The 288,358-nt window shown below is 41.6% G+C and overlaps 6 protein-coding genes and 1 long non-coding RNA gene across 21 annotated transcripts in view; 6 read left to right on the plus strand and 1 right to left on the minus strand.

The window, feature by feature from the left end:
* Window positions 1-20,170, plus strand: part of ACE2 (angiotensin converting enzyme 2) — a 33,421-nt gene extending 13,251 nt beyond the window's left edge. Inside the window, exons 3-18 of the mRNA XM_080375287.1 lie at window positions 269-362; window positions 984-1,127; window positions 2,477-2,589; window positions 3,131-3,239; window positions 3,968-4,065; window positions 5,569-5,738; window positions 7,365-7,591; window positions 8,395-8,539; window positions 10,121-10,219; window positions 10,886-11,008; window positions 11,372-11,544; window positions 12,509-12,567; window positions 16,802-16,902; window positions 17,855-17,971; window positions 19,204-19,398; window positions 20,036-20,170. Coding sequence (XP_080231413.1) covers window positions 269-362; window positions 984-1,127; window positions 2,477-2,589; window positions 3,131-3,239; window positions 3,968-4,065; window positions 5,569-5,738; window positions 7,365-7,591; window positions 8,395-8,539; window positions 10,121-10,219; window positions 10,886-11,008; window positions 11,372-11,544; window positions 12,509-12,567; window positions 16,802-16,902; window positions 17,855-17,971; window positions 19,204-19,398; window positions 20,036-20,156 — 2,088 coding nt within the window. The 3' untranslated portion in view covers window positions 20,157-20,170. The remainder of the gene's footprint in view (window positions 1-268; window positions 363-983; window positions 1,128-2,476; window positions 2,590-3,130; window positions 3,240-3,967; window positions 4,066-5,568; window positions 5,739-7,364; window positions 7,592-8,394; window positions 8,540-10,120; window positions 10,220-10,885; window positions 11,009-11,371; window positions 11,545-12,508; window positions 12,568-16,801; window positions 16,903-17,854; window positions 17,972-19,203; window positions 19,399-20,035) is intronic.
* Window positions 20,171-23,641: 3,471 nt separating this feature from the next.
* Window positions 23,642-62,827, minus strand: BMX (BMX non-receptor tyrosine kinase). Its single transcript, XM_080375288.1, has 18 exons — window positions 52,610-62,827; window positions 51,503-51,607; window positions 49,151-49,232; window positions 47,378-47,497; window positions 43,830-43,891; window positions 38,830-39,011; window positions 36,746-36,808; window positions 35,710-35,769; window positions 34,911-34,965; window positions 32,990-33,069; window positions 32,224-32,351; window positions 31,739-31,813; window positions 30,829-31,000; window positions 29,692-29,908; window positions 27,894-27,958; window positions 26,843-26,961; window positions 24,734-24,891; window positions 23,642-23,731 (listed from the first exon to the last, which is right to left on the minus strand). Exons 1-18 carry the CDS (start codon window positions 52,745-52,747, stop codon window positions 23,657-23,659), a joined length of 1,956 nt encoding a protein of 651 aa, XP_080231414.1. The 5' UTR covers window positions 52,748-62,827; the 3' UTR covers window positions 23,642-23,656.
* Window positions 62,828-62,915: 88 nt separating this feature from the next.
* On the plus strand, window positions 62,916-107,830 carry LOC308058847. Of its 5 annotated transcripts, none has more exons than XR_013925998.1 (3): window positions 62,916-82,145; window positions 85,202-98,140; window positions 98,930-107,830. It is a non-coding gene; the product is annotated as an uncharacterized lncRNA (long non-coding RNA). The 5 variants fall into 5 exon arrangements; XR_013925999.1 differs by having other exon boundaries at window positions 85,202-85,293; window positions 94,573-107,830; XR_013926000.1 differs by having other exon boundaries at window positions 85,206-85,293; window positions 94,573-107,830.
* Window positions 107,831-116,470: 8,640 nt separating this feature from the next.
* Window positions 116,471-147,600, plus strand: VEGFD (vascular endothelial growth factor D). Its single transcript, XM_080375265.1, has 7 exons — window positions 116,471-117,113; window positions 134,972-135,182; window positions 138,736-138,926; window positions 141,221-141,369; window positions 142,691-142,788; window positions 145,236-145,431; window positions 146,933-147,600. Exons 1-7 carry the CDS (start codon window positions 117,024-117,026, stop codon window positions 147,057-147,059), a joined length of 1,062 nt encoding a protein of 353 aa, XP_080231391.1. The 5' UTR covers window positions 116,471-117,023; the 3' UTR covers window positions 147,060-147,600.
* An 11,812-nt stretch (window positions 147,601-159,412) lies between these two features.
* Window positions 159,413-169,097, plus strand: PIGA (phosphatidylinositol glycan anchor biosynthesis class A). Of its 7 annotated transcripts, none has more exons than XM_080375257.1 (6): window positions 159,413-159,661; window positions 160,185-160,617; window positions 161,166-161,298; window positions 162,433-162,565; window positions 163,965-164,171; window positions 165,943-169,097. In XM_080375257.1, exons 2-6 carry the CDS (start codon window positions 160,188-160,190, stop codon window positions 166,240-166,242), a joined length of 1,203 nt encoding a protein of 400 aa, XP_080231383.1. In that variant the 5' UTR covers window positions 159,413-159,661; window positions 160,185-160,187; the 3' UTR covers window positions 166,243-169,097. The 7 variants fall into 7 exon arrangements, with proteins under 7 accessions (XP_080231383.1, XP_080231380.1, XP_080231384.1 ...); XM_080375254.1 differs by having other exon boundaries at window positions 159,416-159,661; window positions 159,953-160,617; XM_080375253.1 differs by lacking the exon at window positions 159,413-159,661 and having other exon boundaries at window positions 159,727-160,617; window positions 165,943-166,138; window positions 168,728-169,097.
* A 958-nt stretch (window positions 169,098-170,055) lies between these two features.
* ASB11 (ankyrin repeat and SOCS box containing 11) lies at window positions 170,056-192,317 on the plus strand. 4 transcript variants are annotated; one of them, XM_080375260.1, is made up of 7 exons: window positions 170,056-173,164; window positions 176,194-176,273; window positions 179,310-179,417; window positions 182,194-182,344; window positions 182,549-182,683; window positions 183,603-183,794; window positions 185,036-186,706. In XM_080375260.1, the coding sequence occupies exons 1-7, from the start codon at window positions 172,915-172,917 to the stop codon at window positions 185,218-185,220; spliced, it is 1,101 nt and encodes a 366-aa protein (XP_080231386.1). In that variant the 5' UTR covers window positions 170,056-172,914; the 3' UTR covers window positions 185,221-186,706. The 4 variants fall into 4 exon arrangements, with proteins under 4 accessions (XP_080231386.1, XP_080231387.1, XP_080231389.1 ...); XM_080375261.1 differs by lacking the exon at window positions 185,036-186,706 and adding an exon at window positions 186,820-192,317 and having other exon boundaries at window positions 170,064-173,164; XM_080375263.1 differs by lacking the exons at window positions 170,056-173,164; window positions 185,036-186,706 and adding exons at window positions 173,172-174,544; window positions 186,820-192,317.
* Window positions 192,318-204,906: 12,589 nt separating this feature from the next.
* Window positions 204,907-227,076, plus strand: ASB9 (ankyrin repeat and SOCS box containing 9). Of its 2 annotated transcripts, XM_080375266.1 has the most exons (8): window positions 204,910-208,050; window positions 214,416-214,495; window positions 215,632-215,739; window positions 216,680-216,830; window positions 218,969-219,103; window positions 220,466-220,657; window positions 224,043-224,208; window positions 225,435-227,076. In XM_080375266.1, exons 1-7 carry the CDS (start codon window positions 207,957-207,959, stop codon window positions 224,165-224,167), a joined length of 885 nt encoding a protein of 294 aa, XP_080231392.1. In that variant the 5' UTR covers window positions 204,910-207,956; the 3' UTR covers window positions 224,168-224,208; window positions 225,435-227,076. The 2 variants fall into 2 exon arrangements, with proteins under 2 accessions (XP_080231393.1, XP_080231392.1); XM_080375267.1 differs by lacking the exon at window positions 225,435-227,076 and having other exon boundaries at window positions 204,907-208,050; window positions 222,221-224,051.
* The last annotated feature ends 61,282 nt before the right edge of the window (window positions 227,077-288,358 follow it).

Below are 288,358 nucleotides of genomic sequence, written 5' to 3' on the forward strand. Positions count from 1 at the left end.
CTCATTAAATCCAGAGCTCTGTCTGACTGGATATTAAGGACCTGTAGATTACACCCTATATTTGGGAGATAATCTGTCTTTTCCAGCTAGGTCCTAGCTCAGTAATACATTTAGGCAAATTCTTTCATTAATCTCTACTGAGCTTAAACATATGCTTAAATGTTAAGCTGGTGGGTGAAGTGTTGAATTGAGGTCTTAAGGAATTAGCATAATTGCTGTTATTTTGCAGAGTGGGTTTCTAACAGGCTATCTTGCATCTAACTTGCAGCTGGGCACTGTGCTAAATACAATGAGTACCTTGTACAGCACCGGGACCGTCTGTAAAATCACTGAACCGTCTGAGTGTTTGGTGCTGGAGCCAGGTACGGTATTAACCACTGCCCCTATTGTGTCCTTTACACTGAAGGTTCAAGAAGAAAAAGCCCAAGGGTGGCTCCTAACTGCAGGAGAACAGGCTGTAATTTCAACAGATATAGCCTGCTATCTAAAGCTTAGTCATAATTGAATTGCACCTTGCATTTCAGGGCCCTCCAGCGGGTCCACTGCCTGTGAGACATACTGTCTCCTATTTGTAGTAGAAAAATTTGGGAATGACTGCTCAGATTGTGTGACAGCCTGCCTGTCACCTGGGGTTCTCCTACATCACAGAAAGTTTATTTTTTTCCCCTGACACCAAAGTCTTGTTGGACCAATGTTGTATTAACATCAGTCCCAAGAATGCTGCCAGCTTAAGGGAAGCTAATGCAGAGAGTGCATTTAAGGGACTCATGATCTGCTCCGTGTCCCTTAAAGAGAAGAAAGGGAAAACCTTAAATCAGAAAAGGATGTAATAAAATAATGGGATATTTCAGTATATCAAACAGAAAGTGTTTTCTTCTTTGTTCATGAAGTGTCTTTCTCTTTGGCTCATTTGCCTGCTGTGCTAGAAAAATAAAGAGATTCTACTATTTCAAGGGCTAGTACTAATTTTTTTTTTCTGACAGGTCTGGACATTATTATGGCTTCCAGCACAGATTATCATGAAAGACTGTGGGCCTGGGAAGGCTGGAGAGCTGATGTTGCCAGGATGATGAGACCATTATATGAAGAGTATGTTGAACTTAAAAATGAGGTTGCAAAGCTTAATAGTAAGTCACATTCTTTTTTCTTTTTTTCTGGCTTCAAGAAATTAACATACTGCGTTTTTGCACAGTTTGCACAGGAATCCAAACCCATACTTCTTAACGCATTGATGAGTGGCACTTTATGCATAATGTGCTCTTGATGAGCATGTTGCAAAGTGAAAGGCAATGCAGACAGGTGCCATTGACCAGATCAGAGGTTTGCCACCAGCCTGGAACAAATGGGGGAAGACTTTTCTGGCACCTTTCCTAAATGCCGTAACGTATCAGTGCTCTTCATTACACACTACCTTAACCAGAACTGCGCTGCTTGTGACTTACGGGCAAGCACACTCAATTTAAACAACTGAGTGCTGTTGAGTCATGGCGACATCTCCTCTTTTCTATTGGCCTTGACCTTCTTCCACCAGCCACAAGCAGTGGTACATTTATAAGCATTATGCCCTGACTGGAATCATCAGATTTTGTAGACCTGGTCCAGCAGATACAGGCAGGTGATTAAAAAAGATTTTGCGCTAGCAGGAGTGTGCTTCCAGTCAGAGCTCTCCACACAAATCATAGGGAACTGTATTTTCAAGGAACAATGGCAGGTGGCTGCTAATTTTCTTTGTTGGTCTTCTGAAATAGCTTCTGATGTAGTTACATGATCTGTCCCTTGGCCAAACTGCAGCTGTATCACCTACTTTCCTATACTCCTTGTTTTGTGAAAATTGTCAGGCTGGAACTAGACACCAGGAATAAGAAATTATATTCCAAATAGTTAGGCAGGAAAACCCCAAACATTAAGAAAAAGTCATTATGACCTTCCTCCATACCACTAAGGAAGAACCTCATCTATGAGCCATTTCTACTCGGGGCTTGATGGAGCTCAGTGGACTGGAAGACTTAGTGGAACTGGGAGCTGAATTTCAGTCCTGGTGCATACACCTTCCCTGGTGGTTTTCTTGCTGGGGGAGGAGGCTCATATTCAATGTTCACCAGCTTATACCTTCTGTGAAAACCCCTTAGTATCCAGCGTGAGTAGAGGCTGCCCTCCCTCACAGCCACAGGAGCTCCAGTCAGGAGTGAAGATTTCCTTTGACATCCATCTCCAGTTGGAATGATCCTAATTAGCAGATAACCACAACTGCAGCTTCTGCATTTCTTGGAAATCTCATGTACCTACACATGTATGGGATAGAGCCTCGGGGGAGCACTCTCCTTCCCCCTAGACCCAAGAGCACCTCACGCTTTCCTGCTTTGCTTTGGGGTAAAGGCTGCAGGTTTGCATGGTATCAGCAAGGAGCTGCACTGCTCCTGCAGACCTGAGAAGTGCCATGTGTGATGTCCTGATGTGATGCATCCATGCTTTACAGGTTATTCTGACTATGGGGATTACTGGAGAGCAAATTATGAAGCAGACTATCCAGAAGAATACAAATACAGCCGTGACCAGCTGATCAAAGATGTGGAGAAAACATTTGAGCAGGTAGAGCCAGGAACCAGCTCTCACCAGGGTTGTGTTTTGTGATAGTGGTCTCACATATTGATGTTGTGAAGGAAGATCAGACTGGCTCGAAGCTGGCTAACCTCAGTCTACATGGGGTTAACAGATGCTGGAGGACATATATGACATTTTTACCTCTGCAGCCATTCGAGGACCGGCTTGATCCTCTCAGGCCACACTGTGCCAAAGGCTGGGAAAGAGGGAGCTCTGCAGATCTATGTCTGTCCTCCAGGTAGAGCCCATGTGAGGAGGTATGTTTCCCATGGGGTAGACGGTGTCCTTGATATTCTGCATCTGAAATTAGCAATGCTCCCTCCCTTGTACTTGAGCAGGACTTCTGGGGCTAGGATCTGTACTCAGCGCTTGAGCCCCAAGGCAGGGGGCAAAGCTCAGATGCAGGTTTGGGGTCACTTACCTGCTGGCAGAATTTCATCAGACAGCTTTGAGGCTCTCTGTTTAGGAGGAATGAGTAGCATAGAGCAAAGAGAGAACAATTTGTTTGCTTCTCTTCCTCTGCCCCCAGATAAAACCTCTGTACCAGCAGCTGCATGCCTACGTGAGGCACCGGCTGGAGCAGGTCTATGGCCCCGAGCTCATCAGCTCCACAGGATGCCTCCCTGCTCACTTGCTGGGTATGTCAACATGGCCATGTCGCGCAAACCTGACTTTGTACACAGGACAGTCACCTTCAAGGCACATGGGAAGGGAGTAATCTGCTTGTTTGATCCGGATATTAACAAACAGGTTACAGATAAGAGAAGGGGAGAGGAGAAATGGAGAAGTCCCTGGCAGAGATGACACAGGTGCTTAGCAGCAGAGGCAGGTGGGGAAGGCAGGTGTCCTCATCCTTGCTGGAGCTGGCAACATCCAGCTCAAAGCTCCAGCTCTGGGCTGGGATATTTCCCTTCTCTCTGGAGCACTTGTTTTCCTTAGAAATGAGAGTTTCAGAGACCTGTTTTTTCTTTGAAATCTTATCCTAAGCTCACATATTCCATGACTTTGCTTTCAAAGCATGCAACATCAAGCTGCTGTGGCCTTAATATACACGAACATGGCAGTGGCAATCACATGGACTAATAGTATGGGGTGCTCAGTTGTGAATAGAGCTTTAGGAAGGTGATCAGTCCTGAAACTGTGTTGTACCAGAATAGCTGATCTTGGGGAATAAAGGGATTTTTGATCTAAGTTTGACATAAGCGTGCCTTTCCAGAAGTGCTGCCCTCCACATCTGGAACAGACCTGTTTAGATGTATAGGAGTCCCTATTTATGACACCACACAGTTCATAGAACTGGATGGCACTTTTGAACAATACATATTCAATAATTTAAAGTATTTCTATGTTTCTCTCTTTTTTGAAGGTGATATGTGGGGTAGATTTTGGACAAATCTGTATGCCTTGACCGTTCCCTATCCAGCCAAACCAAACATTGACGTAACTTCTGCAATGGTTGAAAAGGTAAGACATGCTTTTATGCGATATGCATTATGCAACAAATCTAGATGATATAAAAAATTATACACCGCATGTCAGCTGCTCTCTAGAAAACCATAGCTGCCCTAAGGCGACACACCACCAGCAAAGCATTGCTTTCTGCATCCTTTTTTGCTCTTCCCCTTAATGTGTTCATTCATTTTCCACTGTACATTTTCCCTTAACTGTTGTCCTTTCTTTCTTCTCCACCCTCTTTGACTGGCTTAATCTTGGCTCCAAGTCAATTTTCCTCAGAGCCACCTATCTGTTAAGAGATGTATTTTGTACATAGAAATATTTCAGGACTCATGGAGTTGGCTGGTATTAAATATGACCTTTGCCAGCCATTACCATAATCAAATAGTTTGTATATTGCAGGGTGGGTTTTTTTGCCAGTCTTGTTTATTTGGATACAGCTAGGAAATTGCAATGCTGCCTGTTATCTTTTGATAACTGCATAGCACCATAAGGTCTGTGTTTGAGATTTGTAGTGCTAACAGCTGTGATAGTACCTTTACCAGACCAAGAACATGGGTGAAGATAACTCTGTAAGTCTTGCCTAAGCTTCATTCCTTTTATAAAATAAAAGGTGATTGGTGGAATTTGATTTTCGAAATGTGATTATTCACCTGAAATCTACCCTCCTCTTGTAGGGAGAACTCCATGCAAATGTTATGCTGGCAAGAGAAAGAATACGTAAATTTGATTGATAAGCAGTTTGCACATGTCACCTCCGTTTTAGAGTACCGACCCCCTTGTAGTCATACATTTGTGTATATTGAGGTACAGTTGTGAGGAGGGAAGTATTATTTACAGAGCCTCAAGACAAAGGCTGAACTCATCCTTCCTGGTGGATGTGCCCTGTTTAGGATTCTCATCCAGCTGAGCTGTCTGCTACCTAAATCTCTGTGAAAACTCATCCCAGTAAATGCAGAGCTCCTGCTATGTAGAATAATAAAAGTGCTGAACAACAAAAATATTCTGGACATTCACAGGCAGTTACAACCTGATAAGGAACTCCTCTAGACACATTTGCCAGGTTGTAGGGTTCTGGCCAAGATCTCCTTGTGTGCTCACCTGCCGAAAGTGCAGCTCCACTCCCTCAAATGAGTTGTCCCTGACTGAAGTGGCTGAAGGGTCAGATCCCAGATCTGACATGCTGCTGACTGGAATGCCTTTTTTATCTTCACTACATTATCTTTTATTGAGGGTTTCTCTGGTCTGGGTCAGGTGATATCTGTTGAACCTCTGAGTGCAGAAACCTATTTTGCTTGCAGGGAAAACACTTAATTCCAGTTCCCAGCAGAATTTACAGAAGTGCCAAAGGCAGACATTACCGTCTTACCCTCAGTAAGTCAGGTGCTGATCTCTGGGAGATAAATATGTCACTGGGGGATAAATATGAAGTCAGCTGTCCTGCATTAATCCGACCATCGGGTACAGGCTCTGTGCAGAAGCAGCAGTTAATGGTGGCACTGTCTCTCTCAGAAATGGGATGCAGTGAAAATATTCAAAGCTGCTGAAGCCTTCTTCACCTCCATTGGCCTTGAGAAAATGACCGAGGGCTTCTGGAATAACTCCATGCTCACAGAGCCGACTGACAACAGGAAGGTTGCTTGCCATCCTACGGCGTGGGATCTGGGGAAAAATGACTACAGGTACTGTAATTACTATGACCACTTGTCATGGTTCAGCTCCAGCCAGCAACCAAGCCCCACACAGCTGCTCACTCACTCCCACTCACAGTGGATGGGGGAGAGAATCAGAAGAGTAAAAGTGAGAAAACTCATCAGCTGAGATAAAGAGAGTTTAATAGGTAAAGCAAAAGCTGCGCATGCCAGCAAAGCAAAATCAGGAATTCATTCACTGCTTCCCATGGGCAGGCAGGTGTTCAGCCATCCCCAGGAAAGCCGGGCTCCATCACATGTAGCGGTTATGTGGGAAGACAAATGCCATCAGTCCAAATGTCCCCCCCTTCCTTCTTTGTCCCCCAGGCTTTCATTGCTGAGCATGATGCCATATGGCATGGGATATCTCTTTAGTCAGTCGGGGTCAGCTGTCCTGGCTCTGCCCCCTCCCAGCCTCTTGTGCACCCCCAGCCTGCTCGCTGGTGGGATGGGGTGAGAAGCAGAAGATGCTTTGGCTCTGTGTAAGCGCTGCTCAGCAGTAAATAAAACATCTCTGCATTATCAACACTGTTTTCAGCACAAATTCAAAACATAGCCCCATACTAGGTACTGTGATGAAAAATACCTCTACCCCAGACAAAACCAGCACACTCCTTTTTATACCATCTGCTAGAACATTTATATTTTCACTGAAGGTGCACCATGCTGGTTTAAGTTATAATTTTTCCCCCTTTTTTTTTTTTTTATTTTCTGGCTGATAAGAGATGAGGACAAGAAAGCAGGGATCCTGTGGGACTGTAAACCTTTCTGTGTAATTTTTTTCTGTGAAGATCTAAGGATTACTCTCAAATTTAATCAGAGAATTGACTTATTTAGGTGAATCAGAGAAATAATGACTTATGTTCTCGGGCTTAAGGAATAAGCAGAAATGTGGGTGCTTGTGGATATCAGTGAGATCTGTGGACACCTGCACATTCTGCAGGAATGGCACAGGGACCCTGGGTAGCAAGTGAAAACCTCCTGAGAGCCCACTGTCTATCTTTAGCAGATATATCCAGTTTCATGAAAATCCATCTCTCTCTTCCATATTTGGGAAAGGAGAGGGACAGCAAGTTCCTACACAATGAAGTCTCCTGGGGCAAGTTCTGTTTCCTCTTTCAGTCCCTGCAGTTACCTGGGGAGAGAGGGTAGTCCCCGGAAAAGCCCTAGTGAAAGCTACTAGCCTTGCACCTCGCTCCTCAGCAGTCTGGGGAAGGTGAAAGGAAACAGTATTGGGAAGAAATTCCTTTATTAAATAGTACCTACACAAGGGTGAAGGAGCAGGAGTCACTGACATGCAGTTTTTAAAATATTTAATATTAACTATCTGCCTAAGTTTGACAGTGAGTGTCAGATGGCCAAGTGCCAGAGAGCAGCTGCTTCTCACAAAACAGCAATTTTCTGTAACTCCCAGCACAACTTCAACGCGGCTGAAAGTGTTTTTCTAAGTTCCCCTCTGAGTCTGGCTCTTGCAGGAGGAACTGCAAGGATGCGGCTGCCCGGGTTTGGTGAGGGGCGAGGGGCTGCTTTGTGCCGCAGTTGTGGCAGGCAGAGCTCAGGCAGCAGTCAGCTGAGCCACCATCTCTCCGACCACAAACACTTTGCTCTGGTGTGCAGGATCATGATGTGCACCAAAGTGACCATGGACGACTTCCTGACTGCGCACCACGAGATGGGCCACATCGAGTACGACATGGCGTACTCTGTGCAGCCCTTCCTGCTGAGAGATGGGGCCAACGAAGGCTTCCACGAAGCAGTGGGTGAAATTATGTCACTTTCTGCAGCCACTCCTCAGCACCTGAAATCTCTTGATCTCCTAGAGCCAACTTTCCAAGAGGATGAAGGTAAATAAATGCATGAATATCATATATTTAAGTGAAAACACTTGCAGGCCTTATTTTGTAGCAGAAGATTGTGTCTGTAAACTGAGTGATCAACCAAGAGGCTTCCGAAAATCTTACCCCACTAACTTCTCAGAAATACATTTTTTTTCCCAGACCACATCATAAAGCAGGATTACTTTATAATGCTGCTACATAATTTAGAAATAAATAGCTAGCACTTCATTACCTTCAGTACTGAACAACTCATCCAAAAATCTTGATAGTTTGTTTAGATAAGCCTCAACAAATCTTCTTGACTTCTGTTGCATGAATCTGTACATATGTCTATCAAGGTACGCATTTAGAAGGTCAAATGAAACTGAAACATTGAGATCTACATCTCCTGCTTAAGTGAATATTGAGTGGACAGTGTAGGTGGGTCCTGATTATAATGCAGTTTGGCTTCTCTGGGTATTACCTTGTAAGGATGGAGATGCATATTTTGTACATTTTGAGATGTCTTCAGCTCAAAATTCCCCAGAACATGGGAAGGTTTTCAGTGGAGGGTAGTGAAATGCAAATGCTAAAGGGCTAGGTTATTCAAGAGGTAGGGAGAAAAGAGAGACAAACCTGTATGTAATACCAAAGCAATCTTTTCTCATGTTTGTTTTTTTTAATACTATTCTTCCTTCCACTTTTTCCTTAGCAAAAAATCTGTAATTCAAACCAGATGTAAGCATTAGCTGTAAAAGGAAGCAACTTTAGCTGTCTAATCAGATACTAATTGCTACCATAACCATTACCTTAACTGCTTTTCTCTTCAGAAACTGAAATCAACTTTCTGCTCAAACAAGCACTAACGATTGTTGGAACAATGCCTTTTACTTACATGCTGGAGAAGTGGAGGTGGATGGTGTTTAGGGGTGAGATTACAAAGCAGGAATGGACAAAGCGGTGGTGGGAGATGAAGTAAGTTTGAGAAACAAAGAGGACTTTTTGCAAATGAACCTGCAAAATCAGTCCTTCATAGTTACTCAACATACTGAGGTGCCTGTGCCCCTGTAGGGCAGGATGTGTCTCTCAGAGTGTTTCTACAAAGCCCGGTAGAGTGCCAGCTAGAAACACTCAACATGGTGTGGACAACATCTCGCAGACCAATGTATCCCCATTAACACTGTGTACAGCCCTGGGCAGTTTACCCTGCTTCTTGGCAGAATTTCTTCTCATTTCTAACGTCAGCTTCTCTGATAAAGACAGCCCATGGCCTTCACATGGGATGTCCAGATCCCAGGGTCAACATCGCCGTCCCTCTGATACATGCCCCAAGACATCTTCATAATTTACGCACAGTGCTTCCCTAAGTCTCATCGGGTGTATGCTCTGATTCGCTCCCCACCTCCTTAAGGACAAGTGGGAAGTGAAGTTCATCTTACTTGCTAGCCTGAGATGCATACAGATCTCATTCTACAAAATATCTGTGCACACTGCCCTGCTTTGTGTTTCCTCCCCATTCTGGAGTGGGTTTGGAGGCAAATTGTCTAAAAAACTCCAAACCGTTTCTTTCCTTTATCATGTATTAAGATACCACCTTTCTCGATCAAGAAAATACAGTTCCCTTGAGAAAGTAACATCCAAAGGTGCCTTTTCAGATTATCCCCACCTGCCAATCTATTTTCAGCACCCTGGAGCTCGAGATTAAAAAGCGGTTTGATTCAGATGAGTCTGCCATTTCTTGGGTTGGTTAACATGGGGGCAGAAAGATGCAGAGAAACCAAACAAGTCCCACACTGAGCCTGCACTCAAAGATGAACACAAACAGTGAGCCTCCATCACCAAACAAAATCTATGATAAAACTTGATACAAGCAAACCTCCTGACCCACTGTAAAAATCAGCTTCGATTTATGCAAAAGTAGCAGAGGTGTCAGAGAAATGGAGAATGACAAATTGTTTAGGGAAGCTTATCACGTCTGTTGTAGCAGCACTGCAATGCTTTCTGCTGGAACAAGACCTTGAAATACAGGTTCATGGAAAATATTACCATGTAAGCTTATTACCATTTTCAGAATGTAGGGCATGGGTTTGTTTCCATAGTACTGCTCAGGAAACACACTCTCAGGAGAGGAAAGTAAGAGAAACCTCATCTCCAGCCCAGTGGCACAGCAGGGCATACACGGTTTGGGTCGACTAGTCTCTGCATGCACTTACCCAGCACAAACCCACCAAAGGTTAGTCTCCAACCTCAGGGTGGTGCAGGGCATGAGGGGTGTGTGTGAAGCTCATGCCTTGTAGATTATTTCATACCACTAAACTCCCTGCACACCTTGCTATCATGTAAATCCCTTCCTTGCACTATCAGTTTCAAAGCAGCTTCTTTTCTGTGGTCTCCAGCTGTGGAGCAGTACTCCTTTGGGGTTACTGGAAAGCTGTATGTAATTCTGTTTGGAAGTGAGAAAGGTGCCCATATGTATCAGACAATAGAGAGGAAGAGCAAAGTCAGATTATTTTTCCTTATTATCTAACAGAAATCCTGTGTTTTTTCTTTCCCCAGGAGAGAAATAGTTGGCGTTGTTGAACCAGTGCCTCATGATGAAACCTATTGTGACGCTGCAGCACTGTTTCATGTGGCCAATGATTACTCATTCATAAGGTAGCTCAGTGTTTAATTTAATTAATGACTTAAGTTTTGGGTACAGAACATACCCCGACTACCTAAAACATCTACTGGAGAATCTCAGGACACAATCTTACTTTGTTTAAAATCCTGACTGAAGGTCACTGGTTTCAGTGGAAGTTTTTCTGCAGACGTCAGGGGCTGCTCCATAGCAATCTCTGAGCAGCGAAGAGGCTGCCGAGCTTCTGGCTGAGCAGAAAAGCTTCCTGCTGCCGTTACACTGTTGGGAGCACATCTGTATGAGGTGCTTGCCTTTTGGGGAGACAGCATGCCCCGTATTACTATCACTTGGGCCACGCACATGCAACCCTGAAACAATTAACTCTGGATGTCCCTCCATGTCCCAGCCATCTCATTTTAGAGGGCTCAGCTGGAGCGGAGAGCTGGGCCTTAGAAACCTTACTAGCTCCTGGTTTATGTGGCAGCAAACAGATTTGGGGCTTTTCTGCTGCATTTATTCTTCGCATTTTGTTAAATCTGAGTTAGCATAGCCTATAAATATAAACTGGACTCTCTCCCTGCAGTGCAGCCTCCCAAGCAGGAGTGCCAGCTGATGCAGCAGAACTTTCCAAAGGGCTTACAAGTTTCCTTGCCAGACAACTAACAAAATATATTCCTTCCTTCTCCTTGCCCTGCCTTTAGGTATTACACCAGGACCATCTATCAGTTCCAGTTTCAGGAGGCACTTTGCAAGGCAGCTAACCATACTGGCCCTCTTCACACATGTGACATTACCAACTCCAGTGCAGCTGGTCAGAATTTGAGGTAACAAAGCAAATTTTTCACACGTAATAAATCAGAATATAACAAAGCCTCATTCATCCTTGAAAGCTTCTGGACTCAATGAGGTTGCATCAAGAGTGAACCTAGCTCAAAAATCTAGCACATATCTACTCAGTTTATTTTGACAAGTAGACTAAATTTATAAACACTGAGGATCTAAACATCAAAGGTTTAATTGCCTGTTAATGGGAAAAAAAATTATTTTTGTTAATAGGAATGATGGGAGGAAGGACAAAATCCAGAAGCAAAAAAAAGAAAACTTTGATACCAATCACAGATTGTTTTGCTAGATGTCTGGTTTAAACATGGCAATAACATATATTACCTCTCTTTCCACATACACAGACAATTGCTTGAATTAGGCAGATCCAAGCCCTGGACTCAAGCACTGGAAAATGTAACAGGAGAGAAATATATGAATGCGGCACCCTTGCTCCACTACTTCGAACCTTTATATAAATGGCTGCAAAAAAACAATTCTGGCAGATACGTTGGTTGGAAAACACACTGGACTCCATGTACGTATGGCTTGTAGGTGAATTAAGTACACTTGGTAGTCCTCACAAGCCCTATCAGCAAAGTCCCTCTCTCTTGTAGCTGTTGAAGGCTTTTCTCTTCTAAGGAAGCAGGGTTATGGGAGGTGCACACTGACAGTAAGTTTTACTCATGGGAAGGCAGATTGGCTTCCTCATGGCCAAAGCCGGAGAAGTCAGCACATAGGAAGTTTGTCAGAGCCTTACCCAGTTTTCAGAAATAAGAGTTTATTTTTAATAGTGGCAGCACTAATTGTGTGGAATGGCTGTGCAGAGGGAAAAAAGACCAGAGGTTTGGGCTTGCATGGCATTTGCCTGAGAGTGGCAGCTCTGCAGGGCTGGGAGCCATCAGTCTTGGGATCCAGAGGACTGTGATCTGGGGTCATAGGGGCAAACCAATACAGAAGAATTACTACTTCCACCCCACCCCACCCCATCATGTGTTAGTCAAAAAAGGGAGCTCAAGGGGATGAAAAGGAGACCATGGAAAAATGCGTTTTTCAGCCTATTGTGGTGAAACTGAGTGTTGAACCAGCCAGGTTATATATGTGTAATCACTGTCAGTACTGGAGAGCAATGTGACTCTTGCAGTGCTTTGCCAGTCTCTAATGCTGGGATTCACCTAACCAGACACCAACATCCACATCTGAGCCGCTCATTCCCAATGGTGGAAAAAAGGCATTTCCTTCGGGAGATGTCTAAAGAAGACTAGAGGACTGCACTCTAGATGTGCTCGCTCTGTCTACTTCAAAGCCAGACTTGGGTGGCTGATGTCTCTGATGCAGGTGTCTGCAGTAGAGGTGGCTGAAGGAAAACAAGATCAATCCCACCAAACTGGCCAGGGGGAGCAGGAGAACCTGTAAGGAAACTCTAGCCATCCCAGCATTTCCCAGGGACAGACTTTCTGTCACTGCAGCTCTGACACAGCCTTTGTTCCTTTTTAAAACAGATTCTGACAATGCCATCAAAGTGCGCATCAGCCTGAAGTCAGCACTGGGGGACCAGGCGGTAAGTGTGTTTGTGCTGTGGCACTCTTCCCATTGCTAGGGCAACCAAGATGTTGTGCTAATGGCTCTCAGAAAATAAGGCAGGGTAAAGCTGATCATTGTGTCTGAAGAGTGGCATCAGCTCAGGTGAAGGGTTATCACATAAAAGATGTCTTGTCTTGCATTTGTGGTTAAGATTCCCTCTACAATGAGTGGAGGGACTGCTCCAGGGAGTGAACCTACCCATTTTAAGAAAGACATCTCAGCTAGATGAGTTGAGTTAATCTGTGGAGAAACTGATCATTTTTTACCTACTACAGGACAAGCCTGGAGCGCTAGCATGGGAGAGCCCATGTACCTGTAAAAGGCTCTATTTTTCCCAGCTATGCTGATGTGTCTATGTAAAGCCTGTACTTAATTTCTTCTGATTTGCATTATCATGGCTGTGCTGGCTACCTTCAGAAGTTATCATTACAGCAGCTAGTTCACATTTAAATGTAGTGCTGAAACAGGGGTTGAATCCCACTCTGTTCTCAAATGCTCTTGATTTCACACTGAAACACTTCTGTCAGCATTCCTTTACAGATTTTTGTTTGTCTGTTTTCTGTAATCTTTCCAGGCCCTCCTATGTTTGGCTGCCTCCCTGCCCTCCAACCCTTATGCAGAGACAGCTTTGTTATTAAGATTGCAGGGGGCAATGCAGCTGCTTCTGTTTCAGATGAGAAGGGCTTTCATTCCCAAGAGCTTGTCAGCTTTCCCTAGTTATACCAGCTTGTCCAATAAAATGTCTTACAGCAACTGCAAAAAAACTCATCAAAGCCGAAGATGGCTTTTAAGATTTTAAACAGAGCATTGGCTTAGCCCATCTGCTTAACCCAGGCTTAAAATTTGCTCCTTGTTCTAGCTGTGCCTCTTCACGATAATCTCGCAGAGGCAGCATAGAAGGCTTAAGTGCAGACACTTCATTCCTGTTAATAGCCATTTTCACCTTACAGAACATTAGTAATTTTCCAAGAATGAGCATGTCATCAGGCAGGTCATTTAGATCTGCACGTCAGAGCCTATTGGGCTAGCAAGGACACAATACCACAGGCTCATTTTTCATATGAATTGATACTCTTACTTCTATCACTCTCTCACATGTAAGCCCCACTGGAGTTTTATTGCTTCCTAGACTGCTGAGTCGAGTTAGATACAATTCAAAACTGGTATCAACAGCATGAAAAGATTCCATATTACAACACATTTATTAGTCATTATGGTTAATGTTTAGCTTAATACCATTTTTATGTCTGCCTTTTGCCATCAGAGTCTTTTGTTGTGCAATTGAGCAGCTGTAAAACAATCTTATACAGATTACTTAATTTGAATTATTGTATTCTGAAACTCTGAAGACCGAGCCCTGCATTTTCCTTTCAAAATCAGTCCACATCACCTATTTGCAAGAAACCTTTTCCATTCAGTAGCTTTCTGCCTCCCCACAAATTTCCCTTATGCTGAGCTCCCAAGGGTGTGACTCTGAATGCTGGTATGCCAGCAGTGGGTAATGGTACATGCATGAACTGGCATAAAGAAAAGGCAGCAGGAACCTCGGGCAGGAATCTCAGCCCAGCTATCCAGAACAGTATGTTTTGGCTGCTTTATGTGGCTCACAGCACACAGAAGCTAGGAACCTGGTGCAGCTGTTTGTTTAAGATGTATTTCGAGCTGCTTTGCACTGTTAGGACAGCAGAAAGCATTCTGAGTATGCCAGCAATTTTTTTTGTATTTCGGCTCTTTAATACTGGATAGAGCAGAAAGGGAAAGAATTCCCCCCACACACACACACATACATACATACCCACCCACACTTTCCTGCAGCGGGAGAGCTGCACCGGGGCAGCAGTTGGGGCAGCTGCAGCTCATGCAGGAGCTCCTGCCCCTCTCAACTACACAACCCGGCTGCTACCAGCAGGGAAGTTTCAGTAGCCCAAATATCCTGGCAGATGAAGCACCCAGACAAACTCAGGGATAGGTCTACACCAGCTGTACCAGAGCATGCGCTGCCGCAATTACCCCGCTAATTGTTTTCAGGCTGATGGGATTAAAGCTGCAGCTGGAGCAATCACCAGAGTAGCTGATGAGGCTGAAACACCCACAGCTTTGCTTCAGCAGGGGCTTTGTGAAAGTGCCCTCCCATGGGAAACTGCTACAAGACCCCTGCTGAATCATTTGGAGTCTGAAAATGAAGGCTTCCAGGAGCTTCAGTCCCCTGACCAGCACTTGGAAATGCGACCCCCCCTTTCAAACATTAATTCAGAATTCCCCAGTGGATCAATATCATATGTGTGATGACATTGTAAAAGGCTGACATGCAAGACGGTGTTAGGGAATGCTTGCAGGCTGACAGCTCCCCATTTAGATGTATTTTACAATGGAAAATCCTTTTTGAATCAGGGGCAGACTTACACTATCTTTCAAGTCACATGTGGGATCTTGGAGGGAACGTGCTGTAACAGAGCAGAGGTGCTCGGCAGAGTTCATTTTGCTCTGAAAGCAGAGCAGCCTTTGTAGTGACCAGTGAGCACCAAGATGGGTTTCTGAGGTGCCTGGGGAAGGCATGTGGGTAGTCAGTCATTACTCAAGCACAGATCAGAAGCCAGCCAGGTACTTCCCACCCACACAGCCTGTAATGGTATTTATAAAGGCCCTTGAAAGGCACAGTGGCAATTAAAATACATTAGACTGAAAAAGACAAAATATATGCTACGGAAATGAATAAATGATTAAAAAGCTAAGATGCTAAGTACAGAAAGCAGCAATAGAGGAGTCAAGCTCAATTAGCTCCTGATTAAAAAACCAAACCAAAACACTGCAAAGCCTAAAGATGTTGGGAATAAATGAAAAATTGAGACAAACACCCCCACATGGCCATAGGCTGTGATGGTGAACACTGCCAGCTGCCGGAGACAGCGGCAATAACAACGAGAAGTGCTTTAGCGCAGGGCTTTGCCTGCCCCTCAGCCAGCAGGAGAAAGCCAGGGGCATTTGCCAAGGCCAAGGTGACTCGGAGCTCCAACCCTTGCTAGCGGGAACAGCCAGAGCTGGCACAGCCCCTGCCCTCCGCTCGCCGCCGGGGCTGCTCGGCCAGCAGTGGCTTTGGGTCACCTGCACGTCTCCCAGCGCCTGATGCTGCACAGGCTGACAACAGTGGGCTCTTTCTGCTCTTTCCTGCCATGCGTTTCTCTCTTCATTTATCAGTGTCAAGAGGAGGCCAGGGTTGAAAAATGCAGCTGGGTTTTATAAGGCCTGTTGCAACAGAGCTGCCTTCTACCACACCTTCCTGAATGATACCAGAGAAACTCAGGAGCAGTTGTAAAACTATCGCTGGCAGCACTTACAGGCACTCCTGCTCAGGCACTATAAATACAATCAAATCTCGCCCTTCAGGGGATAAAAAAAAATGCCACCAGAGTTCAAACAGGAATTTTCCCTTTGTGCTCATGTGGGGTTGCACAACAGACCAGGCTGCATTATCAGCTGCTGTGGTGGTTTTTGCCCCCTGTACAGCGCTCAGTTCCTGCCCAGAGAAGCTGTTTTTGACTTCTACTGCAAATAACTTCGGACTCACAGGGCAGGCCAGGAGAAGCCTGCACTGGGCCAGTGCATATTTTTTAATATCACGTATCTATTCTCTAGGGAAAACCAGCAAATATATCCCTGCTGCAGAAATACTGATGCAAAGAGTTTTTTACCAAAACAACGCCCAAACAAAAATCCCAGCTCATCGAGCAAATAAATAAGCCACCTTCACGCAGCAACCCCACCCCAAAGTTTCTCCTTGAAAGAAAAGGTCTGCAGATAAAGTTATGTGATTAAAACAAGATCTAAATTATGAAATCTTTAGACTTCAAACAGAATGCACAATATTTATTAGGAGTAATATCGCTTCTGCTGTCTTTGCTCCCCATAAGGCAGTGAGATGGGCTGGGACTGCAGCATTTTAGGCAGCCACATGTAACAGTACCAGAAATTGCAGAGGGACAGAGTGGTGCAGTGTCTGGCAGCAGGGATCCCTGCTTGCTTATTCTCCAGCAGAGCAACAAGATTAACGGAGCTAAAGGGTTTGAGTAGGTTCCTGAAGTGCTATCATGGCACAAATAAATAATACTGAAGTGCATGCCAAGCATTACAATTGCTATTTCTTTTTAGAATGATTTGCTTAGTGTCAGATAACTTGCCATCTCTGATGAATTTCTCTTGCGCTATTTTTGCAGTATGAATGGGATGAAAATGAGCTCTTCTTGTTCAAGTCATCCATTGCCTATGCCATGAGAAAATACTTTGCAGAGGTGAAGAAACAGCAAGTTAACTTTCAGTGAGTGGCTTGCTTAATTGTGCCAGCTATGTCTATATTGCTTCTGGTTCACTAGCGTCACGAATTGGTGGAATTAATTGTACCTTCTGTCAAATGTAAGGTGATAGCAAACAATGTCAAACATCAGCTGGCTGTAAAAGGCAAGATGCCAGCTTGGTTATATGCTATCTTTCCACTCAGGAGTCTGAAGTTTAGGAGTAACATGCTAAAGTTAGATAACTTCAATGGATGCAGAAGGCTTTGTCTCCCACTGCTTACCAGTGGTGGAAGTAAGCCTTGAGAATTTGTGCCTGACACCTATGTGGGAATATCAGGGAACATACATTGACTTGAAATAAAATTTCTAACAATGTATGTGTGTGATACTGAATATCCAAGAGGTTTTGGGCCAAGGAAAGATAAACTTACTGATTATAAAGCACTAGAATTCTGCGCAGACATACTAATCTTATCTAGGTTGACTTACAACCATAAAATCTATCATCTGAAATGGATTTTGGTAAGAAAAACAACATTTTATTAGGTCTCCAAAAATTTTCAGAAGCTATCTACTTAAGCTATTTGATATTACTTTACAGAACATCAATCAGGCAGAATAAAAGGAAGAATATATATTTTTTTTCACTTGGTACTTCATAGATCACCTTATTCATGAGACTTGCTCCAAACACTCTCTGTTCTGCACCTGATTATGTGCTTTGTAAAATTACGCCAAGGATTGTCTCAGGTATTGGGTAGACTTTCTCCATCTAAAGTTATGAATTAGCACATAGAAAAAAAAAAATCTGCCAGGAAAATTGATTTCACTTCCCAGTTGAGGTCACTAGGAAGCATTCACTCAGCATAAACTAATCCCTTGGCATTGCTGATCAAACACGAGTGTTCACTTGCCCGAATTTAAAGCTAGTGTCATCTCAACTAAAAAAAAACTTCCCTTTTGTTTCTCATTTAGACTTACAGACGTTCATGTTGGGGAACAGACGCAAAGGGTGTCCTTCTACCTAACCGTCAGCATGCCAGGTAATATCAGTGATATCGTGCCCAAAGCTGATGTGGAAGATGCCATCAGGTGAGATTTTGCTCTCTGGGAAAAAAAAACACCCCAACAACCATGTGGAAGAATGGAAGGGAAAGAGCTGCTCAAGTCAGCTGAGGCAGAAGGGGTGATAAGAAAGTCAGTTCTGCAGTTAGCATGGAAATAGTGTGACGAGAGAAACTGTTATGACAGAAGGAAAACAGTCCATCTATCTGATGGTGTCTTGGACAACAGCCAATGTAAAATGCTTCAGGGGGCTTGTAAAACTTAATTGCATCATGCCTTGCCAGAAAATGTCATTGCTCAAACTTGAACAGGAACGATCTTATATTCTGAAATACAGAGCACAGTAATGGTGTGCCCATGCATGCCCATTTTCTTCCTCTCACTAGCAAAAATTTAGTGCAAGAATCAGTGTTAGCAAGGACTCCAGAATAATGGTGTATTAGAGAGATGGTCAGATGTATTTGATAATACAGAAAAGAAGAGGTCAGAGCAGGAGCTGGTTTCCACTTACGGGTCAATGAAGAGGTCTTTTATAGCACAGTATGACACCACTGTAAGTCATTGCTGTAAAAATGGTAAGTAAAACTGCAGCTCTGCAGATGGTCATGGATAATGTATAGTGGGAAATGAAGAGTGCACAAATCTAAAAGCAGCAGCAACATGAGATGGGGTTGAAAAAGCAGTGAGGTAAGTTGGTGAACCAAGGGAAAAGAACATGGCTATGAAAGTCACTGTCTGGTTAGCACTCAGCAGCAGAAGCAGAAGTTCAGGGGAAAACAAGACACAGAAAATACACCAGGGAAAGATTTTCAGTGAAAAACACAAGAATCAAAACTGTGGAAGGCAGTAGGGGGGGAACAGGTATAAAGATGCCGAAGATGAGGTTTTCTGTCATGTGTCCAAGAAACTTTCAGGGAGCCAAGAAGCTTAGGGTAAAGAGAATGAGAGGCAAAACACAAATAGAGAGGGAGATCAGAAGGCAGTTTGCCTCATTGTGATAAACGTTAAGGCTGAGCTTAAGAGTTCATACCGTGTCTGAACATGTCAGTCAAGCTGCAACAGGTTAAGGGCTTAAATTACTGTGGCTGTCACTCACCGCCCCATCCCAGAAGGAGTGAGTTTAGCAGTATCCTATGCAGCCTTTTCAGCTGAGCTATTTAGGGGAAAATTGACACACTGGAGATTTATAAAACAGCTGAAAACTGTTTATTTCCTTCTGATAAGCCTGTGAAAGTCTTTGAATTTGCTCTTGATGGCAGGATGTCTCGGGCACGAATCAATGAGGCTTTCAGACTGGATGATAACACGCTGGAGTTTGTGGGCATAATTCCAACTCTGGCCACACCTTATGAACCACCAGTCACCATCTGGTTAATTATATTTGGAGTGGTCATTAGCCTTGTTGTCGTTGGAGTTATTGTCTTGATCATCACTGGGCAGAGAGATCGCAAAAAGTGAGTAATATTTTTGATACTATGATCATGGCCACTGGGAGATGGCCCAGTGATTGAATCATCAGTGTGCTTACAAATATGTTGCCAAATCTAACTGAAGGAAGTTATGGAATTAAAGCATATTATCTCCCTCCCATCAACAGCGATAGTTAAAGGTTCAGCTCCCTGCCTTTCAGTGCATGGCAGGTTTGGCAGCTTAGTGCAATTTCCCCATCAGCGGTTAAACCAAGGCAGCTGGATGCTGTGGCCACAGGGAGCCACAGTGAGGCCAGGCTTCTGCCAGCCTCACTGCAAGGTGGATGGAGTGGCCTGCTGGGAACACAGTGCCTTCCCTGACACCAGATTTGGCCACATTCATCAGCACCTGCAGTTTTCAGTAATCTTGTTGGAGGCTGTCCAGTAATGTAATTTTCCTTAAATACTGTATTAACAGCAATATAGCTGGGTTGTTTTTTTATGTCCGTTAACGGGGTTTCTAAGAACGCAGTAGGTTTGCTACAGTTCCCCTTAAAACCAACACAATTTCTTTTACAGAAATACTCCCAGTTAAACACAGGGTTTTTTACAATAGGGGATTCTTGGGATCTAGAAGGACTTGAACAGAACAGAAACTTCTAATATAAAATTTTCATTACAGGAGAGCAAGAGAAAGTAGGCGTGAAGCAGGTTCAAACTGTGAACAGGTGAATCCTTACGATGATGTGGGAAAAAGCAACATGGGTTTTGAGCCATCTGAAGAGACACAAACATCATTCTAGAAGGTGTGGGTACAGTAAGGATTTCTGGTTTGTTGGTTTTTGTTTTTCATTTTACTTTTAACAATGGTGCCTAGCAAGGACCAAAACACTATGGATGTCATCAAACATAAAGTCTTCTGGTTGACCATTAATCTACCGGTTCAGAGACAGCATCACCTAAATGTGCTGTTTATGTGGTAACTAGAAAACATGCAAAACTTGAAGATATGTATGTCCTGTGGCTTTTCCATGAATTATGTGCATAATACTACACACTATTTGAGCTGCTTTTTGTAAGTATGCTGCATCCAACTTCTCTTTGTTTCTTCTGTAATAAGATAAAAAAGCTTGGAAGTATACAGTCATATACTGATCAAGACAGACATAAGAATAACTCACATACTCCTAATACACATAAGGAATGTCTTGAACTTTCCAGATGGAGACCTCAAAAGTGTATGTAACAGACTGTAAGAAAAAAGCCTGACCACCAGAAGAACCTTAGTGGTGAAGAACTCTATTTGATATGAAATAACTGCAATTTTTGCAACCTCAGAAAATCTATATCAATGTGAAGTGGATACTGGCTGAAGACTAACACTGGAACTTTGTTAGGAAGTTGTAACATAAATTATTTTTCTAACTGTTTGCTTGATAAGTATTGTAGAGGCCAAGTAGCCCGTGATCCCTCAAAAAAAAATTAAAAAAGATTTCTGTTTTATGTTGTAGTCTAAAAGTGGAATAAAATTCCTTAATATTAAATGATCAAAGTTCTTTTCTTTTTTTCAGTACCTTAGCTATTGCCTCCACATACTGCATCACAAATTCTGCATACTACAAATACAAATTGCACTATTGTGTACAAGGGAGTAGATTGAGCCTCCAGAGGTTCAGGTTGCACCTGAAAAGGAAAAGCTATTCACAGGGAGGGTAGTGCAGCACTGAAACAGGTTGCCTGTTGCTCTGGGAGGGGTTGTGGGATTTCCACTTTTAGAAGTGTTCAGAGCTCAGGTAGACAAATGTATGGCTGATTGAGCGGTGGGGACAGTCCCACCCTGAGTGAGAAGTTTAGCTAGATGACTTCCAAAGGTCCCTTCTAGGCAGCATTTCTATAAATCTGTGTCTTGTAGGTCCTGTGCCATACTTGCCACCATGCCAGTGCAGTTGTTCTGTACACACCAGGGTCTCTGAAAGGCACAAAGTGTCTACTCAGTTCTGCATTCTGAGCCAGCAGCAAACATGAGCCTGCATGAAAAACGGTCAGCAAATGCACAGACTCTTAAACTCATTGGCCTCCAAAATGATCAGAAACTGTAGAAAATGTCAAATATATCTGAAAACATACAGCTGGACTTTGTGGGCACTATTTGCTAATGTTCCGCACTTACTTGCTATTTAATAGACAAGACCCTTAAATGAGACGGTTCAAAATGGTAGGCAGATGATTGTGATCAACTTCAAACTAGAAAGGAATGTAAAGGAATGAAAATAATTTTTTTTTAAGTTGCCTAACCACACCACATATCCCATTGCCATAACATCCCCAAACCTTAGTACTTTAGCTGAACTTTTAAGATAAATAATTCAAATAATGTGGTCTTCCCACTTACTGTGCAATAACAGAAGAAGGGAAAGGCAAAGCTGGAAACTGTCAAATAATGCAATTAGTCATGCCAGCCATCTTCAGATCTGTTATTGAGATTAACATTTCCATTAAGGCAAAGCTTTTATTTCAAAGCAATTAATTTTAAAAGCTGTGCTGTGAATCAAAAACAACAAAAAACCCACACCACCATTCAGAATTATCAACTCATAAAGCCATTAAAAAATATAGCAGGATGTTTGAAGAACAGAAATAAAAAGACAATGTTTATATTAAAAAAAATTAACTGCATGCATTAGCCCCAACAATACCTCACTCCCTCTGTGCTGGGGGGTGGTCCACCCACCCTCCTCTCCACCCTCGTCTCATATTTTATCTGTCAGCATTCCTTCCCGACCCTTCCTCTGGATCACACACCTTGGCACAGCTTGATGTACAGGCAGCACCATACCATGTCCTACCTCTCCCTCATGTGCAGCCTCCCATGGCCCCCCAGGCCTGTGTAGATCCCCACAGTCATTTGCATGACCCCAAACGATGCTTCCCCTCAAACATGTGCACAGCTCCCCATACAGACAGGGATGCACTATTCTAGCCAGCTTCCAATGCAGGGACTAGGCAACACCAGCAAGCACAGGCGCTGGAGCTTCTGGCTGGCCAGAGACCTTCATTTCTTTCTCCCCTCTCCCCACATTTGCACTCTACATTTTTAATGCCTTAGGTTCAGGTGAGCTCAAACTGGAGCTGCAGAGATGTCCATGCTAGGGCTGGGCCAGCTCTACTGGGGAAAGGGCAAGCAGGCATCACTTGGACGCTTAGAGGCATCACACATGGAACTAGCTCAAATACAAGGAGAGAGGAGAGGATTTTCTCAGACCTTATATTAATTTAAATCCCTTTTATTTTCTACATATTAGATCAGAATTTTACAAATGTCAGTGTCTAAGTTTAGACACCTCTGCTATAGTTACGTAGCTTCAGATGTATTTGGTATCTCTAGACTTACTGCAGTTAGTCCTAATTTGTGTGATGCTATGCACATTTGAAAACTGGGTGTTCTCATTTAAACATTAACATAAGGAGCTGAATTCCAGCTCCTCAGTAGTAAAATATTTGGATAAGCAATTATATTAATAGCGTTTTCAGTTCTCTTCAAATGTTTGCTTTCCAGATTTTATAGAGATCAGCAAATTTACCATTTACTATTGCAATGACTATGGATTTCTGCATAAAACTTTTTTTCTCTATCTTTACCTGTAGCAGTAAGCAGTAACACTTTAGTTAACACCTCATACATTGCTAAGTTGCAAATATCTTAGATATTTAGCTTAGAAAAAATTCCAAATCAAATCTATACCCTTAGGCCAAAACTAAAGTCAATAGTACTGGTAAGCAAACTGATGTAATATTTTACCAGTAGTAATTTCAAGGTAATTGAAAGCAAGACTATAACTATTTGTGCTACTGTCACTTGTAGCAGTTCTAAATTTGGCTGCAGGCATCAGCTTCAAGTGATTACAAAGAAAAACATGTTCAGATAAATTATGATAACCAGAAAACCTAACAAGCATACATTTCCCTCTTTACATTTCCATTTAAGGCTAAATAATGACAGCTTGGAAGTACTGTGGTACACAATTGGTATACGTATCTCAGTGTCTGAGAAGTCTTTTGAGACAATGCTAAAAAAATTAATTATATTCTTCCACAGTATCCTTCAAAATTCTGTCACCCACAGAGTGTCACAAAGGCTTTCTCCACATGCTTCTTGGTCAACTCCCTGATTAAATGAGAAGAACACGAATATACAGAATAATAGGGGTGTCTAATGTCAGGCAGGTTTCAGATTTAGCTCTTGTGCAGAAGGCAGGTGATATGGAACCAGTGTGCACAGTCATCTGTTTCTGAATCTTCCTTTTCAAGCTCTGTTATCTTCTCTCAGTGCCTCAAAAAATGATAAGAGCTGATAAAAGGCAGGGCGCTTTTCTGGTAGCTAAATGAAGCAAAGATGATGGGTATGGTTATTTAAGTTTGAAGTAATTCAGGAACTGTAATTTGCATTAGTTTTTCTTGATTTTAGCATGCAGAAATTAGTAGAGGCAGTGATGATTGTGAGGCAAAGAAAATTAAAGTTACTTTTTCTATCTATCTTTTATCTATCTATTGATCTTCTTTCTTTGCATTAACATGTCCTCAAATACAAGTTATTTTTCTCTGACAATTATATTAAAATAAACCCCCAAACATAACTGTCATTTCATGGTATCACCAATAATATATCCAACAGTTCTTTGTTGTTGGTGAGAAACAAGTCATGCTCCACAGACAGGTTACTAAATTTTAGATGAAGAGGAACAATAAATCAGGATAATTCTTGGCACAGAAGATGCAGGTCTCTCAAGATAAAATGGGCATCATCAGCATTTGACTTATAATTCCTAGAAGACTCACAGATAGGGTAACACATCCCTCTCATTCTAAAGGTGGGGTTATTTCACACAACTTTTGCTAGCTAAAAAGGTAGAGGTCTCATCCATGTTTGCTGTTTAAGATCTCTGTATAGGAAAGCAGATATCTTTTATTCTGTGGTCACTGACATAAAAAGGATGAATGACAATGGAGAGGTACCAGTAATGGTCCTGTCATCATGGAAGAAATTTAGACAATTAGTTTAGTTCAGCACCCAAATTTGAAACCATAAATATTAGGTGAGAAGAATCTCATCCTGTATATTTTGTCAATTTGTTGAAGGGTATTTTACTGTTATTTGCTTAAATACATGGTTCTGAAAAGAAGGGAGCCAATCTTCCTTTATGCCCTGTTTCCTGTACTAACAATGTCCTGAACTAGACTGCTGTATAGAATGTACTACATACAAGCAATGGCTTTTATAAGGGATATTTCCCACTATGAGCACTAATACAGCTATTAACAGGGACTCGTAGCGACTCCTGGTTTTTTTCTTTTTCCAGTTTGTATGTGCAGATATAAATACCTCATGCCAGCAGTTGTACATTATCTGGTAGATGATGTCTGAAACTAGTTGTGGTCTATAAAGTCTGTATCCTTGAGAAACTTTCTCAATCACCTGCATGTCATCATAAAGCTCATAGGGCTGCTTTCCCAAAGTGAACACTTCCCACATTAAGATACCTGCAGAAATATTTGCAACAATAGAAGACAAGAAATGAAACTCAAGAAATGCAAGATAAACCTTTTTTCCTGGAATAAGACATATATGCAACATATAACCTATCAAACTCCTTACAGAGAATATTGTCCAAAGAGAAGCACAGAGATGACTGACAAGCGTGATTCTGTACCCAAATGTAAACCAACACCTACTGCAGAAGAAGGGAAATTCTGATGATAAAGTTAGTTATAAATATATTTAATGTGGACAATGATGGAGAAAGTCCAAGACATAGCTATCCATGGACTGATTTTTTTTTTCACGAAATATATACAAACATCCCCTTATATAAGTATGTGTGAGAGAGGGAAGGAAAAACAAAATGACGGTTATAGGTATCTACGTTTTTAGAGAATAATAAGATTTTTACTGGTTTTTTTAAGTGAGTGGGACATATACTCCTCTGGTGTCAGAAAGATTTCTGAACAGTTTATAGTGTCAGCTACACATACCTATAAAGACTGGGTTATACTGAAGCAACAGAAACACTGGATAATATCATAATCATTAATTCATCATGATAGCTTTGCAAGAAACAATTTTTGTTGTAACTGAACATATGTGATAATCATGCCAACCATAAAGTAAAAAAAAATACTGTGAAATATTTATTTCACAATAATACATAATTCTGGCGGTAATGGTTGGCTTTGAGAAAGAAATTAATTGTATCTTTGACTTCCCTCCAGCTTGAAGACTGGAGCATTGTAGCGTCACAGCGGGATCAGAATAAAATGGTACCTGAATCCCAGCTTTCCCTGATGAGAACATTAAAAAACAAGATTATTTTTTATCTGACTTCTGCTTTTGGGATAGGAATACATCAGTTCAGTTCTTTAACCCTTTAAAGACTCATCAGTTAAAAACAACCAAACAAGAACTGATGGATCCCACTCTTCCCTTGCTTCCACTGCATCAATGTATAGTGTTAAAATGAGAAAAGAACTTCTAAGGAAAAATAATGTTCCTCACTGAAGTTAATGCCAATATTGAAGTTAACAACAATAAAGCCTGGAGCCAAAATTTCATCAATAAGAGCAAAAAGAAAATGTATCACTAGAAAATCCAACTTCTGATTTAATCATATATGTTATGAACAACTTGTAAAGGGCATAAATTAGCTGCTCTCTGGCAGAGTCGTTAATATTGGGAGACTAGCTGAAGTTAAAGATAAGAAGCCCAGCAACTGCAAACACTTCCATCTGCTTTATTCACCATTGTTCAATGTCAAGAACAGTGGGTTGCCAATTTTTCATCATCTTGACAGCTGCCAGAATTTTCCTACTGGAGGAGCAAACCCATGTATGTGGAATTTAAGCCTGTTCACAAAAGGCTTGCTTTCCTTTGACACCTTTTGCAGACTTTTAGAAACACTGAACACACTCCAGGGATTTGTAAATCATATCTTGAAAACCACGGAAGGAGAAGTTCAAATGTTTGAAATTCCTGGGTAGAAAGTGATCTGCAAGCACGTCTTATTCTTGCTGAAATACCAGTTCCAGATCACACTGACTCTCTTCCACAAGTGGCTTATGCATAGAGTCTACTCTGACCTCTATGACTAACTGAAAAGCTCTTTTGACCTGGGCAGCGCTGATTTATGGTCTAGATACACCAACGATACCATCTGATCTCCACTGCCAACAGTTTACTTTTCCATATTAAACATATACATAGCAAATGGGGAGCAGGCAGAGTTTCTATGTACCTAAAAGGAAACCTGTAAGGCTAAAATAATTCAGAGAGGATAGGGTTTGGATGCATAAAAACACTAGATAAGAACACAAGCTATAACTCCTTTTTACATTCCTTCAGTGTGTAAATCTCTAGCATTTCTGTTTAGTAAGCTGAGGTAATCCAAACGTAAAGGCATATATGCATGCATATTTATATGTCAAATTCCATACATACCAAAGGCCCATACATCTGACTTGCTGCTAAATTTCGCATAATGAAAAACTTCTGGTGCTGACCACTTCACCAGAAACTTGGTTCCTAGTGAACTTACATACAGGTCATCCAGCACATACCTACAAGGCAAGAACTTGGTTGTGACCGAGTTACAGTGAAATACTATTTACTGTTTCTTCCTTGTACATCACAAAGTTCCTAAGAAAAGCCTTGGCAGAATCCCAGATTTCCAAAGAATGCCCGATAGAGGCATTAGCTATAATCTACAGAATAGATCATTGCTATCAGCTTAGAGGAATAATGCAGAATCATAGAAATGCCTGTTGTAAGGCCATCTAGCCCAGCCTCCAGCTCAAATAGAATTACTCCCAACATGTCAGCCACAGCTCTCTGTAGCCAAGTCTTAGAAGCCTCCAAAGATTGCAATCTCATAGTCTGCCTGACTGGCATGCTTTGCTGTTCCACCACCTTCCTGGGGAAAAAGCCACCTTCTGTTACTGTCCAGCTGGAACTTCCCGAGCTACGGTATGTGGCCGATATCTACTGTTATATCATCTGGCACTGATAAGACTTATGTGTCTCCATCAGCTTTGTAGCTGTAAGTAGCTATAGGCAGTTTGTAGATCTCCTCTTAGTCTCCTCTTCACCAGATTAAGCAGCCTGCTCCCTCAGCCTCTTCTCAGAGGACATGTTCTCTAGGCTCCTCATCCTCTCCAACTTCTCTCCATTGAGGCTGCTGATTAAGACGTTTGGCCCTCAAATTAGGTGAAAATCTTGCACCCAAGGTAAACACTGAGGTTTCTTTAACAAACATGACTAGTGAAATCTCTCAGCTGTGATTGGCCTTTAATCCTTATTTTTTTGAGGCAGCAGAATGAATTTATTCCAACCCCATAATGGCTTATGATCATTAATGGACAGGAGACACAAAGAGCTACATCACACCGTGTGGCATATCTTTCCTAAGAGCCAAATGCTAGATGATCAATGCCAGTAAACTATATGTACACTAACATCATAGCGTCACAAAGCGCCCCATTCTTTTGCTTACCTGGTCATCCCAAAGTCAGATACTTTCACAGTAAGATTGCTGTCAACCAAACAGTTCCTAGCAGCCTTCAGTAGAGAAATGAGAAAAGACGTGAGTAGAAAAAATGCAAAGAGGAGCAAATAACATCATGTCTTGGTAATTTGCTAATAATAATTTCTGTCCTCTAACATTTCAATGAATAATGACATTCTTTGATTGAAGAAATTACGTTTGGAACTGTAAGGGAACAGTAAGTAGCTTTCTTATTTATTTGTGGTTTTTTTTTTTACTATTGACTGAAAAACATTTTTTACCATTATTCTAGCTTTACAAAGAAGGGCACTGAGCGATGAGGAAACAGAATTGAGAAACTCACATTCCCTTAGAAAAACAGCAACAGAGCCAGAAACTAAACCCTGTCTTTCAAATGGTGTTCTACTCTAGGGTCCTTTTCAGTAGTCTCAGAATTTACGGAGGCATCAAAAAGTGAAAAACATTGATTGGATTATTCCCAATGCACTATAAAAAGAGTGGAGCAATGAAAGGTGATTTAAATAGCTTGATTTATGAAAAGTTCAATATAAACCTAGTTCTGCCAGTGATCACTTGAGAACATTTATCTAAGGCTGTATTCTCTGCCTGCATGCTTATTCATTTTTGTGATACAGTTTGCATTTACAGTTTTCAACTTGAAATCAGGCTCAGCTTTTATTTCTGTTTTCCCATGGTGCACATCCAGTTTTCAGGAAACTGACTTTACATTTACAACTCAATTTCTGCTACTTAAGTTGTCTGATATTCCTGATTTTTGAATCAGGGTGTGAAAATTGCTGAGGTATGGATTTAACAACTTTGTTTACACATAAAGACAATTCTTTGAATTGTCAAATAATGTCATCAAGAAGACATTTAAAATGCTACCTGAGGACACTGCACCTCTATTGGAAAATAAAGCAAGTCTGTAACAGAAATTGTCACAAACCTTCCAACATGTTTTTGTCTACAGTTACAAAGCAAAATACTGCTACGGATTCTGAAGCACAGTGCACCAGAAATTTGGCTAGCTTAATTTTTAATATGCCAATGAAATAACAGCTTATTTCTCCAAAGAATGCCAGCAGTCTTGAAAGCTAAATTTTGGATAAACCTTAGGTACAAGTCCTTGAAAGGACTGGTCCCCTCATCAAAAGCAGCTTGAAATACTTGCTTGAAAACTGGCAGATAAATGTATTTAAAAGGGCTGGGCAGCTGCAGACTAGACTTTCAAGTTCTGTTCCTGCTAATAATACACCCAAATAAATTCCAGTTTATCCTAGCAGGGTCTACACTTGTTTTAAAGAGAAATAGTCCCAATTAGATAAATCCTAAACTCATTAAAAATGATCTATAAGTGACCCAGATCCTTAATGTTACATCTCTTTCTTCTGGAGGACTACAGCATCATTGGACAGAACTCTTTACTTCAGTGGACTGATTTTACAGTTGCACGTCTGTGCTGCCAGGTGGTCCACAAATCCTTGAGGCTAGAGCCCATACGTGCAGGCAGCACTGCATGCGGTGCTGTAGACCTGTCAGCTCAGCTCTGAAGCAAAGCAAACTAGCCTATGGGCAGTGCTGTTTTTCTTGTGGCGTTAGTGCTGCTCATCCAGAGCTGCCTTGTACTGAGCCAGCTAAGCGTCTGTTCAGCAGACCACAATGTTTTTTAGGGTGAGTGCCAACAGAGCCAGGGCAGCTGTGGCTGATCCTGAGGGGCAGGACTGCCTAGCGTTAGGTCATCTTCCCACCTTCCCTGTTCTACTTCTCCTGTGGCATAGCTTACCAAATCTCTGTGTATGAACTGACAGCTCTCCAGAAATGCCATAGCATCACAAACATCATAACATATTTCCAGAAGCTGAAGGGGTTGTAGTTCCTTCCCATGACTCCTTAGGTAGCTAAGCAAACAGCCATTAGCCATGTATTCTGTCACTAGATAGATGGGATACAATTTTGAGCATACACCGTACAGTCTAACAAGTTTGGGATAATTAAATTTCCTGAAATAGAGAAAAAAAATTAATGTAAGAATAAATGAAGATTATTGTGCATTTCTGTGTTATGTTCTTCAAATGTCAATACAACGTACTGAAAGAAATTACTGAAACTGGATACTGTCCCATCTTAGACTTCAAATATTCCTTTTCAAGGACTGAGTGTCCTTCTGCTCATTACTTTGAAAGTCGGTAATGATGACAATCAAAAGACGACTCAGTATTGATGAAACGGCAATGTTATACTCAAAACCTGAAATAGGATTTAGCAGCGCAGATGTGCAGCCTTAATGGTGGGAGAAAATGGATCTGAGTTGGTGGGGTGGACCTTAGATCTGAAGGTTTTCTACTAAAACGGTGCTACAAAATTTTCAGATTCAGAATCCTGGTCATATCAGCTAGTTAACTGACAGGAATGTCATGCATTCCTTCAGGATATGAGATATCTAAAATGTTATCAAATTTGTGTGCTTCAATTATCATCTCATGGAATTTCTCTGGAAATTCTAACATCTTTACCTCTTCATAGTCAGAGTCTAAAACTTAAGTCTCATGTTCATGTTTCTGGCATTTCCTAGTTATTTATGTTTCTCATTCCTATCTGCAGGATGGCAAGAACAGCTTTCTAACTGTTTCTGTGTAAATGCTAATGAAGCATAGTTTTAAGTGACATATGTGGAACCTCTGAAGTTGTGGAAGAGATGTTAATTGAAAACTTTGTAAATGACCCTATTAATCTTTGTGAAGTTTTTTTGGTAATACTTCAACTACCCTATGTGTCTACCTATTTAGCCTGTGCCTAATGTACTAACCATTATTAATGCTATTTTTAAGAGGAAATTCTCTTTCCTGTATGTGCTATACATTACTGATTAATGTTTGGAGAGATCATTATTTCCAAATAATTAAGCAGTGCCATAGCTTACATCATGGTCTGAGCTTCTTCTATGAATTTATCTTCTGACATTGCTCCCTCTTTAATCATCTTTATGGCCACATCATATTTTCCCTTCCACTTTCCCAGATGCACCACTCCAAATTGACCACTTCCTAGCTCTTTCATCAGGACAATTTCTTCTCGTTTCAGCTCCCAAATTCCTAGTGGGACAAAAACAATTCCTTCAGAAAAAAAAAAAAAAAAGAAAAAAAAAAAAGACAAATGCAGGTGTGGTATGCCCCACAGGCAATGCTGTTATTTTCTCAGGAAGGTTGCAGAACCATGCAGCACTGAAGCAACTTACCTGTCTCTTGGCTTTGTGTTTGAGTTATGGAAGGAGACCACACTTCCTACAAGTGTTGTTTGCTACTGCTGAGGTTTAAGCCTTATAGATAGATACGAGAAAGCTTTATGCATTAAATGATGATACATTTTTATATAGGAGATTGGAGGACAAGAATTACTGTGCCAGGTAATGTGGCAAAGGGAGAGAATGGCCATGACTCAGATATGCTGGGGAAGGAAACATGCAGTCTTGCACAGCTGATATAAGACCTGACTTAAAATGCCTTAAAAAGGGTACAACATGGAAGTTGGTATAAAATACCTTTGCATTCACCTTGCCCTGGATGTAGACTAGGTGCACTTGTAGGGAGGGATACCCTACTACATAGAACTGTAAAGAACAAGAGGAAACTATGGAAGAAGCTAATGACTGAAAGACCTTCCTTCCCAAATTCTCACATTGCTTCCTGCATGGACAAGCAGAAACGGCCACCAAACAAAAATTCTGTAACCTCCTGCAAGCATGAAGGCAGTAAGAGTCACAATTGTCTGGTTATTCTTTTCTCGATAGCCAAGACTGATAACAGTTTCAAAAAGGAAGGTTATCTTCATACCATTTCCTAATGAAGCTGTGGTTGGGACTTTATTTACTTGTGTAGACACTGCATGCCGGAGCCTTGTCACCATACCTACAAAGAAAACCTGTTAAAAGTCACAATATATGCATGAGTCTTCTGAAATCAAAGAAAATACAGGGAAATTAATACCTTCCTCTGCCTGCCATATTACAACCGCTCAGGTGATGAGAGATATTCAATATTCAGCAGCTGCTGCATCATGACACAAGACTGAAAATTTTCTGTGCTTAAGGGCTAGAGCATCAGAGGTATTGCAAGAAGAGGTGGTACAACATAAAAAAGCACTGTACAGCAAAGGAAAGCAACTGTATTTGTTGTGAATAAGTTAGATCAAGACCAAACTCTCCCAAAAGATGTTTCAGTATTTAGAGTTTTCAGTATTGGAATAGATTCACTATAATGCTGAGAAGTCCAGAAGCCTAAGCCGAAATCAATCGAGTAGAAAGAGCATATAGGATTACCAGCTGAGTTGAGCTGATGGTAGTGTATAAGCTTGGGAATTGATCCAAAACAGTAGTTTTCAGTGAGGTAATACTTGTTCTCAGGGGTTTTATGCACATGGTAATGTTTGACTGTTCCTTTTCTACTTCTGAAAAACATCACAAAATGCAGTGCACGTCAAAGCCTTGCAAAGTACCTTCTAGCCTATGTATTAATAGATGAGTTAGTTGTTGAATGAACTGCAACAATCCAACTGGCCAAATAACAAAATATGTAGTAGATGTCACCAGGAAGACTGTTACATTTGCCTCAGTTTCCCCTTTAACACCTGCTGGTTATGTAGTACAGGCTCCTAGCACACTGGAGACTTCTGCTGCATACTCTAATGTAGTCTGATGGTTAGTGCTTGTCTCCCAACAGTTACATCTAGAGCAAATGACTCACATACTGCCCTTGCAATGGTTCTACATCTAATTCTGAACACTTTCCTTTCCCCTTGCTCTTGCCCTTGCCCTTCCTTTCCTTCTCTCTCATTCTTGAAACTCCGCTGTTCCCCTAGTTTATGTGCCTGTTACATGTCCATGTTTAGATGGGACGATTCTGGACCTCCTTTTCCCTGTTCATGAAGCCACTGTCATGCATGAATTCAAATAACTATATGGCCCGAATATACCTGAGGTTCACTTTCAACACAATGTAGAGATTTTGTTGTTGACCAGTCACACATATCACACAGCGCACTCATAGCATGCTCATAGAAATGGTACACAGTCTTTGGATACTCACTCAGGAACCTTGCTGAATACAGACACAATATACATTCCTGCTTGGCTAGATTTCCAAACCATAAAAGCACCTTCTTTTCCCTAATGAAAAAAACCCAAAAAGTTACAAGGAACAATGAGGTTGGGATTCATGTCATTGAACTTCAGGCTTTTACACCATAATGTCCACAAAGGAGAGAAAAAGATGTGACTCATCTGACTTCCTTTATGGACAAGATGAATTATGCATGAGAAATATTTATTTCTTTCCACTAAAAAGAGGGTCTACGTAACTGGTTTTGGTGTCCCACTGTAAATGTTTAAAATTAGATGAGTTGTACCCAGCCCAGACATGAAGCAGTTAGTTTGCAGTGTTGTTTTGGTGCATAGATACAGATTTATAATTGGGGAGATGAGGAATTGTTAATCCCATCTCCTGCCTCATGTCCCATCCAGAGGCAGTACACATTATAGGACCCAAATGCTGCCACATATGTTCCATCTAAATAAAAGCTCAATCCACCACACTCAGTTCCTTTACATAATGTTTTAGACTGATGTATTTTCTGTTGCCAAAGTATTTCTGAATTACTGAATAAGCAGTATTCACTGCACTTTATTATACTGAGACTATTTTTTGTCTTTATGTGGTACTCCAGTCCTAACTTTCACTATCCAGTTTTAATTCTGTTAATGATTTTCCATACTGGGCTCAAAATGCTGGTTTTCAGAGTTGTTTTAACAGCTACACCTCTAATGTGCTAGGAATGGCTATTGCAGGGAGGAAAGAAGACATCTAAAATCTTACATAAAGGTCAAGTTTCATTGCTGTGAGGTTCAAAATAAATTTAATGTCCCCTTAAAGTTAACTGAAGTCAGGAGTATCCAACACCTTTTGGTACTGGGACCTAACTGCCTTTCTCCAGTGATTTGCCAAACCTGAATTTAATTCCTGAACCTATGATGCAGTGGTGCAGGTATAAAGGAAAGGACATAGAGCCAAGGCTCCCAAAGGGTCAGGTTATATCAAAGCTGTTAGTGGCTGAGTACCAATATGACTGGCTGTGAGAAAGCAGCAAGCCACAAGAGGAAAACTTGTTTACACAGTGCATCCAAGAGCAAAGCATGGCTGAGGCTGAGACTCCTCCAGAAAGTTACATGAACAAGTGTTTCTGTGGTTGTCTGCTGTAAAGACTTGTACAGCTGACTAGTCCTATGGTGCTATCCGTCCTTGCTCCTAGTCAGCTGCATTAAACCAACTCTCAGCAGGCACAGCACTCAGTTTGCTCAGCCCCTTTCCTCCAGCTGGCAGCAGAACCCAAGCAGATGAAGCGCAGGGCAGGAGGGGAGTGTAGCTCTGCTTGTCTGGATGAACTTTTACTCCGCATGTGTATATTGTAAAACCATCACAGAGGATTCCTTTAGACCAGGGGTCCTCAAACTCTTTAACCAGGGGGCCGGTGCGTGGATGCAGTGGCAGGCCGTCTTCTGCGGCTGCTTGGTTTCCCCCCCCAGCCCCCGGTGGGGGGGAAGTGTTCTATAAATACCGGGGGCCGGATTGAGGACCCTGGGGGGCCGTATCTGGCCTGTGGGCCATAGTTTGAGGACCCCTGCTCTAGAGTGACCAGTAGAAAAAGCCACACTGAGTCAAACAACACAGGCCTAGAGGTAAAACCGAAAAACAGAGCTTTGAGGGCAAATGCACTCAGTGTGGCTTTGTTCCAAGCCTATTTCAGAGGTATGTAATTTGTTCATTTATGTAGAAGAGGCATTTTTAGAGATCTGTTTATCAATATCAAGTTAGCATGAGAATTTCTAGCACTGTAATACTACAGCTGTTTGAAGAGCATCAGCATCCTCTAGCTACGCAGTATAGCAAAGACAACAGACACAGAAACATATCTATGGTTGTTCATATACAAGTGATAAAGGATATGTAGGACCTTCTGATGGAGCAGCTGTTCAGACTGCACACGGGAGACATAACCAGCATACCAACTGCAAAGAGAAATATTTGGCTAACTATTCACAGGCTGATTTCTGAATAAGGCACATCAGACATATAAAAAATGCCAGACATCATAAATATTTCCAAAACTGCTTTTGAAAGCCAGAGGGTAGACCTGGGACTTGTCCTGCATGTGTGATTTTAGGCCATGAGATAAAAGGGAAACCACTAGTTCCCATCTGCTTCCTGTCATCCAGTGGCTCTCCTTGCCCTGAAATATCTGGGCTCACCCTGTGACTGACTTTTTGCAGTAAATCCTTACATGAGGATCCTGCTGCTCTAAAGTTATGCCAGGAGCTCTACTAGAAGTTTATTGTGCCTTCTGCAGACACAGCTGTCCTAAAAGCTGGGAGGTGCATAATTCTCCTCTAACTTTGAACCTTCTTGTTGTCATAATATTAACCAAATGGAGGAAACAAGCCAAACATGCTATGCCAGATCACTTCAGGGAGCTCCAATGCAGCCTTCTTAATAGCAGTTCACTTTTATGAAGCATCCATTTAGTGTACAAGACTGATTTGTCTAAATTACTTTTATGTCTGAAAGCAAATACATTCATGCCTTTGGAAGTCTGTGGAAAGTGATGTTGCTGATAACAATATAATTATTATCACTATTACGACAGCCACACATAGGATACCATTGCTCTAGGTATAGTGGACATGCAAAGTGGAAAGGCAATCTCTGCCAAAAGAATCTTTAGGTTCTCATAAAGACATATTCTATATACTCACTCATGCTTAGCAATACTCTGCTCTTCTGCCAATGTCTGTTCACTGACACCAGAGTTTTCCCTGTGAAGACAAAACAACATGCTGAAATTGTGAAAAACTAGTTATGAAAAAAACCTTCCTTGGGTTAAAAGTCATACTACATATATTTTTTGAGTAGTTATGCCACGGTATAAGGTGAATATTTCAAAAAGTTGAGATATATTTAATTGTCTGGATTTTTTTTATGACTTGGTAAACACTTGAACAGCCTTTCTCCTCTACTGTGAAATGTGTTGGAAAGTCAAATATTCTCTGTGCATGCTGTAACAGGCAATGAAACTGCATATCCCTTTAGTGACCTTATGAAGAGAATGCATCTACCATTTCAAAATTTCATGGAAGATTTCCAGAATTCACAAACCTAGACTTTCCAAGACAACAGGAACTCATGTGGCAGAAAAAAAGGCTTCTAAAATACGCTTTTGTACAGAAATAATAATGATTCTTATTTATGCTGCCTTTTATAGGATACTGTAAGAGTAGGGGAAACCTCTGAATCTTGTTCAGTATGGTGTACTGTGAGACAATCTATTATGTTTCTGTGAGATTTTCAGTCAAATATTTAGGCACAACTTTAATGCTTACAATGTTGTGTCATCTTACTAAAAAGGAAAAGTTGGATCTGATGTATCAGTTTGACAGACCTGGGCTCCTTTTATCCTGTACTGAACTACTCACATACATATAAAGGCACAAGAGTGCCAGCAAGGCTGATTTAATGCTGAAATAAGAGTAAAAAGATTGAAATCCAAGCATCATTCAAGTCAGTGGTGAAACTCTATTGATTTAAATGAAACCAGGATTTTCAACTGATGTTTTTTTGCATTAATGTATGAGTCAAGAAGACAAATTCTATCTGATTCTGTACCTTTCAGGAAACTTATGCTTAGTACTCAGAAAGTTATTTAAGAAGAAAAATATTCCAGAAATATTGCCTAATCTTTGCTAGAGTGGTGAGGAAAACATTTAAGCAGTGGATGGCTGCATATTGATTCACCTTGGCTCATCATCATTCAGAGATAATTTTCTCAAGTAAGTGCTCGGTACAAAACCTTCATTCCTGCAAAATAAACAGTTCACAGTTTAGCTATCATAAATTGCATCTTAAATTTGGTCACTTAACATAGGAAACGGGATTAATCAGAGTCACATTTTAGAATGCCACTAACAGAAATGCTCATGGTTAAAACATTTCTGCTTTTACTTACCATGTAGAAAAATACAGAAGTAATTTATTTTAGAAAATTACATTTCAAGGAAGTACTCTTTTTGCTAGTCATTGAAATGGCTTCCTCCTCCATGATTGGTTTCATCATATGGAAGATTGGAGCAGACATTCAACAATATCATTACGTGCCATCTCAGTTCCTGTGATGAAGGATGCCAGTGACTAACAGGTGCCAGCAGAGTATCCAAGGTTGAATGCAGAAAGTCAGTGGGTAGGCTCAGCACTCTTCCCAACACAAAGCCAGATGCAATTGAGAAGCTAAACTAAGTGAATATGGACAGCTGAGCTATCACTTAAAAGCAGCTGACAGAATGGCATGATGGACCTATATTACGGTGGCCAACAGACATCTATAATTGTAAGGGGGTGGGCTGTATGCTGTGCCCATCAGAAAAATAAATAGGAGGAATAAATTGTATGTTTGAATATGGATGGACATAGAAAGGAAGAGTTTTTTTAACATAGATCTTAGCAGAGTGAGAAGAAGACTGAGGGTGCATGGAAACAGGTGAAGCAGGTAACTCCTGATGTTTGTTCCTACTACCTCCAAGAAAACAAGATTTACATTTTTTTTCAAGCAGAACGTAAGAGTTTTGTTACGATGTATATGTGACTTGTCCTTGCAGAATCAATACTGCAGAAGTCTCAGTTTCTCAAGCTAGAGAAAAAGCTGTAAATGCCCCCCTTTCTCTTGATGTCTCTCTGCTCCTTCATTCACCTTAGAGCCCTCTACTCAAGCTCAATAAGCAGAGCTGCCTGTACCATATGCTTTTACATGGCCATAAACAGTCCAGTGAAGGCATTTAAGAGCATATCTCAGATTACTAATTTATTGTTGTCTTTGAGTTACCGGGGTTGTGTGCTGGTTTCTTCACCCAGAACAGTATGCCAATCTTGTGAGTTATAAAATGCAGATACTTTAAGTTAAGGTTGCTTTATTTGTTGGTTTTCTTACATTGTAAACTTAATCGGTGAATTCAAGTAACCAGTGGTTCAAGCAATTTCATTCTGTTTCAAACCAGTTTGGGTATCCCCTAGCTCCAAAATTGTTCCCTTCCACATTTCTATCAAGTACATAAAATCAAACTCAGTTAGTATCCAACATGGAACAGACAAGGAATTTTATCTTTTCCAGGCAGCTCCTGTTTGTTGCAGTGCCTTTGTCTCCAGTGTACGCCTAAAGCTGTTTCTCTTTTAACAACTTGGGAAGAGACTCTCTTTTCTGCCTCAGCTGGATATTAATGAAAAATACCTTGTTTTAAATTGCTGAAGGGGATTCCTCCACTTCTGATCCTCAAAGAGAATAATTAAATGCTGTGCAAGATGGGGGTGCACTGTCTTTGTGGAAAAGTATTGCTAAAGCTGGGGAGAGACCGAAGTGGTGATTTGTGCCTCGGCCGTTCTCACTGGTTTCTGTGCTGTCACTGCTATTGCAATAGCAGTGGTGTTGGTCTAAAGATGGTTTGTGCATACAAAAGAGGCAACACTTGTAAGGTGAGATTTTATCTTTTCATTCACTTAAACTAAATGATTGGAAAAAAAATTTGACAGCTTCTTTGAACACAAGGCCTTCTTCAGGCACATATCAAAAATCAGGCCACTGAACACTATCTTGGCTAGTATACTAGGCAGTGAGTGTTCTAAATCTTACTCAACCTGGCAGCCAAAGATGGTAATGAAAATGGAGTTGTACAGAAGACAATGAGGCTTCTAGAGCAATGTTTAAAAGCTACTTAGGTAATTATCGCACAGATGCTGAAAGATACCAGGACTGCCTGCAGCATTGTCTATGAAGATGAGATACGTGGAAGACCATGGTCATGGAACAAAAGTATTCTGCAGGGCATACTTACCCTTCCAAATCCCTTACTTGCCACCAGCCAGAATCTTCCTCTTGCAATACATAGTATTTATTGCTTCTGACAAGCCGGAAAGCTGAATTTCCTTCAGTTTCCTCCCAGTTGCATTGGGCCACAGCCATATTCAGGACTGACTTGTCTGGTGATAACACCTGAGGCAGGCTTCTATGTTTCCACTTTTGAAGACAGAGGAAATAAAATGGTAAGGAGATTACCATTGGTAATGGTAAGAGGTTAAGAACAGTAAGAAATAACACGTGACATGTACATGATCACTTCTATCTTCAACATGCATAATGATATTTACAAATTAATCAAAGCTAAGATGATGGGCACAGATGAGCAGCTTTTCCTTATCCATTTAGAAGCCCAGTTCAGATACCGTTTTCCACGTTTGTGAGACAGGTGAGAACAGAACCAGGTTCTGTGATAATGACACCAGAAGCAATTAACTCTCAGTGGAAGCTGACACTGCTGTAATAGGAAACTCTCATTACCAGAATTACTTGATACACTTGACTTGTATCAAAAACCTGCTACCTATTTGAAGCTGATACTACTTAATGAACCGTTGCAATTTGTGTGCTTTGGACACTGCATGACCAAATTGTGCTTTACTATAAGTGCGATGATGTCCTTTGTATCAAAAGACCCCATCACAGCACTATAAAACCACTTTAGGTTTTTTTAATGGCTTTTGATAAGCAGTAACATTACCATGAAGCACAACAAGCATTAGTCAATTGTTACTACTGATCACTGAAAGCAAAACACTATTGTAAGTCTAAATCATTCCCTTTCCTTACTATGTTTTATTGATGTTCCTCTGCTAAGTATATTGAATATAAGGAATCTTACTCCTTGGTGCCTAACTTTCCCTGAGCAGAGTTAAACAAGTGTAGGCATGTAACCGTGAGATTCACCTTACCCAGCATTGACCCATGTTTTCCTGTGAAATATGTCATCTTACAGAAGTATCTACCTCTCACCACTGATTCTGGAGGAGGTCTACACAAATTACTTGGATCAGAAGCCTGACATTAGAGTCAATGAAATCATGGGCAAAAAAGCATCCAAAATTAAGGCACTGAAATAGGAGGAGTGTCATAACTGAGGAAATCTAGAAATCACAATTCTTTAAGAGCAGGGAAAACTTGAAACACTGACAGCAAAGAATGAGGGAAAATAAGACAAGCTTAGGAGAAAAGGTTCCAAATATCACCTATTTATGATTGAGAACCACTGTAATACAATGCCAGGGAAGAATGTCAACTGTCCTGAAGCAAGCTGTGATTCCTTTAGATCAAGTCCAACAGACCGTGTCATTGTATGTTTGCTTCTTTTCTCTTTATTGACATTTCTTTACTTAATTTAAACAAGGAGAAACCAAAGAGCCACCTGAATGCCTGATTGATTCCACTGAGCCAGAAGACACACATGATCTTTTCCTGCAAACACACCAAGTGTCAATCTGATCTCACTAAAGCTCCAGTGGAGATACTCATTCTTGAAAGAGGTATCACTCACAGCAGAGTCATCATCATTTGACTAGAAGTAGGTATATTACTCATCAAGTACTACTAATTCAATCCAATAAGGGTGGTTCTTGTTGGTCACACCTGACTTTGGTGGAAAGGAGCTTATAGCTTGAGGCCCTGTGTTAGGCAGGATTCAAGTCTTAGACTGCCCATTTGCTTTGTGGAATAGTGAAAAAATTAGAGTTGCCTGAATTTGTCAGAAAGATGGAGAAAATTGTAATACAGAGATTAAGCTGTTTTCTCTTTAAAGCATCTAGTGATGTTAGAGCAAGCTGATATTCAGTAAATGTGTTTATGAGCTGATGTGCACCTTGATGTGGCCTTGGAAATGTTTGGAGATCTAATTGTTCTTTCTTCCTTTCTTCATTTCTTGTGTTTTCTTTGTGGAATGATTAGAGTGTTCTTCTCTGAGGGAGTTCTTATCTTTTTGTGTGAACAGAAGAAATAGCAAAGCATTGGCTAAAGCAAATGGTATAAAGAATTATCACTGGAGGTTGGACTAGATGACCTCTAAAGGTCCTTTCTAACACAAACCATTCTATGATTCTGTGATTATCACTGAAATGAGTTTTGCTTTGTCCATCCTGCCAGAAAAAAGAACCAGCCAAAGATGAGCACATCAGATTTGCATCCCTTTGGGTTTCACTGCTGGATGTGTACTTGTCAGTTGCAATATTCTGGATGGACTTCATCGGTAACCTGGTACAGATTAATATCCTGATTTGTGTCCATATATACAGGTTTCCATTTCCAGCACTGGCAGAAAGCCCCAGAGCATTTCCTAATAGTAACTGAATGGTTATTATTATTATTTCTGGCTGTGATATTATTGTGGTTTTCATATTGATGACTGTGCCGCTGTTATCTAGAGAGAAACAAAAGTGACTGTTTGAGATTCAGCTGTGATGTGCATAAGGGGAATGGTTTCTGTCTGCAGAACTAAACCCCTGCCATAGAGCTGGAAGCACGGGCTGGATCACTTTAGCTTCTATAAAACTTGTTCAATACATAATCATGAGAAGATATGTGCACTCAGTGGACTTCTGTCTGATCTACTGCAGTATTGGTCTGACCTATCATTTTCCATTGCAAAGAGTGGATGCCAGCCACCAGCAGAGGTGAAAGTGTTTCTTAGGCAAGAAGCTCCTACTTCCTGCTGTTACCAAAGCACAGGGGAAGTGCCCATGAAGGGACCTTTGTGCCCGCTATTCTTTGTAATGGCATCACTCTTTAGGAACCAGTTCCTCTGTGGGAGACTAGAGGCATAATGCTGAACTGATGAAAGGGACAGGGGCACCAAAGGTGCAGGATGTCGCATGCAAAAGTGATGCCTCATGCAAAATGTAACACCTCTGGTCAGTTTTGCCTACATGCAAAAGTAATGCCTCTGGTCAGCTGGGAAGAAAGCAAGGGAGCAAGACTTGCAGAGGCTGGAGAGGTGTGGGACATGAAATGAGAAGTAGGCGGAAGGAAGGCTGGGGGTATGGTGATACCTCAGATGACCAAATTGAGTAGATGAAAGGGCAAAATAAAAATGCACTGAGAGCTTATAGAAATAGCTCTGTGGCTAAATGTAGAGTATTCCTCACCATGAGAAGGCAGTGTTAGTTTTCTTAACCTGATTATATTATATGGCTTGGGAAAATGAAGTCAAGTTGTTCTAACCAGATGTGGTAGTTATATTTGCATTTGCTGAACCTGATTTAGAAGTACCCATCTGAAAACTCATGTCCTTGCTTTCTAAATTTCCCTTTCAAAACATCTTATTTGAACTCAAGCAGACAATAAAAATAAATCATAAAGGCCTAGAAGAAGCCATCATGTTCAGCAGTGGATTTGCATGACTGATGATCTCTCTGGATAGACAAAGCATCTCCTCATGAAAGCCAGGCAAAACAGTCTGTGGTATGCAAAACAAGTTACACTGTTGCATGTTCACAATGCTATTACTTTCAAATCTCATTATCAGAAACAATGTCAAAAGGTTCTTTGTTCATAGCTTCCTTTCGAGGCTTTATTATTCTTTTTCTTGAAAATCCATTTTACAGCTCTTGTGATTTTATCTTCTGTCTCTTGATAATCTACGTGTTTCTTAAAGCCCTGGCTGTTGGCATCAACTGTATACATAAAAGTTCCAGCTTTTTTTTTCTTTTTTCTTTAAGTTACTTTTTGATTAAGAGAAGGAAGCTAAGAAATAGACCCAGTTCTAAAGATATAGAACAGAATACAAATCAAAATAAAGCAGGAAACAGAGATATTAAAATCCCATGCTTTGAAACCCGATCTGGTTTAATTTGGAGGAGGCTGTATCAGACTATATTGTTAGTCCTTTTTTTAAGAGATAAAACCATAATAACTTAATCCACTTTGGTCTCTTCTATTCTCATGTAATTGTTACCTCCTTCCCACCTACAAATGTCAATAATTAAGCTGGGCAGTAAAACTAAAGTCAAAGGTACGACTATTGCCTTTGTGTTTGTACAGGAGATAGATGAGAAGGTAAGCAGAGAAGCAAATCTAGTCTACTCTTATTCTTAACCCTGCCAACAGTTGACCTTCAAAAGCAACTGTGTTTCTAGAGGACTCAGGCTGAATCAAGAACAAGTAGTACTTTTTGGTATCCTGGTGTCCTGTTTGTCTCTTTGGGACTGTGAAAGCCTGCCTTTCTCAGATGGACAATGTCCAGTGGGTGCTGGTGGGACACCACTTTCCTGGGTTTCTTCTGTCTGATATAAAGTGAAGATACAGGAAAGAGCACATTAAGAGATCAGATGTACTTCCCAGTTCATTAATATAGAGGCTGCCTCTGTAAAGTTGGGCTAAACAGACATTCCTAAACATGCATCTGTACTCCTGACCCAACTGCAGAAAAGAGCAATTTGGGGTTTGCTTGAGATAAGTGCAGTTCACCCACCATTTTTCACTTATGCAGAGCAGGTATATTTGTTCACATCTTTAGTTACAATATTTTCTCCAAGTACTATGAGCACCATTTTCACTAGTGAGGGTGATGGAGGGGAGATTTTGGCATCTCTAGCATTGGGAACTCCTACACACTAGAGAGCTAATTTTGATGGCAATTCCTGATCCCACTGGAAATAAGTATATAAAGTAAAAGACATCCCTGAAAGGGCTGTAGCCAGTACTGCCACCAGCATCTTAAAGTGAACTGAACCTGGCTGAGGCTTTCCTGGTTTGCCACATGGAGGAGGGAGATGAATCTGTCCTTCTGACACGCTGGTGGATACAAGGATGCTGAAGCCACACTGCAAATTAGAGGTCTATACCAGCTTCTAGTGAGTGGCTGTTTGCAATTCTCCATCCCATCCCACAGCTCTCCCTACTGCCCTAGGGCCTTTTTCTGTAGGGAAAGGGTCTTTCCCTTTTTTACAGTGTCTATGTTCTACTAGATACTATAGATAGTATATAAATAGTTACTCAAATGTTTTTACATACCAGCTTTTCAGGACCTGGAGGCAGTGGTTTCACAGACTCAGTTGTACAACACAGAGTGACATCTACAAGAGGGAGAATTAAAGGAAAAAACATGAATTTAATTAGAATGTATCTCTTGAGGCTTTCTCACTTGCAGATCTATGCACTAGTAGCAACAGCATCATGGCAGCTGATAATTCACTTCTCTGAGGTATTGATGTACTTTAGCTCTGTATTTTCTAATCTTTTACTTCAAACACCCTCCCAATATTTTAAAAAAAAACATCAACCATGTTTTCATCTATGTCAAAAAATGAATTCAGGGAAATTTGTGGTTGTATTTAGCACTGTGGTTTTCCTAGTTCTGTTAGCTTATTTAGAATCATAGATTAGTTTGTTGGAAAAGACCCTTAAGATCAAGTCCAACTGTTATCCTGGCACTGCCAAGTCCACCACTAAACCATGTCCCTAAGTGCCACATCTACACATCTTTTAAATATCTCCAGTGATAGTGACTCCACTACTTCCCTGGGCAGCCTGTTCCAATGCTTAACAACCTTTTGATGAAGAAATGTTTCCTCATATCCAATATAAACCTCCTCTGGTGCAACTTAAGGCTGTTTCCTCTCATCCTATTGCCTGTGACTTGGAAGACACCTACCCTCAGCTGTCTACCTCCTTTCAGGTAGCTGTAGAGAGTGAAGAGGTCTTCCCTGAGCCTCCTTTTCTCCAGGCTAAACAACCCCAGCTCCTTCAGCTGCTCCTTAGAAAACTTGTACTCTAGACCCTTCACCAGCTCCATTGCCTTTCTTTGGACACACTCCAGCACCTCAATGTCTTTCTTGCACTGAGGGGCCCAAAACTCAAAACAGTATTCGAAGTGCAGCCTCACCAGTTCCAAGTACAGGGAGACGATCACTTCCCTAGTCCTGCTGGCCACACTATCTCTGATACAAGCCAAGATGCTGTTGGCCTTCTTGGCCACCCGGGCACACTGCCAGCCCATATTCAGCTGGCTGTCGACCAGCACCTCCAGGTCCTTTTTCACCAGGCAGCTTTCCAGCTACTCTGCCCCAAGGCTGTAGTGTTGCTTGGGGTTGTTGTGACCCAAGTGCAGGACCCGGCACTGAGCCATGTTGAACCTCATACAACTGGTCTCCGTCCATCAGTCCAGCCTGTGCAGATCCCTCTGCAGAGCCTTCCTACCCTCAAACAAATCAACACTTCCACCCAATTTGGTGTTGTCTGCAAACTTACTGAGGGTGCACTTGATTCCCTCATCCAGATCGTTGATAAAGACATTAAACACAACCAGCCCCAATACTGAGCCCTGGGGAACACCACTTGTGACCGGCCGCCATCTCGATTTAACTCCATTCGCCATCACGCTTTGGGCCCAGCCATCCACCCAGTTTTTTACCCAGTGAACAGTACACCCATCCAAGCTATGTGCAGCCACTTTCTCCCGTAGAATGCTGTGGGGAATGGTGTCAAAGGTTTTACTAAAGTCTTAGCAGACAACGTCCACAGCCTTTCTCTTATCCATCCGCTAAGTGCGTCACCTTGTCATAGAAGGAGATCAGGACAGTCAGGCAGGACCTGCCTTTCACAAACCCATGCTGAGTGGGCCTGATCACCTGCCTGTCCGGTACATGCCGTGTCATGGCACTCAGGATGATCTGGTCCATAACCTTCCCTATCACTGAGGCCAGGCTGACAGGCCTGTAGTTCTCTGTAACCTCCTTCTGGACCTTCTTGTAGATGGGCGCCCGTTTTCTAACCTCCAGTCAGTGGAACCTCCCCGGTTAGCCAGGGCTGCTGGTAAATGGTGGGAAGTGGCTTGGTGAGCACTGAGACTTCTGCCAGCTCCCTCGGATCGACTTTCAGCTCATGGGATGGCCTGCTCCTGCATCTTTAAGATTTCCTTCTTGCAGAATGTCCAGCCTTCCTGGCCTCCTTGCCCCCGGGGACTGCCTCCCCGGGGACTCTGTCAGCCAGGCCCTACACAGACCGAAGTCGGCCCTTGGGAACGCCAACGTAGCAGCAGTTCTGCCGACCCCCCTCCTCACTTCCCTGAGAACTGAAAACTGCATCATTTTGTGATCAATTTGACTGCATACAGAGGGAAACACATGTATGCTTTATTTTTGAAATTGTTTCACTGACATTTCTGGTCTATGATGCCGTGATTAAGATGTATTGCTTTCAATTACCCAGTGGTTACAACACTTACACTGTCTGGAACCATCCTTACATACACAAGGTGTACTCCGCAATCTCTGTTAGCAGCCTCAGGAACTTATTTAGGAAGAAATTTAGAGTAGATACAGCACATTATCCTGCATGCATTATTATCTGAGACATATACAAAGTATTCAGTATACAAAAATTATCTTTTTAATTCTTCTCTTGGTTAAGCCATACGTGACTGGTAATGAAGTATTTCCTTGCCCTTGCCACTGATCAGGGCTTTCGTGGCCTTACTTACTTTTATAACAGGTGGGTTTGAAGCTAGATGAAGCTATTCAAACTACCATTACAAATCAGCTCACAACTCTTCACATTATTTAGTGTTCCATAATGATGAAGCCTGTAGTAATTGTAGATAAACCTGTATCATTAATTTCAATTTTCAAAAGCAAATGACTGTTACAGACAGTCTCACAGAACTAAATGAGGTTCCTAACTGTTTCCACCTACATTTTTGGATTTAACTTTTAATTTATTGTGACTGAAAATGCTTACAACCAAGATTAAATCATGACTGAAATCAGTGGATCTACCAGTGTTCTACAATGCCAAATAAACAAGCTTTAAAAGGCTGAAGCCCAAATACTCATAAACTTCAGTATCCTCTCCCAAAAGTGGCCTTTTGTTAAGCACATACACAAACATGAGGGATTTCACTTCTGAAAATGTGAAGTCTGTGAGGGTCACAAATTTACAGATTTTCCTCTTTCAGTCTTTACATATAAAACCTAAACTTTACATATAACCCCTAAAACTCCTAAATAATTGCAACAAAGTTCTACAAAAAATAGTTTAGAAAAGCATATTAAAATAAAAATGTGCTGCAAATTAAATCACACTGTTTATAAAGCATCATATAAATATTATATATTTATATAAAAGTTTTACTTCTATTTATTTATGAAACTGTATTGTTTTACACTCATCCATACACAGCTTGCGCTGAGCTTCTATTCCTCCTAACCATCCAGATTACAAGACCTCATTACTAGAAGAGCCTTACAGCATAATACTACAGTTTAGGTAGAATCTGAAGAATAGGGACAAAAATAATCCCATCTAGTTTATTTTTTGAGTAAAAATATCACTAATTTTCTGACCAAACACAGCAGATATAATTTAGTGTATTATTTCCCCCCGGTATACAATAAGCTACAAGGTATAGCTGCTACGATGATGAAAGGAGCTTAGCATATACACAAAAAGGTTAAGTAGATAGCTTTTATAATCATTACACTGCCTTAAATGTCCATGTGATTTGACAGTATTGTTAAAAACATCAATGAGTAATCAAACAAATAATAGAACACATTACATACATTTCTCCCAAATTGTACATCCAGGGGCTGCTTTACATGTCTGGTTGCAACAGAGAAACTTCCCATTGATGAAGAATCCTTTGTGGTACTTGTTTAGTAAATCAGAATTGTCTTTAATTTCTGGAAAGCCCAAAGAAACCAAAGAGAACATGACTGGCTGCAAAATGGGAAAGTTCCTTATGATCAATAGTCTGCTTCACCCAACCATGGGACCCCAGAGTGCTTACCAACTACTAGCTGTAGACATACCATTCTTATCTCTATACTATGTTCCTCTATGCAAACTCAAACCTGAAATCCATAACCCCCAGCTACCTGTCTCTCTGAGAAAGAAACTGAGCGTAAAGAAGGAGATACAGTACAATCCATTGAAACACCCAAAGCCAAAACAGGATCCAACAGCTATGATTCAAAATCATGGATCTCATAAAGATTTCACTATCAATAATAAAACTAACTAAAGGAAAACATTTTCATATATCAAAATATGCTGAGTATTTTCCTAGAACTATCTACTGTAAGAAAATTATATTCACTGATACTTAACACGCTATATGGCAAATCAAACTAACTTTTATCTGTTAAAATACAGTTGTTATTTAAGCACATCAAAAGGGAACAGCATCACAGAAATATTTATTTCATATCTGAAGGACTGCTTTACTTTAGAATAATAGCACCAGTAGTATCACTGTGCTAGTGATTCATTAGTTCTGTAAGCTGTAATAGCAGTGTTGGATTCAGAAGGTATCTAGAAGAAATGTTGAAGCCATAGAGTAAGACTTTAAAAACTGGTTGTGTCAGGACAGGTTTTCAGTTGTGCTGCAGTGAGCCAGTGTAAACCCAAGATTTCTGAACATGCAAGAGTTCTGCAAAAGGATCAGGACACCCCTTTGTGACAAGTGCTTTTCATACACTTTTTAAAAGGCTTGTAGGCATTTGAATATTTGTGTTATTTGTCTCATGAGCATTACAAAATATATCACTTACACAACCTTACTTTTCACCAAAAAAATTTACTATAAAACTTGGTTTCTAGAAGGCTTGGTGTAGTTTGTTGAATGCTTCTGGTCCACATGCTTCGTAACTTTGCTAAATTAAGTGACATATCCTCACTTCCGTGTGTGCAAAGTGAGTCACAGAGAGGTAGCTCATACACAGCCTTACTAGGAAAATTGAGGAGAATATTTGTTCACAGCCCATTTTTGTTCAGACAGCCTGTTCTGTTCCTACAATGGCTGGCATGCCTGAGAGATGCCCTATTCGATGTGAGGCTTTTGCCTTCACTGGAGTTACGCAGGGACACAGTTTTCTGCTTATAACTTACGTTTGCATTACTGTGATTTTGCTTCATTGAAAACAATAGAAATTTCCTTGAAAAAAAAAAGAGGAAAACACAGAGGAAAAAACGCTAATAGTATTGGTTATCAAAATGGCATTTATGCAGGTAAGTACTATACTAGCCACATCAGGAATGGTTGTGCTCTATTAATCTGCATCAGCAAAGGCTGAACATATGATGAAGATTAAAAAATTCCCATTAAAAGTAATTTAAAAAGCACTTTATTTTGCTTTATTTCTCACTGAAACCTTCAACCTTTAAAATTTCTAATCCATTCTTGAAAGTACCATGCATTTTAACCAGTCAGTGCTGAAGTATGAGAGAGGCTAAAAACAAATTACAAAGAAGGGCACAACATGATGAGGCAGGAGCATTTTCCTATCTCTCCTCATGTTATTTGAATATTTTGCTACACAAAAGAATACTGTTACCTTTATGCAAAGCTGCAAGCCACCGCTCCCGGCTCTCTTCATTAGCGGCATAGACATAGAGAAGTCCACCCTTGTACACAACCTGGAACAGGTTGGGAAAGCCAGCATGGTGAGACTGTACTGCCTGAAAGCAGGAGGGGAGAGGAAAAGGGGATGGGAACCCAAAAAATAGGCTTTGTGGACCTACATCAAACTCCAGCAACTTAGTAATGTTTCTCAGAGGTCACATATTATTGCCATTTCATATAAATACTTCATATTTCATATTTCATATAAATATGTACTGCCTTAACCAAAGTGGTTCATGCCCGAAAGCACAGTTGCAGAAACAAAAACCAGTATCGAATATTTCTGGATATTGCCATCGTCTATGTACAGAAGACCTTACAGCCCACATGCAAACTCTTTCTTTCCACTTCAGTTTTTCCACATTCGTCTTCCAGCTTCTGGCTTGTATTACACAAGGCCAGACCAAAGGCTCACCGAAGCCAGGAACCTGTCTCTGACAGTGTCCAGTAACAAATGCTGAGGCAAAGTATATGCTTAGGGCAGCTGCACAGCGATCAGAATCCTGATCCAATGCATTTATAATTAATGGCCTTTGAGAGGTGTTTTTCTTCTGAGAATTCACTCAATTGCCTTTTTAAGCAAATAACTAGTATCTACAACATCCTGCAGTTAGTAATCCTACATCTCAGCTACACAATGTCAACGGTCAGCTTCTTTTGCTTGTTTTCAGCCTATCTTCTGCTAGCTTTGTTTGATGCCTACCTAATAATTGCTAACATCTGCTTTGCTTTTGGGATCATGTTTAGTACTGTCTGTCTGTGCGTGTGTCTGTGTTAGGTCAGAGTTTCATTTCCCTCGTGTACATTGCTTTTTAGTCATCTGCACTGAATTTCAAATGCCACTTTGTTGCTTTTGTTTGTTAGACTGAAGAACTGTTGTTATTAAATGTGTACTCCCACTGGTAAGTATATACAACTGATCAATTTGTTTCCTGTCTCCTTTAGTTAAATGGTGGAGCCCTGTGAGCTTTTATCTTTAATATGTTATTCATCCAATCTATTAGTCATTGTCAAGTCTCTCCTCTGACCTCTCTTCAGTTTACAACATCTTTCTTCAATTATAGTCACCAGAACTAGACACAATATTCTCCTGGTGATCACAGTAGTGTCAAAATACATTGAGTGCTTTCACTCAATATTGCCTGCTTCCATGGCCAAGGATGCCATTAGCTCCTTTGGCCACAGTATCACACTGGGAATTTATGTTCAGCTATCATGATCCTAAAGTAATCTTTAGAGATCCTCCTTCCCAGAACAGACTCACCCACCCTGTATAAACTATAACATACACTTTTTCCCCCACTTAATTGAATTATGCACTTCTGACATAAATACACTAATTTAACATAAATGTGTCATTCAGTGCCATAAAGCTGGGAGAGGGAGAAGGGAAAGGAAGACTGGAATGACACCTAGGATCAACCAGGCAGTGAAATATGAAGTTTCTCTCATGAGGTTGCCCTTGGGCATGGCAATTATTAGAGGGTCACGAATTAATGCACTATTCAGTGACCCTGCTATTCACTCTAGCAGCCTGCTGCTTGCAGTTGCACTGTTTGGCAGTGGCACTCCTGAAGGGAACCTGCGGCCACTTCTCACATCTGTGTGTCCCATTGCCCATAGAATCGGGATTGATGGGGGGTCTAGAAGGAACCCAAGCTGGGCAACTGAAACGGATGAAAGGCAGCACATTTGAAGTTATGGCTTTCTCATCACATTTAATTCTTAAACGTGTGTAGAGCTTTGTGCAGCTTCATCTTCTGATACAAGGTGTATGTAGCCTTGGATTTTCTGACTATGGCACATTTGAATGGTAATCAGGCAGTCAGGAGTCAAATCTTGCACTTAGTATTGTAGGCCAAAAAAAACTAAGTTGAAAGAGGCAGTGAGAATTAAAATAAGAATTTTTAAGTGCTTAATTGTGCCTTAAAACAAGTGATAATCAGTGTAGTGATCTGTATCTTCCAGATAATATTAAAGCAAATATCTGATAGACCTTTGAACATAAAAGAAACAAAACTTGATCTAAAAGATATCACAGTCAATGAAAAAATATTTCAGCAAGTCACACCTTCAATGATAGAGACTGATTTTCTATTTGTTGTAAATATCAGCAGCACTCAACAGTATTAGGTATCACCACTTAGGACAGGATTAGTAAGTGTAACTTTAGGATGACTGTCATATTTCATAGAATCACAGGATCATTTCGTTTGGAAGAGACCTTTAAGATCATCAAGTCCAACCATTTTGATATGTAAATGAAACACAGTCCATGGCTAACCTGAAAAGGATATTGTCTTGCAGGAGGTGTTGTTTCCTCAAGATTCACTGTCTCAACACATCGGATTTTCTCAATCTCAATGGATCCCCTTTTGCTTCCTTTTTTCTAAGAGAGAACAAACATAGCAGATGGTAAACTAATCTTAACACAATAAATATTATAGTTTTACTGTTTTGTACAGTTTCATGGTTTAAGCTGTATAAGCCATAGCTTCAGGTCTGTTGAACTTTAAAAGAAAAGTGGTTAAAAACCTCCTTGGTACCCTACCTGCATCTAACATATCAATCAAATTCCTTTATAAATCAGTTACAATAATTACAGGACACAGCCCTACATCTGAGAAAGCATCTGCTGCAACTGCAGGAGTACAGGGAAGAAGAGAAGACTAGAAGGAAAAGAAGGAGGAGGAATTAAGAGGAAAACACCTTAAGTGCAAACCAGAAGCCAAACTGTGGCATTCATAATTTTGCTAAGGTAATGCAGCTTGTTCTCTCTGAGCTTCCCTGCAGTTTTTTAATGGGATGTAACTCACAGGAGGAGTCCAAATCTACAAATTGGAGCAAAAACTAAAAAATAAGTTGTCTTGGACATATATTTGCATTCCTGATGGGAGATCTGAGTGGAAAGCCATCCTTTTGTGCTACACAGTCACTCCTTATGAAACAAAGATAGTTTAACCATCTGCTTTGGGCAGCTGAGGGATGAGATTCTGAACCAATTATGCCTCATAGAAGTAACTTCTGAAGCCAGTTATTTACATCAGTTCAAAGGTAAGCCTGAACAAGGAAAACATTGCTGTTCAAGACAATGTGTAAACATATGCCGATGTTAATTACTTGCTTAAGTTCTCCTTGGAAGGACACAAACAGATGCTCAATGGTAAGCACAACTGTAAGGCTTGTTCTGAACAGAGACACTCCTATGCCTGCAGCTAAGTGTTTTCATGAACTGAAACTAGGATATGATATCCTATAATTCTACTCAAAACGAAGTACACCTGTTGTTCTAACACATAATGTCTGGTGAAGTTAAAGAGAAGAAAACTAGAGGAATAAGGTGACACTGGAAAATCTTAAAACAGTTTACTTAAAAAAAAATACTTCTTACCCCTTTGTTATATTCATAATAAGAAAGGTTTGCTTTCGTCAGAACAAACAACCTTTTCTTGTAATTAATTGGTGATATCTTTTTCTTCTGTTGTGACTTCTTTAAAAGAAGTTCTTCTAGAACTGTTTTCTTCTCCATTATATTTCCCTAAAAGAACATCATAATTATTTTTATTACTACTATTAATAAATACAGAATTTTAGTAACGAATATATTGAGTCATTCTCCTCTGTTTCATACAATTTTACAGTAATAAACGTTAAAAAAGCATGTGTTTAATATTGCTTAAACAAATGAGGTAGTTTAGCTTATTCACTCAGTAAAAACAATCATAGTATACAAAAATTAAGCTACAGATATAACATAGTTCTAAACAAGGTGTCTCTGTTATCCTTTATCATCTGAGGATCTCTCCTTTTAAAGTCATGGACCCTTTCTGGCAAAGAGCAATCCGCTCTATGCACAAATGCATTACATCTGCAGCATAACATGGAACTCATTACGGCAGGGAAAAGAACAACAACAAAAGAGAAAACCCTTCTATTTACAGACCAGAAAAACATACCCAGTGCTGACAGGTGTGTTCCCTGAACTGTAAATTTCCCATTTCTTTCTTCCAACAGAAACAAACGCACTTTTATGGAACAATGACACAGAGAAAAAATCTAAACGTAAAAAATGTTCTTGTATGGCATATATGCACATATATATTTATCTATTTATTTTTTCTTAGCTTTGATAATCATACAGCAGTAAATGACAGCAATCACACAATCACAGAATCACAGTAGCAGTTAGGTTGGAAAAGAGCTTTAAGACTGAGTCCAATCATTTACCTAATAATGCCGAGGCCACCACTGAACCGTGTCCCTACATACCATATCTACTAACCTCCAGTCAGTGGAAACTCCCCAGTTAGCCAGGACTGCTGATAAATGATTGAAAGTGGCTCGGTGAGCACTGAGAACTTCTGCCAGCTCCCTCAGCACCCTTGGGTGGATACCATCCAGCCCCATAGACTTGTGCGTGTCTAAGTGGTGCAGCAGGTCACTGACCATTTCCCCATGGATTATGGGGGCTTCATTCTGCTCCCCATCCCTGTCTTCCAGCTCTGGGAGCTGGGTACCCAGAGAACAACTGGTCTTACTGTTAAAGGCTGAGGCAAAGAAGGCACTGAGTACCTCAGCCTTTTCCTCACCCTTTATTGCTTTTTCCTCCTGCATCCAGTAAAGGACGGAGGTTCTTAGCCCTCCTTTTGTTGCTAATGTATTTATAGAAACTATTTTTATTGTCTTTTAAGGCACTAGCCACATTAAGTTCTGGCTTAATGTGGGGCTTTGGCCTTTCTGATTTTCTCCCTGCATAGCCTCACAACAGCCTTGAAGTCCTCCCAAGTGGCCTGACCCTTCTTCCAAAGGCCATAAACTCTGCTTTTCTTCCTGAGTTTCAGCCAAAGCTCTCTTCAGCCAGGCCAGTTTTCATTCCCTCCGGTTCACCTTTCAGCTCATGGGATGGCCTGCTCCTGCATCTTTAAGATTTCCTTCTTGCAGAATGTCCAGCCTTCCTGGCCTCCTTGCCCCCGGGGACTGCCTCCCCGGGGACTCTGTCAGCCAGGCCCTACACAGACCGAAGTCGGCCCTTGGGAACGCCAACGTAGCAGCAGTTCTGCCGACCCCCCTCCTCACTTCCCTGAGAACTGAAAACTGCATCATTTTGTGATTGCTATGGGCAAGATGACCTCCAACCATCACATCACCCACAAGTCCTTCCACAAACAACAGGTCCAGCAGGGCACCTTCCCCAGTTGGCTCCCTCACCAGCTCTGCCAGGAAGGTCACTTCCACATACTCCAGGAACCTCCTGGACTGTCACTTCTCTGCTGTACTGTATTTCTAGCAGACATCTGGTAAGTTGAAGTCCACAACAGGAACAAGGGCTAGCAATTGTGAGACTTCTCCCAGCTTCTAATAGAATATTTCACCTGCCTCTTCATCCTGGCTGGGTGGTCTCTAACAGACTCCCACCAGGACAGCTGCCTTGTTGGCCTTCCCCCGATTCTTACCCATAATCACTCAACCTTACCATCACCACATTGAGCTCTAGACAATCAAAACTCCCTTACAGAGCTACCCCACCGCGTCTGCTTCCTCTCCTACCCCTTCAGAAGAGTTCACAGCCACCCACTGCAGCACCCCAGCTGAGCGAGTCATCCCACCATGTTTCCATGTTGGCTTTTCCTGCTGCAGAATGGCTTCCAGCTCCTGTTTCTGCCCACGCTGCCTGCATTGGTGTAGATGCGCTTAAGTTGAGGTACTCATCCTGCCGCCTTTTTGGGGGGAGAAGGCCTAATTGCTATGTGACCATTCTCAGGCACTTCCATGGCTTCTAAGACATCGATAACCCTTGTGTCTTTGCTCTTGCGTGGACCTCCATCCCCTACCTCCACTGAGACGGCAGACCAAAGCACCTTGCTAGCACACCATTCCTCAAGCATTGTGCTGACCCTAGGCTTGCCTCTAGCAAGCCTGGTTTTATCCCTTTCCCCCTTCAAATCTAGTTTAAAGCTCTTTCAATGAGCCCTGCTAACTCCTGTGCGAAGATCCTTTTCCCCCTTTGAGACAGATGTATCCTCTGTTGCCAGCAGGCCCACTGCCACGTAAACCAACCCATGATCAAAAGACACAAAATTCAAAGGATGAGATCCATCATATTTCTGCAAGTTTAGAGTGGTTTCAGGTTATCTTACCCAAACGTGAAGAAAATAGATCACGTCCTTTGCCTTGTATGTTCTGGAACTCCAAAGGGAAGTGTTGTGCTAAGCAGCCCACTTTGTTATGTTCCTGTTCACTGCGGATAAAGAAAATTTGCATGACACTCATCACACCCACTTCATCTATCCACTGAATCCTACCTGAACCCAGAAAGTAACACATACCTAGTAGAAATAGTCTGAAGAGGAAAAGGGGGTTTTTACTAGCCATTACTCCACCATAGGCATCTGGCCACCCTTCCCGTGGACAGGATGCCTACTTACACTTTCCACCAACTCACTTTTGGACAGACCAGTGTTAGTGCCACTGGTGAGTGAGCTTAAAGGTAATCTTGCTGTGACACACGACATATGAAGGAGATATGAGCTTGGGGTAGATAAAGTAGGAGTCGGGACTGAAATCTTTCTATTGAGATGTCTGCTCTGATGTAGGGGAAAGGATGAGTGTCCACCCCACATTAGGAAACTTTTCAGGCATTATAGGGTAGGCACTTGCCCTGACTGACTGTAGGAGTAACTAGCATGAAGTTAGGAGTTAGTTCAACATAGCTTAGAGAAGCTGTCCTTGGGACTAAAATATTAGGTTTGATAGAAAATGTAAAAAGCTTGTCATTCCCACAATGGAGAAGTAAGAACTCCTGCTTTTTGTAACAGCATGTGGCTTAAATGAGGAAACATCCAATCTTCTGCTACAACCCACTGAAGTTCATGGAGCTCATGGAGGTACTGAAGGCCAGAAAAAAAGATGGGTGAGACGGAATTTCAGCTACTTTATTTTAAAGCATTATTTTCAGGTCATCTTTCTGGGGTCATCACTATGTGACCTTTACAAAATTTCTTAACTCACTGCTGCTTGAATGACTCTGAGCAATTACCTGAACTGCCAGGACTGATAACATTGCTCAAGTGAGACTAGGTTTCTAATCCACAACTGCTCTAATGCGGCCACTGAGAGCCCAGAGAATATCAGCTGAAGCCACACAGAATGACTACAGTCTGCACTTACTGTGGCTTAGAAAAAAGGTGAAGTACCACCATTAGTCCTTGTAGAAATGCTAACAAAACACCCTCTGGGTTTAACAAAGTTGTGCCATGAAAGCACACCAAGAAATTAGTAGAGACAAAAGGGTTTATCACAATATGTAATTTCATTTAAACAATAAAACATTTTATTCTATAAACTGTACCTTGCAACACCTACTTGTTAATAAACAGTACTAAAAATACAGAAAGAGATATTAAATATACAAAACACAAATTATGAAATAAATAGTAAACTTCTACAAGATTTATTAAACATATTTAATAAACAAAATTATAAATATAATTGTTACACCTTTGTTTTCTGGATATGGGAAAAAACACATACTCTTCTTTCTGAAGTATTTAGCTAAAAGCAGTATTCTGTTAAATTTAGGAACTTGATGTCTCTGGTTATGTCCTTGCATAGTAAATGACATACTGGATCACCTTGTGATCTAGTAACATGCGTTCTGCCTTGTTGTCTGTGGACCTGTGCAAGAACCAAGCAAACACATAGCCTAGTTCTAAGGATGTAACAGAAGGTATAAAGGTTAAAGGTAAAGGTTGAGAAATGCTTATAAGACTCAAAAAAGCCTATAAAATTATTGCATCCCTTGGTTTCTCTGAAACAGAATACTGTGTATTCAGCCTTTGAGGGAGCAGCTGCCTACACTGCAGCCACTTCATTACTGGAGTGCTCTGACTCAAGTTTAAAAACATGTTTTCCAGATTTTGACTTCTCATTACAATTTGAGATAGAAACCAATTTCAAATCCTATAAAAAGCCTTGACAGCAAAACTACATCCTGTCCAGATCCACTGCACAGTGTTCTTTTTTCCCCATTCATGGAAAAGAAATGAGAACAGTTGAAATTATGCCAAGTGAAATGTTCAACTTTTTTTTTTTTTTTTTAAAAAAAAAAAAAAAAAACAAAAAAACAAAAACAAACAACAAAACCAAAAGCAAAACCCGAGGTTACAGTTGCAGTTGCACTGCCTTTTCACTGGCCAGGCTGCCCTTCCTCTGTGAGCAGACTCTTTTGTGCCGAGTCAGAATGTGCTTGCACTAACCACTCAGTTGTGCTGAAGGAATGATCCTTCAGCGCAGAAAGTACAGAGAGTGGCCTGTGCTGTGCCCAGATTTCTGCCTACCTAGAGAATTGCAAGATATGGTATCCTCCCTCTTTGCTGAACAGACCTCAATTCCTTCAACTGTGAAATCTAATTTCTCCCTGGAAGTAAATAAAAAGCCATATGGAATTAGCTTACTGTAAACATTTGTTCCATATGATTTGAAGAGACATGAAGGATCTGGGGATCTTTGATTATTTTTCCACGCTTGAAATTTGTGTCTTATGTCCCGAACAGTTGTGCTTGTACTGAGAATATTTGCATTTTCTTTGCTTTCTGTAACGCAGAGACAAATATTAAAGGCTCGTTACCCTGACAGATCTTTAAAGTAACCACCCTGTCTTTCAGAAAGAGGACTGTTGTGAGACAGTTTATCAGAACAATACTCAGCAAGGCACAAGCAAAGGACCTCCTGGAGGCTAGAGGTACTTCCTCTAGCATTAACTGCTGCTTCTGTTTACTTCTCTGGCAAAGTAGTTTGGATGTGGTGGTCACTGATAAGCATTTTCTAATGGCAGGCTGTAATGCAGCATGCAAGCCAGAATACCTGGCTCCTTCCCTCTTGGTAACCTTTATCTTCAGAAGAGTGAGCACCTGGAAAACTGAGAGGGAAAGGGACAGCAGTTGTGACAGAACAAGCTTGGAGAAGAACCTGACTAAGCTATGGTGGCTGGGGAAACGTGGTGGAAGCACGTCTCCCACCTCAGAAATGATGGCAAGGAGGAGCGCCTGACACCCAACCAAGCAGAAACACGTCCTCTGCCCAGATGAAGTAAGCAAACTTGTTGGGAAGTCCTTGCCACTATGGCTTGGCTCCATATTCTCAATAACATGACCCAGAGGCGTAGGCTGGGAGTGGTGAGGGTTGATGTAGGACAGGATGGTGGGGTGGGGTGGGTGGGCTGGAAGAGATCAAGGATAGTGACAGGTCTGGTGGAGAAGGCAGGACAGCAGGGAGCGGGGTAGAGTTGGGGAAATGGGACAGAAGAACAGGTAGCTACAGGAGTATCTGCCTGCAGCAGGCACAGGCTCTGTGGGGGCAAAGGCAGGGCCTTGTGCAGCCCTAAGCAGAGACTTGGAAATCTGGTGGGGAAGGTGACATGGTCCTGGGCAGTGGGTGAGGCAGCTGGCAGGGTTCTGTGAGGCTGTTGGGGCAGAAAGTAAAGTGTAGTTATTGGGGTAGAAGGTAAGGTCTGGGGCGTCTGGTGTGGTGGCAGGCAGGGGCTTGGTGGGTGTGCAAGCAAGGTGTCAGACAGGGGAGGGTGGCCCAGCAGCTGGCTGGGGACAGCAGGCGTGGACCTGGGCAGCTGATATGGTCACCAGTTAGAAGGCAAAGCAGGGACAGCTAGTGGGGCAGCAGGCAGAGGCTTGGGGTGGGGCAGGGAAGAAGAAGCGTTGTATGGCCACGGGTAAGGGTGTGGGTGGTTGGTGGGGAAAGTAGTAGGGTCATGGTCTGGGCAACGTGCAGGGCAGAAAATGGGGTCTAGGTAGGCAAGAGAGGTGTCAGCCTCAGGGTGGTGGGCACATGACAGTCAGGATAAGCTGTTGCAGAACTAGATTACTCCCATTCTGCTACATGGACCATCTTTGAAGAAAGATGCCATCATCTCCCTCCACCCCTGTCCCAGGGACATGCCTATTGGTGTGAGGACACCACAGCAGGCTTTGCTGGCATTCCCTGTACAAAAGATGGCCAAACACCACTTCATTTCTTAGAAATCCTGGACCTTTTACAGGTGTTCTCTCCCACAGGTTCAGAGAGAGCTTTTTCCTTCATTTCAGGTGAACTATTTCAGCTCAGTGAGCTATTCATTCAGAGCTCCAAAACGATCCAGGATTTATAATAATACAAATTTTCTTTCTTCTTCCAAATAAAGTATATGTAGAGGGTGAGAGCTACTAATTATAAAACTTTCAGTGTGTGTGTAGACATGCAGAAACACTCATCTCTAGTTACTTACAAATTATATTAGCCTTGCTAGTGAACCATAAAATTTTTAAGTTTGAAAGTTTTGATAAACTGACCTTTTTCCAGTCCACTGTAGTTGAAATAGATTTTAGTTGATTAAACCAGTTGTAAAGCACTACCTTGGTATTTACAATTTATGATTAAGTTGTCTTCAACACAATCAGTGAATAAAAAGCTATCGGAAATGAGGCAAGTAATTAATTTTAATATAAAAATTTAAACATAAAAAGTTGAATACATTTCCATTAAATCATGTTATTTAAATACAGATATTTATGATGCTTCCTCCTGGTATTCACTTTAGCAAGTCACGTTTAGGCTAAGGGATGGAACTGTTTTCTGATCTAGGTGTAATGAAAGCCAGTGAAGGAGACAAATCAAGTACATATGGAAAATAGTCTTAATTGTCTAAAGCTTTTCTGTCTTCTAATTTTAAAATTAATTTAAAATGGTAGTTAAAATTATCCTGCATTTCATCCCTCACTTTTCAGTGAAAATTATCTATGTGATATTGTGTATTTTTCCTCACATTACAAGACATGTGAAATCTTCGCAATATTGTACTTAGTGTTTTGTGTGTTAAGTGGCAGTCTAGTTTTGCTACATACAGGAGACATATCTTTCCCTCCCAGAAGCTATCCTGTTCCCTCAGTTTTTTTCTGTGCAATTAAAATTTACTGAAGGTCAAAATTTTTTGTATGCGGGATATAAAATCAAAGCTACTTTTTGGGGGCATGCCACAATAATTAATTGTTTACAAAGGGGATATTTAGCGGGATCTAGCCTCAAGTCCCTTAAAATATTATTACTGAAGCATCTTTAAACATGTATTTCATTTACTCTGGTTTAGGATTAGTAATTTGTTTATAATTGTCGTGGTTTAACCCCAGCCAGCAACCAAGTACCACGCAGCTGCTCGCTCACTCCCCCTCACTCAGAGGGATGGGGAGGAAAATCCGAAAGGAATGTAAAACTCAGGGGTTGAGATAAGAACAATTTAATAGGTAAAGCAAAAGCCACGCACGCAAGCAAAGCAAAGCAAACCCAGCAACAACTAAAACCATCAGTGTCCTATCAACATTGTTCTCACACCAAATCCAAAACACAGCATCGCACCAGCTACTAAAGAAGAAAATTAACTTTATCCCAGTTGAAACCAGGACAGTAATGTACCAGTTGACTTTTATTTGAAATGGGATATTATTCCATAGGGTGACAAATTACATACCTACTTGTTCACATTGTGATGCAGTCGCCCATAGCTGGACCTGTGCCTTGAGTAGGAGGTTGAATTCAATGACCCCCTGAAGGTCTCTTTCAAACTGAACTATTCTGTGTCCGCTTTTGATTGTTGCTAACATTACCCAGTGTATCTTGCAGGAATAGGTGAAAACCTACTTTCTTGTTCAAAAGTCCCATCAGCCCTCCACTTGGTGGCACAAAGCTGCAGCTGAGGGCCAGACCTGCCTTGCAGGCATTTAGTAAGTGGGGCCATGTTCCTTAAAGGAAGTAGTCTAGTCATCTTATATTTGTGACCTGAGCTTGGTCTGAAAGCATTATGGACTTTATATATGTAAAATGCACAGTCTGTTATCCTGATAACGTGTCCTTAAATTGCTGCAGGTGTTGCAGTATTTCTTAATCAGTGATCACTTACCTAGACAAGTAAAGCTAACAATATAAATTATATGCATTTGTAAATATATGTATCAGGTATGAAATAATATTTTCATATTATTGCCAAGCTATAAAAGTATCGGTCAGGTATCAAATGACCATGAGAGTAAAAACAAAAATAATTTTAAAAGGCTTTTTTTGATCACCTTCAGATCACTTCAAATCTTTTTATATGAACTTGGAAGCTAGTTTTATCATCAATGAGAATTGATTATTTTCACATACATGTCTGATTTCAGTAGCTGAAGATTTAAGCAAACCACAAGGTGCTTTGGCATTATTCTACCCAGGTTTTAAACAAGGCATTCATGATGAACCTATGTATGTGTGTAGCCACCAGCACTGGCTCTGTCCCAAAGAGCAAGGCTGAAAAGGCACACCACCAATAGTACTATCAGATTAACTGGGGACTGTCTCTACAAATTGGAGATAAACATATAAAAAAGGACTGTGGGACCTGTGGGGATGTATTTGAGGGTGCTAAGGGCTTGCTGATGTCATTGCAAAGTCACTCTACCATTTTTGAAAGCTCATGGAAACCAGAGAAAGATCCTGTACAGCTGGAAGAGGACAAATATTATTCCCATCTGTGAAAAGAAAGAACCAGGAAACTGCAGAGAGGTTTGGGAATGGTATGTAATGTCCTCCTACAAGCTGTTTGCTTACATGTGAAAGGCAAGAAGGTGGCTGGGACAAGCCAAGTCAGATTTACCAAGAGTAAACAGTGCATAATGAACCTCATTACCTCCTGAGATGGAACAATGTGCTTAGTGGCTGCAGGGAGAACTGTGGGTGTCAAACCTTGATAGTTCAGAAGATGTTTGACATAGCCTACCTTGACAACCCTGTTGACAAACTGGTAAGATATTGACTGGGCAGATAGGCCACAAATTTCGTAGGAAACTGGCTAAACAAAGCTAAAAGTGTAATGGTTAATGGCTCAAAGTTGAACTAAGTGACCTGGTCACATGTGGAGTTCATAGGGGTTGATGCCGGGTCTGATAGTATTCACATGGTGTATACGCATGTGACAGTCCAGGTGATGAGATTGAATGTGCTTTCATGGAGCTTGTGGAGTATACCAAGCCAGGAGGAGAGGTAGGTACACAGGAAAGGAGACCCACTGCACACAGACATCATCAGACCTCAGGGCCATCAAGACCTGTAGAGAGCTGTATGTGGGTTGGACTAAGCCCAAGCAGTCCTACAGCCTGGGAGCTGGCTGTGGGTGACAGCTCCATGGCCAAGGCCCCGAGGTTTCTGGTAGGCACCAATGAACATGACCCAGCAGCGGGCTCTGGAAGCAAAGACAGTCTACAGCATGCTGGACTGCATCAGCAAGAATATAGCGAGGAAACGAAGGTGTGAGATTTTCCTGTGCTATGGAGCACTTATTAGGCCACACCTGGTATACTCTGCCCCGTAGCGGTTTCTACATTTATAATAGAGGCATTGAGTAATTGGCAGTGGCCATCAGGATGGTTAGTGTGGTGAAGAATTTGACAAACAATGAAGAGAAGAGGAGAAGGGAAGGGAAGGGAAGGGAAGGGAAGGGAAGGGAAGGGAAGGGAAGGGAAGGGAAGGGAAGGGAAGGGAAGGGAAGGGAAGGGAAGGGAAGGGAAGGGAAGGGAAGGGAAGGGAAGGGAAGGCAAGGGAGGGAAAGGGAGGGGAGGGGAGGGGAGGGGAGGGGAGGGGAGGGGAGGGGAGGAGTGGAGAGGAGAGGAGAGGAGAGGAGAGGAGAGGAGAGGAGAGGAGAGGAGAGGAGAGGAGAGGAGAGGAGAGGAGAGGAGAGGAGAGGAGAGTTTGGGGGAAATCAGTTACATTCAAATATTAAAGCAATAAAATATTAAATATCAAGTATTAAAAGGTATATCTAGAGAAGATGGAGGCCCTCTTCACAAAGATGCACAATAGCAGGGCAAGAGCAAACAGACAAGTCGCCTCAGGCAATTCTGTCTGGATATAAGGAAAAAATTCTTAATTGTGAGAAGAGTTAATATTGGAATAAGTTGCCTGGAGCCATGGTGGAACTTCCTTTGCTGGAAATACTCGAGACTCAGCCTGCCATATGCAGGGCCATCTTTTCCCACAGGAATTTGGGCAGAAGGCTCTCCGAGGGTCCCTTCTGACCCCGGGAGCGCTCCGCGGAGCGGGGCTCCCAGCAGCCTGTCCCTCTGAGGCCAGCCAGCAGATGGCACGGTTCAACAGCGGTGAAAACCTGCGAGCCGCGGGAAGGTGTGCTTCATACAGGAATAAATGCTAAAAAAACCACGCTGATCCAGGAAAAAAGGGCTTACTAAGGACCACTTCTACTTCAGAGAGGAATATGCAGCACCGTTTAAAAAAAAGAGTTTCTTTTGTGGTCAGTTTTGTATTAAGGTGTGTTATATGTCTGTGTGCCCAAGCCAGGTGACACTACACTATTCTGATAGACTTTCCTGGCATAGGGTTTGCCCCCTAGGTTAATGATGATATTTCCCAGCTCTTCCTTTCTGACAGGAAAGCCATTTGACATGTTAAGGAACACCTTATATGTGCCTTACAGGTAGGCAGTCTCATGACCTCGTGTATGCCTATGAGCCTGTTAAGTGACTGAAAGACATGGGCCCTCCAAGACAGCCAAGACATTACAGGCTGGTCCTCGGAAGGGTGCACCGCCAGTCATCAACAAGACCAGGACATGGGACTCTAATGAGAGAAGGCATTTGAGACCTTGCTGCTTACCAGTTTAGCCCATATCTCATTCCTTGGTGAGTGTCTGGGGAGTCCTTGGGAAACACAGAGGCAGGGAGCAGGCTGCACTCTGTGTTTGTCCTCATGTGAACTCAAATGGTTGTTAGAGGTGATTAGGCTCTATCTAATTTTATTGTTCATTTATTGTGTTGTTGGTGTTACCATACTTTGATACAAGCCATGAATATATCAAAACAAATGTAACAGGGTAAACTATTTCTGTTGATGCAAAAGACTTTGGGTTAAGTAATATTTGCCTTGGTAAACAAATAGGGAGGAAAATGTGAGTAATTACAATGTACCCTGTTCAGGTACATCTGGCACAAGTGAATGTTGCAGCTGGAAGGTTTTCTTTGTCTCTTGCCAGCTTGTATGTATGCATTACCTTAATCTCAGGGAGGAGCTCACGGAAATGAGCAGACATGTAATATAAATGGGTTTTATAAGCTGATGACTACTTGCACCTGAAGGCTTTGTGATTACTGTCAGTTTAGAAATTTTAGCTGAGTGCTTGGAGTGAAAGCTTGATTATCTTCTTAGTACTGGACTTTACAGTATTGAAACGCCATTGCTCCTAACTACAGGACAAAGGTGCAGGTCCAGACTGAGCGGTTTGAAGGTGTTTAGTGTGATGAAGTAGCAATGTCTTTGTACACATGTTTGAAGGGGAAAAACAGCTGTTAGAAACAGCATTTGACTAATGGTGGTAGCGGGGTGAATTTGATGAAACTTGTCTAAAATAAATTCAGAAACAATATTCAAAGGATTTAGGGCTAGGCCTGGAAGCCCACCCTTGTAATACAGTGATCAGAGTATTCATTTTGAAGAGTGGGAGGAAAAAGAGCACCTTCCCTTAAGTCATTTCTTTGCTGGGTTTGGGAGAGGAATTTGAAATGTGGTCCTTTGTTTCCTGTTGAGCTTGTTTTGCTGTAGGCTGCAGGGGATTTAGGGTGGTTTCTTCTGGTCTTTGAAACTGCTCCTCTGAAATATGTACTGGATTATGAGCTGAAACCAAAACCTCTCCAAAGAATTTGTTAATCACCATCACAGTGTCAGTCTCTTTCTCTGTGGCCAGTAGTTGTCTGAGTACTGGAACTAGTGGAAAAGGATGAATGTAATGCATCTTCACCTTTGGTTAGAGTAGGAGGCAAAGCTTTAGTTTGAACTTTGACTCACAGTGAGGCAGACAAAAAGAATGAACTGCACTCTTCTGTAAAGGTGCCAGGGCTGTGCTATGAAGGACATTACAGGGATTTTGGGGTTGTGTCTCTGTCCTTATGAGTTTAGTCTTGTATGTTATAAAAAATACCCAGAATTGCTAGCTTAAAATAATTAGTTGGGTTTTTTTAAAAGTTATTTTTGCCAAAATCACTATTTTTTGAAGTTTTGCATTAACAGAAGTGAATGTTTGTTTTGATTTAGCCACAAAACCAGGGATCTTGAGTCTTGGAAACACTGTAACTGCATTAATGTGGTGCTTCTCAGCAAGGCTAATTAACCCACAAACACTATGGTTCTGATGTAATTAAATTGCTCCTTGTTCTGGAGCTCATTTATTGCGTAATAGTTTGAGGATCTCTGTGCCATACTTCACTGCACAGGGTAAGGGTGCCCTCAGTCGTCTTAATGCCTTCCTTATGTTTTGCTCAAGCTTTCACTTTGAAAAAAACCTTACTGCTCCTGTTCCTCTTAATGTTTAGCACTTACTGAATTTATCAGACAAGGTGGGGCTTCAAAATTGAGTCAGTTAAATGAGTTGGTGGAAATTTACAGCAGCAGAGGTTGTCTAGTGGCCAGAAATGAAGGCCAAATGGAGAAGGACAGAACATTTCAATCTAGCTTCATCAGGCGCGTAGTGTCTGTCAGGTCACTTCCAGCCATGTACTGAAGTAGGGACCTCTTTGCCCTGGGAGCGTTGGAATTTTGGGAGGATTGTTTGTTGTCAGCCTGATAATGTCAGAGCTCTGACACCAGAATCCAGCCATAGCAAAGGGTCGTGCAGAGTAACATATGGTTATTTTCAATCTAAATTCCCTTTAATGTAAAAATAATGCCATTGAATAAGGTCCAGAGTGAGGACAGAAAAGGGGAAGGAGGGAAAATAGGATATATCCTCAGAAATGTAAAGCAGTACACAGGAAATACACTCACTGTGGATACATACACTCTTCCTGTGGTATGTGTGTCCATCCTTTCACCTTCGTGTAAGGATGGCAGTGCACGTACACAATAGCAGCACTTTCTGGAGCAAGAAAAACACTTGATCTCTCCTTTCACTTACCTGTGGTTTCTTGATCTTTAAAACATGTGAAATGACAAAGTAATTGAAGGGGCTTGGATGTTCTCCCTGTTTGCTGAACTGAACCTTTAGATCTGAGTTTAGTGAGGTTGGGATACTGATGTCACCTGTATAAACGAGGGAATGCTGACTTCCAAGTAAAAATAACCAAAGAGCTCAGAGTTGGTCTCGGGGTTCCTCAGTGTTAAGCAGTGTATGACCAGAGGTAGGCAAACAGAGCTCTTACTCCTAAAACCACAAGCAAGGAACTCCATTATTGCTCTGTTACTGCTCTGCAAAAGACACTGTCTTGTTCCCAGAGTGCTGCTGCTGGTTTTGCTTTATTCCTTTATGAAACACCATTTGAAGATTTTAAAAGCTTAGATTTCACTTTGTGGTATTCATGTTTTTCCAGACTTTCTGTGCATGTTAACAATCAAATTTTATCATTCTTGTTGACTCTGTTTGGACTATGTCAATGTCCTTTCTCTAAAAGGCTGCCAAATATTTCACAGAGGATTGTAAATGTTTTAAAAGAACTAGATTTAATTCTGCCTTCTTGTTTATTTGTTGGTGTCGATGGTTTCATGAGTCTTCATGAGTCATGTGTTTGTATAATATATTTCAACTTTCATGACCTGTGCAGCAAATTTAGGAATCAATTCTGCAATTAAGCTCAAACTCTAAATAAGGTTCATTAGGTAAAAACCCACATAAAGTTGAGACAAGAAAATGTGCTGAATGTCATGCAAATGAACACTACACGGTGCTGCACATTGTTATTGATGAAGTTTGAATGAAAGTGCAACATCCCCAGTAGCTGGCTTGTTTGAAACTGAATTGTGTTTGTGAGTTGAGACTAAATTGCATAATGGCTTTCTCAAACCAAAATGTTCGCATTTGTCTGGCATATTCTGTTTTGCAGATGTTCCAGCCAAACTGGTGAAATACATGTAGTTAGTTCTTAAGATAATAATGACTTTATACCTTTTCTGAGTCAATTCTGAGCCTTGATGACTCAGAGTAGTGAAACTGTGAGCAAGGGGCCAATTGCTAGTCTATAAAGCCATGCGTTCTTCGTATCTGAGAGAACCTTTGCTATTCAGACATGTTGGGTTTATGTGAAGGGCTGCAGTAATGCTGAATGTTAAATCTCAAGATTCAGAGATAATAGCAAGAAAAAACCTAGAAAGGGTTGCTCAGGTTTATTTTTAACTATTTTGCGATCGCTTCTCATCATAAGAAAAACTTACCGATGAGTGTTCACATTGCAGTTCTTACAGGACAAAAATATTAGCTGTCTGATACTTCTGTACCTGAAGTTTACAGATTTCACTTAAAAGAAAATTTTTCATTGAGGAGATGAAAACCAGAATCTATGGAGAGAGAAGCCTTTATTATTGACTGACCTAAAGGCTTCCTGATGCATGTGCCTCCTGAGAACATGCATAGCATAGATGGAGGGAGGAAACAGCCCTGATTGTAGCTACTAAGGACTTTTAGAATACTTCCTAGAATCTGAAAGGTTTCATGTTCTTTAGGAAATTATGGTTTCAAATGGGGATTTTCTTAGTGTATCAGACTTCCAATTTAAGCCAGGGGACTTTGAGAAAGGTGCTGAGTGCAAGGCCAGAAGCTGGATTCCCATTCTTCTCCCAGACCTACCCCATCTCTGAAGACAGGAATTCTGGTTTAAATTTGTCTTTATAAAAGTGCTGGTTCTGGAAGCATCATCTGTCTGAGACCTGTAAGTAAAATTTATTTGCATTTAAAATCTCAATCAAGGTGTTGAATTTCACCTGACCGGGAATGCTGAGCTAGTTCTGAGCCTCTTGTCTCCTTAAGCAATGCTGTGCCTAAACCTTTTGCAAATTTACACAGGAGAGAAGCAGCTCTGTGCTGGAAGAACTGCAGCCAGTTGTGCAGAGGCTGGTACGCCTTCAGAGCAGGTGGGTAAGCTAAAGCCTTGCATACTGGAGTAGCTCATTGCTAGTTGTGGACAGTGAGCACACGGATAGGAAGAGAGTGCTTACCTCTTTCTGTTTAACCTCCAGTTACCCAGTAACTAGCTCCTGGTTGACTATAGGAAACTCAAAACTTGGGAAAACAGAAACAAGTCTGGCCAAAACAACTCTACGAAGTTCACAAACACTCAGAAGAAAAACATTGTTTCTAACAGTGTGCCTTTTTCTGCATGAGCCTCATTTACAAAAAGGAAGCTGAGGTAAAGGAGAAAATGATCTATGCAAGGTGACTCAGACTGCTTTCTCTTTGGCAAAGGCTGCTGGTTAGCAGCTCACCTTCCACTGAACCGATTTGACTTATTAGAACAGCAGAAGTGTCTTCATTTTTTGCCAGGCTGTTTCTGTGCATTGCATAAGTTACGCTGGCTCATGAAGAACTATGATGAGCAACATAAAAGCTGGCACAACCAAGGCAACAGGGAGCGTGCAGCTGGCGAAAGCAAGCTCTTATGGCAGTTAGTTCACCACTCGTCATGAAACTGCTTCTGCCATAGTGCTGGTGGCAGAGCATGGCAAAGAAGAGCAAGTGTTCTCAAACTTCGTTGATGTGGTTGATCTGTGTATTTCATCTGGGAGTGGATAAAGCCAATGGCCTCCCTCTTAATTTTGTAATATTTTTTTTTATTGTAGGCGTGTGCGTATAGAGAGAAAAACACCTCTGTTTGGAGTTGCATTCTTATTATATAGATATGGGGAAGTTGATTTTTTAAGGGAGAAACCATGAACAAACAGAGAAAACAACACTGTGTCCTATATAGTCAAAAGCAGATGGGAGTGTTGCAGGTGTTGATCCTTATGCTCATAAGTCAGTCCACAAAGTCATGAAATCAAACCATCAACATATTACTAATTTTATTTTTTCTTAGATGTGTTGAATCATTGGGATCAACATTATCAAACTCGTCTTTTAAACCACAAATGCTTTTTTTTTTTTTTTTTTTTTTTTTAATGTCAGTGATTTTTTTATCGATTCCAGAGCAGAAGGGCTACCAGAACACAGCTAGTATTGTGAAATTCACATTACTATGGCAAATGCAGTTGATGCTCAGAGGGAGCAGATGTGCTGGGCCAAGGCCTGGGGAGTAGCTCTGGAGAGCCAGGAGCCTGCCTGAAGCCGGCCGAGCTCTCAGGAGGGTGCTCTGCAGTGTGTTTTCTTTGGAGACAAGAAGTCCTTGCCTTTTCTCATCTCCTGGCTGCTCTTTCTTAGTCCTGCAACCCTCTCAGTTGTACTATCATAACTGTTTGTGGTCTTTGCCGTAAACTTATTGCTATGTGCTAAGAAAAAAGTACATTTTCATGATGACAACTGGGAATTGTGATGCAGGGTTAGGAATAAGGAATTGAGAAGGGACAAGTGCCTCTAAGGAAAGCAGTTAATGCAATTACACCCACCAAAAATTTACAGAGAAAGAAAACACTTTCAGAGGGAACTAAAATGCAACTTTCTAGCTAGCGGCTGCCTGCTTGCCTGCCTTTTGCCTGTTTGTTAAAAGAACCGTATGGATTGATGGGGTGAGGAAGCAGGGAACTGAGATGCTGGGCTGATAGAAAACCATCTCTGCCAGGTGCCAGCCAACTTCATTGCCCTGGTTCAATCGCTGACTCAACTCACTCTTCTCAGTGAAGATTTTGATTATTTTGAATCAGCAATTTTGTTAAAATATTTCCCTGAAAGCATTTATGTCAGTACAACTTTTTCCATTGAGCTTCACGTTCACCTCTTTCCCCTGCTCAAAACCCCATCCTGAGTTGGTAGGGCCTCCCTGCTGTTACCCATCAGAGCTCTCTCTGATCCTGCTGGCTCCTGCTCTTTGCCTCCACCTCCCTGCCATGCTTTCTAAAAGGAAATACTGCCAAAGGACACATCAATTGGGTTCTCCTACATAAAAATAAATCTAAAAAAAAGTAGTCTCACTTCATTTTTACCCCGAATCTTGTGTTGTTTCAGTGCAACAATATGCGCCTGTAAGAGGACAGACATTGAGGTGGTAACCTTTAGTTAGAAATATTGCAGTGTGCCTTCATCCCTAGCCTCAGGGCAACTTTTTTTCCCCCTCTTTCCACTCCTCTGAGGAGAATCTGGTTTCAAATTATGTTAAAAGACTTAGGGTTTCTTTTTTTTTTCTTGACACTGCCCCAGACAAATATGTTCCACTGGCAAAAGCACTCTTCATTCTTTAGTTACTATTAAAGTGGTTTTTATTCCCCTTTCTCCACCTTTTTTAATCTGGCAGAATCTCCTAGACAGAAAATTATGATCTGGTTAAATCTACAAATGTTGTTGTGGGCAGAGCACTTTTTGTTGCTGGGACACTGTTATCCTATGTGTGTGTCTCATTTGGCTATTATGAAACAGGATTTGTGTGTAAAACTTTCTTCAACTATTTCATGAATGGTAGTCTCCCTTTGGAGATTAAACTCTCATTCATTGCAGTAAATGCTATAATTAAAACTAAGCACTTCTGGGTGAAGAACTGCCTCTATGTGATGACCTTTATATGGCACTTGCCTTAAAGTTGGAAGATGTTTCCCACATCCTCTGCTAACAAGAGTAAGTGGTGATTAATGCATCTGTAAATTGTTCTAGCTGTGCATTGCATTTTAAACTGCCTGAGCACAGCCAGCAGTAACCCTGCTGTGAAGTTAGTAATTGTGGAGGAGCAGTGAGTGCATGTCTTCCTCCTTGGAAAAAGTTCTGAAGGCTCTGCAAAACAGAGGCAATGTTTGCTTCTTACTGTTGATTGTCTTCTCCACTGTTTCATTTCAGCAGTATTTCATTTGCAACATATCCAAAGTCACCTGTACAGAGGCATGAGACTTCGCTTTTCTGGGCTTCTGATAGCATTCACACCTGGATGAGCAGCTTCTCTGCCAGTGGCAGCTTCCTGAAACTTGCCTTAAAGAGGTGGTCCAAGGGTAACTGTAGTACCTGTTCCCATAGCTCAGACACCTGGAAGTTTTCTTTTGAATTTATGCACAATTATCTCTAGGTCGATAGTTAGGTTTAGAAAAAAATCAAGCTAGGTCTTTTAAAGAAAAAAGCTGTGTAAAGGTGCTGTAACAAAGTCTAAAGCAGCTTTCACTTTTCTGGACTTTTTCATAATATAACAGAATGAAAGGGTGAAACATCTGATACAACATCAGTTTTTTAGTGGTATAACACTGCTGACTTTTTCTCACTGCAAAGTTTCAGGGGCATAAAACTAAGTGTGGTAGTAGTAAATTATTCTTTTTAAAAGAATAGCTCCTCTTGTGTCTTGAGGTAAACAATAAAATGCAGTTTTTAGTTCACGACTGATGATTAAACCACTCAAACATCACAAGAAGCATATATTAACTAAATGTCTCAGTAAATTTAAGGGCAAATAATTTTTTTTATAGAGTGGACAAGACAAGGGATCCAAAGTTACAAAAAGGTGGAAAATCAGTGAAGAAACGCTGCTATTGGATTACTAGGGTGACACTGAATAAAGATGTAATACTACAGATTACAGTTCATATTGAAAAATCATTGTAGATCTTACTATATAATTCCAGAAGTTCAAGGGATAGGACTGGGGATGTACTGAAAACAGAAGAAGGATTAGATGAAAATTACCAGATTGTATGTAAAATAATAAATCGTGCAAAGACTGCATTTCACTCGATGCCTGATATACTACAAACACCATAAACCACAAAAGTCTAACTTTAGAGAGCTAAAAATGTTAGCAGTACCCCTGTAATTGAGTTATACATTGAAATAACTTGTTATATATCCAGGATAAATGTTAGAAATAATTAAGGTTGAAGCTCCTTGATGAAAAGGGGAGAGGGTTTTATTATAACCACACACATGATTTGAGTAGAGAATATTAATGTGTGTATAATTCTGGAGATGGATTAGCTGTCCTTAAAATTTAATTTTCAGCAACCTTTTTATGCAAATGCTGAAACAAAGTCATAACTGTATAAAATACTGCCTCACTGTAGCATGTAAAGAAATCCATGGCTGCAAAATAATACAGATGGTTTTGTTTAGGTTGTGGTAATTTGTGCAAACACCCTGCAAAAACTGTTCTTTAATTTTTTGCAAAAGCTTTTCGTCACCTTCATGAATATGTAAAAAGTCTTCTGGATAAAATTCACTCATGGCATAAGTGAGCATAACACTATTCTTCTCTGTGAAATGTGTCTGTGAATCTAGTCTCACGATACTGTGACACGTCCCTAATTTACATGCAATTTCCTTATTGCCTCCTTCCATCTCCTGAGATTTTATTTCCTCATTTAAAACAACTGCAGATTACCACCACTTTCAGTGGAGTCAGAGTGGAGCAGACCGGCTGCCATTTTCTTAATTTACTTACATAAAAACACTTGCAATTTATTAAATAATAATAATAAAAAACAAATACAAAACCAAATCCAAAAACCACAACAAACTGCCAAAAAGAGAATCTGTGTTCTGCAGATGTGAAGGGCCTGGATGGACTGGGATGCAGTGGGAGAGAGATGGGGTACTGAAGCGCATAGACAGACTGAGCAGACAAAGGAGATGGCCTGGGAGGGGGCATGAGAAAGCCCATGAAATATTGCAGGGGAGACTGGAGGTGACAGGAGAGGTCACCTAAAATACCCTTCTGCCTGGTGGGGGGATTTGGATATGATAGATGGAGCTTCCCTCATACGGAGAGCAGGGAACTGTTATTTGCCGCTTCCCTTTTATAGTGAGCGCTGAAGATGAACTGTTTACTTACATACTGAAGTTAGCAGGCTTCCTGGAAAAATAAATGGACACAGCAGGCAAAGTCTAAAAACACATATATATTTATTAGAGCAGCGTGATTTCTGGAGGCCTGACTTGTGGTTTATAAATGCTTAGGATGAGCTGTGCCGAAGCTTTACTTGGAGTCGGGGGACAAAGGCTTTTTGATAATTGCTGCCTGCGTCAGTCCCTCCATGGGAGATCATATTTGGTTTAATTGGCTGTTTATTCTAGGTGCCCACATGTGCTGCTTTATATTTGACTTCTGATCCTCTCCTCTCCCATGTCATTATACTCCTGGCCTTTCTAAAATCTTGGCTCTATTGTCCCAGACCTGTGACTGGTTTGACCTAAGTTTTGCTCCATCTATAACTTCTTTTTGTGAAGCTAAGCCAGAGAGGACATAGGACAATGTTTTAGTTTCAGATGTTGGGGCTCATCTGAGCTGAACAAAAGCAGGTGGAGAACTGTGTGAACCCACACCCGGCTGGCAGCTGAAACCCACTGAGGCCCAGAGATGCTTGGCCAGTGGAAGGTATTCCTTCTTGCCTCAGCTGTTACAGTCCAGCTAACCAGGGAGTTCAGCAGCTGGTTCACCCAGATTTAATTTGCAGTTCTTTGAAAACCTCAGAGTGAGCATTATGTGCATGTAGGAACAGCCAGACCTGCACACTCCTCTACAGATGTCTTGTCAGTGCTTTCCTCAACATGTGGTTGCAGGAAAAATTGATCATGGCTTGTGCTGTCCCACTTCCCTTATTGAGGACACTCTAAGCAAAATGTGGGGTTTTGTCACATTGTACCATTGTGACAAAAACCTGTGGTGTGCAGGTTTAAGGCCTGCAGGTTTATTTCTTCTGCTCTATCTCCTGTCCTACAAACAAAACAGAACAAATAAAGAAAGAAGAAAAATAAACCAGGAAAGTTCAAAGGTGTAAGAATGAAGAAGGAAGAAAAAGTGGAAAGGCTTAATAAAAAGAGAAGAAATGAAGAAAGGAGTGGGACGGAGAGAACAAAACCAAAATGTATAATTTTTCACAACAGGTATGGAAACCACAAATGTTGACTTAAGCTGTTTGCTGCAGTGGAATAAACTATTTCTGCTATACCACTGCCTATTCTATTAGAGTGTGTATTTCTATTTTTAGTGTAAAATATTTCGGTCTGTGATTATTTTGAATGTAGCACTTGTTGAGTTAATCTGTATCCGTTGTTCTTCAAGGTAATTTAACCATTAGAGGTTTTATGGTTTATGAAAATTTCTGTGGGCACGTGACTAAACTGAAGCCAAGATATTTACAGGTGAGGGAATCTTGACAGAAAGGAGTACTTGATATTTAAGAGGCTCCATATGCTTTCTTACCTGAATTGCTGAAAACTTCGCAGCATAAAAGTATCGCATGTGTTTGTTACCACATCTCTCCGGTATGTTGCAACCAGCTGTTGAAGTCAGCCAAAGTGTTGTACTCTGCCCTCACAAAGGTAAAATGGTTACATTCCAGATGAATTCTCAACATGCCATGCTTTACTGAGTATCTTTAGATTTTAGCTGCTTAAATCTCCACCAGCAGTGAAGTGTCATGCTTTCTTGATATGCTAATGCTGATTAACATCTTAGTGGTATTTTTCCATGCACCATTTCAATACAGAAAAATCAATAGATAATAGATATGAAGGGATTGTTTCCCTAACTTACCTTCTAATCAGGTGAAAGCCTCAGCCATATCAGTTTGTCCCATAAAATGCTATTCTAGTATTTATTTTTCCCATCTGTGCTTCCTCCAACATGGTCCCTCCTGTTGAAGGAGTCTGGGATGTTTACGATGCATTTAGTACTGTGAGTTTTCTATCTATGTCACCACACTGTATTTTGTCTTTTGGTATTTTGCTGTGGGTCTTTCTTGTGTTGTGAAATGTTCTGTGGCATTGCTCTCCTCCTATGTGCCTGTATTCTAAAACTCAGTGGCTAATTTCTGTTTTCTGTTTGTCATCTGTTAGCCTTTTATGCTTTACTGAAGGAGACAGACAGGTCTTCATGCAGAGATCTCTTACTCAGAAAAACTGGCCCATGGCTTCAAAATGTGAATCAATTTGAGCGAATCAGAGAAAATGGTAAGGCCTTACTATCAAGAAACAAAACCAAAGCAATTCCAAACCCCTGCAAGAATGCCATAATCCCATCCATCACTTCAGGAGAGATCCTGGGGGCAAAGGTAAATTCTTCAGAGCACTGGGACAGCTGGTAGGTTTATGCAAGTGATTTGGTGCTATAGAGCTTTATTTATCATACATCTGCAGACAAGTTTAAACAAAACATCCCTCAGCTTCCTTATACTTTAAGACTAAAGATCCTCTGGATTTTGTAAATAAATTTTGAGGGTTGAAGTTATGCAGTAAATGTTCCATCTTGTAATTTCTAATTAGCAAGATAATATTTCTTGCAATGCCTCATTTTATTACAATCATTCCTTCAGATGATACACTATAAATCATATTTATGACATGGTTCTCCACTCAGAATGAAAAGAAGTCTTATGTATACATGTTGTTAGGGGAAGAATAGCATCAATGTTTCTTTGCACAGGGCTTGTCTGTACAACTCTGACTTGCACAAATAGTTTGAATCCACCCTGACTACTTGTCAGAGAGGCTAGTTAACATCAGATTGCAGATCCTTAAAAAAAAGGTATTTAAAAAAGAATAGCAGGATTTCTTTGAAACAACTCATCCTGTTGAGGGGTCCAGTCTTGCTGAAAAAGGGTCCTGTGAATATAGCTTTTTATGGGATGGGCCTAACAGTTTTGGGGAAAAGTAGTAACAACCAAGTCAAGGTAGGTGATGTGAAAAAGGCTTTATGGTGCTCTTGTTCTTAGAAAACTCACTTTCCACCCTGAAGTTTCAATCCTAGAACGTCTGTGCCATAGGGACTCTGCATCAGAACAGGTCTGCAAAGCTGGATGTTTGCCTGCTCTTCCTGTCCTGGTGCAGTAGTGTTCTCCTGGCATGGAGCAGCATGCTACTGGTTGCAGAATACCAGGGAAGTGTAGTAAGAAGACTGCAAAAAGAAGCCTGGTTCTGCATTAAATTATCCTTTACGTTGTCACTAAAATCCAAGCAAAAGGGTACAGAATGACAGCCTTTCAGTCCTTTTTCACCTGTGAGAACTGACGGTACAGACTGTTAGGAATGTTCTGGTCAACTGGTGTAGATACATAAAGAGAAGCATTACAATTAATCTGCTTTAAGATACATGGCCCTTAATCCCTTCAATCTTATATGTGCATCTTTTTCTCTCTGATAAGCAAGCTGTTCCTGCAGCTTGTAAAGATAAAACTGACTAGTTTTCACTCTAATCAAAATCCAGATGTGTTTGACTTCATAATTTTGGTATAAATATTAGAGCAGTACTCTACCCCTTACAGATACACAGAATGATAGAGTGATTAAGGTCGGAAGGCACCACAGGAGATGTTTTAGACCAAAGCCTCTGCTCGAAGCAGGGACATACAAAGCAGGCTGCTAGGGTTGTGTCCAGTCAAGTTTTGAATAGCTCCAGTGATGGACACCTGCCCCAGTGTGCTTCACCTTTAGGGTAAAACAGGGTTCTTTCTTACGTTTAAACAAAATTTCTTGCATTTCAATTTGTGCCCGTGATTTCTTGTCCTGTCACTGGATACCAGTAAAAAGAGTTTGGCTCTTTTTTTACACGCTCTGATCAGGCATTTGCACATGTTGATACAACCCTCCTGAGCCTTCTCTTCTCCTAGCTAGATGATCCCAGCTCTCTCAGCCTCTTCTCTTATGTTGGGTGCTCCAGTCTCTTAATAATCTCTGTCAACTTTTGCTGGACTCATTTGAGCATGTCTGTGTCTCTCTTCTACTGGTGAGCCCAGAATTGAACCCAGCACTCTGGCTGTGTCTCACCAGTGCTGAGTAGAGGGGAAGATCACCTCCCTCAACCTGTGGGCAATGCTTTTCTTAACGCAGCCCAGGATAACTCTGGCTTTCGTTGCCATGGGGGCACATTGCTGGCTCGTTGCCTGCTTGCTGTCCACTAAGACCCCCAGTCTTTTTGTAGAAAGCTTCTTTTCAGCAGCTTGGTTCCCAGTACATACTGGTGCCTGGGGTTGCCTGTCCCAGGTGCAGGGCTTTGCACTTCCCCTTGTTGAACTTCACGAGGTTCCTGTCAGCCCATTTCTCCCACTTGTGGATGTCCCTCTGGATGGCAGCACAACCACCTGGTGTCAAATAAAACTTCGTGTTTCTTTACATGGTTTTGCTTTCCTTAAAAAGTAAAAAGGCTGTTCATAGACAATGTAAAGATTCATATTAGGGTCCAGATTAGAAGATCCGTGGTGTATTTAAGATGGATAAATTCAATGTATTTCAGAAATATAAATTCCCTTTCACTGAGCCTTATGAGAGATTTTATTTCTTAATACACAATTGTAGCTCACGATAATGGAAATTATGTACATCAGAAAGACAGCAACCTTATTTGTTTTTTGATAAAAATGGAAAAAAAATCCCCATTTTTTTTTTCCAAATGTCTGGTCAAATAGGAACTTCTCTTGGAAAAATTTCTGTGGAATACTAGTTTAGTTTGAAATGGAAAACTTTAAATAATGGCAAAAAATTGATGATTTTTAAGTTCACATGCTTATGTAATTTCCTGTCCTAGTAATGTTCTTGTAGCAAAGTGTACCTTGTGTCAAAGGAATGAAAGCACAATGAAGAGTGTTTTTGTTTCATGCTTTACTTCCTGTTTCTGAGCAATTAAAACAAATAATTCAATCTTTCCTGTCTTTAAGGTGAGAGGTTTTGTCTGTCAAGCTGCTTATTTTCACTCATAATTTTGGTATTAGAATGCAATATATTATTAGTGTTTGATTACACACAGCTCTAGAAGCAGATGGAAGAGGGAGTCAGTTTCTCCAGATACAAGGTTTAGGTAAGAAAGACTGCCTTTGTAATCTACGGGAATCTGTCTTGTGAAAGAAAACAGAGTTTTTATCTTTGCTGTGATCCAGCAGGATGTTTTCATCAGAGAAAGCTGGGAAGGAAAAACAAAACTTGAAGGGCAGCTTCCAGGTGCCCACACAGGGAACTGGCTAGCCCACTCCCTTGCTCTCAGCTTCAAGCCTGAATTTCTGCATTCATCCCCTCCTTTTAACCTGACAGCCAGCTCTGTAGCAAGTCAAGAGCGTGCAAGTGTCTCTGTCAGATGTACACGTCTACTCGGCAGTCCCCAACCCAAGGAGAGGTCAGCCTGGGTGCCCATTCAAGCAATAGCTTTAGAGCAGAGAGCCTACAGGATTCAAGACAGGATCCGTTCAAAATAAACACCATGTGCAAGGAAATGTACTCATCAAATCATACCCTCTAATAAATCCTTTAGCTTTCCCCCTTCCTACTCATGAAGATGAAACGTTTGGTGCCCTAAATAACTGCCTGTACATTATTGTTCTGCATCTAGTTCAGTGAGGACAAATAAGAGGCATTAGTCACATAAATGATATATCCAGGCTGTAACTTTTTTTCAGTCAGAAAGCTTGTCAGTTTTGTACATTTCCTGCAAAGCATGTAGGGCTCTACAGAAATCAGCTGAACATCTGGAGATTGTCTGTAACTGATGGAAAAAGAAGATTCTCTATTTTACACATGTTCTTCAGACCAGATAAACCAACTGTCCAGGTGCTTCGCTTCCTTCGCTGCCTTTACAGAAAGTTAGGCAGCAAAAACTTTTATACAAAAATGTAGGCCTGACGTGTAGATTTTTGGAGTCTAACATTAGGCTGGATGTCAATAATGCAGTGTTGAAAGAAATAAACTGTGTACCTGTAATTAACAGGGCGCCATGACTGTCTTACCCAGCAAGTCTCCACTTACAAGCAAATGACATAGAGGGGCACATCTACACAGTGTTTTCAGACCAATGTGGGCTTCTCTGTCTGCAAGACCTGTGAGCTGGTTCAGGTCTGGAGCAGAGGAGCTGTACTATGCTGCTTGGTGCTAGGCTCAGGCTCAGGTAATCTGTCTTTCGCTGGGTTTCATTTCTGGTATCCGTGACTTTATCCATAAGACGTCTGCTCCATGGTGGGCTTACGTTTGACTTACTTGCAGTGGGGACAGACTTCACTCATAATTGTCTGGATAAATGCACCCAGAGCATCTGAGGAGCAGTACAAAGTGTACAGAAGAACAATTTCCTAAGTGAGGAAGTGGGTGGTAATGGGTTCCATCTGTAATTGCAGACAGACAAATTAAGAGGAGAAAAAGCATAAGTCATTTCAGGAATGTTTAGCTTTTTTTGGCTGTTCTAATTCATTTCTGATAGGCTGATATGAACTAGTATACTGGGGATACAATTTTTCTGTTGCAAACTATAGCTTGGCAGGAAATTTCTTCCCCTACAAGCAGTTGATGAAGCATAGTAAGAATCATGGGAAACAGAGGGGAAAAAAAGGGAAAATGCACAAGCTTTTTTTCACTGGATGTCAAGAGTCTTATGGATGGTGGAAAGAATTTTTGTGGAGTAGCTTATAAGAAGTGCTAGGAGTCCCATTGGAGGCATTAATTCTATGAATGAGGTGTCTCCTGGGTCATCTTTCACAAAGTCTTGCTGTATTTTAATATTTGATCTGCAGAGCTCTTTCTAACACCACTGGACACTATCCCAACACACACTTTTATCCTGAAGTCCAGTTGTTTCGTACCAAATCAACAACATGTAAGTGCCATGACTAAAACCAAAACCTCAAAATTATAGAGCATCACTTCATAGCACAGAGCTCACAGCATTCAGTGAATTTGCCTAAGAAAAGTACTTACAGGACAGATGCACATTATTCTGCAGAAATTCCTCCACGCACAAAAAAATTGCTAGATATGAAGGTACTTACCTTTCATTTGGAAATTATGTCCAGGTTTTACCAAGACTGCACCAAGTTTGAGTTTTTTTTTTCTTGTATCCCAAACAGAATAATTACCTGACCACAGCATATTTAGAAGTACTAGGGATAATGAAAATAGACCCATCTCTGCTGCAAATCTGATGTTACAACAAATATAAATTTGAGGTAATTTTATGCCACCAAAACAGCAGAAGCCTGTCTTAAGAGTTGCAATATAGGAGTGGATGCTAGATTACTTTCAAGTGAAAGGGTTTGAGAGTTTCTTTGAAAATGTAATAAAATAAAAGATAGGCCTGGGTTCATTCTAATTTTAGTTCCTTACTACCTCTGTTAAGCAATGCACATACTCACCATAGCCTTTCTCAACAAAGAGAAATAGGCACCTCCAAGATTCTGTGCAGCCTTGTTCACACTACGAGGTACCTCTTCCTTATTGTTTAAGTAGGTTGGTTGGAGTTACAAGGCTCTTAAATTTAAAACCTCAGCTGGGCGCATAACAAGTCTCAGGCCTGCAGATACGCAGGTCATATGAAATGCTGTGATTGAATTTCTCGCAAAAATGATGCCTTTAGAAATAAGCAAGCTGGCTAGAGAAAGTATTTGATATCATCTGTGTTACTGGTAGATAATTAGCATTCTTTTAACCACAGAAGACTCAGCCACAGAGAGACATTTGGAAAGGACCAGGATTTTAGGAACGAACAGTCCCCCAAGAAGTGCTTCCGATCCACGTCTGTACTTTTCTGCAAGAAAAGTTTTGTTGTTGCTGGCTTCATGCTTAAAAAGTAAGGTTTTTCATGACCTCTTCTCTCTTTAAAGGAAGAAAATCAACAGCCAGGCTTAAAAATATAGGTAGCTAAATGTCTTCTAGCAAAGATGTTGTGAGTATGTAATGATCACCTCATTAGCTGTGAGACTAGACAAATGGTAGCTGAAAGGACAAATTACAGGATGAGAGGCTATTGCTACATCCAGAATGCTGGACAAATGAATGGTTGCTTGCCAAAACCTCTCTTCTGACAAAAGAGAAAACCCAGCTGCTGGGCATGTCCCTGAATGATCTCTGTTTAGGGCAGTAGCTTGGGGCAGAAAAAAAACATTGTGCTTAAATTACAGATTAATTGATGATGATTTTTAACTGTATTGTTACATTATTTTTTGTAAAGGGAATCACGCAGGTAAAGCTTTTGGTTGTTGTTTAGTAGTGAATATCCCATTCCATTTCAACAGAAGGGGGTTAGTGAAAAATTAAATGTATTCTGGGAGATTTTTGTATAGAAAAGATTAACAAATAATATACAGAACTATTAGAAGTGCACTAATAGTGAGAACTATTTTGTTTTTCAAAATAGTCTGGCACTTAAGTAGATCCAGGAACACTTGTTTTTCTGACGTTAAGAGACATGAAGGGGACATTCGGTGCAGATGTGAAGTTTGCAAAAGGAAGACTGATAAAAGCTAATGCTTTTTTGACCAAAAATGTATTTCAGGCTTTGGAACTCATGCCATAGGAGATTGTTGATGCTGGTAATATAACAAGATTAATAAATCATTTGACAGAATTACAGGGTTAATAAGAACACTCAGGGTTGTGGTGGTTGTTGGTTGAAAAAAAAAATCCAAATGTTATTAAACCACATCCTTCTAGATTTGAAACAGTCTCTGTTTGAAAAAAGAAAGGCACTTAATCTGTCTGATGTGGGATTTCTTACTTTTTCTCTGAAGTACCTAATGCTTGTTGCTACTTGTACAAAAAATGCTGGCCAATTGAATAGATGCTGGACTGACTGATTTAATAATTCCTTTTTCCTGTGTCTCTACGCATAGTATCATTTTCACATACTTTTATTTAAAATGATCCCTGAAACAGTTCAAGGCAGAAGATCTGAGTCCTTTTTCTTTCATGGGCATTTATATATCAGTTTGTAATGCCCAGCATGTGATGTTCCTGTTAGCATGTTGTTCTTTGCCAGACCACTGTTACAGCAAACCAAAAAGCAGAGCTCAGCTCATATGCAAAGATTAGAGCAGTGCAAAACCCACGTCTGTCTGAATTGCTTTGGCCTCTGTTTTATTCTGTCTCCACTTGTAATAAATTCCTGAGAAATAATTGATTGTATGCATTCATTTATTTCACAGATCCCCAACTGCTATATGAAGCAGTTTCTCACTAATGAAAATAGTGATGAGAACAATTTAAACGTGGAGCATAAAAGGCTTTAATAATTGATTTTATCTCTAAGACTGAAGATTTCTGATAGAAGCCTCAGGTACGAGCTTACTCTTCAGGTGGCTCTATGCATTTTTATGGCTTTGAAAATCCTGTGAAACATAGTCTCTGAGTTCACAAAACTGAACAGGCTCCACTTCTGTGGACTCTCACAACCTGTCTCTGCCTCCATTTCTTCTGTGTGTGGGGGGTAGTTAACAGCATCCTACACAGCTCATTTTTCAGATTAAGACTAGACCTCATCAGTCCTGGGTTACTGAAAATATAAAACAAAAGTTATTGCCTGTCTGTTCTTTTCTACTTGTCTATCTGTCTTTTTCTCAAGGTATTGAATTATGTTTAACTGGCCAGGCTTCTCTTCTGAATCTACTCCAGGACTTCTTTCCTAGCCTGGTCACTGTAGGGTAATCCCCTCTTCCCCCTACTGTGAAGATCTTACTGGTGCTTGTTCCTAAATTTCTGTTTTTGTGCAAGTTGTTGAAACAATCTGCAACAGCTCGTCACTGCTCCTGGGTTGTCTTTTCTTGCAGGGTGTGCTCATCTTGCTTTCACTGCCATCTATCCTCTCAGCTGTTGGTTCAGCACCAGAGCACCTACACAGGGCGGAGTACGGGGATGCTGGATACAGCAAGGGATAAATTGAGTGTCCCAGGCTTACCTTGAAGTGCAGCCATGTTGCAGTTAAAATCCTAGCATGGAGCATGAGCTAAGTAATGCTCTAGGGGTGTTCTCTGGCCTTAAATTTCAGTCACGAGCCATTATGGCTCTTGACCTGTATCTTCCACAAGACCAAATCTTGAAAGGCCATGATAGACCCATCAGCGTCCACACAACTGGTGTCTTATAACAGGAGGTCAGAGATGAAAAAGTGTTTTGACTCAGTAGGCTGACGAGCCCAAGTATTATGGGATATAGCACTTCTATTTGCATACCTTATGTGTCAAGGAGTTTCTGATATTCTGTAATTCTAATATTTTCACATGATTTCTGTTAAGGGTTATTAAAGGCAGCTGCACCTTCAGCACATTTGAGGCTGGGGGATTCTTCCTGCCCAGCCATCAGAGCCCTGCCCTGAGACCCAGGGGTCTCCATTCCAGGCCAAGGAGACAACCGCTGCTTTCCAATTTCCAGCACCAGGGCCACCGGTGCTGAGCCCCTTCCTTGCTCTGGTCTGTCCCAGCAGCCGGTGTTCTGGACATGCACCATTCCTGCTTGGGGGCTGGCAGCTGAGACCTCCACCTGGACTGCATTCAGGACCTGGCCCTCTATTCACTCCTGCCTGCCATGCTGGTTGTGGGCACCTCGTCCTTACAGCGCTCACCCAGGATAGAGGGTAAGATTGCACAGGGAGACAGTTAAGAAAGGATTTAATAAGCAGGTAGGACAGCCTGAGGTGAGCAGGCACAGGGCTTAGTCATACAAGCATACTGACCGGCGATGTGTTGCATGCAACTGTCCCCTTTTATACGCTTTTCTGCCTAGTCCTCTGTTCCTCCCTAGTCCCCTTCCCTAAACATTCCTTAAGTTAGGCATAGTCCTGCTGACCCCCTTGGAATATCCCAAATCCATATGTTCCTCTTGCTTCCATCTTATCAGTTACAAAGTCCAGTTTGGTCTTTTCCAAACCTAGGCCTGTCATTTCTTAATGGCCCATTAATTAGTGACTGAAGACTTTAGGTCTTTGGCATTGCCTCTGTCGTTCCTTGTCTACCAGGTTTGTATCTCTGTGTGTTCTTGTTTATTGCTTTCCCTCTTATGTGCTATCCCCTTTGCCATTAAAAAGGTCCTTGACTGGATAACCTTAATGGTGCATAGCTTTATTTGGCACCTTCCCAAGACACTTAAAATTTCTCTTCTTTTGTGATCTTATTCTGTTAGTTTCAGTAGCTATAGCTGTTTCAAAAACATATATAACAGTATTATCAACTGAAATTTCGAACGATGTCTTCAGGCAGATTAAAAAAATATTAATATAAGTTACAGTGTATTTAAAAAATCCCAACTACAACAGATTGCTGTGTGACTATATTTCAGGACTTGGAGCATGAAAAAGCAGTAAATACTATGAGAATTAACACTGAAATGGTGTACCTCCTGCTAGCAAATACTAGTATTTCTTCCTATGTTACATATACAAAGCTTTATCAGTTTTAGGACCATGCTCTTTCTCCCAGCACAGCCTGCTTTCATTCCCCAAATCTTCTTTTTTCCCCCCAAATGCTCTGATTTGCAGCACTAGAAACCTGAGGCCCAGGCGTGAGGACAGTCTGTGGCAGTAGAACCCACATGCTTACAGCGGGGCCATAAATCCCCGTGGCTGCTGCCCCATCCAGAGACAGATTGTGCACAGCGCTGTTGGTGCTGATGGATGTGGAGGGAAAAGAACCTGGAGAAACCATCATTTCCTTGGCCTGCCTTCCTCTCCCAGCCCTTCGGTGCCCCAGCGGTGTCCCAGTGAGCACACCATGTGTGCGTATGCGTGCGTGTGTGTGTCCTCTGTGCTGAGGGACCTCTCACAGAACACCAAACTGCATCTTGGGTTGTCTTGGGTGCCCTGCTGTAATATGAAGGTCTCTCCACTTTGCTATTGCTATTACCTGTTTATGCCATTCAGCACCACTGTTACTGTGTCTCCTTCTTCTTGTATGCATGAGTTTTTCAGATGGCTTCCTTTCCCCCAGATGTATATTTCTCCCAGGCATGGTTTCACCAGGCTCCCACCCTCTGCTTTTGATCAAAGTCTCTTTGCATGATTTCTCCCTTCCGACTGGTGGTTGACATTCCTCCTGGTTTAGTAACATCTAAAAACTACATTTATGTGGTACCTCCTTACTTTTCCTGTTCCTAAATGCATGCTTTAAATAAAACCAGATTTACGCTGATCCCTAAATCTTCCATTAGCTGTCTCCTGTGACCTCTGTACTTAGTTATTTATCATTGCCCTTTGCTTATGTTCATGGAAGTTTTCAGTCCATGACTGTTTTCATGTTAGCTGGCTCACATTAATTTTGCAAGTGAGATTTTGTAAGGCAGATTGCTATAATTCAAGGGTGGTATTTGCTGTGTTTTTTTAATCCACTAATCTTGTATTTCAAGACAGAAAGCAGTCATGAAGAAACAACGAACATAGTGCCAAAAGACAGAAGGTGCAGCTGAGTTCAAGATGTGCAGCATCAGGAACTTGCACAGTAATACGGTAGAAATACTGTTCATAGCCGAGGCTTCCACTTAGATGTTTGCAGAAGGGTTTTCCTTCTGTCATTTGTCTAAATACACTCTGTATGTGTGAACTACTGCAAATATGCCAGAATAGCAAGTAGAGTCAGGGGAGATTTATGGTTCCACTTGCCAGATGCAGCAAGTATATGTTTACAGAAAGGGGAAGAAAAGGCTGTAACTGAAGTTTCAAAGATTACAGAATGATGTTGAATAGGAGGACTTTGGGCTTGATGCTGTATGACAGGTTTTTTGGAAATGCAGAGAGTGGAATTATTTCACCTGATTTTAAAGGTCTCGGCTCTCACTGGAGAAGACAAGGATATTTTTTTTTAAATTTAGATTTCCACTTCAGCTCAAGCTGAATCAGGCCTGTTGACCTCAGGAAGTAGCTTAGATGCAGATGCATTTTATACAACTGCTTTAGATCAAATGAAACTGCTTCCTGATGTTATTAGAGAGGAGGAGCTTTCTTTAGTTGCCTGTTTTATCCTGTGCTACGCTAGAAGAGGAAGGCTCTCTTATGCCCAAGACATAGCTTTCTATAGGTCACTGTCCACATTAGGTATAGCTGTTGGTGGTTTGGGTTTTTATTTTAATTTTATTTATATATATATATATAAAAATATATTTTTTATATATATATATTACAGACCTTGCTTCAAGGTGCTACCCAAATGCCTTTTCCTGTGCTGGTGAGTGGTGCATGGCCTGGAGGGGCTCTTGGTGCTGCTGCTGCCTCCTTCACAGATGAGTGTGAGATAGGGCTGGAAACCTGTTTCCACACACACTTCCACATCCCCAGACACAGAACTGGAGCTGCTCTTGCCACCGCTATGAACATAATTAAACGTATTTATCATAAGGATGGACAAATGAACGGGTGAAGCTTCGGAACTCCTATCCTTCATGGATTTGTTGGATGCCACTAAAATTTAGTTTAAAGAAAGCCTTGTCACCAAGGAGAAGAACATAGTCTTCTCCAGCTCCTTCCCTTATGCAGACAGTGTTGCCAGGTCCTGTAGACTTAACATGAGAGTGTAGGCTACTTGATTTTTCATTTAAAGCCTAACTTCTGATGCTGTTTTGTCCTTCCAAAACAAAATCTCACTGCTTTCTTAGTGCTGTGCCACTATTTTTGGGGGCCAAAGAGATGTGTCCTGGAGCTTATAAACAATTCAGCAAATCAAGATAAGAGTCAACTATTTGTTACCAACAGAATGGAGCCAGATTTTCAGTAAAAGTACCATGGGAGACTTTCTTTGCCAGAGGATAATTATTGCTTTGACTCAGTTTATAGAAGTGCACATGGCCTTTCGCATTTATTGCAGCTGATAAGGCCATTGTAATTTAGACTGTTGTTTCAGTGGAAGGACTGAATTAATGTTTATTAGCTAATCATCGCCAGTTGATAACTCCCTAAAATTGAACATTGCATTACCTCTGCCATAAGTGCATTCCAGGCACCCTTACTCATGATGTAAGGCAGTCACATGTAGCTGTTTCATTTTTTTGCCCATTTATCTGTTTTGCAGAGATATACAGCTCTGCGGTTTTATTATCTTTATTAAGAATAACCCTTACCAGAGAAAGAGAAGATGAATGCATATTGAAATAAAATTTCTGTATCTACTACTAACATTGTAATCAGGTACTTGTCAGTTTTTCATGGCTTCTGTTATGTGTGATGGTTAAGCACAAGCTTCTCATTTTTTTACAGCTGTGACACTTCCCCTTATCTATGGGAAAGGCACATTGGGTGTGGGAACAGCTCAGTCCTCTTGATCTTTTTGTTCAAGCTGGCAGCACATCTCCAGTTTTGACAGTGGCTGGATAATGTTGGTACTTTCTCTGCTGTGACTGAGACTTCTGCTTACCCCCCAAAAAAACACTTCAAAACCAGTGTCACTGGTGCAAATCTGAATCCCTAAATAACAAAGAAAGCATGAGCTCTGTGTCAGAGAGCCTTTGGTGTAAAAGAAGTGAGGAAATAACAGTGGACAAGGCTGCAAAGTAACGTGAATTTGGCTGCATTACATTTGCCTTGTATCTTTGCTTTTATAGTCTTTTTTTTTTTTTTTTAATTCTGTGTCTCAGCCTTTTATCAGGGCACAGTGCCCATGTGCAGCTACAGTATGTTGAACACTTAGGGGCTGTCTCCTGCACCATCTACTAGATAATTTGTTTTGACTCAGGAAATGCACTTTATCTGCCTACTTTTTGGGTGGCTGTGGTCTATGCAACTTCATTTATAGCATTTTATTATAAAATAGAGAATAAGACCATGATTTTGCACAAAGTTCTTTTATAGATGGCCCGTCTCTGTCTTGCTCCACAGTCCCCTGGATGCTAATGAGTGAGACCAGATAAGGGCAGGAATCTGCCCCAGATCTAAGTTCAAGTGGTGTTGAACAAAGCCTTTAGTGGTAGGCAGTTGTGGATGCACACATAGCTACATTCCCAATAGCAATTTTACTATCTATACTGGGGAAGAACACAGAAGAACTTATAGACAGACTTTAAAAAAAACCCTCAGACTTGTGTCTGCTCACACTGTTCAGATTTCATGTCCCTGCTCCCTCTCCAAGACCAGATGCTTGTTCTCAATGGGTGTCTTTGAACCAACACAAGAAAAACAGCACCCTACAAGTAGAGCATGAATTGTGGGATGGCCCTGACCACCTTTGAAAAATGGCCATTGAAGGGTGGGTATTTATACCCAGGCTCAGTAGTTTGTTTGGTCAGTGATCTTGCTATTAGTATTAAGGAAGGAATAAATGAGAGCAAACAAACATTTGGGCAGGATATGCATTTTTATGAGGTTAACTCATCCTTGGGGAAAGAAGGAAGGCTCTGATCAAAGCATAGCCTTATTGCAGAAATCTGACTGCAGGGGTAGTTTCATTTGTTGAGTATTCAGTCTCTAGCAAGCAGCAGTGTTGAATGATTTAAGAGACTGGCCCAACAGAAAGACAACACACAGGAAGGGGTTACCACTGCTGTGAAGTTTAATAGTTCTGAATTAAAGTGGTTCATTTTCAAAGCAGGAAATATACTACAGCGTTGACGTTTACTGCCCTCTGGAAAGAATGTAGTAGGTCCATGTGGTAGGGGTATTTTTTTCTGTGTTTTTTTTTTCCTCTTCTGAACAAAAAAGGGAGGAAACCTTCTCTTTTTCTTCTACCGTTTGTTTGTCTTTCTTCAGCCAGTAATGGGCAAAAATGCTTGGAAAACATCACAAAGTAGGGGGGAAATGAGTAACACTACACCAATAAGGAGTTGTCCACCCAGCCAGATAATTGGTAGAAGGGCTGGTTATAGAGACCCATTTCCCAATTTCTGTCCACAGTGCTCTCTTCAAACCACCCTCTTATTGCACTCTTTGCAGCTTGCTAGCTTGTAAAATGTCTTCACATAGGCTTTCTCAAATGGATATTCAGTCACACAGTGACAGTACACACAAACCAGTATTTTACGTTATTGTCAATAAAATCAACCGGGAAAATATAATTGTCATGCTCTTCCCATGTTACTATTCCTAATGATGCAAAGTACCTTACCTGAAAAATCCTGGACTGAAATTCTCGCCCTCCTGGAGTCAGTAGATATTTTGCCATCAACAGATGAAGAGAATATTCTCTGTATACTGCCCATCTGAGGCAGGTGACATTCAGATACAAATTGATTGTGTTATGTCTAACTTGTTTGAAGTTGAAACCTAAGTCATAATTCCTCATTATAAGAATAAAGTTTCTGACACTGCTCTTGCCTGCACACAGAGGAGCATTTCCTACTACTTTGTCACTGAACTCTGTAAAACCTCTGTACCCTATAATTGGCAGGGACTCTTGTTTGCTAAAAAGGGGATGAGGTAATCAAGTAGTGAGTAAGCCATCTGGTTGCTCACCAGAACAGGCCCAGCAGGGCACATTGGGAAGAAAAGAATATAAATCACTAGAAGAAGTAACTAGATGAAAAATTGTGTGGTACATCTGGGCATGATAAGCCATTGCTATATAGGGCATCCAGAAACCTGTTCTGAGCTTGTTGTTTGAAATTTTTTGATACCAGCATACCAATGCAGAGTGCATGGATTAAAAGAAATCCCAACCTCTCCAACTGTCCTATTTTGCCATAAGCAAGTCATCCAGGACCTTCTCTCACATGCTGAGGGGCAGCTCCCTATGTGCATTAGAGGCAGCCTGGATTCCACTGTTCACCACGGACTGGTGCGTGTCAGTCGAATGCCGCGTTAATACACCGTTGGGCTGCAACAGTGCATTGTGGCTGCAGTGTGGTTTTTGTCAGAATGCCTATGAGGGCAGGCAGCTTAACAGAAGGTTTTTTTAACTTATTTAACTTAACTTATTAAGAAGTTAAGATTACACTTAGTGACTACCCAGCCTGCCTGCTGGCCCCAGTTGTTTGTGTACACTTTCAATAGTGTTCCCCATTAACTGATGGATTAGCTTAAGAGCTCACAATAGTTGTATCCAGAATTACTAATATACACATGTTCACATTACTAAAAGCTTCCTTCACTCCTCCTTTATAAAACATCTGTTTTCAGGTGCTTTTAGAATGATTCCTTTGTGGGGAGATTTCTTTCTGTGTTTTTCTGTGTGTCAGAAAGCACCTGAGAAACTTTGGCATTTTGGGGGATATGCATTTCACTACCTTTATTTAGTTATTTATTTTAAACACATTGGCTTATTTTGAATTGCATCTCCCCCCTATGAAGACCACAGGAAACCTATAACAAATATAATCTACTGTAGCAAAATAATGCAGAAAAAGATGAAGAAAACAATAAAAAATCCTCTTCTCTTTTCCAAGAAGACAGCTTTGACCCTGTCAAACAAGCCCTCTCCAAACTGCAACATCTGGTGGAAACAAGTTTTAGCATATTCAGGATGCAAAGCTCAGGGAAAATGCAATATGTGATGCATGGGATCTTGGTAAGAAGACCTCTCTGGCAGCTCCTGTATAGCATACCTGAGTGTTAAAATAATTTTTAGATCTCAGAGTATTATGTAGTAGATCTCTCCAAATGGGTAAGCTTGGCTGCAGTGTTAGTCTTGTAGGTCACAGTGGGAAAACCTTGAAGCACCAGCACCAAGTGAGCAATCAGTGACTTTTGATTTTGCAGGAAAATCTTGTGAGTTCCTCAGTAGCTTTATCTTTCCAAGGCAAGGTTTAATATGCCCTTTGTGTAAAATATGTTGCAGAAATGCTATCTAAAGTCAGCAAATATATGATGAGACTGTTCTTCCTATCTTTCAGAAAAGGACTGGCTGACGACTATGCAGGAGTATCTGTATCTGTTGTTAAAACTAATAAAACTAATACAGCCCTAAGTGCACTTGCTGTTCTTTTGAAGACAGTTCTTAATTCTGCTGCCCTTTAGTTATCTTGCACCAGTGATGTCAACAGGTTATTTCTCCACAATTATTTTATTTATAGCTTCACAAATTCTTCCCTTTTCAGATCACAGATGTTTGTTCGTTTGTTTACATACATAAAAAGAATCAGAAAAAATATTTTCAAAGATAAATTAAAGCTCTAGCTTTAACTTTGGAGATTTTATTATAAATAAGACTCAAATTAATTATGTGTTTGCCAGTTAGTCTTACTACACATTTTTTTCTATCAATAGCTTTAAGTAGTTATTATGTATATACAGCACAAGATTCAAAAAACTACAGTTCTATAGTAAATTATATATAAACAATAGTAAACTATATATAAACTATAGTATAGTACATAAAAACTATAATATAATATATATAGTAAACTATATATAAACTACAGTAAATTATAGTGTTTAGAGATTACTTGGAAGAAATTTTAGTCTCTCCTTGAATATGCTAACATACGTGTGTGTGTCTGTGTGTGTGTATGCACTAAAACTAAATGGTTGTGCTTTCTACGCTTTGGAATTTTTGTCTTAGTCCTCTTAATAGTTGTCAAGTAACCTAATCTCAACAGTCACATACTTTTTTGGACATCTTAGCAGGGAAACCATCAGTTGATTTGGCATGGAGACTAACCTTTCACCCCTTGGGGTGGTCCTTTCAGGACATAAGAGAAGGCACATAAGTGGATTAGCGTGTGGAGGCTTACATTGCTGACAGTGGTTTCCACGAGCATCACATTCTTACTGTTCTAGCAGCAATACAGCCTTGCATAAATGAAACTATCCATCTATTTAAGAGCTAGTTCTGTTCTGTTGTCATTTCAAACGAAGGTTTTCTGCTGCATTCATATCCTCAGTGCACAGTAACATCATGTGAATGTGACTAATGAAGAGCAGTATCCTAATGGTGTTTTAAGGACTAATGGCCAACGAGTTGGCTATTTCCTGGCAGTTAATGGCCATCTGGAGGAGATCTTAATCCATCTGGTCATTAACTGCCAGGAAATGATTGACTTCGAGGTTGTTATTGCTCTTAAAAATGAAATAGACTTTTTTCCTTCTCAGTCTCCTTGCTGTCATGCCACTGGCTTGCAGTCCTTAAATACTGTCTCCAATGTGAATATTTTCTTGATGGAAGAAGTGTTTTTAACTGTCCAAAGTGTCTTCTGCACTTCACAGAACCACACAAATGTGATCACTGCCTGAAACAGTCTATAGTCTGAGGCTATGATTTTGCATTTGTATCTACACAAAAAGAATCTTAAACTGGTGTGAAATTATGTTTAGCTAAACGGAGTTCTATGTGCAAAGAGAGGTTTTGATCTTTCAGATGCAACTAATAGGCTGTGATCTTGGCAGAAAGGATATCTGTTGCAAAAGCAGAGAGCAGAAAACAACAGAAGAATGATGGCAAAAAATGGTTACAATGTTCTGTCTTAAGAAAAGTAAAAAATTACCAGGGATAGAACTAAGAGTTGCCTGGGTCATCTTTGCCTTTACCCCACATTTCTTTCTTCTACTATACTTCTTTCTACGAGACGTTTAGATAAATTCTGGTGCAGCATTTTAAAATTTGTTTATTATGATAGTTATGGAGGAAAAATCTGCATTTCAAATCTCTCCATAAGAACTTGCTTTGCCAGGTTGTCTACAGCAAGTCTGATAATAACTTGAGGTTGTGCTGAGCCCACTGCCTATCATCACCAGATTGCCTTACTGGTTCCTTTAGTCCCCCATTTGTCCGTGCTGATCTTTGTCCTAAAGTAAGATGAAGCCATACTGGGAGTTCTCTAGGACTTCCAGCCTTTTTGGTTTGTATTTGGACATGGCAGATACCTAAGGACCTAGATACTATGTTTATTTCAAAGCTGCTCGAGTAAAGTTGGGCTTGAGACTTAAAAGGATTTAGGGAGAGAGCAGAAGGGAATTAAAAGGAGAGGATGGCTGTGGAATGGCATCTATGGTTTGTGATTCGTTGATGCTGAGGAGAGGAGAAGGGAAGAAGGGGAAAGACTGGATGGATGGGATGTACAACAGAAAAACAAATGTAGGTGAAGTACAGTAAAATAAAGTTAGTGTTGCAATACGTGAATCAAAACAAAAGCACATATAATTATCAACATATACTGTACTTAAGAAACAGCAGTTATTTGAGAAGATGCATTGACTGGATCTGAGTGAGACCCATAGAAACAGCTGTTCAAAGAGTGGGTCTGTCCAATACAGAGCACTTCAAGAAGCAAAACTGAAGAAAAACTTGTCTGATCCCCATCCAAAAATCAATTTGACTGCACAGCTTATAGTGTTCCTGGAATTTTGAATAACTGATCCTAATACAGTATCTGGATGCAAACTATTTGGTTTCTTTTTTCTGTCAGGAAACAACTATTACCAGAAGGGGGAAAAAATAGCCCAAGGAAGACAGCTAATTCATTTTTTATAATGCCTTAAGACATGGTGTTTCATACCTTAGTTGAAAATTCTAATTGGGTCAGGAAATTAAACACAATACTCTGTAGAACTTAAAAAAAAATGGAGCAAGCTTGAAGATAAACATTAAATACAAATAAATTTAAAAATACGATTGTAAAATAGTTATGGATACACTTGAAACCACATGTCAAAAAAACCACATCTGCTCTGGTATGCAGACCACACTCAGCCTCTTTATTTCACTTTTTATATTTTGGTTCAGTTTGGAAATAAAATGGACAAATTAAAAAAGGTTTGTAAATCAGTTCTAATGCGTAAAAGGGGAATTTAGTGTGGACGCATATATTCTTGCCTCCCGTACTTGTGCTAGAAACTCCAGTGTCTCTCTGTTGGAGCAGCTGTGATTTCAATAGGCTGCATAGCTTATGTGTGGCAATGTTTTTTTCTTATAATTAAGAACACATTTACAAATAAAACCCAGGAAAGGAAGGAAAGAATGTTAGCGGTGATAAAATTAAAGACTTCTGAATGGAAACTCTTTGAAGGGCATGCAGTATAGGTAACTCTTCATTTCAGAAAGGGAATTTATAAGTTTAGTTTAGTTCTGATCTTTGTGTTTTGTGTAATGGTGCATTTGGTTACAATGTGAAACTGCTTGCTAAAGGCCAGTTCCTCAGCTGGTTCTATCGTTAATTAGGGAACTATCTAGTGGTGGTGACAGAGATTGTATTGGTAAAATTACAAGAAAGAAAAGAACATGAAAGAGCTTCAGTTTTCAGTATTATTTAACACTTTCTTAGGAGGTAGGCAGCTCCCCCATTATCTGCCTGAACGCAGGGTGCTCTGTGGCCTCTTCTGTTCCTTGGCAGACTCTCCAGTTTGGAGCAGTCTCCAAGACCAAGGCAGATCAGGGAATCTGTCAGCAGTAACAAGTCTGTCAATCATCCCCATCCCAAAATAAATGTTCTGGGAAGTCTGTATGAGCCACAGGGGAAGGAAACAAACCTCTTTGTATGAAAGAGGACCTCTAAGACTGCAGTTTAATCTTCTGGGGTTTTCATTATGAATGTTTTCACTCTTAAAAAACACGAATCTGCTGTTCCTTGGTCTGTGCATAAAATTAAGTCTAAGAGTGTATAATAAAACGTGTTAACCAGCAAGCAATTTAGAGATGACTAGGCTGCATGTGCATTAAATAATATCAGAATAGGCAGTTTCTATTTTAAACATGACCGTTGAGGGTATACTGATTTCATGATTGTCAACTGTGTGACAGAAAACAGAGGCTAATTACGTGACCAAACCTAGAAATTCTCAGTAAAAAAAAAAAGCTATGTGAGACAGCTTCTGACAATTTTCCATACTCTCTATTTTGCGTAATCTCTAATCCCTTTCTCTGCAGGGCGATGCACCACTCTGTATCCTGTCTTGACTTCTTTTAACGCCCTGGTGTAAATGACCCCTGTATGAACTGGAACAGGTTGCCCAGAGATGTTGGTCTCTCCATCCTTGGAGACAGTTGAAGCCTGACTGGACGTAGCCCTAAGCACTGCTTACGCAGACTCCAGGGGTCCCTTCCAACCTCAAAGACTGTGATTCAGTGATCTATTCTGTGCTGTAAAGCAGATGTTCAATCTAATGCCTCTTGAGTTTTTTTCCTGGTTTCTTTGTTTGTTTTTTTTTTTTCCATTGTAAAATTTCCCTTTAAATGCATGTAGACTATGCTGAGGTGTAAAACACCCGGTAAAACTAGGATGGTATTTATCTCCCCTAATTTTAGAAGTCCTTAGCAGAGGTGTCTGCTGCAGAGTTGGTTGCCCAAGATGCTCCTTACAGTACGTTGAGAAATTTTTAGGGTTATGTTCATAATCGTATTCTTGTTGTTTATTTTAAGAGAAGATGAATAACCCTTTGAAGCATCTGTTTCTCTCCCTCAGCTAGAAAGGGAGCCAAAAGTTACTACTTCAGCTAATTTAAGCTATTGGAAAGTTTTGGGTTGTCTCATTGATTTTTTTCCAGAGTTCTCTTTCCAAAGTTTCAACCACCATTTCTGCTTGCTATTAGTGTTTGAACTTCATCCACTGGAAAAAACAGGTGAATGGGATACACCATTTTGTTTTTAGAATAATTAAATAGCACTGTGTTATTTTTTAGTAAATTCTCACCTTTTGAGCCTTTGATACCCAGAACTTTTCTGAAAACTTTATTTTTTGTGGGTACTTTTTTCATGGAAAAAAAAAGGTATAATACAGTTGTTTACATATTTTGAAATGTAACAAACCCTACCTAATAGCACTGGAAGGTATTCCATATATTTATTGTATGTTTTTAGTACTAGATTAAGTCTAAATTCACCGAGCATTGCAGCTGTGAATTTTGAACTCGGTGTACTTCATTTTTTTCCAATGTATGTAAATAAAGAGTGTACTGCAGGCAAGGACTATAAGAAATTATCTCCTATAAGAAGTGCTCTGTTATTTTGGTTTTGTGATTCAGTAAAATTACTGCTGCAGCATTTTGATGAAGTATTTGATGAAAAAACCAACTCAAAGTGACTGCGAAGATACAATCAAGTGCATAACTTAGCTCAGCAAGTTGTCACTGTCTGGTTAGAGTCCAATCTGTCCTGTCCCAGCAGAACACAGAGCCTCTGCTGAAAGATGATTTCTTGCACATGTCCAGTCACCACTGTGCAGCCCGGCACACACAGAGCTCCACTTGATTTGCTTATGGACAGTTAACTTTCCTGTCAAGCAGACATACAGGTAGCTGAAATCAGTCAGCAGAGACCTGGAAAGGTCCTATCTGTGATCATGCAATATATATTTGAGTGGTTTCTGTGAGCCCAGAGGAAGACAGCGTTCATGCTTCGCTGTCGTCTAGGCGTTTGTGGCCACTATCAGCTTTTCCTCACTGCTGTGTACGCACAGAGCACCATCCTGTGAAGCCTCCTGCAGTCTGCGAGGAATCCTATGAGGAAAATACATTGCAGGATAGCATGGGGATGAAGCAATGATACCTTGCAGTCTCCCCCACAAACTGCATGAGCTTTGAAGAGCCTTTAGCCCCTTTTCAGAACTCCTAAGAAGAAATGTAATTGTCTATTAAGATAGTTCAACTTGTCTTAAGGATTTTCTTTTGGTTTTGCTACCTTAGTTTCAATAAGCCTTCAGAAAAGGACATGAGCTCAGCTGCGGCTTTTCCAGGAATAACCCCAGAATTGTTAATTTTGAAAAGGAGAAAGCTCTACCAGAGCTGCAAGGTGATCAAATGCAGCAGCAGCATTCCGCTGAGAAAAAGGTGATAGAGAAATGACTGTCAGCGTGTAAACCTAGGCAGCCTGCTGCTGACCTCCTGACCCTGTTCATCACAGCTGAATGGCCTAAGAACGTGGCGGTCCTTCCCGGTAACTAGCTGCACTTCTTTTGTTCAGCTGCAGAGAGATGAATGCCTTGGGGCTGTTATACAACACTGCAGGAAGTTCCAGAGACTCCTCATTGCTTTTCTTCTAGGGAGGACTAATGTATATTTCGGAAAACCTAGATGTCTAACTTAAATGCACTTACACTGTCTTTTTATTTAGCAGAGGGAAATGAAAGGTTTTTCTTATGTACATCTGGAATTGCCCCAACTAGAATTATTTCCAAATAAGGGTAAGCCAAGTAAACACCCACGGGAAAAATTATTTTACTGCATTGTTATTCCTAGTGGATATTTTCATTGGTTTATTTGTTCAAGTTCTAGTCACGTCATTTGTATGGATGAGATTTCATAATTGCTATTGATTTCTATAAAGAATTCTTGTTTTGTTGTTATAAAACTGTGTGATGTAACCCTTTGAATACCAGCATTTGCCAGTAAATATCAGTCCAAGGGTGGCGATTCTTCTGGTTTGCCTGTAATCTTTGAAGGCAAGTGTAGCATTCCCAGTGAAGGGTAATATTGTTTAAAGTTTTAATTCTTCCAAGTTTCCCTTAATTTACTTCACTTTGTGAATGGTGATAGTAACAAGTCATGTCTCCATAGATACTATTAATTTATCTCCTGTTTCAGATTTCTTGTCTTCTGAAGAGTTCATAGGTACATAAATATTTAGAGAATACAAAGAAAAATGATGTTGTGCTGGAGCTGTCAAGCAGAAACAAGATGCAACTGCTATCCATGACCTTCTTCCTTCCTGATGGATGTTACATACTTCTGCTCAGTGTACCTGAGGAAGTGAAGCGTTTTAAATATTAACTTCAAACTCCTCTGCCTCAGCCAGATTTCCCATCTGCTTTTTGTTTTGTTTTTTTTTTTTTTCCCTCCTGTTTGCTACCTTGGCTTTATCTTTCACAATGATTTTTTTCTCCATTTCCACATTATGTTTATATAGCTGCCATCATAGCTTCTGTTACTACACTATACTGTTACTAACTCCTCAACTACTCCTCCATTTATCTAGGAAATTACAGCTAACTTCCAAGGAACAAAGGAAAGCAAACTGGTTTTGAATAGTAGTCCTACACACCTTACAAACTAGCTTCTAAGTACATGAACAACATCTTCCTTCTCTGCACATGTAAGTACAAGATCTGTACCTGGGCTTCAAAACAGACAGTCATCAAGCACATACCACTTCGCTAAAGGTAAGAATCTTACTATTTTGGGAGAGAGGAAGAAAATGGGAGAAGAAGAGGAATGTAATGAACTGGTTGTGATTCATAACAAGATAAAGTATTTCACCTTTATAGGGTGGAAAACATCTTAATTTTGCAATGCTCTGTCCTCAGTGTTTGAAAACATACCGAAAAAGGCAATTACCTGGTCCCATATTCTGCTTCCAGGACAGAGCAGCACAGCACTTGATAGGAACTGGGCTCCTGTATATGGGAGCAGAATATCTCTATTGATCTGAAACATCATTCAAGAACAGTTCAAATGCCATTGATGGAAAATCAACAGGAATTGGAAGATGTAATCTCAGCCTGGTAAGTGTGACTTTAAGGTGTTGGACTGGAGCATGGGAAGACATTGGTTACCATCTAGAGGTAACTTGTTTACAAAGAACTTGGTCCCTTGGAAGGGTCACCAGGATTAACACTGAAGTTGATTGTATAAGGTCTTCATTGCTTTCTGGATAATGAAAGGCCAAAGTATACCCGCAAGAGGACTGAAATTCTCTCAACTAGTGATAGACTGGATGAGAGAAGAAACTTTGTCTTCTTTGTAGAAAACCATGCCCTTTTATTTCTAGGAATAACATTTGTGTTCCTTGACGGTTCAAAAAACCCTCAAGTGAGAGTCGGAGCCTTTGATGTCTTTGGTGAATGAAGGCTGCTTAATTAGTGCTAATTAAGCTTAACAGTGCCACTTGGTGGGAGTTAAAATAAGAAGCAAAAGTGAAGTTGTCAGCTATGTAAACTTGTAAGGAGGCATTCCAAATGCGTTCATACATAGCTGCTGCATTAATGTGAGGGCAAGATGAATGAGTAGGTATTTGAGAAAAAGAATTTAACACAAACAGCTCAAACTGTACAATTTTTCATGTGGTATTCAAATGTGCTGTTTCGTTGTTCCTTCTTTGTTTGACTTCTGTAGATTTGTTGTTAGACCGCAACTGAAAAATTAATTACAGATGCTAATGGTAACCAGATATTTTCATGTAAATCTACTACAGACAGACTTTGGAAGAGAAACAGGGTGGGATTGCAATGTATATTTATTTCAGTCTGAAGTACCTAATATAATAAACACTATCTTGTTTGCATTTCTTTTAGGTAGTAGGGGAAGGCCCTTACTATGTGGAATGTGTCTTTGGTGTCCGTCAGTTCACAGTAGTCTACCCACTGGCCAGTTTCAAACAGAGAGACTGAAGGAGAATGCTCACAAACAGTTATGCAAGCAACAAAGCAAACTTCCTGCACACAGGGAGGGATGAAAGCTCTATTAAGAGCCCTCTACTGAGGAAGACTGCAATATGAATTCCACTCTTACTGGCCCCATGAAAAAGGATGTTGCAGGTGCCTTAAAACCAGAAGGAAAACATCACGCAGAATCTGCACTTCACCAGCATCACAGAATTCACGCAGGAGTGAATGGAAATGATAAATAAAGGTTAACAGACATCCACGAGAGATGAGTTTTCAGGGAACTAGTTGTTTTAATTGCCTAAGTAACACCTTTAAACTAGACATGTGTAAGAGTTAAGCAGCTGGTCAGGGATTTTGCTCTCACGGAAAACAGATATTTCTGCACAGTGCAAGAGCAGTGGAAGGCAGTCTGAAGGTTTAAGAGCACTATGTTCCAGGTAGCTTGGAGAGAAACTGGGGCCACATCCTGCAACCCTCACCCATCTGTTATGCCCTCCTCTTGGGAACAGTTCTCCGTTCAGCATGTGCTAGTTACAGCAGTCAGGGGTTGCCCTCAGGATTAGCAGAATCTCAGCATTACATAATTCTTTCACATTTGTAAGGTGTTTCTTCTTGCTAGCTGTATAAAGGGGAATTCACTGCTACCTATTGCAGTGGGTTTGACTTGCATCAGAAATTGATCTTATTTGCAGTACAAGAGAGAGTTTTTAACTGCTTTCACATAAAAAGGGCAGGTGAGGAATAAGATAATCAAGCATTAGAAACATGTGACACCACCAATGAGTTATTTTGTCTTTATGGGCATAGGTTACAAATTACGTACATACTAGGAGAATAATAAAGATGAGAAGCTGGGCCTAATGAATCCCAAATTCCACATTATATACATCATACAGGTGTGTATGAATAGACCTGTAGCTGAGTAGTCAGGACTGTATTCAATTGCTGTAATCAGCATACCAGATCTTGGCTTTGACTTGCTAGGGAGAATGACTGGAGGTGGTCATAGCATGTGAAGCAACAGGAACCTAGTGAGCAAATATTTTAAATTTAGCTAAAGGTCAGAGTAACACACTGATTCACGAATGACCTAGATGTCATGAATGAGTTAGGAGATGGTGGCTTTGATTTAGCAGATCACTTCAATCACAAATACACTTGCTTATCTCTTCTTGAATGGTGAAGTTTCCATGATCATTTGTACACAAAACTGGAGTTTCTAACCCAGCCCTCTGTGAATACACAAGTGCAGTAAGTGGAGGTAGTTTGAGTAGTATTCTAGTTGCCGTAAAAGAAGTCACTTTTGACCTCTTGTTTTTGAGGTAGATTCAGTGTCATGGGGAGTTTGAATTTAATGACATGTAGACACACCTCATCTTTTAAAATAGTCACCCTGTGTTGCTTCTGTCTCTGCACACTACCATATCCATAAAAGATAATTGTTGCTCAAAAAATGCTGAGGGAGAACTGGTGCAATATCTTCCCTTAATGAAATGTAAAAACAAAGTAAGATTTGATTTGGTTGACAGTTTCTTATGAGATTTTCTTGCATATTTTAGCATAAACTGTTATTATTTTGGCTGCAATGTCTTAAAAAGAAATTGCACCCCACTGTTCTTCATGTTGCAACTTTGCAGCATGGTGACGGCTTTTTTAAAATTTGTTTTACCAAAACATAAGTTCTCCCAGGGTGTTTTATCACTCTTGTAGTACTCTCGGCATGTTTGTTACTTTGGTGGTGGACTTGGTGTATTGATGGGGAGAAGCATTTTGCTTTACCCGTGCCACAAGCATCCTTTGGCGAACAATGTCCTGTAAAACCTAGTTCCAGAATTTGAGGGATTTTAAAAATAATTTCTTTAGATAACCGAAAGCACTGAGCATGCTTCCATAAATTTTAAAAATTATAGTGAGAAGACTTTTCTACTTCTTTGCAGCCAACATACCACAGTTTGCAGTTAACTTATGACAATTTTAAATTGCAGATAACAAAACCACAATTATAAGTAAAACCAGAAAAGGCTGATTTGCTGTCATTGCTCTGGGTGAGAGAAATGCAAAATTCATTAAGCAGCCCCATGCAGAAGAAATACATCAAGTCCTTTCAGTTTTCATAATCAACAGTGCTGTTCATCTAATAGGGAAGTTGGAAGATATTTCTTTAACCTTAAGTACCTTTCTAAGAAAAATTCCTTTGGGAGAATGTGGTACTGTTCTCTAGGGTGATACCATCCTTGGACATCTGAGCTGACAACATTCTTCAGTCACTGTGGAGAATGGTATCAGCCAACTTTACTGAGCCAAAACCAACAGTCTGCAGTTTGGCTTGAGAGGCAGATTGTGTGGCATCCAAAATAAATTTGTAAGGTAAGCGTGAAAGAAGTGGGTTAGACCCGATAAAAACAGATGTTCATAAATGAGGGACTGGGTGAGGGATTTAGAGTCTGTAGTGCTATTTAGGTATCAGGCCTTGATTTAGCAGCTAATTCAGACAGAGATAAGTTATTTTGAAAAGGTCATGGAGATTTCCCCAATTATGTATTTCTAGCCTTAAAATATGGCAACTGGAAAGAAAAAAAGAAAATTACTGAGGCTTACCCTTCATTTTCATAAATGATTAAGAGAAAGCAAAAAATAATGGATGTAAGGGGGGAAACAGAGATTTAGAAGGTACAGAATAGAAGAGATGACGTTTTTGAGAATTTCAGAACTTAAGTACTTTCCCACTCTCCCCACTGTCAGAGGTGATCACCAAAGTGAATGGCAAGCAAAGGGCATGTAGAAAATGTGGTCAGTGTAATTTAGCGGGATTCCTATCAGCTGATTTACTGCAGATATATTCCTGATACAGTAGCAGGTCCCAAAAAGAAAATGTGATGTTTGTTAGCTTGTTAGTAGTTTAGGGAATATGTGCGTATTATTAACATATGAATGTTTCTCACTGTGATACTGAAAATTTGACACACCAAAAATCCTTTTAGTGCAAAGTTACAATTTGATAAAAATATTAACTTGGCTGCATTGAAGACTAAAGCATAGAACAAGATGCAAAAGATGCTCCACACTTAAGAATTTGATTAATAATTGAAAAGAAACTTCTTCTAAAGCCTTCTAACATTAGGGAATATACACCAGTTGTGGAGTACTGGAATTAAACAGATGTCTGTGTAATACTTGGTGTAGCACCTCCAGTGAGACCACTCTACAACTCAGATAGTAAACCACATCTTCTATTAAATGTAATTCTCACAGCAGTAGTGCAGCATAGTTCAATACAGAACAAAAGGTGTTTCCTTACTTTTAAGTAATCCCTGCTGCAGCCTGCATGATTAAGATGTGATTGTGAAACAAATGTAGTTAATAATGGAGGGAAGCTTCTAAAGATGGAAGCAATATATTAAAACAAAACAAAGAGATTGAATCAAATAGGGAGTAAACTGATCTAGAAGGAAATCCTCTGCTAGAGGTTAATGCTACAGGATAACAACTAAGGCAGAGAGGGGTTTATTACAAGTTATTTAAGAAATAGAGAGCATGTCTAAAATCCTAAGGGACCTGCAGAAAATGTCGGATTACTTCATTTCACCTTGAGGAAAGAAGGACACAGAGTTGAAATATTTCAATTTAGATGAAGCAACAACCCCAGATGGGATGCTTTGTGAGTTCTGTAAGATATGGTAAGTCATTGGCTTATGTGGCATAATAATTTAAAATGTTTCTAGGAAATTGACATTTCCTAGGCAGTATATGAGAAGCAGTAGAAAAATGCAGCTGGAAAACACTCTGATTTTACTACATGGCTGAAGGACATCTGAAGGAGTTGTTTGCAGCCCTGAAGACAGAATCCATCCACACCTGACTAGTCACCCTGGACTCACTGTAGAGCCAGTGGAAGCAAACAGGCTCGCTCGGACACAGTCCTTATTTCAAAGCATGTGTGTGTACTTGGTCCAATAAACCTGTATACTTGCTTGTGAAAGTCTAAAGTTAGAGGCAATTAATCCAGTCATAGGTACCAGTAATCCCCTTGGACAGTGTGTGATTTGGCTCAGTACAAGGAGTTTCAGAGGTTAAGTTGGGCTTCAGATTTTCAATGCACAAGACTGCTAGGTTCTCCACAGCTGAAGCTGGAAATGCTGCTTTGGTATGTACTCCAATGTGCTTTTTAAGAGCACATGGATATGTATGCACAGAACCGAGAAGTAGCATATGCAGAGCTGCAGTTCTCTGATAGAGCTTACACACACATATGTACCCTTACCACTGCCTTGGAAGGAGGCACTAGACTTTCCTGGGGAAGTTGGTCATTGTCCAGTATTACCTTGCTGACTGCGAGTGCATTGTAAATCAGCATTAAGTCTGTTCTGCTGCCTCATTTGCATCTGTGAAGTTGGAAATGAGGAGGAAACACACCTTTCCAAGTCTGTTCTCTCTTCCTCAGATGGCAACTCTACCCAAGGCTTACAGATGTCTGCCTGTGCCTGAACAGCTCCTTGTCTAGTGAAACCCTGCGTCCCAGTTCGGTGTGGGTCTTCCAATAAGTTTTTTAAAACTCAGTACACCAACCCTGATTTTTGTGCCTTACAGTATTTCAGTGCTGACACCCTATTCACACCAAGCCTGGCAGAGGGTCTGGTGGCAAAGCTGTATTCAATTCTCCTTAAAGCTTCTGTTCAGCTCAACAAAAATGGCATTCTGGTGAATGATAAAATGACGAGGTTTGCATATATGTGAGATGCTGCTCTTAATAAAAACAAAAGTCTGTGGTCGAGCAGAACAACGTGCTGCTGGATTGACAGCTCACTGCTTCAATTTCCTCCAGTCTCGGTACCGCTGACACTACCGTGCTTTAAAGAAAAATGCCCACAGAACGGGTTTATATTACAAGGTTATTATTTACATGCTCACTGTTGTCTACCAGATCTGTTTTGCCACCTGCTGGAACTGATTTAGACCCTAATGCTCTCCACCTTTTTATCTCAGTGGGGCTGCAAGCCTGCCCGCTGTTGGGGGAGCGCATGGGCCACCCACGGGGAGCAGCCCGGGGGACAGCTGTGTCCCCGACAGCACGCTCTCCGGCAGGGTGACCTGCACGTTGCACGGCAGCGTCTGACCGTCAGCCCTCCCGTCCTATCTAGGTGGTAAATGGATGATCGGGCCGATCAGAACATAGGGACATAGTTTTATCATGCTCGTGCCTGTGGTCCTAATTCGCTTGCTAAGAGCTTTAGGGCAATCTGTAAGTCTGATCAATACTTCCACCAAAAGAAGGAGCAGTAATCAGAATTTTGATATGTATGCTATAGTTTTATTGGCTTGGTCTGTATGTCTCAAGATACTGGGAATTATTGCTTAATCCTCAACACTGAAAAAAGGGAAGCAGACCCAATGGGGATTATATGCAGTAGCCAATAAAAGTCATACTCTATGAAAATATTACAATTAGAAATGAAAGACAGTCTTTCCAGATAGCTTTCCTTGAGCTTTTACAAATGTTTAGACAGCCTAATCTAACCACATACTTAGAAAAGCTATTTTCAGTGAGACCCTTGTGAACTGTACTGTTAGTTAGCATTCTTGGCCCAGGTTAGCAATGGAAAATATTTCTTATCTGATTTGGCTGTATTTATAAGTGAAAGACATGTAAAATGCATTTTGTCTTTTGGATCTTTTTTTATTTACGAAAAATAACAGAGTTTGTTACGTATCAGAAAAATTACTTGTGAACATTCATGTAACGGTCTTTGATGCTACTCTGGAACTCTTTTTAAAGCATTTTACATATAAATAGCAACATATTTTACATATATAATCTGGGTTTATATAGCTAGTTTTCTCCAATATTATAAACAGACTTTAATGTCTAGCCATATAGTCAAAGCTCTGCCATTTAAGCATGAAGCCAGAAACTGACAGTCCAGCAACAGACCATGTGAGCTATATTTATATGTAATTTGAAATGATCTTTAATATCACAACACTGCGGTTCCCATCCATCCCTTAGAAATGTGAGGAAAGGAAAAATTATCCCCTGTAAAGTCAGAACTTCAATATTTTGGCAAACGGCTACCACTGATGTGTAAATAAGAATTCTACAAAAGAACCCAAGAACATAAATACTCCAGGAAGTAGTTGTGTCCTTTATTAAAAGGACACTTTTGATAGGTCAAATTGCAGAGTACTTCATAAAAAATCCTATGTGTTGCTTGGTAAAATGGTATTGAAGGGTGGGACAGCCCTGTGCAGACAATGCAATATATGTTATAAGAATGTAAGACCTAATTTGAATGGGACTATCCAGTTTTTACAGTCACCTCCTTTGTATCATCATCTCCTGCATTTTAAAATACATACCAGAGTATTCCATAGATGTATTTTCCATCGGCCGTGCAACAACAAAAGATTTTGGGCCATACTTCATACCCAGTGTTTGAGAAAAAGCTGGCTGCACACATCTAGCTTGAAAATAGAGGGGAAATTGCCTTTTTTTATTCTGGAAGCATTTTGGGTCAGCACTGAGAAAAAACTGAATGTGAACGTATTCAAGAAAAAAAAAATTATTATAAGGACTTTAAACTGATTTTAAGAGAAACATAAGTATTTCTCAGCAAAATAATTTTCAGAAGTGTTTAGAAAGAATATACAACTTGGTTCCTATAATTTCTTTTCACATTTAAATGTCTGTTTTATTCAAAGATCCTGATGATGACAAAAACTAGAACTTCCCCACAGTGTATTGACGGATGGTGACTGTTAAGTGTGGGAACAAGGTACTTCTGCCCTAATAATCACAGCCTGCAGGACACTTTTTGATAAAACTTCAAATGAGACTTGTTGACATTGTTGCCATAAGCCATAACTGTGGGCTCATCTCCTTCCTTACACCTCCCTGTGGCCTTCAAAGTATAAATTTACAAACATACTCTCAGAATTTTAGATCAGGAAGTTCCTAAACATTCCATAATGCTTGTGCTTTTATTAATTGGTCATTTATTTCTTAATTTTCGTGGCACACATCAATCCCTCAACCTTCGCATTAATTGCAAAGTTGGAATTGGAAAGGGGACCTTTCCATTGGCATCATCAGGAACAGTTTCACCTGGACTGATCATTCCTTTTAAATCTCTTCTGCAATTCTAAACCTTTAACTATCCCAGAATAAAGTCCTTCTTTTTCCCAAAATAGAACAATATGACAATAATAGGCCTGTGGTTACACTTAGCATGCTAACTGCTCTCTAGATGAGTTTGTCTCATGTATTGCCTACTTTTCCAGCCTTGGGAGTCATCTGTGAGACTGTAATGGGGAGATGAGTGTCTCTTTGGGAAAACAAAGTAGACATCCTAAGTCACTATGAGTCTTGATGAATCTACATCATGGTGGGATTCTCTCATACTCTATCTCGTCTGATCTTTTGCTGTGTTCTCCTTCTTCTTCTGCTGAGTGCTTTTTATTGTATTCAGAACAATGGTGGGTGGGGTGGTATGCATGCCAGAGAAATATTCTTAATGTGGAGTCTTGGCAGAAAGGTTCATAAGTAATTATCTGTTGAAATGTGTTTACTGTATTTGCTTTGGTCCCTCCATAGCAGAAGACAATTAAAACCAGGGAAGTCAACTTTGCTTTCATCAAAGGACATAGAAGATGCAGATCTGCACAAAACATTCCTAATAGCATACATTTTCTAAGCCTCAGGTAGTCCCTTGGACTATTTGTGTAATGTTGAATAAAAGAGGGACAGGCCCTCTCCCTGAGGTCAAGAGGCTTATGCCCAGATTATTTCAGACCAACCTGTCAGGCTAGTGTTTATGAGAAGGTTGGCTGAATCCGGGCTATGTAGTATTTGGCCAAACATCTTCTCTAAGCCCCATGTGATGTTCCTGTGGCTTTAAGTAATAATTATCCCTTTTTATGACTTTTTAAACATCATTATCCTCAATGACTTAATGGTTAGATCATAATTATGTGTGTACCGTGCCTTTGGGCATGGCAGGAAGACATTTATGCATGTTTGAAGATGCAAAGCCTGCTTGAAGGCTGCCATAAAGCTCTGTGTGAGGGGAATCAGGGAATCCCCTTGCTACAGATAAAGTGATCTCTGGAATGAACTATTGGCAGAACCATACCTGGGTGCTGCCTTGGGCTGAGCTAACTAGAGTGGGCCAAAACAGAGCAAGGTAACCATGAATTAGGGCAGAGGAGCAGAGATCCAACACTCGAAACACTCTGACTGTGTCTTTCCTATTTAACAGTCTAGAGGCATCCTCAGTTCCCAGTCAATCCTGAAAAAATTGATTAAAACCTGTTTATTAGAACAAAATCTGCTTCTTAGTGTCTTTTGTATGGAGCATTGACAATTATTTTTGAACACCTGAAAATATTCTACTATATCTCCAGCTCTTTGAGACTTGGTACAAAGTGGAGGCATCACAAGAGCAAGGGCTGAAGATTTAGGTACAGATCATGGGGTGGGGGTGGGGGTGGGGGGGTGGGGAATGTGTGTTTTTAGTGGTTTAAAACTTGTTGAAAATTAGATATTAACTGCTGTTTTCTAACTTGTCACATCAGTGATATGTTCCCAGAAGATTTTAGCTAATTAAGGTTTAATTTCTTTTGGACTCATGTCAACCTGTTTTCTTTGCATTTTTAAAATTTCTTACTTTTAATAAGTAAAAGCTATTTCAGAATCCAAATAGTGTACGCTTTTTAATTTAGAAATTCTTCTACCAATTTTCTCCACTGCATCTAAAGATTAACCTAACACTTGATATGAACTTAAGAATATCTCATTATCTTACTTGGTTCTTTTCTTTTAAAAGGTTCTTTTAAATTACTTTCCCTTTTCTTTTAAATTGCAAAGGTTTGCTTGACATTCCCTGACTGCCCTCCTGAACCTAGAGCATTTTGTTTTGAATACTCTGGCCAAAAGGCACGGTTAGAGGCTTAAGTTCATGGTGTATTCATCAAATACCACCAAAAGAGTAATTCCCAGATGGATGAGGAGGGCTCTCAGAGCTGTTGTGATGTTATAAAACACTCTGTGTAAAACCTTACAGTTTATATGGCCAAGTGAACTCTTCTACTCTACAACACCGTGACAGGTGGGTGATCCATCAGGCTTTCTGTGTTATCTGAACACCGTTGCAGAATCTTACACTTGGGAGCAGATGTGGGTAACATCAGGTAGCAGTCTGATTTATAAAAACATAAGTTTGCATTGGGTGTGAAACCAGCAGGCTTAGAGATGAATGAATGCCAGGGCACTGTTCGAGCTGTTGAAGACTCCTCCTATTCTTTGAGAAGCCTTGATGGCACCTGGTCTTCTGAACCCTGGTGTGTGCAATGGATGGGCATTAGAGATGAGTAGATCTTTTCACGTAGTTGACTGACCAAATGATGATGGATCTGAAGTGTCCATTTGATCTTGGTATGCAGGCAGACAGAGCTGGAGTAGTGCCATCAACTTGGGGATGAAACCTCTTTACAAAAGGCATTTGGCCAGGCTATCCTTTATTTTGTTTTCAATAGGAAATGCAGTGTGAGGTTGACAAACCATGTTTATGTTTATACATTATTAATAGCAATAGGATGTAATAGAAAAAGGGGGATTCTTGGAAAAGCACAGGAGTACTGTTGTGTTTTAAGTGTGAAAAGATAATCCTGTTAGAGCTAGAGATGAACTTTGTGATATACATACTTTACAGTATACATTTGCTTCTCTAAACATCATTGAGGGAGATTATTAATTCTCCCCTGCTGATATCAGGGAGCTGATTTATCCTTTTATTGCCCTAGTGTTTGTGAATGTTAAAGCAGTGAAACCAAATGCAAATAATCAACATTTCATCCCCAGACTTTCTGAGTTGTTACTCTAAAGTGCCCTCAAATGGACATTAAGTCCTGAAATTAACTTTTGGGTCTTTGCTGTCATTGCAAACCGCTGTGTGCATACTCTCAGGGTGTTCACTGCAAGGTCAATTATGCTGAACCTTGTACTTGTTCTCAGATCATGTTATATATGCATATATTGCTCCAAGGATGTTGCTTCAGGGTGCTACAGAATTAAGCAAGGAAATCACATGCAGAAAATAAATGTATAAACCCCTCTACTGCTACCTTCTTGCTGTCATACCTCGCACAGTGTGGTTTCAGTTTGCCTAGGATTTGTGTAAAAATTTGCTTCCTCTGGACATCTTTTCTTCTACTTCTTTGCCTGTTGCCTCTGATCTGTTAGTTGCCTTTTTTTGTGAAAGTGTCTGTATGGGGAATGGGAGTCTCAGTTTGGGAGAAATGCTGGATGAAGGCAGTTGTTCCAAGGATTTTTTACTTCTGACAGTTACTGCAAAAAGCTGCTTTGTTTTGGATGAAGACAGGGAGAGACAGAGAGTGTGAATACAGGTATCTTTAAGCTATCTTGTGTTTCTGGCTTGACCCTGGAGTTCCTTGCTGGCCTGGAGGGGCAGGATGTTTTCATAGGACACTCTGGCCATGCCCACTGGGTCAAGAGTCTGGGACTTGGGCACAGCAACTGTTCCCAGGGGGGTGTTTCTGCTTATTTCAAGGCCTCACCTTCCTAACAGGACATCAGAACTAGGAAGCAAGAAACATCTGAGCCCAGGAACTTGGCTGGGCACTTGAACTTGAGGTATTCTGTATTACTTTTTTGAGTAGCCTGGATATGATTAAAATGTCCAGCAGGCAGCCAAAGGCTAGTATACATTTTAGGTAAATATATTTAGTTGTGAGACCAGCTTTTTCCTGTTGTCCTGTTATGATAGACTAAGTCATGCCTACAGTTCCACCAACTGCTGGTGTTGGTGAAGCCTGCCTTGGTGTCTGAAGTGCAAAGATGAAACTAATTTTGCATTTTCCACTTCTATCAAAAAGTCTGCCTACCTTAAAGAAATGTCGTGGTGAGTTGGGTGAAGGTCTCCAAGAACACTTGAAGGTGATCCTGTGGTACAGACTGCTTCAGAAAATATCCTTGGATGAATTCAGCTTTAACTGACCAGGCCTGTAACATGTATTTGCTCTTTTACCTCTGAGAATGCAACAGTTACTACACTAAATAAGTATTTTCTCATCTATGTTTTATAATGTTATTTTCATCATTATAAAGGTGTCAGATCTCCCTGATGTCTTGTAGCTGCTCTGCTGCCACCATCCACTCTACAGCCACTTGGATTATATTGCTGTGGGACCCTATAGTACTGGATAAGTAAAAGGAAATGATTACAGTACGAGCTGTGTTGTTGCTCTTCCATGTGGAAATATCTAACATCTCGTTATGACCAAACAGTAATTGCCAACAGTGCTACCTTTTCTGTTGCAGCAGGACTACAGAGTTGTCTACAGCAGGAGCAGATAAGGCTTTTTAACCTGCTTAAGACATTACCGGAGCTTGCAAGGTTAAGGATGTTGGTCACCTTCTGTCACTTCTTTCTCTTGAGAAATGCTAAGCTTGATGTGCACAATGCAACAAATGCCTATTCAGTTACACAAGTTGGTGCAAGCTGCACATACTCTTAAATCCCAGGGTGATTTAGCAATAATGCCATGTGTGCTGGAGAAAACGAGAATCTGTTGTAAATTTCTTTTTTACAAGCACCCATGAGTTTTGCTGTTTTGCTCAAAACCCATTCAGGATTTAGCAGTCTGGATACCGACTGTATCCCTCACTGCATTCTTACTGTACAGTAGCTGAGGATGAAGTGTCAGATTGAATGTAGACATTGAACTGTTGATGTTGAGTCCATCCTCTGCTTCCTTCCTTGGCTTTGTGAGCTGTTTCAGACGTCTGACTTGAACAGGTAGTGATCCTCAGACATACTTAAACACCAGCCAGTGTTCTGCAGTCAGCCTGGAGGCACGGCTCTTGCTGCAATGGTAGGTGTGCAGGATGCATCTGCTCCCTGGGCAGAGCTCCCCCTCTCCCTCCTTCTCTCTCTTCTTTTTCTCCTCTCCCCTCCATCCCCACTTTTTTCTCTCTTTCTTCTCCTTAACTGTGAGACCCCTTTTATCTTTCTGTTCACCTTACCTCATGTCCCTGTAGAAAGAAGCGAGGACTTACAAAAGTCACAAGTGAAATCAAGGCTTGTGAATGCTATTACATGCTTCTGTAATTGAAACTTGATTATTGTCCCAGTTGTGCCCTCATTAATGGTTATGTAAACAGAGATGGATGTGAAGACAAGCAGACACAGAGCTCCCATTATTGTAGACAAATATGAATTACAGGAATCAAGAGAAGGGTCTTGCTTTCTGGATCAGGGGCCCTCTAGGTTAGGCTCCTTAGAAGCTGGAGTTACACAGACAGACACAAAGGAAGCACTGAAACCAAAGAAACACCTATTTCTTCATATTCAGGCTAGCTAAAGCTGTTGCTCAGCACAGCAGCCATCGCCACAGTGGTTTTCCATCTTTCCAGGCATTAGGTATTACAATGTGAATGAGAGAAGGGTAAGAAGGCAGCTCTGCTCTTCATGGGGCTGGGGCAAAGCCTTTCAAAGACAAAGCAATTCAGAGGTATGTTCATCTTTCAAAAGTTCAACCAAAAATGTTTGTTTGTGATTTTTATCTGCCTTTTGCTAGCAGTGCTCCTCCCGCTGCATGCCGCTCCTGACAGCATCCCTCCGCTGAGCTGGGCCACAGTGTGGTGCGGCTGAGGACTGAACTGGGAGATACTCCGGTTCATATTTGCTAAAGCTAAGAACATGCCTGCCCTTCCACCAAGGGTGTGTTTGTAGCTTGTGTAGACATTCCCTAGTGAACTTTAAGCTAGCTAGATTGATGTATGGATAGCAGTTTAGCCACCACAGCCTGGAGCACAGTAGAGCACAGCACCCTGTCGGGCTGGCCTGCTTCTCGGGCAGGTTTTACAGCCTGTGCTGAGCTCTAGGTTTCCTGCAGCAAGTAGACAATTAGGCTGTCTAATTTAAGGGTAGGTAAAGCGTAATGTTAAGATATAAGGTACCAGCCTGGCTGGCATGAAGGCTGGCTCTGGAGGTGGCTGGTTGGCATGGCCACCACCCCACCACTCCACTAGCTCGGCTTCAGCAGAGTCTTGCCACGCTCTGAATCTGAAACTCTGCACATTGAGGTTTGCACATTTTTCTAAATTTTATCAATCCAGCTCAACATTTTGTGTGAAGTTTCAAGCAGTCTGCTATTTGATAGAAATTTCTGATGTCAGTTGCCATTATGCTTTATTTCAAACAGTAATAATAAATTGAGACTTAATTTAATAATGTGTACTGAGTGACCTCAAATTGCCATACAGTTGCTGTGTCATGAGTGTCTTACTAAGTCTAAGTTATTCTTCTTTGCAATATTTGAGATAATTGACCCAATTTTTCTTTTCTATGTAATTTTCATTAAAAAAAAAAAAAAAGTTCCTCTGTGTGTGGACTTCCTAGAAGGAATGTGCAGATCTGCTCATAGAATCATCTTACAAATACTTAATTGATAACTTTCATTAGGAATTATGTTATTTCCCTGAACATTGTGCCATGCTGAAACTTGAAATTATATGGAGTTCTCAAATGTGAGGTAACTGGTGAAATAATACTTTATTTGAATTAAAGGCAATGAACTGCCTTTACTGATCTCCAATTTTAACTATGCAATCTTAGACTGATCAATTTAACTGGAGTTTATTAAGGGCATATCCTTATAAGCCTGTCATGATCTGAGTAGTCCTATTGATTTATGGCTTACTCTTGTGTCAGAAGGCCTGAAATATCTTCCTTTTGTGTTTTGTACATTTCTCCAAATTAATATGGTTTACCTATCTGTGGGTGTTATCTTCAAATAGCTGAAGGAATTTACCATCTCACCTGAAAGAATTTCAGCTTGAAGAATATGAATTGTTTAGCACTTTCAAGTAAGTGTTCTGTTCCTTGGGTGTGTATGCATGCAAGAAATGCGTAAGATAAACATGGTGCTATGTTTTGAGTTCCAGTTGTCTGTACTGGCCTTTTTTCTCTTTAAAATGTGCTGTGAAGCCCAAGTATAGAACCTGCAGTGCACCATGGCAAGCAGTTCTTGTAGATAAGCTGCACTTGGTCTCATTCTATCTTAAAAATCAGTGGAAAGCACCAAGAAAGTATGATTAATCTGTTCTTAGGAATATCTGCCAAATTCTGGGTCTTTTATATGTTCCTTCCGTCACAAAAACGGAGTATGGGAGTCAGTGAATCAGGGTTTCTGTGCAATGTATGCGAGACTGTTACTCTGGAATAGTGTGTCATATGCTTCAAATATTATCGAATAACTTATACATACTGTTTGCAGATAAATAGATTTAAACTTCTTTTCATCCATAGTGTTCATCCATTTGAGACATCCGTGTTGATCAATATTTGAAATAGACTTAACTAAACTAAATTTTTAAGATCTTCTTGCAAAGAGCTGATTTGTTGCTGCAGTATTAATCTATTAGCTGCTCACCCAAACATGACATAAATGTTTGAATTCTTAGTTCGTTACACAATATTTAGCCTTGTTGATGTCAGTGGAGCTGCTTATTCAGCTAAAAAAGTAGAGTCATGTAAATAGACACGTAAATTTTATTTGAGCATGTTTTTATACAGTGCTAGATTTGAAAAGAAATACAGATCTGAGCCATGCACAGAACTGAGCAGGTGGTTCTACAATAGCAAACTGAGATAAAACAAGAAACTAGAATGTGAATATTATTAACTTGTGTTCATATACTAAATGCAAACAGGGCATAGTCCTGGAAGGTGTCTGGTCAGGCAGCAACTCTGTCTGCTGCTGTTGCAGGCAGCCTGCAATATAATCTCAACATACCTCTGAGTTATGAGCTCCAATGCAAAAGTATTTAAATTGTTCTCAGTGCTGCAGTAAGCTGGAAAAATTGTAAGAAAGGTGTGTGAGGAGCAAGGCTGAGATGATGCTGGAGGGAGCACTGATTCATATCCTGAACTGGAGGTGAGAGACAAGAACAATAGGGAAAGGGATGGGGATGGTGGTGCAGATGGTGAAAATGCTGTTTCCCAAAAATCCATCATCAGCGTTGCTCTGCTGTCCTATCTCTTGCTTTGCCTTTGCTTTCACTAACAACTTTGAGCTAGATTTAAAGCCTTCTGCAGTTAACAAAAAGGGTTTTTTTTCCTTCTTTGCTAGTCTTTGTGTCTGAGTCCTAAGGGAGAGGCTAGTATTTTTTTCTTCTGCCTGCAGCAACTAACCTGCTCTTGTAAACAACTTTGATTCAGTGCCTGAGGGTCAGTTCAGCCTTCCTGCCAAAAAGCCCTCTGAAGCCAGAGGTGGGTGAACCTTTCTGATAAATGGTTTGCTTTGAGAAAGATGCAAGTTTGGTCTTTCCAAATGTATTTGTAATTCAGAGTTGAATTTGGTAAGTAGCAGCGATGACCTAAAACACACACAAACTATTACGGTGGTGTTTCCGTCCAACATTTCCAAAACAAACAGCCTTCCTTTTCTAGTGCTACATTGCTAAGAGTCCCTTAACTACAGCTTGTGGGTCTTGCAAGGGCAGAAAGGCAATCACCACCCTCACCGTGAGCCTAAGGATGTAAGACCCCTTGGGTTTGAATTGCTTTCCTCCTTGATTCAGAGCAGAGACCTGAGTTATGCTCTTGTCCTCTGAAACGTGCCTTCCTTGCTGACTTGCAGAACATACCACCACAGGTGCTTTTCACTCTCCCCGCTGAAGCTGTTTTGCTTTGTGTAAGCAGTTAAACACTCACTGGGTTAACGGGAGAAATTCCATAGCTGGTATTTAAAACCCTCCATGCTGCTCCTGGGCTTTCTTTTGCTTCTGCCAGTTTATGCTGAGGAGAGATGATGCCTCTGAGAAGGACAGCAGCAGCCTGGCTGACAGCCAGAGGGAAGGCTTGCTGCAGGAGTCTGGCTGGTGAAATTGTGCACCAGCCCTGCCAGGGGGAACAGAGCAGCTCATCCCTGAACTGTGCTGGGGACAGGCTGCATAAGTATCCCACTCACCAAGCTTTAGGGCACGTATTGCTCCTTGCCTGCTCTGTGGATCTGGCTCTGTGTTTCAAATAACGATGTTGTAAATGAGAGATGTTTGTGGCCAGGCACTCCCTCCAGTTAACTACAGGTCAATGGAAAGTTATTAACGTGCAGCCCTGAGAGTAAAGTGGTTATTTTTTGTTTGAACCCTTATGCAGAAGCAGTGCATCCAAAGCTAAGGCATATTCATCTATTTTAATAGGCTTTCAGCTCCTGCAAAGACATGGATATTAGTATCAGAAGGAAAATGGAGACATTACATGAGGTCAAGGTGACCATACATAAGCATTAGATAACATGTTAATTTAAAATGATAAATGAAATAGTTAAAGTATTTTAATGGTAAATTAAAGTGCAGACACAGACTGTTCCTTGTAGCGTGGGGCCTCTGAAACTGTGTGAAGTCTGGCAGTCTGGGTGCAGGGAAGGTACGAGGGGCAGAAGCAGGCACACAGGGAGAGGAGCTTTTTCACACCCAATTCAAAGACATGACAGTCCTCCTGTCCTTGTATGAACCAGTGTGGGCTGGGTGGGGTTATAAGCCAAAAAATGAGAAATAGATTGCTTTCCCAAAACAAGTGGCAAAAGACAAAGCTAAAAAACAATACAGTTACGTATATGTTTTTAAAACATGACTCAGTTAACTGACAACAGCTGGATTCAAATAATTTTCTCTCCAATGTCTGTTTGTGGTGAATACCTAAGGAAGAAATTATGCAAGCTAATGACAGTTACAGGAGTATGACTTGTATTTAAGATAGCTACTGCTTGGATGTCAGAGGTAGGAAACCAGTGCTCTGAAATATTAGCTATATGACTGTTTTATATTAACAACCATAGAGTCTGATTCTGCAAACACTAAGCCATGTGAGAGTGGAACTACTCTCCTGAACACAATATGTAACACGAGTACAGCAATATAGATTTAACATTCATAATTATCAGAGCCTTTGTCTATGTTATAATTTTAAATGTTTGATTTCCATTTTGGATTTTAAATACAGAAATGTACAGAGAAAAAGCATGCACATATTGGGGCAGAAACAGTGATTGTGTCTCGTTGCAATAAAAATTTTTTTTTCCTTTTATATCTGTAGATTTATAAGATTTCATTAAAAAAAATCAAAACCTTGCTGTCAAAGATAGTTTTTGACTTACCTTTAAAAAATTATTCAGAAAACCTGATGCCATATGATAGAACACATTAAAGAAAGTCAGTCTGTCTATTTTCCTTTCCTTTCCCTCCCTTTTTTTAGAAGTAATTTAAAATATGTGTGGTGTGTAAGAAAGTGTGCTGAAGTTTCATGTTTCAGGTAATCTTCTTTAAAATAATGGGAATCCAGATTGCATCAGTTAGTTTAAAAACTGCTATGCTATTGGTAGGGACAAAATGGGATTAGAGCCAAAATTTGACTGTGTTACTGCCAAAGTCTGTATCAGATTTAAGACACATGCTTCTGCAAGCTTCCATGAAGGCTGTGAAAAAAGTTTTAATACAGAGTTGGATTACAGCTCTCGAGCTCAAAACATTGGCCATTACGCTACCATCTTAAAAGCCTGCTGTAACACGGAGCACAGAATAGAGCAGATTTCTTACATTTTCTGGACCACAGATGGATTTTGAATGCTTCGCTGTGTCTTGATGGAAGATATATTAACTTCATTAACTGGAATCCATACCCGATCACTTGTGAGCGTGTATGTGTATACATACAGATATATATCTATTTAAACCTTTATCATGATTTTCTTTCAAGTGTATCTAAAATCTGTTCTAAGAAATTACATTCTCTAGATGAACTTACAATTGTTTTGAGCAGTAAAGAGCCAGATATTTACTCTCCGATGTTGGGATCTTTTGTGAGTTTATAAGAGAAATTCTGGAAGCTTTTCTTTTCTGGTGATAGAGAAATGCATTTCAAAACGGACATTTCTGGTTGTATGATAACGACTGCATAGTAACCTGTGGATTTTAAACATCAGAATGTACAAACCGTGGGCAACTGTGAATATTTTCATAGTTTCTTTTCTACATCTGCTGCAAGGATCTGACTATGAGAATGGATCTGTGAAGGTAGGTGATCTTTATTTACAGTCATTCTTAATAATCAAAATTGACAGAATTACATATATTTAATGTGCAAGGTTGTGGTCTTTTTGATGTTTTGGTACTTTTTTTTTTCCTTTTTGTGATGGTGTAGTTGCACAGTTGTTTAGCAGCCATAGAGGAAAAAAAAACTATAAAGTTAAACCCATATTTGCTATTCAATATTTTATGTCTTTAGTTATTAAGTACTTGTTTACTTTGTTCTTAAGTTAAACTTTTAGTGTCATTCATGCAAAATAAAAGCAAAATCTAAACAAAAATGCAAGTTAGAACATTTAGAATACTTGTTAAATATACTTTTTTATTTTAGGTATTTATAATTGCAGGAATTAGTATTCTGGTATTGAAAATTTTCCTCCAAAAACGTGCTTTCATCAGTTGTTTGCTTGTTTGCCAGAAATCAGAAAAATATTTTTCTTTTGTTTTTTTGGGAGATATTATCCAGGACTTTAAAATAAGCAGCAACTAGTAATAATAGAGCATACTGCCTGGGAATTAGCCTTTCTTCTGAATATAATACATGCAACAAAATTTAAGCTGAAGCCTCACCTTGTGAGTAGGATTTTTCAGATCTGACTTTCTGAGACAATGTGAGAACATCCAGGACAATCATTTAGAAAAATCAGAACAACAACTGCAACAACTTTCTACATGTGCATTGTGTCCAAAAATGATTAATTCAGTGTGTGGTCCAGAACAAATTATTGTTTTTCACTAACAGAGCAAAACAAGCTAATACTTTCGTTTTCACTTCAGAAAACCTCCTGCTTGCAAGAGATGACTACACACTAGCCTGTGAACTGCATTGCATACTGACCTGTGTTTTAGAAAAGAAATGCTAGGTTATGTGCTTAATTGCAGGCTGCTGTTGCCAGCACAAGAAGTTAGCAGTGGTGAGCAATGTGTGCCTCAGGATGACTGATGACTAACCCCTTCCTTTGCCTCCTCCCCATTCACAAGCTTTTAATTTACAACCTCAGTAATCAGTTCTTTGACCAGAGTAATCAGCCTTGTATACATTACCTTTATGCACTGCATGATAAAGGACTGGTTTCTTACATGTAGGAATCAGTTTATTTAAACCAGAAAGCGCTTTCTAATATAGAATACTTACTGTTGATAGTATTGGCAGCGGTGATAATTCTGTCCGCATGTGGGAAACAAGTTTATTCAGCATAGTAGCACACTGCTAGTTAGTCCTTTAATTAAATGCTGAAACCATATCCACTTTGCCTAGAAAAAATACAAGAGCTCTTCTTGCTAATTTAGACTGGGTTTTAGTTTATTGACTGTGATAGGATTGTCTGTCCAACATCCAGAGCTGTAATTCTTTTCATTGAAATTTGGCTACCCCAGCTTAGCCACAGCGTACTGTACATAATGACAAATCACTGTTAGCTTCCAAGATTATCCTAAAGGTATTGTGTAGATCACACTAAAAAGGGCTGTGTTTCACATGCATTGGTTACTGATTGTCACAAGGAAAGGACTGGTTTTCCACTTGTTCTGGCTCTTTCTGTGTAGAGATTTTTGGCTAAGCTGTTGATTAGTGTTCTTTTAATAGTTTACATGGTATGTTAGATTTCTGGTCATGCTAAAGCATGTATGACCTGTGGGCTTTTGTGTGCGTACGTATGTGGATATACCCCACAAAAAGTCCTTCATGTTACAGCATTAATGGTACACAGGGTTATGCCTGTTCTTACCATTTGCACCTCAAATTGCACTTGCAGAACACAGGAGAGATGTATTGCATTCACCTACCTTATCTTATATTTTTAAGGTTCTGTAAGATCAATGGCAGTATTGCCTGGATAAAACCCACAAGGTCAGGGTGCAGGTAATACACAGCTAACGAGACCCAGGAAGTGCGAACAACCAGCAGCCTGCCCTCCCCCTGTTAGATGAGTTCAGGCAGCTGAGCTCTGCCCAGGACACCTGAAGTTTTAATCCTGTTGATGGTTTAAACCATCAGGTGGTGTCAGAATGGTATTATGCAACAGTTTCGGGGGGCTAAGGATTTAAATACTTTTTTATACCCCTTTGGCAAGTAGCCTAATTAATGCCATGAATTTTAAAAAGCTTATGTACAAGCTGCCATGATAGAGAAGTATCCCCGTTGTGCTTGGCTTTTCCCAAGTCTTCAGAAACCCCATCCTCTTCTGGGCACAGGAGTCCCTTTTCCCGATATGTGCACACCAAGGTTGGTTGTCCCCTGCCCATCACGCCCAGCTCCTTCCTCTCACCACTCCTGACCTCTTCCAACCCCAGCTTTTGATCCATGTTCCCTCACCTCCAGGACTCAGGGTCTCGGTTTCCCCACTGGGCTCCTGTTTGTGCTCTCCTTTCTACTTGATTCCTCCTGGGTGGGGATGTCCTGCTTCTCTTTCAGACCCTCAGGAGGTCTGTCCAACTTCCTCAGAGACAGCCCTACTGGACCCTTTTCTCTCCAGTCATGTCTGACCACGGTCCCTGCTTCTCTCCTCCATCCCTAGCTTCTTGCTTTGTCTCTGTGGTCACAACTTCCCAGCTTTTTTTTTTTTTTTCCTGACCCCAGTTTCTAGTTCTGGTCTCCCCAGATTCTCTCAGCCTCCTTGGCCAGGTCTTGTCCTCTTCCACCAGTGTTCATCTCCTTCCCCCCTCCACAGGCAAATCTGGCAGCTTCCCTTCCTTGGTTGCCCGACTCCTGTGGCCTGAGATCTCCCAGCCCCATGGGCTGGACCTGCAGTGCCTTGCACCTATGTCCTGCTCCACTCCCAAATGCAGTGGGGTCAGCACAGGCCCCATATGCTGAGCGTCTAGCTGCTAAACCCTGGCAGGTCTCTGCTGTTGCTTTCAGAGGTTTTTACGTTTGCATGGATTTTTGCAGAGACAGCAGTAGACACATCTGGGCCAATAAAGGTTCCTCAGGTGTCAAAACTTCACATTTGTGTTCCACAGAGGGGAAATGCCAGACGTTTGCAAAGATGAGATTGCCAGAAAATGTTTTTGCACGGATAAAGAAGGAGCTTCATCTTCAACTGCGGTCAAATCATTTTGACAGAGAAAGCAAAAAAAAAATTATTCAAATAATTTTGAGGCAGACATCTGGCATGGAAAGTTTCAGCCTCAACATCTAACATCTGGCAGTGTTATAAACAACTGGAAAACAGTCTCATGATGGGGAGCAGTGGGCAGCCTCAGCTGGGAGAGCGCAGCCGTGCAGGTGTCAGGCAGGGCTCCTTAGCTGAAATCACGTCAAGGCTGGCAGGAAGCCTCTGCCTCGCACGCCAGTTGCTTGGTTCAGGATGCCAGCCTGACAGATGAAGTTCTCATTGAACAATTGGATTCCCACATGGGTTTTCTGCACTTTGAGCATTACCCCCACCCCTACCCCCCATCAGGAAGTGCTTTAAAAATTCCATGTTGAAGTTTTGTCCTGACAATCTCTTACGTTTTGGAACCCCTCAGCTAGGGAACCGCAAACTTTGCTGTCTGTTTTCCTGTCTCTCTCCCACACATTTTTCCTTTTCTAGAGCAACGACAGATACAGGCTACTTTTTCCCAGAATTTTAAAATTAGATGCAAAGAGCTATGTCCTATATTCATCAGAGGTAAGGTGAATTTTTTGCCAAGAAAAGCCAATGATCTGTCAGAGCTGTTTCTGCCTTCCAACACTTACAACGGCCTCTCTAATGAGGCTGCAAGGTCTTGATCTCTGAGAATCTGAGTCTCATTGCTCCCTGCCCTATTCTGCCCCTTACGTTACTAATAAAGTGCTAGGGGGAGGGCAAGAGTAAGGGGCAACTGGTAATACCCAAATTATAACAGAGTCACAGCCTTTTCTGTTTGCAGAGACCTTCTCCCCATGGTGCACCCTCCTTTGGTTCATTAGAGAGAAATCCACAGCTGACAGGCTGAGTGGTGTCACTGAACTAGAAATTCGCTTTCTGATCAGAAGACTGAGGGGTTTGATGTGTTTAGCCCAGGAGGTAAACATGGCTGCTGTCTGTTACATGCGCTCCTTTTCCACAGCTAAACCTGAAAAAGGTAGTAAAGAAGTAAAAAAAACTTCTATACTAAACATCAATACAGCCTGGCATGGTCATTTTTGATCTAACACCTCTTCCTAGATTCAACAATCTTGTATTGTCACTGTGAGCTGGACAGAGGTGGATGCCACTTTCCAAACACAGCTGGTACATAGCCCTTGCCCACTGGTGAGAGTGAAAAAACACTTCCCCATGATCCTCAGACCCTGGACCACCTAAGTGGAGAATGCCTTGCCCTTGGGAAGGCATGGAAATACTGGAGAGCCATCACACCATGAGTGAAAGGAATCAGGAAGCTCTTTGCATCTCTCCCTTCCTAGAGCCAGCTGCGGTCTGTCTGTGCAACAAAAACAGAGCTCTGCAAAGAAATCTGAGCAGCAGAGCTGGATATAAGCTTTTGTCTCTGTAATTACCACTGACACTGTTTTTCAGACAGACCTACAAAGCTCCTTAATAACTGCTTGCAAATGTGTGCTCTGTTTCTAGGAAAGAGAGATTCTAATAAATTTTCTATCTCCTGTGATATCTTCCTGAAAGGTAACTCCTGAAAGTACAGAAAACTCCTCAGCAGCTAGAAAAAAAAACACAACTCTAAAGGTTGTTGAAAACAATTTCTCTGTTTAAGCTAGGCTTTTCATCCTTGCATCCAGCTTCCTTTCAAAGTTAGCAAACTTTTTAAAATGAAGATTATGAAGTTGTCATTTTCAGAAGTATTTTATTACCCCAGCTTTTTCACTGCTGCTGTTAATTCTCTGTGATTACCATCTCTGATAGGCACGATGAGCCAAAAAGTGTGAAAATGTACTTGCTGCATTCCTGCAGAAATGATTGTGCTTTTCCTTCAGGAGTGGGAAGATATCAGGGAGGTTGTGAGGAAAGCCAATTTATTCTGACTTATCTGCTACTGCCTTGACAAGGTACAGCAAAGGATAAAAGAACAATTCTGTATTGTTGCCATGCATCTGTCCTTGGCTCTTATCAATTTGGAAAGGGAACTTATAACATGCTGCTACTTTATCAAGAGCAGTTCTTGCTCATGAGAAAGAGCAAAAAAATCCCTCACAGCTGCTGATCCAGTCCAGTCCATCTCAGCTAGGACTGTAATGTCCAAGGATAGAGCAGGGCTCTCAAAAGTACATCAGGCTGTTTAATCAGATGCAGTGTTTGAGAAATTAATTCTAATAGTCAGCTGTTTGAAATGAAGACAGCAATACATAAACTTTGACATCAGTTGTGGCTCAAATCTAAAACTGTGAAAACAAGGGGAGGCAGGAAGGCAGGTTCAGAGGGCAGTGAACCAACTTTCTGTTAATTTGTGGTCTCAAGGAAACCAAAACAAGCAATCAGCTCCAGCTCAGTGAGTGTTGCTTGTCTCTATTTTCTGCAGCCTACTTGTGCTTTCTCCCTCACAGGCATTTGCATTCTTTCTAACCACTGATGTGGTAGTACTGATGCAGGCTCCCACAGGAAGCAAACAGTCTGCTGGAAAATGGAAAAAAGAGCTGGTGCAAACTGTGGCCTGTGAGACCTCTGCCGTTGTGCCTGCAAATATTGTTCTGATCAATACTGTCCCTAGTCCAGACTAGATCTGAGTAAGGTTTACTTATGTCTTATCTCCTGTGGACACCATATTGGTATTTGGGAAAAATAAATAAGATATAGTTGTTGTAGGTGATTACTCATGTATTCTTATTCCCTTTAAAAATTTTCTACAGTAGCTTTTATAGTTATTTTATAGTAAATGAATAGGATCTATGTTGCTTTTAGACCTTTCTCTCAGAGCAAGTAATCCAGTTACAAAACTGGCCATTGATGTTCTTGGGCTGAGCTTTGAGATGTAGTTCCAAAATGACTGTATTGCTCAGCTTTTCTGAGGGAGGTGGGGGAGATGTCCTGAGATATTTTGCTGCAGGGAAGTAAATCTGATACCTTTCCTACAGAAACCCTTATTTTAAGAATTCCTTTTTCCTCCCACTATGTGCCAGTCCCTTATCTACTTCTCCACCTGCTCCCTAACTCCCAGGACGTTTTGCAAATCTTCATAATTCTTGTTGGGATTTGAAGAATGGAGACAAAATGCTGTGTGCCCCCACTACAGCTGCAGAGACCTCATTTGCTGATGGGAAGACCAAGCAGAATTTGCTCTTTTTTTTGATATCCCTGTGAAAGAGCTATATATGGGCTTCTGTATCAATGAATAGCAGAACAATTGAGCAGGGTATTTTAGTCTGCTCACATTAAGAAAAATTCAGCTTCCTGAAGGATATTTATATTTGCATATTTTTTCATATATCCCCCCCCCCGCCCCCCAATGTGACTTAAAGTGTGCGACCACTCAGCTAGTAGTAGAACGCCATCTAGGGTTCTTCCTGCTTCAGCAAAGTCACGCTAAGTACAAGGGACATACAGCTGAACACATGGGGTTTGGCAATCCAGCCTGAGCGCCACATGGGTTTGGAAAGGGGTGGCTGTTCTCCTTATTATCAGGATGTTAGGACGGCGTTGTCTGAGCCATGCTTGCAGGTGGGAAGCATGCTGGGTTATTTTTAAGAATTCATTGTCACCAACTGCAGCATGGTCGCTTTTTGTGTGCAGTTGGGGAAGGAATTCTATACGAGTCGGGTTGAATTGCAAAAAAAGTTGCATCATGTTACTGTATTTTATGTCACATTGCATGTAGAGCATGTGCCATACAAACAGGCAAAACTTTTCGCTTTAACTAGCAATGTGACTCAGAAACCATGTTAGGATACTTTCCTGAACTGTTAGGGAAATATTACTAAAGAAAAAATACAGTTCCAGGAAAATGTGTGCATGTGATCAGGGTAACATAAGTTCATTCAGTACTGGCAATGGCTTTGCTTTGTGAAGTGACATTTTGAAACCTGGCCATCCAATTGGGTAGTCACACTTCCAAAACATTTATTAAAGTGTCTTGGGGCAACCCAGAAACCAATGAAAGCACTAACTGAAGGAACCTTCATCATATTTAAAAATATTTTTAGTGTTAAAAGCATGCATAGTCATCTGATTTCATTCAGGTCTCTATTACTGAGCCATTCCAAAACCACTGTCTAAACCTCAGTGACTTCCAAAGAATGGACAAATATCAAAAGAAAGTGACTACAGTCTGGACACACTCTTTGTAAACACATATAATATGCTATTTTTGACATGTGTACCCTGTCACAATATTAGACTAGCACTAACATTGTCTGTGATGGAGTAAGTGCTATGTAACGTTCCTAGCTGCGCATCACAGCTGCCTGACCAGATTGCAGCAATGCAAGATGATACAAACCAGCATGCAAGCAGAGGGTCAGAAGATGTCCTGTAAGACTCCCAAGGCTGTCAGTAGATTTGGGATATATCAGTGAGTTGCCACCCTGGACATTTATGACAATCCATTTGTGTCCTTTCACAGACCAAGCAAATAGACTTTGTTTGATCCACTGTAGGATGGACCTAAAGGTAAACTCTCCGTGTAGATGACTAGTCTTGAACAGGAAGAAATTCCATACTATAGCAGACCTACTCTTCCACTTGCCCATCCGGCTTTTTCATTACTGCCGACAGAATGATGCACAGTGAATGTTGTCACCTTCAGAATCACGCTTCAGCTGCTGTGAGGATGTTTCCCACAAGAGCCAAAAGACCTGGCTGGAGGAAGAAATATTAGTTTGATGGGAGTTACAGCTGATTCTCAAAATGTTTGCTGGCTAGAAGAAAGCCTCCCTTATTTTGCTGTAAAGACCTAGCTGGCTAAAAGTATATAGTTGTGAGAGGTATTTTGATAAAATACTGTCAGTCTCTGACTGCTTTGGATATGAAAAAGAATATGAACTATTCTGAGATTTATGCTTTCACAAAATCATGCACAATTCTGATAGTTTTAGTTCTTTGAATATTTTGGTTCATTCAAACCAAGAATATAGCAACCAAAATGTCTCATCTCTGAGTATTTTGATAATGTAAGCACGCTACTAAAGTGCAAGAGGTCCTATTTGTTTGCTGTGGCACCACCGAAGATCTATTCTAGTTCAAAAGGCCATTCAAAATATAAAGCAGCTGTTCTTTTGAAGTCATAGGGTAGCTAATTTATTTGCTTGTGAAAACATGTCCTCTTCAGCTAAAGTAGAAAATGTTTTATCACCACCTTGACCACAAAGTTTAGGAAACTGTAATTAAGTCTCCTGTCTTCACTGGAAGTAAGGCTGGAGCCCAAGGAGAGAGACTTCCAGGATGGGGGGTCTGGTGGGAGATTTTTACCACACTGAACATCAAAGGTGGAGCAGTCTAGAAGTTGTTTCTCCTCCAGTTTTGGATCTTGGCCAGATGATGTACTGACAAGGTTTTAGCAAAAGAGGCCTTCAAACATCACATCTGTATCAGTGAGAATTGTGGCAGCCTCAGGTAAATGTCCCCCTGTCAGCCTCTTGCCCCCTCATACCACACCCAGTCAAACTATAAGTTTTATTGTTTTATGTTCCTCCCAAACCCCCAAGTAATGTATCTGTCAGTCCTCCTTTCTGTGCTCTGGCAATTCTCCACTGCTTTTCTTACAGGACAGGGCTCTATGCAGTTTCTCCTTCAGCAGCCATGACACACAGGCCTTCAGGATGAAGCGGTGTGATCACAGTCGCCCTTTCCTGAGAGGGTGCATGGCCAAGGCCAACACTCTTTAACCTTGGGGGCAGACAGGGGAGAGGTTTTGCTTAAGCTGTGGGCGAGGGAAGCAAAAGGGTTTTTTTTCCAATGCCTGCTCTTCAGTCCTTCAGCTTCTTCTGGGAAAGCAGGCACTTGTGAGGGTAGAGAGGTGACCTTCAGGCTTTCCACTCAGAGTAGCACTCCTTCTCGGCAGGCACAGCGGGAGTAGCTGTCTGGGCATTACAGCCAGGCGATGCACGTCTGACATGCATATTTTTGCTGGTGCGAGCTACATGGAACCTCCCTTCGATGCAGCTGCAGAAAATGCTGAAGTAGTGGGCACAGCTGAAAATATTAGCAGGCAAATCAAGGTATCAATTTTCTGAGGACACTTTGAAAAGCAAAAAGTGCTGCCCTGGTACTTTGCCTCCAAGCCCCAAACCCCCAGCTTCTTTGACTATCATACACCAACTGCAACTGTAGGATTTCTCAACTGTAACACCATCCTTATTAATTTTATATTTAAGGAAAGACTATAGAGGCCATTTCTAACCTCTTAAAGAAGAAATTCAGTCCAGTTGCATATTTTTGCTAGATACTTGCACAATATAGCTGTACACTTTCAATACAATTCTCACTGGAGAAAGCATCCTCTTAAAAAAGTGACAGCTGGAAATCTGCCTCACAGGGCCTAAACTTGCCCCCACCATAAGCAGCATTTCCCTCCAGGTTATTAATGGTGTAACTGATGATCCATCTTATTTTAGTATATATTGTTTAGTCTGGATAAGGCAGTGCACTGGGAAAGCCTAAATTTTTTACTAAGTATTAGAACAGAATTGAGTATTTGTTTAAACAGTCACCATTTGAAGGTGGAATGAAGTGCTGCATGCACCTGAAACCACCTATGCTTCTAATAATGACGGCAAAGACTGTCATGGTCACTCAAAAATCCCATGACAAGCCCATCTGTTTCATAGAATAATATTATTAGGAATTCAAAATATCTCATTGTTTTGTCTCTCTGTGGCCATGTTTACTATAATTAAAAATAGCTTATTTGTGCACTAATAATGCATAGATAAACATGCTTCCAGAGGGGATACAGTCAGGGATGAGACTTTGTATATCAGAAGTTCATAGCTGACAGGGAATCAAACTTCTGATTTTATTGGAACAGTTGAAATGTAGATGTTCTTTCTCTGCTCAGAAATGAAATACAATGGTGATGATAAAATCAATGCAAACTAGTATGTGTCAGATGAGGTAGAGTTAGACACCTCATGCTAGATGTTTATAGGGTGATGCAGTTCCTTGTTGATAAGGCAGTAAGTCACTCCCGCAAGCCTGTCATTTTCAAGCTGCAGAAGATTCTCTCACTGTTTTATTACCCATTATGCAACACCCCAAGGATACAAGATTCTGTATTATATACAATATTTGTTATGATAAAATTTGGCAATGGCTAAGTCCCTGCTATCTCAAATTCATGGCCCATCACTCTGAGCAATATTTTCTGTTACTATACTCCTTTTGGATGAATGCCTTCCTCTGTTTTCTCTCATCTTTTACTTTGGCTGTAGACACCACATTAGGGATTGCCTCTGTTTTGTGTTTCTACTTGACTCCGTACTCCTAAACAGCCACAATAATGCTAAAAATACTACTAATAATGATGAAAATCCTCAAAAGGGGTTCCTCTTACTGTCGAAACTCCACACAAGCTTGCACTCTCATCAGGAAAATGGTCAAACAAGAGACCTTCAGACACCATGTAGATCTTCATTGGTTTTGCAATGGCAGGAGCTGCCCTGTTTTCCTGCCAAGAGAAAACAAGACTTTTCTACAGGAACTTCTTTATAGTTCCCTGGCCACACCTGCTCACAGTCGGTGTGCTGTGAGCCACAGGCTGAGCAACTGGTCCCTATGGCTCTGAGGCAGGGAATGAAGCACTTTCTTCTGACCAGACAGCTGCCGTGCTGGCCTTCAGCCAGTCCAGGGTCCTTCGGACCGTGGGGTGCAGTTGCAATTCCTGGTTGTTTGTATTTGTGTACCTGAGAAAAACTGACTGCTGTCCCTCATAAATTGCTTGTGCTTTGGATAAGGAGAAGGGATTTAATCTCATTTGACTGCTCTCAGTTGAGTGGGATTCGGGAGTTAGTGACCTGCCAACTCCTCCTTCAGCATCAATGGAGAGAAAGAGGCAGTTTGGAGTCACAGTTTATCCAACAGGCTTCAGAATTAGATGAACATGCGCCCTATGGACCTATTTTTCTCTGTTAACTATAACAGGAGTCTCAGATAACTATTTCATATTTTCAGGCAAATAACCCATAGGATCAGATTTTCCTTATTTTTAATGATTGTGGGGTGGCAGGGAGCTGTAAGCAATCTACCTCTGCAAGATAAGCGCATAACCATGACCAGCTCATACACTGTTGTAAAAACACCTTGGAAAATGCATCACAGAAGAAAAGGGCGTCATTGTCAGGTGTAGCATGTATAGCAACAAACTTCCCTGGTATTTTCATGTGGCAATGAATCAACTACCTAGTATTTAAACTGGTTTGAGTCTAGTTCTGAGAATAGCCTTCCAGCAGCACAAAAATGGGGGGGATTCAACTTCTGGTTGCATCAAGCTTTCATCTCCTACATGACTTCTCTGGAACCTAATGCAGCTGCCACTGCTGCATTAAGCACAGAACACTCACACAAAGATTCGAAATGTCCTCGCATGCTGCCAGAGTGCCCTCACTTTGCAATGAAACTACATACACCCCCCCACCCCCCACCCCACCCCAGTTAATTTTGAAAGATTTAACCTGAACTTAGCTTAAACGTGTTTGGCCATGTTTGTGATATGTGGCATTAAAAGTCATCACTCTGTGTTATGCAGCTACAATCCGCTTTCCCTGGCAAGATAAAGCTGTTACCTTCTTTTTGTTGCTTCAGTGTCGAGAGGATGGATCACAAAAGAGTGCGAGGTTATTGAGAGGTTCCTTAATCATTTGTCCTGGCCCCAGACACAGTGATAATGTTGAAGATTTCCATTGTTTATGCAGCACTTGCCACAATAGTATCTGTGACCCTAACTCAGAAAAACAATCCTTTTCAGAAGAGTCCTTACATGTGTTTAGCTTTAAGCAGAGGTTTAAGTCCCACTGTGGATAAAGGTTGTGAGGGTGGGGCTTAAGGAAAGGGGTCACCTGTGTAATCTTTCAGGATGTATGTCCTGGGTCTGTGGCTGTGTACTGTTGCAGTATAGTGAAATGCAATCAGGACTTTCCTCAGAGCAAAATATGGATTTTGATCAAGCTTTATTGTTGCCTCCTCAGGCACAAAACCCATTATTCACCATGCATCTGTTTTCTTAGATAAAAGTACTGATAGCTGCTGATGGCCTTGGAAAGAAATAATTTTGGGTCCTAGGCATGTGTTTGTGCTATAGGTCCTCAAATAGATTTAGGACTTTAGTGAGCCTTTTACTATCATATTCTACACACCTTTCCTCTGTTGTTCAAAATACCTCCAGCAGATCCTGAAACACATTGTTAATGAAAAGACCATCTGTGTCAGGCTGGAAAGAATGGCACATACAAAAAAGAGGAGTTCTGCAAACACGGGTTCTTCTGGCTGACTCAGACATCCGTTTGAAAAGGGTAGGGTACTTTTTCTTAGGCAAGAAATCTAGAAGCTTGTCAAGCATGGACAAAAGGTGCAAACTGCTGAGCTGCAGCACCGGGCAGGAGACTGTCAGTACTGACTCTTAAGACAAGGCCCAGTTTGAACAGTGCAGACTGGGTGTGCGATTGTGCATCTGTATGACATGATGCATAAGCCAAATATTTAAGTGGCGTCAGTAAACAGGGTAATGAACTCAGTGTCTGATTTAAGCCAGGGTCCAAGGTGGGAAAGGCCACTGAACGTACCACCACTTTTTCTCTTGTTCCTTTCCAATGCTAACTACTTTTAGGGGTTTTCTGGCATTTCAGATTCCTAGGAAGAAGATAGATAGCCCATTATGGTTTCTTTTGGAAGGACAGAAGTTGTAATTATCCAAAAATCACAATGCTAACCCACATTATCATTTCCTCATGTCAATGATGTTGCTCATAGCCCAAATAGAGGAAAACAGATACTCCTCTTTGAGTTGAAGAATAGTTTTGGAACATATGAAATGTCAATGTTACAAAAAAAATACAAATTCATTTAAATATGAATCTAATTTTTATCTCTGGATATTGGATTCGTTCTTAGATAAGATACTTAGCAAAATGGTATTAAAAGCAGCAGTAAGCTGAAGAGATAAGAATGAAGTACTTAAACCTACTACTTTGATATCTGCTACTGATGAGCTCTACACAAACATTTCTTGTAGGCAATAGCCTCAAGTATTTGGTTGTCTACAGACTGTACATTTACAGGTACTGAAAGTTTAGGACATTTGGAGTTTTCCAGTGATACGGCTCCACAGGTAATCTGTTCATTTTGGAAGCACGTAAAGGACATTACTCTGGCCCTTTGCCAACGGCTCCTTCTCTACTTTCTCTCTCAAGCCTTAATGTGTACTTTAAGCTTTCTGGAGCCAGAGATCAGCATTTTGCTACCTATGTGAACCATGCGAAGTGCAGTGAAGTCCTCCTCCACACCTAGGTTACAGCCATTAGAACAAACAACTCCCACAGTGGTGACAGCTCACCCCAGCTGACTACTAAAATTTGGGTCAATGTAAGGGAAGTAGAATGAGGCTATGGAGGGGAGAAAAATGTATGTTCTTCTGCACCAGGAGGCTGAACAGCTTAGCCTGAGGTAAGTTTCATTAGATTCCCACATGGCAAAATATGGGGAAAGGAGTTAAAAATAAACATTAAAAGCACAGTGGTATCCAAACAGTACAAGATGATGACAGCAGAGAGGAGAATGGGAGGGGAACTTGGAAGGCAGGCCTGTAGTTATCAGAGAAAGCCTAAAATAGGGGGGTATCTGAAAAGTGGGAAATAGCATGTGCAGATGGCTACAGTCAGGAGAAGGAGACAGGTGGAAGCTCTGTTTCTCTAGCTTTTTGTGAGGAGCTGGTCTCCCAGAAATGTCAGTGGAGGTCTGACCTCTCTGCGCGCTTCCCCCTGCTCTGTGGCTGAGCAGGGAGCTCCACCCTTGTTCAAACACTGATTTTAACTGCTGTCCACTCCACATCACTATAAGAAGGGATGAAGTCCTTTATCATCACATGAGAGGTAGGTTTGGGAACTGTTAAACCTAACACCTTTCTCCAATTTCACATTGTGAAACATTAATTTTTCTGTGCAAAGCTGCACTCTTCTAAGTGGGACTTTTCAGTCAATCTGTTTGTCTATATATAAACAGGGCTTGAATTTAAACTGCAATATATGAAAGAAGTCTCCACATCTGTGAGGTGCCAGCAGCCCTATGGGCACATCATCTATGGTATTATCTGAGAATGTATGAGGTTCTGTGTTTTCATTTGATACCATCCTTTCCAAAACAGGATAACTAGAAATTAATGGTTTGGAAAGATTCTGTGATGACACGTTATTCAGTGCTGCTATGTCATAGCAAGGAGGGTGCCTGACTGAAGTAGTTCAGTCTGTGGTGTCCAAGGCTGCAGAGCTGTGCCCACCTGGGGGGGGCTGATGGACCTTCCACGCTCTTTTCATTTTTTAAGCTCTTAGTTTTGAATGCTTTTAAGTTGCGGTTAGCTACCTCTATGGTCAAAGTGTATAAGGATGAGGGATGTCCTTCTGGATGCTGAACAGTCTGTCCATGCTGTGGCAAGTGTTTAGAAGAACATTTTAGTTTGAGAGCATTGTAGTAGTCTCAAAGGACTCAAACCAAACACATAAGGTGGTATTCATCGTTCCTGTTTTGGTGCTTAGGTAGAATGAAACAAAATTAGGTGCTTCTCTTCAGATGTTTTATACCCCAGATAGCTGTGCTGAGCTTTGTTTGACCAAAGATCTACCACACTGATACCTCTTGTGATCTTGTGAGCCCAGGTTTTCTGGGCAGCCAGTAGAAAGGCTTTCAAATGAATCATGCTCTGAAAGCATCTATATTTCTCTGCCCTGGCTATAGAGGAAGCTGAGAGTGACTAGCTCACAAACAAAATAGATGTCCATGTTGTAAAAACCCACAGCTATTTGGGATTCAGCCCTCCATTAAAAGCTACCAGTGTTTTCCGCTCACCATTGTGTCCACACTGTAAAAACCTACAACTATTTGGGATCCAGCCCTCTGTTAAAAGCTAGCAGTGCTTTCAGCTCACTATCTTACCTAGTGTGAGCAATGTTCAAGGCAGAGACTCTAATTTGTCTCATGCTGTTGTTGTCACTGGAAAGGGCATCAAGAAATTCTGTACTGCATCAGGATTCCTCTGAAGAAGTTAGAAAACCAACTTTAAAACCGTTGCCTCCAAGAAGTCGTCAAATACAAGAAGGAAGACAATTATTCTGGCATTGTGATGGTAGGCAACTGGCGATCAGGTCAAACTGCAGAGCTTGGATAGGTGTTAGGAAACATGAAATGAATAGAAGCAAAAGATTAATTTCAGGGTTGAATAGCCCAGGCAATGCTGAGCGGGGCTGGAGCTGACAGAGATATGATAACTCTGTTCCAAGGACTCTGTGTGAGTTTTGGATGATCATGGTTTAGTAAATTAGGACACATTTCTGATGACTGCTGAGGGAATTCTGTAATGAGCACTGTTCCTTCCATTCCTTTAACCATTCTTGAATTTCTAATATATGAAGACCAGTAAAATTAGGAAAGCCCTGCACACATAGGCAGGCTTTGTCAATAACACTACTACTTGTCAATATCAGAAGTACATTTTTTTAATTTCCAGAATTCAAATCCTATTGGAGATGCACTTTTTGGTATAAAAATGACTTCTACTAATATAACTTCTCCTCCTTTCTATACAGTAATACTTCCAAAGGCATAAGGTTAATTTCAGTGTATTCAGTCCACATTAAGGAATTTGTATAGCTTTAAAAATACAAAAATCCTTAAAACAGTACAAGTTCTTGCTTTAGATAAACCCAGAGATCTTTGCTTACCCTGAGGAGGCATGTATACTTTTTCTGTGCCTTTCATCTTAGGTTATTTTGCTCATATAATAACAATTAATAAAGCCTCTTGATATTTCAGTAAAAGAAATAGAAAAGATAGTCTCAAACTACTGACTCTTACAAGAAGTACAGTGACATGTCTTGTAATTTACAGAATACCATCATCTCATTTTGCAGGTTCTCTGTAAATTCAGTCTGGTCTAGAAGTTTTGGATGCTGATTCAGCTAGAACATCTTTTTAACACAAAGAGAGAAAAAAAGTCTTGTTAATGGTTAACAGAGTTCAGTTTTAATATCTTTGGCCCCATTATCGTGAGAGTGCTGGTCTTACACTCTCAAATTTTGCAAGGTCAAGGAGACAGTTCGTGAATAGGAGTGAATATAAGCTGCGGTTCTTAGAACAAATAACTCTTGACACATTGACCTCAAGCTGAATTTCAGCTTTCCTAGATCAGCAAAATTCTGGGCAGCTTGTTTGTAAAACTAACTTGAAATTCAGTTACTGGTGCTAAGAATTCACATTCCATCCGAGCTGTCTGTCCATAGGTATTGAGATGGGTTTTCCAGTTTTTACTACATATGAAATGTATGAGAAGTCATTCATCTATGAAACCCAGCTATTTCTATAACAAAACATGGCAGATTTCTAGTGCACAATATAATGTTCTGTATGGGCATAAAAGAAGAGCAAATAACTTATTCTGAGCTAACTACATAGGGAATTTTAGGTCAGTGGAAGGTAATTACCGAAAAAACTAACTTGGCCCGTATGTACAGGCTAACATCTGTATCATTGCAAAATAAATGCCACAGATGTTTTAATAATAAATAACAGATGCACTCAGTGCCTGGGTTTCAGATCTCATCTAAAAATGTTCCTCTTATAGGTGACCCTTTCCCCTACCCCTTCCCTAGTCCTATACAGAGCACTCGCTTGCTACTGGTTGACTCCAGGCTGCTACACACCTCACTGCCAGCTTCTTATACTTCAGCTTTGCTTTTAAGAACTGGTGTTTTATTTATGACAGCTGGCACTGCAGCCCTTTATTTGCAAATCAAAAAGTACAGTCAGCTGCATGACCAGAGTACAGCTGAGAGCACCAGCCCAGTGCAACACAGCCATTTACAAAGATAACCTTTTACTTGGGTTGGAGGCAACAATTTTCAGCAGAACTGGTGAGTCAGTGGAAATAAATACTCAGTGCCTTGATAAAGGCACAAACACAGATGTTGGAAAGCAGCAGCCAAAGAAACCAGTATTGTTATGGGGTGCTATGCAATATTAAGTTTCTGTTAAACAGGTATTTTTTCAACGAATAGCAACATTAAACTGATAGGGTAGTTCTTTGTAGGGAGCGTTCTCCCATGGGAGCAGAGAATGGTCACGTACATCACACAGGTGGAAAATACAGTGACTGTGCTAATGCTGCTGCACAGCCACAGTGCTGAGGCTGACTTGAGGCCACTTGAGCTGACCTGGTTGTGACCCAGAGGGTAGTCAGGATGGGAAATGGCAGGTGCATCCTGCCTTTGCAGCACGCTGAATGTTGTGCTTGCCCACCCTGTGGATGGGCCCTTGTACTTAGGGCAGCTTCCAGCTGTATCACCTGCCCCTGCAGTGATGTCTCATGGCTGGCACCAGAGTTTTGGCACCCAAGGTGGCTTGCTGCAAAGGCACGCGTGTTGTGCTCACCAGCTGAACTCATTCAGGTTGGGGATTCATGCTGGCATGGCTGGCCAACTCAGATCAGTGTCTGCTGGGTTCCCTGGGGACCAGGGGTACAGTAAAGTCTGCATTTGTCAAATAGCTCTGGGGCCTGTGATGGAAAGGGTGAGGAAGTCGGTATCTCCCCTTCCCAATTTATATGGGCGCAAATCCTGCAGCTCAGTCTGGTGCTGCACACTATCAAAGCCCAGTACATCTCTGTGTGCTGCTGTTTTCCCAGGGATTCTCAGCTGTCCTCAGTGATGTGCTGCCTTTTTGTGCCAGCGCTCCATGTGCTGCACTGGGGGCAGGCTGTAAAGGTACTGCCTTTCTGACTGCCCTCTTCCTTTCCAGAGGACATCTCTGTCAGCATTGGAACGGTCAGAACAGCAGATCAGGAGAGCATCCAGCCTGGAAGAGCTGCTTCGCATCACTCACTCTGAGGACTGGAAGCTGTGGAAATGCAGGCTAAAACTCAAGAGTCTGGCCAATTTAGACTCCCGCTCTGCATCACATCGCTCCACCAGATTTGCTGCTGCTTTCTATGATATCGATACACTGAAAGGTAGGTGCAGCTAGTGGCTGAGTCTGATCTTGGCTTCAGGACCACTAATTCTTGTGCAATAAAGCATTAAGTACCAGGGGGTTCCTAAAATACACTTGCACTGGAAACAACATGGCATTCATGGAGAATTACTTTGTATGAAAAGATGTCAGACAACAGCCTGAGTATGCCTCCCTGTTTTGTGGCTAAATCAGGCTTATTGCTCCCTGTACACTCTCCGAAGGGAAGATGTGTTATGTATGGATTTGTCAGTCCACAGAAAAGAGGGGAAGTCAGTGTGCAAAGAACAGGTTGGAATGACTGGCCGAGGGGCCAGCCAGCAACATTGTGCTAAATCTCAGAATTTGCTTTCAGGTAGAATCGAATGAGCTTTACTGCAGGCATAGAAATCCTTTTTTTATTAGGTGTGCTCTGACATAAGGCACTGGCTGCACCAGCAGCAGTGTCTGGGTGGGAATTGCAGAGGAAAAAGGTATTGCCTTAATTTCAATCCATCTGAGGCAGTTTCTTCAGAGAGAAGAATATCTTCAAACAACCAACTGACAACTGAATGCAGGGAATCACAATCTATTGCCCTATCTGTAGCAAAAATGAATATTGTTCCTTGTAGGTCAGACACCCAAGAGGCACTGTATGTTCATAGATGTAAAATAAAAGGTCAGTTACTATGCTTTGGTCTAGCAAACAGATATCCTACAGCAAAGCCACACTGCAGCCTAACGAAGGACAGCCTGAGCTATACTTTTTTTTGTTCAGTCTTTACCCTGAAGTGATGTGATCATATCACTCTCCTTTTGGGAAATCAGATATTGCTGACCCTGTTCCAATACCACTTTTACAATAGCCACAGCCACATTTGCACACTATTACTCAGCTAAATTATGGCTGAGCAAAGGCCTTAATTTGCTTCTCTGAGCCACAGCACAGGAATGCAGATACGAGTACCAGTCTGAAAAGGGTTGTCACATCAAAGGCATGGTTTCAAACTTCTCATAGAAATTTTGTACAGAGAGAAGCTAAATCAAATACATGCTGGAAGAATACTTGGAGGGCTTTAATTAATGATAAACATTTAGTTTACATACCTTTACAAGTCTACATAGCACTATTAACAATCCATAGAGTTATTAGAAGGTAGTACCCAGTGTCAAATACCGTAATTCTCTACTCACTATTGATCATTTAGTAAGCACCAGCATTTCTGAAAAAATAAAATGTTCCTTTTGTGAAAACAGCAATACAACAGATGATGTTATCAAGTGTTACTTACCCTGTGCATATTGCAATGGGCTTTTAAAAATGGCAGGATAACGTAACTGTTCAGGTAATAAAGTCAGATGACTATATAGTCATATAGGTGTAATTTTCTGCTTGGAACATCTGTTAAGTGTTTTCTGTTTTCCATTTAAAAGTCTAATATTAGGCACAGAGATGTCCGTTTTCTCATTCAAAGTCAAGCCATGGAAATTTAAGTTAAAAAAACCCTATTGGGTCATCTTCTCCGTTCTTCAATCCATAGTGGAATTATCCCAGGACAGAAACTACTTTTGTTCTAATATCTTAATATGTTCAAGGTAATAAAGCTCCTTTTAAAAAAACCCAAGCCCATAACATGTATTTCTTTCCCACACCCTTCCCAGTCATTAAGCATTGACCTCTTTGCCAAGGGCATCTGTTTTGTTTTAATAAAGTGTTTTGATGAGAAGGCTGGGTCAAAGCTTCTTGTTTTTTTCACTGCTAGACCACCTTCCACAGCACCCCAAGCTCCAGCAGGGCGAATTCAGGATTTTATTCCCCCTTTCTTGAACTTCAATGATGAGTTCTCTGAAAGCTTGTGTCACCCCATGTAACCACGATCTCTCCTGAGCAGCTCAGCTCACCTAGGACTGCAGTGCTTTCAAGCTGGAGTCTGTATCAGAGCCAAATTTCTCAGGAGCTGCTCTGTGCTTGCTCACATTAAAAATCAGCGTGACCACAGTGCTTCTGAACAAAATGTGACACCTACTTCTTTGATCACCCCTTCCTATAATGGCCCTTCTGCTAAAAAGTGGTTAATGAAGTGAGGATGTGTGCAGTTGGAAAGGTCATCGCTGCTTACACTCATTGAAGTGACATCTGAGGTGATTACACGTACGTACCTTAGTGAGTTTGGCAAACACTTTATTTTCTATTTTAAGGCCTAGGATTAGATTGCTGTTTTGATAGACAAACATAACTCTGGAAAATTCTATTTATTTTAGTGATTCTTCTCTTCATTTATGCTATAAAATCAGAATTTGGACACCAAGCTCTTATGTCTTATATTTTTCCATGACTGGAAAGTGGAGCTAATCAACCCTGGGAGAGGACTTTGCAGGAATGAACAAACTGATTTAAATATACACATTCAGTTGAAAAAAAATTAACAATAATAAAAGGAAAGTCATGTAGGAAAGAGAGAAATAAATGCTCATCTGTAGACAAAGTATAGCATGTAGATTAAAAGTATTCAAGATTTTCTTTTCCCAGAACTTCCCTGTAAATGTACGCACTGCTTGCACAATAGTAGAGAAGTGGACTGCATTGGAAGAGAAAGCAATTTTCTTAAGAGTATAGAAGTTGCTTTTGAACTTTTAGAAGCCTGGTGGAGGAGGGACAGACAGGAAAAATGTTTTCCATAATTCTGAGAAGGACTTAAAGCATAAGCATTCACGACTCTCAAGTAATTCCATAACTTGAATCAGGTAAGCAAAAGACAAAAAGAGCAGGGCCACCTCTTAACAAGACTTTAGATAATATTACGTAAATGTCACTGTTCTCTCCCTCTGGTTCAGTCACTTAACATATTATTCCTTCCCACAGTCGGAATTTGACAGATCAGTCTAAAATAAATTACTAGGCTATAACAATTCAGTATTTGAAAGATGCCACAGTGTTTTGAATAGATAAATCATGCTTGAATTCATATTCTTGTTATTCAGACTTGAACCCCCTGATGGTACTGAGGTGTGAGAATGTTTGTCTTGGATTTCATTAGACATTTTGGGAACGGTGCTTACTGGCTGACATCCAGTAGGAGTATTAATACTCTCTGACCAGAATCTGTTAATCATTAATGTGCTTTTCAGTCAGGCCCAGGGTCTGCTAAGTCTGTGGTGGGGTATACACAAAGAGAGGGTAAAATGGCAGTAAGGAGGTCGGCCCTGGAGAGTACGAGGACAGGGTGTGGGCCAGTTTTGTCAGATAGACACTGTGGAGCTGACTCTCAGCTAGGGAAAATAGATGCAGCTCTGTTTAACCCACTGGAATTAATGGAGATTTTGGTCATCCATGTTGGAAGCTAAAGGCGGATAAATACACCGACCTCTGTGCCAGTGCAGCTGGTGTAAGTTACTGGGATAATCTTGCATTCAGACTCTCTCTGGTGCTTAGATCAATCCAAGTAAGTGCAAATCGATCCAAGTAAGTGCAAATGGCCTGCCAGCACTTCATTTTTATTTATATAATGCTTCTGCTTCACTAATCAAAGGTTTAGCTTTGCCGTGATTGCTCATACAAATGGTGTTTTCTCCAGTCATAGATGAGGAATGGCAAAAGACTCAATGCGTGCCAAGGGAAACCTGTGTGGAAGTTGCCAAAGAGCTGGGTACAACAACCAACAAATTTTTCAAGCCTCCCTGTGTGAATGTGTTCAGATGTGGAGGCTGCTGCAATGAGGAGAGTCTGAGCTGCATGAATACAAGTACAACTTACGTGTCAAAAACGGTAAATGAGACTATTCATCTGTTTTGGTTTTACCCTGGCTCTCCAAGAAGTGAGGGGAAGAAGAATGTATGGTTTCTGAAATCCTGTTATGAAAGATCTGTCTGCACTATCATAACAAACTGAAGATTTAATTTTTATCCATGTGGACTGAATGCAGACATGTGCAATAATAGCATTTTACATTCATTAGCATAATAAAAAATGGATATGTATGTGTAAAGATGGAAAATCAGGCCCTGAGAAAGTGACCGTAGGCTCCCATTATATTAAGGAGTTTAATTCTTCTTTAATATATTGTTACTTGGACCTGGGGCTTCTTGAGAATATTGGCTTATGGGTATCCCCTGCACCAAAGGATTAAGAGAAACTCTGAGAAATTGTGCCGTGTGAGGCCAGGAGTCCAAGCACTGCATTTTCGAAATTGTCGTCAATGCCAAAAGGGCTGGCTAATAATTTTGGATGGGCAGTTTTGCGAGCCTAAAGCAGAGACATTTTCAGCAGGAGACACCAGACGCTCTCAATCTGAATGCCTCAGGATCTAAATGTCCCAAATCACAAGCTACTTTGAAAAAAAAAGTTTAAACCCGTAGTCAGTTACTGCTTAGGTGCAACAGGTGACAAATATCTGTGTTAATGACCAGCACCAAAAAGCGAGGATACAGAGAGTAGCCAGAGAGCTTCTTTCTGTAGACTCCCTCTAGTGTCTACGTACAGAGCCATCTTGCTCCAGTGGGTGGGTGAGCAGAGCTCCAAGTTTAGTACTTTCAATCAGCCTTACAGATGGAACCATCTGTGTTCATACCTACAGAAGGAGGACAGGAAACTGCTCCTTTCTGATGAATCTTCACCTTGTGCATCCCTACTTACAGGGATAACACCTTTTGACTTGGAGTAATACATTAAATTCTACTTATGAAATAGGCTTTTTTAAAAATCAGAACAAAGATCAAGGGCGGCTGTTTTAAAAATAAAATTGAAGTCCTCATGGGAAGCAGGTCAAATTCACTTCTGTATCTGTTTCAGGTTTGTTGGAATGTAATTCCACTATGTCTGGTTGTACTGGAATAGAGCTGGAGTAAAACAAATCAGGGCCCATTTTTGTTGTGTCAATGTTCATTAATTGCTTTTCTTCCACACCAGAAGAAAGCTATTATGAGCGGTTGGCCACACATAAAAGACATCTGATATGCTCAGGGAGCTAGGTCAGGGTAAAAAGTATTTATTTATTTATGTGGTTTTGGAGGAGCAGTTCATAAGTTTGCTGAAAACCTGCAGTTTTGCAGAGTGTAACATTCCTTTAGCATCCTTCAAAATAACAATTCCCTCAAAAGCCCTCAGATAAGTTCCACTACTGGACACATCACCATCAGTCCAGATTTACTCCTCTAAAATGAATGGGGTTGCTCCCATATTAGTGAAAGCATGTGGGGTTGGTTTGGTTGTTTTTTTGGTAATGAATATCCACTGAAGGATATTCATGCCACCTAAAGTTAGACAGTGTGACACCTAACTTTAAATATCTAAGCAGTTTGGCTTAGGAATACTCAGTCCCTGCATGTGGATGCAGCATTAAGCCAAGACATGCTGGCACACAGAGATGTCCCTATGTTTTGGCTTCCATGGGAAGGAAGCTGGCTGGGGGGGGGGGGGGGGCAGAGAGGGTGTGGGTCACTTCAACAGCTCCCACAGGTAGCTGCCAAGGAACCAGGGCTTCCACAAGGCTACTCGGATTGCCCTAAACAATTCTGATGCACTGAAGGTAGGCTGCTTGGCTCCTTAGGCTCCTGCTATCGTCCACAAAGAAACGCTTTCAGGGTGGTTCCCTGCTGGAACCCAGCCGAAGCAAAATAAATTAACTCTCTTCTATTTATTCCCATTTCTTCCCTCTTGGAAGAGGGGGTGGAGGTTAAGTAAGACTCCTAAAGATGCATGCTGTGATTACACCCTAGGACAGTTAAGTAGCTGTCTCCCTAAGTGGTTGAGATGTAACTGAGAACAGAGTTCCCATCGCCTATATCTTTTCCATTTGGCCCTAGCATCCAGAAAAGTCTTTTGAGTGTGTTTGCAGACGATTTTGAATGGTCTTGGGTGTTTAATCGCTGGTAATACAGCACTGGGACTACTGTTTTGGCAAGTTCCTACCTTAGTGGGCATACCTGCTCATTTATACCTATAGTAACCGTATCTAGAAATGAGTAAGGGTGGGAAAAATGGTGGCAAAGAATAAGATTTATAAGTCCAAATATTAACTGTATAATGGAAACTGAAAAATAAATGTTATTTCACCCACCTAGCTCTTTGAGATCTCAGTTCCCTTGACAAGCGTTCCTGAGCCCGTGCCAATCAAAATTGCCAATCACACAGCCTGTAAGTGTCTATCAAATACTCCGCGCCATCAGTACACCATCATACGAAGATCTGTCCAGTACCCAGAAGAAGATGGGTAAGTTCCCTCCTTTAGAAACTCCTACACATGTTGTGTGGTCCAAAGTATGAAAACTATTTTGTCCTGATCTGGCCATTATAGTATCCATTCACTTTCTGGTATCCTAACAGTTTTTCCAAATAATATGATTATCACTTGGGGTTAGAAAGCTTCAGCTAAACCTGGTGAATTTCAAGTGAATGGACATCAGAATCGAACAAACAGCAAGCTAGTTTAGCAGCATCTGGAGTCATTAAGACATTCAGGTGCTTGAGCAGGGACTCAGAGTGCACGTATTAGCAATATGTTCTACTGGAGCATGTTTGAGTATATGTGCATAGACTTTTTCAACCTAACACGAGCAACTCTGATCACGCAATATTTAGCCAGGGCACACAGAGTGCTGTGCTCAAGCTAAAGCCCTCTGCCATACCTCATGGCACGTTGGATCTGAATCAACGTGAATTGTGGCTTTTCACTTTCTGTCCAACCCTGGTTTTCAACTCTCAGGCTCATTGGCTGGAGAAAAGTGATCTCACATCTAACTCCAAAATACGGTAAAAAAACCTTGTAGTCCTGGTGAGAACAGGCTATGTTAATTTAACAAAGACTCTAGAAACACAGATAGCTTGAACACGTCATTGAAAGTCAGCTCAGATGTCTCTGTCTAGCCCTGCATGTAGGGTTGCCCCCATAACTGCCTTTCAGTTAGACATCTGGGCTGGGGGAGAGGTGGCATTTCAGCAAAGTCACTCCGGCCCTCACAAAGCCTGCTGGCCGCTATGAATCCTCTTCCGACACAAATACAGAAGAACCTAAGCCTTCTTCCAGTTTATGAGTTCCCCTCGAGAGCAAAGTGCCTAAAAGTCAAACTGGCCTCTCTGACCTTGTAAACGGTCCACTGTACATCCTCAAGTATGGACAAATTTGAAGTGGAGCTGCACTTTCTGGCATTGTGGAGAAATTGAATAGTTTCATGGCATGAATACTGTAAAACAAAGACTACCCTGGGTGGGGTAGAGCTGTTTTATGTAAAAGTGGAGCTGCAAAATTGTAGCTGTTTCCTCAAGGATGTATCTGAAATAGGTGCTGTACCTGTTCCTTCTAGTTGCTGGGAGCTGGACAGCTGACCCTTACCAGCAAAACCATCCAGTCCCAAGGTTTTCTTTTGCAGCTGTAATGCACACTGATGCCATACCTTCACATAGGACAAGTGGCAGACTCAGCATACTAGCAGGCTCATTTTGCCAAATGATTACACTGATGCTTCTAATTTATATATTTTTTTTAATTCTTATCTTTTCTTTGTGTGGTTGTTGTTTTTTTTTTTTCCTTCTAGCTGCCCCTTTACCAACAAACTTTGTCATAATGGATGGATCTGGGATAGTGACAAATGTGAATGTGTTGTAGATGTACAGCACCCCAACAGACGAGAAGGTAAAGATGAAAATACAAACGGACATTTTTGATTACTATCTCCTGGCTGCTTATGTTCCATTTTGGGTTTGTCCCAATTTTTCATTGAAAGAGTTACATTTTTGACTCCACATCCCTAGACAGACTTGGCTTATGGTGTAGAAACTCACCTGAAAATAAACACTCATATGTGCTTATCCCCGTCTCACGTTTTTCGCTTGGACATTTTACTCCCTTTATATTTACAACCTGAATAGGTAATAGGAAAGTACTAAAAAGAGTGAGTAAAGTAGGTACCTTGGGTACATTTTTATTTTACATGGGCCTTAAATTGTATGATAGGCATTATGGAAAACCTTTTAACTGTAGAAAAAGTACACCCTGGAATTTATTGCATAGGGAAGATGCTAAATCTTTATTGTGGGTCATTCTTAAGAACAGCCTTTATCAGGAGTAAGATAGGGAAAATCAGTCCTGCCTGTTAGTTGTAGTCAGTGCAAAAGATTATATGACTTTTCAAAGTATTTGACTACTTTTTATTATAGTCTTAAGTTTAGGAAGCTTTTCAAACCGGTATGTCACACATACCCAGAGGCACACATGTATACCCTTTCAGGTCTGTGGAAGGAAATGGAAGAGGGTAAAATTTGTAGAAGTGTTCACTACTTCCATTATCCCTCTGCTTTTTCTGCAAAACTTTAATCTGTCAAAGAAATTTGCAGGAACTATTCTAGGGGGTAACTGTGTAAATCTAAAGACACTTCCTAGAAGTACACATCAAGAGAAGTTAAAATTTCTCCACGTCCTGTATAAAGTTTTTTTTTTTTAAATTGTTTTTCTCAGGAAATTGTACTGGTCAAAATAAAATTATCATAGCACTAGAGAAGATGGACACAGAATGAAGTGAACCTTGCCTTTGTGGTTTAACCTACATGCAGCAAGCAAAAGAACAGACCATCCAAGGCAACAATAAAAGCAAGCTGGCAAGCAATTCCTAGACTAGCAAGCTAAAATAAAACTAAATAACCTCATAAACTGGTCTGTTGCTTACAATCTCCTAATGTTAATAAGCAAGAGATCAGTTGCATAGTGGTTTCTGTAGGATCTGTTCTCACTCTGGTTAGGAAGGTAAGCTCAAGTTAGATTTTTCACTCATTAAAGGATTAGTACTCTATATTTCAGAGTAAGTCCAAAGGACTGTGAACAGTCCGTGTCCTCTTAACTTAGAGTTGTGTAAGGTCAGCCTGGGGCACTAAAATCTGTGGCTTGTTGAATTATAGCTTTCGTTGACATAGACTCAATATTTCCTCAGATAAAATATCGTTCTCTGAAGTACATCGTGTTTGGCAGTGACTGGGACAAAATAACTTAAAATCTATCTTTGAGGTTGAAATAAAGTGAGACCAAAACACTCTACACCACTTCACGCATGCCAACCTTTATCACCCCAAGGAAGGGGTTTGTCTTCCAAGAATTTGGCGCAGATTCCTCCTCCCTTCCAATAGGACTTAGGTTTTATTCTGCCTGGATATTGATTTTCCAGCACTGAGTAAATAATAATGAAGGTTTCTTTCAAGTAATGTGTAAGCCTTTTCTGGCCACTGAGATCAGAGCTCAGGCTGCAGAGGTCACGGATGCAGGTTACATTCCACATTCCATAGGTTAAATCCAAGACCTAATTGTAAACCTACAGGAAATTACCTTCCCAATGACACATCACATGCCATGACCTTTAACCGGAGATGTGCTGCTAGCATTTTAATAAAGCTTTCACAAAATGTGTTCCTTTTTTGCTAGGATTAGCTTCATATTGTACTCCAGATGTGTATTTTGAGGGAAGATAGATGAAGTATTAGACAGTGCATTCACTTGGCTGGGGTTTTGTTTCTGAAACAAAGTATTTTCTTCTATCTTTAACTGACAAGTGTGCATATGCTCCTTACGGAAGCACTACACCAGCTCGCACCTTACTAGACACAGCATTACTCTTGCAAACCTTCTGCAGCATATGGATAATGAAGTACATTGAGTGACGAGTGTCACAGTTTGCATGAATGTGCGTTTTTGTCATGGGTATCAATGAAATCCTTTTTGAGTTGGTTTTTTTTTGTTTGTTTGTTTTGTTTTGTTTGTTTTGTTGTTTTTTTTAAAAAAAACCTGCTCTCCAGTAAAGAATCTTGTATTCCAAAAGGTAATGCCAGGATCTTTTAATATACAGCCCAAAAATAAAGTATTTTTCTACAGGGTTCAACCCACAAGAAAAAGCAGAATTACAATAAGTGAAATAATCAACCTAATCCTCCCAAGTCCTTTTCTGCATTGTAATTTACCACAGAAATTCTGAAGACTAGAATCTATCTGGGAGTACATGCGGGAGTCCTAGTGATTGCAAAGAAAGAGTTAGTCTCTTCAAAAGCAGGATTTAGAGATTTAAAGCTTACTGCTAAAAGATGTGTGTGCTATTGCAGGACTCCCTCCTCTAGCTGAGCTGGCTATGTGTGGACAACATATGGAATTTGATGAAGAAAATTGTGAATGCATCTGTAGACAGAAGTGTCCCACAGATTTTTTTCAAAGTAAAGAGAACTGCAGCTGCTATTTGTGTAGGGAGAGCCAGGAGAGCTGTGCTCTAAAACACAAGATATTTCATGCTGAAACCTGCAGGTAAGTGCTCCTTGTCATTCAGTGTCTAAGCTACAAGATCTGAATTAGCTTGCATAGATGTGGGAGGTGCAAGTGCTGAATTAGCTAGGAGGTCCACCCAGGATAAAACACTTTGCTGCAGTTAAGGAGATAATAATAACAGAGATATTTACAATATTTACCTCACAGAAGGAGTCTAAGGTTTATTTAATTAACATATTTAAAAGAAATCTGGGCAAGGATGCTATTCAACTACCAATATTATTCCTATCCCACTTCCCCCCGCCCCCCCCCCAGTCTTAAGGGAGTGATGGTTAAAAATGTGCCACAACTGAAATTAGTGTGTGACACAGGATTTACAGTGAGATACTGAGTTTTGCATTTGTAGGTAGGCAGAACCCATCCTGTGTTCTGTGTGACAGCTGAATGCAGTCTCATGGACATGCAGGGACAAAGGCCCCCTCAGCTGGCACACACACCATGCACCACATTCCTTATTCAGTTTGTCCTCAGAGCAAGTGATTTTCTACAGCTAATGCAATTTTGTACACAAACAAACCCACTCAATCAGCTCTGATTCCACTGAGAAGCAGGAAAATTGTTCTGGGGCTGTTATACTTCATGCATTTCCGTAATCCTTTTGTGTAACTAGTTTTGAGGTTCCTTTGCCAAAATTTAGAAAATGCCCTCTTAAATTACCTGTTTTCATGCATTAGTTTATTTTTCAAATTTCTCAGAAAGCTTTAGTTCACATAAGGACCCAGGAGCATGCAGTAGCTTGGTCTGAAAGTTTATCCATGGCCAGTCAGCATCCAATTTCCCTGGGTACCTCAGCAGATCTGCACTTCACTGAATGGTCACCCACAGGGTCCATTCTCATAGACTCTGTAGGTTCCTTCATGGAGAAGCAGCTGTGGAAGAAGTAACCTTTGCACCTTTAGGCTCAGTTTTGAAAATAAGGACAAGCGTAAAATCATTGACAACAAGTATAAAAATAGCTAAAAAGAATCACCAGAGATTAAAGTGAGCATGAGAGACTTGGTCATTTATGTGTTTCAGACAGGTGGGAGGTGATCAATGCAATCATTTGTTTAAATGAGTTTGGCTTCTAGAAATTTCTATGATCCGGACATAGGACTTTCAAGCCAGACTTTTATACCCAGTATTCCTAGAGGACCAAAGCTGAAGCATCAGGTGAGCTAAGGTACTTTGCAGAAGTTGAGGGCAGCATTAGCCAGTGCTGACGCTCTGGACCTCACTGCTCTCAAGAAATGAAAGCATTACTTAGGTCGTGACTGTGGACAAATGGACCACAGCAAGACATGTTTCTGTAGACAAGAACTGTCAGGCAGCAAAGTCTTGTGTCACTGTGTTGTAGGGTGTCAACACTTTCCCAAATGTTGTCCAGAGAGCATTGCAGTGTTCAGTAATAAAAAAAAAAAAAAAAAGAAGAAGAACGTGACAGTGAAGAATTAAATTCCAATGCTTCTCTCTTTTTGCTTTTTCCTCCTTTATCTAACAGCTGTGAGGACAAATGTCCATCCCAACCCAGAACATGCCCAACTGCAAAACCAATGTGTTCCAGGCACTGTCGTTGTCCAAAGGAGAAAAGAGGTTCTCATGGGTCCCAAAGCAAAGAAACTCCTTGACTGAGCTTCCCCTGTTCTCTGAAAATCCACTGCTTTGCAAAGTAGCTGTCACTGACTTTCAAACAATAGTAAACATGAACATCTTCCACCTTAATAGTAGAAGAATGAATCCAGTCTGCATTTATTTATTAGAGTAATCACTAACTGCAGGTGAATCCTCTGGGATGTTGGTAATTGTTCTCTAAGATGTAACAACAACCACTGAATTGCTGGCTCCGTGGGAGAAAGAGTGGAAAGTGCCAGTTCAGTGTCACGTTGTGGAAGAAGAAGCTGGTATGTTGGTAACAGAGTTACAGTCACCAGTCAGTCTTTCAGAAATTGAGACTAGATAATCTTAGCCTCCCAATCCTTAGCTAATGCAGCTCCTGGGTGAAACTTTCTTCAGAAATTCAGTGTGCAGGATTTGGCTTCTAATACGTTCAGCACTGAGTTATTTGATCTACTGTCCAGCTTTGATTATCATTTTGAGTTTATTGTACAACTACTGTCAGATGTGCCATATTTAAGTGTATATAAGAAAATAAATACATCAGTTATTCGAGTGGTTTTCATTTTTCTCTGTTATTTTAAAACTCTGCCCAACAAAACAAAAATAAGCAAAACCCCAAAGCCATCTCAAGTACAGCCTTCTTATGTCTGTCCCACTGGGACTGGCTTCTGCCCAAACCCAGGTCGAGACAAGGTCACTCGATCCAATAGTTTCAGTAAAGAAGAGTCATTTTTCCCACATCTGCCTGACAGCCATGTGTGATTTGTTTATTTGTTCCTGGTGTAGCATGTTAATCTCCCTAAGGGGATAACAGCCACCCTTGTACTAACTCTTAACAGCCACCCTTGTACTAACTCTTCAGTGATTTTTCGGAAAGGTACGATTCACTGAAAGATGGTTTTCCTTTCAGCTTACCATACTGCGAAAATATCTCCTTTGCACTGAAATTCCTTTCAAGTGTGAGGCCTGAGTAACAGTTTTAGACCAATCAAGTACAGGAACAGCATTATTTTCTGAGCCCCTGAAGTCTGGGCTGAGCCAGCCCAGAGAAAACATTATGAGCAATAATCCTAAACTGGAAGTGATAGTCTTGATGATTGAATCATTTTTTCCCCTCTGCTGAATCCTCCAGTTCTACGCTGCACTGTGAATGAAGGGAACAGAGAAAATGAAACAACTGCTACAAAGATGGAAAGCTTGACACAACACAGGGAATAGAAAATGGCTTTTTGATGTGCATCTGAGATTTTTTATATTTATATAGGGAAAAAATAGATAGCTCTAAAACAAAATTAGAAGCAAATACTGTATGATTGATTGAATTGTTGGACAAAGCACCAAACAATTTAACATGTCTTTTGTCCGAGTAAGGTATTTAGGATTTGACCCTGGGTGACTGCTCTGAGCACTTCCTAAGCCATCTGTGCAAACATACCAGCAGGCTGGCTTTGTTATCTGTGTTGGGAACTGGCCTGGCATCCTCTGACCAAGCAACACAGTCTGACCTGTGAGTGTACTGGGTGGAGCCTCTGCAGCAGGGTAACCTACTGGTCTGCACTGGGCTTTGTGCTGAAGGTTTTCCTCTCGAGCAAAAGGCCACATGCAAGTAGCATGCACTCTGCATGGACAAGAAGGGGTACGTGACCCCAGTGCAAACCAGGTGAACCAGCCTGGCAGCAGAAGCACACTCCTACATATCCCTCACTGCTCTGAGAGGCTTTACATTCAGACATATGTACATGGTGGGTGAAGTCCCTGAGCTATACAAGGGTTCATAAAAGGAATGTACTGCCCCATCACTCCTCACCTAGCTCAGCTGGGGACACCCTGACCTCGTGGTTGTCTTACTGATAGGCTACACCATCAGCACATTCCTCAGAAAGCCAGGGAGCCGCAAAGGCAAACCAGACACTTAACTGGTGGCACCAGAGGCATATGGAGTACAAAATACACCTTTGTGTGAAGCTGTACAATAGTATTTAAACAGTTAAATTCTGTAAAAAGAGTTCAGGCTTTTGCATTTCCTAGCTTTTCTTAAATTGAAGTTTAGCAGCTGAAACCCTGTATTAGTTATGTCTGAGTCTTGTCGATGTTGATCTGTAGAGACTTCCTCAGTTTTCTGTCCTGCCCACTGAATATATTAACTATTTTTTACAAAACAGAACTGCTCCAACCTGAGAGACAAATATGTCTGCTTCAGCTCCAGAGAACTCTTAGACAAAGCAGTCACTGAGGGGCTGAAAACCATGTTCAAATGCTTTTCTCACTGAGGCAGAGGGGGATTTGAACATGAGCCACCAAACTCCCAAGAGAGTGCAATAGCCATCAGGTTACCCAGGCTAGAAAGGTACCATCGCTGAGCACCACCACTGTGAACCCTGCTCTGAGGTTTCCACACCTTCCTCAACCACTGAAAAACTGACCTGTGTCTGGAGGTCTAACTCAGGACTGAAGATCCAACCCAATGGGAAGTAGTGAGATCTTGCTGTGTCCATAGGCTTCTTCCAGCCTAAGCCTCTGGGTGAACTTAACCCTCAACCTCAAAATTTTGTGCTTAACTCTCACAGATCACTTTGTTAAATGCTTAGGTAAATATTTTTGATAGAAACACACTCAAACTAGAGAATGTGTGATCATCAAAACCACACCTGAAGGTCAACATAAAATTCAGTGTTATTTTCACATTTAATACCCTACATGTTCTTTTACCTGTGAGGGATTTCTGTTTTGCAGCAGCAAGGTGCCAGAAAGCTAGCACATTCAGAACAGGTCTTAGGCTTACTGTGAAGGTAGAAAAGACCTTCATGCTTCTTAGAGATTCTTAGCCCTAATTCCCAGAAGCCCTATGAATATACTTTTTTGAGCGTCAAATATGATTGTCAACTCTGGTACACAACGTTAAAACTCACATTGAAACCTTTGCAGGATAGCAGACTTGGGTGTGTGTGCACACATGTGAGTATGTGCACACTACCTCACCCTCAGTTCCTTCTCTCCTGGTGCAGCACAGGACCTCACACAACTCCTTTTCTCTCCATTAATCCATGAATCTGTCACCCAGTTGCCTCTGGTCCACCAGGTCACAAAACAAGGTGGAGGTGAGCAGACTCACTGTGTCAGGGCTGGCAGGGGAAGGAGATGCCTCTCGCCAGTGTCTCATGCTGCAGGACACCACACACACCAGGACAGCGATGCAGTCCTCTACCTTTCCCTGTAAGTCCACGTGATGGATGCAACCCCTTCCACTTTGCCTAATGTATGAGACTGTCCCGGGCAGGAAAGCACAGACACCCAAGAGCTCTGAATTGACCAGATTCACACTGATCTGCGCAGGAACATATCTTTCCCTAGCCCCACAAACTAATTGTTTGAGTATGAGCATTGGCCATTCTTCCTCTTCTGTTGACTCCTGTCAAAGAAAGGATAGGGAATGGCACTACCACCTTCTGAAGCCTTGACCCACCTACTGCTTGGACTGCACTTGTGCAGCACTCTGCAGCACAGGCATCTTACAGCTGCTTTCTTTTACAACAATTTCCCATCCCAGCAGATCATCTGCTCCCAAGGCCCTGTGCCAGTCTCTGCATTGCAGGGTGCGGCTCTTTTCCATCCCACCCTCCTGCATGATTAGGAAATTACCAAAGCTAGAGTATATACTGCATATTTGTAACATTCACTGCTATACCGTGTGGAAAAGCTCAAGTTTAAGCACAATGCTGTGACTGCCAGGGCTGTGTGATGGTCTTCATTGCCACACTCCCGAGAAGATCTGGATGTTGCTAGCAACGTAGCACAGCCACGAACCCTTCACATGGAAAGCCAGGACTAAAAGGAGGTTCTGGGTGGAGATGGAAACACGAGCAGATAATTAGAATTTGATGAGGATTTATAAAAACTCGTAATGTTATTTTGTTTGAGAAATTCTGGGCTCTTCGATCCATTCAAAAATATTCAACAAACTTTACAATAGAAATGTTTCATGTTATCTTTCATATCGATTCAGAATTTAATAACATAGATTTAATATAACAATTCAGAAGACTTAAATGAGGCATGTAAAATTCACAGCAGATCTGTTTTTTGACTGATGTCATTAACTCTTAACCTATGACTAAAATGACCTTCTCAGAGGGAAGGTTATTGAGCAGAGGAGGAACATTCTCTTTGAAGTCTGAAATGCCTTTTATTACTGTGTTCAGCGTGACTTGCTTTTTAAGCATATGGACGTGATTTACAGATCTCATAGCCAGAATAATAATGCTAAAACTTCCTGTCACATTGTGTCTTAATTTTTATATAGTGAGGGAGGACTTTTATGGAATATTTGTATTATGGCCTCTACATATTCATGTGTATAACAAGAATGAGAATGCTTAAATAATAATTGTTAATTCTGAATAAATTCACATGAAGATTCTAAAAACATCAGTTTTCATTTCTCTTTCACTTGCATGTGCTTTTTGCAGAGAGGGGGCAATGGAAAAGTCTGAATAAGAACAATAGCAAAATAAGCACACTGCATTTGAAAGAATCAGGAAAACTTTATCTACTTGCAAAAAAATGTACGTGACTTCTAGAAAGACAGAGTTATGTGTGATCTTAGAAACTGCCAGTGACACTGAAGAAATTCAAGCAAATCTTGGAAGTATTGCTATCATTTACTTGGAAAGCCATCGTATGTCACATACTGTGACATTGCTTATAGCAAGTATTATTCATAGGAAGGTTGACAGACCATATATAAATCCTGTCATACTCATGTACACTGCAAACACATAAATCTATATGTATCCTTTGGGCATCAACTCCAGCTGATGTCCAAAGGACTCTTTAGGTCCCTTCCTGTTTTCCAGCCAAAAAAATTCCAGAAAAATGGGAATCTACTTGAGGTGTTTTTTCTTTTCTTATGCCACTGCAAACCAGGAACTATGCTATTTAAATCAAGAGTTATTTTGCTTTACAGCAGTGTAAAAAAAGAAAAGGGAAACCTTGAAAACCCAAAACAAAATCTGTGGAAGCTCCTTCAGCTGCCAGTTTCCTTTGTATTGTCTAAACGACTGATAAATGCATTTCAACTTTAAAATATCAAAGAGGTTGTCACCTTCTAATTCTTGACTCATGGAGTGAACTAGTCTCTCTGGAACTACAGGGTGGCTACCAGGAAAAGTGAATCTATGTTCTCATTTATTACAGATTACATTAAAAAAACAAACAAGTCAGTGGTTATAAATGATGTGCTACCATTCATTTCATTTCTGTCAGACTCCTACATCAGCAGTTACTCAAAAACTTCAATAAAAAATTTTCACTTGGGGGGAAGAATGTCTGTTTTAAATTAAGTTAAAAGGAAACTGCTTCTTTAGCCAATAAAGCAAAATGAGTGCATAAAAGGATGCTGTCATGGCCTGTATTTTGACTTCTATGCCATTAACACCCTTCTTTGTTTCCACTTTTATCATACTTCACAATAGTACTGAATGTGAAAAGTCCTCTCAGGTTGACAGCATTGAGGATCCATGACTTAGCATGAACTGCTTCATTTTTTAAACATAAAAAAATACCTCTAAAATGTTTATAGCTGAATAATCAATGATTTAATGATTTAATTTCTAGTTTGCATTACTATATGCTATATATTTAAAAACATAACTGTAGTTATATAAAAAATATTACAAGTCAAGCATCTAGAAAAGAAGATAAAACAGGAAGCATTCCACCTAGTCTTCTGCCCCACTTGTTTTGCTAAGTGGTATTTTTAATTGGTGCTGTGTCTCTAACATAAGGCTTAGTATCACAGGTACAAGTGAAACGGTGACGCAAGACACCCAGACCAACCCATGGGTTTCTGTTAGGTGACTCATTGGCAAAGCATTTATCTAAAACTTTCCCTTGACCCCAGATCCTGCTGTCTAAGCACACTCACATGCCTCCTTTGCACTTCTTTCTTTCTTGGGAGAGCATTTCTTGCTCCCTATGAACGGGCTAACTGTTCAGAATTGTGTTCGAACACTCAGATATGGCTGCATAGTGGTTATTTCGCTTCACTCAGAATAAAATAACTTACACAAGTGATGAAACACAAGGAAAAGCTCAACATATTCTACAAGAACTGTGCAACACTTATCAATATTGTCTCCACAATAAACAGCAGTAGTTTCCTGTAGCTCAGTTAAGAAGGCATATCATGTAAATCCCTTCAAAGCCATCCAGTCTCTCTGTATCTACTGTTTCTCTGTGCATCACACTTTAAAACTACCCACAGCTCACTCCTAAAGTTTACACAGCTAATAATGCCTATGCCTCTCCACTTGTCCCCTGGAGACCTTACCAACTTGCTCTGCTCTACTACTGCTCTAATTAAATTAAACTCAGAGCACTTGTTTCCGACCTGTCCAAAGCTCGAAATCTGTGGCTTCCATTCCAAACCTTAAGAAGGGTTTGCAGGCCTGGAAGCTCCTCTGAGCTTTCCCAATTCTAACGGTGAAAAAAAAATATTACTGCTTCCTCCACGGACCTTAACTTCTTTTTATCTTTAGGTACTCAAGGTTATCAACTTAAATAACACTATCAATGTAAAGAAATCCTTGCTTCATTTCATGGATTTTAAAGTATAATTACAATGAATTACTCTTGCTTTAGAGCTTAAATCTGGGTATAAACTATCAAAATATTGGATAGTTCATGTTTAGTTTTTAGAAGAAACTCAGTGTTCTTTTTATTCAAACTACAGAAAGCAGGCAGGTACTACACTAACGGGTATCATGAGCACAGAGGACAGTGCTGATAATGTCCTGCAGCATATATTCTGGAGCAACGTTCAGCGTGGCAGGAGCATTAGTAGAAGGAAATAACACATACCAGGTGCTGGTTCTCCAGCTTTGCGCTGAGAATACTTTGCATCCCCGCCAGGACAAAGGCATTTTAAAGTTTCCAATAGCTCCATCTGCTGTTGCTGCTGCACCTTTATTTTTCTTCCAACAAGAAGTACTTACACTTCTTTAACTTTCAGTTAAGCCCATTTTGTTAGCATTTTAATACTGAAACCCAACTGAGAGTTCTGGCACTTCAGTTTGTACTAACTACAATATAAGTTCCCAGGATTTTTTAAAAGAGTTTGTCAGGTACAGTCTTAAAGGTACAAACAGACGACCTCTAAGACAGACCTTCTAACACAGCTGACGCACGAATGTTAAGGTGCTTCGATGTGGCCGCAAGGCTGCAGAAACAGAAATTTAGACCTGCAACTAAACAGACTATCTCAGCTTTCTAGTACAGATGAGGAATAAAAGTAAAACAAAGTCTAGTCTGGTTAACAGGCTGTGGCTTCGTAATAACTGATACCAGATCTGGTTTGTATCCAGATCAGATACGGGCAGAACTGCATTTCCATCAAATTAGTCGGATGACTGGTTAGAGGGTTGATGCTGGTCGTACACTGGCTCCAGGACAGACAACCCTTAGGTCTGTCAGTACAAAGGTAACCAGTCCTTCTGATGGATTGCAAATGGCAGGGAGAGCACAGCCATCACTTTGTAGTGTGACCAGGATTTTTTTCTGCCCCATTCATGAAGCCCTGACTCGGCTGAGAAGGCTGAAGACAAGCAGTACCCAGGCTTTGTTTGTGATGACCGCTCCTGCTAGGGACTGGGAAGGACCCTGAGACCAGGTGCTCAGGTGCCAAAATGGTCCCTGCATGGAAGTGGTGAATGACTTACACCTAGGTGACGTAAAAGAGGATTATTTGCAGCAACTCTCAATGCACCGTGGGCAGCTGTCATGTACTGGTAAGGACAGAGATGTGAACTGTGTGCAAGCCCAGACCACTAGAAGCCTGACATCACAGCTGGGTATGAAAGTAAATCAACATCTTTGACAGATGCTGCTATAGAGAAATTTAAAGAAATACCAGCGTTTGAAAGATCAAGTTCAGGAACTGATGAATGCTACTATTATTAAATTTACCGGATTTCTTTTGGGTGCACATGGAAAGTGGCATCAAGGCAATTATGATCTATTAGCAGGACTTGGACTCTCTAGCTCCCGGCAAGAGAAGGTTGCTCATTGTTTATCTAATCAGGCACTCTTTACTTCAGTGGACATTGTACATATATTTGTAAGTCAATCAGAGACTGCTGTAAGATCTTAGCAAATTGTAATGGTATTAATGAATATAAATAAAATTACCTTTTCTATCTGTCTATCTATCAGGCAGGATCTGGGATTGCCTGCTGCCAGTGCAAGGGTGAATTCTGTTTCACAGTGGTGGGAAGAGATAACAGGGGGTGAAACAGTGTGCTAATAGTATGGAGGGACAACAATGGAGTCGGAATCATGACACGTCCTCTATCCTGCCAAAAGACATTAACCACCAGTCTTGACTTAGGTCGATGGGCCATCTTTACTAAACCCAGAAGAGGAACACGTATTTTATATATGTTCAGTAAATACCCCCTGACTGCTTCCAAGCCCTCACGCTATTCCCCACCTTCACCATCCTGATTTGAGAGGGAAGAGAAACTCTGGGCTGTGGGATGGGAGAGCACTGTGGTACACTGGGTGACTGAATGATCAAGACCTTGGGATGTGCGTGAGAGGCACAGGTTACATAGAGATGTTAGACCCAACGCAGACAGCCTTGCTGATCAACTTCGCAATTCTGTTAGCAAGTTTGTCTGCCACAGATGAATTTCAACCTGCTTGGAAGTGAGATGTGCCTGTAAAGCAGAAAACCAACTTATTTTCTGACATCTAAGAGAGAAATCTGGCTTAAATAAACCCTTTTTAAAGTTCATGGACTACACTGCAGTTTAATAACCTTTCAACTTGCAACCTGTATTTTAAAAGTACATTAAGATGTCATTTCATCCAGCTTTTGTGGGATTTCATGAATACAGGAGAAAGACTGCAAGAAAACTCATGTACTTGAATGAGAAACCCATGACATTTCTTGGCTGCTTTGTGGGTGGTATTGCAGCCAGATACGGAATTGGCTGTATGTAGTAGAAACCAAGCAAAACCAACCCTTTTAACGTACTATAGAAACCTGTTAGATCCTGTTGTTGATTCCTAGCACCAAAACCAACTGCTGAGGTAGACAGCTGGGCCCTCACTCCCTCTTTGCAGAAGTCAGGAGCACTGATAGGCTCTCCAGCCTTACCATATGAAAGTAAACTGAATGGAAGGACAGTTTGTCCTTTTATTGAGAACAAAGAATCCAAATATTGCTTTCCTCCTCATTTTGGAGCACATTTAATTCCAGGAGGATCAGAAAATGATAACACTGTTTTTTCAAAGAGGGTATTGGACTGTCTCTGGCTCTCTCCTACTTGGTTTCACTAATCAATCTTGCTCTATGCTTGCATCTATAGGCCACCATTCCGCATCTGGCAGTGCTGTTTTTCACTAATGTTCTCCATTTGGGGTTTCCAACACTTTCGGCTTTCCTGAATCCATGGAAAGAAAATTTCCTTCACTGTGAGCTGGTTGTGCCCTGTCACACCTCAATTCCATGTCAAAAGATTTCTTTTCCAGGAGCACTATAACTACTTCACGGTGGCTTCAGGCTCTAGAGCAGCACTGCTTCGCAGCTCTGTTGTGAACTACTTTGTGGACAACTGATCACCTGTTTTTGTCAATTACTAATGTTTTGAAACAATACATGTGCATGTTTTAAGTATATTAAGCGTAAATAAATGCATTAATTTAATACACCAGCTTATTACACACAGCAAAGCTACTTCACCAAGTAGTCACAGTTTTTGTTCAAGGCAGGCATGCAATAGAAGTAATATTGTCCACCAGGCTGGGGACAAGTGGCAAATTCAGCTTAAGAGGAAGCTGAGAGGTAAATGATAGAGCAGAGTACCCAGCAGAAAGTTTTTCTGCATTTTCAAGAACACCGAAGTGGTCTCCTTGAGGCAGGACAGCATCTGCTACCAGAACAACGCCACAGGAGTCTCTTTAAGTGTCCTCCATCTTCTCTCTCCATTAACTCAATTTATGAGGGTGCTTCAGGGAGCATTCAAGGACCGGGCTTAGAAGCAGTAATTACTCTGCTGTCACTGGTTTAACAACTTTACTCTCTACTTTACATATCCCACAGTCTCACTCTGACCTTGTACGTGCTTTAAATGAGGGAGTGAACGCATTGAGTTCGGGCACTGGGAAAGGAAGAAAATTTGATTCTCTCTTTAGCTGTTGCTCCCTTCACCACAGTGTCACCTCAGATCAGGGCATGACAGACCCTGGGTCTGCCCAGGATCAGTGACAATTTTATAAATAAACAACACAACCACACAGCCAGCAAAAATTGTGTGGTAATCCATCACTGTGAAGCAGCCGTGGGCAGAAAATTTAGCAGCACCTCTGCCAACTTTGAGGCAAAGATTCATTTCCTTTCCATTAAGGTTTTTTCTAGGCTCCTGGGTGGACAAATTTTTCAGGAACATTTGAACATGACAATGGGAGGAGGCTGCTGATATAGTGGGATTGAGTCGGACCACTGGCAGGTATGACATAAAGCACAAATATACATGTTTAATGAAGAACACACATGTCACACATGTCAGACCACCAAAGCTAACATGCTGGGCCAAAGGGAGGAAGGCTTGGCTGCAATACTTTTCCTCACTTCCTTCAGAAGTGCATAGGCCAGCTTCAGAGCATAGGCCAGCTGCTGGGAAAGTGCCAAGTCCTCTCCAAAGTTCAGATAAATATAGAGGGACGAAAAGTCCCAACTGCTTTGACATAGAAAGAAGTTTCTGAGATTAAGTGGATCTGTCCTGTGGAAGGTTTTGTAGGTTAGTGCCAGTATTCCAGATTTGCACAGTGGTTGCTGAGCATCAGCTCATGGAACACATCAAACCCCACTTCTTTCACTGAAGATAGGGGCTGCTATGTTGCCTACCAGTTACAATTTCTTTTTGGATTTTTTAAGCTCGCATACCACGAATTACAGCTTCTCTAGACAGCCCACAAGAAGAACTAGTCTAAAAAAAAATAATATCCGAACGGTTAAAATCGTAAGCATTTCTTTTTTTCTGACGGCTAAAATTGGGGTATCTAGAACTTGATTCTGCAGGGCAGCCTGACACCAAGGCAGGTCACCACTGTCATTTAGCAGGGAGCCTATCATGGGGTGCTGCAGCTGAGAACCCCCAAGTGCTTTCCTCCCTCTCCTATCACTACTTTGGTTTTTTTCCTAGATGTAATTTAAGGCAACTGCTTTGCACCCAGGTTGCAGTTTCTTCTGAGAACCACAATGCCAATGGCTCTCCTGGTTCCTGGTCTCCTCTTTCACAGCAGGATACCTGCCGCTGCAGGTGAGAAGCCTCTCCCTTTCTGGCCTCATACTCAGCTTTTCACCCTGAAATTCAGTTCTCACCACCCAATGATGAAGTCAGATTTGCCAATATGGTCTTGCCTTTCTGAACACATTAGAAAAATTCAAACAACAAGCAACGCTTTTCTTAGCACAGTGCCACCTTTCATGTCTTTCAGTCTCCAGAATAAAGTCCCTGATTTCCTCCTTGGTCCTTCTGGGGATGAGTGCCTCCAAACCATGTCTGTCCAAGCTTCAACCTAACCAGGAATCCATCCAGCGCTCCAGCCTAGGTCAGCTTGTACTGTCACTCATGATGCACATATGTTTACAATGGAATGATGACAGAATCAAATCTGACAAAACTTGTATCAGAAAGCTTGGCAAGGAGAAGCAGCTGCCAAAAACAATTTTGGGAACTTATAGGAAAGGTAACACCCTTCTTGGCAGACAGCAACGGTGCGGCCAGGGCTGGAGCTGCCATCAGCAGGCTGCAAAGCTCCTCAAGAAGACCAGAGACACGCAGCCAAGCGATGCCAGGTCCGGCTGCCAGAGCACAACTCACACAGCCCAGCCATGTTTCTCAGAGTTCAAGTTCCTGGACTGTCTGTAAAAATCATGGAGATTTTATTTTCATTCAGAGAGTGCAAGCTTCCAGCAAAAGACTTGAGAACATTTCGGGAGTTCCAGCCAAGCAGCACACCGAAGGAGCTGCTCTACTGGAGGCAGCGAAAAGCCTTTGGAGTTTTAAGGCAGTTATGTCACTGTACAGCGCGCAGCCGACTTTTTTTTTCATCGCTTTGGGCTCTTTTTTGTGCACAAGCTTTTTCGTTTTGACAGCAACCGGCCGAGGCAGGTGTCCCACTGGGGCCCGGCCCGCCTGCCGGTGCTGCCGGGCCCGCGTCTGAGAATGAGTATCGGAATGGGAATGGGGATGGAACCGGGCCGAGGACCGGGACCGAGGCCGAGGCCGAGGCCGAGGCCCGCGCCCGCCCCTCCCCCGCCCTCCCGCCGCCCACCGCCCGCCGCGCGCAGGCCCTCCCAGCTTCCGCCTCGCTTCTTCTCCCCGCCGCTCGCTCGACGTCCCCAGGCCGCTCTCCGATTGGCAGTTTCTTTTCCCGCGTGACGCAGAGCCGGGCGGCGATTGGCTACAGGGCCGCGACGCGCTGGAGGCGGGAGCGCTGGGCTGCGGCGGGAGGGGAACAGCCGTGCGGTTGCCGTGGTGACCGAGCGGCCCGTGCCCGGAAATGGGAGCGCGCCGGGAAGCGCCCAGGGAGCGTCGGCGGCCGGCAGGTACGTACGTGCGCGCGCGCGGACGCACGCGCCCCCCCTTGCTTCCTCACCTCCCCCCCCCCCCCCCCCCCCCCCCGAGGCGGCCGCCGGTTGCCGGGGTGATCGCTCTCTTAAAGGGCCCGCGGCGGCCACCCGCCGGTGCGTGTTGCTGGCGCTGGCGGGGGCCGCGGTGCGGCCTGCGCCGGAGGGATGGCTGGGCCCGGCGGCGGCGGGGACGCCGACAGTGAGGGGGCCGGGGGTCCTGGCGGGCGGCCGCCGGCGAGTGATGGCGCCTTGTGGTTCCCCCGGCAGGAACGGGCCCGGGATGGCGGCCGGGGGCCCGGCGGGGGGGGCGCACAGCGTCTGCATGGTGTCGGACTTCTTCTACCCCAACATGGGGGGCGTGGAGAGCCACGTGTATCAGCTGTCGCAGTGCCTCATCGAGCGGGGCCACAAGGTCCTGGTGGTCACCCACGCCTACGGCCACCGGAAGGGCATCCGCTACCTCACCAACGGGCTGAAAGTCTACTACTTGCCCCTGAAGGTGATGTACAACCAGTCCACGGCGACGACGCTCTTCCACAGCCTGCCCTTGCTCAGGTACATCTTCGTGCGGGAGAGGGTCACCATCGTCCATGCCCACAGCTCCTTCTCTGCCATGGCCCACGACGCCCTCTTCCACGCCAAGACCATGGGGCTGCGGACCGTCTTCACAGACCACTCCCTCTTCGGCTTTGCGGATGTCAGCTCGGTGCTTACCAACAAACTTCTGACCGTGTCCCTCTGTGATACAAACCACATCATCTGCGTCTCCTACACGAGTAAGGAAAACACGGTGCTGCGAGCGGCTTTGGACCCTCGGATAGTCTCTGTCATCCCCAACGCAGTCGATCCCACTGACTTCACTCCAGACCCGTCAAGGAGGGATGATGGTATAATTACAATTGTTGTTGTCAGCAGACTTGTTTACAGAAAAGGTAATGGGAGATAAAATGTAAATTTATTTTGGTTGGGTTTTTTTTTAATTATGTATGGTAAGAAAGGTCTTGGTTAGGTGCCACGTACACTGTATCTGTGGTATGGGCTGGGTTTTAAATGGGAGTTGTAAGGTGATGGTTCAGAACTTCTGTGGCAGTGCATTCAAGAAGAAATGTATGTTTCAAGTTTGCACATGTTGGGTTCAGAGGTGTGTTTCTTTTGTAATATTGAAAATTGTGAAATGGAAGGTTTGACTTGTACTGGGGATATGATTTAGGCCCTAATCCGCATGTTCTGTTCAAAATGTTTTAATGATTTCTTTTTTTTTAATTAAGCAACAGCAATTTAAGTTATTTTTTCCCCCCATATTTGCTTCCTAATAGATCACAAGCTGTCTTTTTTCCCAGAATTTTGTGTTCAGCAGTGTAACAGTCTTCAAGAGACCGTTTTTTTCCTTCGCTTGAATAGGGTTATAGCAGTAGGCTACATCATGATAAGTCCTAAAATAAAATCCAGTAACGGCTTGCCCTAAATGTTCTACTCTTAGGTATAGATTTGCTTAGTGGCATAATTCCTGAGCTCTGTCAGAAATATCCAGAGTTACATTTCTTAGTTGGAGGAGAAGGACCAAAACGAATCGTACTGGAAGAAGTCCGGGAAAGATACCAGCTACATGACAGGTTTGTGCTATGCATGTCTGTGAGCTTTCAATGTACTTTTGGGCTGGGGGATCTAACAGCAACACTCTTTCTGCCTGCCCCCCTCACCCCCCAAAACCCCCAAAAAACTTCAGGCTGGAAGCAATGATAGCTATTGAAGGCAAGGCAGATGGACCAGACACTAACTGAAGATTTACAGAGTTGGACTGTAATCCTGCAGCTTAATTCATAGAAGTAGACCCTGTATGAACCTTCACTCCTGACACAGAACAGCTGCTTACATATAAATTTAACATATTCCTCTCAGAACTTGTGATGCTTGGGTTGCATATTACTGCATGGCATAAGGTGTTAGACAGATACCTTGTGTCAGTGCTGTTTGTGTGAATGACTGCTAGTAATGTATTTTATTATTGCAATATGGAACTCTTCAGGGTAGTCTTATCTAGTATGTGTTCTTGTGGTACTATGAACATGTTCTCTGGTGCTACTGTGTTCCCAAAATGTTTCTGTGAGGGATATGCATTTGTCTATTTCTTTGGGGTTTTCTTGTTGTTCAAAGGCAGTTTTATGTGGCAAGGACAAAGTTCTTGATTTTCCATTTCCTTTTCTGTTTCCTGTTACCTGTTCTGTACTTCAATCCGTGGTTCCTCTGATAAAATTAGTTAGTTAAAATTGGTTAGTAGCATTCTTATTTTGCCCTTCTCTGTTTCCCAGTATCACTTCAGAATTATAGGTCCTGATCATTGTATCCTAAATACTTTTTTCCCCACCTCAGACTGAGATTGATTAGATCTTACAATGAAAATTCAAGTAATACATCTAAACAAAGAAAGGATGACAAATCATAATTATTAACTGCATGGAGCCATGTTCTTCTATAGAACTGGAAAGCTCAGGTACAATGTTTTGAAGGCAGCTTTATTTTCAGAAGTTTGTTTTAGTGTGAAAATAAGTAGAAGTCTTCTACAACTTCATTGCTGGAAAAATTTAGAGAAAACAGAACAAAGGTGTCTCTTTTCCTTCTCTCACTATATAAGTGTGAACTATTGGTATATTTTTCAGAATATGTGTAACACTATGCAGCATTATTACAGTCCAAATCTACTGTTTATCAGTCTTTGGGGTTTTTCTTCTTTTTCTTCTTCTACGTAGGGTACGTCTCCTAGGAGCCTTGGAACACCAAGATGTTAGAAATGTTCTAGTCCAGGGGCACATTTTTCTTAACACTTCACTCACTGAGGCCTTTTGTATGGCAATTGTGGAAGCAGCAAGCTGTGGTTTACAGGTAAAAATGAAAAAAAAATCTATTATCTAGAATGCATGTATACATTTTAAACAAATTTCATGATTAAATAATATGTGTTTGTAGTATTAGATTTCAAATGAGGCTCTGTCTTTACAAAGGTGAGCAAATATTGTCCCCACTTACAGATCACCTGGAAGCTGAGACAGAAGGGTTAACCGAAACTGCTTAAGGTCCCAAAAGCAACTTTTGCAAAATTGGGAATAACATATAGATCTGCTAACTCTCAGTTCTCTGAGGTAACCAGACTGCCTCTCCAAAATGCTGGTTTGTATGTACTCATATACAGAGTTTCCGAGTAGTTGATGTTCACGAAGGTTTACTTTGGCACTACTTGGGGAGGAGCTGCAGGAAAAAGGCTCATGAGCATGGGTGATTCATCAGTCAGACATATTTAATTACCAGACTAAACCACTATAGTAGAACTTTATTCCTGCACCAAGAACTGACGTTTGTTTTCATATGTTAACTGAGGATGTATTTATATTACCATGTAGGGATTCAAGGTCAGAGTTGGAGAGAGAGATAACAGTAAAAGCCCTTTCTGGCTAATTTACAACTCAGATTGACAACCCAGAAAGCCATAAAGCACTTAGATTCTTACATTAAAATATAAAGAAACATTTTTTTTAAAGACAGATTGGTGATTATCTAATATACAAGAAATATAGAAAATTTGAGGGACTTGTTTTTTTACTTTTATTTTTTATTCCAGTATCCTTTGACAGTAGTTGCTACCTAATTGTGGTAGTTTTTCCCCTGTCGTCTGTTTTCCTCTCTAGAGGTGAGGAAGTTCTACTGTTTCCTTTTTGTTGCCTGCTGTTTAGAGATGATTGCATAATGTAAGTCTTAGTTGTTTCTGATTTCCTTTTAAAAATAATAATTCAGATTTAAATGACTGAATTTCTAAAGAAATTCTTGTTAATGTTCAGTAACCTAGAAGGCATAAACTGAAGGTGGATGTGGTAAAACTGCCCTTGCCAGGTGGAGGTAACAGTATTCATGAGGGAATATGGAGAAGAGAAAGTCCAAAATGTGGTTACACAGATTTAGTTCTGTACTGTGACAAACGCCTTTAGGAAAGATGTCTCAGAAACCACTCATTAGACCAAGTCTTCTGTTTTATCATGCTGCCAAAGAGTCATTCTGAACATCAGTAAAAGTAATCTGGTATGCTAGGTCTTTTCTAGGTCCTAGACCTTTAGTTTGCATACAGGTAAAAATCGCAAAGCACGATACTGGTCTTTGCTTTCACGGCAACCATGCATTGTATTTTTTTTTCCTATTCTTCTTAAGTGCTGCATTTGAATAGTGTAATAGCAGTGTCATCGCTTGATTTTATTGTTACGGAGCATATGTGCTATTTTTGTTTCATTCAAAGGTGGTGAGTACGAGAGTTGGTGGGATTCCTGAGGTGCTTCCAGAAAATCTCATTATTTTATGTGAACCCTCTGTGAAATCTTTGTGTGATGGATTAGAAAAAGCTATTGCCCAGCTCAGATCAGGAACGATACCATCTCCAGAAACTGTTCATAATAAAGTAAAGACATTTTATACATGGAGGAATGTAGCAGAGAGAACTGAGAAAGTATGTATAACTCACTTATTTTAAATTCTCTTAACGTACAGTTCTGAAACAGCTGCTGCTTTGAAACATTACTATATATACATATTAATGCACTATATATATATACACACATATATGTATATATAAATATACATATGCCCTCTGTAATCTTTCAGTGTAATATTTCAGTGTGTTTCCTTTCAAACATATGTGGCTTAAAAAAGTTCAAAAAATACTCTCCCCTCTGCTGTCCAGATACATCCCTAGATAGGTGTTGGGGTTTTTTCTTGCGTTGTTTTCTATGCCGTAACTGCCGATAAATGCTCTGAAGAACAGCCTAGATCTTTAGTTACGCTTCTGCTCATACATTTTTTCCAGTCTTCACATTAAATAACTTTTCTGGCATAACTGGATAACACACTGTATAAAATGTATGAAAAGGAAAAGACAGAGTTGATGACAAAGTTTTGTCTGCATGTGCTAACAAGTAGTTTAAAATTCTGAGAAGTAGTTTAATGTTGGTAGGCTGAACATAGCTGAATTTGTAAGCTATGGACTTAACGAAGATAAATTATCACACATTTGAAATCATATTTCATTATTAGAATTGCTGCTTTAGCATAAAACCCCTCCCTACCATTAGTGAAGAAAGTTAACTGTAATAATGTTACAATGCCTGTGGAGATATGTCACTTCTAACTTCAGCCCCTATATTTTAGGCAACAGAATAGCTGAATCACATGCCTCTTAATTACTTTGTGGTGTACTCAGATGCAGCTCTCTTGTAAGTGTCTTTGAAGTATCATGTACAACCAGTTTATTTTATCATTTCCAAGTACTGTCAGTACAATTCATTTTAGGATTTCGTAAGTGCAAGCAACAGTTCAATTGCAAAGTTTTTATAGAAAGTCTAGATTTCTGTTTCCTTTATAGCCCTTTCTTTTTAAAAAACCCCAAACAAACAACTGTGAAGGAAAATGTTAGTATAATTGGAAGAAGTATGCATGGAACTTATGTTGTACAAAAGACAGTTGTTAGTTAGATTACCCATATGATGAAGTCTGTAATGTTCTCAAGAGAAAAACGCATCCTTTAAGCCTTTTTTGAGTTGTGTGTAGTGGGTATTTATGTTTCTGTTCAACTATATTTTTTTAATTTATTTTTTTAGTGGTTGTGCTTAATATGTATGTTAAGTCACTGGTAGCATGTATTTGATTTTCACATTCATTGAATTTTAAGAATTTTACTAAGAATTACTAATTTTTCTTTAAAAAAAATCTATTCTGTTACGATTTGCTTGATTGTTCAAATACAGAGATTTGGAAGGTTAGCTCTTCTATGAGTTCATCCGTCTTTGTGTTTAAAATCTAGTAATTGCCTATTCAGACTCTTTTCCTATGACTGATGTGAATATGAGATACAGAACTCATTCAATTAATTAAAAAAACCCTAACCTTTTTATATATAATATTACATATGAGACAAATTATGCAGCCTTACTATTTAATGAATTGTTCTTGAGGTCTGTAAAAAAAAAAACCAAACCAAAACCCAAAAAACATTTATTTTCCTTTCTCTCCTTAAATAAATTAATGAAATTTCTAGAAGGGTACTCATAAAACAACACTTTAAACTGCAAAGCTTTTTGGTTTAATATTTGTCCTATCTAGTAGTTAAGAAGATAATTTATATTTTGCATACTGATAACACGCTGACAACAAGGTACTGCCTGATTTTTGAGGTAGAAGCAACATCATTTTAAGATCTGATGTTCTGTCTCCTCTCTATTTAGGTGTATGACAGGGTTGCTGATGAAGTGGTTTTACCAATGGATGAGCGACTTGGCAGACTAATGTCTCACTGTGGCCCAGTGACTGGGTATATTTTTGCTCTTTTTGCTGTTCTGAACTTCCTTTTCTTGGCATTTCTGAGGTGGATGACTCCAGATTCCATTATTGATGTTGCAATAGATGCTACAGGACCTAAAGGTGCATGGACGAAGCAGTATTTCTGGGGGAAAAAAGGAAGAGTTAAAGAACTTCCAAGCTCAAAAAATGCTCAAATGGAGAGGAAAGAACACAACAGTCACTAAAGGTTTTAATGCTTGCTGGCAGAGACATTATTCTTAAAATTCTTCAGTTTCTTTCTGAAGTTCTTGGAGAGAAACTTGGTTAAATGTGCTACCTCAATTTAGAATGATGGTTTAATTTATTTTGGATTCATGCAAATTTATGGGCATCTCTTATGCACTTGAAGCTGTGAGGAGAACATGGGCTTTGTGTGTCAAAAGCCTTTGAGACAAAAGTACAAGATTTTTCTTGACAACTTGAATATTACAGAAAGTGACTGTAAACTTTAGTGGTATTTGGGAAAGCAAACCACAAAAATTATTAGCTTACAGCAGTCCGTGCTAACTCCTGCAAGTTACCGTGCTTTTTATTTTAAGACTTCTTTAAAAATATTTAATTAAAACCCCGACAAAACATAACTTTTCTCTCCTAAGATGAAAATGGACTTGAAATTAGTCATGAATTTTATTGCCATGGAAATTTCAGAGACTTAGTTTTAGCAGTTGTGTCCCAGTGACAGTGTTTTGCCTGCACAGAATTATTATTTCAAAGTTCTTCCCTAGCCACATTGGATCATCCTGTTGCTAAAACAAAACTCCATAATGAATTTATGATATTTTTCAGAGGTGCTAAATTTGTTCAGTTCATGTATGTGTGTAAAAGTGATGTAAAGCTTATGGTATTTTTTAAAAGTACATAGGTGAAGAAATTACATTATTTAGAATAATACAGCCTTCAGAAACAGCTCAGGCCTGAAAACTTCTCCAGCAGACTATGCCAAAGTGTGAAGTAACACATGAGTGCGTGTGTGTACGCGAGAGAGATCCATGAAGGGCTTAACAAGCGCCATTGTGCTTGCTCACTCTGTCCCTTCCCACCCCGCCTTATTTTTTGTAATTTATTTTTTTATTTTTTATTTTTCCTTCCCCTTTACTTAAGACCAAAATGGCATTTCACTCCATCTGTGGGAGGGATGGTGTTCAATGTGCGTGATTTCACCTAGACCACATCAGAGGCACTGTCAGGCAGGTTCTGCAAGTGAAATCTTGGGAAGGTATTTCTTAGACGGAAACAACCAATGCTTTTCATCAAGACGGGGAGGAGGGGAAAAAGTGGCTCCTTGCATCTGTTCACAGTCGTAAGGTATACCTGGGACAACAGGCAGCACAACATACCAATGTGTGAGAGTGGGTATTGATCTCATTTATGTCAGCCACCTCTAAAACTCCCCGCTGCCTAATGCACTTGGTTAATTTCTTTCTCGAGCATCACTGAAGACTAAAAATCTTAACTTTTGAGTATTATTGAGTAGTGTTGGACACTGTATTAATATTAAAACTGTGCAAGATGAAAATACTGTTTCCAAACCCTTGAAAGGGGCAGTATTTAAAACACCACTTCTGTCAATATCATCTTGTTTGTGTAGTGACATAGTTACCCTAACATCTGACATTTAATAATTTTACTGAACATATTTTTGTGAAACACAGAAAGGTAATGTGAAATAAATGCCATATACAAAGTATATTTTCTTTAACTAGAATTTTTAGCCTTTGATACATAATGTATAATATGCATTGTATTACAATTTGAATTTTTCAAGCTCTACATTAAAAGTGGAGGTCAGCTAAAATGGTGGCATACAGATTATGGATAAATGGTGGAATTAAGGTAATATTTTACTTTCGAAAATTACTACTTTTTTTTCTCCCCCAAAACATTCAGGTTTCTAACTTTTTAAAAATACTGATTATCATTCCAGTGAAATGTTATATATATATTTTTAATAATATCTTGTTGATTCTGATTTATTTCTTTTTGGTTTCCTGCAACATCTACAAACACAAATCACATTTTCAACAGGATTGTGAGAATTTATTCAAAATACTTCTTTTTTATTTTGTGGAATGCTGTGTACTTTATGAGTAATACAATAAAACCTTGTTATGGCCTTGTTTACAACACAGATTTACAGTTTTATCTAAAAGTTTATTTACCTTTCCATAAATAAGGGATATTTTCCATTAATATTTGGGAACATAGAAAGGACAGAAATATACTCTATATTGCCTCTTGCTATCACTAGTGGTTGGACTTCTTATGAGAAAGATGATTATTAAAGAACATTCTGCACAAGCTGACACAAAAATTTAATCCATAACTGGTTTAACTACAAATATGCTGTTTCTCAAGTAATGCAACTTGTATTACGCATAACTCTTTGTGGACTGATTCACTTACTGGCCTTGTGCAGTGGAGTAAGGGATGATGTTTCTGAATCATTTATAGTTTTAAAAAGCATTGGTGGGTGAAATGGAAGAGTTTAAATAAAATAATCACAATAATAATAAAAAAAAAAGAATGGAGATGACTGTTTAGAAGTGAATAAAATAACTATTTAAAACAACCTAAAATGTTTGTGCTTGTAGGTAATATTTGATCATTGTGAAATACCGGGGAAATGTTACCAAAGAGCGAGTGATACTAACTGAGTAATATCTTGTACAGAGCAGACCCTCTGGTCTGGAGGAGGAACACCCAAAAATCTTCTGTATAGAAGGTTTCCCCACCTTTCATAGAAGGCACCATTGATCTGCAATGAAATTCCATCCTGCAGGCGCAAGGAGAAATTGTGTTTCCAATACATTTTATGAAGACACTGTGAATTAAAGTATAGACAGCATGTTGATAACTGAAAATTGTATGCTAAACCAGAACAAGTATCAGGTAAAGTATGAATGTAAGTCATCTTTCGGATTGTGTTTTCATGGATGTGGATAGATCTGTAAGAAAGTAAATGCACTGTAATGTACTTACTTTTGTGGTCAAGTTTTTTCGCATCTTTTAAAAATAAACATTTTTCCCCTTTTGATTTTTATTTCTTTTCGCTAGTCCTTTTATTCATATATGCTTAGGCTTATAAACAAATAATTGTAGAAGTGTTATCTTTTTGATGCTCTGGTAAAATACACTTTATGTATATAGATATAAGAACAATCAATCTCAAAGTGGTTTTACAAACTTTTTAAAATTAAAAAATATTTAAATAATTTTAATGTTTGATTTGCTGTCATTAAACTTCTCTCATCGTATTTGCTGTGCATCTCTTATGACACTCAGTAGTATGTTGACTTCCACAATTTTTCCTAATTACTTGAGCGTTGACATAGTCAGATAACAGGTGGGTATTTTTGTTAAGGAAACAAAACTAAGGGCCATGTGTAGCTATGCATCTGAATTTCCTGTTGTTCTGAAATGCATTTTTCTTGGAAACTTAACAGGTGGATGGGATTGTTTTCAGATTCTGACTTATTCAACACTGGCATCACTGGAGATGATACTTGTACAGGATTCATTGAATTTTATGCATAAGCTGGTTATCTAGTTTATGCTAGTTCCTTAAGGTGGTTTTAGGTGGGAGGGGCAGATGGCACACATCTAGAGGAGTCATCATTCCCTGCTAGCACAGGCGTTGGAAGCAGACAGGGTGAAATTCATTGCCTTCTGGTATCTGCAGTCTTCGTGCCCAGGCAGCAGCAGGAGTTCAAATACCAAACCTTACGTGGTGCAATGGGTGGTGGATAGGTGAGATGAATCCCACATCTGTTTGTTTGAGAGCAATCAGTGAGTCACTACATAACATCGTTTCTTAAAAGCAGGAGTGTTGCAAGTATGCTGACCTAAGGATGCAAATGAAGCAAGGTTTGTATGGGAGGTAGCGTCATTTATTAGATCAAACTGATAAAAAAGAAATAGCTAGGCTCTCTATGTCTGTTCTGATCTCTTCCCTTTGAGATAAAGAGTTTCTGTCTCCTTTTCCCCCCCAGTTATCTTACTTGGACTGAATACATCTCATATGCAAACTCTCAACTATATATATTAGAATTACACTGCTGTAATTCAGAGAGTGTCTAGCATAAGACTAGACCAATGCCTCCTCTTTTAATTTCTTTGAGAAGAGGATCCCTCTAATTTTTATTTGCTTGTCAATGTCTTCAGGTCACACCTGATGTTTCTCACTGTTGGCTAAAGGTAAGGTGAACTGTCATGAAAATACACTGCTAGGCTGGAGTGCCTTTTGTGCTTATTTCTTGCTTGCGTGTAAACTAAGGCTATATAAACATTAACTTTCCAGTTCTTTGGAGGATCTAGCTAAACTACTCATTTACCATCTCATGACAATTTTATTGAAGAAGTAATATATCTTCTGGATATTTAGACTTGACAATTCGGTAGTTACTGTAGCTGAAAGCTAGAGTGACTTGAGTAGTATGGACATCTTGCAGCAGTTCAGCAAGGCATGCTTTTTCTGTGGAGGGTTGACTTGTTCACTCCAGTCTATCAATGGAGTTGCATAATCCATCTAGTTCAACTCACAGCTATGCTGCCCAAAACAGCAAGGGAGGAAAACTGAGATCCCTGTTTCTGCATTGTCACTGCTTTTCCACTGTGTTGTATCTTTTCTCCTGCCGACGTTATGTTGCTCACCTTTCTTTAGTTTCAGAAATATCAGATATTTCCAAGTGATCACAACAGATCTTGCTATGGCTTACCTGACTACCACCTTCACCAGTATTAATACTTCTCACCGTGCTGTTCAGCCATCGTCCCACTGATGATTTTTTTTTTAGTCAAATGCAGTAATTTTCCTAGTGTTCTTGGACGCTAAGAGCAGATTAAGAGGTTATATGAGTTTTTCTCAGATGACTCCATCATTTAACTACAAATCTTTACTTGTCTTGTTCTGAAGCCAGGAGGGTGATTTTGCTACTACACAAATGGATTTTGTCTTTCTGGGAGAGTCACTTTCCTGGACTCCTTCCAAGTGGTCAAAATTCCTCACGTTTTTTTACAGCATTTGGAGAGCTCTTCAGTATTACTGGAATTTTACCTCCCTTCAGGCATAAGAGCATTTCAGTGGGAAATCACCTGATCTCCAGTTTTGTGTATTTTTCTGAGGGTTGTGGACTTCTACAGTGGGTTTCCTTTGCAAACAAAAGTCTGTTTTCTGGTCTTTTAAAACATGCTGTTCCTTCTTGCTCATGCCCTTTTGAGTGCCAGTTTTGTAGATCCTACAAGAGAAAGATTTTTCCATCGTTTAGGCTGACCTTTTCTTTTCCATGATCTTAATTTTTTTTTTCCTGTTTGTTCTTTTTCTCTGCATCCTATATTCTGTTCTTTACACCTTTTGCTATTCCTCTGGCTTCAGGAGGAGTGTTTTTATTATCTCATACTTTTTCTAGGGCTAACTGAACCCTTTTTTGGTCCACCTTTGCTGATTTCTCCTTTTTGTTTTCCAGTTGAGCAAACTTAACTGTTTTCCTCTCCTTAGTTAACATCTTTTGCCAGTCTTCAGCTGTCTTGTCCTGTGGCAAACAATATTAAAGTGACTAAAAATAGGCAATTTTCCTCTTTTGGATTCATAGGTGTTATAGTTTCTACAGGTATATTATATTACTGTGGAAGGAAAGGTACACATACTGCTTCTGTAAGTTGTTAAGTTATTGGTAAAAATTTAATATCTTGGTTTAATTCAGAATTTTAGAAAAATTGGTTGACTTGAAAAATGAAAAAATAGCTTGAGGTGTTTTTTTCAGTCTGCCTGCACATATTTTATATAGCATTCTAGTGCACCTGGGACGGCAGAGTGCTGAAGACAGCAAGGTACCAAGCCAGCTGTATTGCTACAAAACAAAACAGATTACATTTAAATATCCAGGGAAATAATTTGCTGTAACATTTCCTTCAGCATGTCCACCATCCCCTTGGGATCTGAGAGGAAAGTTATTCTGCTGTTTCCTTTGACAGATGTGTAAATTGAAGGGTGAGAGAACCTGGGCAAGGAGGGGATTCAAATAAATAAATAAATCTCCCTTCTGCTGTGCATGTAGGAAAATAGGAATCCAGAAAAGTTTACATGAAAAGTAGATGGAATATTCTATACAGATTCAATTTATTGCATGCAGAATAAATATTCTGTTCTCTATGGAAGCCATGTGCCTTCAGAAAGAAAAAAGGTTAGTTAAAGAACGTGTGCATTTTCAGTTTCAAATATTACACCTTTGAATCAAAGATGGATAATGTAAAAATATTTCCTTTTGAAACAGTAAGATGCTGTTTGCAAGCGATATTAATGGACACTGTTCTTTATTCCTGAGTGATGGAAAATACCAGCATGTTATCATGTGTTTCTGATTACGCAATTTCAATGTATTTTTTCCCCTCCTAGAATAACTTTGACTTCTTAGCCCTGGCTTTGAAAATATGTGGGTTTTTTTTCAGATTCTTTCATGATAATTCTTTGCTTTGATATGCTTGCCTTTGTTCTGTGTCTGAGTGCCAGCAAGGCCTGTCACCAAGATGGGAAAGACAGAAAAGTGTTCTTTTTGCAGTATCCCCGAACAATTTCTGCAACTTAACCTATGCAGACCTTGTAAATGGAACTGCTACATCAAAGAATAAATACAATGTGAATGTATAGGCTTTCAGGTGGTACGGAGAGCATGCATCTGAAAATTTATTCTAATTCATGTGGCTTTGGAAAGCATTTTCTGTTTGTTCCCTGCTATGGGAGGGGATGTTCAAACTGTCTTATCCTTGGTATTGTTTTTTAGTATCAAATAGCCCATACCAAATAAAACCAGAATGTATTTTTGGTAACTGAGGAACAGCAGGTTCTGGAGGGTTTAAAATAGATGACATATCATACCAAGAATAGCCCGGTGCAACTTAGCCGACCTGAGAAACTATTCAAAGAGCAAACCAAAATGGAGGGCAGTTCCATACTCCATGCTTTCACTAACATTTATTTTGCCATTTTTGCTTTGTTTTGCTTCAAGCTTCTAATTAAGATTTCCTTGGCTTTGCTGACCCATTTCTATATTGTTAAAGGCAACAGAAAAGAGGCTGCCAGGATAGCAGAAGAGATCTATGGAATAGTCCCAGGTAAAGTAAAAATATGGACACTCTTTAACATTTAAATGTGTATTTGCTACATTTTTGTAACTTGAAGATTTAGATCATTGAGTTGCTGTGAAATGAGGTATCTGTTGCTAAATGCATGGGTGAATGTTTTAACCTGAAGTGCCTTCCATTTCTGGGGTCTTTGCAGTATCAGTATGTCTTGGCATGATTTAGGTGTGCAAAATATGAGACTCCCAACAATTACCCAGCTAGAATGAGGACAACATTTGCTCAAGGCACTACAGTAAATAAAAAGATTGTTCTCGGAAGCTAGGCATCCTTTAGCAGGGGTTACAGATGGTTTTACTAAATAGCTAGCTTTACTGCCAGAGAATATTTAGAGAAAAGGTTTAGCATGTTGATTTTCTGAAAGAAGATACTAGCAGGATATAACTAATGACTTTATGAATCCAAGCCAGGAACCCCTGTTTTGTTAAATCAGATTATAAAAATGAATACAGCTAAAATTATTTGGGAAAAATACATGGCACAGGAATATATTGTGTTTAGTATGCTATTTAGTAGGTCACTTTTTTTGGGGGGGTGGGCGGGGGGGGGGGATGTTTCCAGGTGATTTTACTCCTTCACATCACTGCCATAGTAATGAGTAGACATGTGTTCGCATGCCTGGTAATTCCACTAATTAAAATGAAACAGTGTTTTAAATGTACTACCAATGAGGACCTGTTTTCCTACTTGAATAATCTTACCAGCGTTGTGATATCACAGATTTTCCCGTGACTCATTTGTTGGGCACTTGCTTCCTGATGAATACTGCTGCCATGACCAGGCACGTGAACGTGAGCAGAACATGGATTGTGAGACATGGCCACCCAAAGCAGAGAGATTAAGATCTGGCCAAGAGAAATACTGCAGCAAAGCATTATTTTACAAAGCCTTTATATACAGGCATGTTTGGGTTATTGATTTATTTGTTAATCTCCATAATATAATTCCAATCATTATTACTGTCAATTTTTTCCAATTGCCTTCATGCAATTGTAGTCAGACACATGGTAAACAGCAGTTTTTCCTCCATCCAGGGTCTTACTGAAGTGCCTTGAAGTTTAGCAGACCACAACGTATTTTTATCTGCAAGTTGCCATTTGCAAAAAGCTATTAAGGATAATCTTACAAAACCTAAGATCATGTGATGCTGTTGCTGGGGCACTATTTTGGATCACAGGCGGAGCTTCACAGCCTTTTCTCTTTGCAGTGAAGTGGCACTGCAGCAGCAGCAGCAGGGCTGCTTAATCTATCTGTAGACATTTAAAAAGACACAGTTTTCAGACATGTCACTCACAACTGTGAAGGGAAGATGTGCCCCGTATGGGAAATATATTTGCCACACGTTTCAGGGAGGTAGGTTGCTGTGATTAGCATGCAAGTATGCAGCAGCATGTGTTTTGATGGTGAGGCATGTGTGTGCATACACATGCATTGTAGATGCATGTGACATGTGCTTGCACATGCTATACTATATGTCTAAAAGGTTAAATAAGGCACTGTAGCTCTGTTTTCTGAGTTACTTCTGAATCTTCCTGCTGTATAAGGACCCTGGGTTTTGTCACTTGTGATATCTTCTGACTTTCTGAACTAAGCTTTCCTATTTCAGTCACCAGCATGATGAGGGATGTGGGCTTTTTGGATGTTTTCAGGAAAATGTTTCTCAGTCCCTGCTTGGTTCCTGTTTCCATTGTTTTGCCTGGTGCATCCTACTTGGTCCTCAGGAGCCTGGTCATGTATTGTGCTGGCTGGTCTTTCCATGCCAGCTTCCTGCCTTAGGAGCCCAGGAACAGCTCCTTCAATAAATGGAAACAAAAGTAGTAACTATAGTTAAAGCTGTAACCCCATGAGCAGAAGTGCATGTCAGTTCTCAGGTAACAAAAGGAGACTCCCCTGGCCAAGGCTGAAACCCCTGCTGTGTCCTTGGCCTCAAGTCCCCAGGGTTGTATCTGTGCCTCTCATTGATTTCTCCCTGCCTCGGGTAACACCTGAAATTGAGATAAATCACCTTTTCCATTCTCTCTGGTGTGTGGCGTAGCTGAAAAAATTAAACAGGACAAGGGTTTCAAATACAATGCTCACGGGATTGCTGTACAGCAGAGCATGAATGCAAACACTGGGATTGCTTCTGTCCTGGCACTGTAGATGCAGCTGGCCTTTGAAGAAATTCTAACTACACACTGGGTTGTAGTATGGTTATAAATTTTAATATAGAACGAGTAAATTTGTGCTCTACTTGAGTGGCAGGGATTTAACCTGGGTTGACTGACTATGCCTGTAGGTAGTAGCTAGGCTAAGGAATTTTTTTCTTGGCACATAATAGATTAAGATATGAAAAAGGGCAAGCTAGCCCACATGAAGAAATCTGAACAGTTCAACAACTCAAAATGATTAAGGAAGAAAAGTAAAGCCTCAGGCAGAATTTATTTTACCATGTCTTTTCTGAAACCTTCCAGTGAGAAGGAGGATGGAATCTATTACGTGGTAGTCTGAGCTGGAGGATATTATTTATGAAATTGTCAGTTGAGGAAATAAAACTGCCAAGGACACGCCAGTATTCATTTGATGGACAAGTCATTCCCGTGTCTCCCTGCTACGAGCCTCTTAATGAAGTGCAAGAGAAGCTGGAATATGATTTGTGACAAAGGCTCACTAGGAAAGACGGAGGCTGATGTGGTTGTGAATAGGAGAACTCCAGGGCTCTGAAGGCCTGCATGAGTCCCAGCAGCACTAAACTCGTGGTCTTTGCTGAAGCATTTTTTTAGCTATTTCTAAAAGTTCTGCCAAGAAGCTTGTGTTGAGGACCCTTAATGAGCAGCCAGCTTCCTCAGGAGTGCTGGGCCCTCAGCTGCTCTGCTGAAATCAGTTTGTCAACTAGTTTTGCCACTGACCCCACTCTGATTCCAGTCCTGATCTACATTTACACACAGCTGTTTTTTCCCTGCCCTTCCAGGATCTGCTGTTGCTTTTTACCTGAATTAACTCCCTTGCATTTGCTGTTTCAGGCGGCTGGGCAGACCGATCCCCTCTTCACGAAGCTGCTTTCCAAGGACGCCTCTTGTCTTTGAAAACCTTGATTGCACAGGTAAAAGCCCACAAGCACAGAAAAGGTTGGGAAGCGGCATGTTTTCTATTGAATTGCATCTGTGAGTTTGTGAGCTGATAAAAGACTGCAGCAGGGCTCAAGGAATACAGTTGTGTAAATAATATATCCAATACAACTGTGTAAATAATATATCTGCATGCATGCCTTTGGGCACGCATTAGTTTGCTTAGTCAGGATGCCGGGGGCAAGCCCAGGACAAAGATGTTACAGCTTGTAGCTCGCTGCATCATAAACAATGATCCTTAGGCTCTTTCTCAAAGATAAACCGTGCAAACTGGGCTTGAGAATAGGGACTATATGTACATCAGCTATTTAAAAAAAATAATGGTAGAAAGCTGTAAAAATACATCTTGCTTTATAAAACAGCCAGCATGGTCTTCCTCAAGGGAGAGCCGTCAGCCTGAAACCCTCTGCTCCAAACGAAACCAAGAGTTCAGGTGAAAGATAGAGAGGAGGGAAGAGTACATTAGGAAGGACAAGATGCTGGATGTGAAAGTGCGCAGCTGCAAAGGGACAAGTTATGGTTCTTCTTGCTTTGCCAACCATCTTCCTCACCACCTTCACTTAAACTCAATGTCCTCATGTGGCATGAATGAGCAACTGCCCCCCCCCCCCCCCTCGCCCCGCCTCAATCAAGACAACTGCAGGGAAATTAACTCATGGAGTGTAAACTCTGTAACTTAGCCATCAGACTTATTTTATTCAAGGTAAATAATTTTTACTAGAGAGACCACATCTCAAATGGACAATGCCCTCAAGGAGCGGAGCTGCCCCTGTGAAAGCCTCCACTCCAGACATCTATTGCGACACGGCTGCAGCTAAAAGAGGTTACTGTTTACAGCCTGTATTCCCCCTCCCATTTCCTGATCCCTCTTTCCTTCCCTGATATCAAATGACTTTTATGGAAAAGGAAGTGGTAGACGTTAGGGATAATAAAGAAGAAGGCTTATTCATTCAGAGCTTTGTTGTTTTTCTGACCCCCTCTACCTCCATTTATGCTGACCTTACACCATCTTATCAGTGGGGCACCTGGTGGTGTGGTTGTACGCTAGACACCCTGGCTATACACTGGTTGTGGTTATATGCTGGAGAAGCACCTGGTGTTGTGGTTATACATAATTTAGTTAATCCACTCTTTCCTCTTCTGAAGACATGTAATTTTGGGAGTGAAGGATGAGGGTCCTTGCTGATGAAAAGGGATCAAGGCAGCAATGTCTGTAGGGACTGAACTGGAGCTTATTCACCACAACTTGATAAATATAGGGATGAAGCTGTTCACGGACCAGCGTAATCATTACTCATTGCTTCTAATATACTTACACTACTAGCCTAAAATTAAATAGGGAGCTATACTTTGGAGTGTATGTGAGACACTCGGAGGTCTCTGCCGTAGGACCATAGCTTTCAAGAAACCAGTGAGGCTTCTGCTCCCCAAGGGATGTCTGGACATGAGGGGGCAATGGAGCACTGGAGTTTTAAAAGACCTAAAGAATTCACCAACACCGAAAGAAGAGTTTCATTTTTCACATACATTGAAAACAAGGTTTAACATGAGTGATGTTTGGCAAACAGCAATAGTGAGATCTATGAATCATCCTCCATTTAATAATGGAAAGGATTGCTGTGTTTTCCAAGACATCAGTAGTTACTCATTTACTTGCAATGACTGAATTTAATTTGTTAGATAAAAATTATATATATATATACACACACACATATGAATAATGATTGAGAATAGATCTCCTTATCAGAAGTCCCTAGAAGACATTACTTTTGAAGGAATATGCTGATCATTAGGTATGAAACATCGATGCAATTAGAAAATGGCATAATCTCAACATTTTTTCAAGGTTTTATCTATTGCCCTGGCAGTGATGTGCAGGAAATTTTTAGTGACAGCTTTCACATTAATAATGTTTTCACATATCTGAAAAACGATTGTTTTTCTATCATAGAATGTCTAGCCTAAAGTGACTCCAGTCGCTGCTTTTAATGCTTATTGCATCAGGACTGGTGACTTTTTCAGTTCCGTTGCTCACAGGTGCTTATTTGTGCCCATTGCATCTGCTGCTGTGTACCAGACAGTGCATTGCTGACATCTGGTGAGCAGCCTGGTCTATAGCACATCAGGTAGAGACTGACTATTATGAAATACAAGACATCAAGCAGAAACTGGAGCTGCTTCCAGGCCTGTTCTTATACCCAGTTGTAAAATCTTAATTACTAGACGATTTAGATGCATCCTGGGCAAAACAAATATGCAATTGCCTTCTCCTTTGTGAATATGTCTGGTTTCTGTTTGCACAGGAATAGATGTAAGAACTGTTATTTAGGGAAAGACCTGTAAATTTGTAAACCACAGTTCTGTATTCCAGTGTAAAACATTTTCTGGCTGGTCAAATAAAAAGAACGGATTTGTGGATGGGGTTTTTCTCATCTGTCTTATGGGTTTACCAGGTACTTACTACCTCTGAGTGAAACACACTGGGCACTCCATATAGTCAGTGGAATTATTTTTAGGACGCAATTTACCTGACTCATTAGAAACAGCTGGTTTAGCGTGGGATGAACCATATCCTAGGGGATCCTCTTTCTCCCCAGTGAAGGAGCTGAGGGCTCCAGTTGAGCTGCAGATTCCTGACACATCCTTGTCCAGGGAGGTGAATCCCACCAGCTGTAGCTCCTGGTGCTGGATGGAACAGGGAAGGTAATGCCACCCTTGCAAGTTAAAGAAATGCAATGTCTTTTCTGCAATTAACTGTATGTTGTAAATAACTACAAATAGAAGGCATAGCTTGTTCTTGCTTCCTCTTTAACCCCAGCTGCTGTCTTTGGGGATGAGCATCAAAGCACTGAACAGCATTAATCCAACCCGTGCACCTTCCCTGGACACACATCGAGCAACGTGGCTCTCCCCCACCACAGTCTGACCACCCTTTGCACCTGTGCTGGTCCCGGGGGAGCCATGTGGTTTGGGCAGGTCTCTCCCCTCATGCCCCTCGCCCTGCCTTGCAGGGTTTCGATGTGAACCTGGTGACAACAGACCGTGTGTCGGCTCTCCACGAGGCCTGTCTGGGTGGCCACGTCGCCTGCGCGAAGGTGCTGCTGGAGAACGGTGCTCAGGTGAGTCCCAGCACGGATGCTCCCTGCATCAGCACGGATGTCGGGTAGCTGCTTGCACTGCAGGGCCAGGATGCAGACGGACAGGAGCATCTCAGGCAGAAACAGGAAAAATAAAAGAGTTTTGTTTTTTTTTCTGTGGGTGATGGATTTGCTTTCCCTGGTAGCTGCTTGGGTCACCCTGTTATTCTGTTTTTTTTCCCCTCTGTATGTGAAATGTAGTCATGATTGATGGAAAAGGAACGAGAGATGCTAGGTGAAAATAACCTTGAAGAAAATAACTTACCCTTTTTTTTCCCCTCATAACAATCATGGGGATTGCCTCTAGTTTTCTGTGGGATAATTGGTAGTCTCGCATAAGTAGATGTGCTTGAAGCAATGAAACATTTCATCTGCTAATAAAAGAATATTTCCCCAATCAGACCTTAGGTAGAATACATCTTAAAAATGGAGATACAGAAATGGATGAAATATACAAGCATATATTTCATTCAGCTGGATTATCAAGTACAAATTATATAGCAAGAAACTGAGTAACACCACAAGAGGCAATCAAGGTATCCTCTGCAGAAGAAAATGCATTTGTTAATTTCCTAAACTGTATGCTACATTTCAATCCCTTAGAAAGGTGACAGAAAACCCCTTTTCAGCTCAGTTTTACTTGATTTTGGTATATTAATGGCATTGTCTTTTTATAACTCAGAGAATCATCTTTGAACTACCTTTTCCTTTCCTAATAAATCAGCCTATTCCTGGTATAATATAAAATTCTGATGTTTTTTGGTGTTTGCTTCCCCCCTGCTCCCTGTTCATAAATAAAGTCAACAGGCTTTTGTCTAACTTCTGGGGGAAAATGTGCCATTCCACTGTTCTTTCTTTCTGTGCTCTTCTTTATTCTCTTTTTTTACCAGACCATTTACACCACAACAGCTTTTACCATTCATTTCTCTTTTACCAGTTAAACCAATGCCCAGTGGAGAGGGAAACCAAAGATATTTCTCTTCTGCACTTATTCCCTTGGTTATCAGCTTGCCTGAATCGCTGGCCTGTTGTGAAATGATGCTGATAGACCCCCAGTGCCTCCAGCAGCTCCAGCCACGTCTGCCTGATGAGACTGGGAGAGGCAGAGGGCAAGTGCTGGGTTGTAGGGCTGCAGCACGTAGTCTGTCTGAAATACAGATGCCCCCAAGGCACTTCTATATCTTTCCTTTTCATTGTTTTGAAAGCTGTGTAGGATGAGGGATAATTTAGCTCAGCAATTAGCAGGAGGGGAGGAAGGTAATGGATGAGGCTGGGATCTGTAGTGATGATGCTGTTGAAACAGAGCTTTAGTTGGAGCCTTGCAACTTTAGGAAGAGCAAGCTACATTTTGGGGTCCAAAATCTGAGCAGACAGATGTCCCCCATGCTGTGGTACCTGGTATCTCTCCATACCATGACAACTTGCCCACCTCCTGGCCCCATCATGATTATTTTCCAGCCAGCTCTGTTCCTCAATGGTTTTCCATGAAGATGAGCAAGCAGAGGAGGCACCAAGGAGCAGGGGCTGCCTCCACCAGGGTACCTGCCTGATCTGCAAGTGCAGCTTCACGTGGGGGAGCATGGCCTCACACTGGCTGCTGCATGGTTGCAGCCTGCTGAAAATGGCAAAGACTGGCTTGTAATTGTGGGAAAGGCACCTTGTGGGAAAAGGAGTTAAATCATTCAGCATTGTAAACAAGTCAGTAGTTCAAATGAACAAAGACAAATGACATCTAGGAAGGTATCAGCTGCAGATGGTCCACTGCTAAGTTACCCAGAATAAACCAATAGGTTCTTAAACATCACTGCCTTTCTCCACTTTAAAGGCAATGTATCTTGCTAGTTAATTGTGTGGTCTAAGGTATTTCTACCCTGGTGCTCTGACCCCTTTACGATGCAACTCCTGTGCTAGCACTGGTAGCAAAGTCCTCTGACCTCCCTGGTGGCCCAGGACTTCTCTATCCCTTCCTCTCCCACCTCTTTCCTCTTCTCCCTGGTTTGGAAATCACATAAATTGCCATTTGTTTGCATAATCCATTGTTCTTCTCCAATGTGCCACGCAATTAAAGACATGCAGATTTGGTGCATAAGTTGCCTCTGAGGGCTTGCTACGCAGTTAAACAGCAGCTCCGGAGCTGCTGTGCACTACACAAGCCAGGGACTGTGCTGTCCCAGTGGAGAATGACAGATGGTGGCTCTTGCCAGGTCTTTACGTTGGTGGTGGAGGAAGGAAATTCCTTCTCTCTTACACACACACATACACTCACATGCGTATGAACACAGACTCTTTCAAGCTCCTTTTCTGTTTGGGATTAAGGTTATGTTTCTGTGAAAATTTCTTTTGCTGGAAATGTATTTTCAGGTGAAAGTATTTAACATGAAGTAAATGTTTTCATTTAAAAAGCAAAGCCATTTTCATCTGAGTATATTCTGGCTTTGCATTGGTGCATGATCATGAAGATACTCAAGTTCTCCACATTAAAATATATCAAATTCTGCATTTTCTGAGCAACTTTAGAAGGAGCATTCATAGCAGGCAGTGTCACTGCCTTATGGTACTAGCTATCCAGGAAAAAGGGCAGACCTCAAAGGAGAATGTTATATATGTTGTGCCACAACATATGACTCTGAAAGTTGTTAACAAAATCAATTCTGCAATTGAGCATCTTTTCCTGGTGCATTTCTGGTGTGCATATGAGGCATGCTGTAAGGATGTTCTTTTAAAATCAGATTATCCTGAGTGTGTCTTGCTGTTCCAGGTCAATGCAGTCACCATCGATGGGATCACTCCTCTGTTTAATGCCTGCTGCAGTGGCAGTGTGGCCTGCGTCAACATGCTGCTCGAATTCGGAGCCAAGCCGCAGCTCAGGAACAACCTTGCTTCACCCATTCATGAAGTGGTCAAGAGAGGTAACATTCAGGCTGTGAGCAAAGCTAACAATACCTAAGTGGGGAATACATCTTTTATTAATGTTAAGATATTTTTCAAAAAAACCCTTGTCCATACCAGTAGGGATAAATAGGCTTGGCTGATTCCCAGCTGTTGTGCCTCATTGGGTGTATCTGAGTGTATTCTGCTCTGCAGCGCGCCAGTGATGGGTCTGCTCTCCACAGGTCACAGGGAGTGCATGGAGATCCTTCTGGCCCATGAGGTTGACATTGACCAAGAAGACCCGCAGCACGGGACTCCACTCTATGTGGCTTGCATGTACCAGAGGACAGACTGTGTCAAGAAGCTTTTGGAGCTAGGTACACCTGGAAAGGGGGCTGGGGGAGAGCTGTGGTGGTGTTAGCCAGCACTGCCTGTCTCTCTGAGCTGCCTCTCTACTGCAAACATCATGGGTTATTTTCACAAGAGGTGTTTGAGCAACCCAAGTCTGAGAGACTTGTTTGGGACTATTAAAAATTTCACTTGCATTCATGAAGGATTTATGATATCCTCCGTGAAAAAAGCCCTAATTACAGAGACCTTCCTGAGGCTGTCTGAATGTAAAAATAAAATATATTTAGTTTTCTAGAATGGTAAGAGGAAGCACAGACAACCCTGGCTAATACTAGTGACCAAAATCAACTCTTGATTATGATAAACTGCCATGTTAAGCATTTAGCATTAACTTCACCTGCTTTCACTGGATGATGAAAACAGCAGTAAAGCTGCTTGCAAGAATAATCATTGCAGGTCCAGGCACAGCCTATGAGCTAGCATAAATTTTTGCTGTCAGTGTACGTTAGCTGATTTACACCTGCTCAAAGTGCGGCCCTGCTGAGCCTGGCGAGCCTAGAGCAAGCTTGCTGTGCTCCCAGAGTTATTACACGATGAGACACCTAAAGGTGTTTTTTTACCCCAGTAATTTAATCAACATAATCTATGTTGGATACTATGTTATTAACAAATTTACAGAGCATATGGTAGGCTTTGAACATCTATTGGGTCAAGCTGTTCAGTTCTATCCATAGCAGACAGGATCTGATGGCTCAGAGGACTTTTACACAGCAGGTATTTGATCTGCTGAGTTTTGCACAGCTGCTATTGAGAGAAGCGGAGGAGGCCTGTTGCCATCCATCCCCTTCATTGACTGAGGTTACTGGTGGAAACCAGCCCATGTGATGCGGGTTCGGACAGTTCCTGCTGCTTCCCAGATTTAACCAGGCACTCTTGTTACTCAAGGAGCCAACGTTAACATGGGGAAGCGATTAGACACCCCCCTCCATGCGGCAGCAAGGAAATCCAGCGTGGAGGTAGTCATCTTGCTGACAGACTATGGTGCTAACCTGAAATGTAGAAATGCTGAACTCAAATGTGCCCTGGATCTTGCCATCCCCAACAGCAAAGTGGAGCAAGCTCTTCTGCTTCGGGAAGGTAATGGTTTCCTTTATTCTTTTTTTAAGTAGAACAGTATTTATTTCCTTTACCCAAGTCCATTTTTCTTAACTGCTTTTATAAGTAATGTCTATAGAAGTTCTCTTATCTTCTTTACCGATTTCAAACCCGCAGCACATGACACAGAAAGGAGTAAGAGACTTGTGTTCCATTGCTAGACCTGCCACCAACAGTCAGGTGTTTAGTGGGTAAATTGGCCAGTTTTTGTGTGCTTTCTTTTCCTGTCTACTGAAGGAAAACCATATATATTTACCTACCAGGACTCTAAGGACTAAAAACTGCCATGAGAGTTTATTTACAGACAATATTTTAGTGCCACTGTCTTGGCTTCAACCCAGCACTGTGGCTCAATGTCCCCTGCTTCCTGCAGAAAAAGCAACACGAGTGTGTGTGACCTCAGTCACTGGGAGAAAGCAGAGCTGTTTGCCAGGTGGCTATTGAGCATCATGGCATACAGTTCGTCCTTGTGGATCATGGGGCTGCAACCCCAGCACAAACCAGTACTGCCCTTTGCTGCTTACTTTCAGCCTTCCCACAATTAATTATATTTCCCGTTTATTGGAAGAAACCTGTGAAAAGAACCTAAGATCCTCTTGGGCCGTTTTCACCTGCACTACATACAACCAGAACTCGAAGCATCCAATAGCAATATTCCTGATATTTGGGCATGCTGAATTAAGCCCCACATCTCCTTCAGCCTCTATATTTCCCAGCTCACTGCTACCCTGTTAGTCTATGCCCCACTGGGAGGGTGAATGATGCTCCCCCATGCAGGCAGCCTGCTTGCTCCCCACCAAGGAGCAAAGCACGATGCGCACGGAGAGCTAGCTTCCAACTGCGAAATAGCTCTCGGATGGCAAATTAATATTGTCAATGTTGCACATAGGCTTTGTGCCAGCCCTCTGCACACAGGTGGGTTTTATAGAGGAAATGAAACAGTGGTTTAATATCCTTCTTCCTACTCCCTTTCTCCATGGCTTTTCATGCAGAGCTTTAATTTGTCATGTCTAAAATCTTCTGGGAGGACTGTTGCTTGAATGCTTCTCACCTCTTGTGACTTCTGTCCCTGTATCTGAGACGTTCAGGGCTCAGCAACGGCAGGCTGCGTGAGCAAAGGCAGTGCTTGCAGTTGTCCTGCGTGGATGAGAGATTGTGTATTAATATTCTGATATTTTTCTAATTTTCTTTTCCTGAACTTTCTTTTTGATTTCCACTTTCAGCTTGTCACCCTCTCCTCCCTTACAGTCAGAGGGACTATAGGGGCACTTCGGCTCCTGCTGGCTCTTCACTTTTCAGAAAAGAAGCTTTCTCAGTTTCCTCACCCATCCCTTCAGTTCCGCTTCCAGATACTTCACTGTATCTAACACCTGCAACTGCCCTTTTCCCCTACTTATGTATTTTCTGAGGTCCTTCTGTTTGAAATAAGCAACCCAGGTTGAAGAGTTTTCTTTCTACCCCCTGACTTTTCTGCTGTGGTTACTTAGATAGCTCCCTTTAATTGCTCCTCTTCCTAAATATTGAGTGATGTAAAACATAAATTATTTCTGTTTTCCTAACTGCTTTGGGAGATGGTAGCTTCTTTCTTCACTTCCAGTGACAGTAGCACAAGTCCTTTTTTCTATATATCCCATAATTTTCTATTATTTTTTCACAGAGAGGGCATTATCAGCCTGTTTAAGCTCCTACATTTTCCTGTAATAAAAGCACAGGTAAAGAAGCTTATCTGGAAGATACAACGACAGGCTTTTAAAGCACACACCTACACCCACTGCTTGCCAAACACTTCTGTGATTGCCACTGTTTGGCCAGGAACTGGAGGGGCAGGGATGAGACGGGGCTCAAAACCAGGGCTTCTCCGGGCAGGCGTACAGATTCAACCTGGAACAGCTCCAGCAAGAGCAAAGGAGGCAAAGGGACACATCAGCTAGCAAGTTGCATTTGCACGTGCAAGCGTGCAGCTGCAGAAGCTACGGAGCCTCATTTCCAGTGGGTTTGTGCGTGATGTGCCCCTCACCTGACCCATGGTGGGGTGGACTGGTGGCACCTGCCTGGTCACCCCGCAGGGAAGCCACCAGGGCAGCACCGCTGTGTGCAGTGCCATGTAAGCCACTACCCAAGCTGGCCTCACTGCTGTCCCAATGAGACCTCTGACAGCTTTCTTACCAGTGGGCTCTGACATTTAACAAGAGTTTTCACATGCAGCAACCTTACTCCCAAGGCAAGGAAGGGCAAAAAGGCCTCTCATATTTTCTTTTTTTTTTTTTTTTTTTTTAGATTTTTTTTCATTTTGAAGTTTATGTATTTTTATTTTTTTGTACCTTTTCCCACAAAACTTTTGGAGACTTTCTATCTTTGAGATGTTTTCCTTTTAGTCAGATTTAATTAAAATTGGATGACACATTAAGAAATTATTTTGAGGAGCACTGATTGACTGACATAAATAGATATTCAGAGACAGCGTGGTCATGTAAAAAGGCTAAGCTGCAGTTACTACTTGTGCAGGTACCCCCTGAGACAGCAGTGGTTGGAGGAAGCATGCTCTGTACCTATGAACAGCTGTAACTGTATTTGCATGTCCACCCAATTATGGCTGTTCTACACTGAGCACTTCTGCAGCTCCCTGTAATCCTTCTTGTCTTTATCCTCACAACACCACTGTGAATTTTCTTATATTCAGAGCAAGGGCTACATGCATCCTGGAGCTCTCTCACCAGTGCAGACTGCAGTGCATGGTATTTTAAGAATTTGCTCAAGAAAAGATGGAGAAAAAACTAGCCATGTGTGCATAAAAAGGTTTTTAGTGCTTGTATTTTTCAAATCACTGAACCAACTTTGACAACATAAATTAAATATGAACAGTAATGTATTTAGCTCTTCCTGACTTCAGCAAGTCACTGCGTAATGTTTGATCTGATTTGCAAATCTTTCTGGTGTTTGTTGCTTTCTGACTTATACCAGTGTGGGGGGGTTGGGGTTGCTTGTTCTTGCCTTTTTCTTTTCCCAGGTCCTGCCAGCCTTGCCCAGCTGTGCCGGTTGTGTATCAGAAAGCATCTGGGTCGGTCGTGCCTATATGCAATCCAAAAGCTGCACCTGCCTGAGCCACTCGAGAACTTTCTCCTTTATCGATAAGTTTGTGACTGTCTTTACACTGGAAAAGAAAGAGGAACAAATGGTGGTTTATTCCAAAATTATTATATCAAAGAAAAAAAAAACAAACCCAAAGTCATCATTTACTGTCTAATCTGGGTACCAAACATTAGTTGCTATGTGACAGTGCAAAATGAAAACAGCTTTTCACAGACAGTGAATGATATTATGGATACAGTTCCCTCACAGTCTATTGCCACATCCACTTAATGCTAGCCAAGAAGTAGTACATGAACACTTGACATGTGTTTGTAGATGTACACACACACATCCACCCACCCACAGACACACACAGAGATTTCCCCTGCATTTAGTGTTATATTTATTCATGTACTATCTGTGTGGCTTCTTCCTCTTGTCTATGCAATCTCACTGTCAAAATCAAGGTAGTGGCTGCTATTCCTCCACTAGTGTGAGAATAAAAGCCTTCAGTGCCCAACATCAGCTGTATATAATACATTGCACATCTTTTGTCAGCTTTGACTTCGCATCCTGCCATCCCCTTAGTCTAGTGGTGTCATAGTAACTTCCAGCAGGCTCTGGCTGTGCAGCCACTGTACGTCCCCTTGCCCTGAGCCCATCTGCCCCTAACATATCTTGTCCTCTGAAGTGCAGGTGATGTTACCAAAGCAGGTGTGGGGGTTTGGAGTAAGCCCACAAAAATGTGTGAAAGTTTTAACCCCTCCATCTCTTCTAAAAAACCCATAAAAATAAGAAAAATATCCCTCCTAAGCTGTGTGACCTGAGATCTGGCTGTGTTCATTACGTGAATAATTTTTCTTAGCTTAATTCCAGGTCAGAACTGCAAATGTTTTCACAGGCACAGTACGTCAGCTTTCAATGTCTGTCCTTTAAAAGGAATGAAATTTGCTGCTCTTTTGGGCTTTGCATGCTTTGACATTTCTCAAGATAAGTCCTTGACCTGTAGAGCAGGAGAGAAGCAGGGCCCTAAGGATGACTGTGTCACCTAAATATTCTCCTTGCTGGATATTGCTCACGAGGAGGAGAAGTTTGCAGGTTTGTCTGCTCCTTCATCCCCTACTCTAGAGGCTTTCATTACCTTCCTGGGAGAAGGGACTTTTAGAGTGTTATGACTTTGCCCATTGTGGTATTAGGTTAAATATCATCAGGGTTAGTAGCTTGGACACAGCCAAGGTAAAAATGTGCATCTCTTTGAGCTGAGAAATGTGGTGTCAGTGACTGGTGCAATGTCTGTGTGGCTCTTTAAAGGTTTAGGTTTTTTTCCTGTGGAGGTTGTTCTGAGGAGAGAAGTGTTTCTTCAGACCTGAGTTTTAGTAAGCTTCTGCCGTAAGACAGGCAATGGTGTTTCATTAGTTGTAGCAAAGTGGGAAGCAGAGTTACAAGGAGAGTGTCTCCACTTAGCTCAGCTTCACAGATCCAAGAGCTGATGACACATTTTTGGGCTATGAGATGCAGTGGTTTCATTATGAGTTATACATGCTGGTACCGATTTTCACTGCCCATACATCTTAAGTCAGGGGTACGTGGCCTGCTGGATCCTCAGTACGGGACTGGCTTCCAGCAGCCTTTGAGCTCCTGTCCCTGCTCCAACAGCATCAGCCTCTCTGTTTTGATGCTAATCCCTTAATTTCACCATGAGTTTCCCACTCTGAGACAGACATCTAACGTTTCCCATACTTTCTTGTGATTAATTCAGCACAAGTAAGATAAATTGTGCTCCTGGCAGTTCATGAGACTGGACCTGCAATATTACAGCCAAAAATGAATGTAGGTTTCAGCCTGTGTTTGCACATATTGAATGCGATCTGGCGGCAAGAGCTATTGCCCATAAAGTTTTCAGTGACATGAATGACCTTGTATAGTACAGTATATCATGAATCTCAGAGATTTGAACTCTAAATTCTCAAAAGCCTCTGCAAATCAAGTACTATCAAGAAAGAAATGTCTATATTAATCTGATGTCAGCAGATCTCTCTCAGCCTTGTCTTTACTGCCAGCTCACCCACTCCGTTTATAAGGTGGCAGTCAGAATGCCATCTGCTATTCAGAGAGACAGAGCCTCAGCTCTGTGGGTTGTCAGATTTGCATTGCAATCAAGGAGCTAACGCAATTTATGGGATCTGTTTCAGAATGTGTAATACTGAATTGATTTCCTTCTGTGATCATCAATGAAAGCGGTATTTCACTTGCATAGATTTTAAATTGAAAAAATGTATCTCCATTAAGGGAATGCAAAGTCTGTTCAGCCTCTCAGATACATTTATCCCATCAAAAAATCACCTCACCCTTCCTTCCTACTGGAGATATCATTCTTCCTGAAATTCTGTGTATGACAGTCTGGAGGGAACACAGCCTGAATAAATCAGAAGAGATACTCAGAAGTCCTGATGTTAAGAAATTTCATTCGAAACTTTACCTAGACTTTCTTGCTCTTATATTGAAAGATTGTTACCCATTTAATTCTCATTGACTGTGCTTTGTGTTATAACAATGCATGGAAACACTTCTGAGGAAATAGCTGGAGGAGGTGTGTCGTTTTTTTGCAAATATGCCATCTCAGTGAGGATAGGAAAAGACTGTAACTGTTTTCTAGGAGACTACTGAGTCTTGGTGGCTTTTCAGAATAAGTCTGACAAATGTCTGTCAGGTGTGGATACAGCTGTTTTTCCCCAGGCAGGAGAAAGAGCTAACTAATCTCACAAGGTCTCTTTCCTTCAAAACAGGTGGTGTCTTCTCTGTCAGTGTATGATCACTGACAGAAACCAGATATTTGGGTAAAATACGTTTTTCCTGGGCACACAGACATTTTTCTGTGCTGCAAGATCTGCTGCTATACCACATCACTATGACTTTACCCCCAACAACTGCCAGTACTACCTGCTTCAGCGAAAAGTGCTGCATATCTCAACAGGGATGATTACACTATACGCTGGCTATTGGAAAAGTTTTTCTGAACCACAGACACTTACTGATTCTGAGTGCAGACACTGACTTACACTTACTGATTCTGAGTACACACGCTGACTTGCAGCATAAAACATGAGCTTGGGCGACGGGTACTCGCTGGCCATGAAGTGCCTGCTGCTGAGTGTTTTTTGCAGGAGCAGCTTAAGTAGGTTCTGATGTGCAATATAAGCACAAAAGACTTCCTTTTATCATTCTTAGTCTGTTGGGCCACTTTTCAGTTTTATTATCAATCTATTATGAGAGATCCAGTGTGGACTAAGAAATGCCAGTGACGAGGACCTCAGGCTAATCAGATGTTGGCTAATCATGTCACTGAAAACTAGTCAGATCTCAGGCTAATCAGATGTTGGTTTCAGGCCATCATTTATTACTCAGTGTCTGTCTATCATTGCTTGTGATCCAAAGCAAAACAAAATTAAATGGGCTTTGTATGAGCGCTGTTTTTGTCTTTAAAATAAGCAGTCTTCGTTCTTTCTACGAGTAGATGCATTCCCAGCCCATGTCTCCAAACATCTTTGTGATCCTATTTTTTCCTTCCCACTCTATCTTTTCTCACACGACTAAGATCATCTTCAATAAGCCTGTCTTTCCTGCTCAGCTTTCTACTAGATTCACACGTTTCTTCTCTGTCACTAAGAAAATGACTTTGTCTCCTCCTTGAGAAATCTAACTCTTCAACAGTAGGCACCTTAGTGAGGGTCAGCCTGTTTCCTCGCTGGATGTGCTATTTCCCTTGCTCACCAGGCTGCTGTGGGGCCCCCTCTCCAAACCTGCACATCCCAGCCATCTCTAGGCCCAGGGAGAGCATTAGTGTTCAGAGAGCTGTCACCCCCATGGCACATGTCCTGCTTACAGACTCCTCAGCTGGTGCATCCTGGTGGGAGTGGGGCTGTACTGGCCGCTGTGTTCATGCAGAGCTGGAGCAAGTAATTTTGCTGTGCCAGGTGCTGTCTGGGCCATCTCCAGGCACGGCACCTCTGTTTGCTGGCTGGCTAGCTACGTGTGACTGGTTTTCTCTGTGTCTGATCACAGCAGGAGACACACCGCTGTTGTTCATAGTCTGCACTAATTTATAAAGACAGTTGTGGCCATGCTCTTCTTGCTCCTCTCTTGTTTCTGTCTCAGCGACCTGGCCCCAAACCTGGCTCCACAGGTTTCCTTGTAGCTTGAAAGCACTTTTGCCCAGAGTCTTATCTGCAAGCGGTCTGGCTAATGGGCCACCTCCTCAGGGACATACAACAGTATATATATAGATATAGTATAACTAAATCAACACATTTTGAAAGGGTTTCGTGGTAAGTAGGAAAAGAAAAGTTACATTCTAATTTGACCCCTAAAAGACCTCTTTTGATCTCCTGATCAGCCTGTTGGGTCCAAGGTGACCTCTGTCTCCTCTGCTATTGGCATCTAACAATGCCCCATCCTCTCTAGGGCTCAGCTTTTCACAGCAGTTGTGCTAGTCTGACTTGCTGTCTGTCCAGCTGAATATTCGGTTCACAGAGTAAAATTAAAAAGTAGGGAAAATGCTAAGCTGCTGAAACTTGTGGTCATACTGTAGGAGATGAAATTCCCCACATCTGCCTCGAGGTGCTGACATCCCACCCTCCCAGGCAGGCTGCAGGCTCTGAGGGAGACTGTCCACCCACCCACCTGTGTGCCCCTCTCCTTGTGATGGGACATGCCTGTGCCACTCTGGACAGCGGGGCCGGGGGCTGATCTCCTCCCGCCTGTCTGCCCCCAGGGAGCTCGAGCCTGGTCAACATCCACCTCACGGTGTTTAGACTTTTTGCCTCCCATGCTAGAAATCAGTGCTGTGCTGCCCTTTGCGAAGGGGTCAATGTCACCTCCATGCCACTCTCTGGCCTCCACTCGCTGTCTGCTCTGCAGGGCAGGAGGTGCAGGGCACGACCAGCACTTTTTTGTCCCAAACCCGACCTCTGCCTCCTGCAGTGCAACTCTGCTGCTGGTGTTAAACAACCCTCCAGTCCTTGTTGCATCGAAAACACTGGTGGTGTGTCCCAGCAGGGCATTAAGGCAAATCTGATAATAAGGAAAATGAAGCACATTCAGCGACTTAATTGAAAAAACTGGCTGACCTATATGCTGACCCGACAGTTCATGATGCCTTTGTGTATTTTTTTCAGAAATTAACTTTTTCCACACGCCATTTGCTCCTCACTGTGATTTTTTTTAATGTTCTATGAGAGATGTACAATATGTTAATGTCAAATACAGATTATTCCACTCAGATCTTCTAATTTGATTTCTATTCCTTGAAAATTCCTTTATCCTTAAATTTTATACTATTTGTAGAAATCCATGATGCACACTGCAAGCAAATGGAAAACAACGTCAGGTTTGGAATTGAAAAATCTTCAATAAAACGTATCAGAAATTGTGGGAAAAAGCATAATTTGCATGTTCAGTTGAGAACAGCATCTGGAAGGGGGAAGAGAGATGAATCAGCAAAGCATGCCATTCTAGCATTTTGTTTAACGAGTCAGCCAAAGCAACACATTAGTCAGCATTGCAACTAATACATATACTTACTAGTAATGGATGAAGTTTCACATGGATGAAAGATTTTGAACTTATTTTTCAGTTAATTCAACTTATATATCCAGAACTGTAATTCACAACAATTAGAACAAAAATACTCTAAATGCCAAAACCCATCAATATAGCAATTTTTTTTGTTAAGCACCTAGTCTGTGGTATTATCTTCTACAAGTTTGGGTTACGAGAATCACAAGCTAACTTGGATCACTTTTATTCAAGTGCAAAACTGAGGTCTGAGGAATACAATTATGTTCCAGCTTTGTGAAAAAATAAAGTGGCTTTTGTGTTTATGGTAATGAGGCATGTAATGCTTTTAGCTACAGGATGTACCGAACTGTGGTGACTACGAACAGGGGAAAAAATGAGACTCCCTAACCAGTCTTTGTGGGGAAGGGAGAGTATGGGTTTAAACCCGTATTTTCTTTAAACAACGTGATGGACTAATACACAGGATGTTCTAGTTTTGGCCTTTCCCCCAGACAGAGATTCAGTGGAAAAAATCTGATGACAGTGAGAAAATAAATATTCCACCCTTTAATAGCTTTTCAGGCTTGAAGGCTGAGGCTATTTCATCTGATCTCCTCTGTAAGCAAGTCATAGGGCCTCACACCATAAGTGCATTCACCAAGACCGTGCTTTGGGCTACAGCATATTTTACAAAATGTGGAGGTCAGGCAAGCTTCCCCACCCAGCCGGCCTCCCTGGGGGCTGCTCCACTGCTGTTAGTGCCCCAGCTCCAGGGAGGGGGTGGGATGAGGGTTGTTGTCTCCTTTGCATACGTCTGTTCTTGCCCAGAACCAGGAGCTGCTGCCACCACCACTGCCAGCAAGACTGTGCACTGTGCTGGAGGGTGTTGTCTGGCCAAAGCCTGCTGAGTTAGTGCCTGTGATTCTGGTAACCCAGCCTTGTAGAAAATAAGGTGAAAAATAAGGTCAGTAAGGATAAAAAATGCTATAGTGACTATGTGCTGGGCTTTTTGGTGTTTGTTAGGTGAATTGGTAGGCACCAGCAGTACAGCCAGCAGCAGCTGGAGGAGTATCAAGGATTACAGAGCCCTGGAGACAGTGGTAAGGGGTGATGGAGCACAGGTAGCTTTTTCATCAATCCTCCAGTCCAAGCGAAGGGGTTTGAAAGGGCCAGTCAAATGCAGTGAATCCACAGGTGGTTACAGGATGGGTGGCACAGCCAGGTGTTTGGCTACTTAGGCCATGAGACTCACTTTGAGAAACCTGGTCTATTGATAGGTCCATCTGTCAGAGAAGAGGAAAAGCACCTTCAGCCATAGGCTTGCCAAGCTGGTGAAGAAGGCTGTAAATTAAAGTTTCCAGGGAAGGGGAACCTCAGTCCATCCCAGTCCTAGCAGCTGGATGCCAATGCCAGCAATAGATGCCCAGAGCCTGGAGAAGGATCACAGGTCAGCAGGAGAGCACTGGAGGAGCAGCACAAAGGAATCCCAGGCACTCTAGCCAGTAAGTGATCTTCATCAGGGGTCCAGCTTAAATACCTCTGTGTAAACGCAGATAGCATGGGGAATAAACAAGAGGAGATAGACACATGCACACACCTGTAGGGCTATGATCTTATTGGCATCACAGAGATGTGGTGGGATAGTTCCTATGATGGGAATGTTGGAATGGAAGGATACAGGCTCTGGAGGAAGGACAGGCAGGGGAGATGAGTATGGGGTATCACACTCTATGTCAATGACCAGCTGGAGCGCATGGAGCTCCACCTGGGGATGGATGAGGAGCCAACTGAGAATTTATGTGTTGGGATTAAAGGGACGGCAAGGACAGGTGACATTACAGTGGAGGTATGTTACAGGCTACACTCCACGCACACACACCACACCCAAAAGACTGAGCAGATGAGGACCTTTGTAGACAGACAGGAGCAGCCTCATATTCACAAGCTCTGGTCCTCAAGGGGGACTTCAGCCACCCTGATATCTGTTGGAGGGACAACACAGCAAGGCATAAGCAATCCAGGAGGTTCCTGGAATGCATTGATGATAACTTCCTTCTCCGAGTGACAGAGGATCCAATGAGGAGAGGTGCCATGCTGGACCTTGTTCTCACCAACAAGGAGGGGCTGGTGGGGAATGTGAAGCTTGAGGGAAGCCTTGGGTGCAGTGATGATGAAATGGTGGAGTTCAAGATCCTTAGGGTAGTGAGGAGGGTGTACAGCAAGCTTACTACCCTGGACTTCAAAATAGGAGACTTTAGCCTCTTCAGGGATCTGGCTGGTAGAGTACCATGGTACAAATCCCTGGAGGGAAGAGAGGCCTAAGAAAGCTGGTTAGTATTTATGGATCATCTCCTCCAAGCTCAGGAGTGATACGTCCCAGCAAAGAGGAAGACAGGCAAAAACGCCACGAGGCCTGCATGGATGGACAAGAAGATCCTGGACAAACACAAACACAAAAAGGAAGACTACAGAAGGTTGAAGCAAGAACAGGTAGCCTGGGAGGAATATAGAGAAATTGTCCAATGATCCAGGGATCAGGTTAGGAAAGCTAAAGCCCTGATAGTGTTAAATCTGTGCCAGGTATGTCAAGGGCAAAAAGAAAAGTTTCTATAGATGTGTTGGTGGTAAAAGGTAGACTAGGGAAAATGTGGGCCCTCTCCAGAAGAAAATGGGAGACTTTGTTACCAGGGACATGGAAAAGGATGAGCTAATCAATGACTTTATTGCTTCAGTCTTCACCAGCAAGTGCTCCAGCCACACTGCCCCAGTCGCAGAAGCCAAAGGCAGTGATTGGGAGAATGAAGAACCGCCCACTGTAGGATAAGATTAAGTTCAAGACCGTCTAAGGAACCAAAGGTGCACAGGTCCATGGGATCTGATAAGATGCATCTGTGGGTCCTGAGAGAACTGGCAGATGAAGTGGCTAAGTCACAATCTATCATATTTGAGAAGTTGTGGCAATCTGGTGAAGTTCCCACTGACTGGAAAAGGGAAAATGTAACCCCATTTTTAAAAAGAGGGGAAAAGACTACCTGGGGAACTAGAGGCCAGTCAGTCTCACCTCTGTGCCCAGCAGGATCATGGAACAGATCCTCCTGGAAACCATGCTAAAGCACATGGAAAATAAGGAGGTGATTGGTGAAAGCCAACATGGTTTCACTAAGGGCAAATCACGCCTGAAAAATCTGGTGACCTTCTATGACAGGGTTACAGCATTGATAGATAAAAATAAGAGCAACTGATGTCATTTGCTTGAACTTGTGCAAACCATTTGACATTGTCCTGCACAACATCCTTGTCTCTAAACTGGAGAGATGTGAATTTGGTGGATGGACCACTTGGTGGATAAGGAATCAGCTGGAGCGTCATACTCAAAGAGTTGCACTCAATGGTTGAAGTCCAAATGGAGACCAGTGATGAGTGGAGTTCCTCAGGGGGTGGTACTGGGACTGACGCTCTATAATGTCTTTGTCAATGACACGGACACTGCAATTGAGTGCACCCTCAGCAATTTCGCCAATCACGCCAAGCTATGTGTTACAGTTGACATGCTGGAGGGAAGGGATGCCATCCAGAGGGACCTTAATGGGCCTGAGACAGGAGCCCATGCAGACCTCATGAAGTTCAACAAGACCAAGTACAAGGTTCTGCACGTGGGTCAGGGTAATCCCAACCACAAATACAGGCTGGGTGCAGAATGGATTGAGAAATGGATTTCTCCCTGAGGAGAAAGACTCGGGGGTGTTGGTGGATGAGAAACTCAACATGACCTGGCAATGTGTGCTTGCAGGCCAGAAAGCCAACTGTATCCTGGGCTGCATCAAAAGAAGCGTGGCCAACCAGTCAAGGGAGGTGATTCTCCCCTCTACTCCCCTCTTGTGACACCCCACCTGGAGTGCTGCGTTCAGCTCTGGTGACCCCAACATTATAAGGACACGGACCTGTGAAAGCAAGTTCAGAGAAGGGCCATGAAGATGATCAGAGGGCTGAAGCAGATGCTCTTATGAAGACAGGCTAAGAGAGTTGGGCGTGTTCAGCCTGAAGAAAAGAAGGCTCCAGGGACACCTTCTAGCAGCCTTCCAGTACATAAAAGGGACCTACAAGAAAGTTGGAAAGGGACTTTTTACAAGGGCTTATAGTGATAGGACAGGGGGAATCATTTTAGACTGAAAGAGGGTAGATTTAGCTTAGATATAAAGGAAGAAATTCTTTACTCTGAGGGTGGTGAGGCACTGGAACAGGTTGCCCGGAGAACCTGTGGAAGCCCCCTCCTTGGAAGTGTTCAAGGCCAGGCTGGAGGGGGCTTTGAGCAACCTGGTCCAGTGGAAGGTGTCCCTGCCCATAGCAGGGGGGCTGGAACTAGATGATCTTTAAGGTCCCTTCCATTCCATGATTCTATACTCCATGCATTTTGCAGCATCCTGCCATATTTTTAGCTGTATGTTACCTCGCACTTGCTAGCAGTAAGTTTTTATGCTGGATGGTTCATTTTCTGCCAGGTCTACCTGCTGGCTATAGAGGGTAACATGCCATAACAGTGTAGAAATTAGACAGGATGAGAAGGGAGGGAGATTTAGAGATTTCCAGAGAAAACTTGTTCTAACATTTATTTTCTGTCCTAGGAGCATTTGTGAGTAAAATGTGCTTCTTTCCTCTAGGTAGAGAAGAATTAAAGACTCAACAGGCCTTGTGACTTACTCATTGCATGATACCCATGTCACGCTCCACCAACTTCACAAACATTATTCCAAGTTTGTTTTTTTTTTTCCTAGGGTAGCGAGGAACATGCTTTATGCTTTGTATTTGGAGACAGGAGATGTATGAACTTACTGAATCCTGGAGAAAGTTGCTGACTAAATACCTATTTTACTCTAGTCAAAATGAACAAATGGTTATAGGTAGTGAATATGTTCCTATGTTTCTTCAAAGGCTGGTGCAGCAGTCCCCATGAGGGTGATATAGTTTATTAACAGTGGAAACAAGGCATTTTTTTTCACATTCTATGCAGTAACAAAGAAAAAAAATTATACTGATCAATTATGGCAACTGGGAGAGAAGTATTAAATGAAGAATATTAATAGTAGTGTGACACAGGCTGAAGACAGGGCACATGATGTGTGTGTCACACACACACAGACACAGAACAGGCAGTGACTAAAAAGTTCACAGTTTTACTGAGTTTTCAAATATTAAATCAGGGTATACCTATCCCCAAATATGTTTAAAAGAATATGCACACTTTTCAGATGGACCTTCATGAATTGCTACCTGCTTAAAGATCATCATCAAACTGTGTAAACACTACTATTCCCTTTTCACACTACCTTCATCACAATGTAAGCTGAAATATTTTTAAGGACACTGGCCCAGAGGCACAGCCTTGGCTTAGTATTTGTATCTCGTCCTGCAGAGAGGTGCTTGCTTTTATCAGTTTCAGAAGGTAAGTTCCATCTGCCTGTAGCCTGAGATGTATAGAAAGATACTTTGGTTGTGTCCTGGGAGTTTTGTGCCTTTTATCACTGAGAACCTGTCAAAGAACACTCATCCACAAATATCCAGAATGGCTCCTAATTAATGAGTGAGATAATTCTGGTTTGCTATTTGTGCTTTCAGAGTCACTACAAATTTACAGCAAGGCATATATATGAAACGTGGCACCCTGAATAACTATGGTGACTGAGGAACAGATTTTTTTGGGTCAAGGTTTTTCAAGTCTTCAATGAAAACTTTCGTCTAAAACTATGCCAACAAGTAATGCCAGTTTGTTTCCACAAGCAGGTTCCCACAGGCTGTTGGTATAGAAAGGGCAAGAAATTTCACCCTGAGCCCGACACTGCTTCTTTGCTAACAGTGCTTTCCAGTTCTGCCCCCAAAACACTCCCTTCCCACCCGCTGTGGGCAGCCACGGTAGCAAGGCACCACAGCTGCTCTGCCTGGTGTCCGGGGAAGATGGAAGCTCATTTGAAATTTATTAAAGTCTTAGATGAAATGACTCGTTCTCTGCAGAAAATTTCCCTGTCTGCTACCCATCCACTGTAAATGGATGAGAAATACCTAAGCTTTTCATGCTTGCAGAAGCTTCAGAAGAAATATATTTTGCCGCTGATCATGAAAACACCTGTTAAGAAATCAGGCATAGCAACTAAAACTGTTTATCCTTGAGACATTTTAACAGATAATTGTCTTTGATAGTATAAATCTCTAGCAAACTTTGTGATCAGAAGAAATGGTAAGCTGATTGAGGGGTTTGCTCCAGATCTTCAGAACCTGCCCCAATGCTGCCATGAGGAAAGGTGATGAGAAAATAATATCTTGGTGCAACCCTCTCACCTTTTCAAGATAGAGAGTGATTTAGAGAACTCTTGTTTTGTGGTCTGCAGCTGCAGGCACCTTCCGGGTCTGCTCTGAAGAGGATGGGTGCATGGAGAACTGGCCACTCCAAGCAGACTGAGGGAATACACAAGCTGGGAGGATGGCAGGAGCATGTGGGTCTGTGCCCCACCACCTCCATGCACCCCTGACAGGCCAAGATCTGAGTGCAGACCTTTCCCTCCCCACCAGCCAAAGGGCAGTTGGGATCCTGGGGAGGCTCTGTTGTTCCTGGTCTGGAATGTGGGGATGATCCTGGGACCTGATGCGGAGTGACCTACACACCAGGTTACGTGTAGCCTTGGGAGAGGTTGTCGGGAACCTTCCATGCACCTGGGATGTCCTCACAGCTGGAGTAAGGGGAGGGCCAGGTGGTCCTGCCACACACTGTGGTCTTTATGCTTCAGCTTCAGGTAAGCCTTGCGTGCTGTCCGTCAGTTTCCAGAGGTCGTTTCCCTTCTGCCACAACATCAGGTACTCAGATCAGTGGCCAGGCTGGATGGGTGGTAACTAGGGGACTTGTCACTGTGCTCAGATCATAATCCCTTAGGAAGGGAAACTCTTATTTCTACAATATCAACATCGTGAGCCAGCATCCATTAGCTATTTCAGAGGATTTCCAGCCTCATGCAAAACAGAAGCCAAAGCAGTGCTTCAGGACAGCAAAGGAAACATCTACCCAAGCACACTACCACTGTAGATGGCTGCAATAAGCAGTCCCAGCTTTGCATTTTCAAGACAGAAAATACAAATAGATCCTGATCTGAGCAGCTAATCTGTCTGATACCAGGTGTGTGGATTTCTTAGGACTAAAGATGATGTTGGGAACAGTTCAGATCCTATAGATTTGACTTAGGCTATTCCACAAGCCCTCTTCTCCACAGCACCACATGCTGTCTTCCATGAAGAGGGAGGGAGAAAAGTATGTTGTTCAGGAGAGTCTAGTAATTTCACCCACCTTAGTAATTTGCTAATATTCTTTGCCAAAAGAAAATGAAAACACCTGCTATGCTGGTGGGATGCTGGAGGGAACAGAACCAGATGCAAGGTCCAAGGACATTGTCTCTCTCCGCTTTTATTGCTCAAGCAGTTGAGCTGACAGCGTAGCTTTCTTCAGGCCATTTTTGAAAGCCAACAGACTCTCCCATTCAGGACAAGTGTTCAAGGGATCACAGCCTAATTTTTGTGCAAGTCCACAAATCGTATTTTGTAATAGCAACAAGGTGTTCGTAACTTTTTCCCTGGGGAAGTCCTGAGAGGCCACCATGGTGAGAAGAGCTGTAGCATGCTGGCTGTTCCTGTCACAGACAGCTGTGAGAAGATATGTCACGTGAGGGAAATTTCTAGAGATAAGCACCAACAAGGTCTGGAAAGCAGCCCATGAGCATGGGCGGAGAAGCTTATTGTAACGCAATGTGCTAGATGAGCAGTGAACATCTAACCCCAGTGAAACTGGGAAAGAGAAACACCAGTGCTGAGGAGCCCCTTAATTAGATACCTCTGTCACATGAGTCTTTTATCACCCTCCCATCTGCCCTTCTGATACTCCTCAGCTGTTACTGCTGTTGTCCTCTGGTACTGATGGGCACTGGGAGGAGTGAGGAATTCGGGGAGACATGGAAAGTTGCTTGATGTGGTAAGACCCACCACATGCTATTGGGTTTGGGAAGGTGACACAATTGCTGGCAGACTGTAAACTGGGGAGTACACTCTGAATGGGATCTGCCACCATAAACACTGCTTAGCATGGCCAGCTTGGCTGACCTCAATGGTGCTGAGCTTCCTTGTGATACCTTTGGGTTTTCTCCATGCTGGTCTGTTCACTGGGACTGGTGGAAAACTATCATAACTTTTTTTTTTTTTTTTTTTTAAATGGAATTTGTTTTTCTGGGGAAGTTATTTTGCTTTCTTCACAAGTGGCTATTTTGCACAAGAGTTTGGGAACCAAAAAAATTTGCCAACAAACCAAAGAATTCCCACTGTTTTTCAGAACTAATAACGAGGAGTTAGAAAAGAGAAAGAGAGAGAAATTTAAATCTACTTTATTTCTGGACTTGAGTTTCACTTAAATTTGGTATTGGACAAGACTCCCTTACAGTTAGCCAAATTCTAGGAGACTGTGGTAAAAAAAGCCCAACACCACAGCTCTCAAGCACTAGGTTGAGGTTTTTGCTGCTGTTATACCTGCCATCTGCTTACTGCTGTGTACTTGTCACATGAGATCATTTCACTACACTGGTAACCTGGAAGTGTTGACAAACTATAATTACAACTCATAAATAGGACAAAAAAATCCCAAGAAAGGCCTGGAACCACAATGATTTAAAAAAACAAACAAACAAAAAAAAACAAACAAAAACCAAAACCCAAACCACAAACAACTTTCAAGGTTCAGATTCTTTTTGCATGGACTGTAGTATGCAATTTTTAAAGCCAGTTCAGAAAGCAGTGTCAAGATTTATTTTGCAGCATATGAATATCTTATGCAGGTGTTCACTGAGAGACATTTGGCACCAGATGGTGAAAAACGGTGTTGCTGCTCTTCTCTCTGTGAGGAGGATGCCCCTAATCTCCTCTTTGCCACAAAGAAAATACAAGAAACTTGTGTCCAAGCTCTCATGCTGTTTGTCCTGCTCCCTGGGAAATCTTGGTGCTTCTGTACATCTGCAAGGAGCTAAAGCACAGATCCAGGTGTTACTGACACCCAGATGTGTTTGTCACTTCCTTCAGGCTTTGTTGGCTTTGATTTAGAGACTCTTTTTCAAGTAAAACTGCCAGTCTGCATAAGGGAACAGCTGTTACTTGCAGAAGTCTGTCTGGTCCCCAACCAGGCTGGCAGGATATTTGCAAAGGGAAGTTTCTGTAAGGGTGAGAGGAAGGGGAAATGAAAACTGTGCACGCTCAGAGCAACTGTAAGAGAAGGAAAGCCTCTGGAGAAGAGATTTGATTTGAGGAAAGGAAATTAGGGAGACGGTAACTGGACAATATTACAGATTTCTCTAGGGGAGAAATTCTTTGCTCTGTCTCTGCTCAAAGATTTCACAGCAGCTTTCCAAAGAAAACCCAGGTGGCTCTGGAGATTATGCCGGTGATTTAGTGTTTCTGTGGACAAGCTCTGGCAGATTTAACTGCCGTGATTTAAAACGTTGGTGTCCCAGGTGTTTGCATTGCTCATTGGCTGGAAATTACTGCCTTAGAGGAGAATGTGACTTGTGTTAGTGTCTCAGGGCTCAAGTTTACAGACTGGAGAAGAAAACTGCTTTTATAGGGTTTTGAGCTAACGCAATGGACTGTACTAAGGTGGCTGTGGCATCAGTTTGTGACCAGTGCTTCCATCCCCTGTTAGGGCGTGTGTACTAGCTGCTGAAAGTGAGGAAAAGGGCAGGGGGCAACAGTTTAGACCACTGCAGCTGTATCTGCCAGAATTGTCTGTCAAAATCCTCCCCTCTGAGGTGTAGGAACCCCAAAGTCAAGGTTTTGGGGTTCAGGCTCTGGAGAACGCTGGCCTTCTGCTGGGGTGAAGACGTTTCACCCCAAGCTGTTGCATCCAGAGACTGTGTGGTACGAAGGCACAGCAGTGCTGATGGGTGGTCGGTCGGTCACTGGGCTGTGAATTTAAACTGTATTTTCAAGGTGGGTTTCAGCTGATTAAATGTACACACCTACATCTCTGCTCATCCTCTAGGGCTCACTTTTAGAGTTAGTGAAAGCTGACTCTAAAGGCCCAATTTATGTCCTCTCACAGCAGACAACTAGAATAGGTGAGATGAATCATGGTCTTAAAATACCTATTTCTCATTAGCCTTAAAGAAAAGCTAGGATTTCTGGCTCTGATTCTTAAGTTAAATTGAACAAATCTCATATTTTGTGTCCATTTTCCCGAACATTTTCTGTAATTCTGCATTTTGCATCCTCAGAAACCAATGCTGAGTCTGCATGCAAAGACAGATTTACCAGAAGAGTTTTTTCAGTGTTTGTAGCAATATTTTTGCTAACAATAATAAGAAAGTGTTATAATTGTCCAAAATAGTAAATAATAATGAAGTATTTTCTGTGAAGAAAAATTGATGTACACAGTTTAAAAACTGATTATCAAATGGGAGAAAAAAACAAGATAGTAAAACATTTCATTGAATTACTTGTAAAAAATTAAATTTTGAAGGAGAAAAGAAAATGTGATTCAGTTAATAAGATATGCTGTAAACAGAAAAAATAATACTGAGTGTCATAGGTTCAACTTTACTGTGCAGTTTTATACACCTAGGATGGCTGCATTTGAATAAAGTTGAAGTGATTTCTGTAGCTAGCTTCGTTTATGTGGAACTTAGGGATGTAGATGCTATTCAAATGGAAAATAAAATTGTGATGACTAAAAGCTCTGGTGTGTCTCTGTGTTGTGTAAGCTGTTTCTGATCTGTATTTGAAGTTGTGTGCTGTTAATCTTGAGATCCAGGCTGATGTTAAAACTTGTTCTGTTGTTACTGGAGAATTTTTTGCTTGCTTCCAAAACAGATTTGCAACTAATGAGGTTAAATGAATCAAAGCTTTCTTACGTATTCCTGGCACCCTGTATGGACCCTGGGAAGACTGTATGGACCCTATAGGAATCCCCTGACTTCAAGATGTTTTATATGGGGAGTTTCATTCAACTTGATGATGCCATTCATTTCAAAAGGATGCTTAAGAAACAAGTGGCTTTGGATGGTAAAATAGTATTATGGTAAACAATACTATTTGCCACACCGGGGCAAAGCAGCATACTGCCTCTTTAGGTATGTCTGCATCACTAGCTAAAGCAAGAGCTTAAAAGATAATTAATGTAAATCAAACTCTTGACCTATGTGTTTTCTAGCTACTTTTTGCTGTAATCTGGTTGCATATTAGTATAAGGACATCTACAGTATGACTCAGAGGAGCACGATTCTTGGTCAGCAGAGAAGGTGACTACACTCAGCTCTGAGCATGCCCCACACTTGCAAATGAGGTGAAGGAGAGCTTCAACTCAAAGTAACATTTCCGGGTTTGAACCTTCCCTCTGAAACTCCCTAGAGCTCACTGCTCCTGGGACTCACATTTCATTGCCAATGTAGGTGTAACAAATAAGGCTTTCACCTTGGGAGGTAATGGTACATGTTTTATAATGGAGGCTTTAGGAACCTCACATGCTGATTTCCTGGCTGCCCATACTGCTGTGGGGAAAATCACCACAAAGAGAAAGGAATGCAATTGGGAAGAAAAGCGATGTTTCTTTCTTTTTCACTCTTTTCTGTGTCACTAATTCGGCCTTTGTACTCATTGTGCCTCTACTACTAACTCAGCAAAATTTAAAACTAGACTCCTTACAACTGTAAAACGTACCAAACTTGTTAATGTATAGGGCACACAGAATTATCGATAGGTGAAATCTGGCCAAACAGAAAATAATTCTTTGAGGAGAAGGTGTGCATATGCTGGAGAGAGACTGTAGTGGATGCCACGTAGGACAAATGCAAAGGATGGGGAAACCCAGGAACCTGCATTTTCACAAACTGCAAGAAAAATATTTGTGGACCTATGATTTGAAAATACAGCCTCATTCATCATGGGCGAGGGCCACAAAAGCACTTCCAGAAGTGACAAAGCCTGGGAATTGCCACTGCAACTGCCAGTTGAAGAGAGACAACATGAGACATCTTTTCCTTCAATCCTTTGGGGTCAGCTTGTAAATCCAAGCAGACCTACTTGTCCCTTAATAAGTGCAAAAGAAATGGCACTGTTCTGGGTGGTGGCTAAGGCATTCACTTCTGATAGGACCCTTAGCAGGTACTTTTCCTGCTCTTCAACCGTGTGACGGGAGAAACTTGCTTTAAATGAAATGGGTAGAAGATGTAATTTGGTTATATATGTGTACAGAGACCTATACACATACACACACACACACACATACATAAATACAGGTACATATCTTTCTGTATAAATGTATGTCTACATGTACATATGTACACACGTATATATATATATGTATATATATACAGTATGAAATGAATCCCCGAGCTGGGCAGAGCTCCCTTCCCCACCTAAATCCTAATGGGCAAAGGGACCTGCAAAGATTGCTGTGCAAGATAGCAATGTAGATGGGTCAGGCAGGACTTGGAGGAGATGGAATCATGTGGTTCCAGGGACTGCAGAATTTCTTCCAAATGGAGGCTTTACCCCACTGTGTGCGTAGAGGTGATAATCTTGTCTCATCACTTACAGATTCCCTCAATTTCCCACCTAATGGCTTAACACAGTCTATATCTGTAGGCCCTTTAGGATGCAAAGACAGGGTAAGGTGTATTTTGAAATAAAACTGGTATACTTGTTTGAAGATGTGTGAAAGCTTACTTAATCTTATGAACTTGTTGTAGATTTGAAGCAATTAGCTGACTTCTTGCCTCATACTCTTACTGCAAAGAGCCAGAGCCAGCTGAGTGCCTAATTTTAAGCAGAGTTGTTCCTAAGACTAACACCTGAAGAAATTCTGCTTACTCCAAAAATGGGATGGCTACGTCCCAGGTAAGGGCCATTTTTCTCCAGGAGAAGACATGTTTTGTTTTGTTAGAAGAAAGGTAGGGTTTTCTAACATAAGACACTTACTTCCAGGCTGGAACAAAGATTGGGGAATCATCACAAGAATGAAGATGCTCTGACTAATTAAAGACTTCAGGACCAGTCCAGGGGTAGGTGTCTAGTTATTTAGGAATATATCATGATCCAAATGAGAAATCCTGCCCAATGTGTGAAATTAGAGTGTGGTCCTGTAGCCTGAAAGGAGCCCCAGTTTTGAGGAATGGTTGTGGCAACCAGATCCTGCGCTTGTGGCTTCGCCCCAGTCTCTGCCCTTCTGGTGCTGGCAGAAGGCAAGTGTGATCAAACCAGAAACTCCTGTTTTGAACCCTATGTCTATTTACTCCATGAGGTACAAATACATGTGGAGTAGGAGACCAACAACCCAGGATAAAGTATGCCTGTGGGTTACTAACCTGCTGTGGGAATCTCAGAGGCCCCCCTTTCAGCAAGGATGGTGGAGAGCAGGAATGTCTGCCCTCCTGGGGAGGGCTGCAGGCTCATGGGCCTCATTGGGTGCTCTGTGCAACCTTGCCAGCCTCCAGGAAGACCAGGCTACAGCTCATCTGCCAAGGCAGAGCTTTATGTAACACAACATGACCAAAGCATGTGCAACTAATAACAGACTATTCAAATGATGACCCTATCAGTCAGCAGGTGTTTTGGCCAAAGGACCAAATGGCCAAAGTCTCCCTATCTGTGGGTGACTAGGGACTAAGGGATTTCTGTCTTGTAGGCTCCTTCTTCCTATTGTTGAATTTAAAGCTCTTTGTTAATGTTTCTTCACTTATAACCCTTGCTATTGCATACTTGGATGCATATGCTGATTCCTTTTTGTGGTGGAATTGCTGGCGTGTTTGTTAATACTGCTAAAGATATGATCACACATAACCAAACCACTAAACTCAAGCAATACTAAAGCAGAAAAATTGTTTTTCCATGTCTTATTTTACATGTTAATCATTAAAAACCAATATTTATACTACTTTCTCCATTTAGACATTTTTTTTTTCCCACAGCATTTTTAATGCGGAAATTTTAATGGCTAAGACACAAATGTGATTTCCAGTCAGACCAAAGTGTCAGCTTGCATCCTGCATGCAGGGCCAAACCCAGGAGCCAGGAGGCATTCAGCAGGGAGAGCCCTGGAGGGGGCTGGTCCTGTCCCCAGCAGCAGTTGTGCATCAGCATGTGCCCAGGTTGCCTTCACAGATTCCCTGCTGGCAGGGTTTGTGGATGACATTCAGCTGTTGTTTGTATCTTTTAATATAACTGATCATTGTTAAAGATATGGACAAATAAACCCTAAACATGATTCCAGATCTCTTGCATGTGTTACAGATAGGAATAAAAATGAAAACAAGTTGCTTAGGCTCAGCAGAGTTAGGATCAGAATTAGCCCAGGATTAGCAATTTTGTATCTCCAAATACACAAATGCAAATTCTGCTCTAGTAGACAAATTGGAAAAAAAAAAACCCAACAAAACCCAAACAAAAACCCACCCACAAAACATAATTTTTATTTACCTGGTTTAGACTTTATGGAAATTCTGCCTGCTTGCAATTGTACACAAATGGGCAAATATTCAGGGACAGAAAAAGGAATTTGAGCTTGTAAATTATACTAATTTGGGCAAGAAAAAAAGTGCAAATGGAGATGATCTGTGAGAAGAAAAGTTTTGCAAACAGACCCAGAGAAATGGGGCAGAGGTTCTCCTGAAAAAAAGCATTGCCATTTGTTCACTGGTAGTTTGTGATGTTTGTTTTAGACTGAGAAATTGCTTAAAAATAAAAGGGCATTGCTTAGATATGAAACTCTGGGTGTGAGTGTGACTCAGTGAGATCGATTGAACTGGGGGGAAAGGAAACGACCCGCGCAGCACTGCGGTTCCCATGCTGGGCAGGCAACGCGGGGCCTCCGGTGGGAAGCACAGCTCCTCGGACATGTGTTTTCAATATCTGTAGGGTATGCGGTGATCACTGCTGTGCAGCAGGCATGCAGCTCTCTGTTTCTTGCATACCATCAGGGCTTGGCAGATAAGAGGGGTGCAGTGTGTGCAGTGTCCAGTGCGTGGCAAAGTTGCTCGGGAGCAGCTTGCTTGGGAGTGATACAGATCCGCGTGCGCTCATATCTCTGTGGGTTTTCATTGCAAATCCCCTGCAGGCAGAGTTTGCTCAACTAGTTGAACTGGCTTTCTGTCTTGTTTTTTTGGCAAACTAAGAATTTCCTTCCTGATAAAAAAGGAGGGCTGGCGCCCCGATTGGGCGCCGTGTTGGAGAGGATGTGACATCAGGCACATCTCTCGCTTCGCTGGATCACTGGCTGCCTACCAGGGCAGCCAGGGAGCTGTTTTGTTAAATCCCAACCCAGGTACTCAAGTTTCTGCACAAAGTGCTGCTGGCACCACATCCCGGTCTGCTGCAAGGTCTGTTTGACTTGTGCGTGTGGAGTCTGCTTAGTAGATCACTCCCATCGCTGGGGTCTCGCCGGGGATGATGGAATTTGAACTCTCGAGACCGACCACGAAGTGAAAAAACAGAAATTGGACAGACAGGGCTGAGATGGATGATGAGGGAACAAATCAAAATGCCAGCGAATTGCAAGGAACTGGAGGCCAGACATCTGCAACATCCCTATCAAACCCGCTGATGAGGGGTAAGTAACACTCCTGCCTCGCCACGAGCCAGCGGCAGTAAAGGGCAGGGTCAGGCACAGCAGCATGCTGCTCCCAATGTCCTGCGTCCAGGGCAAGACCACAGTCAGTCCCACAAAACGTTCCCATGAGCTTGCACTTCAGCAGGGGTTTGAATAAGCTGTTCCTATTTGATACTGAATTTTTGGTTGTTTTTTTGGTGTATCACAAAAATCAGTGTCTGATTCTCTACCACTGCTTGTACAAGCGGAAACAAACGCAGCACTTGAACCACAGCATGCTGAAAATGAAGTTGCAATGTGGCACGTTTTACTTAGATTAGTGCCAGCTGGAAGCTGAGCACTGGCTCAGTTCCTCTTTTCTTTTTCATTCTTTTAATTGTCTTACTTTTTCCTCCTTTCCTTTCTCCTTTCTTCTTTTAATTTTTCTTTTTTTTTTTTTGTGCCTTTTTTCTTTTTCTGGTTGCTTTTTTTTGTTTGTTTGGGGTTTTTTTTTCCTTTTTCCTTTTCCCTTTTTCCTTTCTCTTTTCTCTTTTTCTTTTTCTTTCAGATGAGCATACCCCAGTGTTGTTGCCCAGGCTGAGTCACCAGCCCTAGTGGGTTCTTCTGCAATGGCCGGGACATTGTGGTCAGTTGTGACCGATGCTGTTGTGGTCACCAGTGTGCAGTTATTCAGCCAAATGGCCTCACTCTGATCCTTGCTCTGTTGTCTAGCTCAGAGCCATTGAAAATATGACATGGTGACAAAAGACAAGTAGTTTAACTTCACATAGTAGTTTAGCTGGACATGTTCCCTGTAGCTCTGTTTTCTGAGAAGCTACTCCTTCATCTCGTAGCAAATGCAGAGGGAATTAAGTAAATTAAGATAATGCAACTTTACATTGTCTTCACTCCTTTCCTGGCCTCTTTAGGATGCTTACATTCACACCAAAGAGAAAATTAAGACCCAAAACCCACTATGCAAAGATGATCGGTACATCTGCTGTGTAGTCTGCCTCTCCTCATGCGTGTCATATATGTACATCCTGAGGCCAGGGTGGGAGGGAAGGAACAGCAATGTTATTAACAGTGTGAATCAAATCAGATCCACGCTGGAGATGAGCTCCAGCAAAATGGAGGCTGGAAGGCGGGGATCCCACATGCGGCACTGTTGCACATAAATCATTTGGTCCTTGAAAATCAGAGTTCTATCCATTCCTCTTGTGTCTGCCAGCTCCTTAGCAGAATCAATAAGCTCTGCTGGCAACTTACAGCAGGAATGCATTTGGCTCAGGACGCTTATATCGCAAACTTTAGGGGAAAGCCTTAGAATATGAAAAATACCATTTGTAAAACTGTTATATATAATGCCATAGGCATATATAGATATATATGCAATATATATGCAAGAACATACCTCCATCAAAAGGATTTTAAAGCCCCTTGCAAGCTGCACTGTGCGTGACCACCGTGGAAGGAAAGCAGCCTGGGGACAGGCACAGAGTGTGCAACACCCTCCCCATAGAGCCTGGAAAAAGATACTTTCAGCCATCAACACAAAACCAAGTGCTTTTCTAGGAAGGTCCTGTGAATGCTCTGTTGTCCACAGGGACAAGTCAGGGTTTGCACGTTTGTGTGGTTATTGCTATAAGGCGCCCTCTGTACCATCACACTACCAGCATTCACATGCCCAAGTGATGGCAATGCAATCAAATATGACCAGAGGATTAATGTAACCTCTGGGCTGGCTGGGATTTTCAGTGGTGAAAGGGGAGCTAGGTGACCCAGTCCCACTGAAAGCCAGTGGGTTTTGGATGGCTAGGTGCTGAAGCTGTTGAGACCTGAATCAACTTGTCTATGGACTAAGGTGTGGGTAAATTTCACGTTTGGCTGAACAGTCTCATTCCTCTGTGAAAGAGCAGTTGTACGTTATTTTTTGGCAATCAGAAATCCTTGTTCCTGTGGTGGTACATACACCGAATACAGCTGTGACACCCACATACATCAGCCTTGTTCCTTCATGGGCAGCTCTGATGGGCAGTGTTTTGAGGACTTTCCAGAAAGTCACTATTTCAGGATTTTAAAGTCCATGCTTGGTTAGCACTGGCGTTTGCTTAGGCTTTAATCAAAAACCTGTGTATGGTATAAATACTGATCATTTATAGTCTAATGATATGCCTGCTGTGCTGTGCAGAAGCAGGGAGCGAGATCCCAACATCCACTTTGGTCTCCCTCCTCCAGGTGAGAAACACGAGTTTCAGCTTGGAGTGGGTAGAGAATAGAAACTTTGTGGTTTGCAGGAGGGTGATGCCCTGGGTGCAAGAACTGGGGAAATTTGCCTTCCTTTGCAGGGAGGTTGCCTCCCCAGCATTGCCTGAGGGTGGATGTGTTTGCTGCAGGCAAAGCTAGGGAAGGAGAGATGGCAGCTTGGGGCCATGATGTTCACGGCAGCAGATTTGGACATATGCCATGGAAATTAATTATCAGACAGACCTTTAAACACCCTCTTCCCAATGTATCCAAGGTTGGTATGAAGCTACCATAGTCCTCCACTTCTGTTTAGAAAAAGCAGCCTTGTTTTTTCTCAGTACAGAATTCCCAGCTGGATTACAATGTGTTGGCACATACTTCTTTTTATTTTCTGTCTATTTTTGATGCTTATGTGATCAGTCTTTTAATTCGTTGTTAAGACTTGGCAAGATTGCAAGCTAATGGCCAGTCCACAGATGACTATGGTCTGGTCTGGTCAGTAGAAACTTGCCTTTTCTCAAACAAGCACTGAATCTATGAATTCTGCATGTGGGTGTGATGGCATGACCATGCACTTCCCCCGTGGTGACCAGAATGCTGACACAATGATATAATAACTTGGTAGATTGCACAAAACCCCACCTGTGTTTGTGTGGCCAAAAAAAGATCAAGCTACAATTCAGAAAACTTGTTCCTCAGTTTTGATTTTTAGATTACTATGAACATGCTTCCCTTACAAGTCATGCAGTTTGGACAATGGCATCAGTTTCTAAATTGGAAAATGAAAAGCTTTTTACAGAGCCTGGAAACACAACCAATGGTAACACAGGCAGGATCAGCAAGAACAACAGCATGATCAGACAAGCATCATTTGACACATATTACTTAGAGCAAAGCTATTTTAGTCAATTAATAGTACTGTTCTTTAATAATTGTAGCATGGTTTGGTAATCCTTATGAGACCGGAACAACAGCTTCTGGAAATGGCTGTCAATTTGCTAAAGCCAAAGGATTTTTGTGAACTTACTGGAACAACGTGTTGTGGGACATGGCCCATAGAACATAGAAGGAGGCAGGCAGAGCTCAAATTATGCTAATAACAAAGAATACATTTTTTTTTAAAAAAAAACCCTAATTGACATACATTTCCCAAATTTCCCAAGTTCATTCTATATATTTCACGTTCTCAGTACTGCCCATAAAGTTCTATTGTGCTTCTAATTTTGGCCTTCTGATTTTGAGGCTTCTCCCAAATGAGAGTCACATCTGAATTGATAGAATCTTTCTGTGCCAGTGAAATTTGAGTTGTTTCTCAATTTCTCATTTTTTCACTTTGACTTTTCATAGTGAAAATAATACAAGACTGGAAAAGATCACTTACCTAATGGAGTCTTGTGTTCTAAGCTATTTCTATACTGTTAAATAAAAAAGATTGGGACCATTTCTGTCTTTCAGACCAAATGGTGCAGACTCCACCTGCTTAAAGCTCAATACTGAATTAGCCTCCTGGCTTTCTTTACTTGGCAGTATAGATTTACCTACCAAGTCTGCACAGTCTTGTACAGTGCCTTATAGTCAAAGACAGCAGTGGAGTAGATGGCAGGTTTCAAAGTGCCCACCAATCACCTAGTCTGTAGCCCATGCTCAATAGATCACCAAACACATTCCAAGTTCCCTGGCAACAAACTTGTGATCTGAAGGAAAAGACCCAGACCCACAGCTATAACAAATACATGCCAAGAGCAGGAGAAGGCAGCAATCTTTCTCTCTGGGGAGAGTGCAGGAGGGAGGCTGTGCCCCATGCTTGGAGGAGGCACAACCCCAGGGCTGACGGTCCCTCCCAGCCGGCTCTCCAAGTCATCTTTCCTTCAGAATTCAAAGCTGATCGATAGTAATTTTAACTGCACCTATGAGCAAGATATACTGAGCAGGTAACAGAAGCTCCAGCCATCAGATCTGCATCCTGGCTGTAGTCATAGTCAGTTGCCAGTGGACACAAAATAAGCCTTCTTTCTGGCTCAAGAGGCATCCAATGATAGCTTAGATCAAGTAAATATAAACCTAGCATAAACCAATGAATGACCTAGTATTTTATACAAACCCTCGCCCTTTCCTTTCCCCTAACCAAGCAGCAGTCATAACCAGAGACAGGGAAATGAGGAGAAATAGTGAAAATTCTGAATCAGCTGCTTGTCCAATCTCCCTGATGACCTCTGTTCCTAAGGGCCTTGTTCCACAAGATTACCCCCCTTCAGGCTTCAAACCCATCCTGAGGTTATTCCCAGAATATCCCTGGGATTGTCCTGTGAGCCAGGAGCATGCTTGAATATTGTTAAGAAAGGATTCTCACAAGAGAAGGTGAAGTCTTGATTATTCTGCTAGATTTTATTTTTCATTGATTTCATTCAAATAAGAACTGTCACAGGGACCAGCTGGCTTCCCTCTTGTGATATGTGTGTAACTACTACCAATTTGACTAGCTGCTTGTTATGGAGACCCATTGTTGATGTCCAAAAAGAGAAACACTAAATTCTTCCCTGATTTAGTCCACCAATGAGCCACTTTTCAGAGACAATATGGTGCAATATGTACATATTTGCAAAAGTGTACTATGCAGATAAGCATTGCGATGAACATCAAGTGGCTCAAAAATGGTGTATTATAATGTAAAAATATTCTTATGCCTATATTAACAACTCCAGACAAATTTATTGCACAGTCATAAAAGAGTCTTGTGAGAGTAATTATAGATCTATAGCAGACCTTTTGCGACTCCTATGCCGGGAAAAAGCCATCCTCCTACCTAACACAGATATGCAGGCAAAGCTCTTCTGCGTGTGATAAACAATACATCTCAGATACCACTATCTTCAGGTCACGATTTACTTAGCGCAGAATTTTTCAATCACAAAACCATTGTAAGTCTCGCTGTACTAGATCTTATCTTGTTTAAATTTGATGTTCTTTACTGAACACGCTTAAAGGTGAGAGAGCAATAGCTAAATGAGCTGGGAGGTGGCTGACACAGTTGGTTTGATTATTACCTCCTTCCAGCACTCTGTGGCATAGCCAGGAGAAGGATGTGGGCCATAGGGAGTTCAGCTCTCTCATGCATGTTCTGCAGATCTTGTATAAGCACTGACATCGTCAGCTAATCTGTAAAAATTATTCTAAAGAATGATGGTGGCTTATTAGGGTTTGTTGCTGAAGGCAGAATTCTCACTGTTAAGCATCCTGTTCCATGCATACGATGTAGTATAGCCCCTGAAAACTTCAGCAACGTGTCCAAGTCAGTCATTGGGACTTTCCCTGTAGTTAGTGGAAGGAGAGTGGGACACATCAGAGAGCAGCAAAATGAGTTTCCAAAAGAAGCTGGGCACGAAATGCCATTTGGAAATGCTTCTCTTCCCTCCTAGGGGAAACCTGGGCCATTGACGTAGACCAGACGCTGGGTTTTGAGGTGATGAAAGCTGAAGGAGGTAAATATCTCCCAGAGGGGTTATTGTTGTCAGCTGGCTCTGAGCCATAAAATCTGTAATACTGAAGATACCCTTCTATTAATATTTGTGTGGCATATACATGCTGTACTTCACTTTGTGGTTTCAACAATACAGCTATTACTCAAAATGCACCACGGCACAGGCTAACACCAAACACTGAAAACTGAAAGGCAAAATCAACACGTGGACACAATTTACCTCCTTGTACTTTGATACCTTCTCCTGTTAGGTATTGTTGACTCTAGCCCAGTTCTGTTTAGGGGTAAATGACTGACCAGCCATAGCCTTTTCAAAAGGTAGTCCTTCTGAGCTAATTGGTAAAGTGTAATGAGCTTGTGCAAACAAAGGCATTGGAAATAGTTCAAAGCGAGGAACAAGCTCAGTCAGAGCAAGTGATGTCCTGAAAATCTCTCTCTTGTCTTCTGAAGGGGAGCTGCTCCAGGATGAGTTAAAAACATGCCCAGAGAGAAGCCATTCTCTTGTCTCACTCCCTCTGGGCAGCTGCTCCGAGGAAAGCTTGGCAGCTCAAGAAATAAAGTAGAAGGGAGTCACGCAGCTGGGGTCATGCAGTTGAAGTGGATTATGCTGATGAAACAGTCCACATAGTTTTTAGCCTTTTTCCTGTCTCTCTTCATACAGACTTTGTTTCAGACTGGTCTCCTTTACATGATGCCTCGGTCCATGGGCGTCTGCTTACCCTGAAGAAACTCATCAAACAGGTACCCCCGTGCTGGGTTGCTATGATCTCTACTGGGTTTGTTTAGTGGTGGAATGTGTTCTGTGCTTTACTGTGAAACCTCCAGGGTGAGAAAATCATGTTGACTAGAATGCAGTGAAATCTGCATGTAACAGATTTTTTTCTACAAGCAGTTCCTTGCCTAGTGCAAGCTCTGTGCACTAAGCTGATGATGTACTGAAATATCCTGGGTCATACTTTAATTCTGGTGCAGGTAATGGGAACATAGTCACGGGGATTCCTTCTGCAGTCCTGCACCTGTGAGAAGCGTTTGGTGTCCTGGGTTGGGGGCAGCTCCAGACCCAGGCAAGGCTCCAGCTGAGCCACCCACACATCTGTATCTGAAGTACCTGAGGGTATCCAGTGTCCCTGCTCCTGCTGCAGAAGGGCAGGGTAGGAAGAAATGATTTCTCAACCTCACTGCTCTGTTTGTTTAAAATTCTTGGATTTAGTCTGTGGAGTTGATGGAAAGGGAAGGGATATTGGAGACTTTTCCAGCTTAACCTTCTGGAGCACCAAGATTGCTATAAGAAACGAAAGATCCTGTAAAAATCAAACAAATGGTCTCTAATGCAGGAGCTGGCTTTCCTTCAGAGCGTGCCTCGCTGCAAAGAACAGAAAACCCTCAAAAGCATTTCTGGATTCAATCTAGTCAAACAACTGCAGACTCAGCAGGCAGGAGGTCAGAAGGCTTGAGCAGTGATGTAGAAAGGTGGCAGTCACTACCTGGCCAAGAGCTCTAGTAGCAATTTTTAATCTTTTTTTTATTACTATTTATTTCAGATTTTACTATTCATGGTGCAGTAGGAATAAAATCATACTGAGCTCCTAAAAGGATGTCTGTATTGCCACGTTGGACAGTCCACTGCTTACAGCTTTCCGTGCCGATTAGCAGTGTGTAGAAGGCACAACCTCTGGTATGCTGTGCCAGTATCCACTCCAGTCAAAGCATCACAGCCTTTCTCTGCTATTGGGATGAGTAACCCCAGTCAGTTGAGAAAGGTCTTATTACATAAAGCTTTAAAGCTAGAAAATGTGGTTGTTTTTTTATTTTATTCTGTTTTATTTTATTGGGGTTTTCATAGTTCGTTGTAATGAAATTTTCCATTATTTCATCAGGGGAGTGATGTTAATCTTGTTACAGCAGATCAGGTATCTCCTCTCCATGAAGCCTGCCTAGGGGGTCATGCTGCTTGTGCCAGTGTCCTATTAAAACATGGTGCGCGGGTGAGTACATGATGGACAGATCATTGTCTCTAGTGTTAGTATGTTGTATTGTCACATTTTAATGCTAGGTGATGTACTATTTCATGTCAGCATATTACTGTGATTTACACTCTGTACTTAGCTCTGCTTAAGGGACATATGTCATAAAACACACTTCTTAATAAAGCAATCCAAAAAGCACAGATCTAAAACCCAGTTGTTATTATTGTTCTTTAGGTGAATGTGCAATGTTCTCATCGTTTACTGAAAGAATAAGGGGAAGTTCCCCTTGCAAAGGTTTTATAATGATGCAGCAGTCAAGGGTGTGTTTTATTTTCTGCACACACTAATCTTATTGGTGTCAATATGCAGTCTTAAGCAGGAGTTTAGGATTGTTAGGAACAACTAATGACAAAATGGGAAGAAAATAGAAACAACATGCAAGTAAAGTGGTGAAATGAGTGTGTCTCATGGTACCTGCTTTTCAGGCTAATGTTGAAATTACAGTGAATATGAAAATTAACTCATTGTACATATATTACCTTTCAGTTTAAAACTGAAAAAAAGGAGAGGGCTGCACACTTTCAGCTAAAAATGGACTGTTTCAAGAGAGGACTATGGGCAGGTGTGTTTCAGATGAGATAACTAAGAAATGGGCACATTTAACTTGGTAACTTGGCAACTCTCAAGAGACCCTGGAGGTCTGGTTAAACATTCTTTTGCAGGAAAAGAGACTTCTCCTTGGGAGCAATTTAAAAATATATTTTTAAAATGAAAAAAATATTTAATATTATTTTTTTTAATAAAAAGTGGCAATCTTCAGAATCAGTAGGCAAGTTTTACAAGGAATTAAATAAAAAGTATTGAGAACCCTACTTTCTGTTGAGAACTGGATAATTTTAGTCAATTTTGAAAGAGTGAGAAGGCAAAAGAAAGCCTGATTGTGTTATTTTTGTTCCAGGTGAATGGAGTCACTGTAGACTGGCACACGCCGCTGTTTAGCGCTTGTGTCAGTGGCAGTGTAGCTTGCTTGAATTTATTGCTGCAGCACGGAGCCAGCCTGCACCCGCCCTGTGACTTGGCATCCCCCATCCATGAAGCTGCTAAAAGAGGTAACCCCCCAACATCAGCACTCCTTTCCGTGTTGGTAGCAGCGTGTTGAAGTAGAAGAGACATAAAGAAGATAACTTTCTTGATTTGGGTCATGTGAAATACCTTCCTAGTTGGTCTCATCATGAGTGGTGCAGTTCCTCCCAACCCCAGTGCTGACCTGGGCAGCTCAGCTCAGCTCTCCAGGACTGAGTTTGTGTGGTGACATTTGGTAGGGGATGCATTGTCCAAGTCAGCTGCCTACAATGTGGACATCTCAGGCAGTCAGCTGGCAATCTTCAAAAACAGTGGAGAGAAACATGATTTGTCTCTGTGATAAAATAATTTTGGTGTGGGAGAATAAGAGAAAATTGGGACAGAAAGCTTTTCAGGGTAAAATACAGCTACTGTTTTCAGGGTGGCTGGCACGCACATAATCTACTTCACCACAGCTCCCTAAGAAACACATCCTGCCAGCTCAGCACCTGCTGATAGGAGAAACAGAGGATGGAGCGGAGTGGAGACCCCACGGCCAGGCTCTGTTGTGTTCCCTGCAGGAATGGGAACTTGATGGCACCGCACAGCTGATAAGCTGCATAGCAGTTGTTGCATGAAGAATACATGAGAGAATGTCCACTGCTGAGCCAACCACTGTGGCAAATTTACTTTCCTCAGATGAAATAATCTCATTGTAATACTAACACACACCTTCACCCCAAAGTTACCTGCCTCCAAGGTACTACTACACCTCACTGGGCACGTGATGCCAGTTGGTAACAACAATATGTATGGCTAGAGTCACTCAAGCTCTACCTGAAAGTGATGGAAATGGACTAGTCCTAGACTGAAGTAAATTCAGAGGAGGGGGAATTGTTGTCTAGACTCCCAGATTACCCAACTCTCGTTCAGTGTTCACAAAGCTAGGTCAAGCTGACCCCTCTAAAGTTGTTATGAATGAAGGGACTTATAAATGAGGTAGTCAGCCTTGGGGAGGATGAGAAGCAAAGAACAAATAGTGAAAAGAACACCATTATCTAAGTTATGCAGAAAGAAGCCTTCAAATGAGGAAAGTTCTGTCTATGAAACTTGATGATAAGGTTGTTGCAATCCACTGACATCAACAGAAAATTAGTTGAAAATAAGACAAAGATATTTACGGTAGTGGGAGATCATGACCTCCAACTCAAATAGCTCCCCCCGCCCCACCCCGAAAGAGGGCAAAACCCCACTTGAGGACCATGTGTAGTTAGTAGAGAACTTCAGCAGTGCTGTCTGAGGATGTGTACTAATTTGCATTAGAGGCGAGAAACTTCTAACCAGTCCTGTGTATGATGAATGAATATACAATGTACTGTGGGGTCTAAAAAGTGGACAGATGAGGGGAGAAGTTAGGGAAGACTCCATCGTAACTTCTGGGATCAGTGCACAGCCTGAACCTGTCTTCTCCCCCATAGGGACGCCTGCTGGGTTAGAACTTTTTTTCTATGATGAACTTATGCTGGCTGTTATTGGATACATCATTTAAAGCTTGCTTTGCAGGCAGTGTATTTATCACCAGCAATCTTTGAACCTTATTCTGTCACAATTTTATACTAATAGTGTTATTCCATAAACTGTTGGTGTTAGTCCTTCGTGGCGCTAGCAGTGGCCAGCAGCGGGTAATGTGTTCGAATCAAGTGGGCCAGACCCTCTGAGGGGTCCCCCGATGCTGTTGCTGCGTTTCCCTGAACAAGGCAGCCGAGTAGCTCTGATCCAGCAGGACTGATCAGTGATGGGTCCCTACAGTGGGACACTGACAGACTGGTCGGGCACAAGGGTCTTGGCTTTCCTGGGGCTCTGGCAGAGATCAAAGAGTAGAGATCAAAGAGATCAAACTCCCTTCTCTCCACCCCCTCCACCCCCCCACCCCCCACCCCCCCCATCCTTGGTAGACATCTGAAATGAGTCAGGTAAAATGAATGGGCTTTAGCCTGTTTCACTAACCGTGGCTTTGCAGTTCCCGTTTTCCAGGTTGGAAACATCAGAGCAGATGAAAGTGTAATGCTACCATCTCTTGACAAAACATTGAATCTTTGCCAAATTACACTGCTGCAATAGAGAATTTGCTGGAAAAAAAAATGCCTAATCTCTGTGAGTTGACTCTTCCTTTATCCCTTTTAAGGTCACGTACAATGTGTCGAATTCCTCGCGTCCCATGGGGTAAATATTGATGACAACATCAAGCATCTGGGTACTCCGCTTTATGTAGCTTGTGAGAACCAGCAAGTGAACTGTGCCAAGAAGCTGCTTGAGTCAGGTAAAAAGGAAAATAAAGGATAGTGTACTTTTTGTTTCCTGCAACATCTATCTTTGGATACTCTTTACATCAAACATTTAGAGGAGCTCCTGCTCTGGGACCTGGTGAAGTTTTGCTCTTAATGGCAGCCCTGGGTTAAATGGGGTAGCAGGGTAAATAGGGTCTTCTTGACCCAGGAGCTCAAGCTTTACAGCTCACAACAAAATGATGAGTGATCTTGGATTTCACATGGTTGGTGGTGCATGGAACAAACGTCCTTTCCAGTGCCTCTGTGTGTGATGCTGCAGTTACTTGAAAAGGGCAGGAAAAAGTTTCCTTTTTTTCTTTTCCTCCCTCTTTACCCAAAGGATATGACTCACTTTTACATAGTATTTCTGCAAATATGTTTTAATTTCCACTGAGTTCAAAAAAAGTTGGAAATATTTCCAACACAGAAAAAATGTTCAGCACTACTTTGGAACAAACCTAGCTATAAGTCAAGCCCTTGGATAATTATGCAAGACCATTTCTTGCTATCTAGCTATCTACAGTAGTGCAACTCTTCTAACCAAAGGGGTCATATAAACTAAAGTAGCCTCATAGCTAGTAAAAAAATGATAGACCAAGAAAGCCACTTTGGAAAAAACAAGCAAACATCATGTAGATCACCTTTTAGGTAGGTGATTCAGCACGTGATCTTTTTTCTAAAGAAGTCAAATACAAATTAAGCTAAATATTAAATATTTAGTTACTATTTTCTGTTTTGTGTCATATGTTTTTTGCTGCCTTCTGTAAATGAGAATGTGTACTATAAAAACAGTATAAATAGTTTTTAATAAGTTCTGCAGCTCACCCTTCTTAGGGTGCCTCAGGAGCCATTAGCCCAGTATAATGGGTGGGGAACACTCATCAGGGGTGCTTGCTTATACCCTTCTCTACCAAGGGCCACTAGAACTTTTCCATCCTCGCATTTTTTCCTCAACAGATACTTTGGCATTTGCAAATCGCACCAGTTTAAGCCTCTGGTACAGAGCAGGGTGTATTTTAAAGGAATAGGGCACTGGGATGGGGACCAAAGGTGGGCTGTAAATAGAACTACATGTTTGTCCTGCTTCAAGTTGTCCGTGGGCCGTGCTGTGGATGACGGACTTCCTCTTGCGCTATTCCTCTGGGATCATCTTCTCAGTGACAGCCCCACTCCTCCTCAACCAATGTGAGTTGTGCATGTGCACATGCAAACTGTAGTACCAAGCCCCAGCATAAGGAGATCCACACCTGGGTAGCATACAGATTTACAGATTATTCAGAGAATTAGCAGCTAGTGCAGGAAATGGAAATAGGCTACTGTATAGTCATTATTCTTTGTCATCTTTTGGTGTTCAGGAGCAAACGTGAACAGCGGCAAGGGCCTGGACTCCCCTCTGCACGTGGCCGCCAGGAATTGCAGTGCAGAGCTGGTGACACTGCTGATTGACTTTGGAGCAGACATTTGGGTGAAGAACGCCGAAAACAAGAGGCCGATGGAGCTGGTCCCAGCAGGCAGTCCGGTGGGCCGACTGCTCCTGCAGAAAGAAGGTGCCCCTTAACACTTGTTTTACTTGTTCGCTCAGGATCTGTTAGAAAAAAACCCATACAAACCGTTGCAAAAAGCTGTGTTATTCCATGCTACTAGAACTATAAAACTGAGAATAACTACCCTTAGCTGACATAGGGACACTGTGTTTTCTAGCGTCAGAACGGAAGTGGCACACTGATATTGGTAATGGTAATAATTACCCGTCTTTCAACCCACAGGTTGTCAATCTACTGCATGGGGGAATACTCATGTGGAGCTTGCAAAATAATGCGAAATAAAGTTTAGGGCAAAAAAACAGGCAAAATGCTCCTTAGAAATTAATGGTGGCTTTTTCTGATTATCTGAAGCACTGAAGTTAGCGGGAGTCTTTCAGTTCCCTTGTGCCTGAGATGGAAGTACACCCAGGAGTGTTATCTGCAGCATGCCGACAAGCGCAGGCAGTAAATCATCTCTGATGAGAGTTGAGGCTAGCTAGCGAGCGCTCGGGCTGGGATCTTTGGTTATACAGTGTGCTGACTGTCAGGTGCATGCTAGTTACTGGTCTCAGCATAAATGCAAAATTGGAACCAGAAATTTTTTAATGCATATGATATTGGAAAAAAAAGGTTTATTGAATGGCTGATCTTCTACTTCTTTGCCCTTTTATTGTCAGGCCAAGTTCTATGTAGGTGTAAAGACATCTTTAAAATGAAAGATAGCTCGTTTGGGGAGGGATCAAGGAAAATTGCACAGGATATAATGAATATATACATATACGTATGTACATTTATACACTAGGTTTTTTTAAAAGCCAACATTATTTGCTGAACAATCCAGCCATATCAAACTGTAAGCCTAACCTTTAGAAAGTGTTTATTTTGTACCCATATGTGAAATAGTTCCAGGTCTTTTTATTTTATTGTTTGTGAATAATGAGTTACGGATAAAAATTTTACTTACCATTCCTGAGGAAAATTAGAATAAGGTTTCCAGTATCTACTCATTGGTGCACTTGTGTGCTTTTTTAGATGCTCTTATTCAGTCAGTAAACTACACACATTACCAAATAATCTGGATTTTCATTATTTTAAACAAGTTGCTGATGGTGTAATCCATTAGTCTGTTATGTCAGTCACATGTTGATGTGATTGTTATCATCATGAAAAGGTTTCCACCAAGGTAAAACTGGAATAACAAAGCGAATAATCAGGCCCTTCTTGAAATACTAACATGAAAACAACTGCGCTATGCAAGTTACGTATGAATAACTGATACTTGGTTTCCCAGCCTAATCTACGATACACAGGGCAGTGATCTCTTTGAGCTTCAGTCCCTGCTGTGTTAGATTCCTGACTCCTGTGGCACTGCATGTGTCCTGTTTATTTGAGATAGGAAAATATTTCAGGCACACCCTGTAGGGCTGGCCTGAAGAGCGCTGCTCGGGCTGAGCTGACAGCTCGGGCGGTAAGGAATTTTTCAAAGTGAAATTCAGCAATCAAAGTCAGAAAGATAAATGCCTGAAGGGCATTTTGCTGCTGAATAGTGTTTTTCTGATCTTCTCCAACATGTCTTTCACTGAATAGGGTCACGCCTGATGGGCAGCTGATGTCTAACTTCTTTGGCCAGCTGAACAGTTGCAGCCTGGGAGAGTGCTGCAAACATTACCGCTCTGGTTTCACACAGAGGTTTGGAAATGTTCTGCGAGGATCAAAGTCATCCCACCAGCCCCACAGCCCCTCAGCACTGGCACAGCTGAGCTGCTGCTCTCCTGCCCTGCTCCCAGGCATGGCTCCTCTCCCCTCACACCACAGATGCCGGGGGGAAGCAGCCCTGTGCCCAGGGCCGGGCCAGGCTGGAGGGAGCCTGCTTTGCCACCAGAGATGAGTCAGTGGCTGTGCTGACCCAGTCGTTCCAGGACTAGCCCAGAGTAGTACATGTTGTGGTCCCTCTCCTCCCAGGACCCCACCATGCTGCCGGACCACTGCACACCCTGCTTGCATTGCAGGGAGAGTCCTGTGTGTAGGTGGGAGAATTAGCTAATGATCCAAAAATGCACTGTGTTTTTGAGGAGTATGCTTGTGCTTGCTAAATATTTTTCAGTGCAGTGGCACTGTGTTTTGAGAAGTCTTTAAGTTTTGGCTTTGTTTGGATTTTTTTGTTAATGGAAACCTTTTTAAAATTAGATGTTTACAGACAGGGCATTTCCATGGGATCAGAATGGCCACACACACGTGCAGTGTGACAGCCAGTTTAACTTGCTCCATATCAGCTTGCCTTGTTTTGTGCCCAAGCACAGGGTAACTAAAACTCTTCCACTGCCTCCTAGCAGAAGGGCGCAGCCCTTTGTGCTGCCCTTCCAGCAGTGCAGCAGTTTTCAGCCTTACAGAGCTGCTGGAAATGTGGTGCCCTGCACCAGGGAAGTCTCAAAACCGATTAAAGCTGCCAGCTCAATGCATTTTTGCTGCAGCCCCTATTCCTTCCCACTGCAGTGCACTCTACTGCCACTTCAGCTCTCTGGTGACTGCTGTCTCACCCACCCAGTAGCCAGGCACAGAGGGAAACACCTAAGCTGTCCCCTCCCAGCTTGCTTACCTCCTTCTTACTTTCTATAGCGTCTCTCCTTCTCTCCTCCCTGCTCCCAGCATCCAACCCCCATGTCTGTGCTTGCTGCTTCTCCCCTCCTGCCCTTCTTATCTGCCCTCCCACAGCCCCCCACGACCGTCTGCGCCTGTCACCCCTGCACGCTGCACATCGCCGCACAAATAGCACACTGCAGGGTTGGATATCGACAGGTGCCGCAGTTAAAACATCACACAGGAACTACCTCTTCCTGAAAAGGATAAGTGACCCAAATAAATGTATAATGCCATTATACTTACATTTAAAAAAAGCACCACAGATTCTTCAGCAGGGCTTGTATTTATCAGCATGGGAACAGTTAATACAGATGGTTGAAATAAAGGTTTATATAGTAGTTCTTTTGCTATGTGTTTGTCACTGTTGTGAAATAAGTATCAAGAAAGCAGGGAGCTACAAACTTGGATCTCACTGGGGGAGTGGGAGGGGGGAGGACTCTGAAGGAAGCATAGAGCATCTCTTCTCAGACAACACAAACTGCTCCAGACTTGTGCAGCTTAAATGCGAAAGACTGATGCTGCTAATACAACTTGTGGCCGTGTAATGACAGAGAGTGACAAGGATTGTATTGAATTGCAGGTGGGCTCATGTCTTTTGGTGGGTGCAGGTCTGGCTTTTCACTGCTGAGCATTCTGGGGGCCATGCACCCCCAGTGCAGGGTGTGTTGCAGGAGGTGGGGAGAGTGGTGGTGCACAGCTGCTGTTTCAGCTTCACAATTTGGGGACAATAAAGCCATTTGTGTAACCTTTTCCCTGGCTTTTTCCCCAGGGCCACTGTCCTTGATGCAGCTGTGCCGCCTGTGCATCAGGAGGTGCTTTGGACACAAGCAGCATCAAAAAATAACTGGACTTCTCCTGCCGGACGAGCTGAAACATTTCCTTCTCCACGTTTAAGCTCTTCTTGTTCAAAACGGTGCCTCTAATAACACAGGAAGGTTTGTTGAGGAAAGATTTCTTCTCATCAGTAGTGTTGCCAATGCCTGCGATGTTAATTTGTGATAGTTGTTGGTCTCTAGTAAAGCCCTGGGTCCAAGAAACACAGGATTGACCAACTCTCGCAGGTCTCACTGCCACCACCCCTAGCAAATCCGTCATTTGGCAAGGAACCATTCTGCATGGTTACATGGCGAAAGTTGGAAATGAGACTTAAGAGCCCCCTGGAAAGCATGGAAAATGAACATAATGTTTTAAATTAGGTCTCTTGATTCTCTGGCACAGTTTCAGAGGGCTTGTGGTTGACAGCCTCTTACAAAGAAAATTCATATCTCAGCCCAGCACCAACAGCATGTCATGTATATATTAAGGGTACTAAGGATAGCTACACTTTCTCTGTAAGCAGCGCTCATCTGCCTGTCATCTGTGAGGGCTGTACCCACACCGCTGCACGGATAAGGAAAGGGAACCCAGTCGAAGGTACTTGCAAAGCCAGTGAAGCCCTCTGGCAGATGTTACCTATTTTTTAAGTATATCACACTGCAGATAGATGAGCACCAGCCAACAATCATCAGCATCTGAAACATTCGTTTCTGCCATGACAGCAAGTAGGTCGCTGCTGATGGCAGCTCCCTACAGTGCAATCATAGGGGGGAAAGTTTTTTTAATCGTCCATTAAAATAACTTATTCCTGACACTTTGAGACTTAAGGGAGCCACACTTGAGAACTACACATTTACTCCTTGCACATTATTTTTCAAGGACACAGGCTAACAGGCTATCGGTTGCAGGCATCGAGAGCTCCCCCTTTCTGCCCTGAAAATTAGGTGATACTTCCTAAGCATTTCTCAGCATTCATCAGAAAAACAACAGCTTCTCTCCCCTTTCCCCACCCAAGAAAAGAGATCATCATAAGAGTGAGATAATTTTTTTTTTTTTTCTTGGAGAGATGTTACCTCATTCATAGCATCTTCCATGTGAGTGGTAATAATACCACCTCTAATGTGTGGTCATAAAATGAACAATGAAAATACTGACGTTAAAGTCCATTCCAAATTAAAAAGATAATGGGTAATTTCTGTCCCCTGCTGAGTTGCTGAGCTGCTGGCTCAGCCCACACACCTCTCAAACAAACAAGACATATGTCATTCTTATTCCACCGAAGCTGTAAAAACAAATACTTTCTCCAGCTAAACTTTATCACTGGGTGTTTTTCTTTCCCTCCCAGAAACATGTCCTGCTGCCACAAACCAAAGTGCAGTTCGGATCACTCTGCCCTCTCCTGGGTGCTCCCTTGGGAATACCAGCTGCCTGACATGTGCATGATGAGGATGCTGAAGCTCCAGCTCTTTTGCCTGCCACCCTGTACCCTCTCCAGCTCTGAACTCTGGTGCATCTGCATCACCTGGCAGCTGCAGTGCACCCACTGCCTCCTCTGAGGGGCTGCTGCCATGTTGCCCCTGCACTGGAGGGGCAGGCCATGCAATTTGACGCTTTTGGAGATCCTCTTCTTTTTCACTTTGCTGTGGAGACACCTGTAACTGTGGGCTTGGTGCACAAAAACTGTGACGACATTGTTAATGCCAGCAGTAAGATGTATGGAGTCCTCATCTTGTAAATGGAGAGACTGGCAGCCTTCAGATACAGAAACTTATTTTGATGTTTACTAGTGTGCCGATGTGTGCGGTGCAAGCCTCCCTTTTGCATATGGGAAGATAAAGGGGATGGATCAAATGCTTCCTGGGTGCTCGTATTTGACATAAACTACAGTTCAAATCCTTGGCTGGACAACATGACTGCTGGCTATAGATATCCAGTATGATAGCTTGATTTTTTTTTTATTTTTTTTTGTGGTGACCAAACACAGCAATAGCAGTTCTGTTGGCTCTGTGGAACACTAAGTTGTACCCTAATGGGACACAATGACAAACACAGTTAGGTCTGTAAGTCCTCTTGTTACAGAGACACACAGAAATCTTCACTTATCTCACCTAATTCATCATATATAATTTAAGCCATGTAAAAATTCACTTTTACTGTGAATTTTTCACTGGTTTAAGATGGCCTTCCATATTCTTTCCCTCTTGCTGGGGAAGAAAAATACACATCTGTCTTTATAGGCTGAATAAAAGCAGGCATCTTGGGTGGGGAAGGTGGATCCTTCTAAAATCAGTTATCTTGGAAAAACTGAATCTACATTGAACAGGTAGGGAACAGAAAACAAACCTACTGCTTAACTGTTGAAGATTAAAGTGTAAAGAATCCCTGCTTTGGTGACACACTGGAAAGCTGGAAGATCCAGCTTATTATATTTTAGATGATGAAGAGAGATTTCTTTACATATTAGTTTTATGATTTACCTTTTAGCATCTTATTTTGTAACTTCAGCCAATGGGTTTATAGGAGTAATGCTAATAGCAGAAGAAAATTGCTCTGAGAAGATGATGAGTGTTGCTTCTAGACTGCTTTTCTTCTGGAAATTTCATAGTGTGACTGTTTACTTGAATCACTCTGATCAAGTGTAACTAGGATGAATTCTGTATGTTCAGCTTGTACCATCTTAGTATATTTGCTTATTTATTTTAATGTAAATTGTGATCAACACTGGTGAATTACAGCTTTCTTCATCCACACTTATCGGGTTATAAACTGTAGAAGTTGTACAAGACACGAACTGAATAAGCTCATTATAGGTGAGGTTTGGATCTTTTCCTGTGTTTGAAATAATTCCAAATGTAATGTAGGAGTTGAAAGATTTTTTCAGGAATATATTTTATCAGATTCTTTGCTATTATTTTGTTAGCAGTTTAGTGGTAGTCAAACCACAATTGTATAGGATATTTGCTCAAAAATAAATGGCTTATACTCTTTTTGTTCTATTTTCATTCATTATTTAAATGATAGCACTAATTTTGTGGATTGCTTGATACTATGGAATTTTGGACTGAACTCTAATTGTTTGCAATCCTGCCCACAAGCGGGTAATGTAGAGTAATTCCTTCAAATAGATCTATAGTAAAGATAAGACTAAAATGCAAATACTGTGCAAATCTTGCCTTTTGCTGATGTTTTAAAGTGGAGTTTGATTCTTGCAATTCTTTTTCCACTCGAGGGCTAGTGAAAAGGAGTCAGAGATTTCACAAAGTAGGAAAAGATGTAAATGAAGACGGTCACCATCTTTAGTTTGTTGGTTTTGGTTGGGTTTTTTTACTGATTTGCACCCATGTGTTTCTCATGCCTCCTCAGCAAGAGGCACATGTAATGATCTGGGTGCCCTGGTGTGTGCCTACACAGCAGGAACCCGTTACTGAAGTGAGTCTTTGGAGATCCCTGTATGGTCAGAAGCCCACGGGGTGTCTGCCAGCAGCCAGCAGGTACGCTGTGGGGCTGGAGAGACATGGGAGAGCAGTAATTCCCTCTCTGTTAGATGCATCTCTGGGAGTCTCTGCCCACAGAGACCAGCTGAAAGAGGGAGGGCAATGCCAGCAAATTGCTTTACAAGACGTTTCTGCTGGGTAGAGAGCTGCTGCTGAAAACTGTAGAACTAAACAGCCGACACCTCAGCAAAAGAAGGCAACTGATTTAAGCAATAAAATTATCTTTTGATTTCTTTAAAGATGTCTGACGCAACAAATTTTTGCAAAGTTGTTTTGGTTCCACATATGCAGAGGTGCACAGCTGTTCTCTTTGTTTCTCAACACTTCATTTTTTTCTCTTAACTGGAAACCACAGACATCCTAATCTAGTAAATCTAATATACATCTTCAGAGTGTATGCAATGTCCTCTTGCAGCTCCACCGTCATGAATTCATTTAAAGATGACTAAGAAGGAAATAAATGTTACTTTACGAATTTAGCAAAATGGTACAGAACAGCTGCAAAAGGGCAGATTAGTGGTGCTACAAGAAACAGAGTGGTACAAGAGAGAAAAGAGAGTGCTTATATCCCTAAATTGGGATGTACTCAATTCTCTTCAGATCCGTGTTTGTGAGAGCCAAAGGTCCAAGGGTTGATGTTCTTGAAGCTACTTTTTCTTGATTAATGAATCTTTCAAAATGGAGACTGCCTGGCCCTGCAGACCCAGCCTGAACCCTGCTGGCTTTGGATAAAAATTCCCCTGAGTTATTTCTCTGCATATCAATCAATTATTTGTCATTCCTTGATACATTGCTCAGCTCACTGCTCCAAGGTATATTCTATTTCATGCACACTGGCAACATTTGATGCAAAAGTGCTCTCTAGGATGCCTCAGGTAGTCCACCTTTCTTTAAAATTACAGCAGTGAACTATTGCTGGTAAGAGAAATGTTTCAAATCCTTATATCCCCATTCAACATGGTAACCCTTGTTCCAGCCCTATCTGAGTGCTCAGGTAACACACCTGGATAATACCCGGGTCATGTCATCATGCAACAAGCTCTTATTTCTTTTCTATGCCAGGTGAAGCCTTTCCTTTCTGAACTAGTGCCCTTTGTATTTTTCAAGGGCTTGAAACTCATCAGTCATCACCGATTTAAGAGACACAGGACTAGATTCATGGCTTTAGTGCTGTGAAGTAAAATTGACTTTGTAATCTGTCAGATGTTTCACTTCACAAATTAAACTGTGGAGTCTCTGCCGAGTCTGGGGCTTTTGAAATCCCTGGAGCTTTTCTTTCTGTGGTCTCAAAAATACGGCAGTAGCAGTTAAAGCAGCTCTTTGTCTTGTGAAAGCACACTGACTCTGCATCCTGAATGTTCACAACAGACCCTGGAAAGCTGTTATGAATACAACAAGTATAGGGTTGTCTTGTCATTGAAACTGGTCTTTTTATCAACTGTTTTTGGGGAATGGGAATTGTGTTGGTTTTGTCTTTGACTAAATAATTGTCCCAAAACAGAAACTGTTAATATTGTGAGCTTCTGCATGGAGGAAAGCTCCCAGCAGCTGCTTTGCTCTCCCCAGTCCTCTCTGAAGGTGCATCACCCCTGTACATATCTCCCCTTTTGCACTCTCCTGGTGAGCGTGACGGCTAAGGCTGACAAACTCCTAGCCCCTTCCAACTGTTTATATATAATTTGTCCTATAAGCTGGTAGGCAGCACCTCTGCCTATCCAAGTCTTTTCAATAAGAACTAGAGACATCCCGTTTTCAAAATAACTCCATTCATATTCACAGGCTCAAATTAGGTGACGTGTTTCTGCTCCTCAGCTAATCAGACCTCAGTGAGTGCAAGGTGCCTTCCTTGGGGTTAAATCTATTAATTCATTCCACAGAAAAGGCAAAGCACTCCTCAGGTCCTGGCAGTACCAGCTTACTGTCTGTGCTTACTGGCTGCTAGAGGGGCATATCTCTGCTCACAGCCCCCAGTCTTTTTTTCAGGCAGCTGAAGACCCTACACAAAACCTTTCCCTCATAGAACAAAGGTTAAGAAGTAACTTCTCTCTTTCAAGCTATAATTACTTCTGTTACTTCTAAGGCTAGAACCCAAACAGTTCAATCCAAATCAAGCAAATTGCTCATTTTTCTTGCAGGAACAGAACAAAACACATGATAAACATTATCCACCAGTTGGGCTATTGGGATACATTCTTTAGAGGTGATGAAAGCAAAATTCAAATCCCCTCCTAGAACGAAATGGAGTCAATCTCTATCCTTGCTATCCCTGGCACGTTGGAAATAGATCTTCCTCCAACCCCAGGGGGTTGCCATGGGGCAGTAAGTGCTGGTGGCACCCTCAGAGCCTGGATGTCTGCCTAGCCATGCAAATTCTCAGCACACATGGCATCCTATAAAGAGGAGATCTATAGCTCCATATTTTGTATATGGCTAATATGTCCCATTTGTTCTGCAAGAGTTTCCAGCTAATTTTAACTGAGAAGATGAACAATTGTTTCTTGCTCACTCCTCGGTATTCCCTTGATAGTCTTCTATGTCATCCTTCTCTATAGCCTCTTCTTTCCCCAGGCTGAAGGCTCCCAGCCTCTTTAGCCACTTCTTGGACAGAAGCTGGGTGACTGAAATACTGTGATTTTATTTGTAAATAAAGTATACTCCCCATCCCACTCCCTCCAAAAAAAAAAAAAAAAAAAAAAAAAAAAAAGAAAAAAAAAAAAAGAAAACATGGCCAGAGCTATTCAATCTTCCTGGCTGCTTTCCTTGCATGCCCTGTAGGGTTTCTCAGATACTTCTCTGTTCCTGGCTCATATAACCAGACAGCTTAATCCAAAAGAAATAGCTATTGAAAACACTCTCAGTTCAGTTCCTGAAGGGGTTTTGCACATGCTCTCTCCTTTCAGTTATCTCATTCCATAAAAATGATCTTAATTGTTTTGCATGCTTATTCTGGCTTAAAGGGGGACTGCTTTGTGCAAAGCTCCGGCAAAGGGCATAGCACAGAGGTTTTCTTTTCCTGAGATAAGGCAAGGCGATTGTGCCTGATCTCTGTGCAGTCTGGAGTTTGCATCTGCTCTTCTGTGTGCCTGGGCAGCGGAGCAGAGAGTTGGTCAGGCAAGGTATTTCTTCCCTGTTAAGCATGGTGATTAAAAGCCCCCAAACCCTATGAACCAGGACTAAAAGCCGGAACACTGAGAGCTGTGGGACGAGAGTAACTGAATACATTTCTGTCTCAGGAGGCTGAGAGAGAGATTTGCTGCCTTTCCCCCGCCACAGCAGCTGCCCAGCGCTGGCTGCTGCTGCCCCAGGCACAGGAGCCCTGTGGAGTGGCAGGGCGAGGGGCAGAGAAGCGGCCACCATGTGGGCTGTCTGCCCTGCTGCCTTTGCCTACACCTCCGGACTGTGCTAGCTTCAGCCAGCAGATGGTATTGCTGGCACACACCTCCGCAGAGAAGTTTTGTGAGAGTAGTAATCAGGGGAAAAACTGAGCTAGGAGAGTTGTGCTGGGAGTGCATGCCACCTCAGGCTCACATGGACAAGGGACATCGTTGCCACTTCCATCCAAAGGCAGTGAAACTTTCTTGTTTCACTGTCCTCCTACTATTGCCTAGTCTTTCTGCATCGACTGTCTGAAAGCAGGATTAAGCAGGGTGCATACAATGCTCAGGGTTTCTCTTAACGGATGGATTAACTGTGCTTTATATTTACCTTCCTTTTATGGTAAAGATTCATATTTTTACCATTCATAGATGCTGTGAAGAAAGCTCTGGAGAAGTCTACAAAAAATGAATGCAAATGTTCTCGCTTGGTCACTGGTTGTCAGTGACCTGGTAATTAGAGGTATCCTGCAGCACTTCCAGTCTTGGAAATGTCTGCTCGTTGACTCAGTTTTTTTACATAGCAGTTTGCTTAAGATATTTTTCCCCCAACATTCATTAACGCTTGACAGAAAAAATAACGGTTTCAGAAAATGGGACAGCCATACCTACTGAAATTACATATAATTAACAAATTAGACACTGAAATCTGCCTGGGTGTTCAGAATGAGTACTTACTGGAGTATAATACCCTTCAAAAGCCTTTTTCTCTTCTAAGGAAGTAATTGCTATTGCTGGCTTCCTAATTTCACAGGCTGGCTGTTACTACTTTCCAGACAGCAGCCCTAGGCAAGAGTCCTTCCTGTAATTTATTTTGGGCAAGAGTGCTCCTTGGAGCCTTCTCCTAAAAAACACGCAGCAGAGGACTTTACAAACCCTTTTGGTGTCACAGCCACCCAACCGAACTGTCGCACACTGTGCAGTGACTCTGACTTCAGGGAAACGTCTTATTTCCATGGCCTGTCTGCAGTGCTTTGTTTATACTGCTTTCCACAGTCTGCTGTCTAGGAGATGTAGGCATTACGTTTGATGATCTAATTCAGCTTCATGTCTTAGAAATAAATGACTTCACATACTGACTACATGTAGGCTAGGCCTTTTAAATGTAATATATGCTGTGAATTATTACAGCAGATCTTCACACATCCCTCTAGGTAAGGTAATTTAGTAAGACATACAAGTGACTGCCTGAAGACTTGCATTTGCCTGGTGCAGACAGAGGCAGTTACTTTGATAGTGCTCTCATTTCTCTGAATCTTCTACAGAAGCTGCCTAGAGTTACTGCAAATATCAGTGAGAAAAACATGTAGGGAGCAGGAATGGCATCACAAACTTACTGTGTGCTGCTTCTGTGCAGCAGATTGCAGCCGGCTGGTGTAGATAGGATGCAGAGCTCCTTCACCAGTTTCTTCTGGCTCCATGAAATCCACAATGGAAAGGAGACAGCAGGTCTGCTTTGCTTTCGATCATCTGCATGCCTCTGGGCTCGCTCTATTAGAAATTACCTTTGCAGCCTGAGTCCATCAGAGGAGCAGTGCTGTAACCAGGTGGGTGGAAACCATGCATCACAGACAGCTAAGCGCTGAAGAGTTTCTGGTTCATGTAGTATGGACCTCATCTTAACTGATGCATATTTTAGCATTAAGCTCCATCTATGGTCATCTTGAGGCTGCTGTTCCCTCAGCAGTACTGTATTTTGTGCGCTGGCTGGTAATACGGAGCATGTGGGCTGGAATTAACAACCTTGTTTCATATCACACATCAGCCTTTGAGGCTACTTTGGCTGACAGTAAAAGCACAGTGGGTTAACTGCCATTTTGGTTGCCTCAGGCTTCTATTAAAATGCAGATATTCTAATATAACCAGGGGAAAAAAAAAAAGATTTCTTGGTGGAATTTTGTACAGATTACTTCTTTTTCTGTTCACTTTAAATCATTTTCTCTCTAAGAACCCGTTCTTTCTTTCATTAATGCATTTATTGACTCATACCTATGGAAGCACGTTGCCTCCTGGCTCCTTTTGCTGGCTCATTACATATATACATTGCTGTATACTTAGTATGCAGTGCCCTTTCATGCTTATAGCAAGTGCAAGTTATTCTGTCTCTTAAATTTTATTAATCTCTTTCGATCATTTAAAAATTAAAAAAACCAGTTGAGTTACTGCAGGATTTTGCCTCTGTCCATTAACAGCAAAATAAACCTAATTTCCTGCAACTTTCTGCTTTATAGCTCAAAGCTTTGGTGTGGATTACTTTTTTGAGAGCTATTATGATTGCCCACAAGCAGAACAAGTTCAGTAAAATATCAGCTGCTGAATCTCCAAAGAAATATTCATTGGGGGAAAACTTGCAGCTCTTTGTTTGCAGCATTTTGTAGTTACTTAAGAGGCACTTCTGTTCCCTTAGCCTCATGAAAGGGTGGCCGTTACCATTAGTATTTTTAGTGTCACAAGTATAAGACATGAATGTGAACATTGCTGAGGGATTTGGAAAGCACTTTTGAAAGAGTTCAAAAGGCAGATTAATAAAAATAAAATAAAATGCTGAGCATTATACATTGCCTCAAAGGCACTTTTGAATCCAAATCCAGGTCAACATCCCCCTTCCCCCTCCCCGCAAAAAAAAAAAAAAAAAAAAAAAAAAAAAAGACTCCTGTAAGTTTGGTAAATCCAAATGACAAAGTCACACAACCTCCCTTGATATCAAGATCCTCAAACCTATCTAGATGCTGTAGTACACAAATTTTGCTTATGCCAGAGTGTGAATGAGAGGTCCTATGGACTCACAGGTGGCCAGCCCTTAGTGTAGGGGCATGTTCACTACTTTATGCAATCCTGTTAAATTTTCAAACACATCTCAGGAATTAGTTGTAAAGAAATCCCCAAATCCCTGCTACTCCAAAGTACAAGGTGTATAAGTTACTCTTCATTGCACCAGTAGTTCCTCGATGTCTTATAGCCAGCTTCCATGACTGCAGGGGACCTCTTTCTCTGATGTGTGGATGACCTGAGGATATAGGTTCACGTATCTGCTCATAAGGGCAGCATTTCATCCATATGCAAATGCAGTGCATGATGAAACTGGAATTAAGGATTCCCCTCTGGTAAGTGTTTCATATTTGAGAAAAAGAAGTCCATATTTGATTTGGCTTTACTGAAGCTGAACAGCATCCAGGTGCCACAGCACAACCTGATTTCCTCTCCACCCATGCCAACATCAGGAACCAGACTGGAGAGTGCTTTTGCTTCCTTCAGACCACTGTGAGTGGGTGTCTTTCACTTAAGGGGGAAGCGGGGTATGAACCGGAGTTAGTATTTACCTGAATCTCACCCACCAAAGGGGCAGAACAAAGCTCCGTGCACATCTGAAACAGCACGATCAGATGGTCAGATTGTAGATGTTATTCTCAGTATGGCTGAGAATCATCGGATGTTGTTCACAGTCCTTACCTATCTAAAGAGTCCAAAGGTTTAATAAGCTTATTTATCTGGTAGGTGGGTGAGCAAGGAAAGGGTGCCAAATGGTCATTAAAGGAATCAGAATAATTTGGCTGGTTTGTTTCATGAAGCATTGGATGTGATGCTTCTCCCAGAGAAAAGAAATGAAAACATGACAAAAAATAAAAAAAAAGAAAGAAAAGCTCATTTATCCTACAGCTTTGTGTAGAACAAAGAATATCACCAGGCTAATAAGCGCAATATAATGCATCCTCCTACCCTTCCCTCATTCTGCCCTGTGTTTATAAAGGGAAACCTTGGAGGCTTTGCTGGTCATTTTTGCTCTGTACAAATGCTTTAGCTATTTCTCCACACCACAAATTTTTACCTGAGATATCTTGACTTCAAGATTGGAGTTTGGATTAATGTCCTGTGCAGTACAGTCAGCTGTTTGGGGAGAGATCAAGCTACAGCTGCTATAAAATCAAATTGCCCAATTGTTCAGCAAAAAGTGGACACTGGGAGAACATAGCGACATTACTTTTGAGACAGGGTTGACTTCACCTGATCTCCAGGTGCAGTTCAGGACACTGACTGTGATGTTTAAATCCTTAGGTGCTAAGGCCTCAGATGCAAAGTTCACTTGGCATGACTATTTCCACTAGCACCACTTTTTCTTGACCACAGAGAATGCTGTGAAGCGTGTACCTGCAGAGCTGAAACTGTGGAGCCTGGTCACGCAAGCACATTGCTGGGGTAACACACAGTAATACGATAAAAAGAATGTGATTTAAAGCTGTTTTTCTGCAATGGGTGGTGAATTGGTTTAGGAGGGAATATTATATGAACACAGAGAACAAGCTCTCTTGTTTTTAGCACACAGATCCTTAGGCCAAGGATCTCACAGGTCAGACTCCAGCTAGGGTTTCTTGTCAGCCCTCTAGAGAGTAGGCACTAACTTCTCCTGTGTGGATTCTCTGGTGTTTACTAATGGCTAGGCAGCAGCCTTGTTCTCTGAGCGGACACAGATAAGCTACAGCTGTGCTAATACATATGCTGCGGCTGTTTGCTGCTTCTGAGGCCAATAGCAAAGAAAACTGCCAGGCCCCTACCATTAACCTCTCCAAAACAAAGTGACTGCATCAGCAATCCGGACTGGTCCCTCCTGGCCTGCGCTAACTCCCAAACCAACCCCTCTGAGGAACGCTGCTTTTCTAACAGTGTAACAGTATGGTAAGAGATTTTGAGTTTGTGTTTCTGGGAATTTTGTTCTATAATAGAGACGTTAGAGATGTAGCTATAGTTTTGCTTCTTTGCCTGGCCAGCTGTTATCATGATACGTTAAACATGATGGCTTCAAAATTTAACGGGGGAGAGGGATGGCATGTGCATGCTGCATGCTTCCATCTCTTGCAGAAGTCAGGCACTAGATGGAATGTGCACATCCTTAGGATATTTCAGATGCCAAAATAACAAGGATGACAAGAGATGGGCCAAGGATAAGGAAAGGGAGGGACTGTGGGACTTGAAACAGGCGTGCTGATGTCCTCCTGCCTTTCTCCATCAGAGGCTGTGGCAAGCAGCCAGGTTAACCTGCACAGCCGTGTGGGCACCGGGACTCTGTCACCCTTAGGGCTGGCCTTCAGGAGAGGACCGAGTTTTAGAAGATGTAGCTTTGGATGTTAGTGGTGGCAAGTTTACTGGACTTAACTTGAACACTACTGGGAAAGGCAGCACTGATGTTTGACAACCCCTATTCCTCTCTTGAAGTCTATATTTTTTTTAACAGGCATGAAGCAAAAGAAACAATTTAAAATTATTTCTCCATTTTTCTACTTTCTAGTGCATATTTTACTAACCCATACCAACTAATTACAATCACAAGGACTAAAGCTTCAGGATGAATCACTGAAAAGCTGAGCAATGCTAGGAGTGATGCTGCCCCTTCAGCCTCAGTTAAATTTCTGTGGATCTATGAATCCTGCTATGGTCTTTAACTGTATGATAACTGTCCTTCCTCTAGACCCTGCATCATCACTGCAGATGCGTGTGGAATAATGTGGTTCCTTCTCATTGCTCAGCATGTTGGCACCCTGAGTCATTCATTGTAGGCTATTCAAACCATGCCCTGGTGATAAAGTTATTACCATCCTCCAGTGCTTTTCTTTGCAGCTGATCACTGCCATGACTGTCTTCTACACAAGCATTAGTCAATTCATTGTTACAATTTCTCAGCAAGGAGTCCCCACTGTACAATCAGGAAGCAAAGTCACAGCAAGATTCCTAATTTTGGATGCCCACTTGAGGTATCTGGCATCTTTTTTTTTTTTCTTCCCCTCAGCTGTTAGTATTATGTAGCGCTGTAAATACTTAATATGCAGATGGTTTTCATTTCAGTTGCAACTGTGAGGAAGTTATTGATCATCAAGCTAGACATACAGAGAATGTAAGCATCATGATTGCTTCTTTTAAAATGCCATGTTTATGTATCTTGCTTGGCAGTATGTACAGAGCAGTTGATAAGGGCAAAGCAAGACCTACATCTCCAGAACAGCCTACAACACCCTGTACCAGGACCTCATCCTTCCACCAGGAACTGTAGCTTCCAGGTACCATAAGAAATACATCTGACAGGACTAACAACATCTCTAAAATCCAGAGGACCAGAAGGACAAGGAGAGAACATTTTTGCTATTTCTGATAGCAGGACATGGTAAGCTCTGCTCCCAGCTCTGTGTCTTCTTCTGCCACCTTTCTCTTCCCTTTCTTCCTTCTCTTTCCTCCTCCCTTGCTTCTCCCTTTGATTTTCCTTTCCCCTTGCAATTGGCAGTGACTGGAGAAATGCAAACCAGTCGCGAAATGCAAACCAATAATCCCAGCAGACTTTATTAGTTTGACCTCTATTTCAGGCCATACCACATTTTCAGTGTTGATGTGGCTCAAGGCTTCCTCCCTGGTGGTCCAGCATGTCCTGAAGCCCTTCTTTCTTTGACCCCATCACCAAACTCATCCCTGGTTCTTCCTCAGTTAGTAATCTCCCACCTGCTCACCCACACCTTTCCTATATTCAGCCTCCATCTCCATACAGATTTAATCTTTCTCTTCCTAGGTTTTCCACCTTACTCTGGTCCCCCCATGTTCTGAACCCCAGCCCTGATTTTCTTCCAAGAATTCTATGATTTAGCTTTCCCCATCTAATCTCTTTCTGCAGTCATTCCCACTCTCCTACCTCACAAGTCCTGTCCTCATTTTTTAAAAGTGGGTTTCTGTTGTACCGTGCTTGGGAGCCAGCAGAATGGAATGGTGCTTGCTGCTCCTTCTCAGATAGCCAGCACACCATGGGCACCGGTGTTTAGGAAAAGCAACTGAAAGAAAATTTTTCGTCACCTGAAAGCTGAGATGAGGTTAATGAAGCCCTTATTTCTAGCCTTTAGTTTCCGGCTGCTAGCAGCTCTCTGCAGACCGACACGTGAAGGATAAGAAGACGATTTGGTGTAGTCAGCATGGATTTATGAAGGGAATGTTTTGCTTACCCAAACGGATAGCCTTTTATAACAAGATTAGTGGCTAATAGCATATAGCAGGGATTGATACTGGGGCCAATGACCTGGACAACAGGGCAAAGTGCACCCTCAGCTTGTTTACAAGTGACACAAAACTCTTGCAGGAAAAGACTCAGGAGATCCTGTAACACCAAGTTAAACATCAGCCAGCAATGTGTCCTTACAGCAAAGGCAGCCAACAGCCTCCTGGGAGCATTAGGCAGAGCGTTGCCAGCGGGTCAGGGAAGGTGATCCTTCCCCTCTGCTCAGCACTGGTGAGACACAGCTGGAGTTCTGGGCTCAGCTCTGGGCTCCACAGCACCGCTACAGTGAGTCCAGCACAGGACCACAGCGGTGATTAAGGGATTGGGACAGCTCTCATACAAGGGGAGGCTGAGAGAGCTGGGGGGGGGAGGATCTTATCTATGTCTATAAATACCTGGTGGGGGTAAGTAAAGAAGACAGAGCCAGGCTTTTTTCAGGGACGCCTAGTAACAGGACAAGAGGCAGTGAGCACAAACCAAACCACAGAAGGTTCCACTTAAACATAAAGAAAAAAAAAATTATTCTGTGTCTGAGCACTGGTACATGTTGCCCAGGGAAGCTGTGCAGTCTCCATCCCTGGAAACATTCAAAACCTGAGTGGATATCGTCCTGAGCAACCTGCTTTAGCTGACCCTGCCCTGAGTGTGGGGTTAGGCTAGATGATCTCCAGGGGTGCCCTCCAGCCTCCAATTATTCTCTGATTCTGTGATTTATTCTGCTAGCACAGGTAGCTTCCGGAGGGGAAGGAGCTTGGCCCACCGTCCACAGTTTGCTTACACTTCTCCATACAATCACAACAGTAGCATTCAACTACCTGCATGTCACCTTCATTTCACACCTGCACTAATTGGATGTAAGCCTGACCTCTGTTTCTGGCTGTGAAGGGCAGTTTCACAGAAATTGAAGTGAATGCTGCTGTTATTTTTTTGTTTGTAGGGATTTGCAAACTCTTCCCAGAGCAGGCAACGCCATTTGACCTCTTCCCAGTTAGTTTTTATCTGCATTAAAAGCAGTACAGAATAACATTTTGCAGGACAGGGAACTGCAAATGTGCTGTGCAAGGCAACAGATTTTAAGGAAAGTTTTCTATCTGCTTAAGAAAGGCTTCCAGTGAAAAGCAGAGCCCACATAGCAGCCAGCAGAGGCAAACTGTTCATCACTGAAATTTTCATTTGAAAAACATGCTTGTATTGATATTATGGCATGTAATACGGTATTGCTGCTCCTAGTGATAGGCCATGAGGTTTTTGCTGAGTTTGCAAGTTCTCAGGACTGCAGCTTCCCAGGCTTGCTCTCTATGACTATTTTGTGGCCTGCTTGAAGCTTTGTTTTACTTGGTTTAGTTGTAATAATGATTTTTCAGATTGACTGGGTGTCTGTGGGTAAAAAGTAAAGGTGTAAAACATGTTAGCAAAGATTATAATGCCCCCAGCTGGATTCTGGAGTGAGGGAGATGAAACCATCCTCGTGAACATCGTGTTCTTTCCAGCAAAAGCTTTTAAATGCTGATGACTTGCTATAACTACTCCATCACCACCAGCAGCATGAAACCACCTATGCTGGGGCCCAGAGGAGTAGGGAAAGGGTCAGCATAATTCCTCAGAAGTGATGGAAAATAAGAAGTGTTTGTGTATCAGCTCTGATTGTATTGTTATTCTTTCTTTACCTGTAATAACTAAGTCTGGACTAATATGGATTTTACCGTTACCATTTCAGTTATACTAACAACAAATCATTTAAAAAAACTTTTGAGCATAACAGTTCCTAGTTTCTAAAATCCAGACTGTAACATATCACTTGATAATCACCAACAAATCTACAGACAGTGGATATTCTTAAAATCCTCATGATTTCTACTACTGCAATCAACTGTATTTTGCTATATGTATATATTGTATATAGCTATATGCTATATCTTGTATAATGCTATATACCATAGCAAACAGGCTATGGTAGTTCTGTAAAGTCCTCTAGCAATACAGCTTCCATAAACCTTAACTATGAAACAGACTTCTTGGTTCAAACTGAGTCCAGTTTAGCTCTCAGATGCTATTTCATCTGGTAGTTAACATTTAAGTCATTCACAATAATGTTTTGATAGTTGTTGCACAGGCTAATTCTTTTTCTAAACCTTCAAAAGCATTACTTGGGTTTCTGCACCATTCCGTCACCTTGCTGAGCTGTCAGGAAGGCGCAAGAGATGGTCTGTAAACCCAGTAAGGCTGTTGTACATGAAGACTCCCCAAGCAGGTAGGCTTTGAAAGAGTTTAATGCAGAAGCCTGCAAACTTTTCCATAGCTTTCCTTTTATTTTTATCCTTGGGTGACAAAGAAGAAAACTGGGGCTAGATGAAAAAGCTAACAGAACAAAAACATAGAAATAAAAATTGCCATCTCTGCATTGACTCAATACTCTGAGAGATTAGTGTCCTCAAGTCAAGGGGACAGACCACCTTACCTTAATAGACTGAAAGGCTCACCATGTGAAGTTGCAAGACTTCTGTCAAGGACTTTATCGAGTCATTTAACTGGAGAATTGCTGACATTGCACCTATCTTCAAAAAAGCAGAAAACTATAATGTGGGAAAAAAAAAAAAAAAAAAGGATAGATAGATATGCCCTTCCTCCCCCACATTACTGTCCGTGATATTACTTGAAATTGCATGGGGAGATTCTTTAGTGACTGAGGAGGTAGAACATAAAATATATTGATTGTCTTAGCAGCCCTGTGTCCACATTTTCTTGCTACCATTCCTTCTTGTCCCTGACAATAGGATGATGTTCTAATTGTTGGGAAGTTTAGGCTCTGCAAGCAGTTTGAGATCTGAGTAATTCTGTGGGGTGAAGACCTTGTTAGGTAATACCTTCTCTGAAGGACATCTCTTGTAAGAAAAGGACTGTGATTGTATAAGATGTCCATTCATGCAAGAGACTCTTGAAGAAATCATCACCAAAGACAGATTGTGAGTCACATTAGTTCCTCTGCTGAAGTAAGATCCTTTGGAGATGTGATCTCTTGGTTAGACAAGTGTTATGCATGGGGGTTGTTCAAAAAGGTAGGATGGCCTCTTTTCTTTCTCTTCCTGTGGGACATGCATTAGATAATCCCCACTAAGGGAAAGGCAGAAGGGCATTTCTCTCCAAAATTTGCACTTGTTAATAGCAGTCCTCAAAGGATCCCTTTGCAATTTATCAGGAAACACTTTAAATACTTGTGTTGTAGACTTCTGTGGACTGCCTGCAGACATTACTCTTTTTGGTTTCTCTGCTTTTGTGAAAACAGACCATTACATGTTTCTCACTTGGTCCATAATTTGCTCTGCCACTGAGGCAATGAAGAGGCATAATATTAAAAAAAAAAAAAAAAAAAGAAAAAGAAAAAGAACAAAAAGCAAGAGTTAATACACTGAGACTTCAAGGTCAAACATCTCATTGCCAGGTAGGAAACAGAAGGTTATAAGTTAAAAAAAATACATACAGTCAGAATTGTTTCTTAATAACAGTGTGTTCTTCTCAGTGTTCATTTTCTTTTACCTCATGGTCCCATGATGCATCCAGGACAAAACAACTGGAAGTTTAGTACTAATGGCAACATTCCCTCTTCTGAATGGTGCCCTCTGCTCCTATTTTAGGGCTTCCTGCAGGGCAACCACCTCAGCATCTTCTCTCTGTTTTGCGATTCAGATTTGGAATATGAATGCAAATGTGTTTGATGGTTCTGCCAGGAAGCTTGTCTTTGGGGTTCTGCACTCAAAGATTTTATGACTCCAGGGTTCATCCCTGAAAGAGCAGCAGGTATGTGGATTGTGAAAATAATACAAAGGCTTTTGCTGTCGATAGCTATGGGATGTTACCCCAACCTCTTCAGTCTTGCTGTCTTGCTGCTGATGTACTCATATCAAATGTTATACAAGCTGTTGGTTGTAAATGTCTTCAGGTGAGCATAAATTTCTGTTACATTACTAGTTTTCCACACAGAATGCAACTGGGCATGGATGACAGGTTATTAGTTATTCTGTCTGAGCATGCCTATAGGAGGGCAAGAATCCTCTGCTCCCCACAACTGTTTCATGGGATCCTGTATCATGACAACTCATTTGATCTAATATTTAGCCTCCACAATCCAGTTTACCATCCGAGAACAAGACAAAGCCCTCAAAATCCAGGGAGGAGTATCTGAGGCCAAAGACTACTGGGAAAACAGGGTTACTCTGGAATATGTTGCAGAGGTGCTCGTTCAAGGAGAGTTTGCCCTTCCTGATCCCTCGGCCTATCTTTTTATCCCCAGGCTCTACACGTGCACCAATGGCAGTTTGGTGCTCTTGGAAGAAGCACCTGTATCCCACTGCTGTGGACATAATTGTCTTTGCCATTCTGAAAACAAGGAGAACTGCAGTAAATTACTTTTTTGTACCTCCCAAGTACTTTTCTCAAAATGGAAGCTAGGTGAAAAATGTTTCTACAAGAAACCTTTCTACTGGGACATTAGAAAAGCCATGGCGAGCTGGAAAAGCAATATCAAAAATACAAATTTTAATACTTCTGTTGTGTGGGTCACGGAGCCTGGCACAGGCTGCTCAGGGAGGCTGTGAAGTCTCTGCCCTTGAAGATATTCAAAAGCCATCTGGACATGGTCCTGGACAACCATGTCTAAGTGGCTTGCTTGAGCAGACAGGTTGCACCAGATCACCTACAGAGGTCCCTTCCATTCTGTTGTTCTGTTTGGTCTGCCTGATGCAGACCAGGACTTACCATCAGGCTCTCCACTGATTTCCCGAGCCTCAGGTCCAAGTTTTTCAGTGTCTTCTCCTCCTGGCCTTGTTTGTTTCAATATCTTGTATTTGTGGAAGGTGGAATCACAGTGCAGATAAGCACCCTACTCATAAAACTGTTGACCATTAGGAGGTTGATAGTACACCTTTTCCACCAATGTCTGAGTAGAAACTCCAACTTACCAAACTTAGGTGATGCTCTTTTGTGAGAAATCCTGCCTTCCAGTGGTTCACATTTCACCTTTCATCAGAAGAAGTCCCCATAAGCTCTACTCCTAAACAGTTTAAAATGTGTCATTTACCAGGGCTTTCCTGCTTCTTTGCAGACTATTCTGTGAGTCAATAGACCTCCACATTAGGAAAACTTCATATCAAGCCTGTTTCCTTTCCCAGGATTTCACTTTGTTAGTCCGGGTTCTGCTTCTCTGCCCTTTCTGAGCTCTCTCACCCTGCACATGAATTGTTATCTGTGAAGCTGTAGGGAAAAGTATAAACTACATCAAAGGGTACTCTGGCAAAGTTGTCCATTTCCAAAAATAAAAAAAGGGAGGAAGAAAAAGGGGCCTACTGTGTGGCAAAAGCAATTTCTAGAAAAAAAGTAATGACTGAAGCTTGCCAATGTATTGAATGGGAAGACTAAAGGTGACTTCAGCTGTTGAAGGACAAATGAAGTAATATTTCCCCGGAAGGGTATACTCTAAGAACCCAAAAGAAGAGCTGAAGATCAACACTTTATATTGATGATACAGAAGGTTGTAAGTCTTAAGAAGAGCAACTATTTGCTCAAGAATTTGAGTTTCCCAGCATCAAATCAAGCTGACAAGGTAGGATGAATTGTACAAGCAAAAGCTGAGCTGTATAAGCTTGGCTTATTAACCAGTGTCCTAATAAGAGACTGGAACAACCGCGGAAAGAACCTGAAAATGTCTGTGAAGGTTTTTTTCCAGTATAAACACAACAAGCTACAGAACTATGCTGTAAATTAGTGGTCACAAACTGACAAAACACTAATAAAGCACCGTTGCTATGGTAAATGTGTTGTCAAAGGGGATTTCAGGCACCTATGCAAGACCTAGCAACATGGCTCCTTCTCCTTTTCTGTCATATTAAAGCTAACCTTGAGGGTAGCTTTTGGACTATATTAAAAAGAATCATGACTGATAACTGATAGTTAACAAGTCATTAAGCAAACACTTTTACAGTCAGCCTCACCTGTCTATGACAGCAAGTGACACATGCTGGGAGAGTATGTAGCATCTTGGGCACCCACACCTTCTCAGGTATGTACACAATTATTATTGACCTTAAAATGTAAGTAATTAGCAAAGATAAGCACAGCTGTCACTAGTAAAAATCAGTAGCCCTCTGCATCTGCTGAGAATCAGTCCATCTTCACTATATTTTCTTTTTTGACCTCTATACCACATGCAAAATTCCAAGGGAAGTACCCACTACAAAGAAGAAAAATTATTTCTCTGCAGGGAACACTGACTGGGTGTACTCTCCTCTAAATGATCCTTCTGCCATGAGGAAGGTTTTTACATGTAGGATATGGTGAAGCAGGGATAAAGAATCTTCTGTTTTGTCCAACACAACACCCCCTTGCAGCCATATCTGATGATAAGTGTGATCTCTTCCATCTGAGGGGATTTAAATCTTTCAGTTTATCTCTTTGGATATACGAGCTAGTCTATGACAGAAGATGAGGAGTGAAGGGAGGAAAGGGATCATGACTTGCTTCACACCTACCCTTCATGACAGAGACAAGATGTTAAATCTGGATGAACTAAAGTGGGATTTCAAAATATGACATTAGGCTTTTTGGTCAATAATGTCACCTTTGATAGTAGGAATGAATATTCTCCTGTTAGACGTCTTTCAAATTATCATCCAAAGGGGTTTATTCAGCATTATTTGGAGGGGAGAATGACACACATTGGGGAAAGAAAAGGATCCCAGAGATTCAGCAGGGGTTTGAAGATGGTCTCCATTATTTTGACCACTGTTTGGAAGGGAGAACATGACTTGTAGCAGGTAAACACAAGGAATCCTGCTTATTAAGATACACATTAATATTTTGAATTCTGGAGCATATACAATACACTGTTGAGACTTCTCATAAAAGTACAGTGAAATTTCTATTTAGGGAAATGTATCAATGCAGCTCCCAAGGGAAAGAGCAATTAATGGAGAAAGAAACTAAAAGCCCTGGCCTCACAGTCACACCAAGGAGGTCAACGTCTTCTGAAGTGGCATGCAAAACACTGCATTCACAGACAGTCCCACTGTGTTCAAAGGATTTATTCAAATTGCTGCAAGTTAATTAGAGGAAAGTTGAAGGGCTGTCAGATAATGTTAAGCTTCATTAAGTATTGGCTCCCTGGCAAAACCTGGGAGAGAGACATGATACATTTATTTTAATTGGTTTATGCTTTTACTGCATCTTGGCCACCTTAAATATCAACCACCTACACAGATATAAATAACCAGGCATACGGTAGAAGACAGCAGGGGAGCATCGCTGTCTTGTTAGGAGTTATACTAAGCCAAAAAAGTCATTAGTAGACATATTTTTGTTTACATCAGGCAGACAGACAATGTAACAATAAAATACCCTCAGTACCCACTAGGTCTTTTCATAGAGTTAGGGAACGAGACATAGGAAATGTGACACAGAGTTAAGCAGAATGATTTTTTCCTCCAACCAGACTAAAATTAACTGATTACTTTCTTTAGGCTTACTGGAACATTATTACTTTTTTCTCTGTACAAACCATTCCCTGCTATGTGAACAAAACTTTGGGGCTTTGAAGAATCCAACAGGATTTGGATGAATTTTGTATTATGCAGGCAAATGGGGATGCCTATTGAAGGCTTTAGTCTTTGAAGAGTAGCAGAAGGATAACAGGGCATGAACTCAGAATAGTCATGGGATCAGGAAAAGGTAATTTAGTTAGTGGTTTGTAGGACTCTCAGATCCATAAATTCATTCCCATGACTATTTCTATAGCATACAGATATGGTAATGAGGAAGAGGAAAGTTTTTGAGCAATCTGCAGTATACTACAGAGAAGCTTAATGCAAAGTATTTAGGGGTCTGCAGATCAAAAAAAGGTTGCAAACCACATGTTTGGTTCAAGCTAACAAAGGAAGCAAGAGTGCATGAGTGTCTGGGGTCCTTTACACATTTGTGGCTGCAATTCTGAGCTGACCGACAATATGCACACATCATACTCAGCCCTGATGGAGAAATATTCCCTTACTAACATGCTCCTCTGATTTGCAAAGTAAATATTTGTGGGATATTATGTATTGTTTTTAAAAAGAGAATAATTTTTAAAGCTACAAAATAAATTATGTGGTCATTTATCAGTATAAGCCATATTGTTTACTCAACAACTCCTGCATGAAAAATCTTGACTTGGTTTCACTAAATTTTTCCTTCCAGAGAGATTTGAAATACAGGGGGGAAATTTCAAATGACATGGAATCTGCCACATCTCTAGCTAAGCTGTTGCAATGCCTCACTGATGATTAATTGCACTTCAATTTCAAGTTCAATTTGCCTAGCTTCTGCTTTCAGAAGAATGTGTTTTCCCAAAGCCCTCTCCCCTTCCCTTTCCAGAAACTGTCAATTACTTATTTTAGTAACCAATGCAAAGGACTTACTCAAGCTTCTGGAATTTGGAGGGGATGAGGAGCAATCAGTACTGTGTGTTTTGGGAGGAAAATGATCTCTGACCTCAGGGATGGTGCAGCAAATTGCAGCCTCAGATTTGCTTACAAACCTCTGACCATCACCATCTGATTTCCCTGCCAGGTATGGCTCTGTTCCTCTTTCTGGTTTTACACGCAGGAAACACCAAGCCTATTGCTTGGAATCAGGCATCTCGGAGAGAGTTCATCCCTGATAAGCAGCACATACCTGAAGCAGCCTCCTGTGCATCTCTTTCCTTGTGGGGACATGGAGAAAGGCCTCACAGCTCAGAGCATCCCAAGCAGGGCTTGCTGTGCCCACCAACGTGACCAAACGCTGCAGGGCCAGCCTGCGACACTGCTGCTCTCCCAGGCTATGCAGGGGGTCCAGCAGCTGGGTCCCCTCCAGAACAGCGCTAAGAGGCAGTGCAGACAAAACCACTGAGTTTTCTATATAAAGTGGCTACTCTTAGACCTCTGTTGGCAAAGACCATTGCCTGCATGACCTTAGGGTGACAGGGTTACTCGGATTTCTATCCTTCTCCCAGGGAAACAGCAGAAGGAGAGGGAGGATGTGCTCTTGTAGACATCAGACTCATTCATCCTCCATGCTAAACAGTAGAAAAGGAGGGAAACTTCTGGAAAGAGATTATTCCAAGGAAGACTGGATCAAATTGCATATGTAAAAAGGTAAGTTGACAAAATTACATCAGTGCTTTTGATCTGAGTGATACGTTTTATAATTCACTGCTAATTCAGTGGCTAGTGTCCATCCACAGGGGAGTGTTTTACCGGGATTACAATACCGCATGGAAGTGGGGGTCAGGGAAAAAGGTTTATTTTCTGAGGAAAGCCAAAGATCTCCTCATATCCCTAGTCAAAGCACCAAAGGATCCTCGCATCCAGAGCGGCAGGGTTATGGCAGTGCATACACTTCCATGCATGCAAGGACTTGCACACTCGTGCCAGGTGAGGAGCCATCCTCCCTCTGTTTGTGCCATGACTGGGGAGGCTCTGCCCGTGGCCATCTTCCCCACCAGTAATGTGATGGGTGGCTCAGGTCCCACAGCTCATGGTGGCGTGGAAACAACATGCACAAGAAGTGCTTAGGGTTGGGCACTCTGCAGAAAGCTTTTCATGACAACACTAAAAACCAAATGTGGACCAGCTCTGCCGTGCAGCTCCCAGTGGGGACACGGTTTTTAAGTTACACCAAGGGCTGACCTACAGTGTAACTAGAAAAGTTACCTCTACTTCTTGATCTAGGGATGGCATTTTTCACTCTGAATGACTGTGAGCTTCTCACTTGCCTTGTTATGCTGTAATTATTATCAATGACAATGTGCCCTTCAATAATCCCCAATGAAAGTGCACGTATAGCTGCTTGCCTTATTAAGTGGATGAATCCATGTGTGAATTAATTCAGCTGCACATTAGTCAGAAAAGCTTGTCAGAGAATACTGTACTTGGAGATGTCTGAATGTCTTTTTTATTTAACTTTATTGTGATGCCCTTCTCTTCCCTGTCACCAAAGTATGTTAGGTGGAACTAGGTATGCATTGCGTAAATCTTGCTTAAGGAATAAAATGTGGGTTGATTTTTTCAGTTTCCCAGGGGACAAGTGCCTTGTGACACAGCAGATGAGACACCGTTGGCCAAGGAAATTTGTGAACCCCCCTTTGCCAGTTCAGGGGGGGTGTCCTGGAAATATGGAACAAACATGGTCTTCCTGAAATTTCAGGCAGATGGGTGGTGGGGTGGGTGTTTGCACCAAATAAATTATCTGAAGCTTGGGAATCAAGATAATAAATTCTCCCATGTTTAGTCTTTTTTTCCTGGGGTTTATGTTATTTATTCAGTCTGTGGTGTCCCTCATGCTTCTTGGCTGGTGGAGATCTTAAAGAAAACTTTTCTCGTAGACTGATCTGTGTGCATACAGAAGAGGTTTGTTTAAGGGTATTACATGGTATGAAAAAAGAATAGAGCAGATTCTTTGTTATCAAGATGTGTCTAAAAAGATAAGAATATTCTACTTATATATTGGAAAACAGGAAAAAATGGACAATACCTTGTAAAGTACCTTATAACTGTCTGCTGTGTGTCACTTTTCACACTTAACTTGGGTTGCCTGCTTCTGCCAGGTAGGGGATAGCCAGTGAAATCTCTGCAGTTCAGGCACGTACATGTCTGAGTAGGTTCTGTTCCAGCACATGCCGGTGCCTGTCTTGGTGCTGGCAAGTGCACTGCCAACACTTGGTAAAGGATGGAAATCGGGCTCAGAAAGATGTTGGCAAAGGTTTTCTCGAGGGGAAGAGCTGCCTTGTATTCAATATGAAAAGTTACTCCTGGGCTTTTTTGTTTAAAAGGATTGGATGTCTCAAGGTAGACAGCAGGTAACATTATCCATGAAAAATTTAGCCGATGCCACCATATAGTGCCTTCTCCCCCTTTTGTAGTCTGCCACGATGGTTTCTTCGGCTCCAGGCACACAAAGCCATAGAAAGCCTTCAAAAGTACATGGCCAGATGCGTTGAATTTGAAACCAAGTATTCTATTTTTATGTAGTCATTTTAAAGATGAATTATTTTTTGAACCTCCACAAAAAAGATAACCTTTCTGTTGGTCTTTTTCCTAACTTTGTTTAGATTCGGAAAATTCCCTTTCTATCTTTTCCTCATCTATTTGAACAATCACAGCAAGCTAATGCTTTGTGAGTCTGTGTTCAGAAGAGATTATGTTTGGTTAGATAACCTTCAATCAAATTGCATCCAAGGTCATGGGTGAATGGAGCTTATGTCTCCACCTCACTTCCCCTCTTGTGAAAATACCAACAGTGAAAAACATGAGAAAATGGGAGTGCCTGAGGGCAGTGCGCTCTGCTACCTTGCTTTTTACATGCCTGACCGCCACAATGGGGTGTACTACTCCATAAAGCAGAAGAGTGGAAAAATGAGGGGTATCACAGGAAGATAATCAGGAACTACCACGCTGAACAATAAGACATTTATACCGCCACTCAGAAATACAGAAATAAGTCTTAAATCCCAACCTACTGTGGATGTAGGCACCTACATCTTGGCAACAAGTCCCCACCTGGTAGTTTTGCATTGAATGCACCCCTCCACTCCTCCCTTCTCCCCAAGAAAGTGCCAAGATTTGCCATAAGAACTCAGTTGGATTATCAAGGCTTAATCTGTTTCTCCAAGGCAATAAGAATAAAGGTATTCAAGTTGTTGGTTTAAGGGTATTCAGGTTATTCAGGATATTGGGTTTGGGGTTTTTTTGCTTCGTTTCATGATTTTGGTGTTGGTTTTGGTGCTTGTTTTTTTCTTCCCTCCAACCAGAGCGTCCTAAACATAAAGCTACAGAGTGTTTTCCAATCTGAGATGTGCTTTGGACATGAAAGGAGATATGTCTGTTGAAATTCTTCCTTGTTTGGCAAGCTATAGCAGGTGTATGATCTAGTGGCTAGACAGTTTTAGAGGGGGAGGACACAGGCTAGGTCAGGAGAACTCAGTTCCTGCACTCTGGCCCTTCCACTTGACTGTCACTGTGCTGCATTGTGATGATCCGAGTGACCTGGTGTATGGATATCTGGCAGACTGGGCCCCTTCACCGGCACAGATAGAGGGGTATCTAGCTTGTGAGTGCCAGGAGGATGTAAGCATGGGCCAAGAGTACAGGATCTGGGCTTTCAAGGCTTGAAAATGTTATTTCTACTTGGAATACCTAAATCTAGCTTGTGTTCATATGGATGCTGCACTAAATATGCATATATGCTTCCAGGCTTTCAGCACCAGATGAGACAGGTTTAAAGGATCACAACTTTGGACTTAGGCAAGATGTAAGTACTAAAAGCATTTCATAGCTCTATTCCCCAGTCATTTGTAGTAATTAGCTGTCTATTCTCTAGGGAAAATGAAGAGCAGAAGAGGATATATGTAGAAGGTCAGCGGTTTCCCATTAATCACTCTCAGTATGGCATGTAGATGTAAGAAAAGCTAAGCACCATGCCTTGTCTTCCTTTCCCTGAAAGCTAATCCCATCTGCAGACTCTCCTGGTCTCTACTGCACTTCCAGAGTTTTGCTAGGACCACGTCCCAGGAGAAGTCCCCTGCTGTTCTAAATATATATCTCTTACTGCCAAGTGCTTCCAGTACACTCATTCTCTGCAATAGACATATGGAAGGGACATATCTAACATAGACACATGGAGCTTCACACATGAGTCACCTGGAGAACATCAATACTACAGAAGAAATGGCTGCAGCCACAAGAAAGCACGCTCCCCTCTGAGGGGACCTTTACACGGAACAGAATGCCTTCGCTCTGGAGCAGCTGTATTGTATTCCATCATGTTGAACAACTTGTGCAAAAGGGAAAAAGGGAAGGTGAAGCTCAACATTTGTTCAAATCAATCTTCTACTCTTTCCTGTAGGAGATATTCATTTAACCTGAAAAAAAAACCAAACCAAAATCATGATGACAGTTTTCAAATGTTTATTTCTAATGCTTATAGCTATTGGCCTTCCTTGTCCAGTATATCCCAAGGACTTCATTTTAATCCAAATAGCTACAAACTTTCAGAAATTATTCAACCAAGGCACTTCCAGATTGAGTTATTATCAGTAGGTAAGGCAAGTTGTCCTTTCAAAATTGTTTTAATCAAGGTACCCTAGACTGAACATTAATGCAAATACTTCTGTGCAAGTATGACTACTATTACTTTAGAATAGTCCCAAGTAAAGGCAATGAAATGCCTTTCCAACTACTTTTTCAGGCCTTAAGTAAGTAAATTTTTCTACATTGTGAATGCAGGTAAGTGAGGAATGAGGAGGGGAAAAATAGGAATCAATTTCCTAAATAAAAAATAAGAAGGAAGGTTGCATTGTTTCAGGTTATTTTAAAGGAATGCTCTGTATTAAAGCACTGGGAATCATATCAAGCAGATAAATCACGCAACCCAAGTTGATTAGAAAGTGTTTTAATGCAGTAAAAATTCATTACATACTAAAGAACATACAGTTTTTATAGGGTTCTGGATTGAGGTGGAAGAAAATACCAGTCATTAAACCTGTTATTTAAATGATTTTACTATAATATTAATCTTATTCTAATTTATAGTGTGATATTCCTTCAGATGTGATAATGGCTTGCAGATATTTTAACGCCATCACTTTTAGATGACTGCATCAAACTGCCATTAATTACATTAAGATGTTATTTTTGTTAAAGGGACTTTTTAGAAAGGCTTTGTAAGTTGCATGAAAATTAAAATATGTCAAGAATTATCGAGAGCTCTCTTTGCAACAGCTGAATTCACAGCTGGAAGGAAAGGCTGTAAATGACTCTAGTTTTACTTCCTGTACATCTGTGAGCAACATCAATGTTTCAGTAGAGCACATTTACTTTTTCCATCATTGGTGAAGTCCAGGACATTGATGAGTGTCCTGGAATGGCAACTGAAGTTGTTCTACATGGCAGATCACTAGATCTAAAGGGGAGATCCATGGAAGCCTTACATTCAAATCTACACTCAAATAAACAAACTTTCCATCCTTCCCCTGGAAAACTGAATGTGGAAGAATACTGTTGCTCTCAGTCCTTGATACTGCCAGAGAAGGCTCTCTTCCATCTGAAACTGGAACGATAACTTAAAAAATAATTCATCAGCAAAAATGTATTTCCATTAGATAAAAAAAGGTTTTGTGGTAGTTTCAAATTGATTTAAGTTTAAAGTTACATTTTTTGCTATAATTAATCTGTAACAACTTGGAAAGGAAAAAACATTTAAAACCAAATGTGAGACTCTTATTTTGATAGCTTCAGTGTTCCTTTTCATTATTTTCCTATGAAACTAGAAGCTGGCAAAAGGCGATACTTTCCTAAGAAACTTTGGTTTCCACAAGTCACAGTGGAAGGTTCAGGTAAGTTTTTCTTGAAACCTCTTAGTCTTCCTCATAGATTGTGTTGCAATGCCTGTGTCAGGACATACATGCAACCAGAATTGTAACCTGTCTCCTCAAAATCCACCACCAGTGAAGAGCAGAGAGAGATCTGTCTCCCCTGATCTGACAGATGATGACCCTAGTCCCTGAACTTATCACTGCAGCTTGGTGGGGAAAGGGACATTGTGAAAACTGCTGTTTTGTAGAAAGAGATGTTCCCTTTCCCAGGAGCACTGAACTTAATGTCTTCTAAATCATTTTGAAAGCCTTATTCTTAATCTCAATAAGACTTCTATTACTAGTCCTATTATTCCAGCAAAGTAAGTGGGAAAGTACTTGTTTAAAATTGCACATTGGTTACTCCATTACAGAAATAAAACTGAAGGATATATTCAAACTTGCTCTTTCTGTTATTTGGCATGCTCTCATTTTTCACATTCAATGATCTGGAGGAAGGTACATGCTTCTGATGACAACCAGTTTCCTCAGATACTCCTTTAACCTTTATCCTTTTTGGAGAATAAATGTGTTCAGGCAATGACACTACCGGGTGGCACAGGTTGATCAGCAGTCCATTCTGTGCTGATAATTTTCAAGGGTTACTGAGTCAGTGGTGGGTCTTTGTGACTGTATTGGATTTGCATGGAAAGGTTTTGGTAGTGGGGGGCTACAGGGATGGCATCTGTGAGAAGCTGCCAGAAGCTTCCCCTATGCCTAGTAGATCCAATACCAACAGGCTCCAAGATGGAACTGCTGCTGGCCGTGGCCAAGCCCATCAGCAATGGTGGAAGGCCTCCTATGATAACCATTTAAGAAAGGAAAAAAAAAAAACCAAACCCATGAACAGCAATTGCAACCAAAGAGAGAAGTGAATCTATGTGAGGGTAACAGCCCTGCAGACCTCTAAAGGTCCCTGGTTCGTTCCCGGGTTTCGGCACCACTTGTTGCCTTTTTACAGGCGCGCGGTGACCTGGTTCAGGAACGGCACGGCGGCCAACCCCAGGCCGCGCGGTCCATCAGCTCACAGACACCAATGTGGTGGATGGCAAATGGCGTTTATTGCTGAACGACGTGACACTATATAGCCTAGGTTTACAATGTCACTTCCGTCTGCTTACATCATAAATCAAAAGCTGTTGGCTATCTGGAGGGGGGCCCTGTGTTTCCGTACAGCGCGAGATCTTCCGGCCGCCAGGCCCTACCTAGCAACACCCAGGTCAGTGCAGAAGGAGGCAGGAGGTGCTCCAGGCTCTGCAGCCTGTGGCAAAGGCTGTGGTGAGTCAGGCTGTCCCCCTGCAGCCCACGGAGGTCCACAGTAGAGCAGATATTCACCTGCAGCCCATGGAGGCATACAGTGGAGAAGATATCCATCTGCATCCCGTGGAGGACCTTACGCTAGAGCAGGTGGGTGCCCAAAGGAGGTGACTATGACCCTGTTGGAAGCCCGCACTGGAGCAGGCTCCTGGCAGGACCTGTGGCCCCATGGAGAGAGGAGCCCATGCTGGGGCAGGTTTGCTGGCAGGACTTGTGACCCCATGGGGAACCCACACTGGAGCAGCCTGCTCCTGAGGGGCTGCACCCCATGGAAGGGACCCACGCTGGAGCAGTTTGTGAAGAACTGCAGCCCGTGGGAAGGACTCACATTGCAGAAGTTCTTGGAGGACTCTCTCCCATGGGAGGGACTCCATGCTGGAGCAGGGGAAGAGTGGGAGAAGTCCTCCCTCTGAGGAGGAAGAAGCGGCAGAGACAGCGTGTGATGAACTGACCCCAACCCCCATTGCCTGTCCCCCTGCGTTGTTTGGGGGAGGTAGAGAATTTGGGAGTAAAGTTGAGCCCAGGATGAAGCGAGGGGTGAGGGGAAGGTGTTTTCAAGATTTGGTTTTATTTCTCATTACCCTGCTTTGATTGACTGGTAATAAATTATATTATTTTTTTCCCCAAGTAGAGTCTATTTTGCCCGTGAGGGTGATTGCTGAGTGATCTCCCTGCCCTCACCTCGACCCATGAGCCTTTTGTCATATTTTCTCTCCCCTGTCCAGCTGAGGAGGGGAGTGACAGTGGCTTTGGTAGACATCTGGTGTCTGGCCAGGGTCAATCCACTGCAGTGACCCAGATCTTGGTGGCTTTTGTGTCATGTAATTTCACCCTAGGAGGCAGCTGAAAATGATGTTTATATTGTATCCCATTGACAATTCAGCACAGACAATAGGAGGGATCAAGTTCTGCCTTCTTGGTACTTATGGCTAATACCTGGTATGCTGACAATCAGGTCAATAAATTGCTGTGACAAGCAGATTGTGACCCACTCTCTCAAGAGTTCTTCACTCTTAATTAAAATCCAGGGCTGCTATAAATACGTGCCAAAGTGATAAGTGTGTACCTGTGTATATGGGTACATGTGCATTCACGCATCAGTGACAACGTCTTCTCATCTTAGCTAAAGGTCATTTTGCAGCTGTCATGAATATTGACTTAAAACCACACAAGAAGAAAATGGGAAAGATTTGAGCTATTGAACAATGAAGGAAGAGATGTGATAATTTAGTGACCTGGGATTCATGTGAAGCATTATACTGCTAATAAGAACTTACTGGAAAAATAAGCATGCTTATATTTTATAATCACCGCACACTTGTTGGAGAAGAAATGAGTTTCCTACCCCTCAAGCTGACTCTCTGACTTCTACTATATAATGTCTTGTCCTCAATATACTCCATTCCTCTTATCACTGTCAGCTAACGTGAGGCCCCTCTGGCTTTTCCTGAACTGCTTTCCTAATGGAGTTTTAAAAATTAGTTTATATCTTTCTGTTCTAATTTTTCTTCACTTCTCTGTTTGTATTTGTTTTAATTCGCTCTGAGCAGTTTTAGAGCTTGTGTGTTAAAGTAGAAAGTGTAATCTTAGAAAGGAATTTTTTAAACTACTTGGTTGTATTCCCATTTAACATATGTAACAAACCTAGAGTAATAACACAGAGTGAGGGTTCTAAATAGTGGTTAAGGTTCATTATAAGGTATAAAAAGGCATCAGTAAATATGTTCATAACTAGATTAACTCTGTCAGCCCCACCTGGAAGAATAGACATGGCAGAACTACAAATTTGTTTTCCAGATTGTTGGTATCTTGCTTGGACTTCAAAGGCTTTTATGTGTGTCGGTAAAAATCAGAGATTAAATGATCAGTAATTACAACTGATGCTAAAATGGAAATTATTTTGTCATCTACAACACTTCAAGGTTTTTGGAACATAATTGTTCTATGCTGACCCCCAAATAGGAGTGAGGAATTAGCTCACCCCACAGAGACTAAGCTTTTAGGTCAGGAAAAAAATAATTTTGCTGCTTTGATTTGGCAAATTCAGGTGCTACAACAATATGCAGAAAATATTCAAAAATAGTGATGTGACTAAAGAATGGAAATTAAAACAATTCTAAAAGGAGAAAAGTAGATATATAAAGTCAAGGGTACCCAACATTTTGAAGAGATTAAAAAGAAGACAATATATGTTTAAGCAGAAATCTTATGCCTCTTACTTAAGTTCAGCAATTAATATGGGTGATGATACCTGCAGATGAGAACCTCTGCATGAAAACAGGTTCAAGGACAAAGGAATGAAAACGGGTTCTGTTCGCCTTTCATTATTTCCATCAACAGTGAGCAACATTTTTTTAAGGTAATTGGATATGATCAAGCCATTTCATCTTAGTCTAAAGAGGTAAAAAACATTCCTATTGACTATTTGGCATTCATAACATTTCTTTTAATCTATTGCCAATAAACAATGCTGGCTTATCATTGTCTCATGCCTCTATAATATATTCATCCTGCAATCACCACTTAGTTTAAGTATAGGTAGTTGTATAGTATAGTTGATATATGCTCCCTCTAGAAGGTAAAGGAAAACTATAAACTACTCATACTCTTATTTTTGACTAATGGTTCTCATATGCCATTTTCTGCATTATGTCATATTAAATATATCTTTGTCTACCAAAGGAGAAAGGCTACATTTGTTTCCCTGGAGCTCCAGGAGAGTGAATCAACAGTTGTAAATTAGGGGATTCACAATAAAGGCTGCAGCCTAAGTCTCCTGTGTCTCTGAAGCACACTGCTCAGTGGGCTGTGGACTCTGGCCCAGAGGGCACATACCAGATAGCAAAACCTGTCTATAGATATAGGTGAAAACCATGGAGAGACATCTCGCATATATATGTACATACACACATTTATGTATATATGAGATGATTTTCAAGGGAAGCAGAGTCGGGGGAGGCTGTAGTAGGGTAAAGTAAGGACTATTAATTTTAAGTGTCTTGGTGTCCCCATGACACTACCACCTCCAAAAGTCATTTTTGTTGAGCACCCTTTGTTGGGTGCAGTTTGCTGACCTGCACTTGAGGGCTCAGGCATTTTTCTAGAACCAGAATCAGAAATCGGTAACTAATCTATACGCTTGAACAGGAGAGACCTTGCTGCTAGAGGACACGTTTGTTACACTACAGGTTATTCCAGCTTCTGTGTCCATGCTGAATCACTAACAGCATCCCCTCTGGTGTAGGAAACGCAAGGAGTGTTCTCAGACTCCTGACATAATACTTGGGTTGTTCAGTCAATGGTGCTGCCAGGGCTGCCAGCACCTTGTTATGGACAGAGCACACTGTCAAAGCAAACCCAGAATGGTTTTATTGGGTTATGAAAATGTTGGTTGACAGTGGGAGATATTATCGTGGTCTGTACCACAATACAATACATACAGGCAGAGTTTTTCATGGGTGAAGGAGCTCATTTATGTTATGACCGTGGCTAGCTGATTCAGGAGATGGAATTTAGTGATGGGTGAATGAGGCATGTTTCTGCAGGAAGGGATTGCCATGCCCTGCATATTGTTTTTGATGGTGCTATTCGATACAGTTACACAGACAATAGTCATTTTTTAGGAGGAAAAGAGAAAGGAATGTGTGGTAGCCTGGAACTAGCCAAGGACTAGCCTTGCAGCAGTAAAACAAGAGGAGCAAATCTTGAGCTTTGAGAAAAGGGATGGAAGCCTTTGAATCTGTGTGCAACAGGTTTCTACTTCTTCAATTAATGCAATCCAAGAAAGGACCAAAAGATTGAATTATCTTTTAACCTATGTTAAGGAACTGCAGCTGTTACAAATAAAAATTACATCTTGTGATTCAATTTCATTTCAGGTCCTGTGGGATTCTTTACCTTTCTGACAAAGTTCAGTTCAGGCAAAAGAAATAGTGGGTTTGTCCACCAAAATACCTAGAGGCAAGGGCTCTTGCACATGGTATTTCTGTGTATAAATACATAGGTCTTCTGTCTGATCATGAAACTACTGAGTGGGACTGTCCCTTTCTCCTATAAACTGGATCTCAACAAGCTTCTCAATCAAAGGTTGCTTTCATTTTGTAGGTTTTTTATGAAAAGGTTAACTTATTTGCAAAATCAACATGTTTTCTGACAAGAAGCCGTTCTGGAAAAATGCTTCACCAAGTTTGCATACCACACACTTTTAGTTTTAAACAGAATGTTTTTTGGGAGGCATATACTTTAACAAAAGCAATTCACCTTCCTTTTGTTGATCTATATCAAACAGTAATAGGTTTTCTCAAACACCCTACTGGAAAAGATTCAGTCATTCCTATGTCCTAGCTTCACCTTTCAGTATATTAAGCCTTTTAAGCACCTCATTCAATATCCACACCAATTATGTCACTTGATTCTGAATCTTTATTGCATTTTACATCACTCACTCATAAATCACTGGTTATTGTTGCACTACTTGGATCTCTGCCTAGGTCCCTGTTAGACTACAGCCATCATTTAACCCGAAGGCATACATGCACCTAGATGAACTCTTCCTAGGCATCCACCAGTATATCCTGAAGACAGACACACTGGCCATGAAAGGAGGAAAAAGTCGTGTAAAAGGAAAGAGCTGTTTGCATTTTGTAGCTGTAGTTAGTTGTAAATTGTATTGTAAACTTTTATGGAGAACTCAATCTGGTCTGAAGGTTTTTGTCATCACAATTCCAAACAATTTGTTCCACCAACTACATTAAAAGAGCAAAGGAATTATAACTGGTATCATTTCAGGGGTTATTGGAGCACTGCATTTCTTCTGTTATCTGTTCCTTGCAGGACAAGTGCTGATTTGCGGTGGCTGGAGGGAACTTTTTCCCAGAGGTCAGTACTCAGCAGCACCAACCACCCACCCCAGTCCTTTGTGGACTGGCAGCAGCCTCCAGCTCCTACTAGGAATGCATCTTTATTTTTATTCACTGTCCACAGGCAGACAATGCATTCCATGTTCATGAATTTCACACTGATTGTTCTTGCCTCCTCTCTCACCCTCCTCTCAACAACACAGGAAGTATTAATAATGGTAAAGAAAAAGCCAAGATTTATTTGCCAAAACTGAAGGGCAAATTATTTTTGGGAAAAAAAAAAGATTGATATGAAGCTGCTTTTGTGCAAGTTTGAGAATCTTGCCTCAGTGCAAGGTACTTCACTATCTCTTACTCATGGTTTCTTCCGTACATACTAGCTGTGAAAGTTGTGAGTGAGGGTTTGTAAAATCTCTCCAGCCTTCCAGGTGGCAGACTGAGCCTGAGTGCCTTCCCCTTACTCTTTCCCCACCTCATAGACATCTGAGTTTGGTTTAAATCTCTAAAGCTTAGTTCCTACACAGTTACTTAATAGAGAAAGAGGACTGGAAGGAACACCTTCAGCACTGTGAAGGGGTCCAAAGCTGTTCTCCTGCCCATGCTTATAAATCCCTGCCTTCTCTCTTCCTCACCCCTCAACACTTCCTGAGTCCTTTGTCCCAAGTAAAAGAAAGCAATAGAGAGAGAGTGTAAGTGGAGTAGCAGAAGGTACCTTTTGTCAGAAGTGTGAACAGCAAAACCTGAAAGTCCTGAGCGTTTTACCCCTTCATTGCACCAGGCTTTATTTTTTTTCTTAAATCTTTTACAGTTTCTCAGTTCTTTTCTCTGGTTTTGGAAGTAGTGGGCGGTCAGAGGCAGATGGGCAGGTAGAAGCTGTACATTTAAATTCCCCTTCAATGTATTTTCCTATCTCTACCCTCTCCAAAGAAAAGGAGAGTTGGTTTTGTTTGGGGGGGGGGGGGTGGGGTTGTAAGCAGAGATCACCTAAGAAAGTTTGTCTTTCAAAAGTTTGTGCAGATTTAGTTCCATTTCACTAAATCCCTATGCAAATATTCTTCTTTCAGAGTAGAAGTCATCCCAATACTTAGTTAAGTCACTTTCAAAATGTATTATACTAGACTAAATGAATTCTACCTTAGGTCTGTCAGTACCATAGGCAATACAGTGGCACATCAGGGTATCCAGGCTTAATTGGGAGCTGGAAGATGTGTAATCACATAAAGATGGAGCTCTGCCTCAGATGATTATCTTCACTGAGAAACAGCCTCCATTAGCACAGGTGAACTGCTGTAGGAGTGCAGCAATATTGCTTCTGGTTGGTAAGCTTAGCTGAGGCATGCTGTGTGGCACCTCTTCGGGCAGAGGGAGATGTTCTCCCTTAGTTCTGAGGAAGAGCCTCAACTGGTGTTTAATGAAGTTTAACTCTGCAGTCCTCAACCTCTGAAGATTTGTTTCTTTTCAGTAATTGCTTCATTTTCATAGTGGGGAATGAGGGCATCGCACCAGTATGAGAATGGCATATTACACTTGGTCAGCTTAAATTCCAATTTAATTTTACACTCACCGCTAATTTGGATCAGCTTTCCCAAGTGTTCCTCAAGCCCACTATGAAAAAAATGAGTTTTCTGTTCAAAGGAAGCATCTCTGCTTTAGACAAAATAGCAGATACCTTCACCGTATTTATGTTTGTATGGAGTGTGAATGAATCGCAGAAACAATGAACAACTCTGTGGGGACAGAGTACAAGACTGCCCTATAGTGTACCTACCTGATGAAAAAATAATAAGAACTAACCTTTTGCTCCTACTTGAACAGGTTTGGAATATGGCAATAACAAAGCCTTTCAGTCAGGCACTGCAAACATGTGAACATGGTTAGCCTGGCTGACATCTCTAGCTGGAGCTAGTTAAAAGGTACACCTTTCATTGACAGTTTGTTCTGAATGGGAAAACACTTTTCCTTTTACTTTTTGGGGGTTTTTTTGTGTTTCTTTTAGGTTGTTTGGGTTTTTTTTTTTTTGTTGTTGTTGTTTTGTTTTACTTTGGTTTTGGTTTTGTTTTTAGAAATGTTCTGTTAGAAGGATACAGAATTTAGGTCTGAGAACAAGTTTACTTTTGAAACAGACTTGATCCTAGAACAGCAAAGTGCCGAGGTGCCCAGGCTACATGGCAAGGAAGCTGGAAGGCTGATGACCCCGGTGAACCTCACTGCTCCCAGACCATCTGCTGCTCCATGGGGACTTATACCCTACCTCCTGCCAGGTATCTCCACAGGTGCCAGACCAATAGGGCATAGCCTGGGTGATGCAGGATTGACCATACAGAAGTCCAAACCAGAAACCCTGCAGGGGAGCTGGCAGGAAGGCAGGACACAGCTGTCTCCCAGTCTCATGGAATTTTTTGTAGGTGATGTAACTTTATTCTTTGAAGTTGTCATGGTTTAACCCTGGCTGGCAACTAAGCCCCACACAGCCACTCACTCACTCCTCGCTGTTGGGATGGGGAAGGAAATCAGAAGGGTAAAAGTGAGAAAACTCACTGGGCTGAGATAAAGACGGTTTAATGGGTAAAGCAAAAGCCATGTGCACAAGAAAAGCAAAACAAGGAATTCATTCACCACTTCCCATCAGCAGGCAGGTGTTCAGCCATCACCAGGAGAGCAGGGCTCCATCACATGTAATGTTGATGGGAAGACAAATGCCATCATTCCAGATGTTCCCCCATTCCTTCTGCCCCCACATTTATATGCTGAGCATGATGTCCTATGGTATGGACTATCCCTTTGGCCAGTTTGGGTCATCTGTACTGGCTGCGTCCCTCCCAGCCTCTTGTGCCTCTCCAGCCTTCTCGCTGGCAGGACTTGATAAGCTAAAAAGTCCTTGACAATATAAACATCACTTAGCAACAACTAAAAACATCAGTGTGTGGTCAGCATTATTCTCATCCTAAATCCAGCATTGTACCAGCTACTAAGAAGAAAATGAACTTGTTTTTAGACAAAACCAGGACAGAATTTCTGGCAAGAACTTGGATGGGCCTTTGAGCAACCTCATCTAATGAAAAGTGTCCCTGCCCATGGTAGGGAGGCTGGAATGTGATGATGTTAAAGGTCTCTTTGAACCCAAAACATTCTATGATTCTACGAATCTATGAAAACCTCCAGCACGACTCTCCTGGAGTGGGAGTATGGTGATGCTATGTGCCATGGTGACCCTTTCTGAGCTCCCTGGTAGCATCTCTGGGAGCAAGTGCTGTCTGATGCCTGGACTTGCTTTTGTTTTGCCTGTCACAGTGCTATGCATTGCAGCACAATGGGGCTGATGCTAGTCTGAGTGAAAGTCTTGTGGTCCTCCTCCTTATCAGTGTCTATCTACCTGTAGCTTGAAACTAGTTGAGTGAGGGCTGAGGGACCTCCTCCCTGTCTTGGCTATTTACCTTGTTTAGGTGGAGGATTATTCTTGTGGATCACTGCACCTACTGAGGGAAAACCATAGATTTGTAAACCCTGACCCCACAGAGATCAAAGTTCTCCCCCTCCCTCACAGAACTGTCACCTATTTTAAAGAATAAATCAGCCAGAGGTTTTATTTTTCTCCTACTTTTCTCTGTTCAAAATTATCAACTCAACCTTATAATTCAACAGCAATAAATGCATAAAACCTCCAACATCCTCCATGGAGCCGATGACCTACACAGGTTGAGATGTTATTTTCTATTTAACTTTGCCTAATTTCCTGTGAAATCGATAGGCCTCATAAAAGAGCCACAAACTGCAGTTCTTCTATTAGTCATATGCTACTTAAGTTTTCACATAGTCTTCTTACTCTTTGTCCTTCTCAGACTTTCTATCCTATATTATGCCAGGTTATTTTTCTTTTTCCTCTCACAGTCTTTATATTTTTATTCTTCATGTGATGTATTTGCTTGTATCCTTGGACTTCCCACCTCCTTCACCTCCTTACCTCCTTATTCTTGTTGTCCTCCACCACATATGTGCAACCCTCTCCTCCCTTTTCCTCCACATTTCTTGGTGTTTGCTCTAACATCACCCCTTGAGTTGTCCTATGATCGTTGCTGCTCTGTCACAGGATCCTCCACCATGACAGCCCCTGGAGACACACACCTAAGGCTCTCCCACTGTGCAGCATCCCTAAGTGATGCTGTGGAAGGCTTCTGTCCCCAGCTGAGTCCATACAGGCACTCCTTCCCAAGCCATCAGCACTCAAAACCCAAAGAAATGCAGAGCAGTTCTTCAGATGCTCTGATTAGTACCTTCAGTCAAGGGCTTACTCTTCACCACCTACTGTATTTGGTAACCAGTAACACTAGTATGAAACAAGTTATAAACTGTAGGGAGGATTGTGTGAAAAACCTCAGTGTGAGATGGTATAGAAGGGAAGATGATATTTATTTACAAGATCCTTAATTAAGTGGTGTTTATGCATCTGCACTCCTCTCGCACAGCTCCTACACCCACATCCTCCATCCTCATGAGTGCCAAGGCGTATGTGTGCAAGCAGACTATGCTCAGAGGGCAGGACTCTGGCTGTCAGGTCCTCATGAGTCCATCTATGGAGTTCCTTTTGACTAGTGACAACAAATGACAGTTTGGACAGACCTGTTATAACCCTTAGGTCCCATCAGCTCTCAGGGAGCAGTCCCTAGTCTCAGCATGGTGCTGGCTTCAAGGGCTGTAAGCAAGCAGGCTTGCTGCCCATTCTCTGTTTTCCCTTGGAAAATATGTCTGACTTCCAGCTAGGCTAACAGGAAAGGGCATATGTGATCTGTTGCCATGTTGGTGCCACCCTCCTGGTTTAGGATGCAAGGTCTGCTGGAAAGTACAGCAGGCTGGGGTCTTCTCATAACGCAGATCTTCTGGGCTTGGCATGACAATGCATGCTCCCATTTTACTGCTAGAAATGGTGTCCTGGGAGTGGTATGCCAAGCACGGTGTCTTTTCTTACCATTACAGACCTTTTTAAAAATCTTTGCTCTGCTGCTTCTTCCACTGCTTAAACACAAAGATTTTCACTCATACTGCATTCACATCAATCTTAGTATTTTCATTACAAACCTCTACAGAGCCACCAATAAAACTGACTAATAGCTAAACAGAGCAATATATTTTAGAGATAAATCAAGAGAGAGATGGCACAGTAGAAAACACCACAGGACAAATCTTGTAGGTATTTAGGAACCTAACTGGGATACATTTGATCAGTATTAGTTAGATTACTTTCTGTATTATTTCACCCAGTTAAGTCACTTGCACCATTCTCAGAAGACTAAAAAAGTGGGAGCATGTGCACGTAACATAGTACTGCAGGAGTGGAGAGTGTTTTACGGGTCTTAGATTAAGAAGCCCAAATAGTTTGTCTAGGAACCAAGCACTGACTGTAAGGTATTGGACTGGATAGTAAATGCTATTGACTTCTTGGTATCGGCCAGGAATGAATTGAAATATTGTCCTGTTGAAACCGAGGATCTTGCCAGCTGGTTTGACAGAGGCAGGAGGTAGTACCTACTCAGATTTCTTGAGGTTGCTTTCAGTATTGAAAATGCAAAGGCATTTTACTTCTGTCCTGGCAAATTTCAATCAGACTGTACTCAAAATGTATGTCCAATACATATTGATCAATAGAGGTATGCTTATTATTTTTATTATTAGCCATTGCTGTGTATTAAAAAAAAGGCTATAATACTATTTCATCTACGCTAGTTTTATATCTTCTAAGAATGAAATACTCCATGATATGTTTTAGTGGCATTCCTGGGACCTGCAGGGTAGAGCACAGACTGTGAGTGCAGAACATAAAGAATCCTGAGCAAGTTTTTTATTATGTGCATGGCCTGAATGCTAAGTGCAGTGACAAATGAACTGTGATTGAATTTCTTAATGAAGAGATGGAATAATTTTAGAAACACAGAATACTCTTCCCAGATTGTTATCAAACCCATTGCATATGCAGGTCTATCAGATTATTTTCTATTATTTCACGCATCTTAAAAGCACTGAAAAATCTGAGAAAAAGGAGCAAACAGCAATAGAAAAAAGAGCAAATAAATTAAGATCTTTTATCATTTGTTGGGGGGAAGTCTTGGAAAGTTCAAAGACAAAGAGAAGCAGGCAAAACTGCAATCTGCTGCAACACTTCCTCTACTGCAGATTTAGATAAAGAGAAATTAGAGTTTAGCCCAATGGACTGGTTTTGGCTGGGATCAAGTTAATTTTCTTAATAATACCTGATATGGGGTTATGTTTTGGGTTTGTTGATACCACAGAGACATTTTGGTTCCTGCTGAACAGTACTCACACAGAGCCAGGGCCTTTCTGCCCCTCACCCCACCCCACCAGCGAGCTGGCTGGGGGTTCACAAGAGGTTAGGAGGGGGCACAGCGGGGACAGCTGACCCCGACTGACCAAAGGGATATTCCGTACCGTATGGCATCATGCTCAGCATGTAAAGGTGGAGGGAGAAGAGGGAAGTGGGGGACGTTCAGAGTGATGGTGTTTGTCTTCCCAAGTAACTGTTACGCGTGATGGAGCCTGGCTTATCTGGACTTGGCTAGACACCTGCCCGCTGATGGGAAGTGGTGAATGAATTCCTTGTTTTAGCTTTGCCTGTGCACACAGCTTTTGCTTTATCCATTAAACTGCCTTTATCTCAGCCCAGTGAGTTTTCTCAGCTTCACCCTTCTTAATTCCTTCAGATTTCCTCCACCATCACACTGGGGGAGAATGAATGAGCAGCTGAGTGCAGCTGAGTTTCCCACTAGGGTCAAACCATGACAGTCAAGACAAAATCACAACGGTTCAATGAATGGACAGGTTAGGTAGGATGGGAATGGATTTTGAAGCATTAAACATGTAATTGTGCTTACCGGACACCCGATACTTTCTATGCAAGTGATTAAAGTTTGATGTAATGATGTGACTAATTCCAATGAGAGGAAGACCAGTATAATTTAGGAATGATGGAGATGGGAAACAGCTTTCTCTGATCAAGCTAAAGTGGGCAAACTACAGGCAGGAAAAAATATAGCTTAACTGCTCTGGAAATTGGGGAGCTCTGTCCCTGGAACTGGGATTCATTAAATAATACTTCTTTTTGATTTTGTTTTGGTTTGGGTTTTTTTCTTTTTCTTAAGGCTGGTATTAAAATGTCAGCTGTTTCGACTAGTCCAGCAGTATGGGCTAAGGCACAAGGCGGAAGATCTCAGTTGTTCCTTGCAAATCACAAACCCACAAATTTCCTCACGACACTGCTCCTCCCCAACTTGGCTCTGTCACCTGGGGAGTCTTAACAGGAGGGTAAGTGGTCTCTGTGTCTTTCCACTCAATGAAAAAGGACATTTGAGCCATGTGAAATGGGAGGAGATCACCAACTAGTAGAAATGAAAAGAGCAGTCTTCTAAATAGCCCCAAAACCAAAGACTCAAAAAAAAAAAAAAAAGCGCTGTAGGCACCTGGCTTCCCTGCAGCTCAGTCAGTGTTGGTGCTGCAGGCATTTCATAATGCTTGTGGGCTGTTGAGCTATGTGAAAACTGCTCCCCACACCTGCAGTTCAACATATCTCCCTAATACAGCAGCTGTATGAGCATTATAATGGCTGCAATTCTTCAAGCTTATGCAATATTAACACAGTGGTTCCTTTTTTTTTTTTTTTCTAAATTAGACAGTCTCAGAGCTTATCTGCCCTGCTAACAGGCTACTAAACGATGACATTAACAAAAGGCCTTCCTTCTAGAATTAGCATTATACACTAATTACACAATGGCTTTTGCACAGCTGTCTTCCGTGTGTGCGTGCCAGGATGTGCAAAAGCCCAGGAACAAGATTTCCCAGAGCAGCCCAAGGCCCAGGAGATGGCACTCTTCCATAGCTCTTGTGCACACCTGGTCTGTGCTGCGGCTGCTAATATAGCAGTCAGAGTAAATAACTTTCCTTCAGAAGTGATAATTTTCTGGTAAAATGATCAGCAAATGGAATTCTCTGAGTTCAGAAGTCTGAGTGGAAAAATACCAGACGAGTCTGAAGCTTTACCTTCTGATGCCAGCGTATGAAAACTTTTCCCCAACTGACTGAATCAATTCCTCTACTAACTAGTGGTGTAGAAACAGCTTTTTTCTTTAATGGCAAGTAATTTCTTCAGCTGCTAGTTTCAGTCCAATGCCCAAGGTTGGCTGTTGCAAAAATATTCTTGCAGATAAAAGCAAAATGTAATACTTGGACTGCCACATAAGACACACCAGGAGTGATAAACGAAAGTAAAAGTATATGTTGCCTGATTCCCATGTATACCATTAACTGGGGCTTAGTGGGATTTAACCACCTAATCCCCATGTTGGTTTTTGTTATCATGCCATTACAGGGAATGTGTTCAGGTAAGGCTGAAACAGCAGAAGATAAGGCACTCTTTGAAGGTGAGGAAGAGAGTACAGGAGTGAAGCTTCTGTCTGCAGGTAAGCGGAGGTTTTGGGCACCAGGGGAACAAGTACCTCTGTCTTACTTACCTGTGCTGGTCTGGGGTACAGGTGATACTGGGCAGACTCCTGCTGTGGAATCGAGTAGGGTAACAGAAAATGGCATTTGTTCGATTTGGTTGCTCCACTCGGGGCAGGTGCTTGGTTTGCCAGCCCAGCCCAGCCCTGCCAGCACAGCTCAGGAGCCAGGCTGCAGCAGTACACATGTCCCTGCAGGCGCACACCCTCCAATTCTGGGGCCAGGCACTGCAGATCTGTGTTGAAAATTTAGGTTCTTGCCATGCATGAAGCCTGTCCTGCTGGCCAAGGGCAGATTAACATGGCAGCTCAGGAAGGGAGGGCTGGTTACACCGCCCCACCTTGATGTCTGTGAAGAAGGCACATCCCCTATGTATAGCACAAGCACTGACTGGCCTTTGTGCTTTCCAAAAGGCTTCGCCCAGCTAAACCTGTCAACAGCTTGTACCAAAGCACAGAAAACTGCCAGAACTACATGACAGACCCCATCTGAACTCATCGTCTAGGGTTTGCATCTTCCCCCTGTTGCCACCCCTCAAGGTGGCTCGTTCAGCTTGTCTGAGATCAGACACTCGAGAATGGCAATCCTAAAAATGCACAACACTACAGGAAAAGGAAAAATAAACTGCCCCTCCTTCCCAACACTCATGTCATCTTAGAAATGAACATCATTTCTCCTTTGCTAATTGCAAATACCAGGCACAGTCTGAAATACAACATCTGCATCTGTTACTTAATTAGACCATAGTTTTTCAAATGGGGGAAAATTAATCCACTTGGATACAAGTCTTTCCTCAGGGACAGTTGACTATCTTTCAATTCTGTATCCTGTTGAGTGTTACAAAAGTGTTAGTTGCCATATGCTCTCTCTAGCCTCTAAATCTATTAAAATCATCCATTAAAGGTAAATGTTAGACCTGTTCTTTGCCCCTGCCTGCCCTTAACACAGTCACATGCAGTGCCTGCTTGTGCCCTGTCCTGAAAGAGAAGATGGTGGTAACAGGAAAATTAATGATGTGGTACAACCCTAACTTCAGCTGAGTGATACAAGACTGATGAATCAACTATTTGCTTTGTTTTGCTTTTAATAAACCTCTGGTTTAATATGAATTTCTAAAGAAAGCTGAAAATGAGAAGATTCTTGAGGGCAGATGTAGTATTCCTAGCTTACATGGATTGATTTTTTTCCAATTCAGCAGCAGAGGAGACATAAGCTGCTAAGAATATGTTTGCAATACAATCAAACCTCATTGCTGCGCATGTCACACTCAATACTGCATTACAGGAGTGCTTTCTCAGACCTTGCCAACCTTTTCCAAGGCCACAGGAACTGAAACAGTATCACTGCTCCTGAATTTGTGAGTAAAGATCACTGCATTGTCCTGTTTTTTCCAGGATTTTTTTTTTTTTGGCTGACAACCACATCAGCCCCTTGTTTCCACATTCAAGAATCAGATATTTAAATACCAGCAGAGATGGGCAGGGACCGTAACAGGTGAATGAACACCCCTGAACATGTAATTAGGATATTGTGTAATCTGGGATCCCCAAGAAGGCACATACTAGATCTTTGTGTCTGGAACCTCTCTTGTTTTGTCACCGACAGTAGGTCTGCCCTTTGGAAGGTCTGTCTCTTTGGTTACTGTCATGACTCAGAAGTACCAGAGAAACCTGTTGGGCTGTTCTTCCTGCACAGTCATTACCTGTTCTGTAGTGTAAACCATGGGATCACAGGCTGAAATGGATCTGGAGGGACCTCTGTAGTCCACCTGGTCCATCCCCTCACCCAAAGTGGGTCCAGCTAGGGCAGGTTCCTCAGGGTCATGCCTGGTTGCATTTGAGTATCTCCAAGGATGAAAATCTTAGAACATCTCTAAGCTCCTACTCTGGGTTTTCCCCTCATTCCAGATTGTATCCATCATCTCATGTACCATTAATGTTCACTTCTTAGAAGAGTTTGGCTGTCTTCTTTACACCCTCCCATCAGAGATTTGTAGACAGTTGCGAGATTTCCCCTGAGCCTTTTCTTCTTAACAGTGAGTGGACCCAGCCGCCTTAGCTTCTCCTTCTATGTCCATAGACCACATATACCTTTTGTAAAATGTGATTAACAATACCTTGCCTCTGCACATACTGGCTTTCTCATTTCCATTCCTGATTCACTCCCCAATGTTTCTTACAGAGCACCTTGCCCTGCTAATCACAGGCTGCAAAACTAATGCACTTTAAAAAGTAGTTATTGCGATTTGAGCAAAACCAAAGGCACCCTGGGAATGGCAATAAGACAGCAGTAGTAATGTGATCAGGGAATGCAACCTTGTGTAGTCAAACACTTAAAAATCTAGTGAAAGTCACTGCAGTTGGATACTATTTCTGCTAATAAAACATCTAATTAAAAAACTATTAAACATGTATCAATTAATATTTTGTGTCCCTTAGATCATTTCTGCTAAAATTAACATTTCAGTTGCATCAAGGATCTTTTAATGAACGACCACTAAAAATAATATGTCTCTAATTAACTCAATGTCTTTAAAACAACCAGGCAATTTTTGGAGTAGTTTGCTCTTATTCCTGCATCAATTATGCTTAAAACTCTGAGTCTTCATAAGATCGGTCATGCCTGTTAGAAAATAATAGAAAAATTTCGGAGATTTATAGAAAAATCTCATTAAAGCTTACTTGGCTTTAATACTTCACTGTTGTTTCTGAAAAAATATGTGGTATTTGTGGGAACAAAGGCTTTAGATAAAAATGAAAGGGATCCAAACCAAGTTTGAAATTTACACTTTGGCAGAAGAACATCCAGGTAGGGAGGCTTCAAGGTGCTGAGGACTGCTAAGAGAAGAATCACAGATTTTGCCCAGTAAAAAGGCAAGAGGAGGTGAAAGGTATGCCCCTTTCTCTGGAGGACCACTTACAGATCTTCCTTGCCCTTTGCAGTCTTTCTTTGGGACTCAGGCTGTTCATTACAACATAGGTGTCCCAGTATCAGAGGGGTTTGTTTAGACACAAAGACCTTGCATCAGAGAAGCATCCTCATGCAATCACAGTGCTTTGACACACATTTGCTCCCTTCTCAGGTCAGTAGGGTGGCTGCACTGCTCTTAGCAAAAGGCTTTGGAAGCCCCTGTTGCTGCTCACGCTTTCCCTGTGCAGCAGGGATGAAGAGGCAGCCCACTGGCTGGTGGTGTGAGCGCCCGCCGGCAGCCTGTGGCCAGCCCATCCTGGTGTGCTTAGCAGCTTCTAAGCTAACAGGACTCTAACGAGCTGGCATGCTGAGGGATCTGCAGGGCCTGATGCAGTCACCAGGTCCTTCACCAGTCTAGATGGGAGGGAAATTCAACCATAATAGCAGTCTTGAGACCCCTCTTGGAAAACCCTCAGGCTAGGGACTGAGACTTCTGACATAGTCTATGCCCTTTCTGGAACAGAGGTCAACCTCAGCTTGTGTCCAATTAATTAATTAATTAATTAAGTGCAATTAATAATCCCTTGAAATTACATGTACTTCCTTTGATATCCCCTCTTTCACGGATAGGGTTTAGCTGATGCTGTGGCAGCCGTGGGGGTCATTTGATTATGAAAACCAGGAAGTTTAACACAGCCTTTCCCCACTAGCTCACACAGCTGGACCCCTTAACAGCAGAAAGAAACCAGAAATGAAGACAGTCTAATAAAAATTCCTACATGCACTTCTTGAATACTGCATGCATTACAGCTAGATGAAGCCTATTTCCATACAATCACCTAGTCCTTTTCAAGTTTCTTTTCAAAATCACTATAACCAATTCTTTCGTAATTCAAGGGCTGCCTATGAGCAGTCTTCCTAAAACTGATCATCCATTATCCAAACACTTTTAAAGGCCTGCATTTGAAAAAAATCCCCTAAATTCACAGCTTGATTTATCTCAGGGTTTCTATCAGTGCTTGGAGAGTGAAATTTCAAGGACAGAAAGTTTACATTTGAAATGTCTATCAAATGTATATGGGAAAGATGCCTCTTTCATAATTTCCTTTGTAAGCCTCTGTGGTGGATTGACCCTAGCTGAATGGCAGGTGCCAAAACCACTCTCCTCCTCAACCAGGCAGGGGAGAGGAAATATAATGAAAGGCTTGCGGGTCGAGATAAGGACAGGGAGATCACTCAGCAATTACTGCCACAGGCAAAACAGACACAACGTTGGGAAAATTAGTTTAATTTATTACCATTCAAATCAGAAAAAAAATCTTCCCCAGCTTGACTTAATTCCTGATTTCTCTGTGTCCTTCCCCAGAGTGGGGCAGGGGAACAGGGAATGGGGGTTACAGTCAGTTCATTGCACAATTGTTTCTGCAGCTCCTTCCTCCTCACCATTCCCCTGCTCCAGCACTTCTCCAAAGTGAGTCCTTCCTACAGGCTGCAGTTCTTCACATAATGTTCCAAACATGAGTCCCTTCGATGGGGTGCAGCATCTCAGGAGCAGACTGCTCCAGCGTGGGTCCCCCGCAGGGGCACAAGTCCTGCCAGCAAACCTGCTCCGGTGTGGTCTTCCCATGGGTCACAGCCCCCTTTGGACATCCACCTGCTCTGGTGTGAGGTCCTCCATGGACTGCAGGTGGATATCTGCTCTACCGCTAACCTTCACGGGCTGCAGGGGCACAGCCTGCCTCACCATGGGCTTCACCACAGGCTGCAGGGGAATCTCTGCTCGGGCACCTCCTGCCTCCTTCTGCACTGACCTGGGTGTCTGCAGAGTTGTTGCTCTCACATAGTCTCACTCCTCAGTCTCATTGGTGCAGATTCCGCCCCCTCCTCCCTTCTTAATGTGCTATCAAAGAGGTGCTACCACCACCCCTGATATGCTCAGCCTTGTCCAGCAGTGGATCTGTCTTGGAGCCATCTGGCATTGGCTCCACTGGACATGGGGGAAGCTTCTGGCATCTTCTCACAGCCTGTAGCCTCTCTTCTCACCAACAGGTAATTAACAAAAGGCCTTGAATGTTCTGGGAAAACTCTTCACACTTCTGCCAGTTCCCATATCAGTATGAAACATGCTGATGGTTTCTTCTGCTGTGGTGCTGCGCTCAGAGAATATACACTTGAAAACTGAGAGCATGCCACCTTTTCAAAGTATGACTGCCTGGGCTCAGGTCCCTGAGAGCTAGGCACCCCAAGAGGAAATAGCCTCAAGCTGCGCCAGGGGAGGTTTAGATTGGATATGAGGAAAAAATGTTTCACTGAAACGGTTGTGAAACATTGGAACAGGCTGTGCAGTGTGGAGTCACCATTCCTGGAGGTATTTAAAACATGTGTAGAGGTGGCACTTAGGGACATGGTTTAGTGGTAGACTTGACAGTGCCAGGTTAATGGTTGGACTCAGTCTTGAAGGTCTTCCAACTTAAATGAGTCTGTGTTTCAGGTCAACCATAACTCTTTGAACACTACTCAGGAAGATGCTGGCAAGCACCACCGCTGCCCATGGAACACAACTGCACTGGTGTTGCTCGACAACATCTTATTTTATAAGCAGTCAAAGACAGTCTGTGCAAGCAGCAAAGTCCTCATGGCTTGATAATTGAGACCTTCGCAGACAGTACTGTAAATAGGTGTAACTGTAGTGGAGAAGTCGTTGGCTAACCATAGAATGGAGTACTGACAAGGAATGGTGTAACTTACGTGTCAAATGGAATAGGTGTTTTGGCATGTGATTGCCTGCAAACAGTGTATTTTAATGACTAGCACTCAGCAGCAGAGCTATTGTAATGCTTCCTAGGCTTGCTTTTAAGCCACCTTGATTGCCTGAAAAAAATGCCATTCCTTAGCCCACTTTCACAAAAATGTAAGTCAATGTTTTTTTCACCCCCAGAAAGGGAGGCCCAGCACCCACACATGTTTGGTAAAGGCAAAGTTGCCGCAGAGTTTAAAGATACCTTGGTAGCCATCCTTAAGCACCATCTGGGGCAGCATGGGCTTTCTGTATCACAAAAGCCATCATCATGTCTCTTTCAGCACCCTGCCTTCTCCCAGTGTGATCATAGCTTAGCGGACCAGCAGAGAGTTGTTAGGAGGCAATAATGGGATGCATGCTCCCACAGCACAGCACACCTCCCTGCTGCGTCTCCTTAGGGGTGCAGCAGCGCTGGATAGACAGCAAAGGCAAAGGGATGAAGAGTCCAAATTCTGCATAGTTGTGGTGCTAGACTGTTCTTCCTTAATGAAGCAAAAAGATGCTTTTCAAAGCTTTTGTCCTCCTGATGTCTTACCTAGATGTTGTGTGGATACCTGCCTTACACCACTTACTTGCTGTGTCACAATTAGGAGGCAACTCCATAGAAAGAAACAAAGGGAAAACAGTTTTCTGCATGACCAAGTAAGACATGTCTAGGAGATTCTGGTACTGTTCATTGTCAATAAAGTGAAAAGCAGTAAAATACTGGCAGAAGGAAAAAATCTTCTTCAGACATTTCCCATCATTTTACACTGAAATGATGGATTCTGCGCTACAACACAAACCATTGGTTCTTTGCAAAAATATGCGCTTCAAAAATATTAGAACTAGCTGCAGAGAAGAGCTTTAAAGCCATGATACAATTTCACATCTGTTGTGCAGGCTTGGCATTTACCTAGCTTTCATCCAAAAACCTATCAACCTGCTCTGATGTGCGGTCTTTATCTTAATCTTATAAACCACTGCTAATAAAATTGATGGTTTTCTGCTAAGGGTGCAGCAAATAAATGGAACACATCTGTCCTGTGCTCTGTCTGGACAGGGAAGACCTGTTTGATGATGCTGGTGTCTCATTGCGTAGGTTTAACCAGGCTGGACTGTGACTAGGTTTTTCATTTCTATGCGTTTCTTAAAAATGGACTCTGAAGATTGACATGCTGTATCCATCTCACTGTAAAGTGTTATGAATAAGATTCAAGAGAGCTCTTATTCACTTATACTAAAACTATGTACCTGAGGCTATATTTAATTACCAGAGCCTTTAGGTCCTGCTGCAATCAGCATTGATTTTTCCCCATGACCTGCTGTATATTTCCTTTCAGCTGTTGTGGCAGAAACACTTTTGGCATTTCCACTTCTAAAGCCTATCACCAGAGAAATGGCATCTAAGGTGCCAATGGCATGTTCATTTATTCTCCTTGCAGCATCTTACATTGATTTCCCCAAGAAGACGACCTGACCTGCCAGACTGGGGTTTTCCAGAATTCTCCAATGCCATCAGCAACAGTCCAACTGTCATGTAAGCAGCAAAATACTATCACATCATTATATGTTTGATTTTAAAGAGGTTATTGTGGCCACAGTTTGAAGCACGCATGAGGAAGCATTTGTAACATGAAGTCTGCAGTGAATAGAACTTCAAGCAGTCCCACTCTCGTCACCTCAGGCTGCAGTGACCCATGCTGAGGCAGGGACTGCAGGGGCAGGGTGGCAAGAAATGGTTTAGCACAGGCTGGAAGGAAGCAGGCTGTGGCCCCTGCAGAAAGCACAGAGGAGGAGAAGATGTGTTAGTAACTGTGATGTCAATGAAAAGATAATGTTTTAAATACCCTTAACAGACCCCAGACTCAGAGATGATGGAAGGAGCCAGGCAAAGCTCTGATATGAGTAGGTTGACACAAATGCAGTGAACTGTGTGACAATGCCTTAAACATTGATAATCCATGCAGCCCCTCATGTTTACAGCAAAGCAGGCTTTACATTGTCAAAAATTTGCAGGTCTGAGTGTATGTCTTCCTTCTACCTGCTCTAAAGCAGTCAGAGGCCCAACAGGATCCAGTTTTCTTACAGAGGGTGAATTCAGTCCATCTTGAATTCGCTTCTAAGCCTTCAAAAATGCAGTGAATCTAAGGATCTAAATATTAATTTTAAAACAGAATGTTTAGAGCTTGGTGTCATTAGCAGCCCTGTCATGGTAGATTAAAATATATCCCTTCATCTCTTCTCTATATGACTGGTACTGATGAAATTTAATGCTGTTGCTGCTAAGTACCATGCTCTTGCATATGCTGTCAGGCTGTGTCCTTTCTGCAGCTTTTGATCTTGAGAAACTGAACTGTCAAACTTCTCAGAGATAAAACAGAAGCCAAGACCCTCTTGGATCCCTCTCCTTTGGTATGGGTGAGGTGACAATGGGAACTGCACATCGCAGAAGGCTGGCTGAAATAAAAATTCTCCGCTTGCTTGCCAAGCATTGCAGCATCACATGAGGGGACATGCAGGGTCTACTGTGTTGTTCCTGCTGTATCTACACAAACAGGTAAGCTCATTTTACACCGTCACTGACTAAGGGTGTAAAGGCTAAGGTATACATGTAAGGTGTGTATATATATATATATATATATATATACACACACACACAACTCACAACCCCACCACAACCCTGCACATATTCTTTAATTTATTTTTATTTGTTCATGCATCATGCAGTTTCTTCTCCAGCAAGAATTTTATGGAGAGGTAGGCAGAAAGAGTCAGAGCCTTTTCTTTGCCTCAGTCTGTGAGATATATAAGGATATATGTAGACACAGACATATTTTTTTTACAGAGCTGTTTTCTATGGAGGCAATTATGATCCACATATGTTCTTTCATTCCTATTTGTGGCAAACCCAACCTTTTTCCTTAATGCAGTGTGTGAAGCACCAGTTGTTTTAAGTCTGCTTCAAACACCAGCACTAAGTCAAAAGTTTCTGCATGAACAGGAGACTGAACCTTGCACTAAGAAAGCAGACAAAAAAATACTAAGTGCAAGTACTAATGAATGAATCAGTCAACCAAGAGCACATACCACCAAGAGGAGACAGCAGCATCTACTGATTGGAATGAGATACGAACAACTGCTAGTAGACTTTTCTTTCATCTGTTGCATGCACTTTCTGTCAGGCTTTTCATAGATTACATTATTAGTACAATCCAATGAATACCCTCAGTATTTCCCATGCCTAGGCCCTGTTGTGATTTCTGCCTTGCTCTGAAGCTTCAGGCTGCCTGGGTTGCCAGAGGTCACTGCACCCCTGCATGTGAACCTGTAGAGTCCTTCACGTAAAGAGCTCTATTTCTCATTTTCTTACAACAAACAAGATCAAGGTTAGGCCTTTTTGGAAATTCTTTTATATTCTTAGTTCACGTGACTGGAAACTTGAAAAACATTTTATATTACTTAGGTGTTTCAGTTTTCTAAACACACAACCTGCCCTGGTTTACAAACAGCGTGATATCAGAGTGCAATAAAATGCATGAAATCTCTTGTTAATCTGTGAAGAACAATTGGTTGGGCATTATTTAAATCTTTATAATCCCTCAAAATTCAAAGGCCTTGCAATCCAGTATATAAGTGCTGGTACAACAAATCCAGTATCTTTGTTTTTCGCCTATTTTTCTTTTTTCCCTTTTACCACCGTAAATGAGATAGGACTCTAGAAGAAGAGTTAGACAGTCAGATGCAAAAGCTAAAAGTCAGGCAAATACTTCATTGATTTAACGGTGAATAAGAGAATCCTATAACTATATTGCTATTCTTTTCACACGAATTTAAACTACACAGAAACTTCAGGATTTGCTGTAAGATATTTGCACTGGAAGGCTCCTTTCCAGCACTAGAAAGATCTTTCATATGTTTATGGCAGCTGCAAGGTAGGTTTGCTGAATCTATCCAGTCTGGAAAAAGTAGACTTTAGGAAATGCTGGAAGCCACAGTCCAGACAGCTTCTGTGCCTGCTGGCCTTTTGGGAAGGAATGTGAAATGAGAGCTTAACCCCTTGAAAACTGGAAGGAAATGAGGGCACTGCATCAGAAAGGATGGTCTCTGTGCCTCTGCCGCCTGTACGGATTATGAATTTGGTGGTGTTTGGATTTGAGGAAGCACACTGGGAGAATGGCCTGGGAGGTTCCTGCTGTGCCAGTGGATCTATAGTGGGGAATCCCCTGTGAACTAGGGAGATGGACCAGCTCAACACAACAACAAACTGATGCCTGGCTAGCATGCTAGAGATGCCTAGTAACACACCAGAGATCACAGTGCAGCTATGTCCAGGATATAAAGCAAGACATTTTACAGTCTGATTTAAATATTCATTTTGAACCCTAACTGGCAGAAGGGGCTGTTTTTAAAACACACCAGTCTCCTGTGCGTGCAGAACTGCAGTAAGTCACTTCATTCTGACCTGACCTTTCTTTTTAAGCACAATAAATTAACATGTATTTTGTGATTGATGTAGGTGTGTGCTTACACTGCTTGATGGAAGACAAACTCCCTTTGCTGTGACAGAGCAAAGGCTGAAAAAATGAGCAGGTCAACTGTATTTTTCAGACAAAAAGTGCTGACACTGCCTTTGAGTTCAGAAACCACAGGCTCAGCTACACTTCTTCGATGGTTTTGAGCCATGGGGTTTCTCCTGAGTTATTTTTTGAAACTTTTCTTCCTAGTCACAAGAGAGAAAACCCTCACCCTTCCAAACAAAAGTGCCTCATTTAAGAATTGGACTTTAAGAAACAGACTGGATGTCATAATATTGTGGGATGTGGGGCTTGGTAGCTGGAGCTTGCAACTCAGCTTGCAGCGGAGAAGCTTGCAGGAGCAGGACAAGAACTGATAGGTGCTAGTTCTTCCTGTTGGGAAGAGTAAGCACCTGTTAGTCTTAAAGTCCGTGTTGATAGAGCACAATCTCATACCACATATAGATACCTATAACCAGCTTTGCATGAACTAGTTTGGCTATCAGGAGCAGGACAGGAATGGGGTAATCACATTGTCTCTGTCCCCTGAAAACCAGTAAGTTAACTCAGGAAGGGTACCACACAAGGAAGGCTTCTTCCACAATCCAGGCTATTTTCAGTCTGGCATGTGGCACTGTACAGCCTTGACCTTTCTCCTGGAGACCAGAAAACACACATTTAAAGAAAACAGCAACTATTCACAGCCCTCCCTGTTGTGGGCAAAGATGGAGAAAATCCTATTGTGGGATACCCTTTGGTTCCCAGCCCTGCTGCCCTGGATGCCTGGCTGGCACTCCTTGGAATGGTGACACTTTCACGTTCACCAAACAGTCCTTTCAGGTGTTTATGCCCTGCTGTATATAGGAATAACGTGTGAGAGCTGAGGTTTTCTGTTATGAGCTTCCCACCTCAGAAAGAGGAATAGGGCTCAGGAGCTCTGGAAATCATTCCAGCTCCAGGACTGGTTTTAATGGCAACATTAATTCTAACTGCATAGCATCTTGCCAGATGGAAAAAATGCACTAGTGCAATTCTTGATTAAACCCACATGAATTGTAATATAGCTAGATCACAGGAACAGCTAAGTGTTTCAAAAATGGCATGATTCTGTTAGTAGTTCTATGAAGATCCCTTTTTCAGCTTGTGGAGAAGAATGTGGCAATTAAGCCTGAAGCTGTTAAGAAAAAAAAAAAACCATGGGAACTTTTCAGCCGTTATCAAGTAATTACTGAAGGTTCATTACTTACCAGAGCTGTGCTTCCTGTAATACAGATTTGAGGAAACAGTGAACATTCTGAGCAGTCTCTGGATGACCCTGTATTACCTGTTGTTGGGGAGAAAAGGAGGGGAGGACACAGGTTTGGCTTTTGTACTCTACTTACTCTGCTGATAGGCTTTTTCCTTATGGTGCTCTGTGACAGGGATGATGAAATCCCTTCAGTTCTAGCACATCTTTCAAGGTCCTTTGAAACTTAGAAACAACTATCAGGACTTCAGCTATAGCTTAGTAATATATCGTAACAATAGTTGGAGGGGGAATACGGTTATTAATCTAAAATTATATATTCTTTCAAAATCCTTCAAAAGTTTGTTTCTTAGGGAAATTTTATTATGTGTATGCTATATAGCACATAAATTATTTTAAACTCTTTTTAAACTATAGCATAGGATTGAAGTGTGAAAAAGCAAGCTTGTTGCATGCTTGTATTTGGGTGATCATATGCATGTTTATTACCTTGGTTATCGTGCTTGCATGTGGTGCTCCTTCCAGGCATAACATGATGGCATGCTCTGGTCATGTTTTGAACAAAACTTTTTGATTTTTATGGAATTATACAGATCGAGGTTGCCCAAAATATTTCAAGAAATATTTTCTATAAACTCAGTCTTTCACCTCTGAAAAAAAAAAAACCAAACCAAAACCCAAACCAACCAACCATTAATTAAGAATTACAGATACCAAAATGCTATCTTTCAGCATTTTCAAAGGACTTTTCTCATTTTTAAGTCTAAAATGAGTTTCAGTTTTAGTAAATTTTATTTTAAAAATATCCTGTAGTTAAAACAGTTCAAAAGAAGTGAATAGATGTTAAGAATAGATGTTAAGAATAAATATTGCTTAACACAAAATACTGTGCCTTTAACTCCTCTTTTCAATTACCATTATTGAAATAATTTGCTGAGCAAAAGCTTTATTTTTTCCATGGATTCTGACCAGGCAGAAAATAAATAAAAAAAAAATAACAACAACAACAACAAAAAAAACCCAAACACAAACCAAACTCAAAACCAAACCCCAAATCAAATCCCAGTTCTTTGTGTAGTTGCAGTTAAAACAAATGACAGAACAATTTAAAAAGGATGTGAAGGTACTTGGATGCATCCAGAGCAGGGCAACAAACCTGGTGGAAGAGCTGGAAGGTGTATCCTATGAGGAGTGGTTAAGAAATCTGGGCTTGTCTAGTTTGGAGAAAAGGAGGCTGAGGGGTGACCTCACTGCTCTCTACAGCTTCCTGCGGAGGAGAAGCACAGAAGGAGGTGCTGAGCTCTTCTGCCTGGGATACAGTGATAAGACACATGGGAATGGTTCAAAATTGCATCAGGGGAGGTTTAGACTGGATGTCAGGAAACATTTCTTTACTGAGTGGGTGGTCAAACCCTGGAACAGGCTTCCTAGGACAGTGGTTGGTACCCAATGCCTGTCAGTGTTTAAGAGGCATTTGGACAAGACCCTTAACAACATGCTTTAACTTTTGGTCAGCCCTGCAGGTAGTTGTATGCTCCTTTCAACTGAAATAGTTCTATTCTATTCTATTCTATTCTATTCTATTAAATTCAGTAGGCAGATTGCCTGTGTCTATGGAAAGAACAGAAACTAAGAGTGGTGATCCCTTACAAATCTAAAACATCAGAGAAATAGACTTCTTTTTCAAACAGAAAAAATATTTGCCCTAATAATGTTAAGTATTTAGAGACTCCTCTCATGTATTTCGCTGGGTTTGATGGTATTTTTTTCTATGTAGTCTAGAGTTCAAATTCAAAACTTTAACCTTAGAGAAGTTAGTGTTTTTAGCCCAACTGATGGCTTGCTTTTCTACTTTGACAATGTAGATGACAGCATCCTCAACTGACCTTCTCTAACTCGTTCAGGAAGCATATTTGCAGGACCCCCTTCTTTCCAGGCTGGGTGCTTTTATAAGACATCCAGAACTGACCCAGAGCCTGCCAGCAGCTGGCTTCTAGCCTGCAACAAGCCTGTTTATTTGTGCCCTACATCAGAATCAATAGATGTGCCAGAATTAACTATGAGGTCTTCCTCCAGCATGAAGGAAATCTCACCATCTAAAAATAGAAATAGTTTGGAAACAGACTGAGATTTCAGTCTTTCAATGGCTTATATGACAGCTTTGCCACAGCTACAGAAGAGTGCATACATGATGTCCCTTCTTATATGTCAATGAAGAGAAAAATCTGTTCTGTTTCACAAGGTTAAGTGGAAATGTCAGTCTGATTGACCGATGTTTTTAAAAGAGAGACTCACTATCTGGTAGAAGGACCCAAATTGGCTTTTACACTTCATTTGTTTCCATCCGTTGGACAGAAACATGTCTGTGAGGGCAAAGAGTTCTCCTCCTTTCCTTGGTGCAGCTGTGATGACTGTCTCTGAGAGATTGCCACCTTGCCATTAATGCTCTGGGGCAAAATTATCCATAGTGTTAAGCACATTGGCTTCATGAGCTTACATGTAGGATGGATTTGACTAACTGTTTTCATGTGAAGGATTATCAGAAGACCTGCTGGCCTCATGCATTTTGTAGACATATATTTTATACAGCCAGTGAGCTGTGCGTGGGTCTCATCTGTGAACAAAACCACCAGCCGGTTGCCCTGGACCAAATGCTGTAAAGAGCCCTTCCTGTGAAAGTTTCACGTTCTTCCCTTTATATAAAAAGCTGGTGAGTAGAGCGTATAAATCTAATTGAAAAAATGGCTGATCTACTTTCTAATTTATTGCCTTACTATCACTGCAAGTCTATTCAATAATCCATTACAAAACAAAGTCTCTTATTTTTCTGCACTGGCAGTGCATAATGCACATCTGATATCAAATTAAATGGAGGAACCAAGATTTCCCAATTTATTAGATGGTTTTCTTGTTCTTTTTTCATGGCCTAGTCAATTTTCACCCTGCTAAAACAAATTAATCTATGCACAACTATGACACACACCCCAAGTAATAACTTTCAGCAGCACGTATGCATGCCAGTCTTGTGTGAGAGGACTTGAGTGAAAGCAAAACTATGGCTTCAAGAAATGAGATTTTTCTGATAAAAAATGCATGTCATGTTGCTTTGGGATTTTGTCATAGATTTAATCTTTCCCATAGGTGAAAAATTTCCATCTTTCAAGGGTTTTTTTTCTGTTGAGATTGTTGATTTAAGATTGACAGACAGAATATAATAACATGACACTGCTGTCTACTAGGTAAGATGCTGAAACACCAAAGATATTTATATCTCAGAAAAAAATCTGCATACTTGACCTCTAAGACAATTTTCCTGGTTCGTGCCAAGCTTTCACATTTTTACCTAGCTGCTGAGCTTAGCAGAAAACATCACTGATCGCATGAAAAGGTCAAAGTAAAGCTGCTGTGTTCATTTTAGTTGAAAGCATTGATATTTCTCTTGCACAAAAATATATGTTGTGTGCCCCTAATCCATACTGCCACTGCAAATACACATAAACAAGCACATTTTTCCCTTATTGTGGCATTGGATTGTAAATAAACCCATTCCAGAATGGTAACGATATGAATTGCACTTATTTGTTGTTTAATGTATTCTACTTGCATCCAGATACTTACTGTTTGGAGCTAGCTGTGGTAGCCGAATTTTTAAAATTTAATAGAAGTGGCCTAGTGCAATAAAGAATCTCCCTGGAAAGTGATGCTTTGCCTTTACATGTATTCCCACAGAACAGCCAGCAAATAGAGACACCATCATTACAGTCTCATAACAAATGCTTTGCACATCCGACGATACTTCTGATGAGACCATTTCTGAAGCTACCACTCTGCAGGAGGAAGTGCCTGTTATGTGACACACCGAATTAATGCTCTTCATTTATATGCTGACCCTATGTGTTGAAGAGCATTGTATAATGCATGAGTCTGCATAATTGAAGCAGGAAAACTGGAGCACAAAGTATGGACAAGAAGAAGTTATTGGCAAAGGGAAAGAGCTCTTCCAGCTTTGCTTGTATCTCTTTTCTTATAAATTTGAGTGCAACTAAAATACTAATTCAACAGTCTCATAAAACTGCTCAGTCCTTTATACTGATGCTGCAGTGACAGTGCATCGCTATGTACAAAGTTATGGCCTTCCCATAAAGCTGTATGGACCCATCAGGATTGCTAAGTGATTTTTAGCCTCATGCTACTTCTAGCAATGTAAGAAGGTGTTCTCTTCCCAGTTTTCTTGGTGGGGAATTGTTGTGGCTTAACCTGAGCTGGCAACTAAGCACCGTACAGCTGCTCACTCACACCCCCACCAACCCTGTGGGATGGGGAGGAGAATCAGGAAAAAAGTAAAGCTCGTGGGCTAAGACAAGAACAATTTAATAATAGAAATAATAATAATAATAGTGATGATGATGATGATGATGAAGGAGATAAGGAGAAAGAAGGAAAGAGGAATAAAATCCAAAGGGAAGGGAAACAAACAAGTGATGCACAATACAACTGCTCACCACCTGCTGACTGATGCCTGGTCAGTCCCCCAGCAGTGACCAGCAGGCCCGGGCCAGCTCCCCCAGTAACGAGCATGATGTTCTGTGGTATGGAATATCCCTCTGCCTAGTTAAGGTCACCTGTCCTGGCTGTGTCCCCTCCCAATTTCTTATACCCCTGCAGCCTTCTTGTTGGCAAGGCCTGAGAAACCAAACAGTCCCTGAGTTAGTATAAACATTATCTAGCAACAAATAAAAAAAAAAAAAATCAGTGTGTTACTAACATTATTCTCATCCTAAATCGAAAACACAGCACTGAGAAGAAAAATAACTATCCCAGCTTAAACCAGGACAGGAATTGAGGTGCAAGTTTATAACAGTGGCATAGTCACATGCTTTCTTATTCGGGTCTCTCTTTGAAAAAGTATTGAGGAGCTATGGAGCAGGCTTTGCAGAGTTGTCATCAGAAGACTCGCATCAATCTTTTCATAGTGATGTGGGTATGCATGTTTTAAAACAGCTGACTCAGGGAGCTTCATGGCTGGTACTTTCTAGCTAAGAAAGAAAGGACATTGGTGGTTCTGCTCGGCACCTGACTTTCTAGGCAAGTACAGGCTGACAAACTGATAATCAGGAGTAATATGTGTTAGACCATAGGACACCTTATTTTATCAGGAATTAATTTGTGGCTGATCTCTGTAGCACAGATATGAAAACCAACTCTTAGATACCCAGCTATTTGTTTAAGAAGTATGATTTTACCTGTGTGGATATCATTTAGAATGGGTAGAAACCAGTCATGTCACTTGCTGTGTTCTTTGGCAACTTTAAAAGTCTAAATTTAGTATTAATTTTCTGTCACTCTACTGAACCAAAATGACATCAAAATACCACTCAGCGTCTTACTAAACTTTTGGCCAGAGGATCAGTAGGGTTTCATGGGACTGTGAGTCTCCCTTTTCCCACCCCTTTCAGTGGTCCTGAGTTCCCCAGACACTCTGATCAGGCCAAGGGGGCAGGCAGTGTCCTTGTGGTACTTCCTCCTGTGGTAGACACCTCAGTGTGAGGAGACATGGAACACCAACCTTGCCTCAGTGAGCTCACCTGGAGAGTCATTAGCTGAGTGGAAAAGAAAAAATGTAGCCCTTTGGTGTCTTTCCCTCTGCACAGCTGGAGGTAAAGAACCGCTGCAGCAGGGAAGCTGTGCAGGTATCTGTGCCTTAGCCTGCCCCATGGAGGGTGCGGGGAAGGGATGGAGCAGACCAGGGATGCAGGATGCTGCAGGACAGGGCTAGGGTCTGCTGAGAGGAGTAGAGAGGAGTAGGCAATTCATACTGCATCTTCCACAATCACTTCGGCATCCATTGGCATCACCAAGGTTTATGGAAGTGGTGCTGCCACAGCATTGGTATAGTGCTTATCACAGTCATTGGAGAGAAGCAGGCAGCCTCAAAACTGGCTGATGCAAAGCCAGACTGGGGATTTGCCGTATCTGACGGTGCAGCCAGCCCCACTCTTACTCAGGGCTTACTTTCAGAACCTGCTGCTGAGTAGATTTGAGATGAAAACACAGCTTACTTTTGTGTTACTAAGAGCACTGTGGCGACTGCTAAAAGTACCCCTGACTCACTTGCTTTCCAGGAGTCCAAACAATCTTTTGAATGAACATTCTAGTTTGGTATATGCTTTCAATTTAAGTCTTCCTTACCATGCCATGACCCTTAATGGTTAATGTACTTGGGAAATGTAATAATTAGTAAATAAAAAACCATAGCAACATAAAAAAATGAATAAATTATTCATAATCTGGACAGTTATTACTCTATACATAAGTGTTAGGTGATCGTGTCAGAGATTACTTCTTGCAGATTTTCAAGCATTAACTGAAAATGGGTTTGATTAATTGGATTTGATCCCCTGATGAAATAAACCTATGTATAAAATGACCTTTTGTCTGAAACAACTTCTCCCCATTTTATTCTCTGATGACATGAAAGAAGGACTAGGTGGTGGCAAAAGTTTTCTTTCTGTATCTGTTTACACACAAGTTCTAGTTTAGATGGAAAAAATGCTAGAAAACAGGAGTAGCTAATATCTGTGCTGACCCAGAGTAAGAACTGTCACATCTATTAGACCTTCATAAAACTCATTGAGCATATAACATCAATCATTAAAAAAAATTCAAAGTATACGAATAGAGGAAATAATATAGATTGTGAAATTGTAGTGTCTGCTTTATAGAAAAAAACGCACCACCTTCACAGGATCCCCACAATGTGTCTCTTTAACCTATCCTATGTCATGAATTCTCATTAAACATGTCAATTATCACTTCTATTATGTCATCTCAGACAGCTATTAAGCTAATTAACAAAGTACATTGTGGTTTATCATCACACCTTTAACACTGGGAAACAGGTGTAAGAAAAAGGTGAGTCTCAGTGAAAGGGAGGTTAGCAGTGAAAGTCTGAGCAGGGGTTTTGGCTGCTGCTCTGTGTCTTTTTCTTTTTTTTTTTTTTTTTCCCCATAACGGACGCCCCAGTGTCACAGGATATTAGAAAAACAGGTCTAAAGGTGAATCATCTTGACATTGTTTCACAAACTTCCAATAAAGAAAACCCCACACCTTTCCAGGGAATATGTTCCAGATCAGTCTCCTTTCTGTAAATTAGCTTTTCCTTCAGTCTAAAGAAACTGTCTCATCCTGTACTTTAAGCTCCTGATTTTTTGTGCCATCCACGTGGGACATGGAAACCAGTTCATCGCATTCCTCTCTGCAGCAGCTTTTCATACAGAAAGATTCACTTGGTGTCTCCCTTCAGTCTACTTCCCACTTGTAACCTCCATTTCTTCTATGTGCCCTCAGACATCCTAAGTTGTAGACCTGAGCTTGGATTTTTTGCTTTTCCCTCAATTATGTCTTTTCTGAAGTCTGAGTCCCCAAGGTGTTTTGGCTGATATGTACCCATTACTAACCAGAGCCACAGGATCACTTTTGTGTGCTTTGTACACTGTACACTCAGGTACATTCTGCATGAGAAAGCTTACCTTTTTGGAATGTACATAGCACTGCCAGCTCATATTCAGCTTCTGAATATATACAAGCAGCAGCTGCTTAGAAAGGTGCCTTTCTCCTACCCTGTCTTTGCACACCTAACTATTCTTGCCTAAGTCAGAGTTCGATTTTGCCCAGTATTTTGGGGCCATAACTCCAACTGATCAACATTATTTTAAATTCTAATCTTCAATATAAGGTCAGTTTAGAGTACTCTTAAAGTTTAAGAAGAGTGTCTCCTATTTCAGTATTAATGTTTTCTTCTACGTAATTAGTGAAAGCAATGAATAGTTCACAAGAACTCTGTAAAGTCCTGATCAGCTGTTCTGTTTAGTGCCACAGTGACCTGTCGATATCAATTCCTTCAGTAAGTTTATACAAACAGTTTTGAACCCTTTTATATTAGCTTCATCTCAGCTGTGTTTCTTAGTTTGCAAGAGAGGCAAAACAGTGTATATAAGCTTACTGGAATCTAGTAATGTCACATTACTGATTCTTCACTTTTCTTTAGACTTGTTACACTATCAAGGAAGGAAATTAATACTTTGATATGATGTGTTATTTAGAAATTGATCTTGACTCTTTCTTAAACTTTTGCTATTTTCCCAGCATCTGTAGTTGTTTTCTGAGTAAGTAATGCCAATGGCATTTACTTACAATCCTGGCTCTGAAGATAAATACAGCATTTTCTACCTCCCCAGCAATTGCTGCATCTCCTGTTGGAAGATGGTACTATAATCATTCATCTTCCACCTTCTGAAACGTCACCTGTACTCAGCAGGCATTCTTAAAGACAAATTCTGATTATTCTGAAATTATTTCAGCCCATTCTCTAAATATCTTACAACAATTTTCCTCAGGCCCAACTGGGCTGAAATAAATGCAGCCACACCGTCTTTCCTAAACTGTTCCTTTTATATTCTAACCTGAGTTCTTGTCCTTATGATACTGGTGTGAATTCAGTTAGCAATCCACTTACAGCCACGTATTCTGATGAGGAGTGCAGAAAGAAGATGCTAAAACATTTCTGCCCTTTTCCTGCCTTCCATCTGTAGCTTTAGCTTGCTGTTGAGAGCCGTTCCCCTGCTGGGAAGCTAAAAAGAAAAGGACAAGGGTCCATACTGAATATCTGCCAAAGTCTTTCTAGTCACTCTAATAGACTGGTTCAAAATAAGGTGCTATTCATCCACACAGAAGCAAGATAAAGACCTTAACAAGAATAAATGAAAATGATAGGGATTCTGCAGAACTTTCACTCTTAAGGGTAGAAATATGAAGGCATATATATGTTCACCTCTTTCTTTTCTATTTAATTTTTAAAACCAAATTTAAAAAAGGTGCTTTTTTTTCTCCCATATTTGGAAAGTGGCCAGAAGATGACTGGGAGGTTTGATTTCCATGGCATTATACTACCCATGTTGAAAATAATGGGAAAAGAAAGGGAAGAGAGAAGATGAGCATCATCTTCCAGTGGTAAGATCGAAGCATATACCTTTCCTTCAGCTTGAAAGAGAAAGGAAGTAAGTCTGAACCAGTGCACACAAATGAAGCATTCCAATAAATGTTAGCCCCCTAGCCCATGGCAGTGAGAGGAATGCTAGAAAATTAGCTAATGCTAGTGACAAAATTTCCTGAAAAAAAGCAATGAAACGTGAAACCTGGAATAGTATTTCTTTTCAAACAGGCTGCTTATTCATCTTCAAAATGTCTTTTCAGCTAAGAAGTAGTTTAACTATGTTACTTCGGAGTATGTGTGTAATAACAAAAAAAAATAATGTCAACATTCTCTAATTGATTTTTCACACCTATTTTGATTATGTAATGCATTTGAAATCCATCTTACTTATTATAACTCAGGCTGATTGAGAAAGTTGTAACAAGTATCCAATTAACAACTGAATTACAACAAAAGTTATCAATAATTATTCCCTGGTCCTTAAAGGTTATATGGTTGAGGGCTATGTATCCTTGGGCCTCAGTACTGTTGCCAAAATGTATGCATGGGAAATTTAGCCTGTAAATATTTGCCTAGTATCAGCAAAAGACTTATGAGTATGAAATATATGTAATAACAAGTTGTTACTCAGAAGCAGTTTACTGTGATTTTCCCTTAGGAAAGCAAAGGAACACTAATCTATTAAAGTAAAATTCCTGTTTTCTGATCAGTAATCAAAACCAACATTAGGCTGTAAAAACATCACAAACATGATGATAAAATTAGGATGGATATAGGTTTGATGTAAATGTAAATTAATGGCATGAACAGCCAGTAAGAATTAGACAGCCCAATGAATTTGT

Source organism: Falco punctatus (genome assembly GCF_963210335.1).
Source record: "Falco punctatus genome assembly, chromosome: 2".
Taxonomy (NCBI): domain Eukaryota; kingdom Metazoa; phylum Chordata; class Aves; order Falconiformes; family Falconidae; genus Falco; species Falco punctatus.

Coding starts and splice junctions, on each gene's coding strand:
- PIGA (XM_080375252.1), top strand. CDS start 159,927: ATGGCGCCTTGTGGTTCCCCCGGCAGGAACGGGCCCGGGATGGCGGCC. Junction 160,618..161,165: donor CAGACTTGTTTACAGAAAAG/GTAATGGGAGAT, acceptor TTCTACTCTTAG/GTATAGATTTGCTTAGTGGC. Junction 162,566..163,964: donor CAGCAAGCTGTGGTTTACAG/GTAAAAATGAAA, acceptor TTTCATTCAAAG/GTGGTGAGTACGAGAGTTGG.
- VEGFD (XM_080375265.1), top strand. CDS start 117,024: ATGTACAAACCGTGGGCAACTGTGAATATTTTCATAGTTTCTTTTCTA. Junction 135,183..138,735: donor TGATATCGATACACTGAAAG/GTAGGTGCAGCT, acceptor TGTTTTCTCCAG/TCATAGATGAGGAATGGCAA. Junction 138,927..141,220: donor CAACTTACGTGTCAAAAACG/GTAAATGAGACT, acceptor TCACCCACCTAG/CTCTTTGAGATCTCAGTTCC.
- ASB11 (XM_080375260.1), top strand. CDS start 172,915: ATGACATATCATACCAAGAATAGCCCGGTGCAACTTAGCCGACCTGAG. Junction 176,274..179,309: donor TGAAAACCTTGATTGCACAG/GTAAAAGCCCAC, acceptor CCTGCCTTGCAG/GGTTTCGATGTGAACCTGGT. Junction 182,345..182,548: donor TCATGAAGTGGTCAAGAGAG/GTAACATTCAGG, acceptor TGCTCTCCACAG/GTCACAGGGAGTGCATGGAG.
- BMX (XM_080375288.1), bottom strand. CDS start 52,747: ATGGAGAAGAAAACAGTTCTAGAAGAACTTCTTTTAAAGAAGTCACAA. Junction 43,892..47,377: donor ATGTACAATTTGGGAGAAAT/GTATGTAATGTG, acceptor TCCCTCTTGTAG/ATGTCACTCTGTGTTGTACA. Junction 36,809..38,829: donor CAAGTAAGGGATTTGGAAGG/GTAAGTATGCCC, acceptor TTTATTTTGCAG/GAATGAAGGTTTTGTACCGA.
- ASB9 (XM_080375266.1), top strand. CDS start 207,957: ATGGATGATGAGGGAACAAATCAAAATGCCAGCGAATTGCAAGGAACT. Junction 208,051..214,415: donor ATCAAACCCGCTGATGAGGG/GTAAGTAACACT, acceptor CTCTTCATACAG/ACTTTGTTTCAGACTGGTCT. Junction 215,740..216,679: donor TATTAAAACATGGTGCGCGG/GTGAGTACATGA, acceptor TTTTTGTTCCAG/GTGAATGGAGTCACTGTAGA.